The sequence below is a fragment of the Sorex araneus genome, chromosome X (genome assembly GCF_027595985.1).
Source record: "Sorex araneus isolate mSorAra2 chromosome X, mSorAra2.pri, whole genome shotgun sequence".
NCBI lineage: Eukaryota > Metazoa > Chordata > Mammalia > Eulipotyphla > Soricidae > Sorex > Sorex araneus.
Window position 1 is genome coordinate 198,732,672 of NC_073313.1, and position 288,358 is coordinate 199,021,029.

Consider the following 288,358-nt stretch of genomic DNA (forward strand, 5'->3'; position numbering starts at 1 on the left):
ATCATAAAACCTCAGGGACATAGCTGGAGGGTAAACATGTATTGCTCTCACACCATAGTTGGTTAGGGGAAGGCTCTGTGGCCCTTTTGATAAGCATCACTTAATTTGTTCATATCTGGGAGTTTGACTGTTTGACTGTCCAGGTAGGCTCCACCACACAGAAATTCTACTCCATGAATATCTCACCATTACTGAGGACAATTCACATAATCCAAAGGTGTCTTTATCACAGCAGTATTTAAGGAATGGATGCAGGTAATGGATCATCACTCTAATCTAGGCAAAGGGTGAGAACATAAAAAATGAATTTCAAAGAAGTTGCTTGTTTTGAAAAATATAAATTTGTTTGAATTATAGCACTTTCTCTTCTCCAAGATGAATAATTTGCAAGGCTTCCAAATGAATTTCTCCAGTTTGTGAAGTGCCAACAGTTCTACACAAATTACCAGAATGTTTCACAATTTATCTTGAAATACCTGTCAAAAAAGTTCTTTTGAGGGAGCACATGGTGGCATTTTTTCTTGCCATAAACAAAATACATCTACCCATATGAAAAGTCTGAGGTGTTAAGGATAAAACATTGCAGGAAAGTGGTAACATTTAAGATAAAAAGGAAGACCAAGTGAAGATCCAGAATAAGTGAGTTACTATTTTGGTGTTCCTTGAAATCTAGCTCCATTTTCTTCATTTGCAAAGTTTAGTCTTTGGAAAGAGCAAGTTAGAAATCAAATGTGGGTCTGACACATGACTGTTTTTGTGACCTTTGTGTAGTAGCCATCTCTGTGTTTTGTTTGATGTGTAGATCAAACAGCAAGATTCTGTGTAAACTCTAGAGATCCAAATAAATATGGGTTTTCCATACCTCCAGCAAGCCAGGAATTGAGCCCAAGACCTCACACAAACAAGTACTTGCTCTCTCTACCTCTGAGAAATGTACCTAGACCACTATGAGCTATTTATACATTAAGAAAAAGAAAAGAAAAAAAGAAACTGCAGGTGGGGAAAAGACTGTAGGAATTTTCATTATGACTTCTATTTGTAAGTTACATCCATTGTTTCCAAGTCATTAATCTTATCAACAATAAGATCGAGAAATTTGAGTTGTTGTTCTTGTATTCACAGGGAGTATGCAAAAAGTGGGCTTTGGACAAATAATTATATAAATTGTGACTCATTTTCAAGTCTAGACAACTTGAGGTCTCAGGAAAACAAAACAAAACAAAACAAAACAAAACTGGTCTTTTCGAGGAAAGGGACTGGATTAGGAAGCAAGTTGGGTCTTCTATTACTGTGTCTGGTGGCCAGACTTGGCTTTTAAATAGAGTAAGTCTCAAGAATTATGGGAACTATATGAGATAAATAATGCCCTCTGACTATGGCAATATTATGAAACACAACTTTAATGGTAAGGGAGATAACTCAAAGGGCTGTGGGAGGCCGGGGGTTCCTCTCTAGCACTGCAGGGTCTCCAGGACACTGAAGGGGGTGACATCAAAGCACCACAGAACTGTGCCCCCAAACCAAAAAAGATAAACAAGCAAAAAAGAAAGAGAATACAGCTTATAAAAATGAATTCTGTGTTGCAGGCACCTTTTCAATTCCTTTAGTCTTTACAACTGTCCCATTAAGTAGTCATATTGTTAACCCAGTTTTTCAGAGTTGAAAATGGAGCCCAGAGAATATGTTTTTGTATATGGTTTCTTATTCACAGGGCCACATTTTCTTTTAAGGCAACATGGGAAGAGATCTTTAACTTTATCAGATGATGCAGACTTCATAGCTGTGCTGCTTATTTTCTGCACCAATAAGTTCTCCCTACTTTCCTGTGCTTGACAAGACTTGCTATTTTTAATTGATGTATCACATTTTTTTGCTGATTTGATGTTGAACTCCCTTGTGTTTTTAACTTGTTTCCTTGATGATTAGTGAAGAGTACTTTTTCCATATGTTTTTTGGTCTTTGATTTTCTCTTCTAAGAAATCTCGTTTTTTTTTTTTTTTAATGTGAGAATACTTCTATTGGATCATCTTTGCATGTAGTACAGGAATGTTTACTTTTCTTTTTTTTTTTTAAATCGAATCACCACCTGATACACAGTTACAAAGTTCTTCATGAATTGGTTTCAGTCATACAATGTTCCAACATTGTCCCATCACCCGTGTACATTTCCCACCACCAATATCCAGAGGACAGTAGAATTTGAACACAAGTATATGAAAAATCTCATACTTCAGCTTCATTTTGTGATTCACTTTCAACTTGAGGTCTAGGCAACTTGAGGTCTCAGGAAAACAAAACTGTAGCTTTACTTTTCTCTTTAGTAACTAAAGAACATGTAAGGTTTTTCTTTTTTTCCCTCTCAACCACCATGGACCCCAGCCCATAGGGCATTGAGAATCACCTGGGTGCCTGGGCTACATTAAGAGCTGAGCTGCCAGAATGGCCTCAATGCTTGCGGACTGAGATTTGAACACGGTCCTAAAGTACTGCCCAGCCAAATGCTTTAAACTGCTGAACCATCTGCCAGACCCTATACATATAAATTTTGAATGTTGATATATTTAAGTTTTTCATGTAGTTTATGGCTGTGCCTTTGTATCTCATTTAAATATTTTTGAAATATGTTTAATATATGCATGTAAGTTTTTGTCTTTAGTCCAACTCAAATATATTTGTTTATGGTTTGAGAGAGGTCCAAACTTATCTTCTTCTGTGCCTAATCTTATATAAGCATAGTTTTTCAAAAGCACTTCTTTCCCTATTCCTTTATAATGACATAATTTCAATATCCATACATTGAGGGTCTCTCAAAGACTGGTTCAAGTAAACAGAAGTGACATATAACAGGCACTTGTTATGGGATGAGACATGCTAAACAAGGTCAGACCAAGCATTTGAGAGATGGGTTATCTGAACTTAAGTATATATACATAAAAATATCACTCACTGTCATCCCATTGCTCATCAATTTGCTCGAGCAGGCACCAGTAACGTCTCCATTGTGAGACTTGCTGTTACTATTTTTGGCCTATCAAATACGCCACAGGTAGCTTGCCAGGCTCTGCCGTGTGGGCAAGACACTTTCGGTAGTTTGCCATGCTCTCCAAGAGGGGTGGAGGAATTGAACCTGGGTCGACCACATGCAAGGCAAACGCTTTACCTGCTGTGCTATCGCTCCAGCCCACATACAAATGTATATTTAGAAATATATATATATATATATATATATAAAGGATTCTTGTCTGCTGGTGATAGCAATGCAGCACACACACACACACAAACACACAGTAATTAACAAACTACATAAAAACAAAAGGGCATCATAAGTATATCACTATGTTTTATTAAACATGAGGAGAAAATCAACATATTTTTCCAAGAGGCAGACATCCTACGAACTTTACAGACAAGCAATTTAACATCAGCTTGTTTGACAAAGCTTTTAGAACAAGTGAGCAATAAAATTCTTAAAGAAGGGATAGAACATCAATGGCTCTAAATTCTGAAAGTTATAAGCTAACAAATTAGGAATGTTTTGCTTAACAGTTTTAGCATTAAAGTAAATATATATTATAATTTAAAATATTAGCATCTGAACTATATAATGACTTTATTTTATCATTCACCTTAATTAAACCAGGATTTCTCAACCATCCAAGTAGTCTTTAAAGTTTTCCAATATGGACAGGAACTAATCCCTATTGTTTTCTACATGTACAGAATGTGAGATAATTGTCACAATATATCAGCATTGTCACAGGAAGATTTTTAAGGCTTCTGGTAAATGAAATAAATGTCTGTGTGATGTCAAAATTATATACAGGAAATATTTAAAATTCATCTTGTGCTGTTTAAGTTCTGAAGATTGAAAAAAACAAGCATCCCACTTAATATAATATCAAAATCTAGGAGCTTCCCATAAATTTGACAGTAATTTTGTAATTATGTAACGAGCATATAAGATGAAACTTGCACAGTACATGAATCATCATTGAAATTAACAGTTGAACTGAATATACTTGATATAATTTATGTTCAGCCAATTGAGGCATTTACATAATTTATAAGCATTTCCAAATAAACTATAACATAGAGGCAGCAAATGTCAGATCTACGTTTGCTTAGTGAGCTTTCATGTGTCACACAAATTATCCAGGAACCTTAATTTATCCTTCTAAATCACCACGATAAAAAAATGTGTCAATAAGTGAAATTAAGAAAAGGTGACAATTTTTCATTTAAAAAAAAAAAAGAGTGTCATTAACACCCTGTCTTAAAGTTCTAAAGCAGCAAATTCAGCTCTAAGGCAAAAACAGGTGAAATATCATAAATTATAAATTCTGGTAACTCTTTTGGGCATTAATAGCCATAGCACAAAATCTTATGCTTTTGTAGATAATATATTAGTGTACATCTAAATATACATCTGGCCAGTACTCTCCATTAGTCTGAAGTTGTCTTGCGAAGCGGTGGTGAAGAAGAGCAGTTACACACGGTGTCTAATGGTCATCCTGGGCATCAGAGGCTGTGGAATGGCTGAGTCCTGACCGTCCATTCACAGAGATTGTATTTGATGGAACAGCAACCTGAGAGAATGAAGTACACGTTGTGCCTGTCAATTTCTCATGAGACAGCTATCCAATTTTAACGCCAGCTTAGCATTTATTTTTATTCAATAAATTGCCAATAAAATTAATTCCTCGTTATTCAATAAATTTCAAATAACCAGGAATAAATATTAACTCTACCCTGAAATTAAAAATGAGATTCGTTATTTCCACAACAAACAAGTTAAATAAGCCATTAACAAATCATCGTCTTTACAAAATTACCAAATCAACCCAAAGGACAGCGGCACAAACAGACTGCAGGCCAAGCTGTTAAAGCGCATTTTTAGCGAGATTATTTCTGCCTCTCCACAAATGCCCCAGAAAATGGAGAAAAACAAAGCAAATTCCACAAAGCAATAACATTGCGATTGTTGTATTGAGCAAATGCTTTAAATTAAAGTTCTCCTTCTAAGTCCCCTTTTATTTTTAAGAAAAAAAAAACAGCATTGGTGTTTAAAATAATTTCATTTTGAAGGACTAATGTAGTGGCATTTTGGGATTTTATGCTAGAATAATCACAGAAAGTTATTTTCAGTAAATAAATCGATAAATCCCCAATTTCTGTGGCAAAAGTCTTGTCTTTGAAACTTAACTTTCATTTTGTAAGAAAATGAAAAACACTAAAGCAATATTTCTGACACAGCTTGAAATTTCCATATTATATAGAAGAATGTAAAGCAAAAAGAGTCAGAACAATAACTAATTTTAATAAAATAGTATTTTATCCTTAGGTTATGATTTCATAAGTTTAGACCAAAGCCAAACTCATTTTTTTCTTGTCTTTTTTTTTTTTCTTTTTGGGTCACACCTGGCGATGTACAAGGGTTACTCCTAGCTCTGCACTCAGGAATTACTCCTGGAGGTGCTCAGGGGACCATAAGGGATGCTTGGAATTGAACCAGGCCAGCCACGTGCAAGGCAAATGCCCTACCTGCTGTGCTATCTATCGCTCCACCTCCCAAAACTCATATTTTCCACAAGAAGAGAACTCTTATAAAAAATATTCTGTCTTGGGGGCTGGAGTGATAGCACAGCGGAAAGGGCATTTGCCTTGCACGCGGCTGACCCAGGTTCGATTCCCAGCATCCCATATGGTCCCCTGAGCACCAACAGGGGTGATTCCTAAGTGCTGAGCCAGGAGTAACCCCTGTGTATTGCCAGGTGTGACCCAAAAAGAAAAAAAAAAGTTCTGTCTAGTAACATGGTAAGTGACAGAATAGCAAAATAAAATTTTAATTAAGTTTGGAAGGCTGGAAAGAGAGTACAAAGTTAAGATACCTGCTTTGCATGTAGCTGATCCTGGTTTGATCCCTGGCAGCTTAAGTCCCCCCTACCTCCGCCCCCAACCACTCTCACCCAGTGCAGTTCTTGAGGCCCTGAAACACTGCTGGAGTAGTGTGGAAACCCACAGACCAAACACTGAGCCACCAGGCAGACTGACTGAGATCTGCTGGGTAGGTTTCTCCATTACCTGAGTGCGAGTAGGAGCCTCTTCCACCTCCCACCAAATTGCTTTTGTTGGGATTTGTTTTACTTAGGGTGGGTGGTAGGCCACACTTTTTGGTGCTCAGCATTAATTCCTGGCTTTGTGCTCAGGGATCACTCCTGGTGGACTTGGTGTCGGTGCTGTGATTTGAACCTGGATCAGTAGCATGCAAGGCAAGTGTCCTACCCACTGTACTATTTCTTCTTCAGTCTTTTTGTTTCATTTGGCTTTTAACAGGAGGGGACTGTTTATCTGCTAAATGAATAAAGTTTTTTTGGACCATACCCTGTAGTAGCTCCTAACAGTGCTCAGGGCACTGTACAGTGCAAGAGGTTGAACCTAGGACCCCGTAATGAAAAGCATGCACTCTAGCCTTGTTTGCTCTCTCTCCTGGCCCCCAAATCAATTTTCTTGACTGTCTTTTGAGTACAGGATAGAATATAGTATTTGATAGTATATACCCGAATTAAAATGTCTATAATGAAAAGTTTGCCACCAGGTAAAGGTAAACAAATCCCCCTCCCATAGTATTTATGTGTGATTTCTATTTAATATATAGTCGAAAAACAACAGACAACAACTTCTCATTGTATAATCTGTATCCCAAGGTCTCTATGTGAAGAAGCTATTTTTCTGATTTCACCCAAATTGCAATACTCCTAATACCGAGAGTATATCGCCCACACAACAAGCTACCCGTGGCATATTCGATATGTCAAAAACAGTAACAGCAAGTCTCACAATGGAGACATTATTGGTGCCCACTTGAGCAAATTGATGAGCAATGGGATGACAGTGATACAGTGATATTAAGCCTGTGTACATATTACAGAAGTGGCCTGAAAAATTATAGTTATCTGGTCTAAGCAGTTATTTTGGGGAAACTGTATTTGTATAATTTTGGGGAGCCCCAAAGTAGTTCTCAGGGATACCCAGGCAACCAGGCCTTTAGGTTGGATGCTAGGGCCTATAGTTTCAGCACTGCTTATTCCTTGTGGTTCCTGGGAACAGTCACGTGGCTGTCCTGGGGGTCATGAGAGCTAGATCCAGCAATGGTGCAGTGGGGTTGGGCTTGCCCAGAAATGTCATTTTGTCTGATTCTTAAATTTTGTTTACAATTTTTCTAAACATGCGAAGACATTAACAGAATATTTATTCTATAAATTTTTGTAGGTCAAAGAGCTTGTCTAATTTAATGCTGCTCTATACTTACTCGTGTGTATTTTAGTGCTTGGCACAATGTAGATAAATACTTTGTAACGGAATATGATAATTCTGGACAAATATTTATATGGTGAAAAATATTGCCTGAATATTTCAACAATAGGCCTAAGACAATAATAAATGTTTTTTAAAAAGTAACATTTAAGAATTTACTGATAAGCACATCTAAATGTTGACTTTTTATTCTTGAGATCTGAAGGATTTTCAGGAATACTCACATATTCTTTATTTCCATAAGGAGGGTGCCCGTAAAACTGTCATTTATTTTCACTTTAAATATATTCTAAAAAACTCAGCCAATCTGAAACCGTGGATTGTTCAAATCCACACAATGGAAACAAGAATAAAAAAGACCAATAAAAGAAAACAAGCCAGCAAGATCCTGGATAACATATCTAGCTTTCAATTCCTTCCAATTCTATCTTGCAGACAGAATTAAGTTTTAAATTCTGAGGAAATAAGTAAATAAGAACTAAATATTATTTGTCAATTTTCAGGCTTTATTTTTACAAACCTATATTCTACTGGAAATAATATAAAAAACCTTTAGAATCCAAGCATTACCAAAGCACAAAGCAGCCAAAGAATTTCTTGTGTCAACAAATGAATTGTGGCGAGAGAGATAGTGCAGTAGGTAAGGCAAGATCCCAGAGCACAGAGCCAGGAGAAAGCATTGAACAATCGCGGATGTGGCCAGAACAAAAACAACATCAATCAAAGATAATGAATTACTTAATTTGTCTTATTCTCTATAAACAATTTACTGATTCATATATAAATATCTTAACATCGAACATATTTTATAACATTCTAAGCTATACTGATTAAAACTTTTTTTTTTTTTTTTTGCTTTTTGGGTCACACCCGGCGATGCACAGGGGTTACTCCTGGCTTTGCACTCAGGAATTACTCCTGGTGGTGCTCAGGAGACCATATGGGATGCTGGGATTCGAACCTGGGTCGGCCGCATGCAAGGCAAATGCCCTACCCGCTATGCTATCGCTCCAGCCCCCATATACTGATTAAAACTTTATAAAGTAAAACAAAAAAAAATCTGACTATAAAGTGGTCAAGGAGTAAGGTAGAAAATAAACCTTAAGAAACACAAAAAACTATGGCATGTTCACAACTGCCTTTACACTAGAGCAATCAACTAGATAATTGTCTTAACGTGAACTGCCTATTATGGTGAAGGTTAACTGCTCAGATCTGAACCAGAGCCATAAGGCAGAGTGATACCTGGAATTAAACTGAACAGTTGAATGCCAAAATATAGGCAAACACAGAGTCAAGTTTCTGATGAACAATCTACACTTACTGTCAAAATTACTGGAGATTTGATTTAGCAATAGAACTGTTGTTCTCTAAAGGAAATGTGAGGATTCAAAATAAATCAGGATAATTGTTCCATACATGGAACTTAAGCAAAGATTGCAAGAAACCTGAGCCTTTGTGCTCACCTTTGTGTTCATCTGAAACGCTGTTTACAACTTGGAAATTTATAATGCATATACAGAAAAGGACCCTGAACTTTAATGAATAACCCAGAGAAAACAAACAGATACTAACTTATCACTGAGGTAGAAAATAGCAATACCTCCTTTGTTTTTGTCTTGAATTTAAAATGGTATTATTTCTTCATTGCATTTTTTTGCATTAATGTGGATTAGTATCGATTTCATTAAAATAGTATCTCTCTAGGGCTGGAGCAATAGCACAGCGGGTAGGGTGTTTGCCTTGCACGCGGCCGACCCGGGTTCGATTCCCAGCATCCCATATGGTCCCCTGAGCACCGCCAGGGGTAATTCCTGAGTGCAGAGCCAGGAGCAACCCCTGTGCATCACCGGGTGTGACCCAAAAAGCAAAAAACAAATAAATAAATAAATAAAATAGTATCTCTCTAATTATGATTTTTGGTCATTAACTTTTATAACTGACTTGCCTCCCAAGACCAACACCCCTTTGGTTCCCCTATAGAACTACCAACTAATACTTTCTATATGTAATTCCTTGATTTTAAAAGCAATTGCTAGGTCCAAGAGGATAGCTCAGAGTAGTATGCCTTGCATGTGGGAGGCCTGAGTTCAATCCCTGGCACTATGGTCCCACAGCACTGTTCCAAGCAACCCTGGAGTTCTGAGCTGGGAGTAGCCAGAAAAGCTAGATGTGACTAAAATACTCAACACAGGGCTACTTCTGCAGGCATGACTAATATAATTTAGTTTCACATACTGCCAAACTTTACATAAATATTTTAGTGATTTCTCTATAATTTATGGCTAGATGTAGTTCATTCTTTTAATATACTAATGTCTTAACTGTTATACTCTATTTTTGACCCCTAAGCCAAAATTTGGAATGACAGAAGTGCATGAATGAGATTTTTTTTGACTTTATAAAGTTTTAGTCAATACAGCTTAGTATGTTATAAAATATGTTCAATGAATGAGTGCATACAAGAGACCTGGGTTCAATCTCAGTTACTCCATGGTACCTCAAGCACTGCTGAGAGCAGCCCCTGAGCACCATCTGAGAGCCCCCCCAAAAAATAACAAAATTTGTGAAACTGGCTCTCTACAGAGCTATCTATTGCATCTACAATCTTAATAGATACTCTATAGAGGCTTCTACTGAAATAGCTAAAGTTTTATTCAATAGAACCTAAAAGTAAACAGCTATAAATAGGATACAATTATAGTATCATCATTTAATGCCTGCTTTCTGTGTTGATTCACATCCAGATCATTCTGGAAGTAATGAGAGTTTTATGTGTGAAAAGACTGCCAATTCAGAGCACATAACACGCCACGTAGACAGCTTCTTGCCTGTAGAATTTTGTTGGCCTAAAAGGCATTTCCAATTCAATATACTGCAATTAATTCACTGAAAGAGATTAATACACCTACTGACTTAGAGGAACTGCCATTTTATTCAGTGACTTGGTTCTCCTGTGAACCTGATATACCAGATAAACCACTGTTTCTTAGTCCCAGGCTGTGAATGCCCCAAAGGCAAAAGCTTCCTTTTACTCTTTTCTGTATGGCTAGAAGCTTGCACAGTGTTTCATACTTATGTGCTTAAGAGTTTTGAGGAAATCTCAAAACTTATTGAGAAAGGTTTAAATCAGAAGTGACTGATCTGAAGCTCATCCTTATACAATTAAAAACAGAAGTTCTTAAAAAGTGTAAATGTACAATTTATTAAATGGGCAAATTTCCCCACAAAATATGAATGCCATGGTTCAGAAAGGAGCAATTTTAATTTTTCAGAATCTTGTATTTTTGTCTGTCGTTCCAGAGGAACCCAGAGTCTCACCTGAGTCATGCCACTCAGTCACATCCCAGTTGCACTAAGAACCCATTAAAAGAAATTTTATGTGAAGCAATTTTGTTTAGGAAGTATGAGATGAAGAGGAGAGAGAAAAGAGGGAACACATCAAGTCAAAGAAAGAAATCACACACCCCAAGTTGGGATGCAGGTGAGTCTGAGTAGAATTTGTTGTTCAAGCACCTTTTTGCTTTTTTCCCCTTTTTGGTTGTCTAGGCCACACTGGTGCTCAGGGGCAATTCCTGGCTTTAAGTCCAGGAGTCACACCTTGTGGGGTTGAGGCACCATATATAGAGTGCCAAAGATTCAAATTAGAGGTGGTCACAAATAAGACAAGTGTCTTAACCCCCATACTCTCTCTCTGACCCCTGAAGTACCAATTTTGATACTGAAAGCTACAGTGTGTATGTGTGTGTTGTGTGTGTGTGTACGTGTTTTAAACTGCATTGCACCTAAATTTAATTCTAAAATTATTATATGGAATACTACTCTAAATTATTCCTTTACATTTCCTCCACTCCTACAAGCATAAATATTTTGCTTGGTCTCCAAGTTTTCGTGAATAGGAGCACCAAGCCCTAGGTAAGAAGCTGTCACTGCTGCACCCACAGAAGACCCAGCAGTGAGGAAACTCACTCACTGACACAGGCGTGTCCAATTAGGCAGCCATGTTCAGGCCTCCCCCACCTGAGTGCGTATTGTCCCTTCTCCTGTGCAGATTGCATTTCTGTTCAGTTCAGTGTTTTGCTCAATAATTCTTAGTCTTCCCTAAATAGCTTTTAAATTGATTACACAAGGAATTCACAGTATGAAAGGTTTGGGGGTCAATGGAATGATGAGCACTCCCCTTGTCTTGGTAGTTGAGGGACTTTCAACCAGGATGACCTAGGGGAGAACAGGAAGGTCAGCCGGGGCCCTGGGAAGTTGAACTGAGAATGCCCGGCCCAACACATCACTGTCTTCTTTTACTGGCTGAAGGAAGCAGAGGGAGGAAACCTGTGAGTGTGGGACCCGCAAGGCATTCAATGAGGATGGTTTTTGTCTTGAGAAGCTCTTAACGCCTCCAACACCAAAGCTCTCTGACCAAGTGTTGTTAAGACGTGGATTTTTGCATTAGGTCTCATCTAAAGTTTCCATTTCCCCCTATTTGTTTTTGTTTAAGTTATAAAACTCCCTGCACCCTCAAATCCCATGGATGGCAGTAATTGCCACTGCCGTAGGAGCTATGACTGAAAACAGTTCTTTGTCACTACTGCCCCTTTTCTAGAATAGGAAGGATTTTTCTTTTCCAAAGAATGTTTCTTGCTGTGCTAACATAAGCTTTTCTTGAAATAAGGTTCCAGGGCACTTGCTATATATAGTTATATATTAATGAGCAAAAGCCCGTGTTCTGCACCTGGCCCATATTGTGGAAACAGATCTGACATATTTCTAAGTTTGTGTAAGGATCTGGACTCTCTCAGCTTCAACTTCAAAAATGACCCCTGACATAAAAGAGTAAATTCTGGCATCTTACCTTTTCAGATTTAAATGCCAGAAAACAATTTCCGCTAAGTATTAGTTTGACAGTGTTGAAAATACACCCACTGTCACACATCTGATAAAGAAAACTTACCCTTTTCAATTTGGCAGCGGCCTCGCCAGAGCGGATTGCAGTCAGCAAACTCTGCCGGATCTGCTCTGGGTCAGAGCTGGAGCTCTGGAATGTAAAAGAACTCTGTCTCTTCAGGGGGAATGCTGAGCAGTCAGTTGAAGAGAATACTTGGAAATTCTGTTCATTATGTGCAGAGGCATTTTCCTAAAAAATTAAATATGAGTTATTTTTATGGATCCCGAATAATGAACGAATCATATTAAAAGGTAATTTTGATCAACAGTCCTTTAAAAATCACCGTTTGTCACAGTACTACTTCAGATATAACACTAGTTTGTCACCCTCTGAATTCCCTCTCCTAGAGCTCAGGCAGCAGATGCGAACATTGCTTTCCTTTTTCTTGAGCTCCGGAGAAGGATGAAAAGTGGTAATTCTCTTTGTTTCACAAATGCAATCACATACTGTTCTTAAATCAGACAATGCTTTTTTCTTTAAAGCTCGCTAGGAGAGCAAAACTAAATAATGAAAAATTCATCAGGCTAAAAGACAATGCATTTTTATAATTCTAACATATTAGGTTGTAAAACTATTTTTTGACAGCACAACTGAATAAATATGTATATGTAACAGCTTATTTTGTGTTTATTTTTTAAAATCACAAGAACTATTGATATTACTTTTTGTATTCTCCCCAGCAACAAAAAGTAAAATTTTTTAAAATACAAAATTTTTAATTATTTAAGTACTTTAAATTCTTGAATTTAATTCAATCCAATAATTCAAGAAGGAGTATTTAGTAGATGACTGGAGACACTGTTAAAATCCCACTCCTGAATTTTAAAATGTCTTTTCCAAACTGCCAAATAAATATCATTACAAAAGAATGAACTAAACAGAGCTTGGGCAACAATTCAAAAAGTATATTATCTAAACCAAGCATCTGTTGTTTAGGAATAGTATTCCATTCTAAGAAAAATCACAGGCTTCATTTTCAAGAATTAAGCCCTGTATCATACATCTCTTCCTAACATTATAACAAAGTAATAAACATAGATGTGAGATAAATAAAGAAATATTCTTCAAGATAAATATTGTTTTAAATTTATGAAAGAATTCTGTTACTTAGGGATATTTGAAAAAATAATATAAAATACGTAGGAACTGTCAGACAGTAATGAAAGAAATTTTTAAAAGCTAAATAAAAACTATACAGAGCATTTTTCAAAAACTGCTTGTAGCTAACTATGATCATACTCTGAATTTCAAGGTATTCTTTGAATATACTATTTGAACTAAGTAAATTATAACACTGAGTTCTTAAATCTTAGTCAATATACTTCCCTTCTGTAAATTATTAAGACTTAGATAGTGGTTAAATAATATTTTGGTCAACATACATATAATTATACATGTTTATAATGAATTAACACAAGTAAATTTAAAATTATATATTTAGATTTTGTTTACAGTTTAAATTTTATGTAAACTGTAAATTATTAGCTGCGGTGAAATGTTTATTATAGAAAAAAACAGATGAGAAATGCTTGATTTGTTAGTCTTTGATAAGGCTAGTGTGCCTATATAATAAAAGCGATTTGTTTTGATGTTATATAATACTGCAGGATTAAAGAAAGAAACAAGCCAGAATATCTATGACATTTAAGAATAAGCTCAGATAATCAAGACACAGGAAGACACAGAATTATAAACTGAAATTTATGAACAAAGAAACATGAAAATATTTTCTAACTGGAAGACGGTTTGGGAGCACTTTGGTGGTAGAGGTACCTGTATATTAAAAAAAAAATGTTACCACTTCTGTGACTATGTTACATGGAATATAATAATAATAAAAATAGTATTAGCTAAGGATCAGGAATGTGACTCAGTGGAAAAGCACATGCCTTGGTTGTGTGAGGAGGGAGGGAGAGAGGAAGGGAGGGAAAGGAGGAAGAGAGAAGGGGAGGGAGGAAGGAAGAAAATTAATGCCACAATTAGGTAATGATGATAGAGCAACACTTCACCGAATTATATTAATTATAATGGTGAGTTATAAGATTCTATGTATGATCACTCTTTCCTACATTATCTTTACATAAGTTTGATATGAAATCAGAGTTAAGATACAGAAACATGAGGACAAGCTTGTTAACCCCCATTCCAAACATGTTATGTAAGAATTCCTTGTTTTGGGGGAATGGAGCAATAGCAGAGTGGGTAGGGTGTTTGCCTTGCAGGAAGCTGACCTGGGTTTGATTCCCAGTATCCCTTATGGTCCCCAGAGCACTGCCAGGAGTAAACCCTGTGCATCTTGAGTGTGATCCATAAAGAAAGAAAGAATTCCTTGTTTTTGAAACAGTAACATTTACCTTAGCAGGGCTATCCACGGAGGGATTCACAGAAGATTTTCCTCCCTGTTCCTTAGTGGGAGATGAGGCTGAGGCTGAGTCACTGCAGGACCCTACAGGTGCTTTACTGAAAGACTGTGACCTTTTCACTACAGCCAGGGCAAAAGGAGAAGGAGTCGAGCTTGCGTAAGGTCTTGGGGCACCAAAAGTTTTCAAAGTCTTCAGATTTAATGATGAGAACTGACTTGAGAGAGGAGGCGTAGGTTTTGGAGCAACAGGGGGAGGAGAGGTTTCTTTAGGCTTCTGACTGCTGATACCATTATCAGTATATTTATTGGGGGACGAAGGTGGAGGAGAGTGAACTGGTTTACTTAAGGGGGGAAGTGTTTGCTCTGGAGAAGAAAGAAGATCCCTTTCCATTTCTTTTTGTGTTAGTTCCCTTGGCACAGGACTAAGGGCTGTGTGAACACTCTTGGAAGCTGCAGATGTCACATAGTGACCTGAAGCTCTTTTCTGCATCTGCAAAAAAAAAGAACTTGGTTTGGCCTGAGGGTTTGACATCTGTGGTTTAATTTTGGATTCCAAAATATTGTTTATCTCTTCCAATTTGGGTGCAAATGGAATGGTGCCAGTGTCTCTCATCATCTTCGGTGCAGGTTTCAGTGGATTCACTGTGGGGCTGAGGGGCGTGCGCTCTGTTGTGTGGATCCAAGGCTCTGTTCTCTGAGGAGGGATCTGTCTAGAATCTGAGTGGGGTTCCGTCGGACTATCAGAAATAACAGCATCTTCTGATTGGATTGTAGTTTCTTTGACACTCTGATGACTCTGCTTTTTTCCTAACGTATGCCTTTCCTGATCATCTTTATAAACTATGGTTTCCGAGTCCCAATCTTTTAACATTTCCAGGGATTTGGGTGGGACTATTTTATAAGTTGTCATCCCAATTTTGGGTATGTAATCCCTTGTGATTTCATTTGACGGTTTGGGTCTGGGATTCGAATCTTGTCTATAAAGTGGGTAATTCTTCATATTAGAGGCAGCTGAGTTTTTATCAATCCCGTCAACAGGAGGCAAAAGATCATCATTACCAGGTACGCAAATGGGATCTTTGATAGTGAGTTGATGTTCTGAATGTACATTCAGGGAATCCTGATTCCTTAATTTTCTGAAAGTATTTACAGAATCTTGTGAATTTAAAGATGAATGCTGAGTTGATTTGTGATTAGTCAAAGCTTGTACATTTTCTTCAACCTTGTAGTCAGCTAAATTAATATGGTCATTTCCATCAAAACTGTTAGAGGAAGGGAGGGTTGTCTGAATTGCTGCATCTTGCATTTTCGTGTTTTCTGCACTGGACTGATGCAGGTTTTGGTCTGGTATTGTTGAAGCAGCTAGGTCATTTTCCTTATAATTTTGAGCAGTGTCCGTTTTATGGGTTTTATTGTTTGAGAGTCTGTCAACTTTCATGTCCACAGTGTTATTTTTGGCAACTTCTCCTACAGTAATTTCTGTTCTCCTCACTCCATTTTTCATATCTTCTGTGTTTTTTGGAATGACAATTATTTTATTTTGATCTACTGAGAGAGAGGAAAAAAAAAAGAAGTACCTTAAAAAACCAGTAAAACTCAAGTTTTCAACATTGGTCTTTCTCAAACTGTAACAGGTTGGCTTGATTTCTACAAATAATTTTCAGCTAATTATACAAAAGCAAGTAGTAGTATACAAAGAAACCAGCATGGGCTTTGGTTTCTTAGAGACCTAAGTGTGGCATCTGGCTTTACTAATTGCAATCTGTGTAGCCACAGTGTGTTACTTAATCCCTGTGGGTCTCATTTGGGTAAATATAAAAAGGTGAAAATATTATATTTTATATATCACTTATATATCATGCTTATTATAGTAGGAGGATGTCAAAAGCAAGCACTCTGTGAAGATAACTATACTTTAAAAAAATCAGAATTTCATGTTTTAGTTATGTTTAAAGACAAACTGATATTACATTTTTTTCATTTTGATTATCTTTTCTTTAGTCTCTACTGTACTTATACTTTATATGTAACATTAAATACAATCCCAACAAATGCAATGCTTCAATTAACTCAGACAACAGAAATATTACTTTTAGGACTGAATTAGATCTTTAGATATAATTAAAATCTTAGACACTTTTAAAAGTGTCTCTTTTTCAGTTGTCCTTCCTTCCTAAAGACATTTAAGACTTTTTAATTATAATAAGAATGTTTCACCTATAAAATACATAATAAAACATAATCATAATAGCATAGGTAGTTTTGTCTCTTCTCATTTCAGGGACCGGTAGGGAAAACAACTTCCTTTTTTCTCTGCAATATTATTCCTCTTAATTTCAAAAATAAAAACCATTTGTCAATATTGAGGTTAACAAAGTAACGGCTACTAAGCATCAGCAAGACAGCAAAGAACTAGAAGGTGGTATCTAGAAGGAAATACGTATCTTTGGTATACCCTATGTGCATGGGACTAAGCAAAGCCAGTGTACACTTAAAGGTTTTTCTAGTCAAATGCCTAGAATAGTAATTTCTCTGAAATGATCACAAGTCCTCATCTACAAAATCCTTAGTGACTTCCCATTTTAGAAATGGTAGTTTTCATGGCAGTAGTGAAATGTGGGTTTCATAGTCAAACTGGGAAAGGGTATCAAAAATTCTATGAAGTTTTACCACAATTCACTCTTAGCTACAAGGTAAAGAATAAGTCCACTGTTCACAAATTACTCAAAATTGCTTTAAATAAAAGAAAACATAAATATGAAAATATTGCGAAGAAAATTTGTATACAATTAAAACACTTTTTATTTGTTTTTGTTTTTGTGGTGCTGGGATGGAACCTGGGGCCTTAAACATGCAAGGCCTTATCACTGAGTCACACCCTAAACATTTCTTTTTTTCTTTTTTTTTTGCCTTTTGGGTCACACCCGGCAATGCATAGAGGTTACTCCTGGCTCTGCACTCAGGAACTACCCCTGGCGGTGTTCAGGGGACCATATGGGGACCATATGGGATGCTGGGAATCGAACCCGGGTTGGCCGTGTGCAAGGCAAACACCCTACCTGCTGTGCTATCACTCCAGCCCCTGAAAATTTCTTTTTATACCATGATTCCAATTTAAACCCATCATTCAATTATTTCATCATGGCAATTATATTCTATATAGAAGGCAGGGTTCTTATACTGAATATATGCCTTTTTTTTTTTTTTTTTTTTTTTTTTACTTTTTGGGTCACACCCGGCGATGCACAGGGGTTACTCCTGGCTCATGCACTCATGAATTACTCCTGGTGGTGCTCGAGCGATCATATGGGATGCTGGGAATTGAACCCGGGTCAGCCACATGCAAGGCAAATGTCCTGCCTGCTGTGCTATCACTCCAGCCCCAAATATTTGTTTTAAAAATGAAATTTATCATTATTATCCTCAAATAAAGTATAATTGACTAATAACATAAGTATTACCTATGAGTGACTTCAGATATACAAATATATATTTTTGCGCAGGCACTATGATTCAACATACTGTTAATAGCAATATCTCATGTATCAATGTTGCCACAATACATGATTTACTAGTGTGAGTGATTTCTTTTCTGAATAGTAATTAGCTTTTCAATTTACAAAATTAAAGGCACATAAAACCATGGGAGAGGTGCATTTCTACTTCTGCTCTTATTCATTTGGTTCATAAGGGTTTTATTATATCAATATGAAAAGTACTACTTGCAAGGCTACTAACAGAAAACAATACAAAAAAGGGTCCCTGGCAGCAGAAAATGAGTACATATTTCCTTCTCTCTTATTTCTCATTTTCAATAAATATAGATTCATACTAATTCCACAATAAAAATATTATTCAGCTTTCCTAGTTCCAAAATTTACATTTTCAACGTAAAATTTGTTTTCAAATAGTATGTAACAAACCCTAATCTATAGGCTCTAGATCTCTATATTTCTATCTGTCACAACTATGGTGGATTATACTTTCTTTACCATAGAATAACTTTGAATCTCTTAAGAATTTTTATAATTATTCCTAATTATTGTCAGTTCTGGAACCTAAATTCAATACTGGATTTATGAGATAATCCATCTTTAAACATATATGAAAATTATGCTATCAACTGTCAATGAATGGTTAGACTATTTTCCAAGGATATAAGTAAAGGGAAAAGGTAAACTCTGAAGTGGTTTGTCCACAAATTTTGAATATTACCTATTCAAAACTGATACCAGCATTTACAGCCTGCCTGTCAAAATGGTCAATTTCATAAATATACATGATAGGCAAAAGAGAAAGAGGAAAACAATGACGCAATTTTACAGAATGAAAAAAGTATGTCCTATTTTTATTTATTTATTTTTTAGCTTTTTGGTTTGCACCTGGTAATGGTCAGGGGTCACTCCTGGCGGTGCTCAGGGGACCATACGGATGCCAGGGATTGAACCCAGGTTGGCTGCGTGCAAAGTAAAACATCCTACCCGCTGTACTATCACTCAGGTCCTATTTTTATTTTTAATTAGTTAACTAATCAATTATTCTTTTTTAGTGAAGCAAGATAGTTTTTATTAAGTAAAACGTACTTGGAACTGAGAAGAGAGGGAGGAAGAACATGTTCAAGAGAGAACATAGATTCTTCTCTAGAGTGGGAAAAGCAAAGAGACAGAGAGACAAGCAAGCGAGATGCGTGCTCATGGGTGAACATGTGCTTGAAGAAGAAGCCTATTACCTATTTTAAAAGCTGATTTAGTGGCATGTGGTTCATGGAAGGGCACCTGTCTCCAATATGTGTAACCCCAGGTTGAATTCCCATGGAAAAAAATCCTGATTCAAAATTGACAAAGGTTATTGCCAATCAGATGTAATTCAAAATAAATATTGCTACAGAAATGTGCTTTTCACTGTGAGTGCTAACTTGATGTCAAGTCTTCTCAAGAATTCTTTAACAATGATTTAACTAATTAAGAATTTATTGATATTGTCACTATTATTTTGGTCTTGGGGCCACACTCAACAGCATTCAGGGCTCGTAGGTTAGGAATTGTTCTTGCCAGTGCTGGGGTCCAAGCAGTGCCAAGGGGGATCATGCAGTGTCAAGGACTGAGGTCAGACCTCTTGCACCTCTCCTGTCCCTAACCAAGATTTTTTAAATAAGGGATAAGCATTTATTTATTTACTTATTTTCTTTACTTAGGAGATCAAACCAAGGTACTCACGTATGCAAGGCAATTAAGAAACAAAAGAAGCCCTACCACTGTTGAAACTCCCTGGTCCTTAGTTGTGTTTTTTTTTTTTCCAATGACATACTTTTATCAGTGTATATGCTACATAAACATAGAAGGAAAGAATGGAAAAATTACATAATTTTAATCCTTTTAGCACTGTATTTCAGCATAGTACTGACCATGCAGATAATAAAGGAGTGGTATAGGTATTCAAAATAATCAACACACATCATGAATATAAACTGTTTCTGTCATCCTACCTACATACCTACAACATTGGAGTAATCAATGTTTTATACAAAAAAATAAACATATCCCTATGTTTTCTAGGAATTTTTATCTAGATTTACATAATTAAAAGGTCTGTGAGAATCCATAAGCTATTTCTATGATATTCCTCAAAGTACCTATATATTCCTTGAAATTTTTTGTATAGTATCATTTTTCCCCCAAGCCTACAAGGAGTGATCCTTGTGTGCAGAGTCAGGAGTAAGACCTGAGCACTGTAGGATATGGCCCCAAAACAAAACAAACAAATAAGAGAGCTAAGAATTAAGAACGGTCATTGGCCATATAATACTAAGTATAATACTGTAGCTAGTATGCATATCACTCACCATTTTGATTAGGATCAAGTGACTTCAAGTTTCTTGTACTATCAGGTACATTTTCTTGAATGCTGGTATTATGTATCATCATAGTGCATGGTCCTCTGCAAAATATGATATTGTATGGTATATATTCATCCCATTTAAACACACACACACACACACACTCACACACACATACGCAAAGATAGTAGGCAATGATTTTCAAACACAGATGGATGAAATAATGTCTTTCTGCCAAATACTGGAAATGTAATAGCAAAGAAAAAAAATACAACTGAGTGAAGATGCTGCCATGAGCCATCAGTTTCCATATGATGGTTTATTATAAAGAAAGATGTAAGTAGTTGGTTAAATAGATACTATTCTAGTAACAGTGTCTTTTTGTTATAACTGGTTGTCTTTTATATAAGATGAAAACTGAAGGATTATTTCAGTCTTGTATGTGCTGTACCTGGCAAAGTTTACTGTATATCAATCAGGATATTTTTTGTTTTTTTGGTGATAGAGGAGTTTAATTTGGAAACAGTATCAAAAAAATATAGTAAAGCATTGAAAGCAAAGGGTTTATTTTGCTGTGCTTATTTAGCTTTATTTACATTATGCCAGTTCAAACATAATGTAAGTGGACTCTGGTAAAGCTTTCAATTCTGAGAATTAAGTGTACAGTGGTCGTCTCTGATGCATTGTACATTTGAGAGGGTTAAACTATTAGTGTGATAACATCATATCCTAAAATGTAGAATTGATTTATTTATAAATCAGTTAAAAATTGAAAATCAATGTCTCATTTAGGTCAAATAAATGGTGAGACACATACAGTACCAAAACATTAAATTTGGCCCATGCATACTAAAGTGTTTCTACATGTTACAGTCTTTTTCTGACACAGGAATATCAGAACTGTCAGTTTTGATTTTATTTCAAAACAAGGGCATACAAATAGGCATTTTGTAAATAAAAATCCATAATAATATAAAAGGGATAGAGTTTAAGCTAAATGGATGGCTGTATGTGTCTAAAATATCAGATTTATATTTCAGAAGACTAGTATTAATTAGACAAACTGTCACAAACACTTCTGGCATACACACTACTTACTGTCCATCTGTGTTTCTAGTTTCTTGCTTCTCTTTGCAGTTTTGTGAGGACTCTTTCATATCACTGCCAAGGACTGAGTTAGGAACAGTGTTCGATGTACTTATTATATCAGTAGATCCAACAGAAATATCCTGTGACTTCAGAGAAAAATTTTCAGCCTCATCTTTAGGTACTTCGTTCAATTCTTCCTTTTCATCTATCTCTTCAAGGCTAAAATCAGAGCTTATTCCAGCTACAAATGAAGAGATAATTGTAAATACAGGTTTCCTTCCTTTTTTTCATATAATCCTGGCAAGAAAGGAATTTTTTTAAATTGAATCACTGTGAGATACAGTTACAAGCTTCCATGTTCGAGTTTCAATCATGCAATGATCAAGCACCCATCCCTCCACCAGTGCACTTTCTCTACCACCAATGTCCCCAGTATATTACCCGCCCCCCCCAACCCTCTCCCTGCTTCCATGGAAGACAAGTTCCCTCATACTCTCTACTTTGGGGCATATGGTCTGCAATACAGATACCAAGAGGTTATTATATTTGGTCCTTTATCTACTTTCAGCACACAACTCCCATCCTGAACGATTCCTCCAACCATCATTGTCTTAGGATCCCTTCTCTATTCTAGCTGCCTTCCTTCTCCCCTAGCTCATGAGACTGGCTTTCAACTATGGGTCAATCTTCCTGGCCCTTGTATCTACACTCTTTGGTTGTCAGCCTCATGTGATATTATTCTATACTTCACAAATGAGTGCTGTCCTTCTATGTCTGTCCCTCTCTTTCTGACTCATTTCACTTAGCATGATACTCTCCATGTCTATCCATTTTTAAGCAAATTTCATGACTTCATCTCTCCTAACAGCTGCATAGTATTCCATTGTGTAGATGTACCAAAGTTTCTTTAACCAGTCATTTGTTTTAGGGCACTTAGGCTGTTTCCAGATTCTGGCTATTGTGAATATTGCTGCAATAAACATATAGGTGCAGATGTCATTTCTACTGTGCTTTTTTTAATCCTCGGGATATATTCCCAGAAGTGGTATTGTGGGGAATATGTATTATGTATTATGGAAGCGTAATTTCTAGTTTTTGAAGGGATGTCCATATAGTTTTCAGGAAAGGCTGGACCAGTCAGCATTCCCACCAACACTGAAAGAGAATCCCTTTTTCCCCACATCCATGCCAGCACTGGTGGTTTTTGTTCTTTTGTATGTGTGCCAGTCTCTGTGGTGTGAGATGTTATCTCTTGTTGTTTCAGTTTGCATCTCCCTGTTGATTAGCAATGTGGAGCATTTTTTCATGTGCCTTTTGGCCATTTGTATTCTTTTTTGAGGAAGTTTCTGTTTATTTCTTCTCCCCATTTTTTGATGGGGTTGAAAGATTTTTATTGTACAATTCTACTAGTGTCTTGTATATCCTGGATATTAATCTTTTATCAGATGGGTGTTAGGTAAATATTCTTTCCCATTCTGTGGACTCTCTCCGTATTTTGGTCCCTGTTTCTTTTGAAGTGCAGAAGCTTCTTAGTTTGATGTAGTCCCATTTGTTTATGTTTGTTTCCACTTTCTTGGTCAGTGGTATTTCATTCTTAAAGATGTTTTTAGCTTCAATGTCATGGAGGGTTCTGCCTGTATTTTCCTCCAAGTACCTTATGGATTCATGTATGCCATTGAGGTCTTTACTCCACTTTGATCTGACTTTTGTGCCTGGCGTTAGACAGAAATCAGAGTTCAATTTTTCGCAGGTGGTTATCCAGTTTCCCCAGCTTTCCCAGGACCACTTGTTGGAAGGCTTTTCTTATTCCACTTCACATTTCTTACTCCTTTGTCAAAGATTAAGTGATCATAAATTTGAGAATCTGTGACAGAATATTCAACTCTGTTCCACGTTCAACTCTATTTCAGAGTTGGGTCTGTTTCTATCCCAATACCATGCTGTTTAATTACTACTGCTTTGTAGTATAGTTTGAATTTGAGGAAGGTGATGCTAACCATCTTCTTTTTCCCAAAGATTGCTTTAGCGATTTGTGGGGGTTTACTGTTCCATATGAACTTCAGGAGTGTTTTGTTTATTTCTTTTAAAAATGTCATGGGTATCCTGATAGGGACCACATTAAAACTGTATAGTGCTTTGGGGAATATTACCATTTTGATAATACTGATCCTTTCTATCCCTGAGCAGGGATGTGTCTTCATTTCCTAGTGTCCTCTTTTATTTCTTGAAGTAGTGTTTTGTAATTTTCCTTGTATAGGTCCTTCACCTCTTTAAGATGATTCTGACGTACTTGATTTTCTAAGGTACTATTATGAATGGATTTTTTTTTTAATGTCTCTTTCTTCTCTTTCATTATTTGTATATAGGAAAGCCATGTGCTTTTGGGTGTTGATTTTGTAGCCTGCCACTTTACTATATAAACCTATTGTTTCTAGGAGTTTTTCCCAAACAGTCTTTAGAGTTTTCTAAGTATATATCATATTGTCTGCAAATAGTGATACCTTGACCTCTTCCTTACTTTCTTTTCTTTTTTTTTTTTTTTTGGCTTTTTGGGTCATACCTGGCGATGCACAGTGATTACTCCTGGCTCTGCACTCAGGAATCACCCCTGGCCGTGCTCAGGGGACCATATGGGATGCTGGGATTTGAACCCGGGTTGGCCGCGTGCAAGGCAAACGCCCTACCCGCTGTGCTATCTCTCCAGCCCCGACCTCTTCCTTTCATATCTTTATGCCCTTGATATCTTTTTCTTGCCTAACTGCTATGGCCAGTACTTCCAGTACTATATTGAATAGGAGTGGCGAGAGTGGGCATCCTTGTCTTGTGCCTTGTGAAAAAACATCTGCCGGGGTGTGACTGGGGGAGAACTCTCCCTGTTGGCCGCCCCTGGGTTCGAGGGGGATGGTCCTGGGCTGCTCGCCCAGCCAGAGTGGCCCGGGCCATGGGGCAGATGGAGGAGGAAATGAAGGCCAAGCGGTTGATTGATCAGTTGTCGTTTATTTCATTCTCTCTCTGCTCCTCTCCTGGCTCTCGATCTCTCCCTGGATCTCGCCCTTACAGTCTAGTTAAATCCCCCCAGCATGAGGGGGTTGGAGCGTACACATAGGTGTGGTCACAATCAATAGGGGTAAGGTTCTTTTCCCTCAGGGGATGCCTCTCCTAGCAGGAGGATCCACCCAAGGGTGGAGTCCCATGAGTGTGTTTCTCCTCTCCCCGTCCAGCAAACATATACACATTCACAGTATTAATCATTTTGTATGGACACCATAAGAGATGCAGTAAGCTTATAGAATTGCTCTCCTGGGGCCATCTTGATCTCAGACTTCAGTGCTCAGGCCAGATTAGTCTTTCCTATCCCTAGCAGGGTCCTAGTCTCATCGTTACTTTTGGATCATAACAGCATTTGTCCAGGATCAAGCTTTAACTTACAGTTAAGAATTAGGCACTTTGGCCTGGCCCATCTCGATGCCAGGGTAGCACATAACTCATTGCTTGCCCTGGGCCCGTCCTGTCCCTTGTTGGGACGCTGCCTTTGGGTTGCTAGGAACTAAAGGCAACTGAGGCTTAAGTGGAGAAAGTAGATGCCCGGGAATGAATAATGTTCGAAGCCAATTAAATCCCAAGCTACAAAAGCATAATATTGTCTTCTTGTATCTATACAAAAAGGACATTGCTTTAAAGTAAATTATTCAAAAGACATATGGAGAGGAGAAAGGCAATATTAATTTATAATACAAATTCAGTGTCCTAGAAAGGTCTGACCTTACAAATTAACAGAGTCAGATTAGGGGAAAAAGCTGATTAATTGTTTTGGGGAAGAGAGCATAGAGAAGTAGTTACTGCTAAACAAAGGGATGGGAGTGACTCGGGAGCACCTTGATGGGTGTGACAAGCTAAGCTCCTTGCGGCAAAGGGGGAAAAGACAAAGCAATGTCATCCTACAGTGCCTGATCTTAGAGGGAAGATTTTTAGTTTCTCCCCATTGAGAATGATGCTTGCCACAAAAATGGGCTTGTGGTATGTGGCTTTGAGTATATTTAGGAAAGTTCCTTCAATGCCCATTTTCCTGAGAGTTTTCATCATAAACAAGTGCTGGATCTTGTCAAATGCTTTCTCTGCAGCTATTGATATAAATATATGGCTTTTATTATTTCTTTTATTGATGTGATGGATTATGCTGATTGACTTGCAAATGTTAAACCATCCTTGAATCCCTGGGATGAGTCATACTTGGTCATGGCATATGGTCTTTTTGATGAGTCACTGGATTCTGTTTGCTAGGATTTTGCTGAGGATCTCTGTGTCTGTGTTCATCAGAGATATCGCCCGTAATTCTCTTTCTTTGTGGTATCTCTGCCTGTTTTTGGTATCAGGGTGATAACTGCTTCATAGAAACTGTTTCTGATTCCTCAATTTGCTGGAAAAGCTTAAAGAGGATTGGGAGTAAGTCCTCTTTAAAGATTTGGAAGAATTCACTAGTGGATCCATTTGGGCCAGGATGTCTGTGTTTGGGGAGACTTTTTATTACCGTTTCAATTTCTTTGACAGTGACAGATGTGTTCAGATATTTCAGGTCTTCTTGGTTCAGCATTGGGAGCCTAAAGGAATCCAGGAATTTATCCATTTCCTCAAGATTTTCTTGTTTCGTGGCATAAAGATTCTCAAAGTAATTTCTGAGGATCCTTTGAATTGCTGTAGTTTCTGTTGTGATGTCCCCCTTTTCATTTCTGATTCAGTTTATTAGGGTTTTCTCTCTCCCTTTCTTTGTGAGTCTTGCTAGTGGTTTATTGATCTTGCTTATTTTCTCAAGGAACCAGCTCGTGGTTTCACTGATCTTTTAGATTGATTTTTGGGTTTTCATCTCACTAATTTCTGCTCTGAGTTTTACTGTTTAATGAAGGAATTTTAAAAATAATAAGTAGCTAGTGGCTGGAGTGATAATATAGTGGATAGGGGGGCCGGAGCGACAGCACAGCGGGTAGGGCGTTTGCCTTGCATTTCAATCCCCGGCATCCCATATGGTCCCCCAAGCACTGCCAGGAGTAATTCCTGAGTGCAGAGCCAGGAGTAACCCCTGAGCATCGCTGGGTGTGACCCAAAAGGCAATATATATATATATATATATATATATATATATATATATATATATATAGTGGATAGGGTGTTTGCCTTGCATGTGGTTTGATTCCCAGCATCCCATATGGTCCCCGAGCACCACCAGGAGTAATTTCTGAGTGCATGAGCGAGGGGTAACCCCTGTGCACCGCCAGGTGTGGCCCAAAAAAGAAAAAAAAAATTACCTAGACTTTTAAATTTAGGCTCATACCTAATAGTGAAATGCTTTGCTAATGGTGGATAATTATGTTATCATAGAATCAGATTATCTCAGTATACTCACTTCTAAAAATAATATGCAACCAATCTGGATTTATTCATGGTATAAAAAAAGGTTAAGTTTGTAAACTTCATTAAAAAATATATCTTTTCAAGTGGAGCTATAGACTGATTGTTGAGTGCATGCTCAAATGTATGGTCCTTGCTCCCCCAAGGGAAAAAGAACAAATAAAAATAAACAATTATAGGGGCTGGAGTGATAGCACAGCAGGTAGGGCGTTTGCCTTGCACGCGGCCGACCCGGGTTCAAATCCCAGCATCCCATATGGTCCCCTGAGCACCACCAGGGGTGATTCCTGAGTGCATGAGCCAGGAGTGACCCCTGTGCATTGCTGGGTGTGACCCAAAAAGAAAAAAAAAACAATTATAAATCTTTCTATTTTAATGACTTTTACATTTATACAACAATTCTCAATGTAAATGAAAAGAATTTAAGATTTTGCTGTCAACATGTGCACACATTATAAAATCTGATTTGACCATTACTAACTACAATGGAAAATTATTTTAGCTCTTCTATTTATTCATCTATTTTTTGTTTCTGGACCATATTTATCAGGAGCTATTCATTGCTCAGTACTCAAGACTCACTCATATCTAGCTATGCCCACAGGACCTCAGAGCCAGGAATCAAACCTGTACCCCCAACATCCAAAGCCTGCATTCCAGCCCATTAAGCTATCTCTCTGACCTTAATTGAGCCATATTAAAACACACCAATGCTCGCATTTTACTCTACATACATACATACATACATACATAACACCAAGAATTTTAAAGACTCTTTAGAGAATTAGAACTTTTAATTCCAATGTACAATATGGGTTAAAGTTTACTGATTTAGATGCCTATAAGTACAAATAAAATTAGTATAATACAATAGAAATTAACTTTTATTACCACTTACCCTCTGATTTGGAGGTAATTTTCTTTGTGTTTTTTCATCTATATTATCAGAAAGTATAAAGATGCAATATAACCAGATATAGTTTTCACATTTCTTTCTTTTGTTCTTGATTTATTTAATAATAGACAGAAATATTTTCTACTGCATGTTATATTTTACTAACTATGCCTAAAGATCAAAAGTGTATGTATGATTTTATTGCTTGGTTAATGTTTCGCTGTACAAAATTTCTTTTCATTATATAGATATGGTTTTGATCATTTTATCTCTAGTACCATAACAAATGGCCAACAAGGTAAAGAAGGCAACATCCTAAGCAGTGAGTATCCACACCAGCTCTGAAAACTTTAAAGCAAAGAATGAGGTTCTGAGGCTCAGAGATGTAGTATAGGGGTTAGGCACTTCTCCTGCACATGGCTGTCTCAAATTCTCAACCTGGCATCATATATGGTCCCCCAAGCACAATCAGAGATGGATACTTAAGGAGTAAGCCCTAGAACTTCCCAGTGCGGCTCCCAAACCAAAACCAAAAACAAAACCAAAAAGCAAAAAAAAAAATAAATAAAATTAGGTTCTGGAACTTTGTTACTTTAAAAGTAATTCAACATTTCCATTTATACAATAGGAACTTAAGTACATTTAATATTGTCAAAATAGAGGGAGGAAAAAATAGCATTGAATTTATAGTGGCCAGAACATGAATTCAACAAGTTTATTAATATATTCGAAGAAAAAGTGCGGGAAAATAGTACAGAAGGGGAGAGGGGGTTATTGCATTGCATGCAGCTGACATGAATTCAACCCTCAGCACTGTATTATCTCTATAGCCTCTTTTTTGGGTAAATTTTAAAAAAAGGTTGCTCAAGATAAAGATATTAAACAATCTGAATTTAAGTGAATATCTAAATGGAGACGTTACTGGTGACTGCTGGATCAAATAACAACAGGACGACAGTGCTACAATGCTATCCAAATACACATGTACAAAAAAATACTGCTATTATGTCATGTGGAATATTCGATATGACTGCAATGCATAAATATTGTGTATATGCTAGCATGTTACTTTTATGTAGTAAATACATTTTGAAACTGCACCAAGAAAAATAAATGATTTCGATGCAAATATGCTTTATGTGACTTCTCAGTACAAATTAAACTCTTAAGGAAAGAGATTGAGCTTACATGTAGCAAATTACTGATCACTCTTTCTATTTCTCTAAGACCCATCATGAGTATTTCAGAGTCACAACTTCATTTTTCATTGAAAATAAAATTTGCCAAACTGTATTTTATGAACTAGCTGCAGAAATAATTTTGCATTTAGTATGTGACAATATACTAATTTTAAATAACTGAGTTAATTTGATAAGGACTCCAAGTCACTAAAAATATTAAGAAAATCAATTACAAAGTCCTAATATTATCAACTACAAAGTTTTGCCATCTGGCAACAAAATAATTCCGATAATTTAAAAAGAACCCTTTCCCACTCAACCAAAAGAAACACTATAGAACATAAGCTACAACTAGATAATAAGTCTTCAGTAAAGAAATATGTAATTATTTTATATTTATATAATTACATGTCCTGTAGTACTGTCCTCCTGTTGTTCATTGATTTGCTTGAGCGGGCACTAGTAGTAAAGTCTCCATTGTGAGACTTGTTGTTACTGTTTTGTCATATTGAATACGCCACGGGTAGCTTGCCAGGCTCTGCCGTGCAGGCAGGATACTCTTGGTAGCTTGCCAGGCTCTCCGAGAGGGACAGAGGAATCAAACCCGGGTCAGCCACATGCAAGGCAAAAGCCCTACCCGCTGTGCTATTGCTCCAGTCCATATAATTACATATGGAAAATAATTCTATTATGATAATGTTGCTAAAGATCATAAGTCAAAAAGGAAAGGAGCCAAAAACCTTTCCTACTTACTGATTACGTATTTCTGGGGTTTTCCTTTTAGGTTATTTTTGGGTTTTGATTTTTGGGTTTTTTTTTTTTTTTGAGCAACATCAAGTTTTATTCAGGGACAATACAGGGGATCAAACCCGGATCAGCTATGCGCAGTCAAGTGTCCTACCCACTGCACCACCTTTCTGGCCCATGGTTTTTATGTTTGTTAAATTTGCAGTATTCATCTGCATGACTAGGCATAAGATTAAACTCCAAGCCTACAATTTCAAATGCATACTATTTCAAATGTAATGTGGAAACTACTTCTTTATGATTGTCTTTCATACAAAGAGTTAATAAAGAATCAAATCTGTATACAATGACATCATAATCTGTATAAATTAAGGCACCAACTAGGAAAGGCCTGGCCACCTACATGTCAGAGATGCTACGGCTGCCTCGGGCGATCCAGAGCACTGAGAGGCTTCTTTGGGCACAGTACACAGTTCGTGACTGGGGAGCCCAGGGCCAAGGGAAGTGTCTGCCAAAGAAGTAAAAAATCTGTGGAAATGGCACTTAGACAACAAGGTTATAGCAGCAGAAAACAAGAAGCATTTTGAAGAATTCAGATGTTAGCTCACAATTTTCCATGCATTAAATACGAAGAAACAAAAGGGGGAGAGGAAAACAAAAAGCAGCAGCCATCAAGCAAAGTTTGAATTATCAGTCACAGCCTTTTCCCAGTGCTTCACTATCTTCTCATTTCACTTACTCTGATATTACTTAATAAATTTCCCTTGCAAACTTAAATGGCATCATGTGTTATTCTAGGTAGTTCAGAAAAATCAATACTGGTTGAATGAATTTTAATCAGAGAAAAAAAATCTTACTATGTTTCAAAAGCCCAAATTCCTAAATATCATTCAAGTACTAAACAACTTTTTGTATGCTTTTATATTTGGGTATATTTTAAAATAAGCATTTGAATGCTTCCAAGTTTTTCTTGTATTAATGAATACAATGATTAAATATAGTTAGGAGACAGCACAATAGTCAAGGATGTGTGTGTGTGTGTGTTCCTTTTACAGGAACCTCAGTTTGAATCCTGGCATTGCATGGCCCCCAAACATGGCCAGTGTTGCCCTAAAGGCCCTCAGAAGCGACTGGGAAGTGCCACATCATCAGTTGCCAGCACTGAAGTCATTTGGCTTAGTTGTTCAAATATTAGCAGGAGTGGGCCTCAGAACCCCTCGGCACTGCTTTGGAACTCCCCTCCCCCAAAAAAACTTAGGTAGAGTTCTATACAAAACAAGTTTTACATCTATCAAATTACTCCTATTGTAAAGTCTGACACAGTAATATTCTATTTTTGATTCAACATTATTAGTCTGTCATATTCATTTATATCTAACCTTAAATTATCTAAGAATAAAGGCATTTTATTACAGTTATTTTTATAAAAGCTACCTAAAACTTATTGAGAATACTTGGAAGCAGTGTCAGATGGATTATTTTATTTCCACTGAAATTTCATTTACTTGGATAAAATCCTAACTGAGATGGTATACAAAATTTTATAATAAAAATTTTAACAGTACGTTAGGGCTGTGAATGTTCAGCTCATACTGAAAATAGTTATACAAAAAATGGTGTGTCGCATATGTTTTCCCCTTAGTACACTAAGGTTTACTCTGGAGATCTGACACTGCTGATGGAAAAATTGTAAAAGGTAACCTGATATTGTAAAACGAAAAACAGGAGATCTCCTAGAAAAATACACAAGGTACTGAAATTTTGAGTTTTGCTAGTTTCACACTCTAAACACAGGAGGAAAAAATTTCCATTTCATAGTGAAAAAGGTTTACTCCCGAGATCTGATACAGCTCACGGGAAGATTATAAAAGGTAATCTAACATTACAAAAGGAAAAACAGCAGGTCTCCTAGAAAAATACCCAAGGTACCATAGCAGAACTGAAATTTTGAGTTCTGCTAGTTTCATACTCTAAACACAGGAGGAAACAAATTTCCATTTCATAGTGCAAAATTTGTGAAGTGCAGTTGAATCACCTCTATGTCTCTCATATAAAGCACATTACAGTAGATTCATTATTCAACTTACATAATCGTTTAATTGACTGCCATGGAATTATAATCGATAATTAAAAGATGTGAACTATAATAAAGCTGTCATACCTGGGCTTGACAGACCTTCAGTAGAGTTTGCTTCTGAAACACTGTCTGCAGAAAAAAAAACAGATCTTGTGTGGAAAGTACTGAAGATATACTGAAGGTCATGTTTACAAACATACAATTAATTCTTCAGTAGCTTAACTTAGTTATTTTTATTAAATACAGAAATTATCCATAATCATGTTTTGAAGGAATATTGTTATCCTGCTTAGATGCAACTAAGATCTACTTAGAGTCCCAATTTCTACAGTGATTTGATCTTGAAAAGGAACTTTGTAAATAGACTGACAAATTGTAACACTCTCATTCTAGAATAATGGAGCTGGGAAAATTTTCCATTTTGCTTTGTTTTGTCAACGTTTTGTTTTTAATACAGTTAAAAACCAATCAAGAACTAAGCAGAGTAACCCTAAGCCTAAATTTAAGTACTATTGGTTAAAATAAATGATTTATATCCAATATCACAGCGGGTAGGGCATTTGCCTTGCACGCAGCCAACCTGGGTTTGATTCCTCTGTCCCTCTCAGATAGCCCAGCAAGCTACCAAGAGTATCTCACCCACACGGCAGAGCCTGGCAAGCTACTCATGGCGTATTTGATATACCAAAAACAGTAACAAGTGTCACAATGGAGACGTAACTGGTGCCCGCTAGAGCAAATCAATGAGCAACGGGATGACAGTGATCACTTCTATCACATTTATTCATAAACCACAGTGCAAATGCAATGTTAATCGCAAAAGTAGCATACCCGTAGCCTGAAAGCTTTCATCACTTTGATGTAAGGGTATTTTGGAAGGTGGGGAAGGTGCTTTCCGTTTGGTCCTTTTCAAAGATGAATTCCCAAGAGAGGTGCTGCTGAGCTGCAGGGAACCAGTTCTTATTAGGCCGGCTCCATGGGGATTCTATGGAAAGCAAAACGTCCAAACAGTCTTTATTCAGAAATGAATAAAAAACTTGAAAACACGGATCTTCATGTCAAACATATCAGAAACATTTGTTCAAGAATTCATTCAAGAAACATTTGTTTAGTATGTACTATATGCTAGGAGCTCTGCAATGGAACGGATATAGAAATCAAAGCAAAACGTTCCTGTGCTTCAAGAAACTCAGGCTAGGAGACTGACAGGTAAACGACCAATAACAATATAGAAAACATGTAAGTAACATGATTAAACTAAAATTTAAAGTTAAATAACTTTAAAGTTAATAAAGTTAAATAACATGAAAAAACTAAATTTTAAAGTTAACTATAGGGAAAACATTGGAAGTAACTTGGAGATAAAAGAGGAAGACCGTGCATAGATTAAGGCAGCTGAATTGATTAACCCCTCTCTCTTCAGTACTTAATACAAATGACAAACATTTCAGGAATCTATATGTCTATTCCAGGCAAGATCATTTAGGTCTCCAAGTCCAGATAGAGCTTATGCACACACTCAAAGCATATGTGACGGTCATCTACCCCAGCACAGCCCTGCCTCAGCAGTCTGGTGGTGCCTCCTGGCCCCCTGCCATGTCCTCTCACTCTTTCCATTTATACGCTTGAATGGTGTATTCATTATTTTGGTCTCCAATTTCCAGTCCTTTACTTTGACTTCTCCAATCAGTGACCTTTACCTTAAGTAAATCAAAAGTTACTTTTTATAACCTTTTATTTAACTTTTAACATTAAGCCAAATTGATCACATTCTTTTCTCTTAAAAATTCTTTCTCTTAATTCTAGGATACTACCTTACGAACTATACAGAGATCCAAATCGCATTTTCTTTGTTGTTTGCTTTTCACCTCACTGAACATATTCTCTCTGATACCTATATTCATTCTCTCAGGAATCCCCTGTGTTCTTAATTTTGCAGAATATTTAACACTGATGAATTCCCAGCATATGTCTTTATCCTAGACCTCTACTGGATCTCCGTTTAATCTGTAGAGCCATTTCAAATGTAGCATAAAAAAAGCAAGATCTTTATCATTTCTTATTTTTCTTCCATCAGAGATAATCCTGTACTCACAGCCTTCCCTATTCCAGTAAAGAGGAAGTCATACTTGGGTCAGGGATGTAGTTCAGTGGAAAAGCACCTGCCATGCAGGTCATGAGTTCAGTCCCTGGCACCACCCCACAGGCTTGAGCATGATCCAAACACCACAATGAAGTATATAATCTCTGGTGCACTGCCACCAAGTGTGGTGTCCAAAGGACAATGAGAGTGCAACTCCTGGTCATTACAACACCAGCAAAGAAAAGAGAAGGGGGTATGGGAATAACAACAACAACATCAAAGCACTAAAAAAATTTAAAAAGAAGCAAGCCTTTTTTCAGTTTGATTAGGCCAGAAACTTTGAAATTTCTTCTCTCTCAACACTCTCCCCATTAAGTCTCTTCTTTTGGATCATGCTGCTTAACTGTGACCACATAGTTCAAATCACCACTAATGTTCCTCTCAGATCCTGCATTTCTTCCCTATAATCCTTTCTCAAAAAGATCCCGTTGGGCACTGGAACAGGGAGGCGCCCTCCCAGCCTGGAAGTCACACCCTCAACCCGTCCCTGGTGCCATCTTGCTGCAGCAGCCAGCAGTGAAGAATCTGGCCCGCGGGCACTGCAAGCCGGAGAATGCTCCCGACCCCAGACGGGCCAACAACACCAGGGTGCCAGATGGAGAAGGTGCAGAGTCACCTTCTCCAGATGGAGTACCAAGGCAATACTAAGCTTCTACTAAGACGGCTCTGGTATGTGGGACTGGGACGTTTTCTCCAAACTGTGCGGCCGCTTATGCGGCTGTGCAAACTTTCCTGATATATAAAAAGCCGCTCAGGAACGGCTCCACCACCCTGAGCGGCCACTATCCCAGAGGCACAGAAACCAACCTCGAAACGCAGTAATTGCTGGCAGATATATTCCTTAACTGTGAACTAAGCTACGGCCCTGTGCAGCCCTGGAGGGGACGAGTTTTGTTCCTCGGCCTTTTCCCCTTTTCGGCAACATGGCAACCGCCAACTTTCAAAACAAGTTGCACAGAGAGGTAGGAGCATGCAGTGATAGGACACATGGGGAATCTCGCGATGGGGGGGCCAGAACCGGCCCTGCTCCCTGCCCAAATGAGACCCCGAGAGGTCGCCCACGAACAGCTCCTCTACTCTTGAACAGTCATGATCCCAGAAGCACGGAAACCAATCTAGGAATGCAGTGGCTGCTGGCAGAAAACAACTCTGGACTTAATTATTAAAATACCAGAATTCCAAAACTGGGCGGCTGCTTTCACAACCGTGCAACATCATATGCTCTTTGTTATCAACAATAGAAAACATGTGTTCTAATGATGCCATTTCGACAGGTCTGATTGTTGGGGGGAAAACTCCAAATAATAATAGTGGGTTTTCTGTCGAAAATTGAATGTAATCAAAGTAAAGAGAGAATAAAGTGAAAAAAAAAAAAAGATCCTGTTAAAACCCAAGATAGGTGAGGGTTACTTCTTCCAAAACCATTATGGGGCCAGAGAGAGTACACGGGTTAAAGCATTTGCCTTGCACACAGCTGAGCCTTGTTCTATCCCCAGCACCTCATTTGGTCCCCCGAGCACTTTCAAGAGTGATCCCCAGAACTAAGACCTGAAAACTGAAATCTAAGACCTGAAAACTGAAGATTAAGACCCGAAAACTAAGAAACAAAAAATAAAACAAAATCCCTTATGGTTTCCCAACAGGGAAAGGAAAGCTCATGTCCCTACACTGACTTGTAAGGCTATGGAGGACCGTTTCTCCTGGTGTGGGATGGGCTTGCTCTACTAAAGCACACTGGCCTTTGTGCTACCCCCAAATGTACTAGAAGTGTGCCCAACTCAGGGAGCCCCACTCATTGTTTGCTGCACCTGGAAAACTCTTTGCATAACCTGACCTCTCACTCACTTATTTTGTTAAGATCCTTTCTTAGATGTCAGCTGTCAATGAGTTCTTCCTTGATCCATGGTACTTCCTATCATTCCCACTTTCAACTTAATGAACATCATTTACTAGCTCTCCAATAGTCTCTATAACTAAATTTGGTTTATTTACCTTGTTATTGTTTCTCCATTAGGGTTAATCCTGAGGGCAAGGATTTGTTAAATATAGATAACATATTACATGGAATAGTGTATATTTACTATACGTACTTATAAAATTTAATGAATAATTTAATATATAAAACATATTTAATATATAGTACATATATTTATATATAAATTTAACTGCTCTAGAGTAGTACCTTGATCATAGAAGTATTTCAATAAATTTATGCTGAGCAAGAGATGAGATGTATTGTGACTTCTATTAGTAAATAAGTCTTTGATAAACTAGGCCTAGGAGAGGATGGAAAGTTTGGTCCCTTGAATCTTAAGGGACAGTGTAAGTAGAAAAGGGAAACACATTTGTTTGTCAAATGTTTATGCCTAGCTCCACTCCAAGATTAATTTATCAAATTTTACTATTTTGAAACTTTGTACTATTTCTGATGAAGAAGGAAGGAGCTGCCCCCAAAAAGTGAAGTCTGATGTAGCTCTCATCACTGTCAACTGTATTAGGAATAAAGAGAAGGCAGGTCATCTCTCAGGGACAGAAACAGAGTGAGGCTTGCAGTGACAGGAACTTTTCTAAACATAACCTCTCCCTGACATGACTGCTTCCTCAAAGAATGGGACATTGACTCATAGAGATAGCTCCTCTATCCTCAATGCCCTACTTCTTTCTCCAGAATCTTCAGGCTGCACCCAAATGCATTAAAAAAAAAAAAGAGAAAAGGTGGGGCTAAAACACAACAACCCCAACCAGATACATTCAGTGCCTTTAAAGTCAATTCAACTATTAAATATAATGCTTTTCTCTCTTCTTCAATCCCGAGGTGGGCTGGGCAGGAGTATGTAGAGCCCTCAATTTCATGTTTATATATTTGAAATATTTACAACAACACTCTCCTGGACATAAAGTCTAATGAGAGACTGACAATATATAAAATACAGGTCATTTTGAGAAAATATTGTTTGTTTTTGTTTTTGGGGTTACACCCAGCAATGTTAAGGGGTTACTCCTGGCTCTATGCTCAGAAATTACTCTTGGTACTTAGAGGACCATATGGACCATACTCCTGGTACTTAGGGTACTAGGGATTGAAGCTAAATTGGTTACATGCAAAGCAAATACCAAACCCACTGAACTATAGCTCCAGACCCAGAATATAAATTTTATTTATTTTTGGGGGCCACACCTAGCATTGCTCAGGGCTTACTCCTGGTTCTGTGGTCAGGTATCATTCTTGGCTTCTTAGGGCACCGTATGTTGTGCTAGAGATTGAATCTGCATACAAGACAAGTGCCTTAACCTTTGCATTATTTCTCTAGATTATACATTTTAAATAAAAACCTCTTACTGATGACATAGGTCTTTGTATTTAGAGACTTCCACTATCCAACAAGGGTAACAGATATGGAGGTTGTTAAAGAGGAGGCAAAAAAAATTTTCCAAAAACAATGTGAAACTTCACTATATATTCCTGTTTTTTTTTTTTGTTTTTTTTTTTTGCTTTTTGGGTCACACCCTGCAATGCACAGGGGTCACTCCTGGCTCATGCACTCAGGGATTATTCCTGGCGGTGCTCAGGGGACCATATGGATGCTGGGAATCAAACCTGGGTCAGCCGTGTGCAAGGCAAACACCCTACCCGCTATGCTATCACTCCAGCACCCTATATATATTTTCAGGGTGGGGGGTGGGGTGGCACATCTGTCAGTTCTCAGGAGTTACTCCAGCTCAGTGCTCATGGCTTACTCCCAATAGTGCTCGGGTGATTTTGCAGTGCTGGTGATCACACCCAGTTCTCCTGCATGCAAGCATGCATATCAACCTGCTGAGTTACCTCTCTGACTTCACTTTTATTTTGGAGTTTTTGTTTGTTGTTTTTCTGTTTCTGAGATATATCCTTGAGTGCTTACACCTGGTCCTCCACTCAGGGATCACTCTTGGCAGACTTGGGGCACCATATGGAGCACTAGGGATTGAACCCGGATTGGCTGTGTGCAAGACAAGTGTCCTACCTGCTGTACCAACAATCCCTTTTAAAATTGTTGGGCCAGTGAGATAGTACACTTGGTACCTTGCATGCAGCCAACTCAGGGTGCAATCCTAGGCACTACATGTGGTCTTCTGAGCACTTCCAAGGGTGATCCATCAGTACAGAGTCAAAAGTAAGCCCTGAGCATAGCCAGTTGTGGTTCAAAAAACATTTAAAATATATAAATCATCAAAGCCAACAAAAGATGTCATTCAATTTCTTGATGAGTTTACCTCTGTGGAACACTACTGAAGCGCACTTGATTTCTCTCACGGGCCTAGCTTATCAGTAAGAACTCAGTAGGTAGCCAAAAGTAATTGCTAATTGCAGGAAGTCATAAAAGCATTTGATTTTGTTTTTTTGTTAGATGCCTTGTTTCTCATGTTCTAAGCAACTGCTTTCATGAAGCATATAGTTAAAGCCCGTTTTCCTCTTAAGTCATATTCTCACTTGCTGTTATATATTGGTCTTTTCTTTTGCCTGATAAAATCAGTCACAACATGAATTTCTCAGATTACTATATGTTTAAGTATGGTGTATTCATATGCTAAATCCAGTAACAAGATGGATCTCATCCCCTGACCCTGAAAGAGCCCCCAGTGCGACATCCTTGGGAGGGCCGAGTCGAGATAGACTTCTAAGATCTCCGGGAAAGGACAAAATGAGAAGTTACTGAGCCCGCTCGAGAAATCGATGATTAACGGGATTTCGTGATCGTGATCATGACTATATGTTTAAGAGTTAGAGGTCTTATCAAATGAGAATCTAGCACATGGAAATTCATAGACTTCTACCCCAAGTAGGAGGATGAACAATGCTAGAAAGAAGGCTTACTAGTTCTTTTCAACAAGGAGTCCGTAGACCAGTGATGGCTCACTAATGTAAAGGTTAAAAATTACTAGACCATCATAATGGTTGTAATTGTGGTCATCATTAACTGGTAAATTATTTAACAACAATGGTCATTAACAGACTGGTGTTCGGACAGGCACTAGTTCTTAGTAGAAAAGACTGAAATACACTATACTGAACTACCACACTTATTTCCATCATTAGATCCCAAATAATATGTTAAGAAAATAAATAAAGAAAGAAAAATGGCTAAGAAGGACCCTAATGTTTAAATATGAGCAGCAATCTTGAATCCTTATTCCAAAAATATTAAAATACTGTGGTGGGCACGCACAGAAGAACTCAGGCCTCTGCCTCTGTACTCAGTAGTCATCACTGATGGTGCTCAGGGAAACATATTCAGTACTAGGGATTAAATCAGGGTTGGCTCCAGGGGAGGCACTCGCCTGAACCACTATACTGTCTCTCTGGGCCACCCTCTTGTTTTATTGTGCAGTTTAGAAGCGTGCTAGTAAGAGCCTACTTTTGCCTAAGTTAGAGCTAGCTTTCCAGTATTTATGACTGTTAATTTGTCTAATTGAAGAGAGGCTTCCATAAAGTTTATAAGTTGGAAGGCATCCCAGTGCAGTGGTACAAACAAATAAACTCTGAAGAGAAAGCCAAGAGTTAGGCGGCATGGCTTTTATTACCTCTGCAAAATTCCATCTCCTTATCTATATAGAAAATGAGAAAATTAGGAGCCCTCCATTCTGAAGTCACTCCAGCGGTACACAATTTTCTTTACTTTATGCGACTTTATTTCTTCTCTCTCCTTTCCCATATTTCCTAAGTAAAATTAATTTACAAAGAAAATAAATAAAATGAGAAAAGTAACAGTACATACCTCAAAAGGAACTGGATGTTTATATGAAATGATATCTGCAAAAGGCTTAGCCCATTGTACCATGCATGCTCCATATATATCAGAGCACAAGCACTTATAATTTGTCTACTTTAAGTATGTAAAAATGCTCTATTAACATAATAAGCAAATGGACGATATAATACAGAGGTTAGTATACAATGTATAAATAAATGAAGGCATTTACTCTGAATCTGGACTGAGAGATCGCCTCTTATAATGACAGTAGAGATGAAGAGTCCTACTAGAGTCAATCTCACTTTTAATCAACACCAGGGTTGGTAGAACACACATCTAATATGTGTGAGGTCCAGCACCACTCCACCCTCAGCATCTGAGCACTGATCGTAGACCCTATTGAAATAATCAACAGGGATGGGAGAGAAGTATAGGAGTGAAGGCATTTGTCTTGCATGCAACCAACCTGGGCTCAATCCTGCCACCACATATGGTTTCTGGAGCACTGCCAGGAGTAATCTACAAGCACAGGGCCAACAGTAAGCATTAAGAACCTCTGGGTGTGCTTCCTTTTGTTCCGTGCGTGTTATTTAGAGCTAGTGCTGTCAGGTGTTTCATCTTGGCTTCATTCGTTCACTTTCTACAGACATGGAAGGCTTGGTGACGGGACAATAAGGTTTACCAGCAGCCTGGCCTTAACTTCGCAGCTGTTTGAGGCAGTTGCCTGGCTGAAGTTGGAACGGATAGTCAAGAGGAAGGTCAGCTTCTCAGTGAGGCTCACAAGCTTGAGTGGCCTGAACCAATGTTAATCAAAATTTTTATTTTTTAAATAAACATTTTTTATTTAAAAATAATTTTTAAAATTTTTTATCTATCTTCTATATTTATCTTCTATAAATAAAAATATAGATTTTATATATAAAAATCTATATTTTTATTTATAGAAGATTTAATATATAAGACTTTTATATTAAAGATTTATATCTGGGTGTGGTCGCCAAATAAAAAAATAAATTAGAAATGAAAATTTAAAAAACTAATTATTTAACATACACTTATTATAATCTGGTGATCGATACGTGTGCACTACAGTAACACAGTACATAAAATGTTGATTTTCAATGACGTGAACTGGGAACTTGATGCTATGATGTAAAGTTACTTCAATTAAAAAGAGTTGGCTAACTGGAAAAACAAAAATAATGAATTTAATGAGGAATGAAAATGACAAAATTCCTTAGAACTGTCCTTAGATTTTTATAACACCAGTTTTTTTTTTTAATTTTACTGAATCACTGTGCTATAGTTATAAGCTTTCATGTTTGGGTTACAATCACACAATGGTCAAACACCCATCCCTCCACCAGTGCACATTCCCCACCACCAATATCCTTGGTATACCCCTCCTTTCCCACCCTCCCCCTGCCTCCATGGCAGACATGGAGAGTATCACCAAAGTTTTCTTTTGGTCAATTTATAATTGAAATTTTTAAAACCAAGTTGAGATTGATTTTTTTCTAAGTCCAAATGGTTTGTTTTAAAAAAAAGTTTTCTGCCTAATAGGAGGAAAATGCTGGGTTAATGATTAGAAACATTTTATTGTTTTCTTTAGTTAAACTAATTCCATCCTCAATTAGTGAAAAGAGTACCTACAACAAGAATGCACATCACCAAGTTTTGCAGTGTATAAAGAGAAAAACACTGTCCTGCAAAACAGAATATCCTAATAAAGATGGAAGGTTAAATGAAATGATGATAGACAGTATAGGTCAGAATTTATACCCAGATCAGAATCCATCAACAAAAATTAATCAACACATTAGGCAAAGAAAACAGAACTGAATAATTTTCAATAGACATGACAATTGGTCCTATACTACTTATCAAATCACTAACTGAAGCATAAGCTGTGGATCAGTGCAATCAGTATACTCTGGATAAAACAGTTCAAAGAATACAAGCACAAAATAAGGAAAACTGGAGCTTCAATGGTGCCACTGGTTAGCATGCAGTACTTATACGGCAGTACAAGCAGAACAAAATAAAGAAGATATTCAAACTAATGGAACAAAAGTTTAATAGAACTGACAAATGTTTCTTCAATGTTTGGGGAAGCATTTCTGTTTACAATAAGATTTTCACATATAGCAGATGACATTCCCAACAGTGAATGAAGGTTCCCATCATGACCCCACCAACACTAGCTGATTCCAGACCTTTTGATATGTGACCTTCTTTTTTTTTTCTTTTTGGGTCACACACGGAGATGCACAGGGGTTACTCCTGACTCTGCACTCAGGAATTTCCCTTGGCGGTGCTCAGGGGACCATATGGGATGCTGGGAATTGAACCTAGGTTGGCCACGTGCAAGGCAAATGTCCTATCTGCTGTGCTATTGCTCCAGCCCCTGATATTCTCTTTAAATGAGATAATATCTCGGATGATCCGGAGCCGCGACACGAGAAACAGACCCTCCGCACCTAAAGACTGTGATCCTGAGGTCTCCTAACCCATTTTGGCACCAGAGCGGATTCTTGCAGCCATGCATTTTGACTGTGAACTGAGCTACAACCTTGTGCATCCCGGGGAGGGATTTTTCCTTCTCCACCCCATTTTTCTGAGCAAAAATGGCGGCAGCGACAGCACCCACGTGGTGAGAACCAGCCTCCAAGACCCCTCAACCCGGAGGTAGGACTCTCTTTAGTGATGTAGCTTGTAAGTGGTCCTGGGATGGGGGTTGTTCCCGGCGCGCTTTCTGCCCAGAGATGATCCGGAGCCGCGGCACGAGAAACAGACCCTCCGTGCCTAAAGATTGTGATCCTGAGGTCTCCTAACCCATTTTGGCACCAGAGCGGATTCTTACAGCCATCCATTTTGACTGTGAACTGAGCTAAAATATTAGAAACCCAAAACCGCGCGGCCGCAACTGTGCGGACTCAAAGTCTTCACTCTCAGCAATGAAGAGAAATTATTAGATGATGCCTATTCAGCAGGCCTGATTGTTGGGGAAAATTTCCAATCAATAATAGTGAGTTCTATATGGAAATATGGAATGTACTCAAAGTATATAGAGAATAAAGGGAATATCATTAGCTACTTAGATGGGGGTGGGGTGGGAGGGGGGTGTATTGGGGTTCTTGGTGGTGGAACATGTGCACTGGTGAAGGGATGGGGGTTTAATCAGTATTTGACTGTGACTTAAACCTGAAAGCTTTGTAATTTTTTTCTTTCTTTTTTTCATGGTGATTCAATAAAATATTTCTTTAAAAAAATAGAAAAAAATAAATGAGATAATATCTCAGTGCTGTTTTGATTTTCCTGTAAGGATGTAGCTCAATGGTAAAGTGCATAGACTGGAATAAATACATTAGTAGATCCAAGTTTATCTCTTAGTTAAGAAGTTAGGACTTCTATCACAATATATTTCTTTTCTAACCCATTTCTATGCAGACCAGAACAAAATATAAAAAGTGTTATACCACTGCTCTTTCTGAGACAATCTGAAATTTTTGTCAGACAATTGTCAGACAATCTGACAATTTTTATTCACCTGTCCTACGATGTTTTGAGATAGCATATAGCCAACTTTTACATGTGTTAATTTCTGATTTATAACAGTTCTTAATGACGAACAATAAGACCCAAACTTAATGGTGTATTTCAGATGCTAAAAAATATTAATAATTGGGGTGAGAATGATAGTATAGCAAATAAGGTGTTTACGTTGCACGTAACTGACATCGGTGCAATTCCTAACACCCCATACAGTATGGCCCCCAAACCAAATCAAATAAAACAAAATAAAATTAACAGGAAGTAGGAGGATGGTGGCAACTATATACTATCTTTTTGTTCCCTTTAACAACTATATCATGAGCTTAATGATTTACATTTAGCTCTCTGCAGTCATGGTGATCGGGAGAGAGGGTGTCTGGGGTAGGCTGGAGAATACCAAATATCTAGAGATTAACTGAGTTAATACATGCTGATTACTAGAAGGCATCTCCTATGAGGTCACAGGTGTCACAGTACTAGAAAAGTTGAGAATGTTTCATAGGATAAGAACTTGTAAAGGAAGATTACTAACACCGATCATTTTCAATGCTACTTTGTTAATTCAATGTGCAACTTCAAAGAGAAATAATTTTTGAATGCTAATGGATATGTAAGGGGCTGGAGCAATAGCATAGCGGGTAGGGTGTTTGCCTTGCATGCAGCCAACCCAGGTTCAATACCTCCACCCCTCTCGGACAGCCTGGCAAGCTATCGAGAGTATCCCGCACGGCAGAGCCTGGCAAGCTACCCGTGGCGTATTTGATATGCCAAATATGGTAACAGCAAGTCTCACAATGAAGATGTTACTGGTGCCCGCTCGAGCAATCAATGAGCTACGGGATAACAGTGGCACAGTGATACAGCATAGATAAGTATTATCTATTAGACAAGAAATCCGTATTAGTTCTACAAATTACCTGCTGTTCTAAGGTTTAACAACTTTTGGGAAGGGGATGGTGGTTGTTGAGTCATATTCAGTGCTACTCAAGAGTTATTCCTGATTGTGCTCAGGAGTGACCCCTGACCGTGCTTGGGAAAACATGCAGTGTGGAGGATGGAGATGGGACTACCTGAATGCATCAAAGGCAAACACCTTCTTTCTCATATTATTTTTTGGCTCCTTTCCGTGTGCTTATTACATTTGGGGGGTGCTTGGCTTTGGAATCCTACTGAGAGATGTTTGGGGCCACGTCCCAGCTCTGTGCTTCACTGTTGCTCCCAGAGGTGCAGGCATAGCATAAGGTGGGTGCAGGCATAGCATAAGGTGGATGCAGGCAAGGAAAATGTCTTACTCTCTATACATTATCTCTTTGCTCCCTATAACAACTTCATTATGAGCTTAATTATTTACATGTGGCTCAGAGGTAAAGCTGGGAAAACTTGAAAAAGGAAAGGCACAGAGGGTTTTTTGCGAGCATTAAGTAAATAATGTGCTTAGAACTTTCTCTGAAACATTAGGAAGTAGTATACAAACATTAGCTTCACTTTTGCTATTGTGTTTATGATCCTTTAAAGATCTGATGAAACTACAATGACGAAGTGTACCTTATATCTGGGAAAGACTTAAAAAAGAAAAGCAGATTAAATATTATATTGTGCTTGTATGCTTCTCTACTGAATGAAGCAAGTCATATTTTTGGAAGTACAGACAGCTGTATTCTGTATATCAAATTGAAAATGCCATGGCAACCACTGTTTCTAGGCAATTGTAGAATTCTGTGTGTGGTCCACTCTATATAAAAAATGCAAGTGGAGAGTTGAGTGACTAATCAAGGGTTATATGATAATATGGAGAAAACAACCTAAGAGATATTTAATAAAGATTAAAATACATGCTCTATTAAAATAATCTCAATGACTTCATAAAACAACTAAAATTCTGTAAGTGATATTAGGACCAACCATAGACTTGTACATTTCACAAACATGTAGCAATGTATCCTATCTGCTTGAAACCCACAATAAAAATTAAAGGATAAAACTGGGTAAAAGATGAGACGTTTGTAAAAAAACAATTAAATCAGTTGCTAAAAAATAGCATTCTAAGTATTAGATTTCACTTGCATAATACTAGATGGCAAAGTATTTCAATTTCTCAATATGTGATACTTGTCAGCAGCAGAATGCAAAATGAAACCAAATGAAATTCCCAATCAAGCTCATTTCTTAACCCTGTTTCCAGCCAAAAGCCAACATCCCACAGAAAGTAAAATACCATCCTGTTAGCCTGGGAAAAGCTGCTTGCTGTTGTATGCACATATAACTCCAAGTGGAAAAAGTCACATCAAATATGTAAAAATAAACTGGTGTATTATCATATATACAGTACAATGGTCTAGGGAACTCTATGGGCCAAGATTTTCCACTTGTCTCTAACTCTTATATGTCTTATTTAAAGGTAAAATAAGAGTAAGTACCTAATTTGTTAATAATACCAACATATCCTTTGGTCACTAATTTTATTAACTTTTATTAATTTTATTCGCCCTGATAAATGGTCTGTAGATACAGTACCAAAAACTGGATTTTTCTATTTAAATTCAGGACTTGGAAGTCATTTTCAACTCAGTTTAATGTTACTGTATTTCTGACTTTTGCTCTTCTGCCACCATGGGGGAAAATAAAAAAGAATTAGGGGTAGACATGGGTGTGGTGGAGGTCCACCTACATCCAGCGATGTTCAGGGGCTATTCCTGGCTCCTCTGTGCTCAGATGTGACCCCTGCTGGTACTCAGGGACTATATGTGGTACCTGAAGTTTCAACTAAGGATTTGGAAGACAGCAAGCTTCTTACCTCATGTACTACTTTCTAGTTCCAATGTGACAATCTGATTGTAGAGACATATAACATTATCACAAATAACTATATACTTCATGTAGTATCAGTGTAATATGATTCCTATAATAACATGAGCCCACTGTAACACGTGTTATTGTACAACTGGAATTTCAAATTATTAGGGAAATCATATTCACAGAGTGTCCAAAAGGCAACAAGGTAGACAGAGAGAAAGCTCAAAGGGCTAGGTCCGTGCTTTGCATTAGGGAGACCTGGCTTCAGTAGCTGGTATATTTTGGCTTTCCACAATCTCCAGTATCAAACAAGGATTAGCCCCTAAACACTACTGATATGACACAAAAGAAAACAAACAAAAAAGCACCAAGAAAAATTCTAGAAAACTTCTAATTCCAAAGCTTCGGTTCAAATGAGCCTATCTATAGAAGACAGTATATTCACTATCACATGGAAAATAACATAAAGCTTGAATGTGAATGACTACAAATAAATTCAGGGACATAAAAAGGACACCACAGCAATGACAGTGCACTATACTGTCTTTAAAACATATCCTTTGTTTAGATAAGAGTTTTAGATGCACAAATGTTCTCCCTAAAGAATTTACCTACTAATTACATAAAATAATTTACTAACTTGGATATTCATTAAGTCATCATTAGAACATGCACAATCGACTGCCAAAATCATCTAAGAAAATCAATAGCCTTTATGTGAATATTTTCAGTTTAAGCAACAAATTCACTTCCCAAACACCTTAACACCAAAACCTTCATCATTATTAGGAAATGACTTAGAAGAATGAAGCAAATTATTAAATACAAGTAACCAAAATTATAAAAGAGAAGTAGTTCACAAAAAGTCTTTCAGACTGCAGGTACAACAATTTACCAGTAAGCCTGTGTAAGCAAACACAGTCTCAATAATGACTTTAAAGCACACTAAAATTAATGCTCAAATTGAATAGAATGTTTCGTTATAAATCACTTTGTCCTATTTTATTGTTATTTATCTTGTTGACTGGAATTTTGTCACTTCACCCAGAGACTTAGCATTTTCTATTTCTAGAATAATGCAACTATTTTCAATATTTTCTTTATATTTTATGAGAGGAAGCCTTGGTGAAAAACATGAAAAAAAAAGCAGATCGCTGTAGTTTTACTAAACAGTGCACCCTTGTGGCTTATTTGTATCAAAAAACAATAAAGATGATAGGCTAAGTGCATAAAAATTCTTAGAACTAAAATTATTATGTTGCAATTTTTTGCCTTAGTTATTTTCCCAGATCCCCAATCATGAAAAAAATGGTGCCTTCAAAATTTAAAATTCAAAATTCACTTTTCAATGAGGTAGGAAGGGTTTTCGTTACTGCATATTTTAGGAGTACTTTTTCACATTTCTTCAAAAGTTGTCACACCATATCTGCCACCAAAGTGACACAATCTCTCCACTAGTCTATTGGACTCCATCCACCTTTTGTATCTCCTCTTATCTAGCCCCCTGGAAACCTCATATAAAATAAATGGTAATAATGGACTATGATTTAAATTCAAAATTAGCAAACAGCACAATAAGCCAAATCCACTCATAAATTTATAAACTTTGCTGAATTTTCTGAATACCTTTCTCTGGCTATAGACAGAATTCCAATTTACAGGTCGGGTTTTTTTTTTTTTTTTTGGGTGGGGGGTAACACCCGGCAATGCACAGGGCTTACTCCTGGTTCTGCACTCAGGAATCACCCCTGGCGGTGCTCAGGGGACCATATGGGATGCTGGGAATCGAACCCGGGTTGGCCGAGTGCAAGGCAAATGCCCTACCCGCTATGCTATTGCTCCAGCACCTACAGGTCAGTTTTATTTACAGTCACTATGTAGTATACACTAGTTATATAATGTTAGTCCTTAAGGTTTAAACAAAACTGTGAAAATTCTGCCTTATTTGTAAAATTTAAGAAAATAACATTGGTAAGACTACAAAACTGAGGTTACCATGCAGTAGGCAATGCGAAAGAAAAGTGAGACTAGCAGTGGCACAAAGACAGTGGTGGAGGGTGTTGAACCTATGGTGGTGGTGGGTTGGAGAAACTCTGTACAACAATACCACAAACACTGGGGCCAGAGTGAGAGTACAGTGGGTAAGATGATTACTATGCATGCACCCAAGCCAGCTTTCTTTCTGCAGTACCTCCAATGATCACTCGGGCCCCACCAGAAGTGATCCATGGACACAGAGCTAGGGGTAAACCCCAAACACTCCAGGTATGACTCAGAAGCAAAGAAAATGCCTCATAAATATTAACATTATTTATATATGTGTGTATATATATTATATTGCTAAGCAATACCTGGGCCAATTACTACAAAAGTAAGTATAAACACTATTTAAGTAACACAGATACTTCTGAAATTTACAGAAATACTTAGTCTTACCTAGGGTGACTGGCATTTTATTGAATATTCTGTAACATGTTTGGAAGCTATGGTTAAAGTTTACATATCAATTCTTTCAAACACTCTATGCTTTAAACTGCAATCCTAATACTTTTTTTTCAAAGAATTACCTGTTTATCCTATATCATACTATATTCATGAAATGGATTATTCTTACTTTGAAAGGAGGGTTCCATAATTTTCCATAATTACCACACCATATCTGATTGGAGGCAAGACGGCGCTGACACCGCCCAAGCCCCTCACACTCTCCTGAACCAGGTTCACCATCTTGCCTTAGACAACGCATGGCTCAGCACGCCAGGCATGGAGCTCTACATGTGATTCCTGCTGGAACTCTACGTGTGATTCCTGATGGATATTGCCGGCTGTTTTGCAAGATCCTGACAGAATGGTGTTGGCAGGGTACAGAGAAACTGTGGTGGCGGCCAGGGCCGAGTCACAGCGCCGTTGGACATAAAGCCGGGGCTGGAGTGTGCACACTGGTTCATCCACTATGGGGTGCTGTCACCCCATCACCAGGTGACCTGGGACTCGGTGCAGGTATTCAACCTGGCACAGACCTCCGTGATAGGGTCTTGCTCTGCCAGCTGCTCAACAACCTCCGGGCACACTCCATCAACCTCAAGGAGATCAACCTGAGGCTGCAGATGTCCCAGGTGCTGCCCAGAGATGCAGACAGGTGCGTGTTTGTCAGTGTGCAGATCGTTACAACATGTCAGTTGATCAAAAGCTCACATTCGGTAGACTGGGAACACCTATAAAGGCAATTAGAGGCCGCCCCCAAAGCCTCCATCCCTTTCGGAGAACTGAGAAACTGAGTATCCTGTCCACACAGCAGAGCCTAGCAAGCTACCCATGGCACACTCGATATGCCAAAAACAGTAACAACAATGGTCCTCATTCCCCTGATCCTGAAAAAGCCCCCAATACGCCATCGGGCCACACTAGCAAGCGACAGGGACGAACGGAGACGTTACTGGCACCCACCCGAGCAAATTGATGAACAACGGTATGACAGTGATACAGTGATATGGTGATGATAAAATGATGGTATTATGGCTGTAGAGAGAATTTAGCTGACTGTATGTGGGATGTCTGAGTCTGATCCCTGACACCACATGGTGCCTGTTGGCAACACTAGGAGTGACCCCTAAGCACTACATTGAAAGCAGCCTCCAAGAACCTCCTGAAAAGAAAAAAAAGAGAAAGAGAACGAAAGAAGGAAAAAGAAAAAATAAAAGAATTAAGTTTAAAGATCTAATGCAATCTAGTAGAGTTGATGATACTGTATGTATTGAAATATGTTGAAATGAAACCCGAATGTTCTCACCGCCTTCGTCCACTGAAAAGAATAGAGAAGAGGATGAAAAGAAGGGAGGAGGAGGAGAGGACTACAAGTAACTAAGTGGTGACAATTCTTTCACAGTGTATATCAATCAAATCACCATGATGCAAAGCTTAAATAGTTTACAAATTTTGTTTGTCCATTATACCATAATAATGTTGAAAACAAAACAAATAAATGCAGAACCTCACTCCCTAAAATTGTGATCAGGATGTAGATGTTGGATGGCCATTGTCACAACAGGAAAGTGACAATTACAAAACATAAGTGACAACTTTCTTTGATTTTTGGATGACACTGGGTGCCTGTCAGTGGTAACCTCTGGTTTGGTGGTTGGAGGTTGCCTCTAGCAGTGCTCAAGAGATCATATGGTCACTGTCACTGTCACTGTCATCCTGTTGCTCATTGATTTGCTCGAGTGGGCACCAATAACGTCTCCACTGTGAGACTTGTTGTTACTGTTTTTGGCATATAGAATATGCCATGGGGGCCTCTCATGCTGGGGGAAAGGCAGCTCAGATAGAGAAGGGAACACCAAGTAAAATGTGGTTGGAGAACCCACTCAGGAGAGGATATGCATGCTGAAAGTAGACTATAGATTGAACACGATGGCCACTCAATACCCCTATTGCAAACCACAACACCCCAAAAGAGAGAGAGAACAAAAGAGAATTCCCTGCCACAGAGGCGGGGTGGGGTGGAGGGGATGGGATTGGGGGGTGGGAGGGATACTGGGTTCATTGGTAGTGGAGAATGGGCACTGGTGGAAGGATGGGTTCTCGAACATTGTATGAGAGAAACACAAGCACGAAAATGTGTAAATCTGTAATTGTACACGCACGGTGAATCACTAATTAAAAAATTAATTAATTAATAAAAAAATATATGCCATGGGTAGCTTGCCAGGCTCTGCCGTGTGGGTGAGATACTCTTGGTAGCTTGCCAGGCTCTCTGATCTTTTGGTACTGGGGATTAAACTTGGGCCTCCAATAATCAAAGCATGCACTCCAGCCTGTTGAGCTATTTTTCTAGTCCATACTCTGAGGCAGTGAGTCAGTAAGTTAAATACTGTTTTCTCCTTCTCTACCCCATCTTTCTCTATGCATAACATTGGTTCAGAGATGATGAAATGACATGAAGGGTGACTAAATGTAGGATTGATCATGAGGGGATGGGGGAGAAAAAAAATCAAAGATAATCTTGAACTTTTAGTCTGGTACTTTTAAAAATTCTGATTTTAAATCAAACTGATGTCATGAAGTCATAAAAAATGATGAATTCAAACTGTAACTGAAAAATACTGGTTTTGCATAGTTCATATGTTCATTTACAAGAGTTGTCACAACAAATTATACTAATTAGGTGACCTAACACAATGAAAATTTACCCTACACAGTTCTGAATCCAGAAATCTGAGAAGGTAATGGGCCACAGCCTGTGAAGGCACCAGTAGAAGATCCTTCTTTGTCTCTTCTGATGTCAAATGGCTCCTGATATCCTATGGCCTGTTGCAATAGAACTCCAAGTCTGTGTTGTCACTGCATGGTCTTTTCCTGTCTCTCTGGCTATGTGTCTCCTCAGGATACCCATCACTGAATTGAGAATAGCCCCATTTCTAGATCCTCTCTAACTTATTATATCTGCAAGCATAACACTAGATGTAACCTCAGAGCAAAAAAACGGAACAACCACAAAAAAAGAAAACAAAATCATAATACCAGGTTAATAATTCAATAAAAAGTGGAAGTTTCAATATGGAGATTCCTTCAAAAACTAGAAATTGAGCTACCATATGACCCTGCAATACCACTTCTGGTAATATATCCCGAGGGTGCAAAAAAGCACAGTAGAAATGACATCTGCACCTATAAGTCCATTGCAGCAATGTTCATAATAGCCAGAATCTGGAAACAACCCGAGTGCCCGAGAACAGACGACTGGTTAAATATAGTTGTACATTGGTACATCTACACAATGGAATACTACGCAGCAGTTAGGAGAGATGAAGTTATGAAATTTGCTTATAAGTGGATGGACATGGAGAGTATCATGCTAAGTGAAATGAGCCAGAAAGAGAGGTACAAACATAGAAGGACTGCACTCACATGTGGAATATAAAATGACATAATATGAGACTGATATCCAAGGACGGTGGACATAAGGGCCAGAAGATTGCCTCATAGTAGAAAGCCTGTTTCATGAGCTCGGGGAGAAGGAAGCTGGAATAAAGAAGGGATCACTAAGACAATGATGATTGGAGGAATTGTTCAAGATGGGAGCTGTGTGGTGCTGAAAGTAGATAAAGGACCAAACATGATAACCTCTCTATCTGTATTGCAAACCATAATGCCCAAAGTAGAGAGAGAGTACGGGGAAATTGTCTGCCATGGAGGCAGGGAAAGGTTTGGAAAGCACGGGTATACTGGGGACACTGATGGTGGAGAATGTGCACTGGTGGAGGGATGGGTGTTTTGATCATTGTATGATTGAAACTCAAACATGAAAGTTTGTAACTGTACCTCATGGTGATTCAATAAAAAGTGGAAGTTTTATCTCACAGAATATAGTAAATTTAATTTAAGAACATGATTTCACATTGCTCTGCATTTAGAAAATGGGTAAAGGAAGTGATGAAAATAGAAGAGTGCTAAGCTCTAAGAAGAGGAAAAATATCAAGACAAGGAAGATCTATCGTGCCAAATATGGCCCCAAAGTTAGTAAAATAAATGCAGATACCTATATGTGCATACATGTGTACACATACAAATATATAGCACACCACGGCTTGATTATGAGAAATTTTGCAATAAAGAATTTTAAAGTGGCTCTCTAGGCTCTCAAGGGAAAAACAAATAACTTCAAGTCCTACTGAGCAATACATCAAAGAACTAAACAGATGTCCAGATCAAAGAAAAAAATAATTAGAAAATTGTATAAAGATGTCTAGTTTGCCAAAGGCAACATATGAGAAAAAAAATTACTTAACACGTGGATATCAACTCGTCATAGAGCGGAGAGTGAAAAATCAAAAGAAATAGCTATTGGTGGGGTCACTGGAAGCTTGGCCTACTGTATCAAGGCAGAGTACATTTGAAAGACAATACAGACTTCCTTAGGATCCACTCACAAAGGACATTTACCAGAAAATATTGGATAAGAGCAGCTGGAACAAAAGCTTGTAAGCAGTGACTAAGATTTAGTGCTACATAAAGAAAAATCAGACTCTGTTAGCTACTCAAGAGCATAAGAATTTATATTGTTATAAGATAATTAAGATTATAAAACAATCCTAAGGATGATACACTCTTTTATGATTTACTAAGAAGAAAAGTAAAAGGAATTTTGGCCAAAAATGAACTCTTAGGGGATCCTGACTTGGCTCCTGCTAGAATCACTCAGTTTCAAAGTCTGTCTCCTGTTTCTGCTCAGGCACACCATACTCTTCATATTCTTCCCACATCTTTGGACAAGGCTTCTCTAGCTAAGGCTCTCTGGTGCATATCTCAAGACAGAACCTGAGAATGTCCTCTCTTATGACAATTTTTCTGATATACAGCTGATACCCTTAAATGGTCAGCCAGTAATTCTATTGTTTGCAAATATAGCTATCTTCCTGACTTATAACATGCTATTCTATACCACAAACACCAGACAAAAGAAGCTCTTTGGCCTTATTGGAGGGTGGGTTTGTGAGAAAAAAGGGGTTGTCCGGGACTGAACCGAGATCTCATGCATAGAGGGTGTTTCACCACTGAGCCACAAGTCAGGCCACTAGAACAAACATTTTAGCATAGCTCGGAGGGCCCAGGAGCCACTCCCGGTGATTCTTGGCAAGTCAGGCCAGTAGTTCCATGCTGAGGATATGGGGATGCTAAGGCTCTGCAGTGTAGGGACCTCCAGAGTCACCGCAGCAGTGGGTGGGGGCCACCAAGGCCACCCCTGCTGATGCTCAGGAGGGCAAGTACCAGGGACTGAACCAGGGACAGCTTCCTGCATGGCCCTATACTATCTATTGGCCACCAAAACAAGAGTGTGTGTGTGTGGGGGGGTGCTAGGGGAGCAGGAGCTGGTACCACTGGCCATCAAAATGAGAGAGAGAGAAAAAGGAGAGAGAGAGAGAGGAGAGAGAGAGAGAAAGAGAGGGAGAGAGAGCGAGAGAGAGAGAGAGAGTAGGGGGATAGGGGGAGCAGAAGCTGGTATCACACCTGATTATACTCAGGAGCTACTACCGACTCTGGCTTGGGAGTGATTCCTAGTGTTTCTCAAGGAAGCTAACATGGTTCCAGGAATTCAAACCAGGGTTAGCCACATGAAGAGCAAGTAAGTCTTCTATTTACATCCTTTACTAGCTCCCAGAGCCTAAGAAAAAGATACTATTAACAGAAATAAGAAAATTTAATAGATGATTTTCTAAATAAGTACTAAGAGAGGCTGGAGGGATAGTACATCGGGGGGTAGGGTGTGTCTTGAATGTGGACAACCTGAGTTCAATCCCTGGCGCCCCATCTGGTCCCTTGAGCCTAACAGAAGTGATCTCTAAGTGCAGAAGAGCCAGGAGTAAACCCTGAGCACTGCTGGGTGTAGCCAGCAAACCAAACAACAACAACAAAACCACAAAAAGTACTAAGAAAGGTTTACTTAGAAAGTGCTTTGGGGGCCAGAAAGATTGTGCAGGTACGGCAATTGCCTTCCCCCTCTCCCATCCTAAAACATAAAAGGAATTCACCTGTTTCATCCTAAAAGTAAAAAAATGAAACAAAATCACACCTTATTTGTTTCATCCACACTCATGGATTTCATTACACCGGGATCTGGTCTCTCCTGGATATGGGCGAGATCCTGGGGCGCACTCTGAGACCCAGACATTGGAGGCAATGGAGCCCGTCTCTTCTTGGGTGCATCCGATGGCAGAGTGTTTGAGACATACGGTTTGGAAATGGTATTTGATCTTATAAACGTTGGTCGGTGCTTACTTATTAGAGGCGTTGCAGGGGCACTTGCAGTCTAATAAAGAATGGAAAGGTAAAATCTTTATGTAATTTGTAGATTAAAAAACACACCCAAAAAAATGAATGTGAAAACTCAACCTTAAAAGAAGCTATATGAGAAATACTTACTTGTTCTCGCTTTTTCTTACTGCGTTGAAAAAAGCTGAAGAAACCTTTATTTTCTTTCTCCTTCATAATGTCTAGATTTTGTGGTATTTGGCAGGACTCTAAAATAGAAGATAATACCTTAATTTTTATACATGAGGCTGTATGTTCATTTCAAATATTTCCTTCTATTATTTGCCATTGAAAATTACCTAATGATAAAAGCTATTAACTCTGGTCTACTGAGAAAAGCACTCTTCTAGGCACATTATATCTTATTTAATAGTCAAAATCAATGAGAAGACAAAATTAAATATCCTATTTAAGGCATAGAAAACTGAACCTTAAAGAAATTAATGTTGATACTCAGGGCGAACAATCAGGTAATAGCAGAGCTAGCTAGCCAGGACATAAATTTAATTTTTGATGACCCAGAGTCTATGTTCTCTACACAATTACCAAGATTTCAAAAGTATAAATAAATACTTTGAATGGAATGAGATACAAAATTACTACTACACAGTTTGTTACTTTTATATTCTAATTTTTCCCAGAACTTAACTATCACCGTCAAATATTTTGTTCTCTAATAAATGACTCATAATGAAACTTAGAATTTTGCTAAAATATCATACGCAATGTTTTGAAATCAAGGGCTTTAGAAGAGAAGACCAATTCTGACACCTCCACCACTGCTGCCAAGGGCATTTGACACTGTGCGGGGACTGCTGGCCTCTGATGACTGGGATGGGAGAATCACAACTGACACTGATGCCACCACGCATGAGGCAATATGTAAGACGAGTCCCAACTACAGAGAATTACCCAGACCCAAGGTCACTGGTGCCCACACTGAAATACCACATCTTAGACTGCAGGAAGTATGTCAATCCTTAAGGCTGCATGTGCATTATTTCATATTCTAAAAACTACATCCTAATTATAACTATAGTAAGGTCACAAATATGTTAATTAATATGTAAACATGTTAGATAAATTATAAAATTTAAAAATTAAAAAAATGAATAAAAAATTTTAAAAGAAAAAAAAAAAAACTACATCCTAGTGTCAATCAACAAGAAGGTCCAAACAATGACTAATCCAGTAGTGTGTTGCACCAGCCTCACATGGATTGCCTTGCTATACCATCCCTACGAAAAGGAATGGTGGCTACTTAAAAATGGTTTGTCAGTATCAAGAAATGTATAAGATAAGGCTTTACAATCTTTTCATGCTAGAGAGAAGGGTACCAAAGTTGGCTGGGCTGTTTAAAAGGGTATCAAAGTTGACCAGACTGGTTTTAAAGGAGCAAGAGATAAAGCTCCATGGGCTAAACTTAAGTTTTGCATGCAAGAGGCCCAGTTCAATCCCCTGCACCATATGGCACTTTGAGCACCACTGGGAGTGACACCCAAGCACCAAGGCAGAAAACAGACTTAAGTGGCACCAGGTGTGGTTGTAAAACTCAGAAAAAAGAAAAATGGAGATTAGGATCCTGGGTCCCGGAGTGTGGTGACTCAGAGGTGCAGTGTCTGCCTTTCATGTGTGAGGCCATGATTCAGTCCCCAGCACTGTGCCAAATACTGAGTGTGATCCAGCACTGCCAACCTTATGCCTAGAACCACAACAAGTGAACCCCAGCATATTGCAACCAATTGTGTAAGCACCACAACCTAGTGTATGCAATCCTCAAAGCATTGCAGCTGTCACACACCACAAGCAACTGTGCAAAACCCTGAAGCACTGTAATCAAAAGTGTGAGCACTGCAACCAATTATGACAACCAGGCATTGCAGCAACAAAGACAAAAACCACAAAAGGAAAAGAAGATAACATTAGATACATACACACATACGATGGCTCGGGACCTAACAAGATAGTCTACACTGGCAAAAGTAAAAGAAAAGCTAGACATCTTAAGAATAATGCAATAAAATAAAACATTTAATTACCTGCATTCATAATGATACGACACCCCTGGTAAAGAACTTATGATCATTTTCACATTTGTGCACTGCTAAGGAACCAGTCTATTGTTTTAAAAATTGATGAAGAACAAGAAATCACACTTTTCTTGTATTTTCTAACTTATGTAATGTCTACTTACATCACATAGGCAAACAGTTTTTCAGAAATAACTAACAACTGGAGGGATGTCTGCAATAGACCATTGTTGAACTCCAAATTAGCTGACATAGGAAACGGTTGTAGATGGTTAATATTAAAATGATGTAATACTCTGCTAACAGAAATACACTGTACTATCAATGAAGTACTCTTGATAAAACTATTTCACCCAAATCTGATTATTCCTTATATGTAATCACAATTTTATATTATGAAATAGTACTGAAGCACTGTAGCACTGTCGTCCCATCGATTTGTTCGTGTGGGCACCAGTAACATCTTCATTCTGAGACTTGTTGTTACTGTTTTTAGCATATCGAATACACCACAGGTAGCTTGCCAGGCTCTGCTGTGTGGTTGGGATACCCTCGGTAGCTTGCCGGGCTCTCCGAGAAGGATGAAGGAGTTGAATGTGGGTCGGCCGTGTGCAAGGCAAACGCTCTACCCACTATACTATTGCTCCAGTCCATTATGAAATACAATGTAGGAAATACAGAGGGCATGTAAACATTATGTGAAACCACAGGATTCTACTTAGTTATGAACAAAAGTACGAATGTAAAAAAAAATTAAAATATAAACTGCCTGGTTTTTACAACAAATATATTGTAAATAACATTATGGATCAAGGATTGTAAGTTTTAAAAACAGATCTACGCTGAAAATGCAGCTCAATGCTAAGTTTCTTGCCTTGAACGTGAGGCCTTGTGTTTGATCCCCATCACTGTCGCCACATACAAACCAATGTATCTAAGAATCATACGGTTTTTGAGATAAATCACAATATAAGATCATAAACTAAATGCCATGCTATCAATCAAAAATTGTGAATTATGGCAAAAGAAAAATAAGAGAATATTTTTCACTTAAATACACTTAAATATTAAACAGTTTATACTTAGGGATACAGAGAGTCTCTTGCCCGCACGCCTGGCTGTCTTCCCTGGGGCCCCTCGGAGGGGATGGGCTCCAGCTTCCCTCCCCACCCCGAGCAGAGTTCCTGGCAGCCGAAGACCACCAGAACCTAGCTACAGCCATGCTCGAAGCCCCTCTCCACACGTTCGGACAAGCCTCATGCATGAAGGTACTGGCAGAGGAACCCAGGTGTGTATAATTCCATCAATGGCCAACATCCAAAGACTTAAAAGCAAGCTCCCAGAAGTAGGCTATCTTGCAGCCTACTTCTCCCTCCGGGGGAAACTGGCAAGCTTCTGAGAGTTTCCTGCCCACATGGGACAGCCTTGCAAGATTCCCATGGTGTATTCATATGCTAAATCCAGTAACAAGCTGGATCCCATTCCCCTGACCCTGAAAGAGCCTGCAGTGTGACATCTTTGGGAGGGCCAAGTGGAGAGAGACTTCTAAGATCTCAGGGAAAGGAGGAGTGGAGAGGTTACTGAGCCAGCTTGAGAAATCGATGATTAATGGGATTTCGTGATCATCTTTTCGTGACTTAGGAATAATTGTATGCTTTTCACATAAAAGAACTGTTTAGAAATATAATACATTATGAAAAAGTAGGAGCCATTCAGGGGAAACAAAGATAGCTGACATTGCTAAGGATAAATTTGTAGTATATCTCAAAAAAATTAAAAAGAATAAAACTGTCACACAGTAAATCCTCATAAATAAGATGCTTCAAGTGTCAAGCAAGCCGTATGCTTCTGTACAATCATTTTAGTAATAATATTAACAACTAGTTATGGTGAACATATTTATGGTGCTTAATGGTTACTATTTTTTCGTGTTGTTAAATTCTTTTCTCAGAAAACTTCTGTGAACTAGGTATTACAAACCCTTTTAATAAGTTATGGGATCTCTGTAAATCAGAGTTAAATATCAACAAGGACTGAAACTTACTCAGAAAGCAACTCAAATACTTTGGTCTCCTGTTTTCAGAACAGAGGTCATAAATAACTCTAGGTAATATTCAATGTGTTTTGGTTCTGAAGAGACAGTACCATGGGTATGGTCCTTGCCTCGAATGTGGCCAATGACTGGTTCAACCCTGGATATCCCATACGGTCCCCGAAGCACCACCAGGACTGATTCCTGAGTGCAGAGCTAGGAGAAATAACCCCTGAGCATCCCTGGGTGTGTTCCCCCACAAGAAATTAAATATCTTTTAATGAGACACTTATAGTATTATATAAGGGGCATTTATAGCACTTGGATTTATCTTGCAAACTCTGACATAGTAAAAAGAGATTTTCCTATTCTAATTATTTTACGGTTATGTTCACAAAGCTTAATATTCCAAATAAATCACATGGTACTAAGTCTGAAAGGAATATTAGAAATCGATAGCTTTACTCTTTTGAAATAAAGCCAGCAAAAATCTAAAATTTGATTTGGGCTAAAGACAGAACTGCAAAATTAGGAGCAAGTGTCAATTACAACTGACAGGTATGTGCTGTCACTCTGTTTCCATGGATTGGTAGAGCAATGAAGTTAACATCAGACCACTAGTAAAAAAGAACAAAATTAATTACATATACATCAAAAATCTACATGGACATAAATTCTAGAGTAAATGGGGCAAAGCAAAGTCACTGGTGTTGAACTGGACAATGGGAGAGTGCCTGAGGCACTGCGGAGAGGAAAGGGGACTGAAGGCAAAAGGAACAGGTGCTCTATAGTTACTTGGTTCCTCTGCCATATGGGCACATTTTTCCAATAAAAAGGTTATTTCTAGAAATAACTCTGCAACTGGACACTATCACTGTTTTATTTTTCTGGGTAATGAAAGTAGCTAAGTTAAGTTACTCTTGAACCTGCAGGGCTCCAAGTAAACTTCAGGAAATGATCACGATCACGAAATACCATTAATCATTGATTTCTCGAGAGGGCTCAATAACCCTCCACGCCTCCTTTCCCTGAGATCTTAGAAGTCTCTCTCCACTTGGCCCTCCCAAGGATGTCGCACTGGAGGCTCTTTCAGGGTCAGGGGAATGGGATCCAGCTTGTTACTGGATTTAGCATATGAATACACCATGGGAAGCTTGCAAGGCTGTCCCATGTGGGCAGGAAACTCTCAGAAGCTTGCCAGTTTCCCCCAGAGGGAGAAGTACTTCTGGGAGCTTGCTTTTAAGTCTCTGGATGTTGGCCATTGATGGGATTACACACACCTGGGTTCCTCTGCCGGCACCTTCATGCATGAGGCTTGTCTGAAGGTGTGGAGAGGGGCCTCGAGCATGGCTGTAGCTAGGTTCCGGTGGTCTTCGCCACCGGGAGCTCTGCTCGGAGTGGGGAGGGAAGCTGGAGTCCATCCCCTCCGAGGGGCCCCGGGAAAGATAGCCAGGCGTGCGGGCAAGAGACTCTCTCCCAAGTAAACTTAGTTCAAAATAATCTAAGTGTGTGTGCTGGGTAAGGAGTACAGTGGGTAAGGCACATGTTCTGCATGCAGCCTGCATCACATATGGTCCCTAGAGCAGTATCAGGGGAGATCTCTGAGATCTCTGAGTAAGCCCCAAGCACAGCCATGTGTGACCCACAAAATAATAATGATGACAATAATAATAATAATAATAATAATAACAACAACAATAATGATAATAATAATATAATAAAATGAAACAGCTGGAGAAAGCCTATTCTGTAGAGCTTGAGGAGGTCTATCTTTCCTCACTTCTTCCAAACTCTTAATTATTACGGAAATAATCAGTGAGGACTAGACAGACAGAGCCAACTCCCTCATCAACTTATCCAATTAGTTTTGAATGTAAGTGTAGACTAAGAATTACATGTCTGTCTTCTATTTATTTTAGACATAAGAAACTGCTGGAGAGAGAGTTCAATAGGCTGACCACATAGTTTGTGTTCAGGAGGCCAAGGTTTGATCAGGTGTCGCAAAGTCTCCCAAGCACAGCAGACAATGACCTTCAAGTACAGATCAAGGAGTAGGCCCTGAGTATGTCTGGATGTAGCCCCATAAGAAAGAAATGGAGTGACTGTATCTCATGGTGGTTCAATTAAAAAAAAAAAGAAAGAAAGAAATGAATAAACTTCATAAGAAATTTCAGCTCCTTTGCTTAAGATATTCTTTGTGGTAACCACCAATAAAAATCATACTATTACGTATGTGGGCTTAATTATTCAAACTGAGAGCTACAATTATGCAAAAATTAAAATAAAAGCAGTAAAGAAAGATTCCAGTAATACAATCTGTATAGCTTGTTGGTTTGTTTTTTCTTTAGAGTTTATTATTATTGGACATTTTTAATAAAGTTGTTCGCTATGAAAACAATAAATTCCTATTCTAAAATTCTATAATAACAAAAGAAGATAAGACAGTCACCCTAAGCCCTATCACCCAAAGGTAACCACTATTAAAATTTTTTATGATATTAAATATCCTGTAGTTGTTTTCACATCCTGTATTAAATATATTGACATACTGTAAAGACTCAGTTTACCTAAAGCATTTTCTGTGTTATAAAAAAATTATTCATAAATAATTTTATGGATACTGTCTTTTTTATTTTTTTGTCTACTTTTAGGCCACACCTGGCAATGAATGCTAAAGGGTTACTCCTGGCTCTGCACTCAGGAATAACTCATGAAGGTGCTCTAGGGACTATATGTGATACCAGGGATTAAACCAGGGTCAGCTGCATGCAAGGCAAGCACCCTACCCAATATATTATTGCTGGGTCCATCATGGCTACAATATTTTCTATAATAAATATTGCTTAATTATTCTAAGTATTTTTCAAAAGAAATGAGCAGATCCTTACCTGGCACCAACAAACTATCATTTGTACCCAATAAATACCCTAGCAAATATAATTTTATTGCCTTGGTCAGAAATGTGTTATATATTATAAGAATATTTCTAATGTTAAAATGAAATATTAAGAAATCAAAAGGAAACCTTAGGTAATACTTTTAGGAAATAAAATTCAACACATTTTAATTTAAAATCTCTCACATATGTACTAATTAGTAATGTTAAGAAAAAGGGTAAACAAGCTTACTTTCAATTTACTCACTACAAATAGAGATTTCATGATACACTTTTTGTTTCTACTGATTCAGATGTCTTACCTTGTAAAGATGACTTATTGAAGGCAGTAACAGAAGTGGCTACAGAAGGAGTAAAAGAGGGTAAATTGACTGAAAAAGATGATGTATGTTCAAGTAAAAAAAAAACACTGAGTTTAAAGAAGCCTATGGAATATAAAACTACTATTTTAGGATTAAGGTTTATATTATGTATGCAAGAATGTATGTTGTCTTTTTGGTAAACACTTATTTCTCTAGTGAAATGAGTTATACTGAATAAATAAGCTTGCATTTCTCTATTAGACATCATCTATGACAATAGTACCTAACATCATCACATTTTAACTTTTAAACACCTAAGTTATTTCCATAGATTAATACTATAAGCTATGTTTGGTTTTTAAAAATTGGGGAAATTTAACTCATTTTATGTGGGTTGATTTGGGGGACTGAATTAGGAAAAATCGTCCCAAAAAATTCCAGACTTGAATGATAATTAAGACAGCAAAGTTCATGGGATGTAATTCACACCTGATTGGAACAATAACTTGACATGTGATTTTTTTATTTTCTGTTTAAAACTGCAAGTCAAAAATAAGTTAAGTTCTACAAAAATATTTATTATTACTTGGAAAAGTACATAATGGGGATAATGTTTAAGAAAAACAAGTTTTTATTTGAATTTCAATAACTGAAATCCACTTAAATTTTATTACATTTTGGTTTCATATACCATCCAGTGACATGTATTAACTTCCATCTGTAGAATCCATTAATTTATCATTACAAATTTTAGAATACCTATAAGCACAATACATACAGATAAATAAATGAACATCTTATCTATTTAAAAAGTAAAAAGTCTTACCTCTGTTGACATCCATTGCATATAATTCTCTTAGTCCCAGTTCATTAAGAGATTTTGTCAAATCAAGGGGATCCTGAGATTGATAATCCTTCAACAACAGTGTATGTAGTGGATCAAATTCACATTTGCTACATATAGTGGGTACAAGTTCTTGAAGTGATGCATGTGGGCTAACTCTCACTATTGCCTTCTGTGTTTTCTTAAAATTGATCACTACTCTCACAGTTTTCTGAAACAGATTAAAGTCATAGTTATACAATTACCTCCTAAATATATTTCTACAATAATTTCTATAACCATGAAATTACCCATATTTATTTATACAAAAAATAGCATATTTCCATCCTGGTAATTATTTTCATTAAAATTCTTTTCTAAATTCAAAGCAGATTTTTAGAAAAGTTTGTTCCTTAAAAAAGTTATTAAAGTTTTTTAATTATAAAACTCTTGTCAAGAGTTGCATCTCAAGTAGCTTTAAATGTAAAAAAGAAATACAAAAGCCTTATTTACTTCTTGGGGTTGTGGCCTACATCTAGCAGTGTACACCTAGCACTTATGGGATGTAATATTAACTCACATAGTTCCTGTGATCGAACCTGGGTCTGCTGCATGCAAGGCAAAATACCTTACACACTACCCACTGTACTATCACTTAGACCTCAAACATAAAAATCTTGTATATGGTGTAATGGGTGCTTTTTTTTTAACCTTTTAAAATATTTACATGAAAATAATCAAACATAAGAACAGAGAGCCGAACATACTTTATTCTACCCTTAAAATGAGGAATACTTATCTCTAATATTCAATTTTTAAAGTTGCCTCAATAAAAAAGTTTTTTGAGGCCAGGAAACAGGAGAGCTAGAATGCACTTTCCTTGCATGTGGCAAACCTGGGTTTGATCCCTAGCACCGAGTATGACCCCCAACCACTGCTAGGGGGATGCCGAGGAAGCCCTGGACACCAGTGGTTGTGATCCCAAAACAACATTCTTTTCTGACTGGAGAGTCTGGCATTCCCCGTAATCCCCTAAGTCAGTCAGGAATGATCCCTGAGCACTCCACAGTGTGACCCAAGCAACCCTCCCCCATGCAAAAAAAAAATAAATAAATAAAAAGAAGTAAAAAAAGCAAAATATTAAATATTATATATGTACTATTAACTCAGAAATAGTAAGATTTTTTAGTTGGTGTTTCTGGCATTATGGCTCAAATGAAAGAGTATGGAAGCTTTTAATCATCTTATCGTTTTACTGTAACTTATTAAATCCTAAAATTAGAAACATGATTATACAAGTGAAATATATAGCTCACGTATTTTGAGTTTTTAAACCTAAAGTAATCCCCAGTATTAATTAATCCAAGAATTCATAAAATCTAGGTCCTAAAATAAAGGCATAAGAAAAGGTCATGTTCACAGTCAGTTGTACTGGCAAAATTAATTTTTGTTAAATTAATCTATTCCCTCTCGGAGAGCCCAGCAAGCTACTGAGAGTATCCTGCCCACAGGACAGAGCCTGGCAAGCTACTCCTGGCGTATTCGATATGCCAAAAACAGTAACAAGTCTCACAATGAAGACATTACTGGTGCCCACTCGAGCAAATTGATGAACAATGGGACAACAGTGCTACAGTGCTAAATTCATCTATATACAGTAACTAAAAAAACTTAATACTTTAGCCACAAGACAACAAAATTAACAGTAAAATTCTTACCTCTGGAATAATAGGTGTAGGCTTTTTTTTATCCAAAATTTTTGGCTTTAAAATTACTTTCTCCACCTCCAACATTCCTATTGGTGTGTTTGGCTTAAATTTAATGGTGTTATTTTCAGCTGACAAAAGATCAATTGTGTAACTTGATGGATTTAAGTGATACTGTGCACAGAGGAATATCAATAAGTCCATCATAGGTTTACTGTAAAACAAAAGTAAAGTTCATTATAAAGATTCATAAAAAAATGGCAAAGCATTTTTTGAAGCCCAATTGTCTTAAATGGATTAAAAACAAAATTTATCGAATAGCATTTGTGATAGATATAGATAGCTTTAAAATCTAACTATACAATATTTTAGAATAGAAGTACTGAAATTAAGATGGTAAGCTAAAGTATTTAAGAGAGTATAATTCTAGAGTAGATTTAAAAGTTGTATTTCATTTGTCTGGTAGTCTACCTATAAATTTCAAGAGAAATATGAATGAGCTTTTTACTTAAAGTACTTCAACAAGTAAGTCATTTTTTTTTACAGAAGAATAGCTATTAAGGGGCTGGAGCAATAGCACAGTGGGTAGGGTGTTTGCCTTGCACGCGGCCGACCCGGGTTCGATTCTTAGCATCCCATATGGCCCCCTGAGCACCGCCAGGAGTGATTCCTGAATGCAGAGCCAGGAGTAACCCCTGTGCATAGCCAGGTGTGACCCAAAAAGAAAAAAAAAAAGAATAGCTATTAACTTTAGAAGATGTTCTTTCAGAATATTTAAGGAGTGCTGGCATCTTATATTGCCTCCCTGTTTGTCTTATTTTCTGGGCCACAAGGCAAGTACCATACCCACTATACTACCACTTTGGCCCCCATACTGGCAGTCTTTAGTCTATAAATTGAATTTTTCAATGTTATCAAAAGAATGAAATGTGAGAACAAACTCCATTCTTTAGAAAAAGCAGTGTGCATCTGCATGAGATAGGTAGAAATGCCATGAAGCAAAGTATAGATTTCTAATTTTTTGAAACAATACTTAGTATTTTCTAGACACAGAATACAGATACACAGGATTAATTCATCTGCACTCATAAGTCTCTACTAGATAACTCGGCAAGTATCAACAGATCTGCACAAGCTACAGACCAAAGTGGGTCTGCTTTAAAAATATTACACTCACATACACACAAACACATATATGCAGTTTTGTTAGAACAGAGCTATTTGATGATATAAAATCAAGGAAGGGGCTGGAGCGATAGCACAGCGGGTAGGGCATTTGCCTTGCATGCAGCCGACTCGGGTTCGATTCCTCCGCCCCTCTCGGAGAGCCCGGCAAGCTACTGAAAGTATCTAGCCTGCACAGCAGAGCCTGGCAAGCTACCCGTGGCGTATTTGATATGCCCAAAACAGCAACAAGTATCACAATGGAGAAGTTACTGGTGCCCGATCAAGCAAATCGATGAGCAACGGGAAACAGTGACAGTAACATCAAGGATGGTTTTTGTGTTAAAGCAGCAAATTTGAGTTGTGACTGAGGCTCTATGAATCAGAACTCTAATATGCTTCAGTCCTTGGCAGGGATTATATGCTAGATAACCAAAGTCAGCTCAGAAATGCATACTGTCTTTATTCTTTCAGTGGGGAAGAGAGTTGGGCCATACCTCTCTATCTGTGACCATGCCAAGAATTGTGTCTGGGGGGTGCTCCTGGCTGTTTTCAGTACACCCAGAGGTACAGGGGCTCCAAAGCCAGCATTCTGCTCGCAAACCATGCACTGAGTCTTTCTCTCTGGCCCACATAAAGTAACTCCAGGTGGTGATTAAATTTCACATACTGACAGTAGCATAGAACCTATTTCTCTAAGAAATTATGCACTCAATTTGTGATTTAGACAGGTCCCAGGTTTTTGCTTCTCTTTCCACAGATTCTACATATAGCATAGTTGTATTTTTATTTATACCATCAACGAAGCAATGTGATCTGATCTTTTCTTCAATTTTAGTCCATGAGAAAAGCAGACTAAGAAACATTTGTTTTATGACCTTTCCTCATGTCTGGTGATCTTAATCTACTAGCTCATATTTAATATGGAAACCCTAAAAAACTGTTGGAAAACTGTTTGGCAACAATGTGACCAGAATTTACAAAATGCATCAAGGAAAATGTTGGCCTAGAGCTCCATGACACTAACTTCAGAGGCATATTCAATAACGTTACTTTATTAACAAAGAAAATAAAAGCACAATTAAACTAATCAGAATAAATTACACCAAAGTAAATGTTTCTACACTTCGAAAGCAATGCAACTGAATTAAAAATAGATTCTGCGGGGCTGGAGTGATAGCACAGCGGGTAGGGCGTTTGTTTGCATTGCACGAGGCCGACCCGGATTCGAATCCTAGCATCCCATATGGTCCTCTGAGCACCGCCAGGGGTGGTTCCTGAGTGCACAGCCAGGAGTAATCCTTGTGCATCGCCGGGTGTGACCCAAAAAGCAAAAAAAAAAAAAAAAAAAAAGATTCTGGGCCAGGGTGTGGCTCACTGATAGCACATTTACTCTGCATGTGGAAGGACACAACTTCTATTCGCAGTAGGAAATGCCAATAAATTTTTTTTTAATTCGGTAATAGTACAAAATATCCAAATACTTCCTACTGAATAGCAAAAGTACTCACATACAATTAATCTGACAAAGGATTAATATTCAAGATATATAAAGCATTCTCAGAATTCAAAAACAAACACCGATCAACACACACTCAAAGTTTGATAATAAGCTATGTAAAGGTATGAAATTATATCTCTACAACATATGTTGTTCTATAAACGAATATTGTCTAAATTAAAAAGGAGCAAAAAGCACTCTAAAAAGAGTAGGGTCTGTAGTCACAGTGTATCTTGGTGACACTACAGCCACAAAAAAGAAAAAGACATTTTTATGTGATATACTTATGAAATTTACCACAGTGACCCATAAATAAATCACAACAGTCCTGGGTACTGGTGCAATGGTTAAACTAAGGAAGAAAAAAGAAATTATGAAAGGTAGTCTGAAAATAAGAATCAAAAAAATAACATTTAAAGCTGAACCAAAGGTGACTCCAAGAAGAGAAATCTCTACAATATCATAAAGGAGACTGAATCCCCATAAGAGGTGGAAGACAGTGCCGGAGAGTTGGCTCAGCAATAATTTTACCTTACTAACAAAGAAAACAAAAGCAAAATTAAACTAATCAGACTAGATTATGTCAAACTGAAAGTTTTTTTTAACTGCAAAACAATGGCAACTGAATTAAAATTAGATCCTGGGCCCGAAGAGGTCCAGGATCAATCCTTGCACAGGTGGGTTCCTGAGCACCATTGGTATGGCTCCAAAACAAAGAGCAGAACAGAAAGAAGCAGAAGATGAATTTAGACCAATGTTATCTACAAATTTAGGGGCAGAGTGACTTCAAGGTGTGACCTAGTTACCTAGTACCTATATGTGAACTCCTCACTAGCACAACATTTACCAAACTTCATTCCTAGGACTGAACCTAAGCTTAGGCACACAGTGAAGGCAATGGTGCTGAATGAAGCATTTACAAGAATCAATAATCAATTAAACAATTCAGCTAAAACAATCCTAGCAGGCAATATAAAATATATCTCTGTGCTGAACTGAAATAGGTAAAGGCCAAGAGGTTGAATCCTATGCTAAAACAAACAAAACTGCTTTTCCTTTTTAACTAACAAACGTGACTATCTAGTCTTATCTAAAAGTCATGCCTGTCATTCTTACAGAAAGGTGGGATCTAAGTGCTACATAAGACCTTTTCCCAAAATAGTTTCAATGACCTAAGCAGTTCAAATGCCTGAAGTATTTAATTAAAGCTTCAGCAATTGGCACTAAAAGCACAGAGGAGATGACCCTGCCCCAGAGGATTTTGAAGGTGGGAATTACCGTCTGGCTCTACCTCCAAGGAGTGATCATACTACAAAAGTAGGACATTAACTTTTAAGTAAAGCCCTGTACTGAATGGGGCTGCTGTCATGATTAGCCACAGAGTACACCTACAAAAAATGAAATCATCTCTTAAATATAGTTGTTTGAAATTATGTACCTGAATGCCAAAAGACTTCTACTAAATACCACAATTTTGGTTTGAGATAATTATTATGAACTGATGCACTTAATAGCAGTTGGCTTATAGGTTTAACCACAGGATCACTACAGAAACTTTGTTTGTTTTCCTGTTTGCTAAAGCAGAAGCACATGTTAGCCATCTACCTGAAACCCAATTCACATTATTAAAAGTTGAAAAGAAGGGTCAGAGATATCTCAATAGACTGAGTGCGTATTTTACATGCCAGTCCCCAGGTTCACCCCCTGGAACAATAGGGTCCCTTCAGCAGCTCCAGCAACTGAGCACAGACCTTGAAGTAGTGCCCTTCTCTCACCCCTAACCCTAGTTGGTGTGATCCCCAAACAAAGCAAAGCCCCCCAAAAGAAAATGATCACAGTTTATCCTCAATTCTTTATCCAAATATGAAATAATCTCTCCCTGTACTATACTACCACATCTGATTTTGTATTTGTTTCATTACTTAAGAGTGTGTTTTGGGGCAGGAGTGATAGTACAGCAGGGAGGGCGTTTGCCTTGCATGTGGCCAACCCAGGTTCAATCCTTGGCATCCCATATAGTCCTTGAGCCAGTAACTCTTGAGTGAAGACCCTGGAGGAACCCTTTAGCATTTCTGGGTGTGATCCAAAAAAGCAAAAATTAAAAAAAGAAAAAGAGTGTGTTTTGCAGGAACAGGGTTATAGCTCAGTAGTACACAGTTTACCTTGCAAGTATAAAGCCCTGGCTTAGCTCCCTGGAAATGCAAAAAAGAAAGCAAAAGTCTGCTTTGTCTCTGTTTTGCTTTGAGGCCATATCCAGCGGTGTTCAAGGCTTACTCCGGGCTCTGTGCTTTAAAGGATCACTCCTGGATCCCTGAATGGAGTGCTAGCAGTCAAAGCCGGGTCAGCTGTGCGCAAGGCAAACACCCTACCCACGGAACTATTTTTTCCAACCTCAAGTCTGCTTTGAACTCATAGGCTTTTTTTTTAAGTAAATTAACTTCCTGACAATTTTTTTTTAGTTTTTAAAACTCGCTTTGAAATGAAGAAAGCCTTGTGATACTTACCAATTTATTATAGAAAGAAATATCAATTTCTGTAACAATTTTATAACTACTAGATCACATAAGTCTACCACAGAAGCGACTCACACATAAATGAAAAAGTGAGAATAAGGAAACTATGTAATAAAGAGCTTCTGTAAAATGAAGGCTGATCTGGGTTTGATTCCTCCATCCCTCTCAGAGAGCCTGGCAAGTTACTGAGAGTATCCTGACCGCACGGCAGAGCCTGGCAAGCTACCCGTGGTGTATTCGGTATGCCAAAAACAGTAACAACAAGTCTCACAATGGAGACTTTACTGGTGTCCATTCGAGCAAATCAATGAACAATGGGACAACGGGCTACGGTAAAATGAAGGAGCAGTTAAGGTTAGAACAAGGACCTCGCATCTGGTACTTCATATTCATTTGGCTCCACCATCCTACAAGTTAGTGTTTAGGATGGGCCCAGTCTGCAGCCTGCTACTTGCAACAGTTCTACTTCATAGATGAATTACATCAGTAGCCACCTCCTAAATCTTCTGAGCTCTCTTTCATTTGTGACATAAACTGGGGATAATCTTGTCCTCATTTTTCTACCCACTGGGTAAGTCAAGACTTTCATTTTTATGCTTTAAAGATGAAAAATGCAGGTCATAATTCACCATGGAGCGTTTGGAATAGCAAGAAGTTCAACAACTGCCTTAATGAATTTCCAACCCCCAGAGGTGGTAAAACAGATTTCCTTATAAACAGAGTGGTCATGTCACTTATTCCGTTGGAACTCTGAGAATAAAGGGGTTCTGTTTCATAATCATTCTGGCAGAGTAAGTGAAAACAATGACTGCCAGGGAAAATAAAAATATATGGAAAGAACTGACCATGACTACATGGACTTCAAGTTCCTGACAAGGAATTCAACTACGAATTCTTATTATGATTCCCTAAATCTGCTTCTATATCTAACAGTATATGTTATTTTCAATGAATCTTCAAAGCTCAATGGAGTTGGATTGGTTCTAGCTGTCCCTTATGAATGGACATTGTCAAGACCATTAGACTTGGTGATGGGAATTCTTAGAAAAGATTTTGTTACTGATGTTTATTCATCTAACCTACAAAATTCAGTAATGAGATGGGAAATAAAACTTACTTGCTAAATATGACTGTGCATATGTGTGAAATGAAGTGCATGTAATGCATAAAAAAATACAGTTACAGGGCGGGGGGTTGCGGGGGTGAGCAGGATGGGAGGTGTACTGTGTTTGTTTTTTTTTTTTGTCTTCGGTGGTGGGATATGGGCACTGGTGAAGGGATGGTTGTTTCAGCATTTTATGACTAAGACTTAAGCCTGAAAGCATTGTAATTTTCCACGTGGTGATTCAATAAAATAAAATTTTAAAAAAATACAAGGAATCTCGAATTTGGGAATGCTTAGTTGAGTTATACTATAGGAAACATTCATCATCATCATCATCATCATCATCCTGATGATTGTTGATTTTCTTGAATGGTCTCAGTAACGTCTCCATTCGTCCTGGCCCTGAGATTTTAGAAGCCTCTCTTTACTTGTTCTTCCCAGCAGTGCCGCATTGGAGGCTCTTTCAGGGTCAGGGGAATGAGACCCATCACTGTTACTGGTTTTGGCATGTGAATATGTCACAGGGAGTTTGCCAGGCTCTCCCATGTGGGCAGGAAACTCTCAGTAGCTTGCCAGGTTCTCTGAGAGGGAAAACTAGGCTATAAGATATTCAAGCTTCCGGAAGCTTGGTTTCATAGTCTCTGAATGTTGGCCATTGATGGGATTACATGGCACTGGGGGCAGTTTCTGGGTGTGACCACCTTGCTACTGGAAAATGGGGGATCTGGGCCGAAGAGGCACAAACCTGAGCAGGCTCGGAGATATCAGCCCGGGGCCGCATACCTGGGTTCCTCTGCTGGTTCCTTCATGCGTGAGGCTCGTCTGAATGTGTGGAGAGGGGCCTTGAGCATGGCTGTGGCTGTGGCTATATAAAGTCCATGCCAAGCTTTCTTTTCTATAACATAATCTCCACATCTGCCACTGCCAGTCCCATTCCCATCAGGTCACCAAGTTTATCTTTTACTTTATATATTCATCCTACAGAGAACCTTTTCTCCACTAAGATGGTCATAGTTTTGGGGCCAGAGCGAGGACAGTGGGGAGGAGCTTGCCTTGAACATTAACAATTCCTATGGCCACCTGAGCCCCACCAGGAGTGATTTCTGAGCACAGATCTGTAGTATGCTCTGATTACTGCCTGGTGTGGCCCCAAAATAAACAACAACAACAAAAAGATGATCACAGTCCCCTTAAATGGAAAGAAGACAGAAGAAACCTACATTATATTTTTATGTACTTAGTGAGCACTAGTTCCTGTGTCTTAATTTACAATTTCTGCAATAGTATTTTATTTTGGAACCCAATCATTTTATTCAGTGTAACACCAGTCAGCTAAAACAGTGCTGCTCAAAAACAAAACCAAACCAAAACAAACAAGAACAGGTTTTCTCAACCTTTTCCCAACCATAGCCCCTTCCCACTGCTTCCTACCTGTGATCCTTCTCTCCCATCAGTTGGCCCCATAGTCTTGGACCCATTTACATGCAACCCACCCAGAAAGAAGCCAATGTGGCTCTCTGTTGGGAAGCACTATAGGACTATACTTTCCAGTGTCCTGTGCAGTCAGGACTGGGCATGAGTGAAATGGTATGTGCGAGACTATAGTAAAATCTCCTTGTGGTTGGGGAGATAGGTCCAAGGGTAGGAGATTACGTTTGCGAGTGGGAGTCCTGAGTTTGACCTCTAGGATGACATAATGCGCTAAACATCAAACTGTGTCTCCCCCGAATCAAAACACAGACATAGCACCAACAAGAAACTCTCCTTTACACTTACACTCTTTTCCCTTTCTGGCTGATAGGATGGACCAGTCACCTTTGAGGCCACAAGTGGGAAAAGACAGTCTCCACCACCTGGGTCCCCTCCTTAGACTCATGGAAGCTCCACACTCCTGTCAACCAGAGTAACTGCTTCAGACTGTAATGCATCTGAGGCACTATACAATATTCGATTTATTTGTATTAGAAGCTACCATTATCCTAACAGAAATTTTAGAAGTTAGAGCTGCTGAAATTTTCAATTTTGTTTTGGGGCCATACCTGGCGGTGCTCAGGACTCATTCCTGGCCGTGCTCAGGAATCATTCTTGGTGGGGCTCAGGGTTTGAACCCAGGTAAGCCGTGTGCAAGACAAGCATCCTGCCCATTCTGGCATCTAATGCCATCTCTGGCATTAGAGTTGCTGGAATTTAATCATATTGGCACCATGACTTCCAAAACATATTCTGTGGGGACCACACCCAGTGGTGCTCAGGGCATACTCCTATTACTTCTGATTTTGTGCCCAAGAGCTACTCCTGAAAATGATCAGGGACTATGCAAGATACGAGTGATCGAATCTGGGTCAGCTGTATCCAAGTCAAATTCCTTAGCTCCCATATTATCTCTTCAACGAAATATTTACATTTTAACTATCTTATCCTGGAAATATTACTTCAAAAAAGTGGCTGAACAAAGAAACATTTTATATGAAGAAAAATGACTAATTTCTACATAGAGGGTTCCCAATTTATTTCTTGGTTAAGTAACATGAATTCAGAAATCTAGTATGTCTCAATAGGAAACATTAATAAAAAAAATTATAAAAATTAAGGTTAAAATAATTATAATCAAGATTAAGTATTAAACTGGCAAACATTCTTATATCAAATACTGAAAATACACAATTTAAGAAAGCTTATTTTTAATCACCATCTTAAACTAAACTCCTGGTCTGTTTGTTGTCTTTGAATTTTTTTAAGGCTAATTATAAATAAGTACCCTCATAGAACTATGATTTAAAATAATACCTAGCAACTCAGACATACCCCAATCAAAACCAGAAATATTACTAATATATCTCCCCTTAACTAGGACCTTCAAATATATAAGATAAAATATCACTGACATAAAAGTTAGAAATCATTAACTAAAACCAAAAAAGGTTGGCTACAAGACAGTATTACAGTATGATGCCATATTATTAAACACACACATTCAAATCCCACAAGGTCAATATAAGTATGTATGCTTATGTGTATGAATATATACATTTGTGTGTGCATGAATAAAATGTCACTTATTTTATTGCTGGTCATTATAATCTGCTTAATAATTACATAGGCTTACCATTTTTTGGCTTATATGTATTTTCCACCTTTCTCCAATACAATATGAGGAATGATAGGAAAGAAAACAGAATAACCCTCCTAGATTCAATTCTTAGGTTACAGAATTTTTAAGCCTCACTAATTAAAATCAAAGCAGTACTGTTCTATTGTCATTCCTAGCAATAACTTAACATTTTATAATATAATTTTTAAGCTATCACAACATAAGTATCTAAAACATAATGCGTACCAAACAATATATTTTCAGTTTATTTCCAATCTATTTTATAGTACATTTACAGTACATTGTAATTATTTGACACTCTAAGTACATGAAAGTATAATGTTAACTTCTGACATTCTGAGATCCATATTGATGCAATACCATGTTGTTTGAAACAGAAATGACCCATGTTGACTGTCATTTTTCATAATGCACTTTATTCCCAACAGGTGGCGCTGCACTCCATGGAAAATACTTGAAATAATACTTGAACTAATAACAGATAAATAATTATCTGACCCACCCAATACAGTCATGTGCATAGACTGTCTTTGAATCATTTTACAGACATCACCCAGAGAGCTAAGATGATTTTACTGGGGTCGCACAATAACTTCTAGAGTTAATGATAGAGCCTGGGGATTTTCCATATATTTATGTATAAAAGAATTTCAAGGATTTACCTTCAAACTTCTAAATGTATATATTATATCACCCCTCTCACCACCCAAGTTTTGGTTTAAAAGTGCACAACTGAATAGATTCTTCACCCTCGTTGCTTCATGCTTCTCCCTTTTTTTGTTTTGTTGTCTTTGTTTTGGGGGCCACACTTAGCAGAGCTCAGGGCTTACTTCTAGTTCTGCATTCAGGGATCACTCCAGGAAGTGCTTGAGGGATCATATGGGATGCCAGGGATCGAACCTGGGTCAGCCAAGTGCAAGGCAAACACCCTACCCACTATACTATCGCTCAGTCCTCCATGCTCCTCCCTATTTCCTCCAAAAATCATCAGAGTTTTCATAAAGTCTAGAAGTTAGTTTTGTTGTTTTGAGGACTTGGGTGGTTTTTTTTTTTTTACTTCATGTTCTGTTTTGTTTGCGTTTTTACTCCTATTGACATTCTCCTATTTGCTCAAATTAAAACAAACTGCTATTACAACAACTGCATAAAGAGAAATCTCCTTAGTGATAAATGGTACTTATTTTATTCCTCCTTCATATAAGAAATTGTGCTGGTATGGTCACAGAATATTCTAAAGTGAAATACAAATAATTAATATTAAACTTATTTCTCCAGAATTTCTCAAAAGAACATCTATATATTCTGGGAAAAGAAAAAGAAGAAGAAAAAGGAATAAATATATATTTTGTGAAATGCTGAACAGACATCTGGCATTAACAGGTAAGAGAGGGAGAGATGCTCCCCAGATTTCCTAATTTTCTTTAGTGTATAGAATAGTTTATAAATTCATTTATATGAAAGCTAACTTTTCCCAAGTACTGGTAGGTACTCTCATAATGCTGATGTGAGATGCTGCATTTTCTAAACAGGGCGGCCCCTCGACAACTTGTCTCTGAAAAGCTTTAACGTCCCCTGCTGGCAAGGCACAGAATTGCTTCATCTGGTGAAAAGGTCATTTATTCTACTAGTGTATATGAATATACATATATGTATATACATATACACATACCTACAAATAAATAAATATAGACTTGTACTTCTACATGCATATCTATGCAGTTACTTCCCCTTAGCAACCCTGATGTTCCGAGACCCCCAGGGACTCTCTGAAAATGGATAATACTAAATCCTATATATACTATATATTTTTCCAATAATACTTAGGATAGTTTGATATATAATTTAGCGACACTGAAAGATTAACAAAATTAATAAAATAGAATAATTATATTAATATAATATAATAAAATTATGTAAATATTATTTCTTTCTCAAAAATTTATGTATTATTTCGGGACTAGTTGATTGAGGGTAACTGGGACTACCCAAATCTTGAATAAGAGGGAAATACTGAAAATACCTATCATGCTCATGTACACACACATACACAGTAGCATTCATGGGACTATTTATAAAAATATTCAAATTTTCCTTCCTTTGATCTGATCATCTGCAATGACAGGAGATACAGAAATACAAAAGAGTTTTAAGATATTAAAATATTAATATTATTATTATTATTAGGGCTGGAGCGATAGAACACCGGGTAGGGCGGTTGCCTTGCACGAGGCCGACCCAATTTCTCCACCCCTCTCAGAGTGCCTGGCAAGCTACTGAGAGTATCTCGCCTGCATGGCAGAGTCTGGAGAGCTACCCGTGGCGTAGTTGATATGCCAAAAACAATAATAAGTCTCACAGTGAAGACGTTACTGGTGCCCACTCAATCAAATCGATGAGCAACACGATGACAGTGACAGTGATTTTGCAGTACTGGGAATCAAACCCAGGGTTTCACACATGCCAAATACCATCAGCCCTCAAATGATTATTAATTCAACAGGTTAGCAAACTAATACAAGACAGCAAGGTTTTTGTTTCAACCTGAGCATAAAGTCTTTTACAAACTTCCAACCTTATTGTGTTCTCTAATCTGAATAAGCTCTTTGGTGAAAAACCAATGTACAAACAGAGCATTCTTCTGAAGATAATGCTGTGCGTTCACATTCTCACAAATGGAACATTCTGAGCATACCCCTGCCTGCATTGTGAAAGATGACAGAAGGAATTCTCTCAAAATCTTCCCCAAATATATGTCCAAAGACAAATGCTTTTCAAAAGTGAAAAGAACAATATGTTTGATAAATATTAACTTTGGTCTAACACTGTGATTACTATTTTTAAACTGCATATATAAATAATGCAAACAAAATCAATGTAAGGCAAAAATATTCAGATGAATTACAAAATATGTCCTCAAGAAGTTAGAGTAGAGACCCTTTACAGTAGCAATGAAGTAAGCTTTATCTAAAAGATCGGATCACTTAAAATTATTTAGAATTACTCTTTCTTAGTCTCCCACCAAATTCTGATAACATTCTGTTGAGAATTTTCTAACTCCTTCATAGCAAAAAGAGCATTTTATTTCATGTCATCTATGTCATAACAAGTCTTCACATCGAGTAACCACATTTTTCAGAAAGTGAATTTTTTCAATTCAAACATTTCTTTTTGTTCTTACTATCTGCAAACTTTATGGTGATATTTTATCATCATTTGATTTTTGCATTTCTGGGGGTGGCCACAGCTAGCAATGCTCAGGAGTTACTCCTGGCTCTGCACCCATGAATCACACTCCTGGAGGAGCTCAGGGGACCATAAGGGCTGTCAAGGGCTGAACAAGGGCCAACTACATGCAAGGCAAGTGCCCTACCCTCTGTGCTTTCTCTCTGGTCCTATGGTTATTTTTAAGTAAAGCACAAGCAGTAGTGGCAACATTCACAATACCCCTAATCACACTCTTAAGTTATCCTGAGTGGCACTCAAAATATCTAGAATCACTCTCAAGATACTTAGAAACACACTCCTAAGATATTCAGAATCACCTAACCATTTTTAATCATAAACACTTAGTATAAAAAACTTATCATAGGGTCTACAATTTGAGTTAGTCTATACAATAAAACTATTAGGAATAAAGTCCCTAAATCAAATCAGCAAAAACACTGACTTAAAAAAAAAATTGTACTCAGAAAAATTTTTAGCTCTAAACAAAAATATTTAAAGCCTAAAGAATTTAGGGCTTTCCAATTCTGGGCATTCTTACCTTTGTTTCTACCTGGAGAGGATCTTAAATTTAAATATCCTGGGGCCAGAGAGATGGTTTAGACATCCTGAGAGCATATTGTGGATACGGGAGCTCCAGGGTTGATCCCAGACAGCACAGGACCTTGTGAGAACTGCAGGAATAGCCCCTTAAATACTATTGGGTATGCCCTCATCCTAAATGCAATAAAGATTAAGAAAAACAAAAGATCCTAAAAAGCAACCAAGTTTGACCCAAATGCCACTTCCAAGAACACTGTTTAATTTGCTAGCTCTTACATTTAAGGCCCTTACATAAAACTCCCTTATATAAGGGCTTCTAAAACCAATGTTCACATTAATTTATTGAATGCCTTTGTTAATTAATTGATTAAATGCCTATTATAAGAAGCCAAACTTAGTACTACAAAAGAAATCAATGATTTCCTCAAGTATCGTATTGCTTAGTCAAGAAGGTTAAGATCAACACAAAAATGATAGCATGTGATAATATATAATAACCATCATTGGTATAAAGTCTTAGTAGCATTCAAAGAGGTACTGCTAAATCTAGGAATATGTTGGGTCTTTTCATAAAAAGAAAATTCAGAAAGAGATAAACAGCACAGGGGTTAAGCTGCTTGCCTTGCATTCGACCAACACAGCACCACTTATGCCCATCCCCCTATTCCCTCCCAGCCAAGCACCATTGGGGATCACTCGTGAGCGAGGAACCAGAAGCAGCCCCTGAACACCTCCAGGTGTGGGCTCAAAACCCCACTTCCCCGCTAATTGTCACCTGAGCTAAATAAATGAACTGAAGAAACTGTGGGAAGTTAGGACATGAGTTGCAAAAAGTTAAGTATCTGATGTACAACTAAGAGTCATGAGGCTGAAGCTTAAGATATACAGAGGCAGTAAAGGAAAAGCCTACTTAATTTCAGAGAAGAAAACAAGGTGTCCCAGTCTGAAGGCTTGGGAGTTTGGACTTCCTTCAACTGGTATTGAATTGCTTCTGCTGTCTTTTATCCAAGGCAGTGCCTAATAAAGAGGGTGTTTTAGCCCGATTAATCAGCGGGTACAGGATAAATGGGGAGCCCAGGTTAAAGAAAGTAGTTTGCAATAGGAAATGGAGGAGGATGATATGTGCCAGGCCCTGATAATATTTCATTTAATCCTAATAACAATTCAGTTATAAAACATTTTTATAGATCGGAAAACTGAGGAAATTCAACCACATTTGTCAACCCTGATTCTGTTTTTAAAGCTGATTGATGGAAAATTACTCAGGCTTATGTATCTGGAAGGTAAGCATATTAAAAGGTTAAAGAAAGTGAGAAAAATGTAGGTCCTTCTACCAACAAATGGTTCGTGTAGAAGTGAAATGTGAACACCAATCTGAACACAAATAGAGCACCCTGAAGAAGAGTCAAAAATTAGGCTCAGAAACGAGGATGAAGAACAAATAAAATTCAAAAAGAGAAAGTGGGCAAGCTAAATGTTAAAAAGGTTGTGTTCAAAGAGGGAACCTGAGAATTCAGCATGAGCTGAAGTGAGGCAATAACATCATCCTGGCAGAAACAGAAAATGGCTAGTGGTGATTCCTTCAGGAAAGGAGGAAGAAAGTTAGTTAAGGGGAGCATGTGGGGGCAAACTGTAAAATGGTGATGGGTGACAGGACAGATGATAAACAGACCGAAAAGCTGAAGTCATTGAGGTTAAAAAGTAATAATAATGCAAAGAACACAGAAGACTAAATATTAAATATTCTTTTTAATCAGACAGCAGAGAAGAGAGCAATATAAACAGATGGCTGGGAGGTTTAAGAAAAGAAAAGTGTGAGGAGATATACATGGGGCTTGTCAGCATCAGTGAAAATCTAGGAAAAATGACAGCATATTTTAGTTTTTTTTTCTTTTCTCTTTTGGTTTTTTGGGCCACACCAACAATGCTCAGGGGTTATTCCTGGCTCTACACTCAGGAATTACTCCTGATGATGATCGGGGGACTATATTAGATGCTGGGACCGAACCCAGGTTGGCTAGGAGCAAGGCCAACACCCTATGTGCTGTACTATTGCTCCAACCCCAATTTTATTTTTAAATATAGTTTTGAATTCAGGAAAAAAAAAAAGTAGGGGAATGAATCACCTTTATTATCCCCAGCTACGCCCATTAGGATTACCACTTTAAAAAACAGGTCAATGGTAGCAATTCAAGGACTGAGAATAAAGGTCACTAACTCTAATTTAAAAAATACCTTCTTCACTAAGAGGAGGTGCAATCCTGGTGATTATCTCTCTCTAAGGTAGAGGCCCCATAGGGACAGTTGCAGGTATCTCCACCTCCTAAATGGTGTAACATGCCTCCACAACTTTGAACTCATACAGGCAAAAGCACTCTACTTAAATTTAATGTAACTTTAACACATAATATTGTTGCTAATGATAAGCTTTCCTATTTTCATATGCTATTAATAATTAGTAAAGAAATGCATTATCCTGATCATTATTTATTTATTTATTCATTTTTTAAATGAATCACCATCAGGTACAGTTACAGACTTACAAACTGATTAACACTATCCTGATCATTTTTAAATTAATTTTGAATTTCAAGATAAAACTGCCTTATAAGAATATAATACCCAAAATGTTCTTTACTCATTCCTTTGTCCTAAACACACACCTGCTACACTAAGAATAATAAATCTTAAATTTCTAAAATTGGTCTCCTGACAACAAATAGGCAGAAAGTGAAATGAACTCAAACATACAATTCATGTAATTTTCCACTTCAAAATAAATGGAAAATTATACTTGGCTTTATCCTATTTTTCCAATTTCTATACAAGTATTAAAATGACCAGTTTCTTTAAAATTATACATTCATTTATTCATTATAAAGTTTAATTTTACATTTATATTTATTTATTTATTTATTTATTGCTTTTTAGGTCACACCTGGCTCTGCACAGGGGTTACTCCGGGCTCTGCACTCAGGAATGGCTCCTGGCGGTACTCAGGAGATCATATGGGATGCTGGGAATCGAACCCGGGTAGGGCAAGGCAAACGCCCTACCCGCTGTGCTATTGCTCCAGCCCCTACATTTATATTTAGAACGCATTCACATTTTTAGTAAATTGAGTCACTCAAAGAAGTAAAGTTTTGTGAACTTCAGAGATAGGTTTTTTTATGTTTTGATAAATAAGAGAATAGCATTTTAAGAGTAGTTAATAACGAGCACAATTAACTTTATAAACAAAGTTTATAAGATAAAGAATAATTTGGAGAGGAAAGGAAGAGATTTTCTTATTAGTCACAGTTCATTTTGAAAGTCTGACTTACAAAATGATTCTGATTATCATTCTTCTGGGAAAGCCTATATTTAAATGTATCTTATGGGCCAAGGAGATGGCCTGAAGGGCCGGAACACATGCTGTGCACGTGGCAACCCTGGAGTCAGCCCTTCCCGTTCCCCCGCTGCACTTCAGACTCCCAGAGTGGGCAGCTCTTCCCTTCCAATTTAGTAAATAAGGGACAATTGGAACCAAAGAGATAATACAGTGTGTAGGGCTCTGCACATGGCCAACGCAAGTACAGTCCCTGGCACCCCATATGGTTCCCAAATCCCTGACAGGAATGATCTCTGAGCACAGAGCCAGCAGTAAGCCTTGAGCACTGCTGAACCTGGCTCCCAAACTAGAACTAATGAACTAAATAAATGAATAACAAAATGAAAAATAGATCAAATTTTTCTGAGCGATCTGCTGGGATTGTGCAATCTGTAACATTCATATTGAAACACTATTAAAGGAACTGGAGAGAGAAATCAGAGGGCCAGAACACATGGCCTGCTAGTGGGGGGCTGGGCTTAATCCTCATTGTCACCTGAGCCAATGGGGTAGCCTGAAAGCACAGCCACATGTGGCCCACAACAACAGTAGCAAAAGAAACTGTTAGAAAACTTTTGGTACTTTAAAAAAATTTTTTAAGATAATTGAAGTCAGTCATCAATGTAGTATTTTGTCAAAGGGAAAAAAGGCATTAAAGATATATAGGACAGAGGGTTTCAGTGACAGAAGCAGACACAGAAGTCCTGGTATTTCCTCCACTCCATCATACCTGCCATGAACAGTAGCAGACTTGATAATATCCCCAGGCAGAACCACGGAGAGCTCAATGTCTTTATCTATCAAATTTTCTTTCTGTTCCATGATGAAAGCAGAGGACTCTACAGAATCATCAACTGCAGAGGCATCCGCGCATTTGCTATCAGCTGGAGGGAGAGGAGCCTTGGCTTTTGGTTTTCTCCTAAAATGAAAAGAAATACAGAAAGTAAAATATGTGTATTTTTAAAGCAACACTATATAATGATATGCTTTTTAAAATGTGAAGTGTATGCATGCGTGTGCACATTATATATATTTTACAATAAGAAAAGAAAATACCAAAAAGTTAACTGTTATTTTATTAGAGATGATGAAATATTCTTTTTAATCAGATAACTTATTTGATCTTAACAATGTCTACATTCCTTGGTAATATAAAAATAAAAACTTTAGTACTTGTCCCATTGAGTTTCAGTTAATATGTATGAGTAAAGCAAAGCCAAAGTAAAAAAAAAAATTGTTTTTGAGATACACCAAAAAATATCCATACTGTTGGGTCAGTTGTAGGGTACTTGACTGTCATTGGGAGGCTATGGCCTTAAATCCCTAGAATCTCCTCCTCCCTCCCTTAAAATAAAAGCCTCATTCACAGGTCAGCTAAAATCATACTATCCTTCAAAGGTCCTCTAACACAAGTGTTTCTCTATACAATACATGCAAAAGATTTCCATGGGTAACTCTCCCCCTATTACTCTCAGTAGCAGTTTCTATATCTGCCTATATTTAAAATTCGCTATAAGAAATGAGTCTATATTTCCTACTATGCTTACCAATAAGTAAATGGTATAAAATTATATTTCTTTTAAATAAGAATGTTACAAATAATTATTCTAATAAATGTATCTAATGCTAGTTAATTAGAACAATCCATACATGAACCATTAGAAAAGTACAGATTTCCTGAATCCATAAGGTTCACGGAAGAAAACATAGGCAAAACCCCATTAATTGAAGCTAAGTCATCTTCAAAGAAGAAACACCACTGACCAAGCAAGTGGAAGCAAAAATAAACAAACGGGACTGCACTAAACTAAGAAGCTTCTGCCTCTCAAAAGAAACAGTGACCATGATACAAAGACAGCCCACAAAAACCACCTGGTAAGGGGTTAATATTAAAGACATATAAGGCGGTGGTAGAACTTTGCAAGAAAAAATACCCAACACCAACAAAAAATGTTGAGAAGCAATGAACAGAAATTTCCTCAAAGAAGAAATACAAAGGGCCAAAAGGCACATAAAAATATTCTCTACATAGGTAATCATCAGGGAGATGCAAATCAAAACAACAATGAGGGATCTTCTCATACCACAGAAATTGGCACACATCATAAAAGAACAAGAACAACCAGTGCTGGTACGGATGTGGGGAGAAAAGGACTTTCATTTATTGTTGGTGGGAATGCCTACTGGTTAGCCTTTTCAGAAAAAGATATGGGCAGTCCTCAGAAAACTAGAGGCCGAGCTTCCATATGATGCCGCAATATCATTTCTGGGAATATACCCTAGGGGCCTCCAAAACACAGCAGAAATGCTATCTGCACTTCTATGTTCATTACAACACTATTCACAAAAGCCAAAGTCTAGAACAATTCAAGTGCCGAAGAACAGATGACTGGATAAACAAATAATGGTACATCTACACAATAAAATACTATGCAGTCACCAGGAAGAATGAAGTTGTGAAATTTGCTCATAAATTGATTGGCATGGAGAGTATCGTGCTGAGTGTAATGAGTTAGAAGGTTAGGGACAGTCAGAATGATTACACTCACTTGTGGGATATAAAAAGCACAGTATGAGACTATTACCCAAGGAAGATAGAAATGAGGGCCCTGAGGACTAGCCCATGGTTGGGAGCTTGTCACAAAGGAGAGGAGGGGGATAGGGCACTTAGGATAAAGAAGGGACCACTATGACAATGAGAGTTGAAAATGATCACTCTGGACTAGAATTGAGTGCTGAAAGTACTTAAAAAGATATACATGAATCTTACAATACCTATATTGCAGACCATAATGCCCAGAAGGAAAGAATGAGGAGAGGGAGAGGGAAAGGGAGAGACAGAGACACAGAGAGAGACAGAGAGAGAAGAAAAGTGCCTGCCATATGGCAGATGGGGGTGAGGGGTGGAAAGAGGGCAACAGGGGACATTGGTGGTGGGAAATGTACACTGGTGAATGGATGGGTGCTGGAACACTGTATGACTGAAACCCAATTATGGTCAACTTTGTAATTGTTTATCTTACAGCGATGTAATTTAATTTTTTTCTAAAAATAGAAGTTATAGATTTCCTAAAAAAATTTACAAGCCAATTCAATGATTTGATTGAATAATGAAACAAAGTAAGTAATGGCATATACATACCTGAAATACATATTTTAAGTTAGGAATAGTAGAGTTTTTCAAAAGTTACCTTTACAAAAGTTTAATTGCTTTTAGAAAAATAAATGTTATCCTTTTGTATTCAAAAAATATAATAAAATTTTATCTTGCCTTCTCCTGATGAACTAGATAAAGAGAAAAACCAAACAAGACTTTTTAAGGGGCCTTTAAAAAAGTATGTAACATTTAGCTGTTCAGTATTTTCAGAATTTAAGGTTTCACAAACGAAACACATTTTTATAGTTGGCACTGTGAAAAATAAATCTAGATTTCTTATACCATACATTGTTTTGAAAGTAATCAGCTCTTATTTTTTCAATATAAAATTTGAAAGATATATTGCACTTTTTGCTCTTTGGGGGTTTGGTTTTGGTTTGGGGGGTCTTACCCGGCTGTGCTCAGGGCTTATTACTGGCTCTGTGCTCAGAGATCAATCCTGGTGAGGCCCAAAGGACTACAGGGGATCCTAAGACTGGACCTCAGTTGGTCATTAGCAAGGCGAGTGTCCTGCCCAGTGAACTCTCTCCTGCCTCCAAAAATACATTATCCATTTTTCTAAAAGTTGTTCTTTAAATGTCTTTGTGGTGCTGGGGAATCAAACCTAGGATTCACACATGCATGTTGCTACTAAGCCACATCTCACAACCCTACACTGAACTTGAGTAAAGATTCACAATAGTGATAAAATTAATTTTTGAGTGTTAAAATACAGATACCAACTTTATGAAATCTAGATGAAGAAAAACTTTATATAAATTTTAAAATGTTAAGCTGCAGGATTTAACCACTCTTGCATTCAAAAAGTATTCATGTTGTTAACAACACAATCATGAATTAATTCAGTTCATTGTTAAGTGTGTAAAGATGATTAAGACCCAGGTTTTACTCATAATGATGTGTCCCCCAAAGGACTGAAAGGTATACACAAAACTCCAATAGTTTGACGATTTCTCTGATGAGCATGAAGGTGCTACTAGGGAAGCTCAAAGCAAAGTAAACACTTCTAAGAAATAAAAAAATGTTTTACAGAGGGAAAGGAATTGACTTTGGATAAAAGAGAGGCACTTGTAGAAAATGACAAGACATAATTGACATGTCAAGTAGAGGAAAGTATATGGAGTCATGAAAGAAGATAATCCTCTAAGAATCAAATAGTTGGCTAAAATTCCACAAGGAAGTCAAAGAAGAAAAGAAATCAGTCCATCAATTTAAAAAACTTTATAAAGTAGTTTCACATAACATTCTATATAAACAAAACCAAATATAAAACTGTATAATGAAAAAGAAGCATATTTTATATTAGTCATAAATTTAAATCATCGCTCAAAATACATATATAACTGTACTTACATATATAAAATCTATAGCTATAAAACACATGAAAGCACTATCTAATCAGCATAATTCTTTTCAGGGATTTATTAATTCAGATTTAAAACTAAATAAGTGCAGGACCTAGTTTAGATCTAGTATAGATATCTAACGAGAATAGTTTACTGTTTTAGCTTCAGATTACTCCTCCCAGATCCTTCAAATCAAATATTTCTTCCCCAACTGGGTCTCAATAAATCACAATTCCATCATTTGTAACAATAACAGCAACAGCAACAACAATACAACCTCTTTTACATACACACAATCCAATCCATTGACAAATTCTTTTTGAAAGACAGAAAATAAAAATATACGTCAAATCAACACACTTCCTCTTCTATCCTCACCTAAGGAGTTCTATGTTCTAAGTTCAGACCGCCCTTACCTCATTTTGGCCTCTCCAGTCATCCCCGTACCCAAACTCCATGTGCAATTTCTTCTTAAGTTTACTGCATGCCATAAATTTACTTATAATCCTATAATGCTTATGTTTTTTCTAGAACCACCTGGTATGTTTCTCAAAAACCCTATTAATTTTTTTTTATATTTTATTGTTAGCTTTTTGGTCACACCCAGCAGTGCTCAGCACTAATTCCTGACTCTGCACTCAGGAACCCTTGGCAGTGTTCCAGGGACCATATGGGGTGCCAGGGATCAATCCTATGTCACCTGTGTGCAATGCAAGCCGCACCACATACTGTATTATAGCTAGGACCTGAGAAACCCTACTACTACTTTCCTAGACTTTAAACAATGTACAAGTTAATATCTTTCTTTTGCTTTTTTTGCCTTACCAACCATTAACATGCTCATGTCTTCTCCTGTTTATATGTACTTAAACCCCACATTTCACTCTGGAACTGTTCTCATCTCAATTTGAAATTTGTTAATTCCTTCCTTTTACTTTCTGAGGCTTTTCTCTCTCTCTGTAGAGCCAGGAGTGTCCCTAACACTTTAAAACCAAAGCCAGAACCAAAACAAAACAGAAACAGCTGATCTATGTCCCCTAGAGACTTCTTATCTTTTCTTTTCTTTTTTTTTTTTTTTTTTTAATTTTGAGGCCACACTTGACAGTGCTCAGGGCTTACTCCTGGCTCTGCACTCAGGAATACCTGCTTGTGGAACTCTGGGGAAAATATGAGGTGCCTGGTTCAGCCACCTATAAGGCAAGTCCCCACCTGCTATACTAATGCTCTGGTCCCAAAAGTCTTGAAATAATTTAGACTCAAGCCAATTGCAAGTCTCAGGCTGACATACTTTTCACTAGTATAATGATGTAGCAAGCAAATTTTCACTAGTTGAAAATAAAAGTAAAAAAAGAAAAAAACAGTCAAAGGAATTAACCCATCAGAAAATGGATTTATTTCCAAGGTCAGGTACCACAAATTTTCTAATGCATAAAATCTCTGGAACAACAGCTGTCACATAAGCAGACACTTACATTTACGTAATGAATGTGTTCAAAAGCTATTCCTAAAAAAAATGAGGCATCTGGGGCTGGGTAGGGTGCGTGCCTTGCACATGGTAGACCAGGTTTGATCCCTGGAATTCTGTATGGCCCCGGAAGCACTGCCAGGAGTAATTCCTGAGTGCAAGGCCAGGAGTAAGCCCTAAGCATCTGTAGGTGTGGCCAAAAAAAAAAAAAAAGGCATCTAAGCAAAAGAGGAAACTGTAATAATTGTAATAATATTATCTGTGTTTAATCTTTAGAAATTAATTTTATGTTTCAAAAGATCAGACTTGAGAGGCCCAAAGAGACAATGCAGGGAATAAAGTACTTGACTTCCTGTGGCCAACCAACGTTCAATCCACGGTAAAGCATAGAATCCTCTGAGCACCACCGGGAGTGACTGCTGAGCACAGAGTCAAGAGAAAGTCCTGAGCATCATTAGGTATGGCCCAATGTCATTCCCCTCCACCCACAAAAATATTAGAAATAAAAAATACACATTGGTTTTATTAGTAAGAAGTAACTGGAGGACTGGACAGATGGTTACATGGCTGAAAACAAGCTCTGCATGTGGCGGGTCAAGGTTCGATTCCTAGCACCAACCAATAACCTACAAGCACTGAGCTGGGAGTCACTGAGCACAGCAGGTTTGGCCCAAAAAGTAAAACTCAGGAACAAAAGAAAAAGGTTCGAACCTCAAGGAGTTTTAAAGAGTCGCCCTGGAGAGGCCAGAAGAAAAGACCAGTAGTGGAGGTGGGGAGGACAAACAGCAGACACAAGCTGTAGAATTGGCTTCCAAATAAAGTGGCCTACAAGAACGCATGTCTGCACCTCCTGCTGTACTGGGAGACACATACATACACTTTCATTCCCTGTGGTCATCATTCCAGGCACCTTCCCATAGCCAAGAACTGCACCATCGTGATGCCCTCCTTATATACACATACACATGTATACTTCAGTCTCCAACTTGATTTGTTCTCCTACCTCTTTTTCAGGGGATAGAGCAATAGCACAGTGGTAGGGTGATTGTCTTGCATGCAGCCGATCCACATTGGATTCCTCTGCCCCTCTTGGAGAGCACGGCAAGCTACTGAGAGTATCTCACCCGTACAGCAGAGCCTGTCAAGCTACCCGTGGTGTATTCGATATGCTAAAAACAGTAACAACAAGTCTCACAATGGAGAGGTTACTGGTGCTTACTTGAACAAGTCGATGTGCAATGGGTTGACAGTGACAATGACCACTTTTGCAGAAAAAAATATCACTTAGCAAGTGAAGAAACCAGCGCACACCACAACACCGTAGAATCCTCCGGGCCCCATTCCAAGCCGCTATCTCAGGAATGCCCCAGATAGAGCAGGTGCAGTCTCCCCGCCTCTCCAGATGGAATCCCGGTGACCATGAGCTTCTACAAGTATGGCTCCGGTATGTGGGTACAGGACTATTCCTCCGAAGCGTGCAGCCACTTACAGGGCCACACAACCTTTCTGATATGCAAAGTGAGCAATGGAAAATAAATAACCTAGCGTTTGCCCCTGTCCAAAACTAGAGAGTGGTGACACGCCAGGCCTCACGGGATGGGGGGTGGAACCAGCCCCTCTGTCCGCCCTGACAAGGCCCCGAGTTGCCACCCACGAACGGCTCCTGGCTCCTGAACCACCATGATCCTAGAGGCACACAGACCAATCTTGGAACCCAGTGGCTTTTGGCAGAAATGCATCTGGACTGAGCATTAAACTACGGTACTATGCCACCCCAGGTGGGGAAAGGTGTTTGTCCCTTATGCCTTTTCTCCCCGGCAGCATGATGGCTGCCACCTTTTCAGTACCTATTGGACAGCCAGGTATGAGACTGCAGTGACATGACACAGAGGCCTAATGGGAAGGGAGTTGGAACCCGCCCATCTCCCCGCCCTGATGAGGCCCTGATTTGCCACCCATGAATGGCTCCTGGCTCCTGAACAGCCATGATCCCAGAGGCACACAGACCAATCTTGGAAACTGGAGGCTTTTGACAGAAATCCCTCCAGACTTATTACTAAAATATCAAAAATCCAGAATCATATGCTTTTCATAATCAGCAATAGAAAACAAGTTATCTTTTTGACAGGTCTGATTGTTGGGGGAAATTCCAAATAATAACTGTGGGTCTTTTGTTGAAATATTGAATGTGATCAAAGTGGAGAGAGAGTAAAGTGGAAATCATCTGCCACATAGGCGGGGGGGGGGGGGTGGAAGGTGGGACAGGGGGGTATACTGGGGTTCTTGGTGGTGGAAATTGTGCACTGGTGAAGGGATGGGTGTTTTGATCATTGTATGACTGAGACTTAAACTGGAAAGCTTTGTAACTGTTCTCACAGTGATTCAAAAAATAAAAATAAAAAAAATAATATCATTAGCAGTTCCCTGGGAATTTTCCTACTTTATGCAAACAGAAATTGCCTCCTAATTGCACTGGAGGTTACTCCAAACTTACCTGGGATCTTTCCAGCAAACCCCCCCCACCCACCCCGGGAGAGGTAGGGTAAGTGAATCACCCACTTTGTGAACAGTGATCCACATCCTTTCAGGTCCAAACTGAGTAAGAAATCCTTGTCTTCCCTGCACACTGCAACAAACTCCTGTGACTCACAGCTTTAATGTTCTGTACACATGTGCGGCTGTCTGATTTCCCAAGGTGCTTTGAATGATGATGAAAACTCATCTCTAATTACTAAATATAGGCCTACTTATAAGTAGGAGAGGGAGGGCAGGAGGAGAACAAAGTACTAATTGAAATACTATTCACACAGAATATCTTAGTGTTCCCTAATAGTCTCCAAATTATAAAGCATTTGTCACCTTTGGTCCTGAAAATTTTTAAAGCATATGTAAATTAGATTAAGATCCTTCCAAAATGAACAGATAGGGAAGTTCATTAGGGAATAGGAAAATACAATGAATAAATTATTACAGAATACAAAGCTAAAAAGGTATAAAAACAAAAAGAAAGAAAGGGAAAGGATAACCTTGAAAATTCAGAGTAGACAGTGAAGTGAAACTAGGCTCTGTGGAGGTAACAATGCAGGTGTCTGAGAAAACTTCAGAGACATGTTAGCCACTTCTTGAATGAAAAGTAGATATGCTAGAGGAGCTTATAGATCATTTATATATTACTTCTTAGTCATGATCTATTTTCAGTACATTTAGTATTGTGTTCAACTAGTAGAAATATGCTAACTACATTAGACAAGTTAAAAAAAAAAAGTCAGCTAGACGCCTGGATTTGGCTTGAATCTTACACAGTTTCAAGACTTTGGGGGCTGGAGTGACAGTACAGAGTGTAGGGTGCTTGTCTTATAAGTGGTCAACCCAAGTTTAACCCCAGCACCCCATACTGTCTCCCAAATCCCACCAAGAGTTATCTTTCCCAAGTGCAGAGCCAGGAGTAAGCTCTGATCACTGCTGAGTATAGTAGCATCATTTTTTTTTTTCCTTTTTTTTCTTTTTTATTTTTAAATTTTATTGAATCACCATGAGATAGTTACAAGCTTTCATGCTTGGGTTACAATCACACAATGATCAAACACCCATCCCTCCACCAGTGCACATACCCCACCACCAATATCCCTGGTATAACCCCCCCTTTCCCACCCTCCCCCTGCCTCCATGGCAGGCAATATTCCCCATACTCTCTCTCTACTTTTGGGCTTTATGGATTGCAGCACAGACACTGAGAGGTCATCATGTTTGGTCCATTATCTACTTCCGGCACACATCTCTCATCCAGACTGATTCCTCCAGCCATCATTTTCTTAGTGATCCCTTCTCTGTTCCATCTGCTTTCTCTTCTCCGCTCATGAAGCAGTCTTCCAACTATGGGGCAATCCTCCTGGCCCTTGTATTTACTGTCCTTGGGTGGATGATGCAATTTTCATTAGTCTTTCTTTGAGTAACTATAAGGTGCAAGGGTCCTCGCAGTGTCCGTGTTATGCATACAGCACAGTTAACACTGATTAGTAAATTAATTCATAATTCTTGCAAGTTATCAATTAATAGCTGTGACAATGGGTAGCTGATTTTTAGAATAACTGCTAAACTTTTATCTCACAAGTCAATGAGATTTCAGAATTTTGTTATTCCACATATGGCCTCTTCTCTCCTGACTAGTCCTGTGAAATATATGATTCATGGAAATGTTCATAAAAGTTTCCACCTTGGAGGATCCCCTGAGGACTGCCAAACACAAAAATAAAATATGTCAGAATTACCTTCCTTTTGAGCCGCCACCATGTCGACTCACACAGCAGCTCTGCTCCACCGATTCCTGACTAAGTCTCCCAGGAGACACACACCAAGCAGCTAAACTTTATGGAAACATTGGTCCCGCGCAGCTTGAAAATTCCAGGCACCCATGGGAGGTGGGAGGGCCAAGTACTCACCCAGCTGAAGCTGTGGCAGCAGCACCTTTATCCCACCACCATAGCCAGGCCAAGGACTCCACCCCACCGCTTCACGAATACTCTCTGCAGAAACACCAATGTGCAAATAACTTCAGGTACCGGGAGCCCAGGCTGAGAACTCTGTGTTATTGCTGCTGTTTTTCAGAACAAGGGTGAGTAGCTTCCCCCCCAAACCTCCACACTTGCAAAAGCTCTAGCTAGCCACACTCACTTCCCAGACTGTCACCATGTTCAGTCATTGGCCCAGACCATAGATCCTGGACGCTGCAGCCAAAGCAACAAAGAGCTTAGTACATTCTTTTTTTTTTTTTTTTTGCTTTTTTGGGTCACACCCAGTGATGCACAGGGGTTACTCCTGGCTTATTCACTCAGGAATTACTCCTGGCGGTCCTCGGGGGACCATATGGGATGCTGGGAATTGAACCCGGGTCGACTGCGTGCAAGGCAAACGCCCTACCTGCCGTGCTATAGCTCCAGCCCCATTTAATACATTCTTAGACACGGCATCTAACAACCCCAAGATCACATATAAAATCTTCACATAAATTTATTTTCTATACCTATACATTTTAGTATTGCAGCTTTGTTGTTTAATCCATTTTAATTCTAGAATTGTAGCAACAGTTGTAGCTTTTTTTCTACACTAAAATAAATTAAAAATATGAAGAGTAAATAAAATTAAGATAGTCTTCAAGTGATAAAAAAGAATTATCTTTCTTTTAAACCTAGTAGTCATTTGTATATAATACACATTTTAATTGTATGCTCATCCACCAATGAACACTTGAGTTGCTTCTACTCTGGGGCTATTGTGGAAAATTCTGCTATGAACATGTCCACAAATACCTCTAAGACTCTGAATTTTATCTCGGGGACTAAACACACAGAAGTAAAAGTGCTGGATCATAAGATATTTCTACTTTTAATTTTTTTAGAAACTTCCACACTGTTTTCCATAGTGACTCAACTGTTTTACATATTCATCAACAATGCACAATTCCAATTTCTTCACATTCTCTCTCCAATTGTTATTTTCTAATTTTTTAATATGTTTTCATAGTGGGTGTGAAGCGGTCCCTTGTATTTTTAACATTTTTAGTAATGTTAAAGATATTTTTATGTATTTATGGATCACTTATATATTTTTCTTTGGAGAAAAGCCTATTCAGCTGTTTTTATCGAGTTCTTTCTTTTGGTTGTTGAATTGCCGTCATGGTCTTTATTTTTTTTTTTATTTTTTTTATTTTTTTTATTTTTTTTTTAATTTATTCATTTTTAATTAGAGAATCACCGTGAGGGTACAGTTACAGATTTATACACTTCTGTGCTCACACTTCCCTCATACAAAGTTTGGGAACCCATCCCTTCACCAGTGCCCATTCTCCACCACCCGTAAACCCAGTGTCCCTCCCACCCTCCCCAATCCCATCTCCCCCCCACCCCACCCTGCCACTGTGGCAAGGCATTCCCTTCTGCTTTCTCTCTCTAATTAGCTGTTGTGGTTTGCAACAAAGGTGTTGAGTGGCCGCTGTGCTCAGTCTCTAGCCCTCATTCAGCCCGCAACTCCCTTCCCCCACATGGCATTCGACTGCAATGTAGTTGGTGATCGCTTCTCTGAGTTGACCTTTCCCCGGAACGTGAGGCCAGCCTCGAAGCCATGGAGTCAACCTCCTGGTACTTATTTCTACAGTTCTTGGGTGTTAGTCTCCCACTCTGTTATTCTATATACCATAGATGAGTGCAATCTTTCTATGTCTGTCTCTCTCTTTCTGACTCATTTCACTCAGCATGAAACTTTTCATGCCCATCCACTTAACTACAAAATTCTTGACCTCCTTTTTTCTAACAGCTGCATAGTATTCCATTGTATAGATGTACCAAAGTTTCCTCAACCAGTCATCCATTCTGGGGCATTCGGGTTTTTTCCAGATTCTGGCTATTGTAAACAGTGTAGTAGCATCATTTTTTAAAAAATAAATTAATTAAAGAGTTTAAAGGTTTTATGGACATCACTCAGATATTTTTGTTTGTTTTATATTTATGGTTTTCATAATACACTTTGTAGTGCTAGGGACACTCCTGGCTTGGTGCTGTGAGGCCACTCCCAGCCATGCTCAGGGGACCATATGGTGCCAGTGATTGAAACAGGCAGACAGGCAGACAGGGAAGGGCCCCTATAGCAATGAGTTCTTGGAAAATAATAAAAACCAATTAGCCCTAAGGCTGCTAAAAAACCCTCCTTGGGAATTCAGGGAACTAAGGGCTGATAAGACCTTTATTTGACACTAATCACCCTAGCATCAGACTTTTACCACATATGGCAGCTTGGGAGAAACCCTATAAAAACCAACTTGAGCAAAGGTAGCACACCATGTACTACTGCCTGTGCCCAGTTGTTGCCACTGCACATGTGATGCCTGAGTATGTGCGTGACCTGCTTCTCCCCTGCAGATGTGTCATTTCATCTCTTCATATTTCAATGCTGGGTGTGTATTGGGGGCTCTCTCCACTCTGGAGAAGTCTGTGTTCTCCTCTTCCTCTTCCTCTTCCTTTTCCTCTCCTCTCTCTCTCTCCCCCTTCCCTCTCTCTCTCCCCCTCTCCCTCTTTCTCTCTCTCTACCTCTCCCTCTTTTTCTTCCCCCCTCTCCCTCTTTCTCTCTCCCCCCTTTCTCCCACCTTCCTCTCTCCCTCTCCATCTTCCATCGACTCCATTCTTCCATCTTTGTTTCTCTAAACTTCCAAATAAAACCTATTACACTTCACTGCTTATTTCCTCCTGAAAATGTTTTTCTGAGAGACAATGATAATGGACTCAAAAGGCCTAGGTGAGGTCTAGGACTGACTTTCCTTTTCTACAAGGCTCACCGAAGACTTTTTTTTCTCCATTATGGTGACGCTCACAGGTTACTCCTGTTTCTGCGCTAAGAAATTATTCCTGCGGTGCTTGGAGGACCATATGAGATGTCAGAGACCGAACCTGGGTTGTGTGGGTGGAAGGCAAATGCCCCACTCACTCAGTAATTGCTCCAGCCCCTCCGTGAAGACTCTTGCCATTCTCTAGACTGCAGGGTGGATAGAGAGAATACTACATAGATAGAGAGAAGCCTCTCTCCTCCCCACCTCATGTAAGTTACCCAGGGACCCTCCAACGGCTACAGGATCAAACCCAGGGCTCCTGCAGGCAACATATAACAATCTAGCCCACTGAGAGATCTCTCTGGGCTCTATTAATAACTTAAAAATTGTGACTGAAATCTTTCCACCTCTTTTATATTTGTTTTACGGGACACTCCTATCCATACCTAGGGGCTCCCCCCAGCTCTGCACTCTGAGGTGATTTGCAATGATGCCTGGGTTACTTATCCTACCCAGGGCTCCTGCATGCAAAGCATACACTCCAGCCCTTTTGGCTGTTCCCCTACCCCTTTAAGTAGGAATGCTTGAGCTAGGATTCCTACCCCAGGGATTTTCACATAAGCTCTTCTTCACTGGTGGCCTAGTTTATTTAGTATCTTCCTCCTCCTTGGAGATTGCTTTTTTAACAATAAACAATGGCAAATTTCACACCAAGGTGGGTCTAAGATGAGGTTATACTGAAAAGATACCTAGAGCATAAAAATGCATGTGAAATGAAAAATTCATTACCTCTTAAAAATAACAAGCCACAGTACATTATGATCTAAGCAATTTACTAAAAATTTAAAATGACAATATAGTATATAATACTGAGGTTAAGAAACTTTCCTTACAAAGATAAAATTCCAGTTTGATTCCTGGTGCCACATGGAATCAAAAGTATTGTTGAGAGTGTCCCCCAAACCTGAGCTGGGAGTAACCCAGAGCATCTCTAGGTATAGCCCAAACCCTTACATACTGCCACCCCCACCCCATGTCAATATTATATTCAGTTCCATAAGGAAATTTACAGTACAATTTCATACTTCACAATAATGTATTTTTCCTATCAAGATCACCTGTTACCTAAATGTGTTCAAATCCAATATACAACCATCAATCATCTCTCTGGAGCCCTGAGTCAGTTTATGTCTTCCCTTGACTACTTTGCAGCACAATACAATCTACAGCTTTTGCCAATCCCTTTGCCCAGTTTCTAAAGATGGAATATTCCAAGTCTCCTTCTCTGCCTTCACCTCTTTTTACAATCCCCACCCCCAAGCAACTTCCTCAAAAGTATTAAGTCTTTAAATGCCATCCAGAGCATGATGACTCACAAATTCCCATCTCTAATCCTGAGTTCACGGAGCTCTGATCTAAATGCCCAGTGATTTCTTGGTCACTTCCATTTGGACATTCCATAAGAATATCACTCTTCTCTGTGACTGGAGATCCTGCACAGGAAGGGAGATGCGTGCTGAAAGTAGACTAGAGACTGAACAGGATGACCACTCAATACCCCTATTTCAGGCCACAACACCCAAAAGGAAAGAGAACTATCAAATTGGAAAGCCTCGCCACAGAGGCTGGATGGGGCGGGGGGGTGGGACTGGGGGGTGGGAGGGATACTGGGTTCATTGGTGGTGGAGAATGGACATTGGTGGAGGGATGGGCTCTTAAACATTGCATGAGGGAAAAACAAGAACAAAAATGTGAATCTGTAACTGTACCCTCACTGTGACTCACTAATTAAAAAATAAATAAATTTAAAAAAAATATATCACTCTTCTCTCCACTATCCCAGCACCTCATTCTTACCCAAATGTCTCCCACACCATCACCTCTGCAACGGCCACCCACCAAAAAAACCATCCCCAATTAACTGAAGCAAAAATCTTAATACTGCTGTGATTCTTCTTCATCCCTATATCCTATTCTAGTTCATCAGCAAGTTTGATGGGCTATTAATTCTAAAACATCCTGAACACTGGGGTGTAGCTCAATGGCAATGCATATACTTCACATGTATGAGGCCATGGGTTTGATCCCTATGAAACTGTACATATCTTACTGTACATATCTTAAAGAACCTGTACATATCTTACTGGCTTCTCACTAGTACTTTGTATTAAGCTGCTATCTATAGCTTTATCTGCTCCAGCAGCCTCCAGAATATTTTCTCTGCATTCTCATTTTGTCCGTGAGCATCTGGGTGTATTAGTCAGAGTGATTTTAGCCATGTAAATCAGGGACTGGGGATATGGCTTAGTGGCTGAAAAGCTGTATGGCATGTGTGAAGCCCTACGTTTGATTCCAACACTGCATCGTCCCTGAGCAAAGCTGGGAATGACCCCCAAGCACCAAGCCAGCAACTTCTCTCACTCCCCAGCATCGCTGTCATGTGGTCCCCCAAACCAAAAGAGCTAAGTTCACATTCCAATTCTGATGCTTCAATGGCTCCCGGTACACTGAAAATGGATGCCAAATTCCTTCTTTGGGTTTATAAGATCCTGGACGAGCTAGCTGTCTGGTGCTCAACGCATGACTTAAGAGCATAGCAGCATGTGGATTCTTTGGATAGCAGTAGATTTTCAGGCCCAATTGCAGAGCTATATAATCAGAAACACTGGGACAGATGGCTGAAATCCACTTTTGATAACTCTCCAAGTGATTCTGATGCCACATCAAGTCTGAAAACCTGAGGAATAAGAGCTTCCCACTCCTTAGTATCTTCATTTAACAACCTGTGTACTTCACATGGCTGTTCTTCCCTATCCTCAAACAGACCTGGTTCCTTTACTGTAGAGGACATGCTTAGCCTTTTAAATGTTAAATGTTAAGTTAAATGTTTTTAACTTCAGAACTTGTAGTTGCCTGCTCCTTAACTTCAAGTATTTCCTCCTCTGAAAGATATTTTCTGTCTTCAGATATACCAACCAACACACCTAACTCAGTCTGCTCCTCAAGTGACCCTGTTTTGGTCTTTATCACATTTATTACTCTTAATACTTTGCATTTTTATGATTTCATCTCAATTTCTAGAGTGAAAATTCCGTGAGAGTTGGGACTGTATTCTCTGCTTACACTTAGAACTTTAACTAGCATAAGACAGGATGCTCTATAACTATTATTGTCAATTAATTTATTTTGGATTTTGGGCCATGCCTGGCTCTACTCAGGCTTACTCCTGACTCTAGACCCAGGAATCACTACTGGTGGGTTATCAGGGATAGAACCCAGGCTGCTGTGTGCAAATGCCCACCTGCCGTACTACCACTTTGGTCCTCAGTTATTGCTATTTTAATTAATAATGTAAGTAAGGGAGGATTGCAAAAGTTTCATGAGATCATAGCGGAAGTAAGAGTTTGAAAGTCAAATAATTTCATAATATAAACCATCTTGTGACTGACCTGTCAGAGGTAGAACTTGGAAGAGATGTACAGAAGTAAAACTACTGAATGCTCTGGAAGGATCTAAATCATAAATCATCTAAATCAGGAGATGAGGCATAGTGAAGATTGAGGTTAGGGATTAAGCTGCAAAAGACTGAATTCTAGAAAGGAAAGTAACCACCTTCTTCAAACTTTCCCAGAGGGTCAGTAATTTGGCCCAATGCCTCATAACCAATCTATACATCAGAACTCAGACAATCTACTTATGGCTTCCATGGATTAACACAAGGCCTGATTAATATGAGGAAAAAACCATCTAAATTTGTATTAAATTTCCACTTTAGAACTGGGGCTCATCTTTCTAGTTACTTTCGCCTAATGTATCAAAATAGAGAATCAGAGGACATTCTCCACATCAAATAAGCACTTCTTAAATGCTAATGCTTCCATGTCCCAAATATAATGTCCATAAAGGATATAGGGTGAAAATACCTTTATCCCATTTTATCATGGACGACCACTAGCCTTTAAGTGTCAAGTATGTGCTGTAACTCTCCTGGATTTTACATATATTTACTATCCTCAGCACTGTCTGAGAGCTACATTTTCAAGTTCCAGATTGGGGAAGAGATGTACCAAGAGAATAAGGAAACTAAACCACAATTGCTGGGATGGAAATTGTTTTGCTTTGGGGGCCACAGCTGGTAGTATTGGGAAGTTGCTATTGGCAATGCTCAGAACTTGCAGTGCCAAGAATTGAACCTAGGAAATGCATGTAAAGCATGTATTCAAACTTGTTGAGATACCTCCTCTCCCCTAGGATAGAGAAAAAAAATGGAAAACAAAAGATGGTAGAGAAAGGCAGTGGCGGAGTAGGGGGAGGAAGCATTTATAGAATTTATAGAGCAATTTTTTTTGTCTTTTTAAATCTCAAGAGACCATCATGCCCAAAGCACAGAAAACACAGTACCAGACCCTTCCTCTAAATTTAGGAAATATCCTCTAAATAATCCATAATATTTAAAAAAGGGTAGATTCCAGACGTGCAAACATTCCCTTAATACCAACACCATGAAGAATAAGCCCCTACATCCCTTGTAGAACCGTAGGAGGGATTAATTAAAAACCAACGACCATGGGGTATATCAAAGCTCATTTACAAAATACAGGTATTAAAATGGATGGTTCCTGGTCCTTTCCACCTCTCATATAGAGACTTGTGCATGATTTGTTTAGGGAACTGGAAATGGGGGCCTCAAAGAAGGTACTTGTGGACAGGATACAGGGGCTGAGGTAATATGCAAATCACATTTGGGTATAGAGTGACGGAGAAAAGGGAGGAGCACCCAGGAACTATTTCCTTTGTGACAGCAATGCAGGTCCTGGCCAGGAAAGGGTCTCCTCTGAGGATTATAGGAAATGGCACTGTTTCCAAGTGCATTTCCCTTTGTTGCATTAGGAAAAAGTGATGAACAGACTGAAAAACACAAAAGGAAAATCTGAATTTTTTTTTAATTTCAGACTCCCATATTGTATTAAAAAAAAATTCATCACCTAAAATGCTAACCCTCCTTTCACATGGCATTTGTTAGATACTATGTTTCCATCATCTTACATTTCTTTCCTTCTTATCAAGGCACACACCTACACAGCTCACCATGATACACACAGACTTTTATTATCTTAAAGCTACTCCCTTGCTACTTCTTTTTTTTTTTTTTTTTTTTTTTTGCTTTTTTTGGGTCATACCCGGCAATGCACAGGGGTTACTCCTGGCTCTGCACTCAGGAATTACCCCTGGCGGTGCTCAGGGGACCATATGGGATGCTGGGATTTGAACCCGGGTCGGCTGCGTGCAAGGCAAACGCCCTACCCGCTGTGCTATCTCTCCAGCCCCTCCCTTGCTACTTCTAATCATTCAGACTCTACAATGACCCCCAGTGACCTGCTATTTTGAAGTGCATTATTTCACTCCTTTCAGAACTTGGTCACCCAAGTGACTGAATTTTGTTTTGCTTTGTTTTTAGCTTTTTGGGTCACACCCGGCGATCACAAAGATTACTCCTGACTTTGCACTCAGGAATCACTCCTGGCGGTGCTAGGGGACCATATAGGATGCTGGGAATCGAACCTGGGTGGGCTGCGTGCAAGGCAAACGCCCTACCCGCTGTGCTATTGCTCTAGCCCCGTGACTGAATTCTTGAACCATAACTAAGATGACTAAGAAACATCTTAGCTTATTTAATTTTTTTATATAATTTTAAATGAACATTTGATCTAATTACAAAAAACAATTTAACTACAATTGGAACAACTTGGGCAAGCGGATCTAGTTTCGCTATAATTTTTTATGGCCTCTAAATACAGATCAGTTGTTTCTAATGAGAATATACAGAGCAATTGAGATGTTCTAGAAGTATACCGACAGTATTTCATACTTAGTGAAACAGTATTAAGTGTTCAGTAGTAACTTATATATAGTGATTACACATTAATGATTTTTATAAAGTGGGCTAACAACTACATCACTCTTGGTAGCAGACTCTACAATGACCCCCAGTGATCTGCCTCCTTGTGTAACCCCTCCCCCTTATTGTGCTCTGAAGTTAACGACTCACGTCCAGTGAGCTGAAAACTGCAAAGGATGTCATGTCTGAGACTAGGTTACCAAAAGACTGTGAAGTCTGTTTGGGGCACTTTCTCGCTTGCTCTATGGGAGGTCAGATGCTATGTCCTGACTGCCTATCTCTGGCCAGTGGCCAAGGAGGATGTGAGACCTGCCAACAGCCTTAGGTGTAAGACTGGAAGCATATCCCTTTCTAGTCCAGACTTGAGCCCCAGCTTACACCCCTGACTTGAACTAACCCTCCTACCTCAGTTAGCCAGAAAATTCAGTTCTTTATAGTCGTATACCTCAGGTTAGGATTTAAGTAATTTCATTTATTGTTATGCTTTAAAAAAAATAAAAAGCAGCTTTCAAAAGGCAGTCAATGTACCGGTGCTGGCTGTCTGCAGGCATAAAAACATTGAAAAACTACTGCTTTAAAGCAATGTTCTTCAAGGTTTTTTTTTTTTTAAATCGTCCTTCAACTGGCAGTTTTAACCAAAGTGGCAGACCAGTGCCACTGGTTTTCAACCTTTCTGTGCCCCAGGGCCAGCACCAGCTGTCAGACTGTGGTTGAAGGCCAGTGCTCCAACTCACCCACTCTTCATGCAATCATTAACATGTAGAGGACATCTGGCAAATATCTTCCTCTCTTCGGATGCTTCAACTTGAAAGTCCCTTCTTGATTTACACATAGAAATTCTTCTACTTCATAAAATACTTTAGTATCTTGTCTATATTTATTGTAAGACACATATATAAATTATTTTGATCAATAATAGCTATGTCGATCCACACACCTACAACATCAAAATTTTGCAAATCCAAAGACAAAAGACAGGTCTTCCTTCTAGACTGAATGCAAAGCAAACAGGAAAAAGAATTAGCTAAGTAACTAGCAGAATGCAGAAACAAAGTGTTCAATCTTGTAGTTTAGAGTGTAATTTTTAGTGTATATCATCTTATTTTCCAGATAAGGTTTTTGAAATGGAAATGGACAAATACATATATAGTATTTTACATTAATACCTATTTCAGAACATGATAAAATATTTCTTCAGATGAAATCTGCCACTTCGCTTTGGAATTTCCAGCATCTCAGAGTATTTCATCCCATGAACAGGGAGTTTCTTTCCCCTACACCAGCTGGGAAGTTGGACAAACTGAGGGCAAATCTCTGACCACAGACTCTGAAATATTGAAGGATCTTTTGAGGAGGGTATTGGGTATTCTGGTGTTGATGATGTGCAATACTGAGTCCACCAAAATCATAACTACTGTAACCTTATTAATTAAACTACAAAAATAGATTGAAAGGGTTAAATTTCTAGAAGGCGCTCCCAAAGAGACCCAGACAATGAATTTCAGGAAACCATTAAAACTAAGATATGATATAAAAAGAAGACATGTTACCCTACCTGCCCTAAGCTCAACCAACCAGCACAAACTTAAGATCACCCTGAGACTCCAACTGAAATCCTAAACCTGAAGACTGGCCTCCTCGGGTAAATGCTGCTCAGATAATTTGGTAGGAAATAAGATTCTGAATGAAGGCCACCAGTTCAAGGTTTTTTACCCTACCCAAGGGAAGGAGTCTTATCTGTACACAGAGCAGCTAAGGCATCGCGGAAAAGGTACACCTAATCAGCTTCCCAGGGCAACTCCCTGGGTACTCCGTTCTGAAACTGTTTGACCATATCCAGCTCTCTTGCTTAATTCCACTTCCTTTACTTTATGACAGGCTTTCTCCCTCACTCTCACTGTGTCTTCTCTCATGCTCCTCAGTCTTGCTCTCCTAATTTTGACACTAACTGTGCACAGGGCTTACTCTAGGCTCTGCCAAATTGTCCGTAAGTTTATTTATTTTTTTCCAATATTATATCCTTCTCCAAAACATCCTCTTTACTAACTTAGCAAACACATAAAGTGAATTACAGGGAGAAATAGAATCTCTTCCTAACACTAGGTCTTCAAAGATAAATTAGTGGGATAGATAAAACCTCTGTTACAATTTAGTTATTATGTACCCAGCAAGATATAACCTACTCCATATTAAAACTCAGGCAGCAAATGAGTCATGTAATGACAAAATGTTTTTAATTTAATTTAGGTATTAACTCAGAAGCTTGTATTTCTCAGATCAAAATACTTTAATTGCTTCTAAATACAGAAACCTCTTAATTTTAAACAAATTGAAAGTATTATTATCGTTACACTATCATGTGTACATTTAAAAAGTTACTAAGTTCTAAGTATTTATCAGGCATATCTTACAAACAATTCTGACTCATGATTAATTATAATTTCACAGTTAATATATACTTTTATTTATCTTATACAAACATATACACATGCATGTCTATTTATGCTTTGATGAGTATCGAGTTAATACCTATTTTCACTTGATAGTAACAAGAAGTCTTTCCCAATACTGCTTGTGAAGTAATTTTACATGAATAAATTTGCATTTCCCTATTTCAACCAAATATCTGTCCCAATAGGAAAAATAATTTTCCAAAAGTTAATCCTGGTGATTGAAAGGACAAACCAATGTTATCCTACATCCCAGGTGATAAAAATTTTAATATTCATTTTGGTAGCCAGCTAATAATGCTCTCTCCCTCTAGTTATTACCAAGCAATTTCTGGGGAAATTTCTCTAAAGTAAGCCTAATGTCTAGCTTTCAGTTTGCTTAAGTATATTGGAAATTAGTTAAAAAGTGAATAATACATCACCTCATATTTTATTAAAGTTATTTATTCCTGGGCTAAAATTAACTCATTCAAGCACGCGCACACATGTGCGCGCGCACACACGCACACATTCACATAAACACAAAGTCCTTCCGATTAAACACCTAATTTAGTGTTCAGGTGTGTGTTGTGTGTGTGTGTTGATATTTATATAGGGTTTGTGGGGGTTTTTTTGGTGGAAATTGTCAGGATGGGAGTGGCAGAGAAGAAAATCAAACTATCTAACTAGCTAATAATAATCAAACTACCTAACACGATAATCTTCCAGTTGAGAACATTAAGACATTTAAGCAAGGACCAAGAAAAGAGCATAGTAACAGAGCACTTGCCCTGCATGTGTGAGGTCCCAGGTTAAATACCTGGCAGTAGGGTTAGGGGGGTGGAAGGGAGGTGTTACAGAAAGACAAGAAAAACATGGGAGAAAAGAAGGGAATAAAAATTGCAATCAAAAAGGAAAAACCTACATATGATTCAGAGAACATACTGATAGAATTCAAGATTAGGGAATGAATCATCTCTAGGTTTATTCTAAGCTCTACACTTACTAGATATTAGATCATTTAACCTCTCTGAAATAGTTTCTTCAGCTGCAAAACTGGATTATATCCTGTTTCACAGACATGCTGACAGAGTTAAAAGGATAGGGTATGTTATTGTCAAGTTCACTGATCCTCAAACTTGGCTATACAATGAACTTGTCTACAAAGTTTCAAAAAGTATTGAAAGCTATATCCCATACACAAAATTCTAATTTAATTAGATTGTGGGAATTTAACTTTCATGAGCATGCCAAAATTTTATTTATGTTTTGCAATAAGCTTTCTTTTTTCAATCTTATTTGTTCATTATTGATTCACAATAAAAAAATCAGACATAAAACTTTACACTTCTATATATGTATAAGACTTACAACATGGACCACAAATTTCCAGTGACATCCATCCCACCACCAAAAAGACACTTTGACCTATTCCTTCTACCATTTCTACACTTCCTGTCCTGTAACCACCATCAGTTTCATGAGAATCGAGACAATTTGTTGGATCTTTCTACTTCATTTTTTATAGTTATTACATTCAATACAAATAAAATTGTCTATGACTGTGTTTCTCTTCCTTAAATACTTTAGTTAATATAATGACTTTAAGCTCTATTCATTTGCTCCTGAAAGTATAATTTCATCAATTTTAAAGGCAGAGCAGTATTCCACTATATACATATAAACTTCACACTTCTTTATACCTATATCTATTTATGAGCATCTAGGTTTATTTTTGGCAATTGTGAATTATGCTACAATGAACATACTGTTACAAATATCTTTTCAAATTAGGGTTTTCATATATTTCAAATATATGTCTACTAGCCGTATTGCAGGATCATATTGTATTGTCGTGTGTGTGTGTGTGTGTTTCCAAGTAATGTTCAGGTTCAATGCTAAGGCCTGAGGGTATGGAGTAACTCAGGCCCTTCTATGCTGAAGATAATCAGGACCACCCCAGTGGTGCTTAGGAATCTTCAGGGCTAGTATAAATGAGCATATCAAAAGACGAAATAAAACATTAATCAAAGTAAGTGAGCAAAGTTGAAAAACATACTTGAAACAGTGGGTCACAAGAAAGTGTGGTTTACTGGGTACTCACTGGAGAGGGGAATAGACAGAGCAGATAAAAGAAACACCATATGAGGTCCTCAGATATCAGTAACAAACATAAAATGAGTCAGACACTTTCAAAGATATCCTAAGTGAATGCTAAACATTAGTGTAAGTAAGTGACCCTAACTATACCACAGAAACATTTTTTTTTTAAACTGAGTTTGCTAAGGAGAACAGATGGGTAGAGAAGGAATCAAGGTCTTTGATAGAGGAATACTGACACTAATGATAGGTTAGGAGTTGGCAAACTGAATTTCCAAAACTTGTTATCAATAGCTTTGTAAATTATGCTGCCTAAAATAATCTGAATTAACTGAATATTTATCCAACTATAATCACTGCACAAGTTGAATATATTGTATAGGGAAGCCTCCAACAAATAACATACTTTATTAGTATTTTAATACCTTAGATATTACCAAGTAATATCTCTCAAAAACAAACTAAAACCGAAACTTCAAACTCCTGGTGAAGTGCTCATCACTTTCAGTCTATTCAGTATGTGTATTGCCTTCTGCTTACTAAATAACAAATGTCAATAGCAAGCAGGTTTGGTGGTACCCTCTAGAACTTCTTTTCACTTTGTATTTTCTGTTTTCTACCAATATGGATGGGAAAGTAAGAGCATTTCATGAAAATTAGTCTAAAAGTAAGACTTAAAAATGATCAAACAAAACATGGGAGCCAAAAAGTATACAAAACCTCCTGAGTCCTTTTTTATTTTGCCACATAAGATTAAGCCTGAAAGGACTAATTACAGAGATATAGTTATTCAACTGAGGTTAAAATTCAAAGAATCTGTCGTTGATTAAATTCAATGTGTAGTGGGCTGAGAAAATAAATTAATTGTCTGGATCTTTCTCTTCTTATTTTTCTGTCTTAGGGTCACACCCAGAGGTACTCAGGGCTTACTCCCCTGGCTCTGCACTCAAGATATCTCCTGGCTGGGACTGGGGAACCATATATGATGTCAAGGATTGAACCCAGGTTGGCTGCAGGCAAGGTAAGTTCCTTACATACTGTCTCTCTCTCTGATCCTGCGGCCGGAGCATTGTGTTACAGGAGCTCTGGTCAATCCCTAGCACAGGATCCCCGAAGTACCACCAGAAGCAACTCTGGGGCACTGAGTGGGAAGCAGTCCCTGAGCACTGCTGGGTGTGGGCCTCCAGACAACAACAAAACTATAAATTTAAGATCTAAATTATCCATAGACAGCTTCATGGTATATTCTGTGAAACAATGAGATTAAAAACATAAAGAAAGAAGTGTCCACCCTTAAAAAGAATTCTACAAGTTCCTTGTTACAACTAGGGCTGGAATGATAGCACAGCGTTTGGGCATTCACCTTTCACGCGGCTGACCCGTGTTCGATTCCTCTGCCTCTCTCGGAGAGCCCGGCAAGCTACTGAGAGTATGGAGCCCGCACGGCAGAGCCTGGCAAGCTACCTGTGTGTATTGGATATGTCAAAAACAGTAACAACAAGTCTCTCAATGAGAGACGTTACTGGTGCCCGCTCGAACAAATCGATGAGTAATGGGATGACAGTGATTGCATGTTATAACTAAGATGCCCTTTATGGGTGAATCAATTAAGTATGACAGATCAAACAAAAGAATACCCTATCATTCTTACAAATAAGAAATACTGAGTCAATAAAACAATCAGAAGCTAGGACAGGGAGGATTTTATAACAGTGAAAATATCCAGTATCGGCACGCCCTCCACTCATACGAGCTCTGGAGCAGCCGCACACTTAAGGGCTCCTCTGCTCATTAAAGACTATGATCCTGGAGATCTACTAACTACTTTTGGCACCCAGTGGCTTCTCATAGAAATGCATCTAGACTGTGAACTGAGCCACAACCCCATGCCTCCCTGGGAGGGGTAAGGTTTTCCTCTCTCAACCTTTTGTTTTGGCTTGGGTGGCGGCAGCAGCAGCAGCACCTACGTGGCAAACGCCATCTTCTAGAACCCATTACCCAGAGGTATGCAGTGAGGTGGCACACAGGAGATCTTGGGATGGGGGTGTTACCGGAATGCTCTCCACCCAGACAAGATCTGGAGCAGCGGCATATGAAACTGTGAACTGAGCTAAAATATCAGAAATCCAAAATCTTCATATATTCTTCATTCTCAGCAATGGAAAATAAATTATCAAATGATGCCTTTTCAGCAGGTTTGATTGTTGGGGGATGATTCTAAATAATAATAGTTTTCTGTTGAAATATTGAATGTATTCAAAGTATAGAGAGAATAAAGTGAAGATCATTAGCTACATAGGTGGGGGGTGGGAGGGGAGGTATACTGGGGTTCTTGGTGGTGGAACATGTGCACTGGTGAAGGGATGGGGGTCTGATCATTGAGTGACTGAGACTTGAACTTGAAAGCTTTGTAACTTTTTTCATGGTGATTCAATATAAAAAAATAAAAATTAAAAAAAAAGAAAATATCCAGTATGATAAAATAATGACGGATATATGTCATTATACAATCTCCCTAATCCACTGCATGCACAACACAAAAGCAAATCCCTATGCAAATTTGAACTTTGGAGATTATGATGTATCAATGTAGGTCCTTGTGTCAGTGTCCTTTTATTATAGCAAATGTAACATTCAGTGGTGATGGGAGTGTTACTAATGGGAGAGGTGATGGTTGTGTGGGGGAGAGTGTACAGAGAGAAACCTCAGTAGCTTCTCAATTTTGCTATTAACATACAACTGTGCTGAAAAATAAAATCTTAAATTCCCAGCTAAAAATGTTCTCTAACTTTCAAAATCACACTAGATAAGAAAATTTAAAACTTAAAAGATTGGTCACATACAGGCATATTTATATTACGGTGGAAATGCATGTATGACCCAAGCAAGCACCGTTGATAGATTAACCAATCATAACTGAAAGTAAAAGTATTTTCGAAGTAACATCCTCAATAATCCACTCTCCAATATATATTTTGGTAAAAATTAAACAGCAGTTAGTCATTAGTCTGTTAATGCTTTAAATCTATATTCAGGAATGCTGTGTGTCACAGACATATTCAAGCATGAGATTCATTGTATACTGATTAAGAAAAGTTCTCAGAATCAATTTTTCCAATCAAATTTTCCTAGTTAAAGGTTTTTCTAATTACTGGGTTTTTTTTTAAGAAAAAAATAAAAACTTAGAAAGAGTTCCTCAGGAATCAGAGCGATAGATAGTACAGTGGGTAGAGCACTTGCCTTGCAAGTGGCTGACTTGGATTTGATCCCTGGCACTTCTTATGGACCCCAAGCACTGCCAGGAACACAAAGCCAGGAATTAGCCCTAAGCACCAGCAGGTAGCCGAAAAACCAAAAGAAAAAAATAGCTCCTTAGAATTTAGAAATATTATAATCTGAAACAAGATCTTATAAAATATTAACAGGATCTAAGTGTAAAACATAAACACAAAAATATTTTGAGCAAAACAGAGAGCTATTTGGGACACAAATAAAAATTTCTTATATATCACACCAATATTACAATCCAAAAAGGTTTTTTTTTTCAAGAATATTAGCTGGGCTTCATAAAAATTCTAAATAGTTTTTGCTCCATGAAAGGACCTGAGTGCATTTAGAGACAAAACTAAAAAAAAATTACTTAAAAGTTACATTACCCAAAAGAAAGTGAGTCTTCTAAATTAAACAAGCAAGAAAACAATCCAATTATAAATAGGAAAAAGGAGGCCTGAGGATGGGACTAAGTGCTAAAACATTGGACTCACATGTGTGAGGCTCTGGGTTCAATCTGGGTGTCTCCCACAAATAAGGGGGGTTGAGGGGAAGTGTCAAACATTTAAACACTTCATCAAAGAAAAGGCACAAGAAAATATGTTCGAATCTTTACTCATTAGGGATATGAAAATAAAGTAATAATATGTGACTACATACTTATATCAAAACTGCTGATATCAAATACAGATAAGAATGTAAGAAAACTGGATCCCTTATAAAACTTGTGGAAAGCAAAATGGTACAAGTCACTTTGGCAGCTATCTATAAGAGAGTATCTTATAAAGCAAAAACATGCATAGAATTGACACATATACTCAGAAAAATAAAAATGTATGTCACACAAAACCTGCAAAGTTTATAAGAAATATCTTCATAATAATACCAAACTAGAACGATGCAAATATGCTCCAATAGTGAAATAGACTAATGAAACCATACAATGGAATACCGTTGCTAATAAAGTCTTAATACAACACAACATCTTTTATTTATTGTATGTTTTTCACATATGGGTCACACTCAGAAGTGCTATGGGTGGTGAATGGAGTGACTCCAAGCAGATGTTAACTCAAAGCAGTGCTGGAGGCTACGAGTGCTGGGGTGACATGATGCAGTTCTGTGGGTAAAATTCAGGGCCTTATATATATGAGGTATGTGCTTTACCACTTGAGCCATTTCCCAGACCCCCATTCAATATTTTTGATGAGCTTAAGGCAATTGTATTAAGAGAAAAATGTCTAAGAGGGTTACATAACTTATGGTTTCATGTAAGTGTTCCAAGATATAAAATAAAGGCAAGAAAAAGAAATCATAGAAATCAGATCACTGGCAGCCAGAGGAGGGTACAAAGATAACATGTGTGGGTATAAAAATAACATGAGGGGAATATGGTGCCACCAGCAGGTTAACCTGTACCTGCGGGGTGAGTGCAACAGCAGCCTGATGGTGCCTTCAGGTCTCCTGATACACCAAAATTGCGGCTGTGCCTATGGCCAGACCCCAACAACTTGGGACCAAGTTTACCAAGAAATTGAACAGCCGAAAAATAGGTGTGTGGGAGCCACACCCATAAACCACCTCCAGCTCAGCTATATAAGCTCATTTATTAGCATTATTCAGAGACCCATAGATAAATCTCAAAAGAGATCAAAAGCCATGGTTAATTTCAGGCCAGTACATGGCTAAACAGACTGGGGATAATAGGACGAGGGTGGATTGGCCTGGTGGCCCACCCAAACAGAGCCTCCAGCAGCCACTTGCTCCCAGAATCCAAAATCGCTGCTATACCCCTGGTCTGACTCCACCATCTCAGGACAGACCTCACCAAGATATATAATCTGATGAAAATTCTGGTGAGCAGGTTTTGTGACAGAAATCTCCAGGGTTTCTCAGAGTTGGGGTGGGCTACCTACCCCCACATCCCAATACACATGGAAGCACTGGCAGTCACCCCCATGAACCAACTCCAGCGCCTCCCTATAAGCTCTACTGCCGGCCTTCCTTCAGAGACCCATAAACAAATCTTGAAAGAGATCAAAAGCCACAGTTAAGCTTGAACCTGTGCATGGCTGAACAGACTGGGGTAAATTTGAGGGAGGCAGGATGGCCTTTGCCTGCCCAAGCAGAGCCCCCAGAAGCCACCTGTTTCCACAATCTAAAATTGCAGCCATACCCCAACCCTGACTCCACTGTCTCAGGATGGACCTCACCAAGATATAATCTGCTGAAAATTTTGTAATGTGGATCTTAGCACACCAACAGCCCTGGCCTAGAGACACAGCAGCAAGTCCCAGAAGACACCATAGTGCCAGAGATCTCTCAGAGCAACATATCAGGCCAATTTCACCAGGGAACCCCAAATGGAGCAGGAGCAGTCTCCTCCGCCTACTCCAGATGGAATCTGGGTGACCAAGAGCTTCCACAAACAAGGCCAGGTGTGCGGGTTCCAGGACTAAATCTCCATGCCACATGGCTACAGCAGACCCAGACTGTCCCTTCCTGGGTCCCCACCTACCCAGTTGACTGGCTGTCATGCCCACAATTTGCCTCCAGGTGTAGACTCCGGATTGAATCCCCAAATGGATTAGTGCCATACAAATGTCTCTGGAACCCAACCATTTACAATCTGGAAATTTACATTTAAAATCGTGGCTGTGTGAGCTCTCATGATACTCAAAATGAGCAATGGAATATCTAGTGTCTGCCCCTGGCAGGTAGGCTTGAATGGTGGTGGGAAATTTTAAGCAAAACATAATGCCCAACATTAGAGAGAGAGTATTGGGGAAATTGTCTGCCATAGAAGCAGGGTGAGGACTGGGATGTCGGGAGTGGGGTATATAGGGGAGGATACTGGGGACATTGGTGGTGGAAAATGTGCACTGGAGGGATGGGTGTTCCATAATTATATGACTGGATCTCAAACATGAAAGCTTTGTAACACTATCTCACAATGATACAATTAAAAAATTAAAAGTAATACAGAGTTCATGTCCAATTCAATCAGCTTAATCAATGGCTGAACAAGTAGCAATACTCCTACATTGTTAAAAAAAGAAAAGATAACACGAGGAGATTCTTTTGTAGTGATGTAACTGTTCTATAGTCTGACAATGGTGGAATCACACAAATGAATTCACATCACACAAATGAATCCACATAGTAAACTTTCACTGGATTATGAACAAAAATTTAATAATAATAATGGAATGCATATAAAACCTATGATATAAGGCCTATACATGAGTTCATATTGTACCAGTGTTACTTTCCTAACCTTAACAATGTACTTTGGTTGGATAAGCTATTATTACTGGGGAGGAGCACGGATAAACTCTACTACTTTTGCAGCTCAAAAGATCCTTTTAACACAAAGTTGGCGAGTAATGCCATCTCCTCCACCAGGAATAAAACACAATCCAATACAGTCTCCTAAGCAAAGCAAGAGGGTCAGAGTCCAGATAAATCTCTGCTCACGCCTCATATAGCAATAATAGTGATCAAATCCATATGGTCAAATAATGGTCAAATACTACAAAGCTTACAAATCTATCTAGCAATTAGTTCAAATTAATAAATTCTTATTAATGAATGGACACTGAGTCCAGATACTTTAACACTTCCATTTGGTGTTACATCTGAGGGATCTAAAAATAATTCTTGGCATAAAGAAGATACCGCGTAAAGTATTGCTCAATGAATAAATTATTTTTTTCAGATATAGAAAGACTCAGATGAATATGCAACACACATATACACAGATACAGAGTCAGAAGGTCAAGTACATACCCAATTTTCTTGTTTGTATTTTTTGGAGCCACATCCAGCAGTACTCAGAGCTTACCCCTGACTCTGGGTTCAGGGATCACTCCTAGCAGAGCTCAGGGGACCATATGTGCGGTCAGGGATTAAACCAAGGTCAGCCACAGCATGCAAGGCAAGCACACTACCTCCAGTCCCATTGTTCAACCAATATATATTTTAATTCCTGTTTTCTTTCTCCACTCCTTTTTCCTATTTTGTACCAGGGATCACACCCAATGTGTAACACCAATAAGGCATGTGTCCTACCACTGAGCTACATCCCTGTCCACCCACTTCCCACCACCCAAATTCTCTTTTCTGGACTGAAACGAGGCACTAGATATATCTAGTGTGAAATGAGTTTCCTTTTGTCAATTTTCCTAATTCTTAGAAAACAAGAACTTGCACATGCAAAAGGAATACTATCCCCTACAAAAAGCTGATTCTCTTTCAGCAATGTACAAAAATAGCCATTCCATCTTCAGCAATCCTAACATCTGTATCCCATTAAAATGGTGTATCATCCTCTTCCCATCTATCATAGTCAATTTACCCTTTACTAAAACTTTCTCACACTCTTAAGTCTGACTACTCTCCCAAAGAAAGGATTTTATTTATTCTTCACCAACCATCAACAAATAAGAATGCATTTTATAATCTTATTTCTGATAAAAAGTCAAATCAGAAATTTATAAAATTGACTTCAAGTAATGCAGTAATTAAGCAACATTAAATGTTGGGAAATAACTAGAAACCTGTAGGAAGAGAAATATGAGTCCTCTTATACAGTACCACAGAAGTACTTGCACTGACTTTGGAGAGAAAAATATAACTCCCATTCTTAAAAATAAATGTCTTTTTCAGTATCAATATTACAAACCACAATGCCCAAAAGGAGGGAGAGAGGGAGGAGGAGGGGAGAGAAAGGGAAATTGAGAGAGAGAAAAAGAGAGGGAGAGAGAGAGAGAGAGAGAGAGAGAGAGAGAGAGAGAGAGAGAGAGCAACTGCCATAGAGGAAGGCAGGGAGTGGGAGATAGAGGATGGGGAAGATGATGGGAAGGAACCTGGGGACACTGGTGCTGGGAAATGTACACTGGTGGAAGGATGATTATTGGAATACTGTATGACTGAAATCCAATCATGAACAGCTTTATAAGGTTCTATCTCACAGTGATTCAATAAAAGAGTTAAAAAATAAGTTGCTACTATATAATTTTACTAAAATACACATAAGAATTCCTAAATGTCTCTTTGGTCTCCATTGTGTTTAGTGTTTTGTTCAACCAACTGAACAATGAGCACTGGTGAAGCATCATAATAATACCAATAAAACTATTAAACTATATGGACCAGGGAGATAATTCTAAAAAGTTGAAACACATGCTTTGCATGCTGAGCATTGGGTCCAATCCTTGGCATTTCAAGTCCTCTGAGTACTTCCAGGAGCAATTCCTAAAATACTGAGAGATCTACCAGAAGCAGCCCCTGAGTACTGTCACTTGTGGCCTCAAACCATAAATAAGTAAATGAAGCCATTTATTTTGGGGGGTGGGGAAGAGAGCAAATTTCAAGATTCTACAAAAATGGAATAAAATAATATTCTGACTGCATAATAAGTGCATATTAAGTAAGTCCATTTCTCGTCTTAGTCTTTATCTGGTACTGTGATTTGCTTTCTAAGAAAAACATGCTTACTGGGAATAAACAAGACACAACATAGGTACATTCTCCCATGTAAGTGATGCTATTAAATGTTTCTACTCATAATTTTGATGTCTAATCTCAAAACCTATATGGAGAAATTAATTCACTTAGTTTTAATCCTTGGTGCATTTTTAGCAACAATTAACTAGAGGTTAATCGCTACTTTATTAATCTTTATGAAAAAATAGTCACATTTTATGCTCTTTTGAATTATGTGAGCTTTAAATGTGACATTTTGTTGTACATGAAATTTGAAAATGTAGATTTCCTGCATGTGCATTTTAACAAATTGGAGTAATGCAAATGAGATTTCTATCAGTTTAGAAACAAAGCCCTTGTTTAAAAAGCATAACCATTATTATTTTAGTGAGTAATTATCTTCCAGGTTTTTGCTCTATTTTACAATAGCATATTTACTGTTTTTGCTTTTTACTTTGTTTTGCTTTTGGTTTGGAAGCCACACCTAAGTGGTGCTTAGGGCTTACACTGAGCTCTTTGCTCAGGGATCACTCTTAGGAGCATTTAGGAAATCATACGTAGTTCAGGAACTGAACCCAAGTCAGCTGAATACAAATTAAGTGTCTCAACCCCTGTAATATTTCTCCAGCCCCAGCAAATTAGTTTTTAATTGAACACTAAGACTTTTTTCCTAAGTACAAAAATGGTATGCTTCTCTATCCTCTAAGATTTTTATAACTGTATAACTTTTAAGATTTTTTTTCTTTTCCATTAATTATATTTATGTTTGAGTGGTGCCTGGAATCAAACCCAGGGCTTCTCATATGCAAAGGAAAAGCTCTGCCCCTAAGCTATAGCCCTATCCCCACACATTTATTTGTATTTATTTACTTATTTTTGGTGCCAGGAATCACACTGCAGAATCTCAAACGTGCAAGGCAAGTGCTCTACCATTGAGCTAAATGCCAAATCAGAAAATTTCTTTAAATACCAAAAAGCTGCCTTGAAGAATAAATGAGAGATTTTGATCAAATATTATGAATTATTTCCAGTTATGAGACAAATACATTTTGGCTATATAATATACAACAAGGAAGCTACATCAACAATACTGTGCAATGTACTTGAAAACTACTGAATAGATATTTAACTTATCACCTGAAGCAGTAACTGTGACATAATACTGGTGTTAATAAACACTGGCAGTATTAATACTGTAATATGTAGGTCTATCAAACAAGATATGTCTTAGATGTATCTAATCAATATTCAATATCAACATATTCAATATTTTTCAATAAGTCTGGGAAAAATATTTCTCATAAGAAAATCTTAGCTCTCATTTGCTTCATCTTAAACAATTTGGTGTTTCAATTAAAGGGTTTATTTAGATTATACAGAGATATCCCACACAAAAGCTTTAACATGAAAAAAAAGGCACATGTTCATATTTCACATAAGATGACATAATGCCAGGTATCTACTTAAGAAGTGAAATTAGTGTAGTCTTTAAAAGGAGTAACATTTAAAAACAATGCATATCTCAGTACAAGCATGTTTACAAAAGAAATACAGTACAAGTTTTAAAAACTTATGTTTGTTGTGGTTTGTTACTTAAATAAGCAAATTCCTATGTAAACAAGTACTTGTCAAATCAAAATTTCTACCAGCAACCTTCTTACTCAAGATTCATGCTGGCAAAGTTAATGCTATGCTCACAGAACAGTTCTAACTATAATGGGTTAAGCACTGTTTGTGTTTGTGTTTATTTTTACAGTGCCCGAGACGAGACTCAGAGCTTCACATATACAAAGCAAATACTCTACTGCTAAGCTATCTCCTGACCCTGTTTTTTGTTGCTGAGTTTCAAAATAATTTAAAGTTGACTAATCACCTCTCTTTTCTTACTATCTATGCTTGCATTAACACAGTCACGGTCCAGGCCAGGTAAAATAGGGGTGAAAGCCCTTGAGGGGCTGAACTGCTGTCATCTAAATTTCCTTCCTGAGTAATAACACCTTTGAATCTCAGTTTACTAATTAATATTGAATGAAAATATATTCAAAACATTCTTTATAGAATTCTGTGATTTAAAAAAGAGAGTGATTAGTACTTTGTAAACCTGGAAATCTTATGTAAGTATAATTATCACACTGCTTATTGAAATGCTTATGACAATTTGAAAGAACTTTACCACATCTCCAAACATAAAACGTATCACATAAGAACATAATGAGCAACAGCAATTTATACAATCGAAATATACTGAATTACTATAATCAACTTTTTCCTCAGCAAACATGAATACATCATAGCCCATCATTCAATGTGTCAAGGAAAATAAATTATGCAATTTACTCCCCAAAACATCAATTCACAAAACTAGAAATTCCTCACAGAACTTTTTCTATAAAAATCTGAAGTGAGAAAACTAGACTCAAGCATATTTAAATGTTTAAGTAACACAGTACAAAAGAAAATATTACATTATTTTAAAAGATAAATTATTAGAAAATGTGAAATTACTTTGAAAGTTTCAGAAATCACAAATACTCACAATTCTTTCAGAAAGTCTCTATGAACAGTACTACTCCTTCACCTCTTCTCTCTTAGAAATCGGGAGACTTACTCCCCTGGTCTGTTGTTAACTCTACTGTTTATCATACATGTAAGTACCAGGCACTCCTTACCTCCAGCAAATACGTAAAAGATGGAATTCCCCAGTCTTACAAAACCATTCTTGGAATAACCATGAGATGCTTTCACAGATGCTTTTACCAAAGAGAATGATTTTTACACAATAGTTTTATAAGTACCTCCTTACCAAGCAATTCAAAAACTGAAGAATCCAGTGCCGTTTCCCTTTTTATTGTTACAAATGCTTGAAAATTCTCAATGAATATTAATATGCAAATATATAAACATATACATATACTACTATATATACATTTATAATTTTAACATAGAATGTCACGAGACAATCATATTAACCAATAGTTATCTGTGTTAAGAAACACATGTGTAAAGAACCTAATTTGAGGAATTCTGGAGACATTTGAAAATAAGATTCAGAGAAAAATACTGACTTTAAGTTTTGAACAGAGGAAAAGGAGAAACAGGTAAATTCTCTGCAGATATAAGATAGATTTTTCCCTATTAATTTAAGGCAAATACCATTTTCAAACAACAGAAATCCCCACACAGTCCCATACAAGATGACACTTGAGACTTATAATTTCATTCCTATTAGCCTAAAAGAACACGAGCAGTAATCTGTCATTGTCACTGTCACTGTCATCCAGTTGCTTATCAATTTGCTCAAGCGGATACCAGTAACATCTCCATTATGAGACTTGATGTTACTGTTTTTGGCATATGGAATACACCATGGGTAGCTTGCCGGGCTCTCCAGGAGGGGCAGAGGAATCAAACTTGGGTAGGCTGAGTGCAAGGCAAATGCCCTACCTGCAGGTGGTAATATGAGGATAAAATCAAGTGGTCTGAAACACTTGATTTTATAGTTGGTCCTATTTTATAGCTTGATTTTAAAATTTAAAGCACCTAAGTACCAGAGGATCTCATTCATCTGTGGTACATGAGGAATAGAGAATACCAATGATATAAACTGAGTTAAGGAGGGGAGTAAGCAGACTGCAGGTGACACAGGGTAATGCCTGGTAGGTTGGGCACTTTGGTGGTGGAAGGAAACTGTACGCTAAAATCATAGTTGTAACACATTTCCTAAACAATTACAAGTTTCTTTTAAGAAAGTAAAAACAAGCCTACATCCTCCAATAGGGGATGAACAAGATCAATGAACACAATGCTGCTCCTTAAGGAAAGGCAAAGACTACACAAGTGAAGCGAAGCCAAAAGTCTCATTCTGTAAAAAAAAACAACCAGACTGGTCTCTTGCCTCTCACATCCCTTTCCTTAGCCATGCTCTGGCACCAACGGCTCTCCAATAAGTCTCTTTTCCACTATCTTCCAGTCTTAGAGATTTTGTCTTTGCCCCTCCTGAGGCCTGGAATTCTTCCTCTCTTGACTTATCGCTAATACTAAAATCTCAGTTTAAAATTACTATCTTACAGAGATTTTTCAGGGATTGCATCTATAGTAGCACACTGGTCTATCTTATCTCCCTCTAAACATTCTCTCTAACCCAAGTTTCACCAGGTGTGGTCCCTAAGTGTAGAACCAGAAGTAAGCCTGGAGAACCACTGGGTGTGGTCCAAAAAATAAAAATATTTTTTGTTTAAAGTATTTATCATTGCTATCTTCTATTGTTGACCCAACTTCTTCCTAAACACCCACTCCCTTAACACACACACACACACACACACACACACACACACACACACACACACACACACACACACACACACACCCTTCACAATCTTAACTTCTGAGAAGATATCCGGCAGGACAGGAATGTCTCAACAGAAAGGAAAGCCCCTAACTATCTACAAGGGCATTTGGCTCCTGCAACAGATACAACACAATACTGGGTTTTCTCACCAATCTCTGCCTTAGTCTAGGAAGAAAAAAAGATATGAGGTGATCAAGTTTCTCCACTTAAAGTGAAAAATTAAAGGGAGAGTAACATGTACAAGGAGTAAAAGGAATTAAGCCCTCCATCTATGGGAACATTGTTATGTCTCGTTGGGGACCCAAGGAAAGGTGGAGAACAAACTTGCCCCACACTGTTTTTGAATTTCAAAAGGTAAAAATATGATACGGTTACTTTGATGCTCTTTGTAGTTTGATACATAATTATAGTATCACTCCCATGGTTTACAGTTTTAGTAAGTAAAACTATTGTGAAATGAAAGGTAGGCTAGCAAAAGAGAACAATCTAAGTGAGTTGATTTCTATGTTAGCCATTAAGTGCTGTTTGATAAGGTGTTTACTGTATCAAGATCCTCATGTGTAAAATGGGAAAATCATTATATCTACCCTATGTTTTAATCTGAAATTTTAATGATATAAAGTGTAGCATAACATTGGGTTTGTCCTTTTAGCCTTGCTGCAGGGAACTTAGTTTACCTTAAAGCAATGTCCTTTCTGTATGGACACAGGAAGACAGTTAATATTATGCTTTGTAACTTGGGAGTTGATTGACTCCAATAATATTTGCTCTTGGGTATCTGTTTTCTCAACTCAGTTGCCCTTCGTTCCTAGCATCCCAAAAGCAGGGTCCTGACAAGGGACGGAATAAACCCAGGGCAATCTGTGAGCTACCCGGGCATCAAAATGGGTCAGGCCAAAGCACCACAATACTCAACTATAAGAGCATGGTCATAGACAAATGTTGTCATGATCCAAAAGTAACAACGAGACCAGGATCCTGCTGGGGTTAGGAAGACTAACCTGGTCTGAGGATGTGGTCTGGAATATATAGTGAGATGTCCTCAGAAAGAACCAAACTTCAAGTTTGATATATCTCTTACTATGCTCATACAGAATATTGGTAGAAATACTAGAAGTAGATTTACTACAACTAATTAGGTGGATTATTAGCTGAGGAAAGAAGAAAGCGACACACCCTGGATGGGATCCCACACTTAAGCGGATCTCCTAGTAATCTGGAGTAATCTCCTTAGATGAGATTTTATCCTTAGTTAATCTCCTGGAGGAGTGATCTTACCCCTCTTTGTTGATTTGTGAATGTTCAACCCACCTTTGTGTCACCACCCTATGTGATTGCTATATAAACTAAGACTGTAAGAGAAGCAAGGGAGAAGACACAGAAGCAGGGAGAAGACACAGAAGAGAGCACAGAGCGAAAGAGAATCAACACAATGTAGGCAGGTAGATAGGGAAAGGCCCTTGGCAATGAAACAAATTAACAAAGTCTGGGAAATAGAATCCTGAGACTGACCCACCTTGTGGATACAGAAAACAGACCTGATAAGACCTTCAGCAGACCCTGAGGAGGTTGGACCCCCTCCCCACGAAGTTCCTCGAAATTCCCTGGACCTCTTCCTTAATCTGATTAAAATGTGATCCAGCCTGAAGAAGACCCAACCTCCCTGCTAACCTCCTTAGCAATGGACTTTTACCTGGGAAGAAGCCCCCACGTGGGGGCAGGTTGGAGAAACCCTATAAAGGCCACCTTGAACAAAGGAAGAGCATATGCTGCCTGAGCCCATGTGCTGCTTGTGTCCACGTGGCTGAGCACATGTGGTGCTTGAGCACATGTGTCACCCGCATCTCCCCCTTGAGATGTGTACTTTCATGCTTTCATGTCCAGTGCTAGGATGTGTGTAGAGCTTCCTCCACCCTTGGAGAAGCCCGCGTTCTCTCTTGAGCACATTACTCCTACTGTTTTTTTCCTTTCCACTTATCCCTTCCTCCTTCCCTCAGAAACCTCTAAATAAAATCTGTTACTTCACTTGTCTACTCCTGAAATTCTTTTCCGAGAGCCAAGACAAGAACCCCGTAACTCTGGGTCCCGGGTGGTAGAGGTGGCTGGGGAGAAAGTGACCGTCTTTCTCCTCCCTGCTTCACGGAAGTCACCCGTGGGGCCCACCGACATCAATCAGAGCCAGGAGCAGGGGAAAGAAAGAGAACAAAGTGAGTGAGAAGTGAGAGTGAGTGTGGCTCCAGAGACTGAAGCAGAAGGGCTCCGGAGAAAGAGATAGAAAGAAGAGAGATCGGAAGAGACCAGAGGAGAGAATACAGAGACAGAATTAGAGATAGACAGAAGAGAGCACAGCAGCAGAGTACAAAGGAGGAGCCATCCCGATCCAATCCATACACAGCGGTTGAGAGCACGGAACGTAAGCGGCGAGAGAGAGAGAGTGCCACAACGAGAGCCCTCGAACAACACACACATCATATCACCCCTTCTGCATGCATGCACATTTGTATTTTTTACAAGGAAGTTCTCAAAATAGTGCCTACAGCACAGAAATAACCTTCCTGTGAGTTCTAATACTCGACCCCTTCCCCAAAAGAACATGCGTAGACCTTTATTGTAACAACTTTTGAGAGTAAAATTAATTCTATTGAATACCCAAAAGGGTTGGAGCGTAACACAGCAGGTAGGGCATTTGCCTCGAATGCGGCCAACACGGGCTCGATTACTCTGCCCCTCTAGGAGTACCCGGCAAGCTACCCCGAGTATCTCGCTTGCACGGCAGAGCCTGGCAAGCTACCCGTGGTGTATTTGATATGCCAAAAAACAGTAACAACAAGTCTTACAATGAAGACGTTACTGGTGCCCGCTCGAGCAAATCGATGAGCAACAGGATGACAGTGATACAATGAAATACCCAAAAAGAAATAAAAATTAAAATTTTAATTCAGTCAATTTAAAGACACAGAAGCACAGTCCTTTAGAAAAAAAAACCCATTTTGGTGGGGGTGAGATACAGTAACTGTGTACAACATAACAAAATTAATACTATTTAGCCATATTATCTAAAGTATAATTTAAGAATTATTAAAAATAATTCAAGTCAGATAAAGGACAACACATTCTTTTCATTTCTTTATCTGTGGTTTGCTATTTATTACTTTGCCATTTTTCTACTGGGAATTTTCACATTTTCTTATTGGAACTCTGTAAGTTTGCATGATGTTTCTTTTGTAAGCTGTAAATATTTGTCATTAATGTGATTACTGAAGTGCTCCAGGGCCTCCAAAAAGAATGGTTCTTACCTCTCTAGCCATCAACATCCAAGCCTGTTTGGAGCTGCAGTGTTCTCTATGTAGATCCTCATTAATTGATTAATGAGAATTAATCAATTTTTTAATTACCTGCACCCCAAGTTGGGGTGTGTGGTTTCTATTTTTCTATTTTATGGAGTTAGATCTCCCTCTTCTCTCTCTCTCTCTGTTATCTCCCTCTGTTTCCCCTTTCCCTCCCTCTCTTTCTCTCCTCTCTCTCCTTTCATACTTTATAAATAAAACCATTTTACCTTATACACACAAGAGGATACAACCACAAAAGTATTATTTTTCTCTTTCTTTAGGTTTCTCAATGAGTTAATGGAAAGTTTTGGGATTTCTCAACAGGGCTTTTTCCAGAGCAATTCTTTAGGTGACATGGCAATTAAAGAGTAACTGAAGAGTTAAATATTGTTTCCCTTGATTGGTACGACATTGGGTTCTTTCTCCGCTCTCCAAAGACATATCTATTATTATCACCACAAAGTATGGACAAAAGCTGCAGTTTCTATTTATTTAGCAGAAACTCCAATTTTGTAGATTTTCAGACTTGCACCTTATTGATTGGTTGTGATCTGTGCGTATGTTTTATGTGCCAGGAATCAAACCCAGGCACTCACAAATGTGAAGCATGTGCTTGCCTATTGAGCTGCATCCTGGGCCATGTGCCTTATTTAGAAATCAGGCAGTGTTTGCCATGGGTGGTTCTGCCAGTGACTCTGCCAGGTTCGGTGGAAATCCAAAGTCAGGGTAAGCAACACAACCACAATGGAAATGTTGTGTTTTCATGAAGACATGCTGTCAACTTGTGAGGTCTCTGGGCAAGGGCTAAATATAACTCTTAGTCAATAATTTGCTCTTCCACTTAGTCAAATTTAAAAACAGACACCCTTTAAGAATACCTTGCCTGTGATGTGCATATTTTCCCTTGGGCGTTTCCTTAATCTTGGGGGAATTTTAAGTACATACACACCCCCCTCCAGAATTTCACCAACAGTGAGTAATGTGTTTCCCTCAGTAATACTCTGAATTTCATAATGCTGCATCTTAATCATGTAATTTTCACCACTTGAAAATCAAATGCTATAAAAGTATACAAAATTATGCTCAAACTTTATATAGAATTGTAAACTGATGGTAAGTCAAAATAAAATTAAAAAAAAGAACCTTGAAAAAAAAGTGAAGACACCGAATAAGATCTAGTACTGATAAAGTAGATCACAATGAATATCACAGAGAAAATGTTTGTCTTTGAACTGATTTCAGTGATTTGAGTTTTATTTTAAAATACTTTATATTTTTATGTGCTTCCTACCCATATAATAAAAAAATTTTAAAGCACAATAATGATCCCTGTCCAAGTAAAATATATGTGAATATTTATGGAGAGGTTAGAATCATCTTGTAGAAGACATCATTGAAAATAAAATTGCTAGGAAGGTGCAGAAGTGGTGAGCTAAACGTTTACCTTTTAAACTTTATTTATTGCCTAGGTTTGGAGCCACACCAGTGATGCTCAAGGGCTATTCATACCTCTATGCTCAGGGACCGAGCCTGGACCTCCTGCATGCAAAGCTTGTGTTCAGCAGGTCGAGCTCTTCTCAGCCTAAGCAGGACCCCAACCCGCTGTTCTTACAGCAGTCACACCCAAGGCCTCACTTACACAAAGCAAGTGCTCTACCACTGAGCAACAAGGCCAGTCCTTCTTTGACTTTTTAAATAAAATAGTGTTCTGGGGTCATCAGGCCTGGTCCTAAGCAGTAGCAAATGTTCACTAGGTACTTTCTGTACCTAGTGATCTTTGTAAAATGCTTCTCAGGCACTCATTCTTCAGAACCACCCACAAGCAGGCTCTCTATGTGGTTACAAACTATTTGAGAAAAAGAATCATTTGGAAAGTGGATTAAGGAGGCAGTATTTGAACTCAGGCAATCTGGCTCCAGAATCTGTACCCTTATCCCCTAAAAAGTCTAATTTAATTCCAAGTGGGCTCCAAACTAAATCTTTCATCCTGGTTTCATTTCAAATGTCTATAGCAGTATCTATAGCTCTCTACCCAAAACATTAAAAAAAAAAAAAGAAAAGTATATGCCTATAGAAACAAATAAAATAGACCTATTTTCAACAGGTGACTCCGTCCAAGGCTGTTTTCACTCGGAGTGCCCCAGATGGGGGCGGGTGAGAACCCTTCCCACCCCAAAGGACACAGCCCCGGCAGCCAACGTTTACTAGCCAACCACCGCCACACTCCAGGCCACTTTCCAGACACATTATAAGACACTTCCTACCCATTTTCCATAATTACCACACCATATTTGATAGAGTTTAGACAGTAGGCAACAAATCATAGAGTAATATATATGTGTGTGCATATATATGTGTATATACATATATATGTGTATATATACACATATATATACACACACAACACACACACAAACACACTCACACACACACACACCTCTCAGAGAACCCGGCAAGCTACCAAGAGTATTCCACTCACACAGGCAGAGCCTGGCAAGCTACCCATGGCATATTTGATATGCCAAAAACAGTAACAATAGGTCTCACTCCCCTGACCCTGTAAGAGCCTCCAATCATTGGGAAAGACAAGTAAGGAGAGATGCTGCTAAAATCTCAAGTCTGGGAGGAATGGAGACGTTACTGGTGCCCTTTCAAGTAAATCGACGAACAAGGAGATGTCAGTGATGACAGTAATTTTCAACAGGTAACAAGTTATCCAAATCTCATTGTTTTTTTTTTTTCCGAAAATGTAGAACTGTTTTCCTTAATAATTGTACTTTTAAAGTTATTGGCACAGGCACAAAAGTCAGAAAAAGTGGATTTAAGACCTCAATATCAGACATGAATCTATAAGGTTCATAGAAGAAAATGTAGGCAGAAATCTCCATGACATTGAAGCTAAAAGCATCTTTAAGGATGAAACAGCACTGACCATGCAAGTGGAAACAAACATAAACAAATGGGACTACATTAAATTAAGAAGCTTCTGCACTTCAAAAGAAACAGTGACCAAAATACAGAATGAGCCCACAGACTTGGAAAGAATATTTACCCAATACCCTTCTGACAAGGAATTAATATCAAAGATAATATAAGACACTAGTAGAATTGTATAAGAAAAAAACCTCCAACCACATTTAAAAATGGGGGGAAGAAATGAACAGAAGTTTCCTCAAAAAAGAAATACAAATGGCCAAAAGGCATATGAAAAAATGCTCCACATCACTAGTCATCAAGGAGATGCAAATCAAAAAAACAATGAGATGTCATCCCACATCACAGAGACTGACAAACATTCAAAAGAACAAAAGCAACCAGTGCTGGTGTGGATGTAGGGAAAAAGGGACGCTCCTTCACTGCTGATGGGAATGCCAATTGGTCCAGCCTTTCTGGATAACAATATGGACAATCCTTCAAAAACTAGAAATTGAGCTTCCATATGACCCCACAATACCACTTCTGGAAATATATCCCGAGGATGCAAAAGAGCACAGTAGAAATGACATCTGTACCTATATATTCATTGCAGCACTGTTCACAATAGCCAAAATCTGGAAACAACCCAAGTGCCCTAAAACAGATGACTGGTTAAAGAAACTTTGGTACATCAGCACAACAGAATACTATGCATCTGCTAGGAGAGACGATCAGTGGATAGACATAGAGTATCATGCTAAGTGAAATGAGTCAGAAAGAGAGGGAAAGACATAGAGGGACTGCACTCATTTGTGGAGTACAGAATAACATCACATGAGGCTGACACCCAAGGACAGTAGATACAAGGGCCAGGGGGATTGCCCCATAGTTTGAAGACTGCTTCATGAGCGAAGGGGAGAAGGCAGATGGAATAGAGAAGGGATCACTAAGAAAATGATGGCTGGAGGAACTAGTTGGGATGGGAGATGCATGCCGAAAGTAGATAATGGACCAAAAATGATGACCTCTCAGTGTCTGTTGCAAGCCATAATGCCCAAAAGTAGAGAGAGAGTATGGGGAATATTGTCTGCCATGGAGGCAGGGGAAGGGTGGGAAAGGGGGGGTATACCTGGGATATTGGTGGTGGGGAATGTGCACTGGTGGAGGGATGGGTGTTTGATCATTGTGAGATTGTAACCAAAACATGAAAGCTTGTAGCTATCTCATGGTGATTCAATAAAATAAAATAAAACAAAATAAAATAAAAGTTATTGGCACACAAAAACTTTAAAACAGTACAAGGTTATACATTATTTTCATCACAAGCTTTTTCTTTACTCTCAAAGAAAACCATAGGAATAACATCCTTTTTCTTTATAATTTACAACTTCTTCATTTTAGAATAAATTCCACATTTTATTTCTACTTTTATTTTGATTTACTGACAATTTTATATTTCACAATTTCAGGTTTCCATGGATTAAAATATAATTCCATGTGTGAGTTATTTGACAGAATAATTATAGGCGTTAATTCTTAATATTATAAAAGTTTAAGAAAATACCTGACCTTATCGCCTTCTTAGCGCAGTAGGCAGTGGTCAGTCTCATAATCTGAAGAAAATACCTGACCTTTATTACTAGTGATTTTTAATTTCACATTATAGGGGGTTTTAGAGATAGTACAGTGGTTATGGTGCTTGTATTGCATATGACCAACCTGGGTTCAATCCCTAACATCCCATAAACCCCACCAGTAATAATTCCTGAGTACAGACCCAGAAGTAATCCTTGAGCATCACTGGGTGTGTCCCCCTGTCCCCCCCAAAAAAATACACAATAATTTTCCACTTTATGTACTCTTAATAAAATTACAGCTTCAATATCAAAGACAAATTTCTAGGATAAATCTCTTTCTCAAGAAAATAGAATTGGTTAATAATATTTTAAACACAAGATCAAATTTATGTAACAAAATAAATAAAAAATATTACTGTGCTAACATACAACCTGTGTGATAAATTTTTAAAATCTATACATTTCATTATTTAAAAAGCTGCACTATCAAACCTTCAAATAAATATAGATGATTAAGAGTCCCCAGTAACTGAAGAGGAAGTGTGGGCTAACCACTATGGGTTTACTTTCAGGATGATAAAACTGTTCTAGAACTGATTGGTGGTGACAGTACATTTATTAAATGAATCTTCTGTGAATATATAATTGTAAAACCTCAGCTTGTGCTGGAAAGAGAGCACAATAGGCTGAGAACATGCTCTCACACCAGAGGCTGGATTTGACCTCTAGTTCGGCAGTGTTCCACAAGCATCGACTGAAGTGACTCCAAACACAGAGCTATGATTAGTCTCTGGGCACTGCTGGGTATGGACCAAAAAGAATGCTTTTTAATGCAACTTGTAGGCCAGGGAAATAGTTCATGCGGTAGAGCACACACCTCGCATGTACAGGAACCCGAGTTCCACCTCCAACACCAGCAGTTGTGGCTCCCGGCAATAGCAGATATAGTTCCTATTTAAACGGAAAAAACTGGCCTGGAGCAATAGTACAATGGCTAGGGTGCTGCCTTACATGGGGCCGACCTGGGTCCAAGCAGGAGAAGTAGCAGGTCCAGGCAGATTCCTGTAACCTTCTCAGGTGTCGGTTCTCTCCTCAATTCATGGTGATCTGTTTCATTTCACAATATTCCCAGAATTCACACTCTAATAATAATTAGTGTATTGGAATTAAACAAAGTACAGTGGTTAGGATTTCGGCGCCAAGACTGATTGATTTGATCTGGGTTTGATCCCCAGAACTCTATATCTGCTCGGCACCACTAGATGCGGCTCTGAAGGTCCCTGGACACTGCCAGAGTAGCCCTGGTGATCTCCAGCACTACATCCTCCAGCCCAACCACTGAACTACAGCCCAACAGGCCGGTACACTCTGAGCAGCCCTTTGCTCCTTGAGCCCCACCTAGGAACAGTCCCACTCTCAAAGATGGAAAAAAATTATAGACTGAATAAAATGTTTTTTACATTTTTTATATTTATACTCTAAAAAAGACTTAAGATCCTCAAAAATGGAAGTGCTATGCACGCAGGAATAGCACACAGCAACTGCTCAAAATACACATGCTCCATAGATAACCCTAGATTGCTTTGTTCTAATTGTTTCCTTTTCAAATTTCTCAGTGAACCTTTAGTTCTCTCTTAAAAGAACAATTCATAAATATTCTTTAGTTTCCCAAGTTTTCATATATTATTTAGCATATAGACAGTGTTTATTTCACTAGGGTTAGGATTAGGGTTAAGGTGGAAAATGTTGAAATATTTAGAAATGCAGAAATATTTCTGCATTATTGTTTATTGATGCTTCCAGTAATTTCTTCATGATACATACAAGTCATTATCTAATGCACCAGTTCTCCATTAAAGGTCAGTGCTAACGTTAGTATTTCTAATATATCCTTAGTCGCCCCCAACTTCTCCCTCACTGGTACAATCTAGACTCTTGTCTTCTGCTCTGTAAGCATTTAGCAAAAGTCATTCATAATCTGAGTGTATAAAGTCTATATCATACTATGCATATATCTCCTTCTTATGCTATGAATTCCTTGACAGAAGGGCATTTTTTCTTTTTGGTTTCATTGGGAATAGGCAACTGACAAGTGATCTTAAAATTATAAACAGGGGGCTGGAGCAATAGCACAGCGAGTAGGGCGTTTGCCTTGCACTCGGCCGACCCGGGTTCGATCCCCAGCATCCCATATGGTCCCCTGAGCACAGGCAGGGGTGATTCCTGAGTGCAGAGCCAGGAGTAACCCCTGTGCATTGCCAGGTGTGACCCAAAAAGCAAAAAAAAAAAAAAAATTATAAACAGAAGTAGTAAATGGATATTTTTAAAAGTGTATTTAAACATTTATGCCAATAGTTAAAGAAAACTACATGAAGATAAATAGATATTTAGATTTGGGCTTTTATTGCTTACATGGTGACTTTATTTATTTTGGCTTATTTGAAACAAAACAAATAAATACAATAAGCAAAGATTTCCTGATGAACCAGAGACAAAGCTGCAATTTCCAGCAGAGATTAATCTGGGAATACTGGAAGCTCATTTTCATGAGAACCAGGTGCTTCAAAAATGAAAGACAACATAACTACTGGAAGTTGCTACGGTAGAAAAAACATATGTCATACACATACTGCAGACATCATTTAATTGTGCATTCTATTTGCTGGGTGGGTGGTTTTAATGGTGTTTGGGACCAAGTAAGGAGAAAAAATCATGAGGTTTATTCTTCAGGATGATTGCAGGAAGCTGATACAGGGGCTGATTTCTCCATTGTAAGTGACACATTATATGACTGAAAAAAATTAGCGGAAATCCCCAGCCCCTCCCACAAAGCGTGAATTTTTATACCACACACATATAAAACAGGCAGCTGAAGATAAAAGGGGACTTAAATGAAGCAATGATATTGTAGTAAGTCTAATTTTTTTCAGATGTATATGATGTCAAAGTTATTTTATAGCTTTTCTAAACATAAAAGCAATTCCAGGGACTGTAAATACTGTCACAGAATTAAGGCCCAAGAGGTTAAATTAGAGGGGGGTCCATGTGGCCAACTCCAGTTTGATGTTTAGTAGCATATACATGGTCCCCAAGCATTGCTAGTCCTAGCCCTGGAGGGCCCAGAGCAAAGCCAGGGTGGTCTGGATAATCCCTGGAACCACAGAGTCCAAGCATCCCCATAACCTCAGGCCCTCACATTAAAATGCTGGCCTTGTTGGTTATTCAATTAATTAATTGAAAGTAAATCTAGTTAACCAGGTTGATCCCACTGCACAGAAAATTTAAAAATATACCAACATATGCATCAGAACTCTGAACCTGGGTGATGGGGAGATAGTTCAATAAACTTAGTACATGCTTCATATTCAGGACGCATGGATTTGATCGTCAGCACTATGTGGTCCACAGAGTACACAGCTAGGTGTAGCCATAAGCACTGAGCACCACCAGGTATGGCCCAAACACTAAAAACTAAAAAACAAAAATCTCTGAAGCTGGGGAGCACTCCCTTCACTATTTGGGGGGTTCTTTCACCAGCTATTTTCAACAATGTATTTGACATGTGCAAGAAAAGTACCTTGCTAAGAAATAAAAATACTTAATAAAATATGCAGTTAGTCACAGACATAAAATAACATGATATTAGCACACTAAGCAGAAGCATGAAGAAAATATCTGGTAAGGGTTGACATAATCTTACAGGATGTGGATACCAGATATTCAGATGGAATAAGAAACCTTTCTGGAAAACAGGATGTATGAGTAGACAGAGGTCAACACAACTGGGACTTAGGGAATATCAAGCAGCCCTGTGTATGGGGTGATCTAGGAATGACTCAAACGAAAGTATTTTTAACACTTAAAAAAATGCCTCAAATTATATCACAAGGTGCTTGAGTGAATGGAGGGTCATTATTTTTCAACTCTAATGCCTTGAGTGGCTTATGTGTCATATCCCTGGGTTCTTTCTTCCAAGTCTAACCAACTCTCTTGCTGGCATTCTCCTAGAACTGCTATCTAACTCTCAAGAAGCTTGATACACCATTTTTAATATGTTCGACTACAAATATTCTACTCCCCTGCCTTACTCATGCTATCTTACATTAGTTTAACTCCATCATAAAATTTTCAGTTGGACTTTGTTTATTCCCCTTTCACTCTGCAGATCAAGGGAAGTAGAGAGTCAGCATCTTCCTGAATCCCTTTCATATCTCTCCACAAATAGGTTAACAATCACTTCACTTTCTTCAAAGGTCTTACTTACTACCTAGGTTTACTTTTCTATCATATTAATCACTTAACTCCAAGACTTCTTCTACAGTGAAGAGTTTGACATACTTCCCTTCCTTTTGCTTTCACTATTAGTGCCAGTACTGATAGTCCACTCAAAATAGGCATTCAACATGGATTATCAATACTTAGCTCTCTGGTTGCTTTACACCTCTATTCTGTTCATCATCATAGGTCTATGTGATTGCCTTAAGCATTGTCTTATTAGAATTAACAAGTTACAATACCCATCTTGTTTGGGAGGGGGCACACCTACTACTGACTGGAGTTATGCCTGTCTTAGTATCACTCCTGGTGGTGCTTCAAGAACCATGTATGGTGCTGGAAATTGAATCCAGGCCTCTTGAATGCAAAACAAATATATCAGCTTGTTGAGCTATCTATCTGGTCCCTACTACAACTTCTGATTATAACCTCTCACACTTTTTACACCCACATAATCCAGGCTCTATGACTTGATTGGACCCTCATTTATTTGCCCCAATTATTGACCATTCACTACTCAGTGAACTGCCTAATCTACACTTTTACTTATACTCACCATTACTTTGTGTCACTGATCTTCCAATGTACATGGTTCATAAAATCCCAACTAGGAATTACCACAGCAAGTAATTTTCCTAAACCCATAAGGTACTTCTGAAAGCAGTAAACCCTAAGAAATTGTTCTACTCTTGACCACAGACAACCTGTCTTATCTTCTAATTTAGAACTCGAAATTTCTTTAACCAAATCTGAAATAAACTATTTAAACTTGAAAGTGTGAGAATCCCTTCTTTATACAAAATAAAGATAATTGCCACCATAAATGATACTCGTAGCTTTCCAAGCCTCCTCTTCATACTGTTTATTCCTTTTAGTTGACCTGATTACCACAAAGAATTGATTTCCATTAAAGTAATCACATAAGTGGGGCTTTAACTGTCCTCAAACTAGTAGCAAAATCCCATCATCTTATAAGTGGGGTTGATCATAATTAAGCCCAAGTCCATTTCATGGGCACATTGTCCAGTCAATAGGAATTTCAATGAAGACTGGCATAAAGCTTAACCAGAGTAATGCCCAAGAGTTTGACAATAAGGGAAAGAGTGATTTTCTTCTTCAAGAAAAATGAAGTGCAGATATGATGATGCATCCATTGTGTTAATATGCACCTGATATTACAAATCCAGCTATATATTTTTTTAATCTAGAAAGAGTGATAATAGTAGCTTTCATGAATGTCTTAAAAATCAAGAGATATATGCAAAGAATCTGCATGTTATCCAAACTCCCCCACCAAGAGAACCCATAAGCCAGACAACTGCACGTATTCTTATTTAATGGGATTAGTTTTATGGCACTCTGAGCAAAAGTTTTTCTGTGAAAAAGAGAAGGATTAAAACTGTACAGCCTATTAAGAGAAGTTAAAACGACTAACCCTAGATTTTAGATAGAACACAGAAATAAATGCGTAAGAAGACAAGTAACTAGGAAAATGTAAAGTGTTCAAGGAATGTTAAGAGAAGAACTGGGTTCCTAGGATAGGAAGGAGAGTAAGAATTTCTACAGTGGGTAGAATTTCTGGGTTTATCATTTTAGGTATGCTGATTCCAGCTGGCAACAAGGGAGATGATTTTCTAGACTACAATAGTTTTCTTCTTTTTTAATTTTTAAAAAAGGAAGAGAGGATACCAGATGAGTCAAGTATCCCATTTTAGTAGAGACCAGAACTATAGGTTAGAAGGGACTGGGAAAAAAAAAAATACTGATAGAAAATGGGCAGTTCTGAAGGACATCAGGAATGTCTGACCAGATGATATCAATTTACAAGCTAGTGAAAAGTCTTTATTGTTTATATTCTCTATTATAAGAATATAAAATAAGATGAATCAAAATAAATATTATGTAAGTGTTCTAAGTAATGTATATATGAATGAATGAAGAAATTCTAAGTAATGAATGAATGTCTTCCAAATGAAATGTGATATTCTTGAAGAACAAGAATTACACAGGATCACAGAGGGAGGTGTTACATTGTTAGAGTTGAAAGTTCAGAAGGTACACCTGGATACTTAGATAATCCATTAATTTCCAGAACCTATGTTTTTAGTATTGTATTATTTTCATTCAGATTTCAGACTAGGTGAGAATATAAGATTAATACAATTACCACAGATATCTACTTGAAAACCTGCAATCATCAAGTCTATTTCTCATATCAAAAATCTAGATTGCAGTTGCATATAATACATCTGCAATTACCGATTTTATAGGACATTTTAAAAAATAAGTAATAATTGAGAGCAACTGTGCAATTCTCAATCAAGATTAATAGTTCTTTTCTTGCCCTTAAGTTGATGTTTTGGTGCATATTGGGCTGATGATGTAACTGCGAATACATCCAAAATAACCAGCTGTTTGTTTTATTTGGTTTGTTTTTTTTCCTTTTTTTTTTGGTTTTGTTTCTGAGTTTACTAGCTGACTCTTCTCCTAATATGCAAATGCATGAGAGAGAGAAAGAGAAAAGCAGATCAAACTATAAATATCTGATACAAATACTCTGTAATTAAACATGAATAAAGAGACAGGCTCCTTATTCTACAGTTCGCGTAACTAATAAACTGATTCCTTACATTCCTTACATTTGCTTACTCAATATGGAAGTTTTGAAAGAGAATAAAAAATTAAAATAACAGACCAGACAAGGAAGCCAAGAAAGAGAAAATAATCAACACTGGTCACTGGGGGTAAAGTATTTGGGAGGATATCCACTTCTAACAAGAAACCAACTTAACTTCTGACAGTTTTAGACACTGACCTAAAAACAATGCCAACAGACACAAAGCTAATTTCCTTCCTTTCCTACTTCTGCATACTTAAGTATTGCCTTATAATGTGCTCTCCAAAGGACAATTCCTATCAGAAGTCTACAGGAAAATATATATATATATATAAATTAGAAGGTAGGGAATTTGCCTTGCACACGGCCAACCCGGGTTCAATTCCTCCACCCCTCTCGGAGCCCTGCAAGCTACTGAGAGTATCCCGAGAGCCTGGCAAGCTACCCGTGTCATATTCAATATGCCAAAAAAACAGTAACACAGTAACAAGTCTCACAATGGAGACTTGTGGAGACTTATTGGTGCCCTATCGAGCAAACTGATGAACAATGGGGAGGACAGTGCTACTTTGCAGTATAAGCATACATTTACATTTGTTTATAGTATACACATATATTTGATTATCTGCTCCTTATCTTTGAAAAAAGAATGCACTCAAAGAGATAACATAAGTATAACACTACCTTAAAGTTTTATCTACTATTATCCTGGTGTTTGGGATTGAGAGCTGCAGCTTAAGTACAGCACTCACTTTAATATTTAACTTATCAAATTTGAAAAGAAGGGCTGGAGAAACAGTACAGGAGTTATAGCACCTGCCTCATCTCCGTTCTATGCACCGCACCATATCTGTAAGCATCACTAGGAATGATCCCTGAGCACAAAGCCTGGAGTAATCCCCTTACTGTGGGCAAATGCATGCCCCATTAATCAAGTATTTATTTTTAAAAAAAGTCTTTACAGACATGAGGGAAAATTCTTATCACCTACCTATCTACTCAAAATACTGGCAAGGAAAAACTGAAAAATCTTGCATTAAACATGCCGATTAAAAGGCCAAAGTGACATTTCATTCAACATTAGGGGTGATGGAGGTCAGGAAATGTAGCCAAGGAGAACAAACAAGACTCATCAATTGCTTAAAAAAAAAAAAAAGCAAAAAATATTTTAGATGAAGTGAAATCAATCTCCAAATCAATTTCCTCCCTGCTCGCCTTCCTGCATAAAGACAAAACCCTACACTTATTTTCCAGACTTTCTAGTAACTAGAAATTTGCTGAAATAGCTATGCAGGCATGAAATTAAGGCTGAACAATTGAAAAAAAACATATAACAAAAATCCCTGACCTAATACGAGTATTTAGAAAGACCTAGTGATGTACTCCACCTTAGGATTCATTCCTTTCTTGTCCATGTAGAACCTGGAATTTCTCCTTGGAATGTACATTCCAAGGGGGGCACACCCTGTAGTTCCCACCCATAAACATTCTTACCACAAAATTCTATTAAATTTCCCATAATGGATCATGCTACTTAGTCTATGGGGGGAGGGTATAACAGCACCAATCTTACTACGTATTTATTTCCAAAAAACAGCTCTGAAATGACAAGTCTATAAATTCCCCATGAAGGGCAGAATCTCTTACACATAATATTATAGGTCAGGGCTCCTAGCCTTCCCCACCCTTACTGTAGGTTACATTGCCAATCCCTGAAGCACTAAATTTATTCCTTCTGGGGTGTTCTCCACTACTATTTAAATTTTAGAAATAAATGGAACATATCTTCATCTGGAAGAAAGTGCTTTTACTTGGTAGTGGTTTATCAATTAGTTTAAATGGATCTCCTTTTGTAGGATGGGGATTCCCCTGAAGAGCAAGGGAGGCCTGCAAATCACACCCAGTGATGCACAGTTCAGCAGTATTAGCTCAGGAGTTCAACATGAGTGCCTCGTGATGCAATGCTGCTATAGCTCAAGCTATGCCGAATCCACCAAGGCCATGTGCAGGTGCTGAGTGTGAGGAGGGCACTCAGTGCTAAAGAAGATGGAAGTCAGGGCATTGTGGATATAGACATGTAAACTAGCATTTTCACCTATCTACCAACCTGACTTTTTTTCATAAAAATGAAAAAGAGGAATTTTAGTGTTGCATTTCAGATCTCTAGCATGACCATCAACATTGTATTTTCATTAACAATCTGAAATATTTTCTCATGTAAATTTGACATACATTTTATTTTCTCCTAGAAAATACTAGAGAAACAGAAACAATCATGGCAACATCATAACCTGATTAATCAATGTCCTTGCATCAGATTCTTATTCCTAACATCACTAGAGCTTAGAACCAGGTATGTTGAAAGGTTTCTGTTTCTCTAACTTTCAGGTTAAGTTTTATGTGGATATTTCCTTATTACTGGTTCTACATGTGAAAAGGAAATGAATGCAATGAATAAACATAAAATACATAATATAGAAAACCCTAGCATATCACAGAATAAGAAAGACATTTTTAAAAATAATCATTAAACAATTCAAAACCAAGCATAAGCAATTATTTAAAAACAAAGGTTAGTCCCATTTTGCTTATATAGAAAACTAGTAAATCAACATAAATTCCTCTGAAAACTGTTATAAAGTATGAAAAACCACTAGAATATTTACTATAATTTTCAATTAGAAATTAAATTTTAATGTGTATTAACATTATGAAAAAATTCAAAAATAAATTTATGTTATGCAAATAGGTTTTTTAAACCACCAAATAGGTGGTTTAAAAACATTTATATAATTTATCTGTTGGTTTAATTAGAATTATGATTTTCCCAGTATTAAGAACAAGGTCATACAAAGAATAAATTTGGACTTTTGTTTGTTTTGTCAGCTTGTGTTTCTTTTATGGAGGACTACACCCTGCAGTCATCAGGGATTACACCCAAGGGTATTTATTTTGACCATGCATGCTGGGGATTGAAGTCAGACCTCCTGTATGCAAATCTTGTGTTTAACCTGTTGAGCTGCCTCTCCAGCACAGAAAAATGTATTTGAACAGCAGAATTAACTTGACGATGCAAAAAGAGTTGTCCGGACTTTTAACCTTCCAACTCCTTTGAAAGGAAAGATGAAAACCTTAAAATTGAAAAAGTGGAAGCCACGATTTCTTACTGGTATCACAGTGAGAGCAGTACCTTAACATTATTCTAAGGCTGAATTGTATATACCATAAATTATTTCCTATATTTGTGCCAAGATAAATCTGCATTTACTCGAATGCTAGGCTGAAGGGCAAAAAGAACACCCTTGAGCTGAACAGCTATATGATATCTGGAGAGGTCTTGGTAAGGAAATCTGGGCGAAGATCAATATTGACCAGGACAACTCTCCTTGCCCCACAGCCTATGGATAAGGAGAGTTAGATTATCCCCCATTTATCCTTCTTCCTAAAGCCTAACCCTTACTTTATTTAGGTTTGTTGATAGGATAAAGTGTGCCTCAGGACATGGGGGGGGGGGGTATTGCTCATTCTAGTGCCCACTGGTCTGAAGCCTACTCTTTCTTCCAAGTTCTTCCCCCATAAAAAGCCTCTTCCTGTGATGGCACAGACACAATGGTTATCCTAAGGGATATAAATCCACCATCTTCCAGACTGTTATCTGGCTGCCTTGTCCCTGACATGTCACTATGTCTCTGGTACTACTGGAACAAATCAAGTCCAGACTGGAATCTACTGTGGCAAGTTGACAAAGGATAAAGAAATTTCAGATAACCACAGGACTCTCTGCCCTGGGGACTCCTCTCTTTTCAGGTCACTCCTGCCTGACTCTCACACCACTCCTGACAGATCAGAGCAGCAGCTGGGGGCAACTTGATCAACCCTGTGTATGTGAATTACTTCTGTGTCTTTAAATGTGAAACGTTGCCTTTGGGGAAAATGACCAATATTTCTCTTCACCTTCTGAATCCCATTTTCTTGTAAATATGTAACAATTCTTTGAGCTTTTCCTGGGAATGGGAATAGTAGTGGATTTCTACCCAAATCAGTGAATCAGTCTGCCAAGAAAGTGGAGATATATATTAAAATTACTTCATGTCAGTTTTATCATAGGGTCTTTAAGTAAACATAATTTTGGCTTTAAGATGGTTTTAATAAGTTTTGCACTCTTTGCGACTTGCTTAAATAGTAACTGCGTATTGTTTTATGTTAATCTATGTTTTAACATGTTGAAGCAGGTGCTGCAATTTGTGTTAATTAAACCACATTCAAGTGTGAGTCATCTATGGTATGCATCAATCGTGTTAATCCTTTTAAAACTGAGAGAAGAAAACTTCCCCAAAGTGAAAAATGTAAGACAAAAGTCTCCATTAGCTAAAGGGAATGTAAATAATGGGAGGTCTTAGAACAACCCAATGCCTTGCCTCACAGAATAATTACTTTCTACCTTTATGGAAAGCAAATATATATAAATCAAATCCATTGGTTGGTTAAAACTTAATGGAGAAGCAGTGTCATATAAAAAGAAATATTCAGCCTTTTTAATATATACGAGGAATAATGTGAGTATTCTAAAATTATTAGGAAATTCTGAAGACTTACAATATATTCCGTTTCTTACTTAATATTTTAGATTATATGTCACCAGTTAAGCAATCTTCCTTGCCAATTGGAAACTGTATAATAAGATCTTTAATTGTAAGCATTCTAAGCCCTTTAATTAAACTTGCATAATTTTCTAACACCTTGTTCTGAAAAGTCTGTAGAGAGAATCTTTGACAGAAGCCCTAGAATACAAATTTGTTGTGACTAAAGATACACTGCAGTACTTATGAAAAAAAAAAGACACTTTAATATTGCAGAAAAATAAATAAGACATTCTAAATAATAAATGAAAAAAATTAATTTCAGGAGATTATGATTTTCTATGACACTGAGTGGAGAGTTGAGATTGAATATAGTTTTAACCTCATAAACCTGTCAAATTGCCTTCCTAAGTAGAAATAAAACATTCGTTTTTCCCTCTAGACACCTTTACCATTTAAAAAAATATTTCAAGGTAACACATTATTTGCATAAATACAGAAAGAGATTCTCTTTGTAGTAGATAATTTGGAAACTGGTTATATTACCAATCCTCTGAAATGCCTAGGCAATGCTTACATTAGAAATTAAGATTAATCTCAACAATGAAGAAAAGAATTCAATGTGTTGCCTTGGCAAAGAAGTAGTACTTTAGATACTTTATAATCTCAAAGAAAAATAACCCCAATACAAAAGTGTTGCAGGTGGATCTTTATGGTAAATAATGTTTTCCTATAAAACCATGGGCATTTGTAATCTGAACTTTACTTAAACTCTTAACTTCCGCCCCCCCCTCCAAATTTGGCCTTATTCCTTTACACGCATCTATGGCTCTCACCACAGGCCTACCAGGTATGATATGGAGCAAGGTGCTATGCTACTCTGGCTATGACATGAGACAGTCTGCAAGCTAAAATAGAGTTGGTAGAAGGGTAATACCTCATTAGACAAGGTGTCCTCACTCCTCCAAACCTGGAAGGACTCTCTGGGATTAACTGAACTAAAACAAACTGGACTGTGACCTGTAGTTTGGAAAATATAACAAGACACTTTGAAGGGAAAGCAACGTTTTTCTAATTTGTTTGTAACGTGCTAATATGGACTTCCAAATTCTGTGTAAAAAGTTACCAAACCTTGGAGACTGACATTTGTGAAAGGAAACTTACATGACAGCAACATTCCGGGAGGACACCTATTTCAGTTCACTTAGTTCAGTCTAAAAATGCAGGTTAGGGGCTGGAGCAATAGCACAGCGGGTAGGGCGTTTGCCTTGCACTTGGCCAACCCGGGTTCGATTCCCAGCATCCCATATGGTCCCCTAAACACCGCCAGGAGTAATTCCTGAGTGCATGAGCCAGGAGTAACCCCTGTGCATCGCCGGATGTGACCCCCCACCCCCCCAAAATAAAGCAAAAAAAAAATGCAGGTTAGAAGAATTTGCATAATTAATTAGGATAACTTTATTTATGTTTATACAAAATAACTCACCATGTTTATGTGAATCAAAGTTATTCAGAGACCTATAATAATTCAGTAGATCAGCAGTGAAAGTAGAATGAAAAATATGTTTCAGTGTCATGAATTTTTTGTAGAGAATCAGTATTTTCTCTGGTACCTGATACATTTTTTTTCCCCTTCTTCTTCCAAGTGTTTGCTTGTAAACTGGTATGAATCCTGGATTTTTCTGATAGCTGGATAATACTTTTTTTTTGGTTATTGGGCCATACCCAGCAGTGCTCAAAAATTACTCCTGGCTCTATGATCAGGGATCATTCCTGGTGGGGCACAGGGGATCCTATCTGGTGACAAGGATCCAATTTGGGCCAGCTAGATGCAAGGCAAATGCTCTACCTGATATACAATTGTTCTGGACCCTGGATAAGACTTTCTGAATTAGAATATTCAGAATTTTCTAGTTCACTTGCATTGATTAATAACTTGATCTAAACAGAACTATGCAATTTGGAGATCAATAACTTCATATTGACTGCAAAGCTATAAATACAGTGCTGTTTTTCTGAATGCCCGAGGACATCAAAGACAGTGCAAACCAAGAAGACCTGTCAGGTGAAGAGACAAACTGACTGAGAGGTAGAGCTGCAGTTTATGGAGCTCCTACCTACATTTCTATTTTAATTTTCATTTCATTTTTTCTTGTGTATCAAGTATATAGACACAGCCTCTTACATGGACTTATCTATCCTCAGGACTGAGAGACTGGTTCTATGAAATAATTGGGTATAAACGTCTAAGTTATAGAATTTCTAAAGAATTTCCAAACGTGTAGTTGTAAAAGAAGCAACTGATCATCCAAAATACGTCTGAGGTAAAAGATTATGTTTATGGGAGGGTCCCTGAATACAGAATATAGTTTACCTTTGTAAGTACGTATTTTCCACCAGGGCAGTTTGTTCTCCATTCTTCTCTAACATCCCCATCCGGCAGTAAATGGTCAGATCTAAATTGGTACCTCATTTCTTTTGAGCAACAGAATGTGGGTACTAAATTAACCCACATAAAAAGGAAATACAAAAACCAGTCTCCTTTTATAAAAAAAAAAAATCCCAGGAAAATGGCTATTAAAGGATTACTTCAGCAGGAAGCAACCAGTTTTGATTCAATGCCACAACTTCCACAGATTAAGAAGGAAGAAAGGACAGTGGGGATTGAAACTAGATCAAAGATTAATATTAGACAAGGACAAATGTCCTTGCCAAAAAAAAAAAAAAAAACAACAACAACACTAAAGATAAGGACCATTTAGCCCCAGTTTACCTTTACTCCAGAAGCCTAACCCTTACTATGTTTAGGTTTGTAGATAAGATGGAGTGTGACTCAGGAAACCTGCCATAGTAGATTTTACTATTCTTTCTGGCACCCACTGGCCTGCAGCCCACCCTTTCTTCCCTGCTCTTTCCTATAAACACCCCTTCCTGTGACTGAGCAAAGATATTGGTTGCTTTGAGGACTTGAGTCTGCCATCTTCCAACCTGCCAGTTGGTTGCCAAGAAAGCTTTTTCTCGGTCCATCACTGTGTTTCTCATTTTTACTAGGTCCTGGGGCTGGAGTGATAGCACAGCGGTTGGGCGTTCGCCTTTCACGCGGCCGACAGGAGTTCGATTCCTCCGCCCCTCTCGGAGAGCCCGGCAAGCTACCGAGAGTATCGAGCCCGCACGGCAGAGCCTGGCAATCTACCCATGCGTATTGGATATGCCAAAAACAGTAACAATAATAATCTCAATGAGAGACGTTACTGGTGCCCCCTCGAACAAATTGATGAGCAATGGGATGACAGTGACAGTGACTGGGTCCTGAGTGATTGTGGGACCAGACCTTAAGAGTTAAAGTGAAAAAAATCAAATGTATACAAATAAAAATCCACATCAGGTTATTTGAATGAAGGGATGGAGCAAAGCAATAGAGAAAACAAAAAGTAAATAAGATAAAATATAAATCAATTCTGAAGAATTACACAACACATTATTCAGAATTCTAACAATAGCCCAGCAAATTTTATACCCTTTGATAAATTCTACTGCTCAGTCTGGTGCACACTTTTGAGCAAGGCAAAAGTGTGAAGGAAAAAAGGCAGTATTAACTGGGACTCCAGGCACGCAGCACAAGTACGTGAGCTTACCTAGGAATCAACGAGACAATTTTATGCCCCTGCACAAAGGCAAATTATCTCTCCCACCTGCTTCCCTGGCTGTTCCAGTGCTTTCTTATGAGGTCAACACAATTTATATTTAAGAGCAAAAGACATTGTTTAAATCGCAAATCCTTTCTACACCCTCTCAGTGCTAGTATTTAAGACCTAGTGTTGTTCAGAAAAGCACAGAATAAGAATTTCAACACATATAAATCAATGCCAATAGCAAAAGCCAATACAAACAAAAGTGAATTGTGAGAAATACTTATCACAGTCACCAGTCTTCACTAAGCCCATTTCCTTCTAGGACTCTTCTCATCCTCATCCTCAGGGAAAACTTTCCCCCACCACATATCAAATAATCAAATGTTTATTTGGAAAAGAAAACTACCCTAGATGTTTCTTTTTAGTTATTCTTTTATAACATTTTAAGATAAATTAATTTAAAAAATTTCAAAGCAACACAGTATTTTGAAACGAGAAGCTTAAAGAATTATAAAGTTCTTCAACAAAAAAAGAAATACTACGTATATAAATGTGTGTATAAACAGAGATGGGCAGACAGAAAAACAGACAGAAAGGCAGAAATAGTGTCATTATAGTGGGAAATTATCTTTTACTTTGTCAATTTTACTTTTAATAAGTATGTTATTTTTTCAAGTCTTAAGAAAATTAGTTTAATGAAATTGATTTTTTCCCATATAATGGTTCATTATATCACAGTAAACTTACCATTGCTAATATCAATCAAACCTTCTTGCCACTAGAAGAGACAGACTGACTAATAATCACATTGCTGTTAAATTCATTCTTTTCAGGATTATATGCTACATCATCACAGCCTGAAATGGACTTTAAATGGCAATACTGCATATGTTTAAAAACATAGAGAACATGCACCTAAATAGTGTCTTAACCTTAACATGTACACTTATTGAAAAAAAACCTTAAGGGACTGGAGCGATAGCACATCGGGTAGGGCCTTTGCCTTGCACTTGGCCAACCCGGGTTCGATTCCCAGCATCCCATATGGTCCCCTGAGCACCACCAGGAGTAAGTCCTGAGTTCATGAGCCAGGAGTAACCCCTGTGCATCGCCAGGTGTGACCCCCCCCAAAAAAAAAAACCCTAAAAAATCTTAAAGGTATATATATGAGGTTTTTAATAAAGCTAAGAAATTATGATCTAAAATTATTGCTAAACAATGGAAATAGAGATGTGGCCAATTTAATAAAAGGCATTAGCACAGTGGTGCATATGCCACATGAGTGTTAATCTACTCCATCTAGACAATGTGCTTCCTGACATAACAGTCAATGACATCACCGACAATATGCTCAAGACAAAAAAATTGCAACTTGAATCCATGGTGCTGATATTGATTTTTTCCACGTACAGGGATTTAAGAACAAGCTAACATTGCCACAGGAAGCAGCAGAAAAATCAAGAAAGTACAATATTTTATTGAAGAGTACCAGGCTTGGTTTCTCTAAAATTCAGTATCTGTGAAGGGAAGAGTGTTGTAACACTGAATGACTGAACAATTTGCAAATGTGTATCTTATGGGGATTCAATAAAATAAAAAATTTTTGAAAATTGATTTTTAATTTAAAAAATTAAAAATAAAATTATATTTAGTATTATCATTTAAAGACATTTATAGACATACCCAGATACAGACCAAATCCCGACAGATACTAATTAAAAGTATATATACTTATGTACACTGAGCTGATGTGGCTATGGGCTGGGTTTATTATAAATGAAAATATGATAACACAGAAAGAGCATTAACATGCGGGGGGAGGGGGAAGCAGTTGGTAAACCAACCGGATTGAACACCACTGCATTTGTGTAGAAAAAAAAAGTATTTGAAAATAAACACATAAAACTTCTAATGTATAAATAGGGATAAACTCTAGATAGGAGAAGTCATATTATCTTATTTTTGTTTACCTAAAATTTTCTACAATGTATATTATAGTAAGGTAATATTAATAAAAACTAGGTATAATTAGTAAGAACCTAAAAAGTGGTTGAGTTTCTGTCCAGACCCCAATTTCATGTAAAAGTCAATGATATGTGATGACAAATGAAGTTGCTGGCCTTCAGAAAAGGGAGAAGATTTAGATTATAAAGCTGAGAGAAAAAAAAATTGCTTAAATCATTGCTCATCAGGTATTGCTCACAACGATTCTAAAAGTCAATGCAATTCATAAAACTAGAAGGAAAATGAGGCAATGCTTATAGGAAGTATTCTTGATGTCATTAGTTACAGAACAAAATGTCAATATAACTGAAAGTCCTTTCAAGGACAAGTAATACCAAGATAGACAATGGTGTTTCCTTGCTGGCTGGCTGAAATTTACCAGTTAAGGTGAGAGCAGGAAGAGAAAAGGTCAGAGAGACAAATATGGACCTGAGGCTCTCACCCTTAAATTATAACCCCAAACAGCTTATGCCACCAAGATGACATCAATAACTTGAGACCAGCTGCTGCAAACTGAAAAGAGCTCCCAGCAGATTTAAAGGATGTAAGGACCAAAGTTCACCAAGTCTCTAATGTACCACTGGGATAATTTAAGTTCTAATAAGTTTTATAAATCATTCCTTCTGAATATAGGAAGCTGCTTCGTATGTGTGCAAGGCAAAGTGAGTCAAGTTCTATGCACTCACAGACTCTTGCCTTTTTCATAATGAAAGGTGCATGAGTTACCTCTTGTTGCCTCTTCATTATCAACACTGTGATAAACAAAACAATTCTTTGGGGGAGGGAGGTTGAACAACACTCAGGGATCACTCCTGGTGGGGCTCAGGGGTCCATATGCAGTGCTGGGGATCCATCCAATTGCTTGCAAGTTCAGCACCAGATCTACTGTACTATAGCTCCAACCCCCCAAACAATTCCTTTAACCGTTTCTCCTCTAAAATAGGCTTGATGGGATTGGAAAGACCGCTCAATGGGGTGGAAAGCCTCTTTGCATGAAGAGGTGCATACTCACTTCCCAATACTGCAGTCCCCTGAGAGACCCTGAGCAATGAGCCAGGTGTAGCACCACCAGGTGTAGCTCCAAAGTCAAATAAATAAATAAGCAATATCCTAACTAGCATTTGCAGAGAACACAGTTGAACCAAATTTCTGAAATGGACTGGAGCTTAGGGATGTGGAAAAGACCACTGAGAGATCACCATTCCTGTGTGGTCTTGCAACCTCCTCTAGAAATGACTTTGTGGAGATCCTTTCGACACCGAAGCCAGAGCTTCCACACTGGGCTGGGATGGAAGGCTCTGAAGTCTCCTGTGTGCAGATGTCTAGACTTTCTCAGCAGAAAAACTTGCAGCTACCTGCTGCACAGATCAAACTCTGAGCAGCACTGCTTGTACAACTCACCTAACCCTTCATCAACCCCCCTCTCCCCTTTCCCCATCATCTCATACCTTGGAAGAGATTCCTGACCCCTCCTGTGCTACTCATATTGTATGTTCTCATTTGCTCTTCCCATGTGCTGCAGAGGACTGCAATCTACTGCAGTCTTGACACTCCAGGAAGGCTGCGCTCTGACTGAACCAGACTTCAGCTGACTTCTTGTTCCCTAGAAGGCTGAAACACCGCCACCAAGGACATCTTTACCCCTTGCCAGTTTTTCCTTCCTTGCTGACACTCCCCTGGAAATCAGAAACCATATAAAGTCCTTTGATGTATTAGTTGCTCTTTTATTATAGTTAATAATTCTTTAAATTTCCCATTTTATTTTTATTTATTTTTATTGAATCACCGTGAGAACAGTTACAAAGATTTCAGGATTAAGTCTCAGTCATACAACTATGCATTTTCTATCAACTTAATGAACCCGTAGAGCTAGAGATGTCAAATAAACCTCAGTCAGCTTTATCAGTCACATGAAGAAACATCTATTCATGTTATAACCTGTGACAGATTTTTCTTTTTTCGTTTTTTTTCTCTTCAGTTCTCTTTCCTTTTTTTCATTCTCCTTAATTTCTTTTTCCGTTTTGCTTTTGTACAACTGATGGTGCTTAGGGATTATTCCTAAAGGTTTGTTTCTAATGAAAATCAAGGAATACATGCAGTGCCAGGGCTATGCAAAGCATGTATTTATTTAGCTATCTCCCCAGTCACGGATTTCTCTTTATAATGCCACTTCTTTTTATTGATCTGCCGTCAAACATTCACCTTCAAGTCTGAAATACTGGGATAAATCTGTTATGATTTCTATTTATCAGTCATTATACTTTTATATTAGAAACAAATGTTTTTGTGATATGATATATGGTCATGTGCTGAAAAAAAAAAGTCTACACTCATGGCCAAATCTTACTCAACCCATTACTACCCTGTCCCTCAGCTTTAAGTTATACAAATCTGGGCATGTTGCAAAATTATTCCAATAAGCAAATCATTTCTTTTGCTCTTTATCAGGGTTGAAAGTGATCTTTCAGAAAGGTCTGAGCTTTTACTGGAGTGGCCATCCTGGTATCCGACAACATAGATTTCAGGATGAAAAAGATCAAAAGGAACAGCAAAGGTCATTTTCTGTTTATCAAGGGATATGTACAACAGGAAGAAATCACACTCTTAAACGTATATGCTCCTAACGAACGACCGGCTAAATATTTAAAACAACTCCTAACAGACTTCAAAGAGGACATCACTAACAGCACAATTGTAGTCGGAGACTTCAATACAGCCTTATCGCCTCTAGATAGATCCACAAGAACAAAACTCAACAAGGAAACACTGACTCTGAAAGAAGAAATTGAAGAGAGAGGCCTAATAGACCTATACAGGGCCTTACACCCCAAAAAGAAAGAATACACATTCTTTTCCAGTGCACATAGAACGTTTTCTAAAATAGACCATGTACTGGGCCCCAGAACATACCTCAATAGAATCGGAAAAACAGAAATTGTATCAACCATCTTTTCAGACCACGATGCACTGAAGATAGAAGCTAACCACTCACAAACACGGAAAATCAAATCAAACACCTGGAAATTAAACAATTCAATGTTGAACAATGAGTGGGTCACGAAGGAAATCAAGGAAGAAATCAAAAGATACTTAGAAACAAATGAGAATGAAGACACGAGCTACCAAAACCTATGGGACGCAGCTAAAGTCGTGTTAAGGGGAAAATTTATAGCTCTCCAAGCATTCCTCAGGAAGGAAGAAAGGACCCACATAGATAGCTTGACTTCACGACTCAAGACCTTAGAAAAGGACCAGAAAAAGGACTCCAAACCAGACCGAAGGAAAGAAATAATAAAAATTAGAGCAGAAATTAATGACATCGAAACCAAAAAAACAATCCGAAAGATCAATGAAACAAAGAGTTGGTTCTTTGAGAAAATAAATAAGATTGATAAACCGCTAGCAAGACTCACAAAGAAAGAGAGAAAACTCTAATAAATCGAATCAGAAATGAAAAGGGGGACATCATAACAGAAACCAGTGAGATTCAAAAGATCATTAGAGACTACTTTGAAGGTCTTTACGCCACAAAAAAGGAGAACCTAAAAGAAATGGATGGATTCCTTGATTCCTACAATCTCCCAACACTGAAGAAAGAAGACCTGGAATACCTGAATAGACCCATCAATGTTAAGGAAATTGAAACTGTAATCAAAAACCTCCCCAAAAACAAAAGCCCAGGCCCAGATGGTTTCACTGGCGAATTCTTCCAAACATTTAAAGAAGACCTATTGCCTGTTTTCCTCAAACTTTTCCAGGAAATTGAAAAAACAGGAACTCTCCCAAACAGTTTCTATGAAGCACATATCTCCCTAATACCAAAAGCAAACAAAGACACCACTAAGAAAGAAAATTACAGACCAATTTCCCTGATGAACACCGATGCGAAGATCCTCAACAAAATACTAGCAAATAGGATCCAACAACTCATCAAAAAGATCATACATCACGACCAAGTGGGATTCATCCCAGGGATGCAAGGATGGTTTAACATTCGGAAATCAATCAACATAATCCAGCATATCAACAAAAGTAAAGACAAAAACCATATGATCATATCAATAGATGCAGAGAAAGCATTTGACAAGATCCAACAACCTTTCATGATGAAAACCCTCGCCAAAATGGGGTTTGGAGGAACTTTCCTCAAGACAGTCGAAGCCATCTATCACAAGCCTACGGCAAGCATTATCCTCAACAGGGAAAAACTAAGGGCCTTTCCTCTGAGATCAGGCACAAGGATGCCCACTCTCACCACTCCTCTTCAATATAGTACTGGAAGTACTTGCGATAGCTATTAGACAAGAAAAAGAGATTAAAAGGCATCCAGATAGGAAGGGAAGAAATCAAACTCTCACTATTTGCAGACGACATGATACTATATCTAGAGAAGCCTAAAACCTCTACTAAGAAACTCTTAGAAACAATAGACTTATACAGTAAAGTTGCAGGCTACAAAATCAATACCCAAAAATCCATGGCCTTCATATATGCAAACAATGAGGCAGAGGAAAGGGACATGAAAAAAGCAATCCCATTCACAATCGTGCCCCAGAAAATCAAGTACCTCGGAATCAGCTTAACCAAGGAAGTAAAAGACCTTTACAAAGAAAACTACAAAACGCAACTCCATGAAATCAAAGAGGACATGAGGAAATGGAAACATATACCCTGCTCGTGGATAGGGAGAACCAATGTTGTCAAAATGGCAATACTCCCTAAAGCATTATACAGATTCAATGCGATCCCTATAAGTATACCCATGACATTCTTCAAAGAAATGGATCAAGCAATCCTAAAATTCATATGGAATAACAAACGTCCAAGGATAGCTAAAACAATTCTTGGGAAAAAGATGATGGGAGGCATCACCCTCCCCAACCTCAAACTTTATTACAAAGCAGTAACAATTAAAACAGCATGGTACTGGAACAAAGGCAGAGCCGTAGACCAATGGAACAGGGTGGAATATCCCTACACACAACCCCAAATGTATGATCATCTAATCTTTGATAAGGGAGCAAGAGATGTGAAGTGGAGCAAGGAAAGCCTCTTTAACAAATGGTGCTGGCACAACTGGACAACCACATGCAAAAAAATGGGTTTGGACCTCGACCTGACACCATGCACAAAAGTCAGATCAAAATGGATTAAAGACCTCAACATTAGACCACAAACCATAAGGTACATTGAAGACAAGGTCGGCAAAACCCTCCACGATATTGAAGATAAAGGTATCTTCAAAGGTGACACGGAACTAAGCAATCTAGTAAAAACAGAGATCAACAAATGGGACTACATTAAACTAAAAAGCTTCTGCACCGCAAGAGATACAGTGACCAGAATACAAAGACTATCCACAGAATGGGAAAGGATATTTACACAATACCCATCAGATAAGGGTTTGATATCAATGGTATATAAAGCACTGGTTGAACTCTACAAGAAGAAAACATCCAACCCCATCAAAAAATGGGGCGAAGAAATGAACAGAAACTTTACCAAGGAAGAAATACGAATGGCCAAAAGGCACATGAAAAAGTGCTCTGCATCACTAATCATCAGAGAGATGCAGATCAAAACAACCATGAGATACCACCTCACACCACAGAGACTAGCACACATCCAAAAGAACAAAAGCAACCGCTGTTGGAGAGGATGTGGGGAGAAAGGGACCCTTCTTCACTGCTGTTGGGAATGCCGACTGGTTCAGCCCTTCTGGAAAACAATTTGGACAATTCTCAAAAAATTAGATATTGAATTCCCATTTGACCCAGCAATACCACTGCTGGGAATATATCCCAGAGAGGCAAAAAAGTACAATCGAAACAACATCTACACATGTATGTTCATCGCAGCACTGTTTACAATAGCCAGAATCTGGAAAAAACCCGAATGCCCCAGAACGGATGACTGGTTGAGCAAACTTTGGTACATCTATACAATGGAATACTATGCAGCTGTTAGAAAAAAGGAAGTCAAGAATTTTGTAGTTAAGTGGATGGGCATGAAAAGTTTCATGCTGAGTGAAATGAGTCAGAAAGAGAGAGACAGACATAGAAAGATTGCACTCATCTATGGTATATAGAATATCAGAGTGGGAGACTAATACCCAAGAACTGTAGAAATAAGTACCAGGAGGTTGACCCCATGGCTTCGAGGCTGGCCTCATGTTCCGGGGAAAGGGCAACTCAGAGAAGCGATCACCAACTACATTGTAGTCGAAGGCCATGTGGGGGAAGGGAGTTGCGGGCTGAATGAGGGCTAGAGACTGAGCACAGTGGCCACTCAACACCTTTATTGCAAACCACAACAGCTAATTAGAGAGAGAGAACAGAAGGGAATGCCCTGCCACAGTGGCAGGGTGGGGTGGGGGGGAGATGGGATTGGGGAGGGTGGGAGGGACGCTGGGCTTACGGGTGGTGGAGAAGGGGCACTGGTGAAGGGATGGGTTCCCGAACTTTGCATGAGGGAAGTATAAGCACAAAAGTGTATAAATCTGTAACTGTACCCTCACGGTGATTCTCTAATTAAAAAAATAAAAAAATAAATAAATAAATAAATAAATAAATAAATAAATAAATAAAAAGAAAGGTCTGAGCTTTTAAACCTCTTAACTTTTGCTCAGCTCTGACACAATAAAATATTATTTCCTAATAGCTTTGGGTTCCTTTGCATGTGTCCTTATTGAATTCATTGAATATGTCTACAAATTGAGTATGAAAACCAAGAGAGGTATCTAAGCGATGAAACTCGGTTTTTAGGCAACATATGGATGAATGTGCCAGAGCTTGGATTCATCCAGATCATTCTGATCCCAAAGCCTACGTTCTTTCATTTCATCATGCCCATAACACATTTCCTGCCCTCGGACTCATGCTTCATCAAAATAAGACCAAAATGAAATATTTTGCCATCTACTCTTTTCAAGATTTTCTGATTACAGACAGAAAGATATCACAATGTTAAGCCACTGCCTTCATACAGCTGACCCCAGTATGCAAGCACTGCCCAGAACAACCCTGACCACTGCCAAGCATTGCTCAACTAACCCCTCCAAATATTCCTGGTTATATTTTATAATTCCTGATTATAGTTTAAAATTTACATATGGACATATGTAATTTTTATTCCTGGAAAAAGATAAAGTACTCAAGCACTTCTCCTACCCTTTAAAAAAATTGAATACATTCTTCACAGACTACAGAATTAACTTTTGTTTGTGCTATTTCCCATGTAAGTATGTGCTCTAGCAGATACAAATCATACTAAATAGGGGCTGGAGTGACAGCACAGCAGGTAGGGCGTTTGCCTTGCACGCAGCCGACCCAGGTTTGATTCCCAGCATCCCATATGGTCCCCTGAGCACTGCCAGGGGTAATTCCTGAGTGCAGAGCCAGGAGTGACCCCTGTGCATTGCCGGGTGTGACCCAAAAAGCAAAAAAGAAAAAAAAACTAAATATTTTTAGTTTCAGGGTAACCTAACAAATACAAAAGTAGTAATACATTTTAAAGAAAACAAAAGTAGTAACACATTTTAACTTAAAAACAAAGTTGGTATTTTCACTGTAGAGTATTTGGCCTAATAAATCAGCAGTAGAGGAAGTTTGAAGCTCTACAGGAGCGCACAGAGGTGGTTCAATGAGCTGAGCATTGTCCACTGACTGAGCATACCTCCCAGCTCTGGGTATGACTCCTACAAAAAAAGAATAAGCCACATTAAAAAAAAAAATTGACAGTGGGCTTGATTGATGAATTTATCATAATGGGAATTATCATATATTTACTCTATAAAATACAGTTAAGAGAATAAAAGGGCAAAACACACTGTGGGAAAAAATTATTTTCGAATCAGAGAAGAAACTTACATGCAGAGTATGTAAGTAACTTGTATATTCAACAATAAAACCCAAATAGCCCAATTTAAAAATCAGTAACAAAATCTAGACAGTTAAAGAGAATCTACACATAGCAAACAAAGCAAACACAAAGAACTCTTTCTTATCTAGCACTATTGGGGAAATGTAGATTTTAAACAGGTTAGAGCACATCACTCACATATTACAATTGCTGATATAAATGTAGATAATACAAATAATCTGAGAGGGTGTGGGGTAAATAAAGCTCTCAATTTTTTTGGTTGAATGAGAAATGGCTCAGAGACTTTGAACAAGTTAGGATATTTCTTCTAGTAGAATTACAGTTAGTAGATGACTCAGCATTCAGTTTACTAAATAGAATATCAATGAGAGTTTACAAAATTTACAAGAGAGCTAGCTGTACACAACAATTTGAAACAACCCAAATGGCATTTTATGAGTAAAGGAATAAACCAACAATAGCATATCCATAATAGCACAGCGGGTAGGGCATTTGCCTTACATGTGGCTGGTCCGGGTTCGATTCCTCCATCCCTCTTGGATAGCCTGGCAAGCTATGGAGAGTATTCCACCCACATAGCAGAGCCTGGCAAGTTAACTGTGGCGTATTCGATATGGCAAAAACAGTAACAACAAGTCTCACAATGAAGACGTTACTGGTGCCCACTCGAGCAAATCGATGAACAACGGGATGACAGTGCTACATTAATAAGGAGATACAACCAATACAAATAAAAACTGGATGAACTTCAAAGTCATTATTCTCAGAGTAAAGAAAGTGATCTAAAAATGTTATGACTATATTTTTTTATGAAATAGGGGCAAAGAGTGGCTTAATGGTCTCCAGGTACTAGCGATGGGGATAAGTGCAAGAGAGGTGTTTCTACCAAAAATAGGAATGGTAATTTTCCCGGATGGGTGGGATAGTTCTGTGTCCTGATTTTGGTGAAGTTTTTATGAGTCTATACAGGGGTTAAATTTTTCCGAATTATACATTCACCCAATAGTCATTTTACTAAATTTAATCAAAATTTCTAATAGAATGTCCTTTTTGATATGCAGGCTGTCATAAAGTCTATTTATTACTGCCTCCAATTTAAAGTAAAAATATCTGACAAGAAGATAATGCGATAATTATTCTCATTATTTGTGATTACTTCTTTTTTTTTCTATAGATTTGGGTCAGACCTGGTGGTGACCAGGCCTCAATCTCTTGGCTCTGTGCTCAAGGATCACTCCTGGTGGGCTCAGAGGAACGTACAGAATGCCAGGGATTAAACATGGGTTGATCACGTGTAAGAAAGGCACCCTACCAGCTCTACCCCTATTTTCATTATTTTGGTACAACTGTAGAATGATGGGCTCCAGAGGCGAACAGAAGACTGAGTTGTAGTACAAACATTTAAAGACACAGTTTAGTCTTTTTAATGTATGTTTCATTTCTTGCACATTCAAAAGTAATTATAGTAATAAAGTCCTTGTAGTCACCCTTGAGGTAAATGTGAACACTTATTTTCACTTAGACCCTAAGATACAATTGATCAATGATATGAAAACTTATGACAAAAATAGATGTAAAGTTTTACCAACATTTACATTTGTTAGCCATAATCAAGTGTCAATTATCTAGAAATCAGATATTCAAAAATGAATGTAATTTTAAAAGAAAATATATATATGGAGGATCAAAAGCAATATTGTAAAAAATACATGAAACCACACTATTACAAAGCTCACAGCATTTGGAATCACCCCTGTCACACAAGAAGCACTCATCATAATTTCATAAGGATCATCTAAGTGCACTAAATACAAGTACCCAACAAAAAGCCTGTTGATCACATTTTCACCTTTGTACTAAAGGTTAAGCTTAACAATTCATGCATCAAACATTCATATTCACTACTCAGAAACAAACTTCGGGACAGAGGATGATCTAAATGTGGAAAAACTGACTTTACTTGTCCCAGTGTGACAGGAAAAAGCAAGCAATAACGGTGACTGTAGTCAAGAAAAGGTTGTGTGACCAGCTTTCATTTCATCTGTGTTGAATGACTTTGTAAGTAAAATTTAGTAGGTAACATGATAGAAGGCACAGTATAAAAACATTCAGAATGTAGGGAACAGAAAATTTATGACCAATTAATGAAGAATTTTAGTACTAGTTAACTATTACCTTAATACTAAGTATTAAATTCAACTAGTATTACTTTAATACAAAAGCAACACTAAGAGTATTTAGTTTAAACTAGTATTAAAATAAAACTAGTTTACATTAATACTTTAACACTAATGTAGAATTCTAGTTTGCTTTAATACTAAGAGAGTTTAATATTACTTTTAAATACCTGTAGTTTAATACTGAGTTTAGTATTACTTTTGAATACCTATATTTTGATAGATATTGTATAGCCCACATAATTCTCCAAGAAAAAAAAGTTTTACTATCAATATGTTGGGAATAACATATCAAATCAAATTCTAATTTAAATAAGGGAGAAAAGAAGAATATGAGGGAAAGGAGAGGAAACAGAGAAGTGAGTAGTTAAGGTAAGATAAAATTTTTCCAAATTATTGTTTTCCAAATCAAATAATAAACCAGAGATATAATGTTAAACACTTCTTTATTATGAACAGAAATCCTCACTTCAATCAAGAATTAATTTACAGGGGCTGAAGTGATAGCACAGCGGGTAGAGCCTTTTCCTTGCACGCAGTCAACCCCGGTTCGATTCCCAGCATCCCATATGGTCCCCTGAGCACTGCCAGGAGTAATTCCTGAGTGCAGAGCCAGGAGTAACCCTTGTATATCACTGGGTGTGACCAAAAAAACTTTAAAAAAAAAGAATTAAGTTACAATAATGTTTAAATACCACTTTTGAAAAACATATTTCCTTAAATATAAGAAAATTATTTTCCACTCTTTAAAGCCTGAGTCTTAGATTGTAAAGTCAGAAAAAGAACTAAAACTTTCTGAAGATGTTAAAAGACAAGTTCTACCTTAATAATTTTATATTGAGGAATTAATTTATTTTACATTACCTTGCATTTCAACTAATATGTTATTAGTAATATGTAATGTTATTTTAGAAGTTAGAACTGGTAAGATAGTACAGTAGGTAGGGCACTTGCCAGGCACAAGGCAGAGCCAGGTTCAATGCTCAGAACCCCTTTGGTTCCCTGAGTCCATCAGGAGTGATCCCCAAGCACGAGGCCAAGAGTAAGCCCTGAGCACAGAAAGATAAAGTTCCAAAACAAACAAGCAAACAAACAAATAAATGTATGTTATAAAAACATTCATAATACAAAAACATTCACAACTATTTTCATCATAGTATTTACAACAGTCAACATTTGGACATAACCCAAATGCTAAATAGATAAGTGAATAAAGAAACTGTGAAATATATATCAACAGTATATAGCTCTGAGAAAAGATATCTTGCAGTTTTCTATCATTTGCTAGAGTTTAATATTTGCATGTTTGAATATTTCAAATATCTCCTATGAATTGTGGAAAACAGACTTATCATTTAACAATTGAAAGAAATCCCATACAAAAATGATAACTACTATTTTCTTTAGACTATGGTGGTTGTGTTTCCATCACATTATTTGTGATTCAATTTGATTTCATTAAGGACACATATTCCTATCCATTATGACACATGTATGCTCCAATATGCAAAAAAGCAATGACTTCAATCACAAGCGAGGTTAGCCAGTGGCCCCAGCACAAAGACTGTCTGACCACACACTAATGTTTTTGTGCCTGTCCACATTTGGTAAAGCTTTTCTTTTTCTCCAAATTACATATTAACAGACGTTCTAATTCTTTCTCAGAACATGAACTATTTCTTCCTCCTTTCTCTCCTACATATTACACCTATGTGGAGGACAGATGATGATGGGTTTACAAAGCTCAAGAACAGTGACATTCCCATATTTATTTTTTAAATTAACAGATGGTCTATAATTTTAGACCATCTGTCAACTTCAACTTTACATAAATACTGATGTAAAAGTACAACATGGAATTCTCATGCATCTTGTAATTAGTGTAACATTTCTTTCCATTGATGCACCTACCATTATTGATAAAACACTCTTAAATTCCATCATTTAGGGACAGGGATATAGTGCAGAAATAGAGAACTTGCATTGCTTGGGTCTTGGTTTCAACTCTAGGTACCACCAAAATCAAAACTAAACCAAACCAAACCAACAAAAAGTGGAAAATAAAATCTATAATTCGCAATAAGGTTCACTCTGTCTTGCTCAGTGGCTTAAAAATGTAATATACCCAGTTAATATTTCAAAAGGAAGAGTTTTACTGCCTCAAATCCCATGGCCCACCTATTCCTTCCTTCTTCCTTCTCTTGACCTTCTAAAGAACTGTTTTGTTGTTGGGTTTTTTTTTTTTTTTTTTTTTTTACTGTCTCCATAGTTTTTCTTTTTCTAGAACATTATATGGTAGGAATCTTACAGTCTGTAGACTGGTTCCCTTCACAGGAACTCCCTTCATTTATATCAATGTCTGTTCACTGCATGATGATTCATTTTTACCTCTGGATAATATTTCATTATACCATGAAACCATAGTTTACCTATTTGTCCATTAAGGGGCAGCTTGATTACTTTTAAGTTTTGGTCAATAAAGCTGATCTAATCGTATGCAGATTTTGTATCAATAGAAAACTTCAGCACATATGGGTATTTACCAAAGAGTATAATGAATGTTAACTGAATTAATTAACTGTTAATTCAGTTTCTCTGAATCTGTTTAATTCTGTGACAACCGGACCAACTGTCTTCTAAAATGGATTTTTTCCCCCCACCATTAAGGAACCAAAGTCTGCTCTACACTAGTGCTTCTTTTCTTTTCTTTTCTTTTCTTTTCTTTTCTTTTCTTTTTTTTTTTGGGGGGGGGGTTACACCTGGCGATGCACAGGGGTTACTCTGGCTCTGCACTCAGGAATTACCCCTGGTGGTGCTCAGGGGACCATATGGGATGCTGGGAATCAAACCCGGGTCAGCCATGTGCAAGGCAAACGCTGCGCTATTGCTCCAGCCCCTACACTAGTGTTTCTTAAAGTGCAAAGTTAGGAGATTCACTCCCCAGGGAGGTTGCTGGGAAGGAAGGGAGAAGGGATGGAAATACCCCGGGGCTGTTACTAACTGCAGATGCCACTGGAAGATTCTTTCTGTTCGTTCACTTAAAGGTAGATTTCCAGGGCAGTACTAAGTAATTTTTCTCTGAAATGGAATTAGGAGGTCAAAAATGTTTGGGATCTCTGCTTTATACCCTTGCTAGTATTTGGGGCAGTGTTTTAAATTATAGCCATGTTAATGCCTATTTGTATATTATTACCTTCATGCAAACAGCTAAAATCTTTCATTGGTTTTATATTTTTTCTCTGGATTCTCTTAGATGTAAGTAGCTTATTTACCAAAGTGATCAAAGGGGAAGGAGTAGAAAAAAAAAATGAATAGCCTTAAATGTTAAATATCCTTTTTGCCATTTCTTATCTAACTGCATTATGCAAAACTTTCAGGGAAAAAAATTATATTTTGTCTATATCCACTTCATCTGTATCTTATACCTATTACCACAACTGATGTTACTCTTATAATCTAAAAATTCTCAGGGGGGCAGGGAAGTAATGCAGTGTCTATGAGGCCCTTATGTCTAAGCTTTTTTGTCTATGAGGCCCTTGGCTCAATTCCTGGCACATTCAAACATGTGTGTGCACACATACACAGAAGCATGCACAGGTGCATACACATACAGAGAGAGAGAGAGAGAGAGAGAGAGAGAGAGAGGCAAAACAAAACAAAAATAGAAAATTTTAAAAATGTAACATTCCTCTTGGAATCTATTACTTTTTTTAATTTTATTTTCTCTTGCTCCAACCTTTATAAATTCTTCATTAAATCCTTCATTCTTCCATATATGTACACACATATCATTTAATTCCCATTTAAATTTGCTTTGTTTTAGCATCATGCTTAATTTCTTAGCACATTTTCTCCATTTTCCACTTCATCAACAAAAATGCAGTGCCAGAAAGATAGTCCAGAGGGGCTTGAGTACAGTCCCCAACACCACACGGCTCCCCCACCATTCTGGGAAAGACACTGAGCAAGGCCTGGGAGTAGCCCATCAGGACTGCCCGGTGTGATGCCCTCCCCCAGATAATAAAAACACTATAGTACGTTTCATCATACAGAATTGATTTACAATATTCTATTTGCTTCTGAGAATAGCTATGAAGTTACCATTGCTTTGTTTTGGGGAAACACAGTTTAAGCCGAATCCAGTGGTCTTCAGAGGCTATTTCTGGCTCTGTCCAGGACCCAGTAGTGGTAAAGAGATCAAACCGGGGACTGAAGGATTCAAAGCAAGCATCTTAACCTCTGTACCATCTCTCTGTCCCAACCATTTACTTTATTTTGATTTTTCCTTTATACATTAAGAATTGAGTAGAATTTAAATATTATTTCTATGTCACTATTTGAAGGTTAATGTAAATATCTCTGGTTCAAAGAACATCTCTGTAAAATTAACACTGTAAAATTTACATATTCCTAAGTTTTCTTCTAGCCCAGTTTATAATTAACTTTACATTCTTAAATATGCCCAGCACACTTTACCTTCATTTGATCCCTCTATATTCTCCCTTAATGCGGCATATGTTATTTTCACTTGCGGATTATATATTACTGTAAGGGCTTACACATTACTGGAGTTCCTATAGTTTTGCTGTGTTTTTATCTCTTCCTTTCTCCCTTCATTACTTGCTGTTATTGTGTCATACTTGTAGTGCATTTCCTTTCTCCTAAATCACTGTTATTAGCATCTGACTTTGAACTTTCGATCAAATATCCATATCTAACTATGATAAAATGTTAAAATAAAATATGACTGACTTGAATAAGGACGTTTGAGAAAAATGTTTGAGCTGTGTGACATTTTGCAGCTACTCTAATTCTGTATTATTTACTTATTTCCTTGTTGGAAATAAGGTCAATTTTCCAAGGAACAACATAATACTCTAGTATTTAAAGATTAGGAAAATACTTATAAAGTGATTTAGTATACTTATAAAGATTTTAAAGCACCAAAGTACTTTAAATTTTTTTAAATTTAAAAAATTTAAATTTACTATTAAAAAAAATTTTTTTTTTGCTATTATGCTCCAGAGTCAGGAACAGAAGCCAGAGATTTATACATGAAAGGCATATGTCCTAACACTTGACCTATAGTACAATATTTTGTAAAATCTATTTTTTGTGCTAAGTATATAGTACACATATTCACATATTTCATTATAAGTTTTTTCTTGATGTATGTTTAAATATACTTTATTCAATTTCAATGGCTGCTTTTACAGAAATTACAAAAAGGCTGGGCCATTGCTCAGTGATAGAACACTGGCCTTGCATGATCCCCAGCACCCCTCCCTGTCAAGCACTGTAGCACTGTCGCTGCAGCACTGCAATCCCATTGTTCATTGATTTGCTCGAGCGGGCACCAGTAACATCTCCAATGTGAGACTTGTTGTTACTGTTTTTGGCATATCGAATACGCCACAGGCAGCTTGTCAGGCTCTGCCGTGCAGGTGGGATACTCTAGGTAGCTTGCCGGGCTCTCCATGATAGACAAAGGAATCCAACCCGGGTCGGCCACGTGCAAGGCAAACTCCCTACCCGCTGTGCTATCGCTCCAGTCCAGAATAAAGAAAAAAAATTAAGAGAAAGAATATGTACTGTTCTCTGTATCACATCATTTACCTACATGAAGCTAGTTCAATAAGAAATAATCACTTTATTTCTGTAACCCATGTGCTACTAGTCTCTACATACATAAGAAAACAGCCCTGAACTAATCTCCTTCCTCGCAACTTCTTTTAAGAGTCCAAGTGGTGCTTGGCCTGGTGGTGCTGACATACAGCTCACACCCAATGGTGCTGAGAGAGCATGGCATTTGAAGCCAGACACCAACTTCCTCTGTGGTCTAACATTCTAAAAGACTAGTTGTCTAAGAGAAACGCAGACAAAGTAACTCACTTATACTGAACTGTTCTTTTGAAATTAATGATTAAGGGGGCAGTGGAGACAAGAGGTGAACACAAGCATTAGTTCAACTCCAGGTCAGACTGCTGGTACTGCATACCCCTAGCACCACACTGTCAGACCAAGCACTAATTTGCAGGCCCACACTGCCAGACAGATATTACTAAAAGTAGCCCTAAACTTCAAGTATTGATGGAAGGCTGCCCAAGTGAACAAGGAAATGACTAACGGCCTAGTCTCAAAACATTAAGAACTACAAAATTAAAAATAAGAAAATAACTTGTATCATTTAATGAATTTCAGATTGCTGTTGCTAAAGGACGTAAATATATTGCTGTGGTCATCTGATATAGCACAAATTTATTTATTTTTGAAACACCCATATTCAGCATCTTTTTAGTACAATAAGTTGCTCTATCATAATAATTTTCAAATATAAATAATATGTATTCATATAGAATTTAATAAAATATATAATTTATATAAGATACATAATTTTCAACTCAGTCCCTGACATAACAAGTGTATTCACATGACATTAAAATCATAGACCTAAAAAAAATAAATAAATAAAATAAAATAAAATCATAGACCTTTGGGCCAGAACAATACTACAGTGGGTAGGGCACGTGACTTGCACGTCGTCAATTTGGGTTTGAGTCCCAGCACCATATATGTTCCTCCAAGCCCACCAGGAGTGATACTTGAGTGAAGAGCATGGAATAAGCCCTGAGCACAGCTGTGTGTGCCCAAAACCAAAAATAAACTAAAATCACAGAACTTGATGGGCCAGGGAGATAGTTCCAGGGATCAGCATATATGTTCTCTAGGATGGAAACCCAGGTTAGATCCTGGCACCAATAGCACATGGTTCATTGAGCAGCTTCCAAGCTGAGTCAGAAATAGTCCCTGAGCACCAAAAGCAAAAAACAGGTATGTCCAAAAAAAAAAAAAGCAAAACCAAATAAATTAAATCACATAATTTTAACTTTACACTAAAGAACCACACATTGAAGAGTGCTGGAAACTGGAGGGGGGAAAAAGCACCCACTCCCCATATTTACCAGTTTGCAAATCCTGTTCTTTGCCAACTAGACCTGCTTCAACTTGGAGTTCAGGTGCCCGGGGCACTCAATCTTGAAGCCCAAGTTGTCCTGCAATCCTATTTGAACTCCACACAGAGCTACCACCCAGCAGTTGAGGCTATACACTCCTGGTCTTTAAATGGCTGTGCCCAAACTTGGCATAAGATCCCCCAGAAACTTGTAATCTTAAATCCATGGTGCTCTTGAATCCTGTGTGAACTTAGTGCACAAATGCCCCCAGTTCTCAGGAGTTCAAACTCCTAGTTGCTGTTTAGAACTGGTCAAATCTGGGGCACAGGTGTCCCTGAGTACCTGCAATCTTGAACCTTTGGCTAGAGTCCAGGCCCTCTAAAATCTGATACCATAAGCACTGCCAAACACTCAACAACTTGAACCACAGTATGCTGCCTAAGTCTGCTCTAACCTTGCATTATAGTTGCCACAAGGTGCTGGTAAACACAAATCCCTCACTTGTGTCACTTGTATCACTTGTCATCCCATTGCTCATCGATTTGCTCAAGCGGGCGCCAGTAACAAAAGCCTAATGGGTGCTACAAGTATGGTCTTTAACTGATAGGTTATAGAGAGAGAATGAGACATCACAATAGTAACAGAAGATTCTAACACCCCATTTTCGTCAAGGATTGTGTCACCTAGGCAGAAAATCAAAGGAAACTAACAGCTATAAATGAGTAAATAGAGAAGTTGAGTTTAATAGACATTTTCAGACCTTTTCAACCTCACACAACCCTAATACAGTTTATAGTCTGTTGTACAGGGAACAACTTTAAGGCCAAAAGCAAGTGTCAGAGAGCTTATGAAAAATTAAAATTTTATCATGCATGTTTCCTGATAACAACTGAGTAATACTAGAAATCAACCACAAAAATAAAGTTACAAAAACTTCAAATATATAGTCTAAACATTATATTTAGGGGCACAGAGGAGGCAGTCTGGGTCACATCTGGTGCTGCTTAGGGATCTCTCCTGGTGGGCAAGGGAGACCATAGGGGGTGTCGGAGATAGAACTGAGGTCAGCTGTGTTCAGGATAAGCACCTTATCTTTTCCAGAGTTTAAACAATACATTACTGAATAACTATTAGGTCATAAAGGAAATCAAAGAAGAAATTTTTAAAAATTAAAGAATGTTCCAGAAATAAGCACCTGGAGTATATTAATATATTTTGGGGAAAAGTAATAGTAAGTGGGGGTTATATATGAGGAAATAGGAAAATGCCCAAATAAACTATTTAATAACCTGACAAAGCAAGGAGCTAGAAAAAAAGTAGAAACTAAAGCCAAAAGGAGAAAATAAGGAAAATTATAACGGAAATAAATGAAAAAGAAATCAGAAAGACAACACAAGATCAATGAGGGGCTGGAGACAAAGAAAGCTCTAAGGCTGAGCCCAAGCTTTGTGCATGGGAGGGCTAGGGTTCACATGAGTACAGATCTTTGAGTACCCACCATATACTGTCAAGAGCAGTGCCCTCACAGCCCCCTCAAAAGAGAAAAAACTATAATAAAACCAAGACTTGGCTTGAGATAAAGAAGATTAACAAACCCGTGCAAGCATTTTGAAGAAAAAAAGGGGAAAAACCCTAATAAATATGAGAAAAATACTGCAAAAGCAAACAGATCACACTCATAAAAAAAGAAAACAGACCAGTATCACTGATAACCAGAAATTCAAATATTCTCAATAAAATATTAGCAAAGCAAATTCAACAACAACAAAAAATTCAGCATTAAATTACAATTTATTTTAATCAAGTAAATTTATTCTAGGAACACAGCATGTTCAACATACACAAATCACTTAATACATATACAAACCATATTAACAAAAGCAAAAATATAAAGCAAATGATTATAACTACTGTTATACACAAAAAACATCTGACAAGATTCAACATCTTTTATAAAAACTCTCAACAAAATGGGGATAGAAGGAACATGCTTCTTCATAGTAAAGTTAACTCAAATGGATGAAAAGCATATTAGACTGAAAACCATAAAAGACGTAGAGTAAATCATAGGCATGGCTTTGTTTTCAGTGATAAATCTAATGAACTGGTTCCTCTGGCAAATAAAATAGAAGCAAGGGTCAAAGATATAGTACAAGAGATAAGGCAATTCCCTTGCATACACCCAACCTTAGTTTGATTCTTGTCACCACATATGGTTTCCTGAGCATTATGGGCTGAGCAGAAACAGCCCATGAGCACAACTAAGTGTCCCCAAAACATACACACACACAAAAGAGAAGAAAAATGTTTAAAAGAAGATTACATCAAACTGAAATGCATCTGCATATTTAAAAACAAAAAACAACTACCACTAAAACAAAAATAAAGCCTATTGATTGGGAGAAAAATATTCATGTACCATTCACCTAACAAAAGGCTGTAGCACTGTAGCACTGTCGTCCCATTGTTCATCGATTTGCTCAAGTGGGAACCAGTAACGTCACCATTGTGAGACTTGTTACTGTTTCTGGCATATTGAATATGCCATGGGTAGCTTGTCAGGCTCTGCCATGCGGGTGGGATATTCTCGGTAGCTTGCCAGGCTCTCCAAGAGGGACAGAGGAATCGAACCCAGATCAGTCACGTGCAAGGGAAACTCCCTACCTGCTGTGCTATCCGTCCAGCCCAACAAAAGGCTAACAGTCAAAAAATATAAAGAATCCACAACACCCAGTAACAATTAATCAAACAACCGCATCCAAAAAGGGGGGAAAAGGCTAAATAAACACTTCTCATAGGTAACATACAGATAATCATCAGGTACATGAAAAACCCTTATCAGTTATCAGAGAAATGCAAATCAAAATGACAATGGGCTACCACTTAACACTCATGAAAATGACCTACATCAAAAAAAATCAGAATCCAGAAGGGTTGGTGAGGTCTAAAGAATTCAGAGCCCTTATTCAATGCTGGTGAGAATGTAAATTAGTCCAGACTCTATATAAAATTCCATGGAGATTTCTCAAAAAGTTAAAAATAGAACTACCATATGAGCAATACTTTCATGCCTACGTATCTATCTCAAGAAAACACTGATCTGAAGTATACATGCACATTAATGTTCACAGTAGCACTAGTGACAATGGTGAAGATCTTGGAAAAAAAGCCCAATGACAAGTGAATGGATAAAGAAGTTGGGCATATATACACAGTGAATGCTTATGTGTCTGAGAAGAAGAAAACTTGCTGTCTACTATAAAATGTGGATAACTAGAGAAGAGCAACGCCAAATAAAATAAGTTCAAAAGACAAAGACAAATACCAGGTAATCTAATGTATTTGTGGCATATAGAGCATAAAGTAAGGAAATAGACAATATACAATGAAAGCAGACAGATTCTGACAAAGGAATTGAGTTTAGCAAGGGGTGGGTTCATGTGCTGAAAGGGTTTAAAGGACTATGGTAAAGGAATATTAATAGCACGTTGGTGAAAGTACAGTACGGTAACACTACACACTGGAGATATAAATATTTAAATGTTGTAATCAAATTTTAGCTCAATAAAGGATAAATTTTAGAAAAACTGATTTGCAAACAACTTTTTAATATATTTTTAAAAAGTGAAATATTTCTGCCATTTGCATTTTATAACAAACAGATTGATGTACATGGAAATGTTAAACACAATATTAGTATCTTCCTAACAGCTGCTTCTTCAAATCAATTTTAGCAGAGCTAAATAGAATAACACACCACAGAAAATACACATTTCACATGATATCTTTACTGAACAACAAAAATTTTATGATCATGCATTTCTTTTAACCACCGAATAAACAATTACAAACCTTTTAAACAACTCCTTTGAGGTAACTGAAAGTTTTAAAGTTATAAAGTCAGGCCCAGAAAGATAGTACAGAAGTGAAGTCACTTTCCTTGCATATGGTTGACCCCAGTTCAATCCTTGACCACCAAAAAATTCCCACAGAGTATCCATTCTGGGTGTACCTCCAAACCAAATAAATAGTTAAAAATAAAAGAAATATATCAAAATGAAGGAAAAAACAATTAAAAAGTTATAATGTCAGACTGGACACCCAAGAGACTTAACAGAAAAAAAAATTCCATTAGCGAATCATACTTAGCTAGTTTAAATCAAGAGAAGCAGAATGATTCTCATTATGTAACTGAAACCCCTTCTCCAAATGGAACACTGAGAGTGTTGATGATTTTTCTTCGCCTGATTGCAGAGTTGGTAGCCCTTTCAAGCATCAACAAGAAGTAACAAGTGATGAGCTAATTATTAAATTAAAGTATTTCCATCCCTCTTAAAATAAGAAATGAATAACAAAGTAGCAAACTGAACACAGGAATTCCAATGTCAAGTTTAATGTTTATTCTCCAACATCACAATTAATGTTACTGAGCTGAAGCTCCTCAGGTTGTTTTTTAAGAAAACTGCTAACAGCCAAACTGAAATATTCATTAATATGAATTTTATAAACATGAAAGCTTGGAGACATTTTAGAGAAAAGTATAAAAAAAAGAGCAATCTAAATTCTTATTACCATATGCTTTTTTCATACAAGTATAAAATGTTTTCAATTCCATTTCATGGGTAAAAGAACAGGACCTTAGAGGTTAAAAAACTTGCCCAAGGTCATCCCCCCAAAAATAGTACATCTTTTATTAAACAAAAGTCTGCGATTAACCCACACTAGGCAGGGGGAAATTGCTATTTTAAAAATGATTTGAAATGCTAATCTCTAAAGCAACTCTCATGGAACATACTAAAATCATATATACTTTGAGTGAGTGGACCAAAGTAGAAAGATGGCAATTATGATCTCAAAAAAGTTATGCCAGATCTTATTGTGATTTTTTATCTTGTTTTCTTTTTATTCTTCATTTGATATGAGAACAAGGATACTTATACCTATGACAAAGTTGTCATAAAATACACTAAATATATTTAGCATCCAATAAAGTCAAATAATGGTGATCAACTTCTGTATTATTAATTTTACTGTGACATATAAAATTAAGGCATAAAAGTTCTATCAGGTCACCAACTGAGAGTCTCTGAGCAAGTTATTCTAAAGCAATGTCTTATTTCCGGTTCCAATAGAAAACCTGTAATATGGCAAAAAGTCAACAAATATTCAACAAGTAAATTACATAATAATTTTACCTTCATGTTTATTGCAGTGTAAAAATACTAATGGGATATAAATAGTAAAATATCACTTTTTGCTGATTTTTATTTTTCTCCACTATGTTGCCTTCATTCAAAAATTCTCTAAGAACACATGATCTTTTCTTTTCTTTTCTTCTTTTCTTTTTTTTTTTATTGAATCACTGTGAGATATAGCTACAAGCTTTCATGTTTGAGTTACAATCATACAATGATCAAACACTCATCCCTCCACCAGTGCACATTCCTCACCACCAATCTCCCCAGTATATGTGCCCTTTCCCACCCTCCCCCTGCCTCCATGGCAGACAATTTCCCCCATACTCTCTCTCTCCTTTTAGACATTATGGTATGCAATACAAATACTGAGAGGTTATCATGCTTCGTCCTTTACCTACTTTCAGCACACATCTCCCTTCCCAACCAATCCCTCCAACCATCATTGACTTAGTGATTCCTTCTCTATTCCAGCTGCCTTCTCCCCCAGCTCATGAGGTAGGCTTCCAACTATGGAGCAATATTACTGGCCCTTGTATCTACTGTCCTGGGGTGTCCGTCTCATGTTATGTTATTTTATATTCCACAAATGAGTGTAGTCCTATGTCTAAAAACTTTGACTCATTTCACTTAGCATACTCTCCAAAACACATGATCTTTCACAGAATTTCCTGTTTAAAGAATACGTAAAACCACCAAGGTGTTCCACACTTCATGTAAAGAAAAGGTATATTGATATATAGAAATAAATAAAGTAATAAAGTAATTCACAGCTATTTCTATTTGAAAGCAAAACACCTTCAACTTAAGAGAAAGCTGTCCTCTGGAATCTTCTAACCCTCTTGACAGGCTCTCCAAATTATTGGTTCTCCACTAGTACAACAAAGAAGCACTGTAGCACTGTTCTGTTCTCCTGTTGTTCATCGACTTGCTTGAGCGGGCACCAGTAACTTCTCCATTGTGAGACTTGTTGTTACTGTTTTGGGCATATCGAATACGCCACAGGGAGCTTACCAGGCTCTGCTGTGAGGGCGGGATACTCTTGGTAGCTTGCCGGGCTCTCCGAGAGGGACGGAGGAATTGAACCCAGGTAGGCTGCGTGTAAGGCAAATGCCCTACCCACTGTGCTAATCGCTCCAGCCCACAACAAAGAAAAGTCAAATCAAATTAATTCTTTGTGTTCATGCATGGACTGACACATATTTCTTATATCCATGCTATGAAAGTATTTACACTGTAACTTTTCTTATTTAAATTTTAATTTGATATGTTAATTTACCTTTTGACAAATTAAGCATTACTTTGGAGGATGCACACTAGAATCACTTTTTCTACAATGACCCAATCCTGAAGTTGATTTTACCTCTGTAGCAGGAACTCAGGATCAGAAACACAAACTTTCCAAATGCTAAGGTAAATAAAGTAGCAGGCACAGTGATAAAGTTTGTTGGCTTTGAAATCAGACAGATCTAACAGGAAAACCTGGTTTTATTCCATATTTAATCTCCATTCAAAAAATGATCCGCAAAGCTTTCTTCTATATGAAAAGGGATAAAACAAGAATCATGTCAGGCTGTTAGAATGAGGAGATAAATGTGTGTATGTGAAAGTGCTGTCACAGTCCTTGATATAATAATAAAATGTTTATGGTACATTTTAAGCAAATGATTACAATTGCCCTAATTAAAGAACATATATCATGGAAGTATTCCTTCCTAAACAAATCTTTTTACTCAGCCTCAAATATTTACCCAGATTCTACATTAGACATGTACAGGGGGGTTGGGGAAGAGAAGTATAGAATAGGGACCTACCTGAAAAATACAAAGTCCTCCACTACATTGCCCCTCTCTACAAAAAAGTAAAACTTCTCAGGTCACTAAAATATGGGCAAAGTGATTACCAAATTTCATTAAAGACAAATAGTGTGAGCAAGTATTTTATAGACAAAAATGATTAAATATTTTTCTTGAGAAGCTTACAACTTAGTGAGAATGAAAATAAAACAAAAAAGTAACATTAGCAGGTCATACATGCTCTGACAGAGTGAGAGAGAGGCAAAGTACCAGGGAAGTAATATCTGGCACAAGGATCTATAACAGGTTCAAGAAGGTGGAATTTGGAACTGGGCCTTGAAAAGCTTGTGGATTCCTCTGGGCAGTGACTTGGGCCAGTAGAATTCCACACCGAAGAAACACTGCACAAATGCAGTGAGGTTGGAACTCCCAGTATTTCTGGAGGTGTTACAGTCTGTCTCTCAAGTCTGAAAAAGAATGTGGGTGGAAAGACAAGGCAAGAGATGAGGCCAGAAAGGAAAGTTAAGACCAGTCATCCATGCACTCTCAATGCCTACTACAGCTCAGCTGTTATTTTAAAGCAACAAACACTTATTTTACAAAAAAGCAAGAGTTGTATGTGAATTTACTGACAGCTTAGATATATATATATATATATATATATATATATATATCTGTAGCAAATTAAATCCTAGAATTAAGTAGAAAAAGAAGTGAAGCAATCATTATTTGTGAATTATATATAAGCTACAGAGAAAATCCTAAAAACTTCATTAATAAGTTATTAGATGGACAGAGGAGATAGTACAGTAGGTAAGGGGCCTGTCCTGTAAGCAGATGACACTAGCATCGCATATGGTCCCCTCTGTACCCAGGGGTGATCTCTGAGTGCATAGTCAAAGTAAATTTTTTAATTTTGGGCCACTGCCAGACGTCGCCCAAAATTAAGAAATTTTAAAAAAAATTAAAGTTTAAAAGTTATTAGAAAAAAAAAAGAGAACAAGGGTTGGAACAGCAGTACAGCAGGTAGGGTTCTTGCCTTGTACACAGATAACCCAAGTTCAATACGCAGCATCTCATGCGGTCCCTCCATGCACCAAGAGTAATTTCTGAGTGCAGACCCAGGAGTAACACTTTTGTAGGTTGGGGGTGGCCCAAAAATCAAAGCAAAAGCAAAGAAAAATATGAATACAGCCAAGAGCCTGATTATAAAATCAATATACACCACCTGCTGCATTCTTATATGCAAATAATGGATGAGTAAAAGATATTTAAAACACAATCCTATTTATGACTGCATCCAAAAATATAAAATTTTAGAAAGAACTTAAGAAAAAAAATAAACGGCTGGTAATACTACGACATACCGATAAAAGGAAAAAAGAAGAGCAGAGTAAACATAAAAAGACTAAAAACATTCGTGGATGGGACAAAAGCGACAGTACAGCAGGTTGGGCACTTGCTTGCCTTATATGCAGTCAACCCAGGTTGGATCCCCAGCGTCACATATGGTCCTTCAAGCCCTGTCAAGGGGGATCCCTGAGCACCAATGGATTTAGATAAATATATAAATAAATAAATAAATAAATAAAATTCATGTACAAGAATGGGGAGAATTAATACAATTATAATATTCTTTCTATAAACAGCAATGTCTGTCTAGATTTAATGCATTGCCAATAAAAATTTCAATGCCAGTTTTTAAGCATATAAGAACAAAACTACTAACGTTTCTGTGAAATCATAAAAGGTCTTACAGAGCTATAGCAAGCCTGAGGAAGAAAAAGAAAAATTAAGGCCTCTTGTTACCTGACTTAAAGCTATAATACAAAGAGTAATCATATGTGTATTGGTACTACATGGTGCTGTAATAAAAGCAATAGACAAGTACATGGATCTTGGAATAAAACTAAACCTCCAGCAATAAATCCAAAATATTAAAAATTATAAGATCAAACAATGAAGAATGCCTTTAGCCAAGTGTTGAAAATAACTGAACAGTCATAAGCACAGGAATAAAGTTAGACTACTCTCCAATACCATATACAAAAGTAGATTCAAAACAGATTAAAGAGTGCTGGAACAACTGGACAACCACATGCAAAAAACTGGGCTTAGACCTTGACCTGACACCATGCACAAAAGTCAGATCAAAATGGATTAAAGACCTCAACATTCGACCACAAACCATAAGGTACATTGAAGACAAGGTCGGCAAAACCCTCCACGATATTGAAGATAAAGGTATCTTCAAAGCTGACACAGAACTAAGCAATCTAGTAAAAACAGAGATCAACAAATGGGACTACATTAAACTAAAAAGCTTCTGCACCGCAAAAGATACAGTGACCAGAATCCAAAGACTATCCACAGAATGGGAAAGGATATTTACACAATACCCATCAGATAAGGGGTTGATATCAATGGTATATAAAGCACTGGTTGAACTCTACAAGAAGAAAACATCCAACCCCATCAAAAAATGGGGCAAAGAAATGAACAGAAACTTTACCAAGGAAGAAATACGAATGGCCAAAAGGCACATGAAAAAGTGCTCTACATCACTAATCATCAGAGAGATGCAGATCAAAACAACCACGAGATACCACCTCACACCACAGAGACTAGCACACATCCAAAAGAACAAAAGCAACCGCTGTTGGAGAGGATGTGGGGAGAAAGGGACCCTTCTACACTGCTGTTGGGAATGCCGACTGGTTCAGCCCTTCTGGAAAACAATATGGACGACTCTCAAAAAATTAGAGGTTGAGCTCCCATTTGACCCAGCAATACCACTGCTGGGAATATATCCCAGAGAGGCAAAAAAGTATAATCGAAACAACATCTGCACATGTATGTTCATTGCAGCACTATTTACAATAGCCAGAATCTGGAAAAAACCCGAATGCCCTAGAACGGATGACTGGTTGAGGAAACTTTGGTACATCTATACAATGGAATACTATGCAGCTGTCAGAAAAAAGGAGGTCATGAATTTTGTATTCAAGTGGATGGGCATGAAAAGTTTCATGCTGAGTGAAATGAGTCAGAAAGAGAGAGACAGACATAGAAAGATTGCACTCATCTAGGGTATATAGCATAACAGAGTGGGAGACTAACACCCAAGAATTGTAGAAATAAGTACTAGGAGGTTGACTCCATGGCTTGGAGGCTGGCCTCACATTCCGGGGAAAGGGCAACTCAGAGAAGGGATCACCAACTAGAATGTAGTCGAAGGCCATGTGGGGGAAGGGAGTTGCGGGCTGAATGAGGGCTAGAGACTGAGCACAGTGGCCACTCAACACCTTTATTGCAAACCACAACAGCTAATTAGAGAGAGAGAACAGAAGGGAATGCCCTGCCACAGTGGCAGGGCGGGATGGGGGGAGATGGGATCGGGGAGGGTGGGAGGGATGCTGGGTTTACTGGTGGTGGAGAATGGGCACTGGTGAAGGGATGGGTTCCCGAACTTTGTATGAGGGAAGCATAAGCACAAAAGTGTATAAATCTGTAAATGTGCCCTCACGGTGATTCACTAATTAAAAATACATAAATTAATTAAAAAAAAACAGATTAAAGAATTAAATATAAAACCAAAATCCTGAGACACAGAAGACAGCGTAAGTGAAGCATTGCATGACATTAACTTTAGATTTACTTTAGGGCACTGGTCCACAGCAGCATAGGAAGTGAATGAAAGGAAAAATAAACAAGTAAACAGCAAGGACAGAAAATTGAAGATCTTAACATTAAGTGAAAACATAAAATTAATGCAAAGATCAAAATGATGAGTGGAAGAAGATACCTCCATATCACATATCTGGTAAGATTTTATTATCCAAGTTATACAATGACCTATTACAATGTAAAAACAATCCATTCAAAAAATGTGCAAAGGATCTGAATAAGCATTTATTCAAAGAGGACACACATACAAATGGCAAATACATATGCAAACATGTTCATCATTGCTGATCAGAGAACTAGAAACTTTAAAAACCACTACATCATAAGTTCAAGAAAGGAACTTTCATATAAATTGACACAATTATTTTGAAAAATACTAAGGTGCTTCCTTAAACTAAAATTGGCTATAATCTCACTTTTGAATAGTTATACAAAGAAAACCAAAACATTGAAACTTACAGATATCTAATGTTCACAGCAAAAATTATCGGAGAAGCTGGGGATGGGAGGAGCAATATAAAGTAAAGAAGGATTTCAAGCCTATTATTTAAACAATTAAAAATAAAACAGTTTAGAGATTAAAAAGTGCATCAATGGAAGTTAAGGGCAAGAAGTAAGTAATTAATAAAATATCATAGGCCTAAACTATAACATCAAGAAACAGAAATTTTAAATGGCACTTTATTGGAAGAACCACACAATTTTGCAATTCCTGTTCTTTAAATTTTACAAATACATGACTTCCATTCATAGTAAAAGTCAGTAAGCAGGCTTAGTGAAGCTAGAGCAAAAGGAATGACCAATATGAGTGCATAAATGTCAAGATATCTCAAAATGTTGCTAAGAATAGATTTAATGCTGGTTTTACAGTATTTCAATCCTATATTAAAAGGTATAGCTGGTGGATAAAACACAAGTTAGTTTCAAATGTTACTTGAATGGTATGTGTAGAAATGGGCATTGTAGGGCATGTGGTCACAATTTCTAGTGGGACTGTCTCATAGCAGGCTTGCTGTTATTTATTACTGAAACAGAAAATAAGATCCAGGCTCCAAGGAAAAGTTAGTTATCCAGGAAGAGAGGGCCTGACTATAGCAGGGAAGACAAGAGTATGTGGGTATGAGAGCATATTTAAGGAGATTTGATAGCAAGAAAAATTCTAAGCCATAACCAATGGTAGAAATAGCTTTTCTCGATTAACTAAGTAAATTTAATTTTTTTAATTAAAAGTTCTGAATAGGACCAAAACTAAAATTCTCATGTGAACATGACTTTGTAATTCTTCATCTGATATGAGTATACAATGGCATAAATTTTGGGGGGTTGGGGGGGAGAGAAGAGAGATGAGAGATATGAAGACCTAACAATACTGAGATAAAATGCCATTTACTTAAAAAGAGAAAGAAAAAAATAAAATTAACAAAACAAAGTTTTCCAGACTACGACAAGTCTAAGAGAAACTGGACAACTGGCAGAGCTTACCTCCCACGACTCACATGTACACAACACACACATCACTGCATGGTCTCCGATATGCAGTGAACTCCTGTTTGTTTATGCCTCCTCTTCTAGCTTGGTATCCCACTCATCCTTCAAGTCACCCGTACTCTAAGACCCTTGGTGCCTTAAAGCAGAACTAATCACTTAATGAGCTGGAGCATTTTCTACATACTTCCTCTAGAGTAGGAACAACTGGTCCTTCAAGATCAGCTCAAGTCCCAGCTTTTAGGCAGTCTAGAGACTCTCCTGGTTATCTACATCGTCTTCCTTCCCAGCTTCCCCATTAGCAGCATTGTATCACTTGGCTATTTCTAACACTAAATTACAAATCACTCAAGAGCCACAGCTAAAACTTACTCATAAGTCAGGGGTCAGAGACTACTCCGGGCTTTGCATTCAGGGTGTCACACCTGGCAGTGCTCCACAGTCCTTATGTGGTATTAGAAATCAAACCAAGGGGCAGCCCGAGCAAGGCCAACACTGCACTTCTTGTACTGTCTCTCTGGCCCATAGCATTTTATGCCCACTACTTAGCCTACTGATGTGACATAACTCAGAAATATAAAAAGTAATTTCTGCAGTTTCCCAGTAACTGATAAGATTTTATTTACTTTTACAAATTGAACTTTACCATTTGATGAAGATACTGACTTTATTTCACTTGCATACTCTAGTCCTCCTTCTCTCAGTTTCTCTCCTCTTTCCTTTCTTTCCCCCCCTCCTTCTCTTTTCTTTCCCCTTGGCAGTGCTATAAATCAAACCCTGGCCGCAGTATGTGCAAGCATGCACTCCACCACTGAGCCACATCCCTGCCCCCTTCCTTCAATGTTTGTAAAACTAGAGAACTATGAGAGAATTATTTCACTCAATATGACTGTGGAATTGTAAGAACTTTATACATACCATTGATATGGAATTTGGGCATTTCAATAATAGTGGACCACATGAGCCTGGCCACTTTAAAAAAAAAAAGTTAACCATGAACAAGACTGCTTAGCCTCAACATTCCAAACCAGAAGTTCTTAGGCTGTTTTCACATCACCTATTACTTAGAACCCAATGGCTTAGAACAATCACTTAGAACAAAATCAGCAATATTTATGACTTTTCAGACTGTTCCCCTGCATGCCATCACTCCTGTCATACTATGAACCACCTCTGACCAAGTTAATGAAAACTAAGCTGATAAGAATATCAGGTTCCCATGGAGCTGGAGTGATAGCACAGCGGGTAGGGCATTTGCCTTGCACATGGCTGACCCGGGTTCGATATCCAGCCCAGCATCCCATATGGTCCCCTGAACACCACCAGGGGTAATTCCTGAGTACAGAGCCAGGAGTGACCCCTGTGCATCATCGGGTGTGACCCAAAAAGAAAAAAAAAATTTTGGGGGGGGAAACTGGGAAATTTTGGGGGGGGGGGTTCCTTTCAAAAGGTTCCCAACATCTGAGCTTATGATAGAGATATTTCTCAAAATTCTAAGCAACTTTAAGAATAGGGATTTTTACACCCAAATATGCAAATAATGTACCCCAAACTATACTGGAGTAAATGGCTGAAGTAAGATTTTTATGTGACTCCGAAACCTGAAGCTCTAGTCATTATACTAGACAGCCTCAAACTTCCCAGCCATCAGAATCAACTGGAATGCTTATTGTAAGACTCCACCTTCAGACTTATAATTAAGTAGATCTGAAATGGGTCTGGGAATCTGCAGTCCATCATGTTCTCTCTTGATAGTGAGACTCAACAAGGACCAAATTTGAGAACCACAGTGCTAGAAAGATAAAATAATTTACCTAATTGAAGACATCTGGATAATTTTGTAGCCATCAAGATAATCTGCTCTGAACAGTGAATTCCTGGGAAAGAAGGCATGACTTTCCCATGGTAAAATCCAGTGTTTTGTGACAATAGACAGAATAATGCTAGGGACATATCCTGAAATATAAATCTTCAATACAGTAGCAATACCAACTCCATTTAAAATTTGATATGGAAATTGAATGCAATAAATCGATCCTCATTTCTAATTCTAATTTAGAAAATAAACTATCTGAGAGCAGCCAAGAGAAGTTTTTTTTTTTTTTTTGAAAACACAAGTGCTGGAGACACAGTACAGGGGGCTGAGGTACTTGCCTTGCATGTGGCCCACCCAGGTTCAATCCCCAGCACACAGAGTCCCTGAAGCCCTGTGGGAGCAATTCCCAAGCATGTAGTCAGGAGTAGCTCCAAACTCCACCACCTTGACCCCCACCCCCATGCACACAGACAAAAAAAATTTAAATCTCACAGAATAATAAAACTGGGGGGGGTTAAATAATTAGTTGAATGGTAAAAAATATTTTTAGCACAATAAGACAATGTTTTAAATATATTATACATGTATTTCTAAGAAAACAGGAGAAAACACATAATTATCTCTGAAGTAATATCAAATAATGTACATGCTTCTATAAACGTAGCCACATGATAAATGATACAACTGGTTATATATTTAGAAAATAAGCCCAAAAATGTTTTATACATTAATAACTTTTATGAAACCAATTGAAATGAATATAAGATATAAAGGGTAAAGGGTTTTAAGGGTTTCTCAATTCTCACAAAGTGCTAGGGCACTCCACTCTGACGGCATAATTTCTCATTATGCTACAGTACTCCATCCTGGCACTGCCCAGGGCCTTCTTCAGAGCATGAATTTCATATAATTTTGTTTTGTTCTCTCTCTGAGTTGCCCCTCAATAAAACTATTTTACTACACACACACAGGTCTTAGAAATACACATTTTAAATAATAAGAATAATTTTGCTGTACCAGAAAATAATTTCTTTTAAAACCAAACTAAAAACTGAAAAGATGCGCTGAAGGTTCAGTGATGTCAGAAAACGTGCCAAAGTTGGGGCCAGAGCAATAGTACAACTAGTAGGGTCCTTGCTTTACATGTGGCCAACTCAGGTTCAATCCCCTACACTCCATATTGTCCCCCAAGTCCAGCCAGGAGTGATCCCTTAGCACAGAGCTAGAAGTAAGACCTGAACACCTCCAGGTATGGCCCAAAATTAATTAATTAATTAAAGTAAAATTTAAAAAGAGGAAGAAGAAAATGTGCCAAAGTATCAAATACAAAGTGAATATTGAGTAGAGAAGGAAACAATTACCCAGAAACTTGATATGTTTCTACTGTTTGTAATCTTCAGACCAGATTTCATTGACGCTCATTCAAAGTGCATTCTTGACTTAAATGGATGGAAAATTTTAAAGGTTTTTGCTTAGTTACTGCAGAGTGGAGGTGGGGGATGAGGGAGGGCAGGAAAAAGAACAGTGGGTTTTTTACCCTGATTATTTTTTAACTTCATAAACTAAAATCTATATGAAGACTGGCTAGTACAAACTGAAAAATGTCATTTTTATAAAATACGTAAGTACAGTGCTGTAATACATAAGTACAATAAAATACATTAGTATATAAGACATATAAATACAACATTCAATGTGTTGAGAATACAGTGATGCTAGATGAATATTTATAATTGTCTAATTCTCTGGGATTAAAAAAGTTAGTCATGTGTAACAGGTATTCGTAACACTCAAATAACAGTGAATTTTAATAAGAATGCTCTGAAATATTAGAAAACACACAATTCAAAATGAGAATTTATTCTCATGGGCTACTTCTCCTCTATGATCTTAACCTTCTTGCACCATGATCTTACAGTTCTAATCAATTTTTTTAATAGTCTTCTACAGCCAGGTAACATACTTAGAAAGCCTTAATGAGAAGTGTTGCTGTTTGCTTTATGATCAGAATAATCATCTGTCTTTCTTCAGAAATGGCACTGACAATTTTTAATTAGGTGAGTATCTATGTGGAAATGAACTTAGCATTACAATAAGATAGTATCAACAAGCTAGATGAGAAAGAACACCTTCACGCATATGTCTGTGCTGTCAAGAGAACCAACCTCATTGAGAATTAGTTTAGAAAAAAACGCATAATATTCAAAATTAATTAATTTAAGACATGTATTATAAACCAGCAATTTGTGACTGGTTCTTGTCTTACATGTAATTTTTAATACAAAGACACTACTATAGTTTACAGATATGGAAAGAATGTTGACCACATAGTGAAAAGTCCTCAGCTTATTTATGCTTTTACAACTGTATCCTAAAAAAAAAAAAAGAGAGATGGAAGCTTAACTGTGGATAGAGAAAGTACAAAATAGGACTCTAATCTTATACATGAGATGACTGGTTTTATAATTTTACAGATAAGGTCTTTCCCTTAGGAAATACTGCCAGCAGCAATTTCAGTGAAAGAACACTTTTGGCTAGTTGGTCATTTTATTTTCTAGAGGAAAAGGGAATAAAGGTTTACAATATGCACATTGTGTGCTCACTATCTCTGCATCTTACTAGGTAAAGCCTTTTCCAGTGACTGGAGAGACAGAAAACCTGCTTAGATGAAACTATAAACTACAGAATTACAAAACAGTATATATTAATATTTGGGCAACAATAACCTTTACCCAAATATCTACTAAATTACCAAAGAGAAAATTAGTGGGCAGCTTTATGTATTTTCATACGGTAACAAAATATTTTAATAATTTAGCTACACTTAATAGTAAAACTGAAATCCTTGTAAACTGTATCACTGTGTCAATATTTCAGAATTTTAAATAAAATTATCTCTAACTTCAGACAGGAGTCCATGAGATCAGTATCTTCATTTTCTCCTTTGCAGTTGATCTAAGGAGATCTAAGTAGATCAGACAGAAAGAAGTTAAAGTCCCCTGACTTTGTTGAATCACTAACCCAGAATTCAATACTAGTTCTCCCCTAAAAAGTTTCCATCCCTCAGAAAATCCCCAGTGCTCCGTGATTTTTATTTCATTTAGATAATTCATGAATTGCTTTCCCTTTTTATGCAGGGGGCGGGATGGTGTAGGGGTGCACCCAGAATTGTTCAGGGCCAAGCTCTGTGCTCAGAGATCCCTCCTGGCAGAAATTGGCATGCAAGGCAAGTGCCTTATCTGCTGTCTATCTCTCTAGCCCAAATAAGTCATAATTTTAAGGCAACAAAGAGGCCTGCTGGAGTCTAGTCACATGAATAATAACCTTCACAGGTGCCTCCTGTCAAACTAGTAGCTCTTACCCAGTGCCTGCAGAGCTGAGCCCTTAGGAGCCCCAGGCCTAGAAGTAAGCTAGAATTACCAACTTTCTGGAACCACGAGTCTCTAGGGTGTCTGGATACTCCCTTTGGGAATTTTCTTTCTGGCATCTCATTGACCCCTGCATGTACTGCTGCAGTGAAGCAGATATCTCTGATATTACCATTAATAATCCCAAAATGAGAAAGACAATTATGATGCTTTGTTCTGGCCAAGAAAGGTCATCTATCACAGTGTTTTCCCAACCTCCATCTCTAACAATTTCCAGGAGTCAAATGGAAAAAAAAAAAAAAGCTAAGCCCAAGAAGTTAGATAGGGATAGGGAGAAGGCAGAAGCGCACAAGTTCTACATTAACATACACATTTTTCAAAAATTCAGACATCTGATGAACCAATCAAATATGATGTTGATCAAAGTAAAAAATAAATTTAAAGAAGTAGCGAGGACAGGAGTATTTAAAACTGCGCAGTAATTGGCATTTCAGAGATTAGGACTTTTCTTATTTTAAAACAGAGAGCGTATTGTTTACACTGCTTTGGAGGCTGTTCAAAGATGTGTATTTTTAATAAGACTGAATCATGTTTTCACTCCAGTCAAGTGATTTTATTCCATGAATATAATTTCCACAAACAGCAATATTTTCAATACAATTAGCTGCCAGTACCGAGCCTAGTATTTGCCTCAGAAGTTAACTTTCAATCAGTATTTGTGGCTTGAAAAGGAAAAATAAAATCAATGAACTGTTGATTCCTTCAGGAAGACTTCTTGTTCTGGTTACAATGTGTTATTTATTAAATAGCTTCAAACCCAACCTTCCCCAACTAATCCAAGTTTAAAATTCTCCTTTTCAAAATCCGTATCTATCCATAGGTCCAGCTTTTTCCCTTAGCAAAAGACAATGAAATCTCCCAGTGCTCCTGCCCTTCCATCACAATGAAACAACCAGAACTGTCCAGGTTTTCAGACTTTCCCAGGGCTGTTTGATACCAAGGCAGATCACACAAGCTTCATTTGAAGGCTGCTTTCAAATCACATAAGCAGTAGGAGTAGGTAGGTGTAAGCCTATTTCTCTATATGTGTATTTAGACTGACTGACTCTGACTCTCTCTCTCTCTCTCTCTCTCTCTCTCTCTCTCTCTCTCTCTCTCACACACACACACACACACACACACACACACACACACACACACACACACACACACAAACTCCAGTTTATTCTAATAGCTGACTGCTTCTGTTTACCCCAAAGAATGTCCTTTCTTGGCATGTTTCTCTCTGGTGGCAAATCACAGAGCCATCCCACACAGATTTCTCTGAAACGTTTAAAGGCTTTCACAGTTTCTAGCTGTTTAACAAACCCTGGGGCTGGTTTACTCACTGCTGCAGACTTCACAGTCCTTTAGTGCCAGAACCACATTCATATAAATTTAAAACATAAACCATTTTTACAGCTAATGATTTTGCTGAAAACAGCACATATGTACAACAACAAATAACAGATCAAAAATGAAAGCAAACAAATTTACGGACATAAATATGTTTTTTACACAACTATTCCTTCCTCACTGATAACTACAATGAACTTTCAAATTGTCAATGAATTCTACAGCATTTGTGGTAACTGGTAATAATACCACTACTTCTTGATTTAATATATGCATGAAAAAAATCTAGTTTAACACTAAGTAAGGCTTCAAATTCTCATTTCTTTTTCCATCTAGTGATGTTCTTGTGATGAAATTATAATCAAAGTTTTGTAATCACTATCAGTCAAAAAAATTTAAAAAATGCAGCTAAACTAATTCTTGTCTTACCTAGGAGGAATGAGAAGTATTAAAATGTAAGGGGGGAAAAAAAAAGAAAGGCAAATCCCAGCATAGTGAAATGAGGAAACAATCGGAATTATAATCACTTTAGTAGCATATTCCTAATCTCAGAGGGACATTTTTTTTCCTCCAAAGGGAAATGTGATTTTCATTAAGATTAGTATCATTTTGTATTCAATGTTCCAAGAACAACTTCCCTGAATCTGGCAAGAGAATTTTCACAGCATATTATGAGAAATCCAATGTCATCTTTCACTTCCTGGGAGAGAAAAATGAGGACAGGGTGTGTCCCCTCACTGCCTGGCTTCCAATTAGTATAATAACAAGCCTGTGTTACAATACGCTGCTTTGCAGAAAGGTAGAAAACATTTAAAAATTGAACAAACAAAAGAAAAATGCCTACTGAGTACTGGTGTTACTTCCACATTTTCACTGTATGCTGCTGTTATCTTCTTTCATCATGGGAGAAACTGAGGTCCAGTGAGGGAAGAAAGTGCCTGTGCCAGTGAATGGCAGAACAGAGATTCTTCTCCAAGTCCATTCTGCAACAGCTGCCTGCTAAGCGCTACTCTGACTTCTGGCTCAATCAGTTTTTATTTAAAACCCAAACCAATTGCGGTAAATTCCAGATACTCAAGTATACTGGGTCACAGCATCAAACAACGGACGGAAAGGTGCAAAGACAAAGTATTAGGCGCCCCTCGGAAAAAGCTTTATGGACTGCTGTCTCACCTGCCTATACATAACTGAACTTTTCTTAAATTTTGTTTTGTTCTGTCATACCCAATGGTGTTTGGGACTACTTCCAACACATCAATGCTGGGCTCGGGGGTTTTTCAAGAGGCACACAGGGGACTATGTAGTACTGGGGGTCAAACTCAGGATTTCCATATGCAAACCCAGTACAGTTCTCTCTCCAGATTAACTTGGGTTTATCTGTTCATTTCCTAAACCAACAATTTATTTAATAAAAGAAACAGAAATAGCATACTCTGAGAAGGAAAAAACAGCACCCTAAAGATTTAGCCTAAATATTCTCTTTTATGACCAGTGGTTAATAACCTAACATTTTGTGTGTGGGAATGGAGCCATGACCAGTGGCACTGAGGCTACTCCTGGCATAGTGCTCAGGGTTATCGGGTACCAGAGATGAAACGTGGTGGTCCCACAAGAAGATCACGTGCTTCAGCCCAGAATTTCATGTTACTTTGGGACAATGTAAACTGCCAACCTGCTGCAAAAACCATTCTTAGCAGAAAAAATGAGCAAACTAATTTTCTGTTGTAATGCTTGCAGTCTTGTGCCTATTTTAAAGTACAGTACTTTAAAACACTAAGTGCCTATATGACAATTTAATTTATATTTCATTCATGGTGCCTCTAAATTACCTACTTCTTATTTTAGAAAATGGAATAAAATATCCTTCATTATTTGATCTTATAATTTATTCATCATTTTTTTTGCATCAAAAGACTAATATCTTCAATCCTAGCAAAACCAAATCAAAATAATATGGCTTTCAACAAATTAGAAATAAGATTAATAACAACCATTAGCTGAAAATTTGTATACTAGTCTATCATAAGATTAATGACTTCTTCCTAAACCTTATAATATTCTCTAATAATCAAATGCTATGCTTCTATGTTCATATAGGAAAACTTAAGAATGTACGAAATAGTCTGCATATTATTTTAAATTCTGCCCTGAAAAGACTGGTTTTCTTTTTCTCTCTTTGTGACAAAAGTGACACTGCTTAGGATTCGCACTAATAAAAAACATTTTTAAACTAAAATCACAATGAGTAATGCTAAAAGAGAGGCTCAACTTAAGGATGGGAATTTATAATAGTGGGCAGAAAGATTTACAACAGCCCTCTTAATTGTGCAGCATATGATGGCAGTTCAGCAACAATTCATAGGTTAATAGCTGCAAAAATAAATATTAAGAACTTAGTTCCACACTTCACATAACTGTGGTTCTACCACTCAATTGAACAAGTAATTCACTTACCTCTGTACTCTGTACTAATCTCTTGATTTTGCACAAATTCAAATAATATCTATTCAATAACTGATCACTACACTCTTAGGTATGTTGTGGAAAGAAAACTTCAACAGTATTCACAAAAGAAGTACCATAAAATATAGCCTGTTTTATTCAAGGTTTCACATTCTAATTAACTTAATCAGAACAGGAAGTAGTATTAGTATAGTAGATTATGAACTGCACAACGGATGTTTAAATGACGATTTAAAAATAGCAAATGAGGAGAAGGAAAGAAATAAATCTAAGTATCAAATAATAAGAGACAAGTTATTACAAGTTATGATTTAACCTTACAAATACATAATATGAAATGAAAGAAAAATAGAAACATCATGTAATGAAATACAATAAATATGAAGTTATAGTATTGATTTTTTTAGAAAGGTACAAAGTAGTACTAGTATAACTGTATATAAAATGGAAGTAAGAGTTGGTATATACCCCCCTAATTGCTTCTGTGTATATGGTGTTTTATGACCATTACACTATCTAGTATGACCTGTAATAGTGATAAGAGCTCTCCTACACTAGATATGTGGCTATTGTGACTAAAAATTTTAATATTAAAATTTATGTAATTCAATCCCAAATACGACCATGTAATATTTTTCAGCTAAGTCACTTCATTTATAGACCCAGTCATGCCATCATATCATGTAAAGTGCATCATTTAAATCTGAATCTTGTTTTTTAAATTTATTTTATTGAATCACCATGTGGAAAATTACAGTGCTTTCAGGCTTAAGTCTTAGTCATACAATGCTGAAACAACCATCCCTTCACCAGTGCCCATATCCCACCACCGAAAAAAAAAAAACACAGTACGCCTCCCATCCCGCCCACCCCCACACCCCCCCTTATAACTGATAAATTTCAATTTACTTTCTATTTACTTTGGTTGCATTCAATATTTCAACACAATCCACACCATTATTGTTAGGAGCACTCCACTAGAGTCAGACCTGTTGTGAAGGGAAATGAGGTCGCGCAGCTGCGGTAGCGGCCGCGCGGTTTTGGATTTCTGTACTTTAACAACTAAGTCCAGGGAGATTTCTTCTGGATATTGGATCACTGCAAGCTTGTAAATCCCATCTGTGGTCGTCATAATATGGCGGTCCCCACGCCCATCATCCCCGGGAAGGGACAGGCGAGAGAGAGAAAAACCTTTCCCCTCCTGGGTGGGCATGGGGTCAAGGCTTGGTTCTCAGGCTGGAGACATTCTGCAAGTAGCTGCCCATGTTGAATTTGGTTTAGCTGGGTCTGGATTCACGCTCATGCAGCTGCAGAGGGGCCGCACATGTGTGTGGCCCCCAGGGTCACATTTCAGTGGAGCAAAATCTGAATCTTTTAATGTAGACTTTAGAAAATTTGAAATTGCAATTGTGAATTCCATTATATAGTCCTTAGACTATAGGAAGAATATTCCACCATTGATAGAACTTATAGTGATGAACTGTCTCCAGGAAAAAAACCTAGATGACAGAAAGCTAGATGTTTGGGAGGATATTTCTCACTGTTTGGTCATTTCTCTATTTTTAACTTTATGCGGGGCCGGAGCGATAGCACAGCGGATAGGACGTTTGCCTTGCACACAGCCGACCTAGGTTCGATCCCCGGCATCCCATATGGTCCCCCAAGCACTGCCAGGAGCAATTCCTGAGTGCAGAGCCAGGAGTAACCCCTGAGCATCGCTGGGTGTGACCCAAAAAGCAAAAAAAAAAAAAAAAAACCTTTATGCTATTCGGGGAAGAGGGAGATAGGGAGATTAAGGTGAAGGGTGGAAACACTGGAATAATGTGGAAGGAAATGAACACTCTGGGGAAGTGTGTAAAGGATTGTGTTAAGTATGGAATCCGATTGTTAACATTATTGTAACTCATGGTGCCTAAAATAAAATTTAAAAATATATAAAGTATATGCCATTCAAATATAAAACCTATTAGAAAAATAATAAAACTAAGTGGGTAAATGTGAACAGGGATCAACTGTATAATAATAATGGATGAGAATACAATTTTATTTGCTATCATGATATCAGTAAATACAGATGTTGAATTATAATTTTGTGTACCTGAAACCTATAAAACATCTTAAACTGATATTAAATAAAAAGTTTCAAGTGACTATATTATCTGACCTATAAGCACCATTAAGATTTACTGTCATTCACTAGTAGAATTGTACAAGAATAAAACCTCCAACCCCATCAAAAAATGGGGAGAAGAAATGAACAGAAGTTTCCTCAAAAAAGAAATACAAATGGCCAAAAGGCACATGAAAAACTGCTCCACATGGCTAGTCACTAGAGAGATGCAAATCAAAACAACAATGAGATATCACACCACAGAGACTGGCACATATTGAAAAGAACAAAAGCAACCAGTGTTGGTGTGGATGTAGGGGAAAAGGGACATTCTTTCACTGTTGGTGGGAATGCCAATTGGTCCAGCCTTTCTGGAAAACAATATGGACAGTCCTTCAAAAACTAGAAATTGAGCTTCCATATGATCCCGCAATACCACTTCTGGGAATATATCCCGAGGATGCAAAAAAGCACAGTAGAAATGACATCTGTACTTACATGTTCACTGCAGCACTGTTCACAAGAGCCAAAATCTGGGAACAACCCAAGTGACCGAGAACAGATGATTGGTTAAAGAAACTTTCGTACATCTACACAATGGAATATTATACAGCTGTTAGGGAAAGATGAAGTCATGATATTTGCTTATAAATGGATAGACATGGAGAGTATCATGCTAAGTGAAATGAGTCAGAAAGAGAGGGACAGACAAAGAAGGTATGCACTCATTTGTGAAGTACAAAACAACATGGGGCTAACACCCAAGGACAGTAGATATAAGCGTCAGGAGGATTGCTACATAGCTGGAACCCTGCCTCATGAACAGAGGGAAGAAGGCAGCGGCAATAGAAAAGGGATCACTAAGAAAATGATGGCTGGAGGAATCGGTCGGCATGGGAGATGTGTCTACATCTACTGTCTACAGTCCATGTCTACACTGCCTAAAGTAGACAATGGACCAAGCATGATAATCTCTCAGTATCTGTATTGCAAATCATAATGCCCGAAAGCAGAGAGAAGAGTATGGGGAATATTGTCTGCCATGGAGGCAGGGGGAGGGTGAGAAAGGGGGGGTGGTATACTGGGGATATTGGTGGTGGGGAATGTGCACTGGTGAAGAGATGGGTGTTTGTTTGATCATTGTGTGATTGTAATCAAACATGAAAGCTTGTAACTATCTCATGGTGATTCAATAATTAAAAAAAAAATTACTCTCATTGACAACATTATCAATTTAATTTTGGAAGTAATCTTTGCTCCCAAAAGCATACAAGATTTTTGACATAAAATGCTTTCTAATAACTTAAGTCCATGAAAGAATTTCACAAACAAAACCAGAACTACAAACTGAACATGCCCATCTGGTGCCAGCAGACCTAACACTTAGCCAACCACCTTTCCTTTCACCATCAGAGGCTAGTCTGTTTTTCATTTTTCTACTCATTGAGTATATTCTGCCTATTTACTTGTTCCTTTCTTCATCTACTTTCTTATTTAATTTTAATTAAAATAGAACCTTAATTATCTCTACATTTCTATTTTGCACAGCATGCATCTACTTGACTAGCCAAAAGAAGGACAAAAGCCAGGAAAATTCTCCCCTTCATAACTGATGAAATTTAATTTTTTCCATGAAGCAGTGGTATAAAAACATAAGCAGATCACAAAGGGCTCAAAGAATGGGAGCCAATGAGTATTATGCTCATAACTGAGATTCAGTTAATGCGTTTTAATAATAATAAAAGTCTAATTGTAGTATAAAGTATTGCCATTTCTCCAAAAATTTTATATTTATTCAAAATATAAACATCAAAAAATTGTCTGATTTGCCATATCTAATTTTAGACTTTTAAATACACTTATCAATGAAAACCTTCTCATTGGCAGTATTGAATATTAGTTGCTTGGTTCTTTAGAGTTAAAGTAAAGAAAACAAAAAACGCTTTTGTTCACCATTCTTAAGCATTCCCTATATTTTTCACTCACTCTCCCTCTCTCTCTTCCTCTTCCACAAGAATGTTTGACATAGGGCTCTACTAACTGGTCAGTATCTCTCAAGTAAAATTCCCAGGGCCATCAAATTCAAACTATCCAGCAAACTACGTCTTCTGAGTGAGAAAGGTTCCCATTAGCAGGCAGTCAATCATGAAAATTCAGTGTTCCTCATAGTATATAGAATTTGACTAAGTTTGACTCAGAGCTTAGCTTTCTAGATCACTGGTTTTCAACTACTGGCTCATAAACTGGTTCTGTGCAGCTGTTTTAGAAAAACTGAAAGCCATGGTCTTCCACAGAGGTTATAACTGACAGACTGTATGTAGGACAGGTTCTTGTATGAAAAAAAAAAAAGTATAAAATCAACATTCTGAATAGCCTGTCACTATTTAAACAGCTAAATAATATTTAAATAGCTAAGTATGTAGCTATTTAAAATATAGATTCTCTTATACTTAAAATATTTCATAGCTAAATATAAAGTTTTTTTAGGCTTGCGCTTTAAGTCCATTTCTCACTTGAACAAGCATCTCACTTATTTCTGTCTAAGTCTCTTTGCTTGCTAATTTCCACTCTGGACATGCCTGTTTTCTCTCTTGCATATGTACTTGTCTCTCCGAATCACATAAATAATTCTCAATAAAAACTATCTTACTTTAAAAAAAAATGTTTTTAAATGTTCCTTAAGAGAAAACCTTTTGAAACATCCTATGAAGAAAAATAGATAGTGAAAGATGTCAATAATGGGATTAAGTATCTGTCTATCATTATATTAATCCCGTCTCCTAGACTGTGTAAGCCTTCAACATGACATATCACTCCTTGGTTCCCCAAAGCTATTCTTTCAGGATCAGAGGACATACCTTTTTTCCCCCCCATAGTATCCCTATGGTCTCCTATAATTTTGTTTCTGGCACAGGATATAAATAAATTGAATGCAACAAGTCTAGGGTATTCAAATATTCATTAATGTCAACTCCATTTTTGGTATTATCTAAGCAAGTCTAAAAGATGAATGGGGTTACAGAAATATATTTTTTAAATATTTATTCAAACCTTCAGATAATTTCCATAATGTTCCATGAAGTCAAACTTGCATGGTCTGCTTATAACTGTGACAAGTGCAAAAATCCCCAAAAGCTATGATCCAAGCATATAATATATATAAATGGAATCCTGCATTTTATTAGAAAACTATAGAACATACCTATGTAAATCCAAGGATTACTTATAATACAGAACTAAATTAGTTAAAATTTGCTTCTCAGCTTCACAAAAATATCAGGAAAACTTCAGGGCTGCATATGTTTAGCATCCTCTAAGAATTAATGCGCTATGTTTTCTACAAACATACAGGGCCACAAACAGTTGATTGTGTCCTGTTTGTGGACACAATCTTAGACATTGCTCTCTTCAGATTTCAAAATTGGCATATGGTAAATTATAGCAAATTACAGACTGAAATGGGCTCTAAATACAAAATGTGTCCCTCTTCAAAATATGAGAGGGAAATCAGTGTATGTTTCTTTAGGAGTACTAGTATTAAATGGTTTTTACTCAAGTCATCATGCCTAACTTTCTTGCAAAAAGAAGAGGGAAGAGTTCATAGATTATAGCTGATCACTATAAAATGGTCGCCTTTTAGATAAAGAGAAAGCTGAAGATAAAAGGCTGTAACATAGGGGTCACAATATAAAATTTAAAAATCTTCTGATTCACTTTCAGCTCTATTCTTCTAAGCCAAAAACAACTCTTGCTTTACGTTAAATAATTTACTGCTCTCTGAGAATCGAGAACAATCCTCTTCTGTTGGAACATTTTTTTTTTAAATCACTTCTACAATTTCACAGGGAACTTCACTACTAAATAGAGAGCTGTTCCTTTCTCTGATACTCCCACTTTGTGTATAACTTGCATCACCTTGAGCACAAACAACAAAATAAATTCAACTCTTAATTATTCACACAACTCTGTGTTGTGTGTGTGTGCGCGTGTGCACACGCACGTGCATGCGCACATGTGTGTCTAGTGATTGAACCAGGCCCTCCCACGAGACAGGAATTTTACTATATTTTACTACCAACCTACTATCTCAGCCTTCTCAATAACTATAATGCATTTATCTAAAAACTATAGCACAGGTCTAGAGAGATGGTTCAAAAGGCTAGAGAAAGCACTTGGTTTGCACATAATCTTGACTTGGTCCATGTTCCAGCACCTTAGGTTTTCCAAAAAAAACGGTCAGGAGCAATCCCAAAGTTCTATACTGGAAACAGCCCCTGAGCAACCGCCAAACATGGTGTGAAACCCTAAAGAAATCAATAAAAACTAGAAGACCTGGGAGTGGGAGTGGGACAGTCATTTTCAGGATTAGGAACTCAATTTCCTGTTTTCCAACTCATCTGAACTGATAACCATTATAACAGCTGTTAAAACTCTGGCTCCTGTCAGCAGTATTCCCTTTGGGCTCATCTAACACTTCCTCACTTCCATTTCTACAAAACAGCATGTGTGCTTGTGCATGTAATAGCATGTATACAGGTAAAAGAGACAAACATCTCCAAGAACTGATTAACAAATATCCCACTTGGGTTTAAGCATCTTCATAGGACTTCACAAATACTCCTTTTTAAGTACAGAAGCTATAACATTAAACTATAATGTGACATGTTAGCTCTTATATATACTATTTGTTTGGGGGCCACACTCAGCAGTGCTCAGAGCTTATTCCCGGATCTGAGATCAAAGATCACTCCTGAAGGTACTAAGGGGGTCATATGTGGTGCCAGGGATTGAACTCCAGGCAGCAGCATGCAAGGCAAGTGCCCTAAAACTGTTCTAATGCTCCAGCCTGAGAGTTCTAATTTTTTAAAAAACAAAATGCTTACCTAATACTTGGTATTAATCCCACAAATTAATTGCATGAGAAACAGTGCTCTTTTTCTAATTATAGGCATATCTGAAAAACATCCTGATATTTGTCATATTCAACCCAAATTTTATAAAAGAAAATCAGTTACTATTTTTTAAGTACAATCATATTTTAAAGCAAAATTCCTATAACTCAGGTTTTTACTGATTTTAAATTTTATTTTATTTTTATATGAGCAACGGGATGACAGTGACAGTGACAGTGACATAGTTGATCACAATAATATAATTGTTGTGATCAGGAATTCTAAAATTTTTAATTTACATTCAATATTCCAACCTTGTGCAATTCCAACCAATCCCACCATCCAACCAATTCCAACCAATCCCACCATCATTATACCTTCCCACCAACATTATTTCAAATTTTCCCACCCACTACCCTAGCCTGCCCCAATAGCAGGCCCTAAAAAATTTATTTTTTTTAAAAATAACAAAAACCAGAGACCTCAAATAATGGCAATCTCACTGCAAATATTGTCCCAATTGACTTCCCATAAAGCAAAAAGCTCAGAAAAACTTTGGTTATATTACCCATATCTTTTTGTTTGTTTGTTTTTTAAAACAAGAGTTTTTATTAAAGGAAACTTACCTACAAAGATGGGAAAGGGAGACAGAGAAAAGGGAATAAAGAACAGGAGCTAGAAAGTTCGAGCCCACAAAGGAAAGAGAGACAAGATAAAGCACAGAGAGAGAGAGAGAGAGAGAGAGAGAGAGAGAGAGAGAGAGAGAGAGAGAGAGAGATGAACTCATGCTTAAGGGAAAACATGGGCTTGAAGAACAAGCCTTTAATGGCTTTCAGGAGTTTTATACAATTCCTCCAAATGATTTTTTACTAGAGTTCTCTACATACATAGAAATTAGTCTGGGTGTCCTCAAGGGGGAGGCTTAGCTCTGTTTATGGTCTTTTCATAATCTCATCCTTTGCACCTTTGATGGTCTTTCCATAATCTCATAAATTCTTCTATAGATTCTCCTCTGCTAAGGAATCCACCTATCTTTGGGTGGTGTTTCAGTTTCTCAACTCCAAAAGCTCAGGATTTGCATGGCAAAGAGAAGTGGTCTTTGGGCCTTTGGGCTACCTCAGGGCTAGGAAATCTCTTAAATTTTACTACCTCCCAAAAGTGTATTACAGTTCCCCCCCTTTTAAAAATAGTAATTTATATTAGCTCAAAAGCTCTACTTTCAACTGGATGCTTCAATAAAGAGAAATGGATATTAAATAGACAAGATTTAAATGAAAAATTCAGAAGTAATTTTTTTACACTGCTCACCTAGCACTCCCAGTCTCTCTTCCACAAATCTAAAAGTTAACAGGGACACATTCTTTCACAGGCAGTTAAGAAACCAGCTCAAGTCTGTTGAGTACTGTTCCCCCCTCTCGTCAAATTCCTGAAGGCTGCTCTCTGAGCTATGTCCCAAGCTAGAGAACAGGAAAGGGTATAGATACAATCTGAGTATTACCTAACGCAGGACACCACAATCACTGGGAACTCAAATAACTTCATTTACTGCCTGTAAGACTTTGCAATTCTGACCTTTGTCCAACTATTTAAAATTTATTAAAAGTTACAAACCCCGTTTTAAGCTTTCCGAGTTAAACTTCAACTTTTTCTCCAGTCTTTACATTCTTTGCTGTCTTAAGGCTCAGACCATCATCCCAACTAAAACACTTTCCTTGTCAAATTATTTATTCTACAATTCAACACCACAATTATTTAGCTCAAGTTAATAGTTTGAACTAAATTAAAATTTATAACAGTACTGTGAAGTTAAACTATATTATAAAAATCTAATTTATGGTAGTATTTTTCTAAAGATTAGTCTTTGAAAGTCCTTTCCAAAGGGCAGATTCATTTCTCAGTTATGAAATCTCTATGCAAAACCAAAAACATTTAGCCCTTTATAAATAGTCATGAGAAACTTTCTCTTCTCCCATACTTTTAGTTTGTTTTTACTATAGCAGATGGGAAAATTTTTACCGAAGCAAAGTTATTAAAAAAAAAAGTCTTAAAACTATCATACTAATACTAAAATAGTAAAAGCTCAAGCATGTGAAATATCTACCAGCAACAAAACCAAAAAATTTCTTGTAAGTTATGAAATCTGTTTGACTTAACTCATAAAATGCTATATGGTTTTAAAACCAAAAGATCAGAGCAAGTACAAGAGTGAAGGTCAAGCAACTGACCCTGGTTTAATCCTCAATACTGCATATGGTCCTGAGCAGCAAGATGGCAGTAGTCCCCAAACTTAAAAAAAAAAAAAAAAAAATTGACATTTTTTTTAAATGAAGAATCCTCCTTCACCTTTGGTCCAGCTTTTTCTAGGCACACTTATTTATAACATCTAAACCATGCAGCAGTCATGTTTCCTTAAAGTTTCTCAATCAGAGTTCACAATTTTTCTTAGACTAGATTCCAACATCTTAGAAACTGTTTAAATTAATATCTTGCCTAATTTCTTAGAATCTCTAATCACTAATTTTATTAAGAATCACTAATCATGATTCTACAAAAATCTACCGTAAAATAAATCTTAATTTATGCAAATAGTACATGGATCATTTGTTCCAATTTGTATTGAAGTTTAATACTCAGAAGCCACTTCCAGTAAATAAATTATTAATTAAATAATCACTATTTCATTAACAAATCCATTCATTAATTAAGCTAGTATGTCAATAAACCTTTTTTGTATTTGGAAAAATAACAAATATATTTCAGCCTTGCAGCCATATTCTCTGGTATACAACTATTATATGAAGGCAGCCACAGACAATATGAAAATGAGCAGATATGACTGTATATATTACCACAAGACAAGTAGTAGATAAAGATTAATATCCAGAATATACAAAAAAAACCCTACTAATATTCAATAGCCAAAAAAAATCAAGCAATCTGATTGGAAATAACCAAGGAATTTGACTATTACCTTAAAATACATGGAAATATGGGCTGGAATGACAGTACAGTGAACAGAGCACTTATCTTGTACACAGCCGACCCCAGTTCAATTCCCAGCATCCCATATGGTCCTGAGTCCTCTCAGGAATGATCCTTGAAAGCCAGTAGTAAGTCCTGAACACCACTGAGCATGACCCAAGAACAAAGCAAAAGAATGTGTACATAGACAATACCACAGGACACAATGTTCAGTATTATAATTAGGAAAAGAAATACCAAAACTGTAACAGCATACCTTATACTCATTAAGATGTCTCCTATCAAAACAACATAAAATATAAAGGTTAGTGAGGATATGGAGAAATTAGAACCCTGTGTCTTGTTGGAAATGTAAAGTGGTGTATGGCTACTAAAAAAAACGATATTGCATGGGGCAGAGAGATAGCTCCATGGATTAGAGTGCATGTTTTGCATGGAGGAGGCCTTGGTATGATATCTGGCATCATATGATCCATGATCCTAATCACTGCCAAGATCAAGCACTGAGCTGGGAGCAGCCCCTGAAAACCACTATTTATGGCCCTCTAGCATCTCCCCCCATGAGAAAAAAAAACAAAAAAGCTACACAGTCCTCAAAAAATTTAAAATAGTTATTACATGACCCAGCAATTCCAACATATGGCTACATACACGAAAGAATTAAAATCAGAATCTCACAGGACTGGAATAGCAGGAAGGGCGAAATTTACATGTGATGCATACAGGTGCCCCAAACTCAATCCTAGCACTGAGCTTGGATTGAAAACTCCGAGAGTGATGCCCCTCCCCTCACCCCTACTTAGCATGGAAAGGGGAAGAGTGAAAATACAAAGTAAAATAACTATATACCCATGTCAGTGGCAGCATTATTTGTAATAAGTAAAACACAGAAGCAACACAAGTATTCATTGATAGATGAATGAATAAGCAGAATATGGTACACAATGGAATGTTACTCAGTATGCAAAAGAAAGGAGACTGTGATACAAAAGGAAATGAGTCAGTTACAAAATGACAAAGCCTATTTTATTTCACATTTATATGAGGTACCTCAAGTAATAAAAAGCATAGAGACAGAAAGCAGAATGGGGGCTGACAAGGGCTAGGGGAAGAGAAGAGTGGTAATCACTATTCAATGGATAATTTTAGTTTTGTAAGATGAAAGATTTGGAGAGAGATGATGGTTGCAAAGTAATATGAATGTACATTATATCACTGAACCTAAAAATGGCTAAGATGGTGAACAGTATAGTATATATTATCACAAATTTAAAAACTGGAGGAAAAAAACTGCTAATGGGGCCATTTCATCCTTCTATACACAGTTTGCTGATTAGACCACTGTTCCTTAAGTTCTAGCATCAAAGTACAATTTCTACAGTAACATAATGTTTCTTGTTTTGTTTGTTTTAATAGTAATTTTAGTAAAACTCTTAAAATCAGGAGCTAGTTTCTCAATGCCTATAAAACCATGTAAAATAAAGGTTCACAAGGTTTAACTAATTAAGTAAATAAAATCAGCTACCCTAATAACATGAACCAGGGCATTTATTATTGCATAAATACACCTGGCATTTCAATAATAAATAAGGTCAGAATGTTATTCAATTATCCTTTAACACACTCAGAAGAAATTAGACTCTGAACAAAAAGCCTAGCATTATCTTCTTGATTGTTACTCAAAAAAAAAATCACTTTTGATAATATTCTATAAACAAATTTAATAGCTGCCTAATAACAAAGACTGTAATAAGCATATAAGTATGCTATTATAAGCATAGACTGTCATATGACAAAGTCTGTTAGTTTACTATGAGCTAAATTAAGTCATCACAAATACATAAAAACATGACCTATAAAACTTTGAAGACAAAAACAGATATTTGCACTTGTTAAATGATAGATGATGGGCTTTTCACAGGAGTTTAAAAAATGCATATAAGGATTTTTTTTTAAGTTAAGACAATGCATCCAGAACCACACTTTAGACAAAAATACACTTCAGTCATTCAGAATATTCCCCTATAGCAAACACCCTGGGTGAGAGACAACAGGTGTAGTGATGATGAGCACAGGTTTGTGATCACACCTTGTTTCTCTTATGCTTTCATTCCTAGAGTTGTGTAAGCCTAAGTATGTTAAACTTTGAATCCCAGTTTCTGCTTACAAAATGAAGTTAATGCACTTTCTCAGAAGAGGTAGCAATTGTTTTTAAAAATAGCTCAAAGGGCTGAAGTGATTGCTTGACATGCAAGAGGCCTGGGTCTAATCCCCGTCCTGCATAGTGTCCTCAGCACCCCTGGGAACACATGGCTGGGAGCAGCCATCTCTGAGCAACAGCAGGTATGGTCAAAATTATTTTTAAATTCAATAAATATTACAAAAAATGAAACAATGCAATAAATCATCCAAATAGAATCTTTACAAAGGCAAAATAAAAGTTGGTATCTTGAGCCAGGCTTTTAAAAATGATTAATAGCAGGCTCCAGTCCATTTGTGGCTTCATTTCCATCTCAGCTGTTGATACCTACTTAATAATGGTTCTCAGCTCTGGCTGCATATTAGTATCACCTTCACAGCATTTTAAAACTCTCCGTGCCCACATCCTCGCCTAGGCCAAGAAGCTAATGACCACATGGGTGTTAGTTTTAAAGATCCCCAGATTATACACTGAAACCACAAGGCATTCAGCTTGTACATCTATGTTAGCAAACAAGAACTCAGTTTATACAATCAGTGAAATATCAGAATAGATAATGTATCCTCAAAAAAGCTTAAAAAGGCAGTTTGTAAATACTTTCATTACACATATACCAACACACATAGACAGACAGACAGACACACACACACACACACACACACACACACACCCCTTAAATTAATACCATTCTCTAAAGCTGGCTTTTCCCCTTGTCCATTCCCAAACTTGTTTCAGAACCACGACACTAAATTCTCTCCACTACAGTTATAATATTTAAATTTCAAAGCAGTAATAGATATAGGCAAGAAAAAACATATCTACTAGTAGCTCAAAAGATGGTAATGTTATAAATCACATTACTTCTTTCAAGTGATTCATGTCACTTTAACAAGCACTAAGACAGAAACTTGAGTAACTTCACTAACCGGATATATACAACAAAGAAGGACATAACTCTGGGTTACTAACTTCGCCTCTCAAACAGAATTCCAATTTTCCAATAAATTCCATCAATAAAACACAAACCGCTAGACCAACTTTTTAGTAGTGTCACTTTCCTCAATAAAATACAAATCACCGGACATGTCCAGTTTGTAGGAACAAAAATATATGAAAATGATCACAATCTCCACCTAGGTCATTTTCGGCAAATGAGTATTTGTTATGTATGCAATATAGATTGTACTTGTTACATGTGAACATAAAGGCATTTGATAAATAAGTGCAACATTCAGTTTCAACGGAAAACCAAATCGGGTGTGTCAATGCATTTAACACACTGATACTGGCACTGCAATTTGTGTTAATTAAATCACATTCAAGTGTGAGCCACAAGTGCTAATTCCAGCCTGAGTATGTTAAGGTCTGGCCTCAGTAAGTTAAGGCCTTCACAAGGTGTTAACTCAGACAAAAGCCCCTGAGACATAGAACAATATACACAAAATGGATACTTATGTGTGGCCTTAAAAGATCTAGAGATTCAGGAATGTGCCTAAAGTCTCAGATGAAAGACCACCAATCAGACCCCTGGAGGATCGGACTTCACCAAAGCCTGACACAAAGTGCACAAGGCATCCTCTGTACATTATGGCCTCCACTGAAATGTAAGAAAATATAATCTATCCCACATCATGAGGAATGTTGTGAGTTAAACATGTGAAAGTTCTGAAAAAAATGCAATCTATTTCTTACAGTCATATACCAAAAGGGATCTTTATCCCAAAGGATAGAGCAGAGAAGATATCAACCAAATGTGTCCATAATATGCCTAAAATATAGCACGACACTGAGTTCATAACCACAAATGAGTATTTCATTAAGCTGTAGTACATTGTATTATACTGTGACTAGGAAACTAATAAAAGCAATTAATGCAATGACCTAAGCAACTGAAATCTTGGGTTTTCCTTCTGGTTTTGCCACTAATGAGCTCTGGGAAAGCAAAGTCACTCTCAATCTCTGCACTCAGGATTCTCATTTGTGAAATATGTGTGTGCACTGTTTCTTCAAAAGAAACTGTTTCAAACATGTAAGCCTTGGAAAATTAGCAAGAACTTTTACAAAGGGAATAAACAGGGAATAGGACTAATCTAGGTTTATAGATTACTCATGGTTTATTTTTTGTAGCACCAGAGTTGAAACCAAGATCTTTATACATGCAAGACAAGAATACTAGTGCTCTAGTGATGATTGATTGATTTTTTTTCAGGGTTCAGTTTTGTTTTGATTTTGGTTTTGAGACACATCTAGAGGTGTCCAGGGGTGATTCCTGTATCTACGCTCAGGAATGACTCTAGTAGTGCTAGAAGTTCAATCCAGGGTCACTGGGACACCAGACAAATACCTTTACCTCTGTGATCTCTCTCTCTGGCCCACAGCTGATTGAATTTTATAGAAAGGAATTTATTTCCCAAACTAACAATTTAACATATTAAGTCCTTCCCCTGACAACTTCCAATACATCAAGGACAATTTTCCTTGCCAATTAAAACTTTTTTAAAGTTCTGTATTCTTTGAGAAAAAGAAAAAAAGCAATAGAGATCAATCAAAAGGCACTTGGCTATGCCCAAGGCAGAAGATACACCAGCGAAAGAAGACAGATTAGAACTGTTTTGTATTTTTCAGTTACTGTAACTTCCCTGAATTGAATTGACAGGTCAAGTGATCAAATGTGAGAAGGGCTACTATTTAGTTAATACTTCTCTCCTTAAACTTGGAAAAGGGATGGGGTAAAATTCCTTCAAAATATTTTCTATGTGAGAAATTATTTAAAGTGTTTTCTTTTTATTTTCCTCATAAAAGAACTGATCGGCTGAACCTTAAACTTCTCAAAAGTGACATCTAATGTATCTTACTACTGTCATACATATGACATAAAGCTCTTTCTATTCCTTCAGCACAAGAATTCATCTCACCTGACTTTTACTCAACAGTGATTTCTAAACACCGCTAAGTAATTGGCTTCTTACCTAAAGCATCTTCCTTTAATCTGGTGGATGGGTCTCCCAAGTGGTGCTCAGGGGGACTAGGGCCACTCTCAGGGATACTCAACAGGTGTCAATGGGGCCAGCAGTGCCCCGAGGGTGGGGAAGGGGCGGAGCTTGAGGGCCACCCTGACACCTGACATTGATGAGGACTATGAATGCTGCAAATACAACTCAGAGTCTCCAGCCCTGTAAACTGTCTCCCCAGCCCCCAACCCATTTTCAATCCACAATTTAACTCTACCTTATGATACCTAATACATCTCAGTATTCCAGAAAATCATTAAGATTCTCCAATGTGAAAATTTTGCTTTTACGATTCACATTTTTAACCAAGTATTTCTTTACATACATCCAAATGTGAGACAATGTTGAATAAAAGATAATATCTAAGTCGTGAAAAAAAACTGGGAAAAAAATTGGAAAAAAAGTTCGCATTCTTAGGTATCAGAATGGCAGTCGAGAGTACTAGGGCTGTTTGCAGACAAAAGAAGATAACTAATTGGAACAAAATGAAGGAATAATTCACACACTTAAGTTTCCTCTACTTAAGCATTATCCTAAATATCTTTCAGATTAGTCATGTTGCTTTGAGACTTTTCCATGTTTCTTACCCCTGCCAATATTCGCATGGTCTCTGACGAACAAACATGCTGTAACTTGCTTCTAAGGAAACGCTTGTCGTGTTCCAGGGAAAAAATGACTTCTGCATGCTTAAATCCGGAAAACCAGACGAGTCTCATTCATTAGTTATAAAGTTGCTTTTTCCTGAACTTTTCTATTTCTTACATGTGCCTACACTCTCGGGGGAGGTGTCTGCATTCAAAGTCAAGGATCAGAAAAGAAACTGAGTGTGAACATCTAGGAAACACACACCAATATACACACACACGGTACTTGAAAGAGGTCCCAAACTCGGAGAGCAAGACTCGCACCTATCTGAAGTCTTCACTGTTTACTAAGATGAAGGTTATTTTCAGGTTCTCCTCATCTCCTGCAGAACTACCTGTTCTCATTACTGTTTACCCAAACGCTTAGCAAGGTGGTTATTAGCATATCTGGCAGAAAGGCATGCTTCATTTAACATTAACTCACCTTGTGACAGCCCCTTTCCCCCCCAGTCGCGGCTCAGACACGTGAGGCCACGATGAAAAGTATCCTTGTTTGCAGTCTGACTTCGCGCCTGCCTTTGGCACCGACAATTGGCCACCGGCGCACACACACCCCCCGACCGGAGGCGCTGGCCCCGCGCGGTCCCGGAACTGTCATGCGGGCTGACAGCTGGCACACCCTCCCGCACAAAGCCCCTTCCTGAGAGTCACCTTGACTCTGCCCATCCGCCGGGGCCTCAGCACTCGGCCAAGGAAACTTTTCTCTTTCTTTCCCAGGAGCTCGCTTACAGGTAGCGCCCTCCGTTCCCGCAAGAGCCCCAACAAGGGCGCCTTTGTTACCATCCCCACCCGGGACCTCTCCCCCAGCTGCTGTCATTCAGCTGCCCTTCAGCCACCCGGCTAGCCCCCAGCGAAGCCGCGCTCCCAAACCCGCGGCGCCCCCGGCCCCGAAGGCCTCGGAGGAGTCGGAAGAAGGGGCGAGGGGGTGAGGGGAGGGGAAGCGCAGCAGCCTCCGGAGCCGCGTGCGCGCGCGGCCAGCGAGTCGGGCCAGGTGGCCTGGGGGTGTGTAGGGGGGGCGGGAGGTCTGGCGGCTCTCGGCGTCCCGGGGGCGCGGCGCGGGCGCTTACCCGGCTGGCGCGGCGAGCGGGGCTTCCGGCACGCGCGAGGCTCGGCGCTCCATCGCCCTGCGGGGCGCTGCGCGGGCTCCAGCTCGCAGGCGGCGCGTCGCTGCTGCAAGTGGGGAGAGAGGCGGGTCAGGGCGGGACGCGCGCCTTTCCCAGGCCACAGCCCGACTGGCCGCGGGTCCAGAGCCCGCCCGCGGCCACCCCCCGGCCCCCGGGACCCGCCCGCCTTCCGCCGCGTCTCCACCTGCGGGCCCCGCGCCGCCCGCCCCCGGGAGCTGCCGCCGCGGCCGCCGCAGGTTCTCGCGGCCGCGGCGGCGGCGGCGGCGGCGGCGAGAGGCGGCGCCCAGCCCCCGCCCCGTGGGGAGTTACTGGGTCGCCATTTGGCGCCTCTCGGGGAGCGAGAGAGGGAACCGGCCCGGCCGGGAGGAGGCGGCGCGGGGCCGGGCGCGCGGGCACCAGCGCCAGCGCCGGCCGCGCAGCCACGGGCTGCGCTCGCCGAGTTGACACCAACCGAGTGTCCCGGGGAAAGTTTTCGCGCGGCCACGTCGGGAGGGCTCATTCGTCTTGGCCCATCCCCGGGCTCCTACTTTCTTTTCCCAGGCAGAGGGGGGCTCGCCGCCGGTGCTCCCCCGCGGCTTCCTGTCCCACGCCGCCCTCCCCCGGCTCGCCCGCGCTCCGCGCGGCTCTCAAGCCACGACATGAAAGGAGGGGAAAGCGCCGCGTCTCCGAGACTCAGCCCAGCCCGGGGCCGGGCCGGGCCCAGCCGCGCCTCCCCCAGCCCCGCGGGCGGGGTGCGGGCCGCTGCGGGGCCTCCCCGCCCCCCCCACCGCAAAGCCGGCTCACTCACCCTGCCCCATCGCCCCGGCCGGAGCCCCGGAGCTCGCTGCCGCCGCAGCCGCTCTGCAACCCACAAGTGGTTGCAAAGCTCGGCGGCATCGGAGCGAGGCAGCGAGCCGGAGAGAGAAACGGGGCGGGGGTGGGCGAGGAGGGGCTGGAATTTCCTTCCCCGAGGGCTTTCCGTCTTTGGGGTCCGACTGGGGAGGTAGAAGGGGAAAGAAGGTCCCCAGCGGAGCGCTCCATCCCATTCCCACCGCTAGGGCACCGCAGCCCGCAGGTCCCCGCCCGACAGGTGTGAAGCTTGGGGGCGGGGGTGGGGGGTACCTGCCCGACGGGCCCGGGAGGGGAGGCCCCGGGCCGCCGCGGAAGTGCAGAGAAACTCTGAGAGCAGAGTTTCTCAGCCTGCCCTGCCAGCACTCTGACCTTCGACGTCCAGACTGTGGAGTTGTGTTTTTTTTTTTTTCTTTTAAACCCGATCTAAAGTAGCTCTTCTGTTCCAAGCGCACCTGTGACACTGTGATCTTTCTAATCGGTGGCAGGTTTAAGCCTGCCCCGTCTCATAGAGGCGTGCTTCTTTTCTTTCTTTTAAAACCCTATAACCACTATTAAAGGAGGACTGAACAATAATTACGTCTCGTGACAGTCTATAAACTCAGATTCAAATGATTGATGTTGTTCATCATTTGGAAGATTTGCAAGAAGAAAGCATAACATCTGCCTGCTTATAAGTTTTAGTTCCCACGTGCGTGCTTCTTAGATGATTCTGTACACGACACAAGTAGGTAGATGAGGCTATCATATATATATATACATATATATACACGTGTGTGTGTGTATATATATATATGTTATCTGGTGTGCCAATTGTTTTAAATGCAAGAATGGTCCAAAAGCTTCCTTTCAGAAAAAATATCACGTGCAACATGAGACCATTTTATTAAGCCATTGTCGAGAAGTGAAATGGGAAAAAGGCATTCGAAAGTAGGGCTCTGCCGTGGCGTTCACATCATGATAGGATAGCATCTAGCAGGTGGTAAAAATGAAATTGGTAGGTACTGGGACCAAAGCGGTAGTACAGCGGGTAGGATGTTTGCCTTGGAAGCGGCTGACCCAGGTCGGATCTCAGCATCCCATTATGATCTCCAAGCACAGCCAGGAGTGATTCCTAAGTGCAGAGCCAGGAGTAACCCTTAAGCATCACAGGGTGTGAGCCAAAACCAAAGCAAAATTAAATTGATATTTAGAATCTTTGCAAGACTAATGCAACTTTAGTTGTTTATGCATTGTGGCAATCAAAAAGATTGCAGATATTATGCTGAAAGATATTAATTGCTTTGTAATATGACTTGTCTATTATGGGCTGTCACTAATTTTTATTTTTTCCTGTGCATATATTCATTTTTGTATATCTCTTCATATAAAAAGAAAAACAGCGTATTTTTTTTAAAAAAAATGAAATTTCATTGAGGTAAGATTCATCTATAACATATCAGTTTCTGTGTGCCCTGCAGTTAACCCCCTGATTTTTCGCCACATCCAGTGATGCTCAAGGATTATTCATGACTCTGTGGTCCTGGCAAACTCACGTCATGGTATGGGATGCTCTGAATGGAAACTCTGCCAACCATGTGCAACCTACCCACTGTACTATCCCTCCGACCCCTAGCCAGCTTTTTAAAACTGGCATACTTATCTTTGTAGAGTATTGAGGACTGCTCACACAAATATTAACAAAGTATTTATGTTAGGTTTGAGCCACACCTGGCTGTGTTCAGGGTTTACTCCTGGCTCTGTGCTCAGGGAGTACTTCATACCGTGTTCAGGGACCATATGCGGTGCCAGCAGTCAAACCCTAGTTAGCTACATGCAAGACAGGGTCCTTACTGTACTATCTCTCAGCCATATTTATTTAGTTATGAGTGACCATATGCAGAGCCATGGATGGAACCCAAGTTGGTTTTGTACAAAGTACCTTGACCACTATACTTTCTTCCTGTCTCATTTAACAAAGTAATTATCAACAAGCATGTTATGACAAAAACTCTTCAAGTGCATAATAATATATCAAACAAAACATAAAAGTGTGTCCAGTGTTTGTTATTTATTTGCCTTTACAAATTCTATTTTTTCCAGGGGAAAGGTCAAACACAGTCCCCCATTATCACAAATTGCGCAGTAGAGTTTCCTACGTTTGGGAAAATTGCAGGGGTCATCACACCCAGAGTGTAGTGGATAAATTTCAACCTAGGAAAACCACCTTCCACTTTGGGTTTGAGTTATCTAAAATACTGTTCCTGGATCTGGGTGCTGGGAAGGCTTACTGCTCCCGAGTGTTGTATTCAATGGACTTTCATTTGCCTCTTGCCCAAAGAGCCACCTCTGATAACCCTGTGTGACCATTTCCTGACCACTGACTGCTGCCCAATCTGAGGTTTCTAATTCTTCTGTTATTTTTACTCACTTTTGCTTCTTTCTTTTATAATCTTTCTCAGAGACACTTGAAGTTGTGTGTGGGAAGGAGAATAAGTCCGGCAGGACGCCCAGGCCTTCTTACGGTCTCTACATGGAACTGTGGTTTTTTCAAGTCCATGAAGTTTGTAATGGGAGATTATTTGGCCTCCCAATCTCGCTGGGAAACCTCCTAGAGACAGTTTCTCAGTGGCTTCCCTGCTTCAAGATGAGATATGATGTCCCCAGAGCAGGAATGAGAATAAATACCTGATAGGTGTGTCCCTGAGATGTAGAATATGCAGCAATGGCTGGAATTTATTGAATTCAGCTGCAGGCCATAAAACTGCTTCCCTGTAGCGTGGCATTGGTTTCTCAGCAAAGGTGCGTACTGTCATCCACTTTGTAGTTGTCTTGGTTTCTGTTATTATCCTCTGAGACAGAGACTGTGAGGAGCTTGGCATATTGGCCCATTTTTCTTTTGCTGTGATATGAGCAATAAACAAATATGACAGAGTTTCTTATTTCTTTTATATTTTTTTCTTTTTTTTAGGTTTTGGGCCACACGCAGTGGAGTTCAGGGTTTACTCCTATCTCTGAGCTTAAGCATCATTTTTGGAAGAGCTTAAGGGACCATTTGGGATGCTGGTGATTGAACCCGGATATTTCATGTGTCCTACCCACTGTACTATCATTCTGGCCCCAATTCCTAATTTCTTTCATAACCAAATATGTCATGTTTGCTTGACACATGGTAGTTACCAGTGGACATGCCAGATCTGTTTTTACCATTTTCCCAATTCCTCTCAGATAGGCTACGGAGAAATTTTAAAAGTACAAATGTGGGACAAACCAAAATGGCTTCATTATTGGATTTTTGTTGTTGATTCTTTGGTTTTGGGACCAGGAAAGTTTGAGTGTTGCTCCAGATTCAGTGCTCAATAGTTTCTTCTGGCAGGTGTTCAAGAGACCACTGGTGCTGGGGGTGAAAATCAGCTCTCTGGCTCTCTCACGTGCAAAGTGTATGCTACAACATACGGGCTATCTTCCTGGCCTCTCAGATTAAAAGTGGTCTATTTTATAGCAATATTGATTTATAATACGGAAACAATATTGGAAAAGTTAGTTTTTAACATTGAATCTAATAATAAATGAATTTAACATTAATAAGTATTTATAAATTGTTTCTAAATTAATAATATTATAAATTTTAAAAATATCTCTAGATTTAAGCCTTCAAAAGTTCTCAGGTTAAATAATTTTTTGAGTTACATTTCTAGATGATTGCTTTTTAGAGTTGCTTGCTCAAACAATAATGCAAACAGTGAGAAACAGTGATACTGTAAAGTCTCTTACTTTCAATGACAAGATCTAGAGCACATTTTAATTAGTTTCAACTCTAATTTGTGACATGCTAGTAATATTGACTCCACTGGGTTAAGATGAAACATTAAATATTTCTGAAGGAATTTTCAATGCTCACTAATATTTTCTCCCTTCTGTGATTTTCGGTGTAGGGAAGGATTCAGCTCCTACATCACTAAAATTAGGCAGGCTAACCTACCCTATTTTGGTAAGCAAAAGTGAGCAAGGTTGAAAGGCTTTATTTCCTGGTAGAAACACTTAAGTGTCAGTGCTTGATCTGGCTTCTGCATTCATGGAGTAGATATTCAGTGTATATTAAATGGTGAGAGCATAGGAGAGAAAGATCCTGGGATACTAAACTATTAACTTGAGCATAATTGTCCTTGAGAGTCCCAGTATACAAGTAAATCTGCATAAGCGAAACATAAATTTGTATTGGATTTACATTTTGCTTATGCAGATTTTATTGTATTGAAATATTGGTGTGCGTCATTGCCCGCCACAACAGCCTACATTGGAAATAATCATGTAAATCAACTTTCATAATCACTACTAAGCTAAAGTTTATGTTTCCATCTGACATTACGTTATTCACCACCACCCTACCCCACCCCTATCCTGCTGGTTACATAGCTCATTCGCAAAACAGTCATACCATTTGCTAGATATCTTTTTTATTTGGGGAAGGAGTTTGGGTCACACCAGCACACCAGAAGCACTCCGGAGTGCTGGGATTCAAACCAGGTTGACTGCATGCAAGGCAAGCACTTTAATCCTTGTACTATCTTTCTAGCCCCCCAATATATTTTTTAAATGGCAGAAGTAATTGTTTTCCCTATCCTTCATTCCTGTTGTGCTGGAATTACTGTAAAATCTCCCACACTTCTAAAATTTTGCTAATGCTCAGGAAATGTTTTCTTCTGGAAGACCCTCCTAACCACATACTAGAAATTGGCCCTTTCCTTTTTCCAGTCTCCTGCAGACTTGGGTGACAGACCGATGAGGCTTTGTTTCAGTCATTACAAAATTAAGGACTGGAGGGGGGTGTGACTTAGTCAAAAGCTATTGCCTGTTTTGTTTTGTTTTATTTTTTGTCTTCTGTGGCCCAGCTAATATCTGTGGAATAAATAAAGGAATATAAAGAATCCTTAAGGATATAAGGTCCTTCTGGAAAATTCTAAGTTAGAGAACGCTAGAAATACAGAATTTCTTTTCAAATCAAAGGTGTTGGTATACCTTTTAAAATAGAACTGAATTAAAAAAAAAAAGCTAAGCTAAAGGATGTTTCTCCTGGCTATTGTGATAGTAGAGTGGCAAAAGCATTTGCTTTGCACATGACTGACCCAGGTTCAATCCCTAGCAACACATATGGTCCCCTGAGCCCACTAAGAGTGCAAAGGCAAGAATAAGCCCTGAGCGCAACCAGATGTGACCCCCAAAACAAACAAAATATTTGTTCTACTAGAGAGAGAAGAGATCATTTCAAAATCAGCAGGCAAAAATGTTATTGTTATACATTAGTAAAAAACTATTACAATAACTTTCATTTTGCTATCTTTAAAGTGAATTCTTTCAGATTTCTGCTGAAAAGTGTTAAAAGGGAAAAAGTCTGCATACTTAGTAAATATATATAACATTATGTAAAATAAGCTGAGTCGTGCTTGGTTGAAGTAGACAATGCAAAAATGTTAGAAAATAGAATTGAGAAATCTATGAAATACCTAAATATTTTGTCCAAAACAGTAGCACTGTAGCACTGTCGTCCCGTTGTTCATGGATTTGCTCTAGACGACACCAGTAACGTCTCCATTGTGAGACTTGTTATTACTGTTTTTGGCATATCGAATATGGCATGGGGAGCTTGCCAGTCTCTGCCATGCTCGGGATACTCTCATTAGCTTGCCGGGCTCTCTGAGAGGGACAGAGGAATCGAACCCGGGGTCGGCCGCATGCAAGGCAAATGCTGTATCCACTGTACTATTGCTCCAGTCCAGTACAGCAATAAAAATATGTATTATATGTGAGAGTGTGGTTTGCCAGCAAGGAATCCAGGCCTCACATAGGCAAGGCATGTGCTCTGCCTTAGTTACATCCCCAGTTCTCCTACTTTTTTATAATAAAAATAATTTTTTTGAATTTTTGAGTCACATCAACAGATTTGGTCTACTCCTGACTCAGGGATCAATCCAGGGGGTGCTCAGGGGACCCTGGAGTACAGGGGATCAAATCAGGTCAACCACAATTCAAGCTAATAATAATACTACTTGTAAAATAAGTGTGTAAATTATATTCTTCATAGCCATATGATTGAAATAATAATTGCATATCATTTATCATGTGATGAGTCATTTATAACTAAATAATATAAAGATTAAATTTATAGAAATGTACCTTATTGCCAATATCTTTTTCTGGATTCTTTAATTCAGTATTTGACAAAAATTATCTTACTCATTTTAAGACACTAAAAATCTTTTGTATTATTCATATGTCATAACTGGTAAAAGTACTGTCATGTTTTATGACTCAAATTCCATTCAAGTTGGATATTTACTCTCTTCCCCTCACCCACCAAAAGATACAAGAAAAAATGAATTCAAATTATATCTACCTGATATGATACAAGTGTCTTTTGTTAATCCTTTTAATATTAATTATTAAATTATAATGCAAAAAAGTTCTACATTTCCCCTTCCAAAATTCTATAAGAATGTGGGTAAAATTACTGCTTGTCAGATTCCATAAATCTTAAAATATGCAACTTTCAGCTGAGGTGGCTGCTACCCCTGGCATTCCAATCATAAAACCTAACAAATCTCAGCAATTTCACTCTTCCAGGGCTTCCTGTCTCCTGCTCACACATTTGTCTTGGAAGGATGGGAATGTGTGTGATTTACTAACGACCACAGCACAGAGCTTTGGAACAGACAGAGTTGGGTTCACAAATCCCTGTCCTGGTCACAGATTGTGTGAGTTTCAATAGAATTACTGATCCTAGCAAAAAAGTAAGCAACTACTAATAATAGTAAATGAAGATAGGGTAAGAGTGATAGAGGCCTTATCTTTAAAATTGTTTGTTACAAGTGGAAGCTGACGTATGGTTTGGTTTATGGCTGAGAGAGTATAAAGGAAGTCAGCCATCTTCAAGCTGAGAGTTCTGGCTTCTGTGATAATCTGTCATATCACTAAACTGTAGAATCCTTAATGTCTTTATCTCCATACTGAGTCTATAAATATTCTGTGAGCTCAGTTCTTTTTTGCCCCATCTAAGCTTAATGACTAAGACCATTTGTGCTAAAACTAAAATAAAAAGTTATTTATTTAGGGGCTGGGGCAGTAGCACAGTGGGTAGGGTGTTTGCCTTGCACATGGCCAACCTGGGTTCGATTCCCAGCATCCCATATGGTCCCCTGAGCACTGCCAGGAGTAATTCCTGAGTGCAGAGCCAGGAGTAACCCCTGTGCATTGCTGGGTTTGACCCAAAAAGAAAAAAAAAGTTATTTATTTAGTTTTTTATTTCATGTTTTAGTAAAATTATAATAATAACTTTTTTGCTTCTAGGACAATGCTACTAGAAAAGTCAAATTATTTCAGAAAATTATGGTTATTATATAACCAACATGCTAAATATCTTTTGTAATCTACAAATTCTAACTATTCTTTGAAGATACTGGTTACCTAAACTTATCTGTCCCAAATGACTCACTTTAGTTTGGAAAAACTTTGAGATTGTAGATGTTTCCAGTTTCATCCAAGGAACTCAAGGGTAAATGAGAGCAGCAGAAATTCAAGAACGATCAGAAATCCAGATAAGTCCTAGAGAGAACAACACTTGACTAGGACACAGGTATGTGAAATTTTGTTTTTAACAATCTGTTCTACTGAGGATCATAACTAGTTGAGACACTGTGAAATCTATACAGAATAGTTAAGTTGAATTAGATCCTTCTATATTTCTATTCAGATCTATCCTATGAAGAATTTGCAGATGAATTAATCATGTTGCATATATCCTTCTAGTTATAGAGAAATAAATATTGGGAATATCAAACTCATCCAGACAAGTGAAAACATTATAAAATGTATATTTGAATACTAAGAGTATGGTGGGAAGAGTACATTATCATTATCCATCTAGTTTTTACAGTGTCTAACACACAGTGGTAACAAGTCTCACAATGGAGATGTTACTGGTGCCCACTCAAGCAAATCAATGAGCAAAGGGATGACAGTGATACAGTGACAGTGAACACACAGTAGGTATGTTTCTTTGTTTAACTTTTGGCCATTAATTGTTGACAATTAGATGTTTTGCCCGAGTAACAGTGATAAAGTTGGAAATATTTGGTAGAAAATCAGAAAATGAAACAATTATATTTGATGGTCAACTTTTAGTCTCTTTTTGTTTTCCAGAGTGTTTCTAATAAAAAATAGGAAAATTATACCTAATTCCTTCAAAGTCTTGTGTGGTTTTATGTATACAGAAAACAGAATACACTCATAGGTAGCTTTAGTCATGGAACATGACATCTGTAATTTAAAAGGCATAAGACAGACAATTTAGATCAGGTTGACCAATATATTTCCTTCTGGACTTGCAGTGTTTGTCAGACATCACATGAGACATAGGTACTTAGAAGATAAGACAGGATTACTTGAGTAAGGTCATTTCCCAATATGGTATGTTTTTATATGATTACATATTTGCAGGAACAACTGTGTAAATGTCAAGGATAGTAATATATTTCCTAGAACTATGTGTTTTCTGTTATAAAATGAATGACTTTGTTTATCAAGAAATAAACATTTTCATACCTGGGTCAGGGAGTGTACTAAATAAATATGTAGCTGTTCATAGAAATGGAATTAAAATGCTCTTTTTGAGGTTTTAAAAGGAAATGATATACAAAGATATCCATTTGAGTCTCTGAATTCCCTACATACAATTAAAATACATAGAGACCTTTTACTTAAAACACCTTTTACATTTGTGTGCTCTGTGCTTCAGCTGATCTGGAGTACAGAAGTCCAACAGAACACAATGAACCACCTTGTTTTTGAGCATTAGCATTAGTTTACAGGGCAGCATGTTTAGAAAAGAAAACAATAACCATATTTCATTATCATAGTTTTATAAATGGAAGAAATCTAGTTATTATAACTGGAGCGATAGCACAGCAGTTGGGCGTTTGCCTTTCACATGGCCGACCCAAGTTGGATTCCTAGGCCCCTCTCGGTGAGCCCGGCAAGCTACCCGTGCGTATTGGATATGCCAAAAACAGTAACAATAAGTCTCTCAATGAGAGACATTACTGGTACCCGCTCGAACAAACCAACGACAGTGACAGTGACAGTGATTATAAATGGAAAACTCTGGGGGCTGGAGAGATAGCACAGCAGGTAGGGCATTTGCCTTGCACACGGCTGACCAGGTTTCGATTCCCAGCATCCCATATGGTCCCCTGAGCACCGCCAGGGGTGATTCCTGAGTGCAGAGCCAGGAGTAACACCTCTGTGCATTGCCGGGTGTGACCCAAAAAGCAAAAAAAAAAAAAAGAAAAGAAAAAGAAATGGAAAGCTCTGAATCCATTGACCATTACCAATCACTCTGGTTCCTCAAAATTTGAAAATTCTCAGATTTAAAAATTATTTTTTTCTTTTTAAAGTTTTGCAAAAGCATAAATAATTCTGTTGGTCATCACTGAACTAAAAGAAACTATTCCTCAGAAAAGTTTTCTGAAGATTTCTACTCTATAATTGAAATCTTTATTTTTATTAATTATTAACTAATTTTATTAATTTTAACATTTCATTAATTTTTAATTTTTTAACTAAGATACCATGATTTACAAGCTTATTCTTAGTTGAGTTTTAGCTATACAATGTTCCAGCACCAGTCCCACTACCAGTGTCAACTTCCCTCCACTAGTTCCCTCAGGTTCCCATCCTCTACCCCCAGCCAGCCTGTTTGATAGGCACCTTTTGAAGTCGCTTTGTTGTTGTTTGGATCTTCTAATTTCATTGTTATTGACTCTGTGACTGGATATACAGCTGTACCAGTCATCTATACCCAATGTTCCTGAGGCCCTTGACCTGTTACACTCTATATGCCTCTTCTTACATCCTCCCTTGATTTCTTTTCTTCTCTGTCCTTTTCCTCTCTATGCTCAGGGATCAAGGGTTATCGAGGCATCCTTCCTTGGCTACATTGTATTCCATTGTTCAGTTATTCCATATTTAACAGATACATGAGTTTTGTTTTTTTTAATTTCTAATTAGTGAATTAACATGAGAGTACAGTTACAGATTTATACATTTTTGTGCTCCTGTTTCCCCCATACAAAGTTCGATAACCCATCCCTTCACCAGTGCCCATTCTCCACCACCAGTAAACCCAGCGTCCCTCCCACCCTCCCCAGTCCCGTCTCCCCCCACCCCAAACTGCCACTATGGCAGGGTATTCCCTTTCGTTCTCTCTCTCTGATTAGGTGCTGTGGTTTGCAATAAAGGTGTTGAGCGGCCATTGCGTTCAGTCTCTAGTCTATATTCGGTACGCGTTACCCCTCCCCCACATGACCTCCGACCACATTTTACTTGGTGTTCCCTTCTCTGAGTTGCCCAGAATGAGAGATCAGCCTCCAAGCCATGGAGTCAACCTCCTAGTACTTATTTCTACTATTCTTGGGTGTTAGACTCCTAGTCTATTATTCTATATTCCACAGATGAGTGCAATCTTTCTATGTCTGTCTCTCTCTTTCTGACTCATTTCACTTAGCATGATACTTTCCATGCTGATCTACTTATATGCAAACTTCATGACCTCATTTTTTCTAACAGCTGCATAGTATTCCATTGTATAGATGTACCAAAGTTTCTTCAACCAGTCATCTGTTCTAGGGCACTCGGGTGTTTTCCAGATTCTGGCTATTGTAAACAGTGCTGCAATGAACATATAAGTGCAGATGTCATTTCGACTCTATTTTTTGTTCCTCTGGGATATATTCCCAGCAGTGGTATTGCTGGGTCAAATGGGAGCTCAACCTCTAGTTTTTTGAGAATCGTCCATATTGTTTTCCAAAAGGGCTGAACTAGTCGGCATTCCCACCAGCAGTGTAGAAGGGTCCCTTTCTCCCCACATTCTCTCCAACAGCGGTTGCTTTTGTTCTTTTGGATGTGTGCTAGTCTCTGTGGTGTGAGGTGGTATCTCATGGTTGTTTTGATCTGCATCTCTCTGATGATTAGTGATGCAGAGCACTTTTTCATGTGCCTTTTGGCCATTCGTATCTCTTCCTTGGAAAAGATTCTGTTCATTTCTTCACCCCATTTTTTGATGGGGTTGGATGTTTTCTTCTTGTAGAGTTCAACCAGTGCTTTATATACCATTGATATCAACCCCTTATCTGATGGGTATTGTGTAAATATCCTTTCCCATTCTGTAGATAGTCTTTGTATTTTGGTCACTGTCAGATAGATGAGATTGTCCTCTATGTATCCTTCTTCCTCAGGCTTACTTCACAATATGATATCTTCCAGTTTCATCCAAGTCACAGCAAATCACATGATTTCATTGTTCCTTGCATCTGTAAAGTATAACATTTTGTATGTATACCACAAATATTTGCTGTGCTCCAAATACCTGGAGCACAGCAGGTAGGGTGTTTGCCTTGCACACAGCCGATCCAGTTAAATTTCTCCGTCCCTCTCAGAGAGCCCGGCAAGCTACTGAGAGTATACCCCCCCACACAGCAGAGCCTGGCAAGCTACCCATGGCGTACTTGATATGCCAGAAACAGTAACAAGTCTCACAATGGAGACGTTACTAGTGCCAACTTCAGCAACTCAATGAACAACAGGGAGACAGTGACAGTGACAGTGATTATTTTTTATTAGAAAGAAATTGTATTTCTCAAATGATTTAACTGTTTAACCAAAGATAGCAGGAACTGTAAAAATAGGTGCTAATAAAATCACAAGTTAATTCTTCCAAATTGTTTGGAACAAGAGAACCATGTATTGTTCCTAATAATACCATAGATAGGTATTATTCTAGTTCCATTACAGTATTTGAGTACATAATCAGTTATGACAACAAAAAACTGTAAATAACCTAGAAATCAATGTAAAAAATGATATAAGATCTTTGAGAAAATGAGAAAATAGAGGGCATAAAAGACTATCCAGAAATACATTGAATATTTAAGGATAGGAATAATTGAATTTAAATATGATTTCATCTACGTTTATCTTTATGTTTAAGACAATTTCAATAAACCTATGTAGTTTTTACAAACTGTGAGAGCCACCATGAAATTAATAGAGTAAGGACCAATGAATGCTATGTTTTTGTTTTTGTTTTTGTTTATTTGTTTTTGCTTTGGGGCCTCACACAGTGATACTAAGGTTTACTTCTGGCTCTGCACTCACAAATCAGTCCCAGCAGTGCTCAGGGGGCCATGTGGGATGTCAGACTGAACCTGGGCTGTGTGCATGCAGAGCAAGCACCTTACCCATTGTACTTCAGAGTACATAGTAGGTTTTAAAATGTTAAGGGTATTAAGAGACAAAGAAAAGTTGTATGCAGTGGGAAATGGAATAGAATTTGCCCTCGAAAGCATGAAAATATAGCATAAACTCTGTAGTTTACTAAGTAAGGATTCCCTTAACCAGTATGTAATGTCCATTCCCATTTCTAGTTACTTTCTTTAGATTGAATACTAGTTGGTCTGGTACAGTAATAGCTGTTTCTGATTTGCTTATTTCTCTACTGTTAGCTTGTATGATGATTGTCTTCCACCCTTTCACTCTGAACCTGGTTTATCTTGCAAATTCAAATGTGTTTACTGTAAAGAGCAGAAAGTTGGATTTTGTTTCCTGATCCATTCACTCTGTGTCATTTGGTAGGAGCACTTAGTTCATTGACATTTAGGGAATTTATTGATGACGGGATTTTTCTTAAGTTTTCTATAAGGATTTTGGTTATTTTGCAATTGCCATCTTTTTTTTAAAAAAAAAAATGAGGCCATTCAGTATTCTTTCCAGTGTAGGTTTAGGTGTAGCATATGTCTTCAGTTCTTGTTTGTCTGAGAATTTTGTTTTGTTTTGTTTTGGGTCCCACCCATCAGTGCTTTGTGCTTAGGAATTAATCCTGGCAGGTCTTGGGGTACCATATGGGCTATCGGGAATCAAACATCAGTCTGCTGAGTGCAAGGCAGGCTCTGGACTATCACTCTGGCAGCAGTATGAGAATGTTTTTATTCCTCACTCAAATTTTACTTGACAGTCTTATAGGGAAAAGGACTCTTCATTTAAGCATTCATTCAGTACTTTGAATGTATCATTGCATTCCCTTCTTGTCTATAGGCTTCCATTTGAGAGATCAGTTTTGAAATTTGTTGATTATCTTGTATTTGGGATTCTTACATTTCTTTTGCAACTTTAGTCTCTCACTCCTTTCTCTGTCTCTCTGTCTCTGTTTCTGTCTCCCTGTCTCTGTCTGTCTCTGTCTCTGTCTCTGTCTCCCTCTCTTTCTCTCTCTGGTTCTTGCCATTTTGGACACATTATAATGTGTTCTGATTCTGTTAAGTATATTTTGTGTGCGTCTATTTGGGCGTCCTGAATCTATGCAGAGGGCTCCCTTTTCATACTGGAAAAGTTATCTATTACCTCTTCTGCCAGTCATTCTTCCCCTTTCTCTTTTTTTCACTCCTTTACCCCGATGATTTTGAGGTTATGCCACCTGCTTATTGCCAACTAAATATCCTATATTTTCTTAATTTTCATTGTAAAACAGAAGAATTCTATAATCTTTTTTTGGTAGTGCTTTGTCTTCAAGTTCACTGATTCAGTTTTCAGCATCCTCTGTTCTGCTGATGAGTCATCTTTTAGTTTTATTATTATCTCAGCTTAGTATTTTTATTATCTCTTATTTTATATACTTTTTGTTACCACTAAGTTACTTTATAATTTTGTTGTGTCATGAACAACTCCATCACTATATCACTGAAGTATATTATTGATTATGTTTTGATAGCCTCAGTTATGAAGATGTAGGTAGAGATATCACTCAGGGAGCTCTTTTGAAATTGAGGAGGAAGCCAGAGAAATAGTGTAGGAGATAAGATGCTTGCTGTTTGATCTCTGGAACTGCATATAGTCTCCTGAGCTAGTACCACCTGAGTACAGAGCCAGGAGTGAGCCCTGATAACTGCCCAGTATGACCCCAAACCAAAAAAAAAAAAAAAAAAAAAAAAGAAAAAGGAATCCTGAGCTGGTCGATGCAGTGAGGACACCATATCTCCAAGATCATAGCCTTCATTCAAGCTCCCAGATGAAGGGGCAAAGCCAATTTTATGTATAAATTCATAATGTTTAATGAATCATTGGTTATTAGTTACATTACTAAGAGATTTCTTAAAAAATATAGACTAAAAGAATTCTACAGGTAAGGCCATAACTAGGGAATTTAATAATCCTGTGAGATTGTTATGCTCTGAACTTCATCAAAATGTCATACCTGGATAAGGAGAATATCACTTTGTGTACATTTCAAAATATTGATTCCTAATTTTCCTATCATCTTCAATTCATTCCCTTCAGCATACACAGAATAGGAGAATACCTGAGGTAAGGTATAGTCAAAAAAATATCTTGTCTCTACTTAGATATACATAGTTGAATATCCCAAATGACTGTGAGATTCCTGACTTATAAATCACGAATCATGATCACAAAATCCCATTGATCGTTGATTTCTTGAGCAGGCTCAGTGACCTCTCCATTCATCCTATCCCTGAGATTTTAGAAGCCTCTCTCCACTCGGCCTTCCCAACGATGCCAATGCCGCATTGGAGGCTCTTTCAGGGTCAGGGGAGTGAGATCTAGCTTGTTACTGGCTTTAGCATATGAATACACCATGGGAAGCTTGCGAGGCTGTCCCATGTGGGCAGGAAACTCTCAGTAGCTTATAAATATACAAGCTTATAAATATAATAAGACTTATAAATATAATGTCTTAAAGCAGCAGACTAGTGTTTAGCACAGAACTCAATATCCATAACATCCATTTTTTTGTTTGTTGAATTGAGAAATTAAAAAAATAGAAATAGAGGGCACTGGGAGAAAGTACAGTGAATGCACCTCACCTGGGTTCAAGCTCTGAAGCACACAGTCCCGTGACCATCTTCAGGGGCAGAGCTAGAGGCCTCTGGGTGCTTTAGTAGTCCAAAGATGGCAGAGCTTGGGCAATACCATGCCCTTGAACCTTTGTATTGAATTGCACACAGGCCCATTGGCCCAGAATTGCTGGTGGCAACTCCTGGCCTCCTAAGCACTGTTTGGGAGGCATCCCCCACCCACCCAGCAATACCAAAGAATTAAAGGATAGAACAAGTTTCCTGCCTTCTAGCAGCTTGCTCCCTTGGTGGGTTTAATGAATATTCAGTATTGAAGCCACAGAAACAGGATGTAAATACTTCCCTGAGTGCAGTAGATGGCTCAGAAGGAAAGTGCTCCCTTATTTCTGCTGTGGAAAACAATTATGGAAAGTTTGGCAAGGACCGACGCCTCTATAAATATCAATTTTTAAAGCTAAAATGCAAATTTAAAAGTATTTTGACAGTGGAAACAATTCAGCCAAATGATCTAAAAAATATTTTTTTTCAGTTGTTGAAGGGTGGAGGCTACTTCTGGTGGTGCCTTTTAATGCTGAGGACTGAATCCAAGAACTTGCACATAGAAGTATGCACTCTTCCACTTGACTTACATCCTTTAAATGAACCCAGTCTAATGGGTCATTTGTTTTTAGAAAACTGAAGATACGAAATGTCATCAAAACTCAGGAAGAACTTTTCATTCAAATATGATTTATATGTAACATATAGAGCTCAAATTAGGGTTTATAAAGGTTAATTTTTAAATAGTGTAACTGAGTGAATATTTAGAGACAGCCCTGTGAGTTATTCTAACTCAAGAGAGGGCAAAAGGAATTTACTATCTATCCAAAGGGATATTTGAGAATGTGAAATGACACTGTCCTTTTAACCTGTATACTCTAAAGTTTTGAAGTGGCTAAAACAGTAAAAGAAAATATGTTATTTTTAGTCAAATTTTCATTGCTATATATTTTGGGTTGAATTGAAAAGAAAAGTACACCTTGGTATTAAGATAGAAATTGATGCTCCCTGTGGTGTAGAATCTCATGCTCATTATTTAGCTCAGTCCCTTCCAGCTTTAGCAATCACTATTTCACTTTTCATCTCTGCGCTGCCACAGACTAAACTGAAAGATGACCCCACAAAGACACAAGTTCACGTTTGTTTCGCCAAAGAATAATAAAAGCTGACCTACAAATATTTTCTTTATTGAAATTGAAATGAACTTGAGGTTTAGACAGGCGTTCCCATGTATATATGGATTTCAAACTTAAATTATACATTTAGGATTCCTGGGGGAGGAGGAGTTTTTAGAGGGTAGAAAGAGCAGGTCTACATTCTCAGAGGTTTTACTCTTAGCTGTCACTATCTGATCTTATTTGAAATTCTGTGAAAATGTTGGAAAGTTTCATTTAAAACATTTAGATTGGAGTTTAATTTTACATGTATTGATTCCTTTAAAGAACCCAGTCTTGTTCTTGGGCAGTTTGGTCCTAGCAGATTGTGGATTCTCTCAGAAAACTCTGGAAAGAAACTATGATGTGGCACTTGTGAAAGAACTGCATGAACAGAAAGCTCTGATGCAACCATAAATAATACTAGTATGAAATGAATTATAATAATGCCAGTCAACACAGGGAGGACAAGACTGAAAAAATTATGTAAATTGGCTTCTTTGCTATCATTTAAAAAGCAGTCCTTTGGATTTCTTCACACTCAACATGATTTTACAAAAGAAAATAACAGCTGTCATATGCTTAATACATTAGATTCCAGGTACTGTGTTAAGCAATTTGTGAATATTATTTAATAGTTAAAATTTTATATATACATACATATGTACACATATATGCACATATATGTGTATGTATATATGTGTATATATATTTGTGTATATATATATATATCTGAGTGAAGGGTCTGGGGTTGTAGCTCAGTGGTAGAGTGTCTTCCTTGCATGTGTGAGGCCCTGAGTTTCATCCCTGACACCATGAAACAAAATTAAATACATAATATGATTAATATTATGATCTTCATTGCATTGATCAAAAACCTTATCAATGCTTACACCAAAACCATATCAGAATATTGTACAGGGGACCTGGAAGACAATGCTATTGCAAGAAGCATTTGCCTTGCATCAAAGCATGAGGTTTTGAGTTCGATCCCTGGTGCTTCCTACATGTATTATCTCAGCTATTTGACTCTTAATACCACAACAGAATGTATGATCTTCACTCACTGCAGTCAGGTGTGTACAAGCACTGTGACTAGAACTATGCAATAATAGCAGCCAGGAATGTGGACTCTTGCAAGCAGATGAGAACCACCGTGACTCTAGCAAGGACTGCAGTCACAATGTGTGTGAGCACTACCCATGAATGTGACCCCTGACCAGAGCACTGCAACCTGATGTGCCACCCCTGGTGAGCACCACAACCATGTGTGAAACCCTAGTCAGCTCAAAGACAGAAAAAAAGGGGTGGAGAGGAGAGGAGTGATATGTAGTAATAGACTGGGGCTATTTAGATGTGCTTCAGATTTCCTATATAAATGTAATATTTACTCAGAACATTTAGTGTCCAAGAAAAGGCCATAACCCCTACAGGCACAGGCCATATCCTCCATTCATCTTTTCCATTTCTGTCCCATACTCATCCAAATATGTTTTAATCAAATATCCTTGATTGCCTTTATATATAATATTTAATTAAAGGAATCTCTGGTGAGACAAAATGAAAACAAATGGTATTTATTATTGTATAGCTTCTTGTTAAATATAATTGAGCTTTTCTGTGATTTTGATCTTAGTGCCTCCAGATTAGCTCTACAGTATTTTTTAAAAATTTAACATACTCCACCTTTTTACTGTTGTAGGAGTTTAAAGATTTTCCAAAGGAAAGTTCAGAGGAGTACCTATCTGCATCTATGTATTATCAATGTTATTAGTCTTCTTGGAGATAGGCCTAGTCATTTTCAAGAACGTTGTAGGATAGGGATTTGTTGCATCCTTTTGCTAAGATTTTGCTCAAATTCTAATCCCATCAGTAGACTCAAGCTATTACAGGAAATTGTGTTATTTTGCTTTGTAGCTATACTTGTTTCTTTATTGGTACTTTGGCCACACCTGGCAATTTATTTGTTTGTCTATTGGTTTAGGCAGTGCTGTGGTACTCCTGGCTCTTTGTTCAGAGTTGCTCCCGGTACTGCTCGGAGAATCATGCAATGCCAGGTAAGTTGTATAAAAGGCAAATGCCTCTCACCCTGTACTATTTCTCTAATCGCTTATAACTGTATTTAAAGATATTTTTCTAAATTAACAACAAAAAATGAGATATCTTCTTTTTCTTTTACTGTTATTTTTCTTCTTTGGTTTTGGAGTCACAACCAGCAGTTCCCAAGGCTTAATCATAGCACTGGCAGGGATAAATCTGGGGTCAAGCACATGCCATCAAGCACCTGTGCTATCCCCTGGGTTATCTCTTCAGCTCAACAATAATTTTTATTTTTTTTATTAAGAAACTGTATGGGGGGCCGGAGCGATAGCACAGCGGGTAGGGCGTTTGCCTTGCACACGGCCGACCCGGGTTCGATCCCCGGCATCCCATATGGTCCCCCAAGCATCGCCAGGAGTAATTCCTGAGTGCAAAGCCAGGAGTAATCCCTGAGCATCGCTGGGTGTGACCCAAAAAGCAAAAAAAAAAAAAAGAAACTGTATGGTAGGAACCATTCTCATTTCAAAAAATAACATCTTTTCAATAAACAATTCCTAGATGACTATAATTTTATAACCATTATATATATGCATATATACACACATATTTAGAAGAGAATTTTCATCATTTGAGGGAGATTATAAATTTTCTTCTTGTTGTTCTGTGGCACATGAATTGTTATCTACTTCCAAGAGTGGAATATGCAACTGTTGCTTTATATTTACCCTGAAGTACTTAAATAAGTTAAACAATCTGGTTCCAACTCATCACAAGATGAAATGTAAAATCAAGTTAGTGATGAATTCATATGCTTAGTCTGACTCTAAGGCTTAATACTCTGTTCTTAACCATTTAATCTTTTCCCTCAACCAGCATGTTTGTGCTATAAGCAAGGTACACATGAAAATGAGTCACAATCATACCACTACTGATTTGTAACTGCCAATATATGATTACTGGCATTTAATTTAATTATGAATAATTGTGATTCAGAATGTGAAAGCCACAAGGGAAACCACCCAAGTCTGTTATAGATCATGTGTAACCAAGGCAACCAGTCTTTTGTTTGTTTACTGTCCATGAAAATACTTATTTCATGAATGTCTCTATTAGAGCCAAATGCTAAACTTGGTGTAACTTTAGTTTGGTTTGGGATTACAATATCTTTCATAATAAATGTCTGTTGATTAATTATTAATTGAATTGTTGTCAGAATAAGATTGGAGATTTGATTCAGGTACCTAGCTTAAATCATTTATTTACATACAGAATATAGCATATTAGCATACCTACAACTTTTATATCCTTTAGTTCCATTTTAAAAGTTCTGTTAACACTGTCATAATCATATCAACCAAACTAAAGGGTTAAATTTAAAAAGATTAAAATGGTATTGCCAAGGGGTGGGGAGTACTGGGAGATAATCTTGAGATATTTTTGTGGAGGGATGCTAGCACCAGTGATTGTGGAATTGGAACATGGTGTGCCTGAAACTATATTATTAACAAATATAGTAAACCACAGTGCCTAAATAAAATAAAAATTAAAAAGAAAAAATTGAGGCCTGTAGAGATAGGACAGTGGGTACTGCACTTGCCTTGCATGTGGCTGACCTGGATTCAATCTCCGGCATCCCATATGGTCCCTTGAAAACTGCCAGGAGTGATTCCTGGACGCAGAGCCAGAAGTATCCTCTGAGTATCACTGGGTGTAGCCCAACAACCCCCCCCCCCAAATAAAGGAAAGAAAAGAAAAGAAAAATTTTAATTGTAAGTTAACAAGCTCATTTTTGGGTGGGGTGTCTGCCTGCTTTTGGTATCACGGTGATATTTGCATCATAGAAACTGTTTGGGAGTGTATCTGTCTTTCTATTTCCTGAAAAAGCTTATAAAGGCTTGGGAGTAGGTTTTCCTTAAAGGTTTGGAAGAATTCACTGGTGAATTTGTGGGGGCCAGGGCTTTTGTGTTTGGGGAGACTTGATTACCATTTCAATTTCCTAGATAAAGATAGATCTGTTCAGTATTCCAGATCTTTTTGTTTCAGCCTTTGGAGATAGTAAGGATCTAGGAAATTATCCATTTCTTCAAAGTTCTCTTGTTTTGTGGCTTAAAGTTTCTCAAAGTAATCTTTGATGATCCTTTGAATTTCTAGGGTGTCTGTTGTGACGTCCACCCTTTCTTTCTGATTTGCTGTATTACAATTTAAGATTCTCTCTCTGGAGAACAGAAGGGAATGCCCTGCCACAGTGGCAGGGTGGGGTCGGGGGAGATGGGATTGGGGAGGGTGGGAGGGATGCTGTGTTTACTGGTGGTGGAAAATGGGCACGGGTGAAGGGACGGGTTCCCGAACTTTGTATGAGGGAAGCATAAGCACAAAAGTGTATAAATCTGTAACTGTACCCTCACGGTGATTCACTAATTAAAAATAAATAAATTTTTAAAAAAAGATTCTCTCTCTGTATTAGGATTCTCTCTCTTTCTTTGTAAATCTTGCTAGTGGTATACTGTTTATTTTCTCAAAGAACTAGCTCTTGGTTCCATTGATCTTTTGGGTCTTTTTTTTTGAGGGGGGGCAATTCCAGCTCATTTATTTCTCCTCTAAGTTTTACTATTTCTTTACTCCTGCCTATTTTGGATTCCTTTTGTTGGTCATTTTCCAAGATCTTAAGCTGTGAAGTTAGGTTATTTATACGCGCTCTTTCTTCTTTCCTGATGAATGCTTGCAGAGCTATAAACTATCCTCTTAATGCTGCTTTTGCTGTGTCTCACAAGTTCTTGTAGCTCACATCTTCATTCTCATTTGTTTCCAGGAACCTTCTGATTTCCTCTTTGATTTCCTCTCTAAGCCACTGGTTGTTCAATAGCAATCTGTTTAATTTCCAGGTATTTAATTTTAGTCTCTATTTCTGTGTGTGTTTAACTTCTATTTCCAGTGCATCATGCTTTGAAAATACCATTGATATAATTTCTATCCTCTTCATTTTATGGAGGTATATTTGTGACCTGGAATATAGTCTATCACATGGTGAATGTCCCATATGCACTGGAGATGAGCTTTAGTCTAATCCATCTATTAAGGGACAATAAAGCAATGTTGAAGTCTCTGACTACTATTGCATTGCTCTCAATGTGCTCAAGTCTATTAGCAGCTGTTTTAAGTATTTTGCTGGTCCCTCATTTGGTACATATATATGTTTAGGAGGGTGATTTTTTTCTGATGTACAGATCCCTTGATCATTAACAAATGACCTTCACTGTGTCTTTTAACCTTCTTCAACTTTAAGTCTATGCTGTCTATACTAAGAAGGTCACCTCCACTTTTTTGAGGGGGGGTGTTTGACTGAAGAATTGTTTTCCAGCCTTTGACTTTGAATCTGTGTTTGCTCTGGTTGTTCAGATGTGTTTCTTGCAGGCAGCAGAGTATTGGGTTCAATTTGTGGGGCTTGTCTTGTCTAAAAACAGCCCATTTAGTTCCCGTAGCAATTGTTGTGAACTCATGAAGTTTCTGAGTTCATTTGTGAAGTTGTGTATTGTTCCTTCAAATCTGAATGAGAGTCTGACTGGGTAAAGTACTCTGGTGAGATGTTCATTTCATTGAGTTTTTCACTATATCTTCGGGCCTGAAGGGTTTCATCTGATAAGTCTGCTATAAATCTTAAGGATACTCCTTTGTAAGTAATTTCTTTCTTTGATCTTGCAGCTTTCAGTATTCTATCTCTATCTATGGTTTTCATCATTCTGATTAGGATGTATCTTGAAGTAATTTTATTTGTATTTCTTTTAGCTGGTACCCTGCTAGCCTTCTGCATCTGGGCATACACACTCTTCAGCTCTGGGAACTTCTTAGCAATGATATCTTTGACAGTTGCTTCTTTGTCAGAGCTTTTTTCGGGCCCCTCTGGAACCCAAATGATTCTTATGTTACTTGTCTTGACTTCATCCCAATGTTCTCTTGCCATCTGTTGGGTTTATTTTGAGGCTCTTTTCCATCCTCTGCTATTTTCTGGAGGTTCTCTGTGCCTCATCTTGGAGGTCATGGGATTCTGTCCTCAGCAGTTGTTACTCTGCTGCTGAGGCCTTCCAGTGAGTTTTTCATTTCACCTACCAGGTTTTTCGTATCTGTTATTTCTGCTTGCATTTTCATTTGTATTTCCCTCATTTCTTCTCTCATATCCTCTATTGGTATTTTATTGGCAGTGAATTCCATTGTTTCTTTTACCTCCTTCTGCATCCTTAAAAGTTCCATTCAAAATTCCTTATCAGAGAAGTAATATAGCTCATTATTACTGGTTAGGTCACCCCTCTCCATACTTTTCTCTCCATCTCCTTCCATCAGCTCCTTTAAAGTGTCTTTCAGCTATAGAACACCTGGAATTTAATCTCTGTTAGGCTTTAAAGAAGTTGATATAGCTCTATGAAATTTACAGAATTTTTCAATGCAAAAAACAGTATTTATTAATATAACATAAAGGTATTTGGCATTTAAAATTTTTCTTCAAATATATATGTTTATATATATATTAATCTCTTTTTCTTCATGGCTTATATCATATGTTAGGTCTAAATGATCTATGGTTCTCCAGTATGGCAGATACATTAAAATGCTGGCAAAAGCTTAAAATCTTATTTAAGAAGAGAATATTTTTTCCTTTTAAATATTGATGCAATTTGCAACAGGTGAGTCTTTGTGATTGTGCTGTGAGCTGCCAAGAATTTCAGAATTACAGAAACATAAATTGCACTAAGTTTTCCTATCTCCTTGGTTTCCATTGCTGTTGTGGTAAGAGACAATAGGAACAGAAAAGCAGATTTCTGTGTAAAGTCCAAATACGTTGAACTACTAAGTCATTGTTTTTTGATGTTTGATGATTTTTGATGGTGGTCTTTTTGTTTTTCTCTCTGTCTCTCTGTCTTTCTCTCTGTTTGTCTCTCTCTGTGCATGTGTTTGTTTGTGTGTGCATGTGTGTGTGTGTGTGTGTGTGTGTGTGTGTGTGTGTGACACCTGGAATTGGAATTGGTTGGGAGCTACTTCAGGTTCAGTTTGGGGTTACTCCTGGTTGAGTTCAGGAACCCCAGTGAAACTCTAGCACACAAAGCATGTGTTGTAGTCCTTCAAGCTATCTCTCTGGCCCCATCTTGTTTCTTAAGCATCAGAATGACTATCTACTCTGTACAGTTCATGGAACTTGTGGGATTTATGGAAAATGCATAGCAATTATTGTGCAGTAAATGGTTTAAGAGACTATGCTCACCTGAACACATAGATTATATCTTGACTCACCCTCTGTAACTAAAATGAATTGAAGGAAAAAATTGCATCTCATTAAATCTCTGACAGTCCTTCTTAGCGTACCAGTAAGGAAACCCTATGCCATCTTCTATTAGTAAGAGTAGAATGCACAAACTTAAGCAACCCAAGATGACAGGGAGGAGTCATTTTTCATTGCTTTGGTGAATGGTATTTGTAGAGCTTGTTTCTCCTACTCGGTCTTCTTCTTATACGAATATTCAGTATGAGCCAAGAAACAGATTCTTGGGGTCTTTCTATTGACAGCAAGTTTCACACACAATTTGTCTCCAAAGCTTATGTTTCTTTTCACATATATTTGGCGGGGGAGGGGGAGGGAGTTGGGATGTTCCACACTCATAGATTTCAGGGCATACTTCTGACTCTGAACTCAAAAATTGTTCTGGTGGTGCTCAGGAGATGACATGGGCTGCCAGGGTCATAGGTCAGCCATGTGCAAAGCAAATACCCTATCCACTGTACTAGCTCCACAGCCCAACTTTTTGTATATTCTGAGTGACTCCAATGCTCCTGTCATCTGAAAAAAATGTTACATTCCCATCCCCTTTCTCATTTTAGAGGCCAGTGACCTCAGCTTACTCCCAAGTTTCAATCCAATAAACCAGAATTTGTGCCCTCTGCTTTATTTAACAGCCCCACTAAATTCCCTGTGGGCATAATCATCCAAAATAAAATAATAGTGTTTTGTTCACAGTACATATGGGGAATCATGAGGACTCTAGAATTTTTTCTTGCAATTAGATAAAATAAAATAAATATGTTCTTTGAACTCTTGTCAGAGATAAAGAACACATTTATTAAAAAATGATCTTGCCTTTTTTTTAAACTCTTGCAGGGCTTACTGTTAAAGAATTTTTTTTACTGTATATTTTCCATATTTTTATTTATTTTTTAAAATTTATTTTATTGAATCACCATGTGGAAAGTTACAAAGTTTTCAGGCTTATGTCTCAGTTATACAATGCTCAAACACCCATCCCTTCACCAGTGCCCATATTCCACCACCAATAAAAAAAAAACCCAGTATACATCCCACCCCTCAACCCCCCAAGCCCCCTCACTGCGTAACTGATAAATTTCACTTCCTTTTCTCTTTACCTTGATTACATTCCATATTTCAACACAAAACTCACTATCATTGTTGGAGTTTCAACACAGATTCACTATTTTTGTTGGAATTTATCCCCCAAGAATATTCCCTATTGACAAGGAAATATTTGATAACTAGTTTTCTACTGATGAGAATGAAGAGATAAAAAATCGCGCGATTTACAATTTCTGTATTTTAGTAATTAAGTCCAGGGAGATTTAAGTTGGAAATTGAATCATTTCCCTTCCTGGAGCAGCATGGAGCAAAAACTTAGTTCACAGTCTGGATACATGGTTGCAGGCACTCTCTGGAACCCCAAGTCATATAGCTGGCTCTGGCTCCTGCTCGTTCCGCAGCCACATGGCTGTGCAAAGGCATGGCCACCCGGGTTGAATCTCGGCCGGAGCCCAAGCTCCGGCCCCAGCCCGAGACTGCCCAGGCATCCCGCTGTTTCAAGTTCCAAGCACTTTTTTTTTCCCCTCGCCACAAAGTTCATACCTGCTCAAAGGACCCATAAAATGTCGGACACCACGCCTCCTTGTCTGGGAGGGAAGAGAGACCAAGGAAGAAGGATATTTCCTCCGTTAGCCGGCGTGGGGCAAAAGCTTAGTTCACAGTCTGGATACATGGTTGCAAGCACTCACTGGAACCCCAAGTCATATAGCTGGCTCTGGCTCCTGCTCGTTCCGCAGCCACGTGGCTGTGAAGGAATTTTTTTTTTTTTAAATAAATGAGAGCATCTATGCTAACTCTAATTTTCTTTTATGGGATCAATATTACTACATAATCCATATTGGTGAGTTTCTTATACATTTTTAAGCATATTCACCTATTCACAGCATCATCTATAATACGTGTTTAATAATTCCCAAACTAGCATCAGTAGTTAAAAATTTTGTCCTTATAACCATTAAAATTATTAAAAATACTGGGTTTTAAAATATAAAGTACCAAAAGTTGAAATATGTGTTAAGTACTATCTCCTATATCTCCCATTATCGATAAATATATTTTTAAAAACATAGGCCTCTCGCATATGAAGATATATTTGGATACTCTCCATGCCTATCCATTTATAAGCAAATTTCAGAAAGAGAGGGACAGACATAGGAGGACTGCACTTATTTGTGGAGTACAGAATAACACCACATAAAACTGATACCTAAGACAGTAGATACAAGGGCCAGAGGGATTGCCCCATATATGGAAGCCTGCTTCATGAGCGAAGGGGAGAAGGCAGATGGAATAGAGAAGGAATCACTAAGAAAATGATGGCTGGAAGAATCAATAGGAGATGTGTGCTGAAAGTAGATAATGGACCAAACATGATGACCTCTCAGTGTCTGTGGTGCAAGCCATAATGCCCAAAAGTAGAGAGAGAGAGTATGAAGAATATTGTCTGCCATGGAGACAGGGGAGGGTGGGAAAGAGGGGTATACTGGGGATATTGGTGGCGGGGAATGTGCACTGGTGCAGGGATGGGTGTTTGATCATTGTGTGATTGTAACCCAAACATGAAAGCTTGTAACTATCCCACAGTGATTCGATAAATTTTTTTTTAAAAAAGATATATTTTGAAATATGTCCTTATTTTATCTTCTGATCTTTATTTCTAATTATTGCTGTTACATTACTCTACTCTCAGTTATATTCTAAGATTTTAGTCATAAAACAAATTAACATTTGCTTTATATCATAATACCTGAAAATGGAGTAAATAAACACTTAAAGATAATCATTAGCAATCACTTATTATAGCACAAAACATGACTCACCAAAATTAATTTTTAAATTACTACTAACTTTAGTAAAATATGACTCTATACCTTGAGTAAAGAAGCTCCTTTACAATCATTACAGCAGTCTGGAAAGGGAATTTGCAAATTGATTTCCAATGAGACAGAAGATCAACAAATAGTTTAGATAACATTTTTATTAAATGGATTCCAGATTACCTCCTCTCTAACACATTTAATGACATTGCCTAGGAAATTATCATCTTTGCATTGTTCCCATAGTAGCATAATGAAGTTCTAAGAGTAATCTATTTTCTGCCTCTGTCTCTCTTTAGCATGCACTTCTCTGGCTCACATGAAAGCTCGTCAAATGCAGCAGTTCAAATTGCTTTTTTTGTTTGTTTTGGGCTTTGTGCCACACCCAGGGGTGCTCAGAGCTTACTCCTGCCTCTGTGATCAGGGATCACTCCTGGCAGGGCTTGGGGGACCATATGAGGCCCAGGCTCAGTTTCTTACAAAGCAAGTGGCCTACTCATTGAATGATCTCTCCAGATCTCTCTGGTTGTTTTTTTATGTGGTTCTGTCTGCAGAACCACCAACATGGTCTGCTAAGACCCTGTGAATTTGTATCTTGTATCCTGGTCCAAAGTGAGCAACCTTTGTCCTCTATAATACAATTAACCTTAGCAGAAAAAAGCAATAGCAATAACATGGATCAAAGAAAACCGAGATTGATTGCTCCTCTCTAATTTTCTTGGGTTATTCATTTCAGTATTCAGCTCAAACTGATGGAGGATATCTTTTCTGAGGTGGTGAGATTTGGAGTCACACCCAGATATGTTCAGGTCTTACTCCAGTTTCTCTGCTCAGGGATCACTCCTGGCAGTCCTCAAGGAATCATTTGTGGTGTCAAGATTGAACCTAGGTTGGCCATGTGCAAGATATGCCATCTTATCCACACTATACTATCTCTCCAGCCCCCACACAGAGGTATTCCTACTAGGAACAGATTTCCCTCGTGGTGGACTTGAAAACATGGCAGATATTCTATTGCATCTGTAAAAATTAAGAAAATGTATTTGTATTGCTAGTCACAGATTTTTAATAAGCACATGTTAAATGAATACATAAATGTGCATTTCTATTATATATAATTGATAATTTGATAATATATTTCTTGCTTTCTTTTTGTTTGCTTTTGGTTTCTTAGGCCATCCCCAGTGGTGCTCAGGGCTTACTCCTGGAGCGGGGGTAGTGAGATTAGGATGACCATATATGGTGCCAGGGGTCAAACCTGTGATGGCTGCATGCAAAGCAAGCTGCATGCAAAGCAGCACTGCTGTACTACTCTCTCACCCCAAATCTCTTAATGTTTTAAGAGGAAAATAATTCTACTAGAAAATAAAAAATATTTCACCTACCCCACAAATGTTTCCTCCCTGATTTTAAAAAGGAAGTATGCTTTCAAATACTAGAAACATTTAAACATCTATCACAGAAAAACTATATCGGTCACAATGCACTATTTTATCTGCATGCTTAACTTAGTCATTTACAGATCCTGAACATTTATATTTTGCATTTTGAACATATGCCTCATGTACCCAGATCATAGGAATTCTCTCACTGAGTAGAGAAATACAATACTCAACCATTATGGCAAGTTCCGCAAGCTAATTTTCTTTATGGCTCCATTGAAGTGTCTTCCAGCAAAGAGGAAGTAGAAAACTAAGTTGTTCCAGTGGTTGAGGATAAGTGATGGCAACAGAGGAAGATCAGATGCTTCCTCTTCAAAGAATAAAATTCCAGAAAAGGGTGTGGATAGAAATTCTTAGAAAAATATAAGATAACCTGAGAATGCTAAAGAAGACTATAGCCTGAACTTTGAGAAGTCTTGGTTCAATGACATACTAATGGAGTGAAATGGTATGGTTATGAAGAGACAAGAGAACAATTGGTAAGCCATATGAGTTTGATATAGCTTAGTACAGTAGGCTAGTTAGCTAGCTGTCCTGAAGTCTTCCACCGGTAGAAATTCCTGAAAGCACTGAGAGTCAGGTGGTGAATACAGGTGAACCTGGGGTCAGGATAAGGAACACTACTGTCTGAGGATGCTTCAAATGCAACAACAACAAAAAAAACCTAGTGCATGATAGTGACAAAAAACAACAACACAGAACTCAGCCCACCCCAATGACATCTTAATGACAGAATAAATGTGGATGTAAATCATATGGAGCAACAAGATGAATTCAAAAACCTTCTACCAAGTTGTTCAGTAGAAGCTCATGTAAAGAATGATTTGGCCTAAAAGTAGATAAAGGTGATAAAAGACAAACATGATAACCTCTCAGTATCTGCATTGCAAACCATAATGCCCAAAAGTAGAGACAGAGTATGGGGAATATTGTCTGCCATGGAGGCAGGGGGAGGGTGGGAAAGGGGGGTATACTGGGGATATTGGTGGTGGGCAATGTGCACTGGTGGAAGGATGGGTGTTTGATCACTGTGTGATTGTAACTCAGACATGAAAGCTTGTAATTATATCTCATGGTGAATCAATATTTTTTTTTTAAAAAAGAATGATTTGGCCTTTCATCCATTAAGCACTGAAAGAGATCAAACAGAATGTGCTTATTCCAGTTGGGGCAGAGTAAGGGAGAGTCAACTATTGTTTTACCTGGAGACAGGAGAAAAAGTAAGAAACTAAGAACTCAGTTCTCTGATATTGCACAGCTGCTTCTATCCTTTTCCTTTTTCAGCTAACCTCTCTACCTGGTTTGTCTATTGTAAAAGCTAAGAAGTTTGACTGGAAATGGGAGGGTAACTTTCTTTGAAGTCTTTGGGTGTTGAAGTTTTGATTTTTTTTGTTGTTTCAGTTAAGAAATACGCTAGTAACTGCTTGCTTCTTACCAAAAAGCCAAACCACAAAACCAGACTACCATATTTAACAAGTGCATGAATCATTCTTTTATTTCTGTATTCCAAGAACCTTCTAACGCTTATACTGTTCTTTTATGTTGCTTCCTCCTGCCATCTCTTGACTATGGCAAATGAGATGTATTATATTTAGATCTCATTAACTAAGCAAAAATTCAATAGGAGCGGATAAAAATTATATAAAAAGTTATATAAAATTCATTATATAAAAATATAAACTACTATGATATACTTACTTCGCATTCATAATTTGATATATCAAATTTGGAATATTCCCTCCCTCCCTTCCTCCTTCCCTCCCTTCTTCTCTCCTCCCTCCTTCCTTCCTCCCTCCCTCCCTCCCTCCCTCCCTCCCTCCCTCCCTCCCTTCCTTCCTTCCTTCCTTCCTTCCTTCCTTCCTTCCTTCCTTCCTTCCTTCCTTCCTTCCTTCCTTCCTTCCTTCCTTCCTTCCCTCCTTCCTTCCTTTCTTCCTTCCCTTTTCACTTTGTCCCTTTCTTCCTTCCTTTTAATGGTTTATGAAGTTGTTGACACTAGAGTTTAGACAAAACGTTCCAACTCCAATTTCATCACCAGTGTCTGCATCTCTCCACCAACATTAAGGGAACGCCAGTTTCCTCCTCACCCCAGTCTATCTCCTTTACACACATAATTTAGTTTAATTATTGTAGTTTTGGTCCCATGCTTAAAATAGTATTCATTCTGGTGTACAGAAATCTTGCATCTACACCCTAGACAAGTTCAAGACTCCTGACACTTGCATCCAGACCAGCATCCAGGTTTCCCCACTCCATTTCTCTCCTTCCATGACACTTTAGTTTCTGTATCTAAAGTTCCGAACTCCGTTGATGATTGAGAATTGGAGATGCTGGCTTGTTTGCCAAGGTGTTGAAAATCAGATGGGGCAGACACGTGATGTGATTTGGAGATGACCACTGGATTAGAGGTGTTACCGACTGGATTCCATGGGACGTCAAAAGAACACCTGGTCGCCCACTTATGAGATGGTCAGACTTCTTTGTCAAGACCCTGAATGAATGGTTTGATGCTCTTTGTGTTTCTGGAGTGAGCAGATGCCATTGGGCTACACTAGCACACAACAGGGATGAATGGAGATGTTACTGGCGCCCACTCCAGCAAATAGGTAAGCAACAGGATGACAAGTGATACAAGTGATCTAAAGCGAATGGTTTGTTCATTTTTTTTATACCTTTCATTACCTGTCATGTTATTCTATATACCAGGGATTAGAGAAATTATTTAGTGTTTGTCCTTCTGAGTTACTGTGCTTAACACGAGGTTTTTCTAGTTCCATCTGAATTGCAGCAAATTGCATGATGCATCACCTATATGACTTCATAGTATTCCACTGTGTGTGTGTATCATGCATTCAGTATCTACTCAACACCTGGGTTTTGTCCATATCCTGGCTATTGTACTGAGCACTGCAATGAGCATAGGTGTGCATGTATCTTGTCGAATGGAAGTTCTGGTGTCCTGGGACAGATACCAAGAAATGAAGTCACAAGGACATATGGGAGCTCTATTCTTGCATTTTTAAGAAAACTACATACTATTTCTTTAGAGCTGAACTAGGCAACATTCCCACCATCAGTACATCAGAACTGCTTTTTATATCTCAACTAACACAGAATTCTTTCTTTCTTTGTTTGTTTGGAGACACACACAGCAATGCTCAGGGGCTACGTATGGCTCGACACTCAAGGGTTACTTCTGGCACAGATCAGGAGAATATATGAGATGCCAGGAACTAAACCCAGGTTAGCTGTATGTAAGGAAAATGTTCTATCGCTGTATTATTGCTTCAACCCCAACACAGGACTTTTATACATTTCATATGTGTGTGTGTTTGTGTGTGTGTGTGATTCTCACTCGTGTCAGATATCTCATTGACACCTTAATTTGGATTTCCTGATAATTAAGTGACAAAGAATACTTCTTAATATGCCTACTGGCCATCCATTTTATTCAAAGAAGTATCCATTCATTTTCTCTTCCCAATTTTATGGGACTTCTAGATCTATTGTTATTGGTCTTTGTATGCTTCAAATGCCCTTTATCTGAAGTGTTCTTTACACATATTTTCTTGCATTCAGCGGAGTGTTTTTTAATTTTACCTTATGTTCCTTTTGACATGCAGAAAAGTGTAAATTTAATTTAGTCTATTTGTTCACTTTTATTTCTGTTGTATTTTCCAGTGGAAAAAATTTGCGGTTCAAATCCTGGAGCATTCTGCCTATGTTTTTCTGGGTATATTTCTTGTAATTTGTTCTAATCTCAAATTCTTTGGTCCACTTGGAGTTGAATTTGGTATGAAGTGTGAAAAACAAATTTAGCTTCATTTTTTGCTATGTAGCTATGTGTATTCTCAACACCATTTATTGAAGAGGCTCTTTTACACTGATAATTGGTTTGGGGTCACACCACGTTGTGTTCAGGGCTTACTGCTGCCTCTTTGCTCAGAGATCACTCCTTGTGGTGCTCATGGAACCATATGCAGTGTTAGTGCTTAATCTCTCAAGCACAAGAATATGTATTTTCAAATGAAAGATATGTCTTCTGGTATAGACCATAAAGTAGGCTAATAAATCTTAGCACATTTTACAGATTTGTAATTATAGAGACTATTTTTTAACCACAGTGGAAACAAACGAATATTGGACTGGAGAGATAGCACAGAGGGTAGGGCGTTTGCCTTGCATGCAGCTGACCCATGTTCAATTCCTCTGCCCCTTTCGGACAGCCCAGCTACCGAGAGTATCCCGCCCGCACGACAGAGCCTGGCAAGCTAGCTGTGGCGTATTTGAAAATGCCAAAAACAGTAACAACAAGTCTCACACTGGAGATGTTACTGGTGCCCACTCGAGCAAATCAATGAGCAACAGGATGACAGTGATACAGTGATATTAAATGAACCATAACTAATATTTTGGTGTAAATTTTCTTCAGTGTCTGTGTATCTTGGAAATATTGCTATGAGTTATTAAATGTGTGATTTCCGTGAAATTTAATGAATTACTGATAGCTAAAATAACATAAAATATGCAAAATACATATTTTAAAATCTTTATCAAAATAAAAGTTCGTCAAACATTCCATTTATTGTTGTTGTTTGGTGCAAAATCTGTGTTGCTACTTCTATTACATACATTCTATTATATTAATTATAACACCATTGAAATACAGTGGAAGTAAGGTGGGCCGCCCAGGGTGGCTTATGTGAGGCAGGGTGGAGAGAGATGTTCACTTTCTCCAGTTCTGCCTCTGCCACCTTGGGGCAAGTTGGGAAGGCTAGGACTGATAAAGTCTACTATGAGCCCCTGCGACGAGTCCCTGCACCCAGCCCCGCAGGCGACAGTCAAGCCACATCTGATGTCTGCTTGGTCTCCCTGTCAGGAGAGTTATCCCCACCATCTGATTTCTTGGGGAAATGTGGACTCAGGCTGGAGTGAGGAATGGCTCTATGCAGGAAAGGACAGTAAGTGCCAAGTCTTATCCAGAGTTTTCAGGATTCTTCCTGTCATTTCTTACAGAAAAGAGTTTCAGGAGTAGACAAGCAGTGAAGTAAAAATAGACTTTATTTGGAGACTTTTAGGAAGGGGAAACAGTGAAAGAAAGTGTGTGTGTGTGTGTGTGTGTGTGTGTGTGTGTGTGTGTGTGAGAGAGAGAGAGAGAGGGGGGTGGGTAACAAGCTTAAGAGACAACACAGGCTTCTCGGCTCTCCACCGAGATGTGACCCAAGTGGCCGCACATGTGCGGCCTCTGTTGCTGGATGACCATGATCTGGAGGCCAGCTAAACTACTTTTGATACCAGCAGCTTCTTACAGAAATGTCTCTAGACTGTGAACTAAACCATGGCCCCATGCCACTCTAAGAGGGGAAAGACTTTTCTCTCTCGGCTTTTTCTTTTTCGGTGAGGGGGGATGAAGGTGTGGTGACCATCATCTTATAAGAACCAATAAAGAGAGGTACAAGCTTGCAATGATGCAATTTCTGGCATAAATTTCCCTGGACTTAGTTACTAAAATACAGAAATCCAAAACCACTATCGCGGCCGCGCAACCTCATATCTCTTCATTATCAGCAATGGAAAACAAATTATCAAATATTTCCTTTTCAGTGGGTCTGATTTTGGGGGAAAAACTCCAAACAATAATAGTGAGTTTTTGTGGAAATATTGAATGTAATCAAATAAAGAGAAATTAAAGTGAAAATTATCAGCTACACAGGTGGCGGGTGGGGTGGGGAGAGGAGAGGTATACGGCGGTTCTTCTTGGTGGAATATGTGCACTGGTGAAGGGATGGGTGTTCAATTATTGTATAACTGAGACTTAAGCCTGAATGCTTTGTAGCTTTCCAAATGGTGATTCCATTAAAAAAAAAATTAAAAATTAAAAGAGAGACAACACAGGCTTCTCCAAAGGCAGAGAGCCCCCCAGTTCACATCTCAAGAGCAGAGATGCAGGCACCACATGTGCTCAGGTGCCACACGTGCTCCGCCACATGGGCACAAGCAGCATATGGGCTAGGCAGCATATGCGCTCCCTTCCTTTCTTCAAGATGACTTTTATAGGGTTTCTCCAATTTACCCCTGTGTGGTGCTTCTACCTAGGTAAAAGCCTGTTGCTAGGCTAGTTGCCAAGGGAGTAGAATTGGAAGTGGTCAATGTCCTCTTTGAAATTCCCTTCCTGACCTTTGTTCTTGCTGAAGCTTCTCTTGGGGGGAGGAACAGCCTTCTCTTGGTCTGTTGCCAGCACCTGGTGAAAGTCTTATCAGGCCTGAGCTCACAAGGTGGTCTCTTTGCAGCTTTGGGTCTGGCGGCTTTATTATTTCCCACGAGTTTCATTGCCATGAGGCCCTTCCCTGTCTAACTGCCTACATCAGAAGTATTTTGCAGACAGTGTAGGTTTTCATTTGTGTAGACATGGAATTGAATTGAGTGGACAGGGAGATGGATTTTTCTGAGTGTAATAGCTAGTAAACACTGAAAATTTATGTAACTATACGGAGGCTTTTCAAGGGTTTTAGTGTATCTGGAGTATTTCATATTATGCTTCTAAAATTTGATCGGAAATGTAATAAAATTAGAAATTTAATTTAATAATTGCGGAGATTAGGGCAAGTTTCATTGGTTAAAAAAAGAAGGACTTTCATCTGAGCTTCTTATATTGGTACAAATGTAATCATCCAGCAGCCGCTGGGTAGTTTTCCTTTCCCATCAAGGTGGCAGAGGATGTTGGTAAGGCCAACTCCATACTGGGGCTCTGTGTTGGGGGTTCCCCACAAACTGACTTACCCTCTCAGAGCTCGGTGTTGGCAAGATACATCCATTGATTCTGCCAAACGGCAGTGAAAGGAAAAGCTACCAGTGGAAGATGTTTGCATTTCTGTGCCTTTGATGTTTTAATCTCTGGTGATCCCGACTTTACTGCGGTACTTTTTACACAGTTCGGGAGGGACGTTTGAACCTTTCCGCCAGACTTAGGAAAGCTGCTTCTCCTCCCCACAGAGGCCTGGTTTCCTCAAGCCTCACATCTGTTCTCCCAGCCTTGCCCCTTTCAGGACTCTTTGTTCTGTGAATTTGCATTCAGTAATTAAGCCAGCAGCAAATCTATGACTGGCTTGGAAATTATTTGGGAATGGAGAATGGCAGGAAAAAACATAAAGAATCACTGAAGGAAACAGTGGGACTTGGAGATATCTGAAACAATGACCATTAACCAGGGTCAGATAAGGCAACAATCCTTGAAAGAGAGCATCCCAGAATAGGAATTCGGGACAAGGCTTCTGAATTCCAGATCTCTGCGGGTCCCTTGCCCCATTTTTTTTTTAGCTAGTTTACAGCAAGAAATGCTTCTAAAATATTACTTCTGAGCTCATCTTTTCAAGATTGGAAGTTAGAAGATCCTGAAAGTCAGCATGGTATTCAAGGGTTGAGACTTTGAAGATAGAAGAACTGAAAAGTGAAGACCTAATCGAAATCTAATAACATTTTCTCTCGGAGGCAAAGAGAAAAGAAATGAAAGGGAAGTATCTGTGTGATGACTACCCATGGTTAAGATGTCTTCTGCTATCTTGGTTTAAACTGAAGAGGGGTTGTTTGAATTTAAGGCAAAGTGATGCTCTGTCTTTGGCCAATAACATAGGTAAGAAAGATGCTATCATCAATACCCCTAACTAATCTGTAATTAAAGCTTGAATTCTTCAAATTCTCGCCAAAATAAAGGGGGGATTTGAATATATGCATAGAACTTTTTATGTAACTTCATTAGCTAAATTGTAGCACTGTCTTCCCTTGTTCATTGATTTGCTTGAGCGGGCACCAGTAACGTCTCCATTGTGAGACTTGTTATTGTTTTTGGCATATCGAGTATGCCACGGGTAGTTTGCCAGGCTCTGCCATGAGGATACTCTTGGTAGCTTGCAGGGCTCTCTGAGAGGGAAGGTAGAATCAAACCTGGATTGGCTGTGTGCAAGGCAAATGCTCTACCCGCTGTGTTATCGCTCAAGTCCTTAGCTAAATTGTAATTGGAATATTTCTTTTCAATAATTAATATGTTGTGCTCCTCCTATAAACCAGGTCAAATGGTCCTCCTCCATAGAGCTGGTCTTAAATATATATAGAGAATAATGGGAATATCACTAGCTACTTATATGGGGGGTGGGGTGGGAGGGGTTGTATTGGGGTTCTTGGTGGTGGAACGGGTGCACTGGTGAAGGGATGGTGGTTTAATCAGTATTTGACTGTGACTTAAACCTTAAAGCTTTGTATTTTTTTTCTTGTTTTCATGGTGGTTCAATAAAATATTTCTTTAAGGAAAAAAAAAAACCTATGCTTGAGGCTGAAGGTATGACTCAAAGGCTTAAGTGCATGCTTTGGGTGCAGGGATGCTGAGTTCAAGTATCTGGCATTGCATGCGTGGCCTCTGGGAGCACAGAGCTGAGAGTTGCCTCTAAAAACTTCTAGGCATGACACCCAAAAGACCCTTCAAACAAATAAAATTATTTTGAATTCACGTAACTCCTAAAAATTAGAGTTTTCAGAGAATTGTAAAAAACAAACAAACAAACAAACAAGCTACTGCCCCCAAACTGCATTTGTTTTCCTGTTTGTATCTTCTGTCAATATTAACACTTAGGAAATTTTTATGCAGATGCACTCAAAATACCTACCATCCTGATTTCTATGTAGTAAATACTGACAACACTTGGGAATGAATGACAAATATATATAGTAACAACGATTACTTATATTTACTGACTTAGTCATGGGAGGGGGAAAATCACTCAAGAAAGAGGTGTGTATTTCCTTCATTTCTTTTAAATTTTTTAAAACTGAATCACAATGAAATACACAGTTACAAAGTTGTTTGTGATTGGTTTTCAGTCACAGTATGTTCCAGCACCTGTCCTTTCACAAGTGTACATTTGCCACCACTGATGTTCCTAGTTTCCCTCCTGCACCCCTCCCGGCCCCTGTGGCAGACACTTTTTAATCTCTCTCACTCTTTCTCTTTCTCCTTTTGGGCATTATTGATTGTAATACAGACATTAAAATGTTATTGTGTATATCCTTTTACCTACTTTCAACATTCACTTCTTGTCCAGAGTGATCATATCTAGCTATTGTCATACTGGTCCTGGTCCCTTCCCTAGCCTAACTGTACTTTGTCCCCCATATATTGTGGCAAGTTTATTATCATTGACTAGTCCTCCTGGCCCTGGCCCTGTGAATTTCTTATAGTTCATGCTTTTTTGTTTTGTTTTTTGGGCCACACACAGTGGTGCTTAACATGTACTCCTTGCTGGGTGGTCAGTGTCACTCCAGTGAGTCTAAAGGGGTCATATGGGGCGTGAGGGAATAAAATCCACATAGGCCACAGGCAAGGCTAGTGCCCTACCTTATGTACTATCTCTCTGGCCCCTATAGTTTTTGTCAACCCTAAGAAGCATTTGAGTTTTCTGGCTGCAGTATTCCATGAGGTACTGTTTTCACCCCCAGATTCCTAGAAATCAGTGGCCAGAGAGAGAGAGAGAGAGAGAGAGAGAGAGAGAGAGAGAGAGAGAGAGAGAGAGAGAGAGAGAGAGAGAGAGAGAGAGAGAGAGAGAGAGAAAGAGAGAGAGAGAGAGAGAGAGAGAGAGAGAGAGAGAGAGAGTACAGGGATTAAGGCGCTTGTCTTACATGCTACTGTCTTGAGTTCAATCCCTGGCGTTAAGTATGGTGGGTACCATCAGAAGTGATTCCTGAGTATACCCAGGAGTAAGCCCTAAGCATAGCAAACAAACAAGCAAGCAAATAAAGATTTTTTTGTTATGTTATTTGAAAAGCACTGTAAACTTGATCTATTGCGTGCTGCAGTGAAGGGTTCAACACACTACAAGCTATGACAAATTTTTACTTAAAAAGAAATTTTGAGTGCCAGAGTCATAGTACAGCAGGCAGAACACTTGACTTCCATGAGTTTACATGGGTTCAATCTGAAGCATTGCATTTCATTCCCAGAATCCTGTCAGGAGTAATCCCTGAGCACCACCAGGTGTGACCCACTAACCAAATCAAACAAAAGAGAAAATAAATTTTGGGGGGCGGGGTGGGGATGTGACCTCCCAAATGGTAAGCAGGAGATCTGGGGCCACTCCCAGTGATTCTCAATCAACTGGGCCAGTGGTTCAATGTTAGCCTGAGGATGCAAGGCTCTGCTAGCACTGCATTACTGGGCATTACCTAGGCCACCCCTACAGTGCTTGGAGCCTCCAAGGATGCTTGGGGAGTCATGTACTATGAAGGAAGAAACCATGTCTGCATGCACATAAGATAATGTACCTAATCCCTGTGCTATGTTTCCAGCCCTGACTTTTACTTGAATGGGGGTTGGCCACACACAGTGGTGCTCAGCTGTTCTCCCATCTCTGTGCTCTGGTGGTTGTTCCTGGTGATGTCTGGGGGACCATGTGGAACTAGGGATCCAAGCTGGGTTGGCTATAAGACAGGAAGCTTAACTCCTGTACTATTTCCCCAGCTCTAATTTTTACATTATTGTAAACCAACAAAAGAAAAATTAATATTGTATAATTTGAGAAAATGCTATTAAATTAACATTTTAATATCCATGAGTGTTTTGGTAACACTCAGACTCATTTATTTGAATATTGTCTATGGCTAATTCATTTTCTCTTTCAGTAATTACATCGTGTAAACTTGATAAGCATCTCACAAGCGATTATTTCAAATACAGATTACTGAGGAAAGTTAATGAACAAGTCTAATGCCACATATTCTTTTAAGAGACTCTGAATTGTACCTTGCATAAATTACTTTTTCTCATGATTACTATCTTCACAATGAATTCTGGATAGCATTCATAAAAACATAGGGTATAAAACCACAAATGATTTTGGTTTATTTTATTAGCACTGCTTAAGCAGTATTTATAGCTGACTGCTTTAATGAGAGTAATTAACAGTGTCAACTTTTAGAATGATAATGTTGCCTTTTTCCATAGCAATGCGTACCTATGGACTCTCAGTATATATATATGAGCATTTAAAACATGTAGTCCTTAAACTTAATACAACAGTATTTGCTTTACTCCTATGTAGGGCATCTTGTACTTTGCGAATCCTATAAAGGGATAATTCAAAAGGGAATTGAAAATAAAAGATACAGACAAGAAGAGAATGCAGGATGACAAAATAGAAGTTTGTGGGGACAACATCTCTTCCTTTTAACAAAGGAGTTATTCTAGAAAATAAATTGTTATTACATAGATGTCCTGGAAAAGAAAATAATGTTTTTTGTGTGTGTGATGGCAACAACAGGAACTCAAAATGGAAAAGAGTATGGCTAAACCTTTAGCAACATTTTTCTCTTTAATTATCCATGTATCAGTGGAAGAAGCAAGGTTGTATCAGGAAATCTGTGGCTAAGGAAAAAGATGTTTTCTAACCCAGCCACTGTGTTAGATTTAGGTATAATATGAAATGTAAAAATTCTCATGCTAACATTTTAATGACTTCAAATGCTTCAAAAATGTGAAGAGGTAATTTATTTGTAATATTCAGAACATTTCTCTATATAGATATTAACTGGTCATTTAATAGTTTACACTCTTGGAAATGGAAAACTTAGGATGTTAACAAAACAAATTTTACTATGGGCTCATTGATGTAACCTGTAGAATTTTTATTTTTATTTTATTTTTTATTTTTGTTCACACCTAGCTGTGCTCAAGGGTTATTTCTGGCTCTGCACATAGGAATTACTACTGGTGGTGATAGAGATATGGGTCTACCCTACGCAAGGCAAGCACCCTACCCATTGTACTATCTCTCCAACCCTACTGAGCATAGTATGATTAAAATATATCACATAACTTCTAAGTAAAAAACGCAAAAAAATATGCATAATATTTAATAATAATCTATTAATTATTTCATTTTAGTCTACTCATCCCAGTTAAGAGTTTCAGTTACCTGGAGCCTGGAGCCTATTCAGTAGATTCCGGTACACAGGTGGAACCAAACCCGGCACCGAGTTTCCTTCCATCACAGCCATCCTCATATGCAAACACTTGAGTGGACCAAGGCAGGCAAACCAATGATCCTAATGTCCTCATCTGTAGGATGTGAAAAGACACCACAGTACCTAGACAACATGGTTACACACACTAAGGGCAAATAGAAATTTCATAGAGATAGTAACCAACAGGAAATGTTTTATTTTTATGTTTTTCTTGCCTTACCATTAACAGGTGAAAGAACTGAATACTGATCATTGGACACTATAAAAAAGAAGGAAGAAATCAAAGGCGGCAAATAAGTGGAAAGGTAACCCAAACTTGTAAATAACAACTAATATTATTACAATTTACATACTATCCAAAGCTTTCTATAAAATCTCTATGATCCTTTTCAAGATTCCAATTTCCAAAGAAAGAGAAAATAAATATGGAATTTTATTTGGAAACCACAAAAGAATACTTAGAGAGGAAATCATACTACATGATCTCATTTATATGTATAAAGTAAAAAAATACCAAACTCTGGATATTAACTAAAATTACATGACCATTTTATAATATATACAAACATGAACAATAATGTTATAATCTAAAACCATATCACTTATATATCAACTCAAACAAAACCAAATTCCGAGAGTAGAATGGTGATTTCTAGAGACTGAAAGATGAAGGAAATGGGAGGTGTTGATCAAAGGGAATGAATTTCCAGTTATAAGATGAATATGTGATGGGAATCTTATACAATAACATGATGACTATAGTTAATGTTATATTCAATGACAAAAATAAAAAAAAAAACTAAACTTCAACCCTGTGTGAGGTAATGGATATCCAAACTAAACTTATTGAGGTAATTATTTTGTGATATATATATATATGTATCAATTTATGCCATACATCTTAAGTTTACCCACCCTGTTTTAATATATTTTGTTTTCTGGTTTTATCATCACACATAGCAGTGTTCAGGAATTACTCCCTGTTATGTGCTAAGAATCACTCCCGGTGGTGCTCAGTGGATCATTTGTGGTGCCAGGGATTGAACCAGAGTTGTCATGTACAAGGCAGACGCACTAAACACTGTATTATCTCTCTGGTCCCCAAATACAATTATATACTGAAAAAGAAAATTTTACTAATAAAAATATTTTGTATTCATGCTTTACAGGAAGACTTTGAAATCCTCACATTGTCCACACTATGCTCTTTTACTTAGATGAAATATGTATCAAATCCATGTGAAATAGTTATGTGACTCCGTGATAGAAGGTTTACTCTCTTGTGTTTTGCTTTTTTATGATAAATCAATCATAACTTTCAGTCATATCATCAAATTGTATTTTCAAAATTTTTGTTTATGTTGAAAATTCTGCCTTCAAATTAAAACTTAGACCTTTGTGGTCACCAGAATCTTATTCCCATGCTACCACATGCCCAAAATTTTCCTTCTTGACTCCAGGACTGCAAATATAAGTTTTCACTTATATTTGTTACATCACGGAATCAATGGAATTTTCAGAGGTACTTAAATTTACTAATATGTTGACCTGAAACAGGAGAATATCTAGTTGGGCCTAATATAACCATAGGATTTCTTCAAAAGCACATCATTTTCTCCGACTTGTAGAGAAGGGAAAATCAGGAATAAATAAATCAAAAAGGATTTGATTTACTACAGCTACTTTGTAAAAGGAGGAAGCTATGTAACAAATACAGAAAGTCTTCAGAGAGTGGGCCCTAGTGATAACTCTAAAGCAGCCTATGGAAAGTGTTCTCGTGCTGTAAGTAACCTAAAGTTGCTGAAGGTGTGATTCTTTAGCAGAGTGTCCAGGTAAGCACACATTCCAAGCAACACCTTTATTTCAGCATTGTAGGATCCTTGACATTGACTTAAGTGTGCCCACCAGAACTTTCTCGTGTTGTTATTATGCTTCCAGGGAAGAGGCCTGTAGAAAGAGTGAGCTTTTTTTGTTTTGTTTTGTGGTGCTAGGGATCAAATCAGAGCTCCATACATGCAAGCATGTGCTGTACTGCGTAGCACATGCCAGGCCTCCAACAGGACTTTTGAAATACAGAACTGTGAGAAAATAAATAAAATATTATTTCTTTAAATGCCAAATTATTATGCAGCACTAGAAAATGAGTATATAATGTCATATACTCTTAACTTTTGATATTTAAAAATACTGATGTAAATGGTATGGAATAAAACTCTTCAAGTGTCACTGCTTAGATATCTGTGAAGCATACTAAAAGTTGCACTGGAAAAGTCAGCATTTTCAGTCTGCTTTTTAGTTCTGAGAAGGGCATCTACACAAAAAAAGAGCAGACCAAACATCTAAAATTTAAGTAGGTGATTATAAATGTTACTAATTTTGGTGTTCATATTTTCTGTTTGAGTATATGAGAGAATACTTCTTTCTTGGTCTCTGTCCCTCTGTTAATTTAGTAGACAATGTTTCTGCACATTGAAATGAACATTTTTTTAATCCGAAAATTATTTTCTTCAGGGCTCCAAAATTTAGGAACATGTTCCTGGGTCTTTTATCTTTTTTTTTTTTTTTTATGGCACTGTAGTTAATTGTACTTGTTCGATAGGAATCGTCCTTTTACAAGGACATATACGGAAATTGATTGTGCAACCAAGACTATACCTGGAAGTGCTATATATAAAAGTAAATCTTATTTCATCAGTTCTGACAAGTCCACCATGAAAGAATGAAGATTGTACTTCACAGCTGAAACTAACGCTCATAAAACAGTACAAGAAAATTGGTCTGATGTGTGTTCTAGAGCTTATAGGCTATAAATAATGTCACTATTTGGCAGGCTAGAAATCTCATTGCACTTTGCAAACCTTGAGAAAGAAGATTTTACTCAAATTTATAGATCTTATAGGTAGTATTTGTTGAAGTGAATTTCTTAGGCTTGGTTTCTTAGGATAAAATACCCAATAGAACAATTGGAAAACATTATCTGGAACAATAGAGCTATTGAATATTCAGCTGCATTTCCTTATGATCTTTTCAGTTAATCTGACCAGAGTAGGAATTCGCTTTATGACTATGTATATTGACTATAGCAAAGAGTCTTATATTTTTTGTTTATAAGCAAAGAGTTTTAATTTACCTCATGCAATAGCTACACATCAAGATAAAATTGACTAGCCTTCTTTCATTTTCAAGAATAACCTTTGTAGAATATTTAAGTGTTTGTATATTTATGAAATCAAACTTGGACAATACTTTAGACCACCTTAAAAGAACAAGTTTTTGAGATCTGGACTGGTCTTTGGTGTTCTATCCTAGGACCAAGTATAGCATCTTGTTTCCCTCATTAATAACATAAATAAATCTTTAACAAATGTTTATTTTATACTTATATATAGGTAATTATTTAAAATATTTTAGAAATCATACCACACAAGAATATAGTTAAGTTTAGGCTTCACAACTATCTTTTTATAATTTGTGTTTAATAATTTTTATCCTGGGAAGTTTTTACTCCAGTGTAAACATTGTCAAGCTTGTTATACATTAATTTTTAAGATCTTAAAGAAATGATTTTCATTTCAGACATCTCTGTAATGTCAAACAAAAGAAAAATATATTTCCGTAGATACACTACTAAAAATAGCTGTTACCTTGTAATTATTTATCAAAATTATTTTTTGGTAAGTGATCATGTTTCTACTGGTCTTAAAATTTGCAATAACATTTTGCAATCAATACATTCATTGTGCTGACTGATAATTGAATCTACTTTGAGTGATATTTCTATTGAGGAAACCTAAAAATGTATGCTTTTATGCATGATGAGCTGCTATTTGTAAACAACTATAATTGATAATAGCTGGTACCAGAAAAGAGAAGAGAATATAAATGATTGAGTAAATTATGTGGTTGGTGAAACAGTGTATAAGTAATGATATTAACAGTGAACATAGATTGTTTTTTATGGTACAGTGAGCTAGTTTTTGTTAAATTGCATATAAAAATAGCATTTATAAATATCTCTAATTTTATCATTTCTTATAGAATAACTCTTTGAAATGTATATATATGATGATATTTAAAACTAGTTATACTATGTTAAAAGACTTGAGTACCTAGATCAAATTATATTTTGTCAATTTTTATTACAATTGTTCCTGCATATTTTACTTTGGAGAGAGATTTTATAAAATGTATATAATAGTTGGTCTTGGTTAGTCAATAAATATTTATGACTATCAATTTTCCCCAGTGAGTCTTAGACACTAGTATATAATTTAAGTAATTACTATGGAATTAGCTTAATTGCTAGGCCAGGAAGTTCTTTCTAATCATTTACTGACAAACAAAAACAATAACAGGATATAACTTCCTCTTTTTAGTTCAAGAATAGCAATTAGATCCAGCAAATGACAGTTTAAATATCTTCATTACATGATCAATGCAAAACTTCAGATCCTGTTACAGATGACTTTGAACCTGTTTTTCACAGATAGTTAAAGAACTACCATTAAGTAAAAGCAGTGTACTTAGCACTGTTTGAGAGAAAAACATTTTATTTATATTTATTACACCATGATTCTTTTTACCCAAGATCACATGATCATTGTTATTTAGTGCATGTTCCATTTGAAATACTTAAGGGTGTCAGTATCAGCTTTGTTTATTAGTTGACTATATCATGAATACCATGCTTTTGGAGGAAAATATGCCATCTATTGCCTTGAAACCATAAAACAAGAAAGGAGAAATATGATAAAAAGTGTATTTTTTAACAAATAATTTGGAATTAATATGTTTTTAAGTATAATATACCTTTGCCTTTCATGCGGCCAACCCGTGTTCGACTCCTCCACCCCTCTCGGAGAGCCCGGCAAGCTACAGAGAGTATCTTGCCCACATGGCAGAGCCTGGCAAGCTACCCGTGGCATATTGGATATGCCAAAAACAGTAACAATAAGTCTCTCAATGAGAGACATTACTGGTGCCCTCTCGAACAAATTGATGAGCAACGGGATGACAGTGACAGTGACAGTTTTTTTCTAGAACTGATAAATTTCCTGAATCTTCAAATCAGTCAATGAGTAGAGTTAGCAATGGATTTAAATTTCTTTCTAGTTAACACATCTTGCTATTTAGTAAATTTAAAGTAAACTCTGTTTTTTCATCCTAATATTTTGGGGGAGAAGAAGCTTTGTGTGTTCAGGGCTTACTTCTGGCTTACAGCTTAAAGATCATTCCTGGCAGTACCTGAGGGACCACATGGGCTGGAAGGGAGCAATAGCACATTGGGTAGGGCGTTTGCTTTGCACGTGGCTAACCCGGGTTCGATTCCTCTGTCCTTCTCGGAGAGCCCGACAAGCTACCGAGTGTATCCCACCCACATGGCAGAGCCTGGCAAGCTATGCTTGGCGTATTTGATATACCAAAAACAGTAACAGTTTCACAATGGAAACATTAGGAGTGCCTGCTTGAGCAAATCAATGAACAAGTGCATGACAGTGCTACAATGCACTATCTCTTTGCGACCTAATTTTAATTTTATAGTAGTTTAGGTGATTTAGGTATTATAGAGTGTGAACATTTATGGTTTTGATGTATACAGTTAACACACCCCACCACCAAAATACCCAAAACCCTCCATCAATATTCCTAAGTCACTTCTTGTCAGCATTTTCTTTCCTTCCATCCTCTCTCCTTACTGCTTGCTAATATGAGTTTGTAGTCATAGGCCAACGGTTTATCATCAGCAATATTGTCTATTCCGTTTTTTTGTTTCTTTACACATGACAGATGAATGAGATCATTCACTATTTGTCCTCATCCCTTTGACTTATTTTGCTTAACTTGATATACTCTGGTTCCATCAAAGTTTCAGCAAATTCAAGATTTCAACTAAATGGAGAGACAAGTCAAATATATCAAAAGAGCTTCAAGAGTACAAGGAGTAATTAATCAAAGGATTTTTAAAAATGGGTCAGAGATAACACAAAGAACTGAAGGTCTTTGCTTTTGGAGCCCTGGATTCAATGCTTTGCACAACATGGTCTCATGAGCACATATTAGCGGAATCCCAAATGCCACTTAGTTTGGCTAAAAATTAAAATTAAATATTAAAATAAAGAGATTTTTTAATTCCAGCAATACTAGAAATAAGGAGCACATTGAATAAAATTCAGTTTAATATGGAAAGCACAACAGGTTGACTCAATTTGGCTTTAAAAATATGGAAATAGAAGGTAACTGAATTCCAATAAATTAATGGAAAAGGAGAAACATAACAGATAAATTTAAATAAATCCTAGGAGAAATATCCCATTCCATTAGAAGTGTATATATTGGAGTTATAAGAGTTGCAGAATGTGAAGAGAAAGAGAAGCAAGCAGAGATCATATTCAAATAAAAAAGAAATAAAGCTGAGACCATCACAAACCTGTGGAAAGAACTCATCATAGATATTGTCAAAGTTGAGAGAACACCCAGACATTTCTATCTAAAGTGATCCACACTAAGATATCACTTTATTAAGTTGTCTAAAACCAGTGTTAAAAAAAAATCAAAGACTGCCAGAATAAAACAAAAAAGTAACATAAAAATGCACCATTATCAGGCTTTCCTCAGACTTGTCAGCAGAAACACTAAAGCCTAGAAGAAAAGTAGTTCATATTTCATAAGGGAAAAAACTATGAACCTGTAATATTTTAGCAATATTTTCATTAAAATATGGTGGATAAGTAATACTATTTTTTGACAAACAAAATTAAAAGAATTTATCATCAACATACCTACTTTATAAGAAGCTTTAAAGGACTCCTTTACAAAAAAAAAAAAAGATTACAAAAATCTCAAGCAAAGGGATAAATAGCAATATAGTAACAAAAACCAAAATAGTAGTAATATATAACAATCATGTCAAGATAAAATGCGGTGTAAAAGGACAGAACCAATATATTAAAGTGATGATTAGCTGATCTGAGCACAATAAAGACTTTTTAGATGTTGAAAGTATGATAAAATCTCCATGGTAACAAAACAAAAATCTGGAGCTATGACACTTGGTAGAAAAAAAACCCCACAAAGAAAGAGAATCACTAGGGCAAACTATTAATCGGAAAGACACCTGAAGAAAATGAAAGAAAAACAACAGAAATAGAACTGTAGCACTGTCGTCCAGTTGTTCATCGATTTGCTCAAGCGGGCACCAGTAACGTCTCCATTGTGAGGCTTCTTGTTACTGTTTTTGGTATATTGAATACACCACGAGTAGTTTGCCAGACTCTGCCGTGCAGGTGGGATACTCTCGGAGAGCTTTCCAGGGTCTCTTAGAAGGACGGAGGAATTGAACCCGGGTCTGCCACTTGCAAGGCAAATGCCCTACCCGCTGTGCTATCGCTCCAGTCACAAGTTACAAGTATTATATAGGTAAAGAAATTGAGTTATAATAATTTGAAGCAGAAATAAAAATATACCAAAAAATAAAAGACAGAATAACATGGAACTCCATAAACCAAAAATCACCCTCATTGTGAATGGTGTGATTCATCAATCAAAAGACACATAATGACTTGATGAATATAAAACCAATTCATCTATGCATACAACAGTTTCACATTAGATATAAAGACAAACTTTAGAGTGGAAGGCAAGAGCAAGGTGTTTTCAGGCCTATAATACAGAGAAAAGGACAGGAAATGCTAACATATCTTATAAAACAGGCTCTCTACTAAAAAAGGCAATTAGAAAAAATAATATGTGTGATCAAGAATCAATCCAGAAAAAAGATACTCTGATTATTAAAATAAATGCATCCAACACAGGTGCCCCCTATTATACAAAATGGTTGCGAATAGGGATATATTGACAGCAAGCAACATACTAGTTATAGGATAACATAACACATCATTTATAGCTATGGATAGATCATCAGTGAGGAGCAGAATCTCCTACCCCATGCCAGGCTGTCTTCACCAGGTCACTCCGGAGGGGGGTGGGTTGAGTTTCCCTCCCAACCACAAGCAGAACCCCAGAAGCCGGAAACCTTGAGTACCCAGCTATAGTCATGCTCAAAGCCACTCTCCACATGCTCAGATGAGCCTCACCCATGAGGAAACTGGTAGAGAAACACAGTTATGTGGGCTAGTGGCTGAGATCTTCAAGCCTGCTCGGATCAGGACTGGGCCTCCTCCACTCAGCTCCCCAGTTTTTCAGTAGCTTGCAAGTCACACCCACAAACTGCCCCCGTTGCCATGTAATCTCATCAATGGCCAAGATCCAGAGACTATAAAATAAAGCTCCTGGAAGAGAGCAATGGAGTATTTCCTGAAGCGTGCGGCTGTATTTGCGGCCCTGCAACCCCTTATATTCTAGCCCAGTTATATACCTGAAGTAGCACACATTGGTTTTAACATACTTGCTTATATTCTCTTATATATGGGCTTAAATGGTTCCAGAATGAAATACAACAGCCTTCACACACTTCCCTCTTATTGTTATGGGAAGATTCTCGCTGGTGGGGTGTGTGTTTGAATATTATCTGTAATGAACTATTGTGAACTACTTTATGAAAATAAAATATAAAACTCACAAAAAAAGAAGTGAGAAAATAATGCCATCAACAGAAGTTATTTAAGTAATCAATACACACAATCAAAATCTTTTATATGCCCCCCAATTAAATATACATTCTTCTTAAGTGTACATGGACCAATCTCAAGGATAGATTTTATTTATTTATTTATTTATTTTCATGATTTTTTTCTTTTTGGGTCACACCTGGCTATGCACAGGGGTCACTCCTGGCTTTGCACTCAGGAATTACTCCTGGTGGTGCTTGGGGGACCATATGGGATGCTGGGAATAGAACTAGGCAAACACCCTACCTGCTGTACTATCCCTCCAGCCCCTATATTTATTTTTTTAATGGAATCAGTAAGATACACAGTTACAATCTGTGTATGAAATCTACACTGTCCATGAGTAGATTTCAGTCAATGACAGAGTTTATGTTGGGTTATATGAGAAAACTTAATAAATAAGCAATGACTGAAATAATATCAAGCATCTTTTCCAATGATATGGTATCAGACTAGAAATAAATAAGAAAAGGAAAAATGAGAAAAAATTGTAAAGACTAGACAATGTAGTGATAATTCTTTGGTCAACAAGAAAATTAAAGGAGAAATAAAAATATTACCTGTATAATAATCAAAACTAAGATAAGTTATCAGACACTGAAATACAGCAAAAGAAGTATTAGAGAAACATGAATAGACATTCTTCAAAGAGATATACAGAAAGCACACAGACACAGAAAAAAAATATGTTCAACCTCATTTGTTATTAGGGAATATTAAAATCAAAACCATAATGAAATATCATCTTCTATCTGTGAGAATTGGAAAGAGACAAACTATTAGAGACAAAAGTTTTAGTGAGAATGGGGACAAGAAGGAAATCTAGTTTACTGTTGTGAGAATGTCAACTGCTATGGAAGTGGTATTAATTTCTTAAAAAATGTAAAAATAGGGGCTGGAGAGATAGCACAGCGGGTAGGGCGTTTGCCTTGCACGCAGCCGACCCGGGTTCAAATCCCAGCATCCCATATGGTCCCCTGAGCACGGCCAGGGGTAATTCCTGAGTGCAGAGCCAGGAGTAACGCCTGTGCATCGCTGGGTGTGACCCAAAAAGCAAAAAAAAAAAAAAAAAAAAAGTAAAAATAAAAATTCCACATAATCAAGCAATACCACTCCTGGCATTAACACAAAGGGTATTAAAAAAACACTAATTCAAAGGGATAGTTTGGGGGCTGGAGTGATAGCACATCGGGTAGGGCGTTTGCCTTGCACGTGGCCGAACCGGGTTCGAATCCCAGCATCCCATATGGTCCCCTGAGCACCGCCAGGAGTAATTCCTGAGTTCATGAGCCAGGAATAACCCCTGTGCTTTGCCGGGTGTGACCAAAAAGCAAAAAAAAAAAACAAAAAAAAACGGATAGTTTGTACCCTTGTGTTTGTTTATAGCAGTCCATTCACAGTAGTCAAAGCATGCAGCCAAACTATGAGTAAATGGCTAGATAAGGAAGATGACATAAGTATACTCAATAGAATTCTACTGTCACTGAAAATTGGTGACATTTTGCATTTTGGGACGAATGAATGGAACTTGAGGTGATTATTCTATGTAAAATAAACAAGGAAGCAGAGATAATTATTACGTTATTTTTATATCACTTGTATCACTTGTCATCCCATTGATCCTCAATTTGCTTGAGCAGGCGCCGGTAATGTCTCCATTTGTCCCAGTCACATGCTAGTGTAGTCCAATGATATCTGCTCACTCCAGGAAAAGGAAGAGCCTCAAATCATTCATTCAGGGTTTTGACGAAGAAGTCTGACCATCTCGTTGGTGGACGGCCATGTGGTCTTTTGACATCCTGTGGATTCCAGTCGATAACAGCTCTAGTCCAGCGGTTGTCTCTGAATCGTATTACGTGTCTAGCCCATCTGATTTTCGACACCTTGGCAAATAAGATAGCGTCCCTGATTCTTGACCATCGACAGAGGTCGGAACTCCGGATTCCTTCTCTCACTTGAGTGAAATGTGATACTCCTAGCATAGCTCTTTCAATTCCTCTTTGGGATAACCAAATAGCGTTTTCATCCTGTTTCCGTAGGGCCCAGGTTTCTGAGGCGTATGTTAGTGCAGGAAGAATGGTGGAGTCGAAAAGCTGTGCCAGGAGCCAGAGTTTCTTTGTCTTCTTGACCACTTATTCAACACTTTTGAAAATGTTCCACGCTGCTCTCTTCCTCCTGCGAAATTCTGGTGCCAAGTCCTTCCTCATGTTGAGTTCTCGATCCAGGTATAATTAGCTGCTTCATTCGGAGATGTTCATTCCATTGAAAGCAAATGGAATGTCAGGGACTAGTTCATTTTTCATGAACATTGTCTTCGTGAGATTCAGCTGTAATCCAATCTTTCCACACTCACAGTCAAAGTCAGCCAGCATTTGTGCCGCTTGGCTAATATTTGTTGTTATGAGAATGATGTCATCAGCGAAGTGGAAGTGGTGTAGTTGCCAACCATCTATCTTCCCTCCCATTCTTTCCCATTCCAGTCGTCGCATGATGTTCTCAAGGGCAGTACTGAAGAGTTTCGGTGAAATGGTATCACCCTGCCTCACCCCTCTCTTTACATCAATGATCACTTCCCTGTAGAATGATGAGTTCCTGGTGGTGATTCCACAATACAGCTTGAGGAGGATTTTGATATACTGAGTTTGAACGCCCTGTTTGGCCAGGGCTTTGATGATCGCTTCAGCCTCAGAATCGAAGGCCTTCTTTAAGTCGATGAACGTTAGACAGAGAGGCATCTTGAACTCTCACGAAACTTCAATGAGTTTGGTCACTGTGTGGATATGGTCTATTGTGCTGAATCCCCTTCGGAACCTTGCTTGCTTGAATGGTTATCCTTTGTCTAGTGTTCTGTGTATTCTATTCAGGATGACTCGAGTGAACAACTCGTATACGACAGATAATAGGAAGATTGGGCAATAGTTGCCGATATCCTGGATTTCTCCCTTTTTATACAACAGAACAGTCCTGCTGGTTTTCCACTGGGATGGAACCTTGCATTCAGACAGGTAGCGTGTTAAGAGCCAAGCCAGTGTATTGATGAGAACTGGTGGCAGATTCTTCAGGTGTTCGGGTCTGACCTTGTCTGGACCTTGTGCTGTACGCTTCTTTATCGACAAAATGGTGTGTCAGATTTTGGAAGGGAGGACATTGAGAATGACATATCCATCCTGCGGAATTTGGTATATGTGCAGGTGAACATGGCTGTCGAAGAGATCCGAGTACAGGTCATGAATAATCCTCTCCATTGACTTTTTGGAAGATGTGATAGATCCATTAGGACCTCAGAGGGCAGTCATCTTGCTTGGTGTCAGGATCCTGGCCAATCAACCCTGACAAACTGGGGTAAGATCCCCCAGCCACCGGACTTACTCCCTATAGGAGAGGGAGTGGGAGAGGGAGAAGCCTCTGCCCTGCCCCACTGCGCACCGCGGTCACCCACACCGCCAACACCGAGAAAGAACCACGCAGAGAGGGGAGAGTTGGAGGTCAACACAACTCTCATTTTATTGAGCTCACATACTAATATTTAAAGAAGAAATTTTAGGGAGGAGTGGGTGGGATGGACACCTGGTTATCGTATCTGAAGAAAACATTTTGCTAGGCCCTTTACAGATGTTAATTGATGATCTATGTTCCCTCCCTTCCAGGCTGGGTATGCTTAGCTCAGACAAGTGGTGACTTTCAAGTTTCATCCCACTATCTCCTCGACCAGGGAGCCCTTCTGGGTGGAATGCTGGCACAGGGCCTTGGGGCCCTGTTTGAAGAGAGCCTGTTTCTGTCTCTAAGGGCAGGGGATTTGGCCAGGGTCTCAGGCTAGCTGCTAAGACCCCAACAGCTTGGTCTTACAGTTGGCGAAGGACAGCCGAGCATTGCGAATACTTTTCCAGGCTTCTTCCACATCAGCCAACACTGCTGCTCTTCTCTCTTTGAGGTCTTCCCTTATAGCTTCTCTGCACAGCTTTGCAAGCTCGGATATTAGGATGTGGTTGCCTGAGGCCCTTGCCAAATCACGTTGGCAAATGAACTCGAGAGTTTCTGAAGACAGGCGTCTGTGTGTGGCTTTCCCACTCTTGGCATTTTTCACTAAATCATTGAGGTGTTGAATCAGTTGATCATATTCCTCGCTGATGTTGTCAACAACGGCATCTTCTCACGTTGCCGCAATAGTGCCAAAGAGCTCCTAGTTGGTAGTCATTTTGGGAGTTCTCTTCTTAAACTTAAATTCTGCAATCCTTTCTCCCCGCTCTGTGAAGTAGAAATTTGCACAAAGGAGATGGTGGTCCGATCCCGATTGGAATTTTGGGACAACAGTGACATCAGTCAGGCAAAACCTTCTATTGAATATGATGTGGTCAACTTCATTGTGGAACTCTCCACCAGGAGACTCCCATGTCCAACGTTTAGATTTGGCCTTCTGGAACTGTGAGTTACCATGGATGGTCTTTTTTTAAAAAGGTTTTTTAAAAAAATTTTATTGAATCACCATGAGATAGTTATAAGCTTTCATGTTTGGGTTACAATCTCACAATGATCAAACACCCATCCTTCCACCAGTGCACATTCCCCACCACCAATATCCTGGGTAAACCCCCCCCTTTTCCCACCCTCCCCCTGCCTCTATGGCAGACAATATTCCCCATACTCTCTCTCTACTTTTGAGCATTATAACTTGCAACACAAACACTGAGAGGTCATCATGTTTGGTCCATTATCTACTTTCGGCATGCATCTCCCATTCCATCTGGTTCCTCCAGCCATCATTTTCTTAGTGATCCCTTCTATATTCCACCTGCCTTCTCCCCTCCGCTCATGAAGCAGTCTTCCAGCTATGGGGCAATCCCCGGCCCATGTATCTGCTGTCCTTGGGTGTCAGCTTCATGTGATGTTATTTTATACTCCACAAACGAGTGCAGTCCCTCTATGCCTGTCCCTCTCTTTCTGACTCATTTCACTTAGCATGATACTCTCCATGTCTATCCATTTATAAGCAAATTTCATTAATTCATCTCTCCTAACAGCTGCATAGTATTCCATTGTGTAGATGTACCAAAATTTCTTTAACCAGTCATCTGTTTTAGGGCACTCGGGTTGTTTCCATATTTTGGCTATTGTGAACAGTGCTACCATGAATATATAAGTACAGATGTCATTTATACTGTGTTTTTTTTAATCTTCCGGATATATTCCCAGAAGTGGTATTGTGGGGTCATATGGAAGCTCAATTTCTAGTTTTTGAAGGACTGTCCATATTGTTTTCCAGAAAGGCTGGACCAATTGGCATTCCCACCAACAGTGAAGGAGTGTCCCTTTTTCCTCACATCCACACCAGCACTAGTTGTTTTTTTTTCTTTTGAATGTGTGCCAGTCTCTGTGGTGTGAGATGGTATCTCATTGTTGTTTTGATTTGCATCTCCCTGATGACTAGTGATGTGGAGCATTTTTTCATGTGCCTTTTGGCCATTTGTATTTCTTTTATGAGGAAACTTCTGTTCATTTCTTCTCCCCATTTGTTGATGGGGTTGGAGGTTTTTTCTTATTCAATTCTACTAGTGTCTTATATATCCTGGATATTAATCCCTTATCAGATGGGTATTGGATAAATATTCTTTCCCATTCTGTGGATTATTTCTGCATTTTGGTCACTGTTTTTTTTTGAAGTGAAGAAGCTTCTTAGTTTGATGTAGTCCCATTTGTTTATGTTTGCTTCCACTTGCATGGTCAGTGCTGTTTCGTCCTTAAAGATGCTTTTAGCTTCAATGTCACGGAGAGTTCTTCCTGCATTTTCTTTTATGAACCTTATAGATTCATGTCTGATATGGAGGTCTTTAATCCTCTTTGATTTGACTTTTGTGCCTGGCATTAGACAGAGGTCAGAATTCGTTTTTATCCAGTTTTCCCAGCACCACTTGAAGAGGCTTTCCTTGTTCCACTTTGCATTTCTTGCTCCTTTGTCAAAGATTAAGTGGCCATGTATTTGGGGGTCTGTGACAGGATATTGAACTCTGTTCCATTGGTCTGCAGGTCTGTTTTTATCCTAATACCATACTGTTTTAATTACTATTGCTTTGCAGTAGAGTTTGAAGTTGGGGAAGGTGACGCCACCCATCTCCTTTTTTTCCAGGGGTTGCTTTAGCTATTCGTGTGGGTTTATTGTTGCAAATAAATTTTAGGAGTGTTTTGTCTATTTCTTTGGAAAATGTCATGGGTATCCTGATAGGGACTGCATTAAATTTGTATAGTGCTTTGGGCAGTATTGTCATTTTAATAATGTTAATTCTCCCTATCCATGAGCAGGGGATGTGTCTCCATTTCCTAGTGTCCTTCTTTATTTCTTGAAGTAGTGTTTTGTAATTTTCCTTGTATAGTTCCTTCACCTCTTTGCTTAAGCTGATTCCAAGGTACTTGATTTTCCGAGGTACTATTGTGAATGGGATTGTTATTTTTAATGTCTTTTTCTTCTCTTTCATTATTTGGATATAAGAAAGCCATGGACCTTTGGGTGTTGATTTTGTAGCCTGCCACTTTACTATATCGACTTCTTGTTTCTAGGAGCTTTTCTGTAGAGTCTTTAGGGTTTTCTAAGTATAGTATCATATCATCTGCAAATAGTGATAACTTGATCTCTTCCTTTCCTATCTGTATGCCCTTGATATCTTTTTCTTGTCTAACTGCTATACCATGGATGGTGAACTCAGACAGTCTCTGACCCTGTTCGTTCCATTCTAGTACATGGGACCCAATGTGGAGTTCTTCAAAGGACCTTCTCAGTCCTAACTTGGCATTAAAATCACCAACAATGATCTTGTAGAAGGTGTGGTCGTCTTTATAGAACTTCTCCATTTCCATGTAGATCTTCTCAATTTCTTCTTCATCGTAGTCGTATGTTGGTGAAGTCGTATAATGATGAAGATAGAAACTGCTGGCAGTGAACCACATCTATTCAAGCAGAATTGTCCTATTCGGGTTATTAGGCACTCGAATGAATCAATGCTCATGGCCAAGTTAGTGTTAACAAGGACACTGACACCACCGACACCTCTGTTATTGCATGTTTTGAGGAACAGTTCTCCAGTGTCAAAAATGGCATGATGTGATTGATGCCTTCTCGTTTTCAATCAGACAAATGATGTCGTACTTGATCTTCTGCGCTTGCATCATCAGGTCCTCAATGGATGCTTCTGAGGCCAGCATATGTGCATTGAAAGTACAGACAGTCATTTTAGTCTTTCTTCCTTTTGGCAGTCTAGTTTTTCCCTGAGATTTTATCAGCCTCTCCTTGATCATCATTCTTAATGCTGCTGTATTGGGGGCTCTTTTGGTGTCAGGCAAATGAGGCCCATTGTTGTTACCATTATAACAACAACACTACCTCCACTACCCAGCCACCACCACTCTCCAGGATGCTTTCCGGATCACGCGGCCGAACCTTACACACAAGTGAAGCCCACAGAACCAGGTAAAGCAGAACTTTGCGACCTTGTACTCCAGGCTCAATGGAATGGGGAAACTCCTACAATCTCCGGCACCCCGCCCCAGGGATCAAACCCAGAGGACCCACCCTACCGGAGCCAGATGAATACCTCACCGGCAGACCTCCACTACTTCCACTACCTAGCCACCACCATGCTCCAGGACGCTTTCCGGACACAGCATAGAACACTTAATACACATTTTCCATAATTTTTGCACCATATTTGATGGGCTTCAAATATGGTCTGAACCATGGGAACACCAGTCAGGGTGATTGGAGGCCACCCTAAAGGCTTCCATCCCTCTTAGAGAGAGCCCGACAAGCTACCGAGAGTACCCCGCTTGCACAGCAGAGCCTGGCAAGCTACCCGTGGCATATTCAATATGCCAACAACAGTAAGAACAACAATTTTTATATGTGGGTAGGAATTACTAAAGCAAACAAACTAAAGATAAACTTAAAATTTTTGGTAACACCCTACAGTGTTCAGGACTTACTCCAGGCTCTGCATTCAGGGATCCTTCCTTGTGATGCTCCAGAATTGAACAGCAAGGCAAATTCCCTTCCCACTGTCCTATCTCTTCGGTCTCCACAAAACTGTTTAAAACTATGATAGTTACCCAAACAGAGGCAAGCGGAAGGAAGGAGAGGAGTAGGAGGATTGGTTTGGTGGTGGGATGACATTGGAACATTAATGGTGGAGTAGTAACAATCGCTCTCCTAGATATTACTAATACTTTAAAGTAATTAAAAGTCAATGAAAAAATTTTAAACATACTATCGAGACTAAAGTTACCTGTCTCTTTTTCTGTCTGTTTTTTGTTTTTTGGGTCACACCTGGCAATGCACAGGGGTTACTGCTGGCTCTGTACTCAAGAATTACTCCTGGAGGTGCTTAAGGGACCATATGGGATGCTGGGATTCGAACCCGGGTTGGCCGCATGCAAGGCAAATGCCCTATCCACTGTGCTATCGCTCCAGCCCACCTGTCTCTTTCTTAAGAAGGTGTCTGGATGAGGAGAACATTTAAAATTGTCATTGGAGGGGTGTAGTGTCTCACGATGTTCTTTATGATGCAATGGATCTTGGATTTGTAGCAACTGATATTTATTTCCTATTTTTATCAATAGAATTTCTGACTGAGAAATTGTTTCTAGTGGGTAATTGTTTTTCCTTTCACTCTCCTTTCTCAATTACAAATGCCCCATTTGTTCTGTATGTCTCTTTCTGGCTCCCTGATCTGAGTATATAGCTTGAAGCTCTTTGCTAAAAATATGTGCTCTGATTTCCTCATTGCAACCACCTGTTTAACCACTTCCCTCCACTGCTTCTACAGTGTTACCTCCTCCCTGATATCTGTGTGAAGCTGTCTTATGCTAACCTACTCCCAGAGAACTAAGGTAGAAGGACCAATGCTCTTCTTTCTCTTCTTTCAACCTCATAGTCCATTGCTATTATTTTAATCCTGAGCAAGTGTGGACTAATAAGTTATACATCCTGAGGGCAGTTTTATCTGTTTCTCTATTCTTTTCTATTACCATTTCTCCTAAAAGAGAAAAATATTCTCCTTTGTACCTGAAACTTTTTGATGCCAGATTATAGGTTTCTCTTCCCTAAGGTTAACTATAAAACTCTTTCATCAAATTAGCTAAATATTACTCTTTAAAAACATTTTTTATTTATTTGGGGGACTGTGGGCTATGGCTTGGCTCAGGGACTATTTCTGGCTCTGTGCTAAGGAGAGACCCTGGTATTTCTTGGGGACCATCTGCAGCATTGGGATTTGAACTGGGTTGATTGCAAGCAAGGTAATTGCCTTAATCCTTTACTAGCTCTCTGGCTCTCAATATTGCTCTTAATACATAAGTAACAGTTAAACAAATGTGGGAAATGTTTTGTTTATTTTTTTATATCCATGTCTATTGGCTATCTGAAAAGATGTAGTTTATCAAAAGCAGAAAATTTTGTAATCAAAATAATCAAAACTCTGTTCAATGCTATTCATTTTGTTAAAATTAAGAGGTTAGGATTAGATAAAATAAAGCTAAATAAAATAAGATATTTCCAGGAAAATAATGCAGCCTGGAAGTTGTGACAACCCCTTCTTCGGACACAGTATTTTGGTTCTGTCATAATATATTCCTTTGTATTGATAACAATCCCCAGACTCTTCACTGGACTGAAAACTCTGTATAGCTTGTAGAGTGAAGAAAACATTACCATGGCCAAGTAGTCTCTTCATCATTGCCATACCAAAATGCTCTTTGATATTTCTCTGCTGTGTTCTGTGTTTTATAGTATATAATTGTATATCTCTCAACTTGTATATTTCTCAACTGTACATATTCACCTCCCATCTCAAAACTCTGCTTAATGTAGTTTCCTAGAAAACACCTAAATGTACATAGGCCAATGTCAACCAAACTCAATTGCAGAAAACCAGTCATAATTTCTATTTAAAAAATGGTCTCTAAAGCTTGTGCTGATTATATATGCTTCTCATTTACAAGAAGTCTCTTTGACAGTAAGTCCTCCTTTTTCATACAGTTTTTTCTAGGGCTTGGGAGGGAGTCATGGATGTCACAGTAATTACATACTTATTCAGCAAAAATTTAATGACCATGAACTACATGCTTAGAAATTTCAGGATTTATATGCTAGTGGAAGAGGTAAGGGTAGACAGTGAGATGAGGAAGGTAATAAAAATGGTTAAGTAGAACAGCAAAGCCCAGAAGAGGTATTGAAAGTGTTGGGCAAAGTTATACTTTTTTTTCCATCGTGGGGAAATTACTCACTAAAAACATGGCTTTAGAGAAAAATCTAAAGGATTTGAAGGTATTAATCACCCCTCATCTGAGGAAGATCATTTCAGTCAGAGAAAAATAGGAAATTCTGGGGCTGGAGCAATAGCACAGTGGGTAGGGCATTTGCCTCGCACTCAGCCAACCTGGGTTTGGTTCCCAGCATCCCATATGGTCCCCTGAGCACTGCCATAGGTAATTCCTGAATGCATGAGCCAGGAGTAACCTCTGTGTACCGCTGGGTGTGACCCAAAAAGAAAAAAAAAAGAGAGAAAAATAGAAAATTCAGATGTTTAAGAGTATATGACCCAGAACAAGATGTGGAAAAATTGGTTCCACATGTAGGACCTGGACTTTGGTTTTTACCCTGGGTAGGTCAGTAAGCCAGTGGAAGATCTTAAGTGAGGATTGATTGGTCACTTTTAGGGGGTTGGCTTTTGGGACTGTAATCACCAGCGTTTGAAGCTCTTTGTTTGGGGGTTGCTCTCATTAGTGTTCAGGAATCCATGCAGTGTGTAGGAATTGAACTAGTATTTTCTGCATAATTGGTCACGTTTTAACAATCTGTATGAGTGTAAAGGGGAAGTACAATCACTGGAGATTATTGTGGCAATACAAGTGAAAGATGATGGTGATTTAGAGTCAATCCACAATGAGGAAGTGAGTAAATACTGGATATATCCTCAGGTTAGAAACATCAAGACTTAGTAACAAACGACATCTAGAAAGTAAGAGCAAGAAACAAATCAAGATGGTGCTGAAATCTGATGCTCCAAACTTGGAAAATGGAATTTTACTGTCACTGTCACTATCATCCCCTTGTGCATCGATTTGCTCCAGAGGGCACCAGTAATGTCTCCATTGGGGCGTTTGCCTTGCACACAGCTGACCTGGGTTCGGTTCCTCTGCTGCTCTTGGAGAGGCCTGCAAGCTACCAAGAGTATCTCACCCGCTCGGCAAAGCCTTGAATTTTAGTAATGTGAAAAAATACATAAAAACCTCTGGGCTGAGGGATATATTATGAAGTTAATTTTGTTTGTGATAAGTTTGAAATGTCTGTTAGATATTCAAGTGGAGATGTTCAATCAACAATAGGTCACTATTCAGAGACCAATGGAGAGATCTCTTTGCGAACATATATCTTTCATGTCATTATTTTGTTTGAGCTTTAATTCACTACCTAAGCAGAATGAAAGTGTGCCTTATTTGACAGAAAAAGACACAAGAACAGAGTAAATTGAAAGATGTTCATGAAATGCTTGAAAACCAAATGAAAAAATTCTTGTTAATAATACTTTTGTCTTTTGTTTGATTTAGGAATCTTTCCTGCTGGTGTTCAAGGATTTCTCCTGCCTCCGTGCTAAGGGTCACTCCTGGTGGTGCTGGGAGACCATGCAGTGGTGGGAATGGGAACCTAGGTCTCCAAACTGAAATCATACACTCTGGCCCTTTGAGCTACTTCTCTAGTCCCATATATTTTAATGAACATTTGAAATCTTTCCCCATTTATACATGCTGGGGTGGGGGAATAGGGAAGAAATATATTCAGTAGTTCTTAATATTTGGTAGTATTCAAATTAGTTTTTAGTTTCAATTCATTATCTTTTTTATTTGCTTCTTCACCTCCTTCAAGTCATGGCTCAACTATTTCCCTGTTAACAAGGGGTATATTTGCCAAATTCCCTGTGTATTTATATTATCTGCCTACTCACTCTGGAGCTCCTTCAACTGCCTTATTTCTGTTTCTATCTGTATCATTGATCACTTTCTCAAATATTGTATAACTTCCTTAGGCTTGTTTGTTGTTGCCCCAAATGCTTTTGGACAGTTTTCAGCATGGGTTGGCCTCATCTGTGATTCCAGGTTGGGCAATAGGCCAAGCTATTCCTGTAGACTTTGACTTGATTCATGTAGCAGCAACATGGCAGTGTGCAGTCTCAGACCCACCTCGTAAATTCCTGTTTCAGATCTTCTTTGAATTGTCAGCAGCCTTTGGAAACCTTGTCAGAACAAAATTAGTGTAATTTAAAAGCAGTCCTATTAACACTGGAGGGCTATCCTTGGCCATTAAGAGATGGAATTTTCTTTTCCTTAATCAGGTATTTCTAGATGAATTCCACTTGGATGAATTACTAAATGCTTATAGCATTTATTAATGCATTCTCACACCATATTATTTCTCACCACTTCCCATCACCACCACCTTCCCGGCTGCCAGCTCCTGTCCTCAAAGAGCATTCTCTTAAATTAACCACTCAAATGTAGTTAAGACTTGGCCACAGTCTATACTTTATGAAGAATTCTAATAAAGCATACCACTTCACATTCCCAGAGGTAAATATTTATTTCATTCGATGTTGGTCTCTATAATGTCTGTCATTGAAATTATAATAATAGAAAACATGTATTTTCTCCTTGTTACTAGTTTTATATGTCCTAAGTATATTAACTTACCCATTAACAACTCTGAGTTAGGTATTATTACATCCAATTTAGGTATGAAGAAAAGCTGAATAGAAAAGTTAGTGAACATTCCAGATATATATAGATAGCAAATAATATGCAAACCAAACACTAGCATTCTCTTTCTTTTACATCCTCTGATATCTATGCTCTATTGTCACACATGCTTGAGCTAGCTTTCTAATTTAAAATTTCTGAAGACTCAGGAAATACCGAGTCTTCAGAAAATTTTATGGCATTAGATAAACTCAACAAATATGGTTTGAAGTGAATTGGATGTAATTTAGTTTTTCAATTACTAAATCAGCTAAGGATTGGGGATTTCAATGCTAAAGTGTGACTATAAAATATTATATTAGTTCATAAGTTATTAAATCAGCCAAGATAGTTCAAGTATGTATGACAATAGAAAATAGGTATTAAAGGACAGAAAGGAAGCAGAATGCTAGTGTTTGATTTGCGTATTTTTTGTCACCTATGTAAATCTGGAATGTTCACTAACTTTTCTATTCAGCTTTTCTTCATATCTAAGTTGGGTGTAATAATATCTAACTCAGAGTTTTTGAAGAGTAAGTTCATATATATAGGGCATATAAAACAAGTAACAAGAGAAAATACATGTGTTCTATTATTATCATAATTTCAATGACATATTATAGAGACCACAATGGATAAAATAAATGAACATTGCTATACTTTAAGGAGACCTAGACAGGGTTTCCCCTTTATATTTCAATTGTTTTTAGTTATAGTTTATATTTACTTAAATATTTAAATTATGTATGTGCACATATGTAAAGTTCCACAATGCGTTACATTGCCACAGTCCAGGTGAAGTTCCAATGTACTCAAATATGCAATTATTTTTATGCAAAATTTAAATGTGTATTATGAAATATTAAAATTTATGATACGCAAGATTATTCTGGTCTCCTATGCAAGATATAGATAGTATCAGTTTATTCTCATCCTATCAGGCTTATGGGCAAAAGGAAGTCTCAAATCCTGAGATTTCATTATTCAAAAAATGGGGGTCACCTGTTTGAAATGTTTGAAAGAGAATTGATGCTATTAAGTTCTGAAAGGGACTTAGTACAACCAGCATGTTGTTGAACATCGATCGTATTAAGTAAAGTCAATGCTAATTGGAAAAGCATTGACTGGAATCCTAGTCATACTTTGAGTTTTGTGCTGTGATTTTCTTCAAAATTCAAATGAAAGTTTTAGTTTTACAAATATCTCGTTAGTACTTGAAAGTGAAACTCACTTTTATGACAATAAATATTACAGAGATGGGTTTTAGAGAATGAAACCTTTTCATTAGTCATAACAGCACTGTTACACAGTTATTTCAGCTGCAATTCACTTGTAACTTAATTTAGTAGGTCATAAAAGAGAATTACTGAGAGAAACCTAATCTGAGTTCTTTGGATTCTTTTAATTTGCACATTATGTGCTGAGCAAATGAATTTATTAAGCAAACTGCTTGTAAGGCATGATACCTTGATTTAGAAAGCAACCTGTGATTTACAAAGTTTAAACTTATTACACACTGTGAATGTGATTTCTTTAAAGTAATAAAGATAAGGGAATGAATGGAACACTGGATTTTATGTTAAAAAATTAATCTCTAACTGGATGACCTTGATTCAACCCTTACATTTTCTAGTCCATATACCATGTGGCTATGGGAATGCAGAAAAAGATTACATTAGATACCTTCTATTTTCTTTAATTGGTATTCATTAAAAAAAAATTCTGCAAGGCAGGTCCTGTAATATTCAAGATGTTACTTTGTAATGAAGTGATAGGAGATACAAAGACCAGCAAAGTACTTCCATGAATATAAAGAAAGAAAAAAGTGGTTAGTTCAGTTGAAGTTGCAGACAGCTGCCAAGTTGAGTATGTGCCACCATTTTTTCTATTATAAGTTGATTTATGAATATCATTATATATCCAGTTTAGTACTTTTACTGCTTCTAGGTTAAGTACCATAAGCTCCTGGGATCTGCAACATCACATGTAATAAAATTCAAGAAGATGAGAAAAACATGAACTGCAATCATTCAGTCTTATAGGAATTTATGACCACTTTGACTCCTGAAACTAGTCCTAATCACATATTACAAGTGAGATAATTTAGCATAATACAATTTTCTACTTTTTTACAGTATTCCTAATTAAATACTTGCAGCAGAGCAGGTACCAAATTAAATACTATAGTAAATTCCTGTGACACTATTTCATTTAGGGAAAAATGGTTGTCGCTAAAGTAAACCAAGATATTGTAAGAAAACACATATGATATTTTAAAAAGGATTTCTGAGACTTAAACTAACATTTTACTGGAACATTTCACTTGCAGTAATACTGAGTAATTACTGGAAAGAATCAAATCTGTGTAAGTATTCACTAGAATAATTTTTGGAATAATTCTTCAGAAATATGATTCTAGGATATGGTTGTCTCTGCAACCTTAAGTATATATCTAGATAATTTGGAGCTAACTACAATGTTGATATCTAAATGATCAAAATTCTTGAATGGAGATGAAAGCACTCTCTTAATTCTGAACTGCATGGAATTATACTTTTTCAAAGATGTTTCCTGCCTAGTTTTAAATGTCTGGTGCTAAAAATGATAAGCAAACAAATCTGTCAACAGATCATTTATAGCCTTTACTCACTTCTTCTCAAAGTGCCAAGAGTACCCTGATTCCAGGAGCAATTTCTCAGTCTGCATTATCATGGATTCCAGTGTGACCATTAACTACTGAAATTGAGTCCAGGGCTTGTCACAGAATCTGAATGTTGCAAGTGATGTTAAAGATGTGAATTAATCCATTCCTCTAGCTCTAGGAAGGAAAACTGCCTAAATATATCTAGATGAATATATCTTGATATATAGATTATATATCCATTATAATAACATACTATGGATATATAATAAAATTATATAGTAAAATTATTTTGTATTATATATCATAATATTATATGTGGATATATATAATAAATTTAAGGAATAATTTTACATGCTAATCTGAGCAGAAAAAAACTGAAGGGTGTGAGTTCCCGAGGAATATGTTTGCATACTTTTGGACAATTTGTATGCTAATGCAATTGAAGTACAAGTAAAGTGTACCTGGGAGTTACCTCCCCACATTGCCTGATTAGAAGTACTAGGATAAGGCACCTAGCTGATTTATTAATTTGCTTGAGAAAATTCCTTGTATGGATTAAACAACCCCACAAAATACAATTACCTTATCCATCATATTTACATAAATGAACATTTTAATTTATTTTGTGACTCCAGGTCCTGAACCCAAGGCCTTGCACGTGCAAGATAAGAGCTTACCACTGAACCACATTCCTGGACTGGATATAAATTTAAGTCTCATTGTTTCCCCATCACTCCCCTTTCCATTCTGTCTTTTCATCGTTATTTGCAGTCCTTGCTTATCCTGGCCTGCACTCTATTTTCATCCTTCAGTAATGATACCACTAAACTTGAACTTGAGCTCACTGCCTTGCCACCATCTCTTCCCTTACCATCTATCCTTCTTGGAGAGCCCGGCAAGCTACCGAGAGTATCCTGCCCACATGACAGAGCCTGGCATATTCGATCTGCCAAAAACAGTAACAAGTCTCACGATGGAGATGTTACTGGTGTCTGCTTGAGCAAATCCACCATGAACAATAGGAAGTTGAGCTCACTGCCTTGACACCATTTCTTCTCTTACCATCTATAGAAGGGCAAATTCTCAAATTAACATTTCAAAATTACACCTGAATCAGTTTATTTTTGGTTTTGCCACTACCATCTTACTCAGGCGCTGGAGCGATAGGAGAGCGGTTGGGCAGTCGCCTTTCATGCTGCCAACCCAAGTTCAATTCCTCCGCCCCTGCCCATCTCGGAGAGCCCGCGTGGCAGAACCTGACAAGCTACCCGTGCGTATTGGATATGCCAAAAACAGTAACAATAAGTCTCTCAATGAGAGACATTACTGGTGCCCGCTTGAACAAATCGATGAGCAACGGGATGAGAGTGACAGTGATCTTACTCAGGACTTTCATTATATTTTGCTTGAATACAAATTAGTTCCCATACTCTTCTTGTTTTGGTTTCTCTCCTGCTCACAAGTGTATCATATCCATTGTTGTCAGAGCAGTTGTAAAACTAATTTGAGTCAATGTAAAACTCAGATTGATGACCTCTCAGTGTCTGTGTTGCAAGCCATAATGCCCAAAAGTAGAGAGAGAGTATGGGGAATATTGTCTGCCATGGAGGGAGGGGGATGATGGGAAGGGGGGGGCATACCGGAGATATTCGTGGTGGGGAATGTGCACTGGTGGAGGGATGGGTGTTTGATCATTGTGTGATTATAACCCAAATATGAAAGCTTGTAACTATCTCATGGTGATTCAATAAAATAAAAAAAATAATTAAAAAATCAAAAATGAGAGGGGGTTCTATACTATCTGATATAATGTCCATCCTTTCCCATATATAAAAATTATTTAAAATTGGGGTCATATGTAAAGTATAGGGGTTAAGGCTTTTACCTTGCATATAGTCTACTCTGATCTAATCCCTGGCACTGCATATGGTCCCCTGAGAACTGCCAGGAGTGACCCCAGACACAGAACCAGGCATAAGCTCTGAACACTGCTGGGTGTGGCCTCACAGTACAAAATGTAAAATTTATTATGGTCTATAAAACAAAATTATTTTTTAAATACTAATTTATAAAATAACAGTTGCCTATTATCTTCATTTTATTACTTCCTTTTGAAATCTAGATTTGAAGTAAGCATAAATGTAATCACAACTACACTGGTTGAGCTACTGTTAAGTCTGCCAGAAACCAGTTCCTTCCACTATTTCTGAGGCTTTCTTGATCTATTGCTTCAGCGGCACTTAGAAACAAGACCATTCAATTGGTTCTTCTCATCTCCTCTTTTTCCCTCTGAACTCCTGCTTCTGAAACTGCTGAGGTTGCCACTCAGCCCATTTCAGAATTGGGGAGGGAAACCACTACCAGTTTATTCCATATTGCAGCACAGATTGTTTTCTAATTAGTCACCATACAACTGAGATCAGGCTGTAAATTTAAAGAAAACAGCAGAAGAGTAGGGAATGACACAATGGAAGGAAAACACAAAGAATGTCTTCAACTATTATAAGCCCAGTAGTGACTGGCTTCCAGCTTTTTCTTTCTTGACCTTAAAATGACCAGGGCAATTTACCACACCAGAATTTTCATGACTTTTTAAGACTGTGTCCCAATAGATTTCCAACTCTACTGAAAACCCAGATTTCCACCCATCCCCCTTAATTTCATTAAACAGGCCTTTTTCCCTAGACTCATTTCTTTATCGTCTGTGTTTGACAGTGAAAATGCTAATTTCTTTGAACGGACACCCACATCTTATCAATTTTAAATCCATGACCCCAGTTGGTCTATCAAAAAATATTCAAATTTGACTTGATTTGATTTGAGTTATTCTGATCATATATAGAAATTTTGTTATACAAATCCAAATCCAATTATAATCTGTGTATATTGGGTAGACTACATTTTGAATATTTTATATCATATGTAGTGCCTAGTAACTGATTCATTTCCTTTACACTCTAACCTTATTATTGTCACTTTTATCACTTTAAGTAGCACTGAAATATTTTTACTGATTTTCACAAGAAAGCAATTGAAATTGTAATTTATTGATTTTATTTTATTGGGGGAATTTGGGATCATGTCATATGGCACTTGGGGGTTGCTGAAGACTCAATGCTTGAGTGTCATTCCAGGCTGGGAATCAAAGCCCCCGCCACAAGCAAAGTATATTCTCCAGCCCTTTGATCTATCTTTGTAGACCAACAATTAAAAATATTAAATGTGAAGATGAAGTCTCAGTTTAAAGCTGTTTAAGGAGTTAGGAAGTGCATGTAGAAAATAATTTAAGATACTCTGCACAGAGTGGGTCTCAGAACTGAGGTTGGAACTAGAGAAGCTTGTAGGGACTAGGTTTATACTCAGTAGGGAAAGAAAGAATTAAAAAAGAAAGTAGAAAGGAAGAGAATGAGCATAAGAGAGAAAGAAGAGGAGAACAAGTAGTTAAGACGACTACTTTTAGAGCAGGTTCGGCCATACTAAGCTGTACTCAGGACTTACTCTTGGCTCTGTGTTCACGTAACACTATTGGTAGTGCTTGTTGGATCAAATGCATATACAGTGTGGGGATTGTACTGAGGTTGGTCAAGTGTGAGGCAAGTGTCTTAACACTTGTACTATCTCTCAGGCTCTATAATTTGGACAAGATTTAGTTAAAATCATCTAAATAATATCCTAGAACTCTTACATGTTATCTATGAGAGAGACCCTATGCTCGTGTACAGAAATAGAACATTTAAGAGTTAAATCATTGCAGATGAGTTATTTAGGAATTAAAGTGGAAAGTATTTAACATTTCAGTATTTTTTGTCAGGCACAAGAACAATAAAATTAAGCCAGGTTCTTTTAAACGTGGCCAGGGACTATAGATTTTTCTAAACATTTTACTAGTCAATGTGTTAATAGTAATGGTGTCATTACTCATTACTAGTCAATTGACTAATTATCAGTTAGTATCCTTATAATGCTTTTTGATATTGTCAACTTCAAACAAATACCTTCTTTTAATGTTCTAAACTTAAAACTATCGTAGAAGAAAGATAGGTAATTATGCTAAATCCTGAAAAAGGGGGGAAAAGCCACTTAACCTGTATTCTACAGGACTAAGTCTGATGCAACAAGAAGTTGCAGAACTATTTGGCCTTGGAATTCAGTCATTAAGCCTTATCTGCCAGCTCTGTCAACAGAGGAGTGAATTTGCTTCACTCTTCTCTGCCACTAGCACAGAAACAGCTTGTCTGTAGCCTTTCTAAACCTTAAGGTAGTTTTGTCCTTTGAGAACAAGATCCTCATTTAATATTCAATCTCTTCCTGGAATCTTGCAATAATAGAATACTCACTGACCTACAAAAAAGGAAGAGAAATTGAGAAACACACTTTAGTAAGTTTTTACATGCATTCAAAATGATTTGTCCTTCATCTACATGATAAATATGATAGCCCCTTTACATTCTTTCAAATCCTAGAATAGTTTGGGTTTGGGTTTTTTTTTTTTTTGAGATAAGGAATTTCCAATTGGGATATTCTTGACTATTTTCTTTCTGGAGGATGGATACCTCACTATATTTCAAAGGAAAACAGAAACCCCCAATCTTTCACCTAGAGGAAACTAATACAGGGAACTTATCCTTGATGAGAGGTAGAACAGTGACTGCTGGAAGCAGACTGGGGTGCTGCCTACTGAGAGCTGGAGTTATGAGGAGACTTGATCATAGACAAGGATTTCTTAAGACACAGGAAAGAGAGGAAGAAATACCTTCAACCTCTCCATAAGGAGAACTCTATTAAGATAACAAAATCTTACTTGTGCTATTCAAAGTGTCCTGTATTTGGACTCTGAGGGCAGGAATCAATCATGCAGTAAACTGAATTTTTTCAATAGAGACATTCATAGTCTTGCAAGCCGAGAGTGAGGAAGCAGAACCAGGCCTCATCAGAGATCTCAGGCTATTTACCTGTGGGGCAAGGTTCAATTTTGTGTCCTTATTTTTGAATTTAATGGAATAATTTTAAAACACAAATTTTACAAATTCTGAAAGACTTTGATTTTATCCTCCCTCCAGTTGTCACTCTGTAACACATAACACAGAAACTTTATCAAAATAGCAGGGCATATGCCTTCTATGTGTAAAACTCTCTTCTAAAAGTTTGGTATATAGTAATGCTTTTAATCCTCACAAACCTTCCCAGAAGTACTGCTTAATTATTTATGGAAGAAGAATGTTTCAGAGAGGTTAGTTTACAGTAGGCATATGGTGACATAGAGTTGATTCATTTGTACTCTGGGTTACTGTAAGTTGCCTTTGAGGGGCCTTCTGAAAGGTAAACAAGTCTTCATATTCCAGGGCTCCCAAGCAAGCTACCATCTTCCCTTACCTAATATATCTATGATGGACTCAAGGTTTATTTCTTATTCAAATTCTTCTAATCTTTTATAGAGAATCTTCAGAGCAGCCAAGAATACCTTAAAAAAATAAATAAATATAATTTAAAAAAAGAGCTCCTCTTCTCAAAGTCCTGCAATGTTTTTGCACTATCTTAGAAAACTCTTACATTCATTAAAAGTACTATATCGGGCATTTTATTTTACATCTTAATTTCTATTTTCGGTTTTTGGGTCACAACCAGCAGTGTTCAGGGGTTACTCCCAGCTTTGTGCTTTGGGATCACATCCAGATGAGCTCAGGAGAATTTATATATATATATATATATATATATATATATATATATTGTCAACTTCAAACAAATACCTTCTTTTAATATTCTAAACTTAAAACTATTGTAGAAGAAAGATAGGTAATTATGCTAAATCCTGAAAAAGGGGGGAAAAGCCAGGGATTGAGCCCTGGTCCTCTGTGTACAAGGCAAGTTCCCGAATGCCCAGCCTCTGCATCTTGCATTTCAGATAGACAAACATACCCTAGTATATGTTTATCAGTATATCTTTCCTGATTTCCTGGTATGACTGGGCAGTGTGTAATGTGCCTATCTCTTTATCTCAGAATTTGTCAGTGTAAAAATCTGGGAATAAAAAAATACCTCCTGAAATTATGCTCACCTTCTGTGTGTATGTTAGACTTAACTAACCCCTCAAGACCCCCTGAGGGCTTGAAGGTTGGCTGGGGCGCCTGGCAAAGTGACAGCCATTTTGTAATGTCTGTCAATGGTGCTATTTATTTTGGCCTTTCCTCTGTAAATTTGGTGGGCAGCCAGGGCAACAAAGGGCACTCCTCAGTCTAGGGTTGGAAGAGGCAGCTGGGGTGAATCTCTAAGTAGTCCAGAGGACTGTAGGGCAAAGGAAACAGGCCAAGGACACATATGAGCTGAATTTCACAACTTGCTTATATTTGAATAGTAAAAATGAAAAGAATTCTACCACGAGCCTTAACAGGCAGGGACAAACGCTTGGATCCTGGAGGTGCCCTGCACTTCATCCTGGTTGCAGTGAATCATTCTAGGATTTCAATCTAAGCTCTGCTCTTACCTAGCAAAAATATCTCAGGTGTTTCATACGTAGAATTCATAAACTAAGGAGCGTGTAAACAAAATCATCACTTGTCTTTCTTCTTTTTGTGGACCAAACCTGGCAGCACTCGCGGATTGCTTTTGGATTAGTGCTCGGCAACTGGTTCTAGTGGTTCTCGGGAGACCATGAGGTGCTGTGCATGTAAAGCATGCTCTGCAGTTCATTGAACTACCTCTGCACCTTCAATGTTGCCTTTGGCCCATCTGGTTTCGTTTATATTTCTGAGAACTAAGAAAGATAGAATCTGTGCAGTAATATAGCATCTAAGGCACTTACTTGTCCTGGCACATACCCGACCAGGTTTAATTCCCAGGCATTTGATATAGTGCCTCAGCACCTATGGAACTGATACCTGCGTGCAGAGCCAGAAGTAAGCCTTGAGCACTGCTGGGTGTGGCCCCAAAATAACAAAGAAACAATCACTATTTGGAATGTAAATGTAAGGAATATTTACAAACTAATAAAAGTTGTGATAAAACAATCCTGTAGGGTTGGGGGTGGGGAGAGGTTTGGAGTGGGGTGGGGGATAGTATTACTCTCATAGCCTAGTGATAGCTCATCAAAGATTTTAGAATAACTCAAAAAATCATTTTGATTTAATTGTCTTATGAATTTGGTGAAGCTAAGGTGTGTTTGATGACAAATGACAGCTAGAATAATGTTCAACCTTTTATATTTTAATTTAAATGATTTGTCATAGTTCTTCCCAATACTTCACTATTTATAAGATAAAATTTATGGATTCTGTAAAATAACTTTAAAATCTTTTTCATTGCTTCAGTTTATGCAGCCAGAATAATTACAGAAGGCATTTTAATCTGTCTTCTTTACAATCCAAAGGTCATTTACACTGACTTTTCTTGCTTTGAATTCATGCAAGTCACCATTAGTTACAAGTTCTATTAAAATTTTTAATCTTCCTTTAAACACCTCATTAATGTCAGTATTCACTAATATCATTATTGAACTATTTATTTTTATTCAATGTAGATCAACTAATTATACTACTTGGTGGAGAAAAATTAATTTCTTTTATAATAACTGGCAAGACATCACAATCTGTAGCACTGTAGCACTTGCCCCATTGCTTGATTTGCTTGAGTGGGCACCAGTAACGTTTCCATTGTGAGACTTGTTACTGTTTTTTTGGCATATCCAATACACCTTGGGTAGCATTGCGGGCTCTGCTGTCTGGGCTGAATACTCTTGGTAGCTTGCCGGGCTCTCCGAGAGGAATGGAGGAATCAAATCAGGGTCGGCCATGTGCAAGACAAATGCCTTACCTGCTATGCTATCGCTCCAATCCATCACAATCTAGTACCTCATAAATAATTCTTCCCTGAAAAAAAATTTGTCTCTCTTTTTTCCATAAAGCTGATGATAGAGTTCAAATGCTATACATGATTTGAAACACTTTCTTCACACACAATCTCAAGCTTGTAATCTTATGTCTTCAAGCAGTGACACAGTTCAGTCTGCATACAGATAGGGACATCACACACAAATTGTTATTTGATTTTTCATATCCCAGAATCCACGTCACTTGCCTCATGTTAAATCACCATTTTTGCCTTTTATTTTTTGGGAGGGGGCTATTGTTTGCTCTACAAAAACTTTTCTGAAGTTCTACTTCTGTTATTAAAAACTGTGCTCTGTGTGTGTGTGTGTGTGTGTGTGTGTGTCTGTCTGTCTGTCTGTCTGTCTGTCTGTTTGTGTGTGTGTGTAGATTCAGGGATCAAATTCCAGGCTTCTCAATCTCTACCACTGAGCTACTTCTCCAGCCACAACACTAGGTTCATTCTTGGTATGGTTTTGCTTTTAAAATTTAGAAAAATGGAAGAAAAAAATGCTGACATTCATTACTGAATAAACAGTCAGTGGGAACTAATGTTTGGTGGTATTTTGCTATTGTAAATGTCTCAGTGCTTTTTGAGTATTAATACAGCAACGCCAAATATTTAATTTATTTGAAAAGAATTTAAGGGAATAATAATTGTGGAAACTCTCCTACAAGTGATTAAAATTTATATAGCAACACTTAAAAAAATCAAATGTTGATATAAGAATGCAACTCTTTTCTCATAAGAAGTGTTCTTTCTTAGTTCCTTAAATTTCTACATTCCTTTCAATGACTGAAGATGAGTTTGCATTTGAAGTATGAGAAGTCTGAAAATGAAAGCAAATGCATTCATGTAGAACACCTTCTAGACTTTCTCAGAACTGTACTATTCAAAGTAGTAACAACTTAAAACTATTGCCAGATAATGAAAATAAACATAAGCCTCAGGTAAAAATTATTAATATATTGCTGTTTGCAATTAGGGTAGATAAGTATTTAATTATTGTATCTTTGCTTAATGTCCAATCTGCTTAATTTCTAATTTTTAATTTCTCTGTGTACCAAAAACCCACTTCAAATTCTGATTTCCATTGTGAAACATTTTGTTCCGGTGGTTACAAAGTTACATAAAAGTTATGAATTGTGCTACAATTTGAATGTTTTTAAATTTTTAATATTGACTGTAAACATTGATATTTTTAGGGCAAGAACACTGAATCTTCCAGAATCTGATTTTGTGGTGAGATTTCGTATACTTACATATACATATATACATGTATGTACATAAAAAACACATATATGTGTATAATGTATATACACACAAGCATATATACACACACTTCTGATATATTTAGGAATCGTTTTAGGAGAAGCTCCTTAGGAAGTGAAAAAAGCAGGACTAAAAGGGAGAAAAAGAAACATTTCAGGTGAGCTGTCAGCCTCAGCCTGAGTATCACATGATACTCAGAAACTTGCATCTCTAGTGTGTCTAATTTGGAGGCAAAAGATAGGCTGTCTTAGTGCTACACAAATCAACACTGACTATGAATTTTCCCAGGAATGTCACGCCTCTCTAGCACTTCCATGCCCCTCAGTATAAAGGCAAAAGAAGTTTAAACTCAAGATGCACCCAAAATGAGAATCCAATGAGATCTGCATGATCTTCAAGGATGTTTGCTGCACACAGATATCACAAATCTGCCATAAATCTGAGATATGCATGATCTTCAAGGATGTTTGCTGCATCTGGCTGTCAGAAATCTACCATAAATATGCACCGTTGATGAGAAATGGGGATTTCTGGGCCCAGGGGTTCAAACATTAGGCAGAGTCTACAAATCCAAATATGCATCAAGTACTTGAGCATTTTCAGAGAAACTGAGAATGGAATTTGACGGCGAATCATGGTAGAGAACATTAGTAGTAGTATGTGAGCTGGAACAGAAAGAAAATTTCAGGTTATTTAAATTTTGAAGAAGATAAAGGAGACAGAAAAAATTCAAATAATTTTGAAGAGTACTGGATATTTTACGGGAAGATGCTTAGCTTAGTTGAAATGTGTCATTGCCCAGAATCCAGAGTAGTTGAATTAAAAAAATCTCAGTTCACATCTGGAGCAACAAGTTTCCATAGAAGTGAAGTGCTCTTTGCTTGAGGCCCAGTCTGAAAAGGAGTCTAACTCTCTAGAGGCCTAGAAAATCTATAGAACTACAACTCAGAAAAGGTCTGGGGGATCATCTGTAAATTAGAGAGTGAGGACAATGACTGTGGGGTAAGGCCAAAGGAGGGGCCAGCTGCCTCCAAGGGGAATAAAAGTGAAACCTTCCAAGAACAAGAGTGTTTATGGCTTTAAACTTGTGCCAAGTTTATTGAGAAATGTGAGACTCTGCACTTGCAAATTACCTCAGCACTATATCATTTGTGTTCTGAAATTTTCTCACACACTATGAGGAATTCAGAGCCTTTTCAATAATGAGTATGTAACATTAAGATTGGATATTGGTAGAAAAGGGAGAAAAAAAAAGCTGTGTTTTTTTTTCTGGGGTGTGTGTGTGTGTCTGTGTCTGTGTGTGTGTGTGTGTGTGTGTGTGTGTACCTGTGTATCTATGTCCTTTAGGTGAGTCACCTGCATTGTGCTTACTCAGAAACTTGGCCATAGTAAATCTTTGAGGGAATCCACTCATGAGCACCATCTATTCACACCTTAAGTGTGAATGGTCTACTTGGTCACGACATGGACTTTCATCACATTTACGTTCTAGAAAACCCAAATCTATAGTGCATTATAATTATGGATTTTTACTGCTAGAGGGTAAACCTGCTTTGTCTATATTTAAGCAAAATTCAATTTTCTAAATAAAGAATTATTAGAATGTGAAGTAAAATATTTTATGATTTCTATTTGCTTCTATTTCATTTGTACGTCTAAGAAAATTAATATCATTCAAGTTCTAAAAACTGTCTCCATGTTCTTAAGTATTCTTTTTTGTTTGTTTTGTTTTAATTTTGGGTCTACACTAGTGGCTACAGTGCTTAGGGCTTACTCCTGTCTCTGTACTCAGGAATCACTCCTGGTGGACTCTGGGACCATATAGGGTACCGGGGATGAACCTGGGTTGGCTTTGTGCAAGGCACAACCCTAACCACTCTTTTTTTTTTCTTCTGCTTTTTGGGTCACACCTAGCAATGCACAGGAGTTACTCCTTGCTTTGCACTCAGCAATTACTCCTGGCAGTGCTCAGGGGATCATATGGGATGCCAGGAATCAAACCTGGGTCGGCCTTGTGCAAGGCAAATGCCCTACCTGCTGTGCTATCGCTCCAGCCCCCTAACCACACTATTTCTTAACCCCCAATAGTATTTTTGAATTGGACAGAAAAGATGATGTAGGATAACACTTCTTTCACAATAACCAGAAGTTTATTAGCTCACACTTTTTTTTTTCCTTTCTGGGCCACTCCTAGTGTCCTTATGGCTTACTCGTGCTCCCCACCTAGAGGTCACTCCTGGATGGGCATAAAGGACCATATGTGACTCTGGGATTGAACCTAAATTGGATGCATGCAAGGCAAGCATCTTACTGTACTGCATTTCCAGTTCTCCAGTTTTAAATCTCACATTTTTAATGCTTTTTTAAAAAAGTTTCAAAAAAAATAGAAAGGTGATTAGAGTAAGCAACGTAAAATAAATTTGTTATATGTAGACTAGGGCAGAGTGGTGGAGGGAATCTGGGAACGCTGGTGGAAGGAAGGGCACACTGGTGTTAGGATTGGTGTTGAAACATTATACGCACAACTTTGTAAATCATGGTGTCTTAATAAATAAAAGATTTTAAAGCAAGCACAAGAAACCAAAAAGGGTCAGCCTCTATTTTCTTTCTTGTAGGTTAGCAAAATTTCTCTGAGTTTAGATTTCCTCTCTCTTTTTTCATGATGGAAAATCCTATGTCATTGGATATGATCACAGTATCACTGTCACTTGTCGTCCCATTGCTCATCAATTTGCTCTAGCGGGTACCAATAACATTTCCATTGTGGGACTTGTTACTGTTTTTGGCATATCAGATATGCCATGCTTACAACATCCACAAAATTATATAAAATTGTGGATATTGGAGATATAGCACTGGAGTTAGGACATTTGCCTTGCATGTGACCAATCCTAGTTTGATCTCAAGCATTGCACATAGTTCCCTGAGCAATGCCAGAAGCTCAGCTGGCACAAAATATTTTGGCTGTGGCCTCCAAAATAATAAATAAGTAGATGAATTATTTTGTATTGGGGGGGGGGTTGGATTACATCTCACAGTACCCAGGTTCTACTCCTGGCTCTATGCTTAGGAAAACTTCATTTTTGACATTCTGTTTTTTTTTTTTCTTAGAATAAGTTTGTCTAGTGATTAGTTAGCTGTCACAATATTTTGTCAGTATATTAAATAGTATACATAGATATTTCAATATGTAGGACTATATAGATAGAATGTTAAAGGTTGTCAAAAAATATGAATAAACCTGTGCATATACTTTGAAGTTTTAAATTAGTATTGCTTACCATAATTTCAATTTTGCTGTCACCCCAAGACAGGAGCTTTAAAGTGGTTTACATTCTGGGGTAGAGTGAAGATGGTCAGATAGGGAGACCTTGTGTTTATTTCTTCCAGCAATTAGAGCAAATCTACACAAAAATCCATCCATAACTATACAGAAATTACTCCAAAATTTACACAAACAAAGCTCTACAAAAAGGGTTTAAAGGTCAGCTCCCAGGATTGAAGAAAGAAATAGGTTCACCAAAAAAAGAAATGGGTTAGCTAGCTATAATCACCAAGAGGTCTCTAAAAAGTGAGATTTTACCTAGGAGTAGGGAGGGTTACACCCTAGCCCCAAGTCCCTGATTTTATATTTGTAGCATGGGATCAGTGACCCATGATCCTGTAAATGAACTGTCATCTTTTGTGGCGGATGTACATTCTCAAGTTCTTCTAGCAAAAATTTATTGTAAAATGGAAAGATCTAGTGATGCAATCTCTTCATTACAATAGGTAAATGCATTTGTGAGTGTATTTGTATCCTGGTAATGGGCACAGAAGGGACTATATACTATGAAAGAGGAATGTGATCTCTTCTGTCCCAGAAAATTTCAAGAGAGGCCATTTTACATACATTTTACATTAGCTATTTTACTTCTTAGCTATTTTACTTATATAGCTGTTTTATATTTTTTAATGTTTTATTCTAAATAGCTGAGTTTTAGATTTCTGAATTTATAGTTTGTCTACTACCCAGATCCCCCATTTTCCAGTAGCTTGGCAGCCATACCCAAAAACTGCCCCAGCACCGTGTAATCCCATCAACGGTCAAGATCCAGAGACAATAAAACAAAGTTCCTGGAAGAGAACTATGCAGAGTCTCTTGCCCCTGCGCCTGGCTGTCTTCACCAGGGCCCCTCGGAGCGGGGCAGGTTGAGTTTCCCTTCCCACCCCGAGCAGAACCCCGGCAGCAGAAGACCTCCAGAACCCAGCCACATCCTTGCTCAAGGCCCCTCTCCACACATTTGGACGAGCCTCACGCATGAAGGGACTGGCAGAGGAACCCAGGTATGCAGGATCCGGGGCTGAGATCTCTAAGCCTGCTCAAATAAGGACTGGGCCTCCTCCATCCAGATCCCCCATTTTCCAGTAGGTTGGCAGCCACACCCACAAACTCCCCCAGAGCTGTGTAATCCCATCAACAGCAAACATCCAGAGACTATAAAACAAAGCTTCAGGAAGTGCAAATGCAGCCCCTCAACCTCTTGTAGCCCAGTTCTCCCTCTCAGAGAACCTGGCAAGGTAACCAGAATTTAAGGAAAAAAAAGGCTGAGAAGCAATTAGGACAGAAATGGGGTTAGATTCCCTGGAAGCTCAAATATTCTAGCTGATAGGAGCATGAATAGACACTATTTAGCATCTCACTAACATAACAATAGATCCTGAGGACCAGTTCCTGAGGACAGCTCCACCTACCCCTAGCAAATAGCTGAGAGTTGGGAGAAAATGGTCAAATCAGTGTGCTGTGGCAGAGAAAAAGTCTGGGCTCCTGTCAGCCCACCTCAGAGTGCTAGCCAGTAAGCCTTACCACTAATGGCAGAATGAAACTGTGGACAGCTCACCGCACAGAGAGTAGCAAGCAGGGCTTTCTGCTGATGTGGTTTCCCATTGACCTGTTACCAGCTAGTCTCTACTCTCTCAGACTCACAGTGTGAGCTCTATCACCCGTGATTAGTGGGGCACAGCTTACTGAAAGACCTGTTCTAACACAAACTCTGCAGTGGCTATCCAGATCCGCACTGCCAAAATGCTTTGATTAGAACCAGACACTCATGACAACAAATTTCTTGGTTGCTGCCAAAACCTTGCTTGAAGAATATAGGCAGTGCCAGTCACTCTTGACCATAAATTCTCAGACACATTTTAGGTATTCTCAAGCTCAGTAGCACAATCAGGGCAAAGAAATGCAGTTGTGGGGGCTGGAGTGATAGCACAGCGGGTAGGGCATTTGCCTTGCACACGGCCAACCCGAGTTCTAATCCCAGCATCCCATATGGTCCCCTGAGCACCGCCAGGTGTAATTCCTGAGTGCAGAGCCAGGAGTAACTCCTGTGCATTGCCGGGTGTTACCCAAAAAGAAAAAAAAAAAAAAAGAAATGCAGTTGTGATTTTTTTTTCCCAGTGACTTTCAGACCTTCACAAATTTGGCAGTATAGCAGCAGCGAGGCACTAAAGACTCTACTTTCTGGTCTCTTCCGAATTCACTCAAGCAGTGCCAGGCACTGGCAACTGAATTTTCTGGTTATTGTCAAACTTCTTTAAACTTGGTGCCATCCACAAGGACAGGAACTAGAAACTATGAATCTTTTTGTTAACCTCAAATCCACTCAACCTTGTTGCAGAAGAATCCTATAGCTGTAATATGCACTGACGGTTTCCCAGGCCTGCCCAAATACAACCCCACATGAGTCTCTCCACACAGTCCTTTATGAGAATACAGAGAAATGCATCTGCACAAATTGATCAAGAAAACTGCCTCAGAAGAATACTTAATACAACAGAGCTATGCAAATTATCTGAGGAGATGTTCAAGCGATAGTTGTAATAATAGTCAATGCAACAAGTACACTAATGGAAAAACTTACACAATAACAAAAATAAAAGATGTGTGTGTATACACATACATATATGTGTTATGCATGAGAAAATTCCAGAGACATAACACAGAGCTAAAGAAAATAGTGTGCATCACATCCAAAAGAACAAAAGCAACCGCTGTTGGAGAGGATGTGGGGAGAAAGGGACCCTTCTACACTGCTGGTGGGAATGCCGGCTAGTTCAGCCCTTTTGGAAAACAGTATGGACGATTCTCAGAAAACTAGAGGTTGAGCTCCCATTCTGGAATATATCCCAGAGAGGCAAAAAAGTACAATCGAAACAACATCTGCACATGTATGTTCATCGCAGCACTGTTTACAATAGCCAGAATCTGGAAAAAACCCGAATGCCCCAAAACGGATGACTGGTTGAGGAAACTTTGGTACATCTATACAATGGAATACTATGCAGCTGTTAGAAAAAAGGAAGTCAAGGATTTTGTAGTTAAGTGGATGGGCATGAAAAGTTTCATGCTGAGTGAAATGAGTCAGAAAGAGAGAGACAGACATAGAAAGACTGCACTCATCTATGGTATATAGAATATCAGAGTGGGAGACTAACACCCAAGAACTGTAGAAATAAGTACCAGGAGGTTGACCCCATGGCTTCGCGGCTGGCCTCACGTTCCGGGGAAAGGGCAACTCAGAGAAGCGATCACCAACTACATTGTAGTTGAAGGCCATGTGGGGGAAGGGAGTTGCGGGCTGAATGAGGGCTAGAGACTGAGCACAGCGGCCACTCAACACCTTTATCGCAAACCACAAGAGCTAATTAGAGAGAGAGAACAGAAGGGAATGCCCTGCCACAGTGGCAGGGTGGGGTGGGGGGGAGATGGGATTGGGGAGGGTGGGAGGGACGCCGGGTTTACGGGTGGTGGAGAATGGGCACTGGTGAAGGGATGGGTTCCCGAACTTTGTATGAGGGAAGTATAAGCACAAAAGTGTATAAATCTGTAACTGTACCCTCATGGTGATTCTCTAATTAAAAATAAATAAATTATAAAAAAAAAAGAAAATAGTGTGCAGTAATTTAACTAAAAAATTATAATGGGTCAAGAACAAAATGGGAGATATTAAAAATAGAATTAATGAACATGAAGATAATGTAGAGAAAATCTTCTAAAAAAGAGGAACCAGAAAAAAATATTAAAAAATGATGTAACATAAGAGCCATATGGGACAATATCTAGAGAAATTTACACATGTTTTTCATATAAGAGACTCAGGTTTAGTCCCCTGCACTTCATGGTTCTCTGAGCACTGTATTCAGTAGAGTAGCACCTGAATACTGTTTATTGTTGCCCAAAATACAAACAACCATAAATTGCTTCATCAGGGGTACATAAAGAGATGAGAGAGAGAAAAAAGGATGGGTTTTCATCGGATGAAACAATGATTGCCAAATCACTTTCCCAAGCTGAGAAAGAAGTTAAACATCCTGTTCTAAGAAGCTCAAAAAAGTTCCAAGAAAAACAAACTCAAATAGAGGCACACCAAGACTTAAAATGGTAAAAATCAAAGATAGAGAGACTTCTGAAAGCAGAAAAAGAAAAACAAAAAAAAAACACAACAACAACAAAATCACATATAAGTTACCTTCATCATGACCTCAGCAGATTTCTTAGTAGTAAGTATACAAAGTTCTAAATGGAAAAGACTGCCCATCAAGTATAATCTAACCACTAGATTTTTTTTAAATTTATTTATTTTTAATTAGTGAATCACCGTGAGGGTACAGTTACAGATGTATACACTTTTGTGCTTATGCTTCCTTCATACAAAGTTCTGGAACCCATCCCTTCACCCGTGCCCATTCTCCACCACCAGTAAACCCAGCATCCCTCCCACCCTCCCCAATCCCATCTCCCCCCACCCCACCCTGCCACTGTGGCAGGGCATTCCCTTCTGTTCTCTCTCTCTAATTAGCTGTTGTGTTTTGCAATAAAGGTGTTGAGTGGCCACTGTGCTCAGTCTCTAACCCTCATTCAGCCCGCAATTCCCTACCCCCACATGGCCTTCGACTGCATTAAAGTTGGTGATCCCTTCTCTGAGTTGCCCTTTCCCCAGAATGTGAGGCCAGCCTCCAAGCCATGGAGTCAACCTCCTGATACTTATTTCTACAATTCTTGAGTGTTAGTCTCCCACTCTGTTATTCTATATACCATAGATGTGTGCAATCTTTCTATGTCTGTCTCTCTCTTTCTGACTCATTTCACTCAGCATGAAACTTTTCATGCTGATCCACTTAAATACAAAATTCATGACCTCCTTTTTTCTAACAGCTGCATAGTATTCCATTGTATAGATGTACCAAAGTTTCCTCAACCAGTCATCCGTTCTAGGGCATTCGTAACCACTAGATTATTACTCAAATTTGAATGAGGAATAGTTTTTCTGAATTCATCTTCACTAAATATACTGCACAAGAAATATTTAGGGGATCTTTATAAAATTAAAGAAAATGTCATGTGGAAATAGCATAACATCTCAAAAACTTAGAATATGAAAGTTAAAGTATGAAATTTTAGAATTTACTCAATCTCTGCATGCATTCAATTTAAAATAGGCTGGAAACTTAAGACTTTATATGGAAACCTTGATAAACTCAAAACAAAAGTATTTAGAAGAAATATTTCACTTGTTTAGTTTTGGGGCTACACCCAGTAGTGTTCAGGGTTACTCCCAAATCTGCTCTCAGGGATCACTTCTGACAGAGCTTGATGGAGCATATGGGGTGTCTGGAATTGAACCCAGATTGGGGTTGGCTGCATGCAGGTATTATTACTCCAACTTTACTTCTACTACTTAGAATGTATTTTAAATAGAAACAAATAGAACCTGCTCACTGCATAAAACATAAAACATATATATGAACATACAAGAGACAAGAATAAGAACATTTAAAACCAACTGAATTACAGCAACATCACTCAGAATCCACATAAAAAATATAAATAAATTCCTTCAGATAAAAACATTCACTAAATGTCAATGGCCTGAACTCTCACCAATCAAAAGGTTCATAGTGAGTCAGGAAACAAAAGTGAACTTTCTGTCTGTAGGAGACACATTTGATTGCCAAAGACAAAATAGGCTCAAAATAAAAGCTTGGGGCCAGAGAGAGTTCAAAGGGCTGTGTACAAGAATGCCTGAAGTAGACCCAGGTCTGGTAGAAACTGGAGCACTATCCCATTCATAAACAAACATAGCAAAATACTCTGTAATATTGTAATATTGACCTTCATGATGTATTCAGGATTCTGCTACATTGTCAAGGGAAACAAAATAAAAAATAAACAAATGGAATTGTATCAAACTAAAAGATTTCAGCATAGCAAAACTACACAGCTCACCACTGACTAGGAGAGAATATTTTCGTACTAGCCATCTGGCAAAAAGCTAGTATTCAAAATACACAAAGATGGGGCTGGAGTGATATCACAGCAGGTAGGGCATTTACCTTTTTCGTGGCAGACCCGGGTTCGATTCCTATCATGCCATATGGTCCCCTGAGCACCACCAGGAGTAATTCCTGAGTGCACATCGAGGAGTGACCCCTGTGCATCACCAGGTGTGACCCAAAAAGAAAAAAAAAATACACAAGGAACTATTGAGCAAGAAGAAAACCAGCTAATAATAATAATAATGATGATGATGACGACGACGATGATGATGATGATGATGATGATAAGGAGAAGAGTTGAACAAATGCTTCTCCAAAATGGTGTATAAATGGCCAACATGCATATGAAAAATGCTTATTGTCACTTAATGTCAGAAAACTATACATCAAAAGTACAACTCAATATGACCTTACACCTGTGGGAATTGACATCATAAAAAATGAGATAAATAAGTAGTCTTGGCCTTGCTGTGACTGTGGAGACATAGGAATTGTTGGTTGGAATGTAAATTGGTGAAGTCTCTATGGCAAACAGTATGAGGAAATCGCAAAATATTAGAAATGCATTCACTTTATAATCCATCGATTCCACTAGCATGTATCATTTTTATTTATAATATGCACTTTATAATTTTATAATAAAATATTAAAAATACATGAGTTGATTTCAACTAATTAAAAATTAAATTACTTTTGTAATGTATTATTTATACTTGTACTGAAGAACAACTTCAAGAAACTTACAAACTATTAAATCAAAACATATTTGGGGGACTAGAGCGATAGCACAGCAGGTAGGGTGTCTGCCTTGCACTCGGTTGACTTGGGTTCTATTCCCAGCATCTTATATAGTCCCCTGAGCACTGCCAGGGGTAATTCCTGAGTGAAGAGCCAGGATAATCCCTGCGCATCGCCGGGTGTTACCCCCCCCCAAAAAAACATATTTGGCTATAAAAATGAAATACTTATTAGGTAAAATGATCACTAGTAAAACTGAAAATTAAATATCAAATTTAATTTGTGGACTGGAGCGATAGCACAGTGGATAGGGCATTTGCCTTGCACGCAGCCGACCTGGGTTTGATTCCTCAATCCCTCTTGGAGATCCTGGCAAGCTACTGAGAGCATCCCGCCTGCCTGGCAGAGTCTGGCAAGCTACCGGTGGCGTATTCAGTATGCCAAAAACAATGACAAGAAGTCTCACAATGGAGATGTTACTGGTGCCCCCTCGAGCAAATCGATGAACAATGGGATGACAGTGCTACAATTTTACTGCAAGCATTCATATAGAGAGATATGATATCATTTATCCATCAAGAAACAAAGCAAAACCCTACTGACCTATAATAAGAATATATATAATATAGTATATGTTAATTTGAACAACAACTATATTAAAAACTCACATAAAATCATTGTATATAATAATTCGTATATAAGGGAAGTGAGGACCAAAAAATGTTAAGTCAACTGCTTATGCAAATAGTGACAAAGTTGAGATTAAGTCTTCTGTGGTCTCAGTTACTCTAATGGTGGAGAAAACTCAGATAACTTCACCTGCATAAAATTTTTGTGTGGCTAGAGAGCTAGTCCAGGAAGCAAGTTGTTTGTCTTGCATGGCCCTTATTATAGCTTGATACCCTGCAATGCATATGGTCTTTTGAGCCTGTTGTAGCCCTCAAATTCAAACCCCACCCATGCTCCCACACACAAAATATTTATGTGGCTCATGGTTTTAATCAAGAGTTCTTGAGATTAAATAGAAATATTCTCCTTTTTGGGAATACTAGATACTCACTAAAACTTCAATAAATTGTATAATTCAATTATTGTTCAATTCTAATATAGCATACTCTTCAATTAACTTTTAATGTTAACAAAGAATTTACATGTTTATATTGTTAAAGTATTGTCCATTAAAGTATTATGCAATAACATGCTCATATTATTAAAGTTTTAAGTGTTAAAGTCTTCAAGCTGTCCTTACGTCAAATTGGAAACCACAGCTCAGGATAATGAACATTTTTGTCTAACCAAGCACTTCCTCAATATAAAAGCCACATTTTATAAAGCATTTTTTTTTAAATTCTTTTATTAATTCACCATGTGGAAAGTTACAAAGCTTTCAGGTTAAAGTCTCAGTTATACAATGCTCAAACACCCATCCCTTCACCAGTGCACATATTCCATGACCAAGAATCACGATATACCTCCCCCCTTCCCCCCACCTCCCCAGCCCCCCACCCCGCATGTGTAACAGGTAAATTCCACTTTACTTTCACTTTACTTTGATTACACTCAATATTTAAACAAAAAAATTCACTATTATTGATTTGGAGTTTCTCCCCCCTAAAGTCGATCTGCTGAAAAGAAAGCATTTGGTAATTTGTTTTCCATTGCTGAGAATGAAGAGATATGAGGTCAGGAGGCCGCACTAGCAGCAGCATAGTTTTGGATTTCTGTATTTTAGTATTTTAGTAACTAAGTCCAGAGAAATGTCTGCCAGGAATCGCAACATTGTAAGCTTGTACCTCTCAGCTAATTTATATTCCACATATGAGTGCAATCTTTCTATGTCTGTCTCTTTCTTTCTGACTCATTTCACTCAGCATGATACTTCCCATGTTGATCCACTTATATGCAAATTTCATGACTTCATGTTTTCTGACAGCTACGTAGTATCGTAGTATTCCATTGTGTAAATATACCAGAGTTTCTTTAGCCAATCATCTGTTTTGGGGCACTCTGGTTTTTTTTTTTTTTTTTTTTTTTTTTTTTGCTTTTTTGGGTCACACCTGGCGATGCACAGGGGTTACTCCTGGCTCTGCACTCAGGAATTACCCGTGGCCATGCTCAGGGGACCATATGGGATGCTGGGATTTGAACCCGGGTTGGCCGCGTGCAAGGCAAACGCCCTACCCACTGTGCTATCTCTCCAGCCCTGGTTTTTTTTTTTTAATTAATAGTTTATTTTTAATTAGTGAGTCAATGTGAGGGTACAGTTACAGATTTATACATTTTTGTGCTCATGTTTCTCCCTTACAAAGTTTGATAACCCATCCCTTCAGCAGTGCCCATTCTCCACCACCAGTAAACCCAACATCCCTCCCCCCCTCCCCAGTCCCGTCTCCCCCCACCCCACACTGCCACTATAGCAGGGTATTCCCTTTTGTTCTCTCTCTCTGATTAGGTGTTGTGGTTTGCAATAAAGGTGTTGAGTGGCCATTGTGTTGTCTCTAGTCTATATTCGGCCCGCATCATCTTTCCCCCACATGACCAACAACCACATTTTACTTGGTGTTCCCTTCTCTGAGTTGCCCAGAATGAGAGAACAGCCTCCAAGCCATGGTGACAACCTCCTGGTACTTATTTCTACTATTCTTGGGTGTTAGTCTTATAGTCTATTATTCTATATTCCACAGATGAGTGCAATCTTTCTATGTCTGTCTCTCTCTTTCTGACTCATTTCACTTAGCATGATACTTTCCATGTTGATCCACTTATATGCAAACGTCATGACCTCATTTTTTCTAACAGCTGCATAGTATTCCATTGTATAGATGTACCAGAGTTTCTGCAACCAGTCATCTGTTCTAGGGCACTCAGGTTTTTTCCAGATTCTGGCTATTGTAAACAGTGCTGCGATGAACATATAAGTGCAGATGTCATTTCGACTATATTTTTTGGCTTTTCTGGGATATATTCCCAGCAGTGGTATTGCTGGGTCAAATGGGAGCTCAACCTCTAGTTTTTTGAGAATCGTCCATATTGTTTTCCAAAAGGGCTGAACTAGCCGACATTCCCACCAGCAGTGTAGAAGGGTCCCTTTCTCCCCACATCCTCTCCAACAGCGGTTGTTTTTGTTCTTTTGGATGTGTGCTAGCCTCTGTGGTGTGAGGTGGTATCTCATGGTTGTTTTGATCTGCATCTCTCTGATGATTAGTGATGTAGAGCACTTTTTCATGTGTCTTTTGGCCATTCGTATCTCTTCCTTGGTAAAGATTCTGTTCATTTCTTCGCCCCATTTTTTGATGGGGTTGGATGTTTTCTTCTTGTAGAGTTTAACCAATGCTTTATATACCCTTGATATCAACCCCTTATCTGATGGGTATTGTGTAAATATCCTTTCCCATTCTGTAGATAGTCTTTGTATTCTGGTTGCTGTATCTTTTGCGGGGGCACTCTGGTTTTTTCCATATTGTGGCTATTGTAAACAGAGCGGCAATGAACATGGAAATGCAGATGTCATCTCTACTATACCTTTTTGCCTCTCTGGGATATTTTCCCAGGAGTGGTATTGCTGGGTCAAATGGGAGCTCAATTTCTAATTTTTTTTTAAATTTTTATTATATCACCATGTGGAAAATTACAAAGTTTTCAGGTTTATGTCTCAGTTATACAATATTCAAACACCATCCCTTCATCAGTGCCCATATTCCACCACCAAAATACCCAGTATACCCCTCGCCACAGCCCCCCCCCAACTGTATACCTGATGAATTTCACTTCATTTTCTCTCTACCTTGATTACATTCCATATTGCAAAACAAAACTCACTATTGTTGTTGGAGTTTCTCCCCAAGGAAGACAGCCCTACTAAGGAAGCATTTGATAATTGGTTTGTCATTAAAAGATTGTATGTTTTCAGTTTTCAGAAAAGGTCTCGCGGCCGCTCGGCTCGGATGGGTTCCAGTCCCGCAACCCGGAGCCGTGTTAGTTGCTGCTCAGTGTTCCCAGGGCTCCATCCGGAGAAGGTGTGCCAGCTGTACCTCCTCCGTCTGGATCCCTGGTGTTGTTGGCCCGGATTCGGGTCCGGAGCATTTCTCCGGCCGCGTTGCTCACCAGACTGCCTGGACTCTTCTCTGTTGAAGCTCAATTTCTAATTTTTTGAGAATCGTCCATATTGTTTTCCAAAAGGGCTGAACCAGTCGGCATTCCCACCAGCAGTGAAGGAGAGTCCCTTTCTCCCCACATCCACGCCAACACCGGTTGCTTTTGTTTTGGGGGATGTGGGCCAGTCTCTGTGGTGTGAGATGATATCTCTTTGTTGTTTTGATCTGCATCTCCCTGATGATTAGTGATGTTGAACATTTTCTCATGTGCCTCTCAGCTATTCGGTTTTCTTCTTTGGAAAAGTTTCTGTTCATTTCATCACCCCATTTTTTGATTGGGTTGGCAGTTTTCTTCTTGTGGAGTTCAACCAGTGCATTGTATATCCTTGTTATCAACCCTTTATCGGACGGGTACTGCATAAATATCCTTTCCCATTCTGTAGATTGTCTTTGTATTTTGGTCACTGTTTCTTTTGAGTTGCAGAAGCTTCTTAGTTTGAGATAGTCCCATTTATTTATCTTTGTTTTCACTTGCTTGGCCAGTGGTGTGTCAGCTTTGAAGATACCTTTGGCTTCAATGTCGTGGAGGGTTTTGCCGACCTTATCTTCAATGCACCTTAGGGATTCTGGTCTGATGTTGAGGTCTTTAATCCATTTTGATCTGATTTTTGTACATGGTGATAGATGGAGGTCTAAGCCCATTTTTTTGCATGTAGCCGTCCAGTTTTGCCAGCACAATTTGTTAAACATGCTTTCCTTGCTCCACTTCACATTTCTTGCTCCCTTATCAAAGATTAGATGATCATATATTTGGGGGTGTATTTATAAAGCATTTTTGATGCCTCTCATACATTTATCTATCACTTTGCTCTTTTTGTGGATTCAGAAATAAATATAGAATTGAGGTCTTAAACATTTACTTTAGTAGAGCTTTTTTCCACCTACCACTTCCCATTTGTTTAATGATATTTGTGACTATAAATTAAAAGCATTCATATACTAAAATTTTTCTGACTCACTAGGAAATTTTCTTTTTTTTTTGCTTTTTTTTGGATCACTCCCAGCTATACTCAGGGGTCACTCCTGGCTCTGCACTCAGGAATTACCCCTGGCCATGCTCAGGGGACCGTATGGGATGCTGGGAATCGAACCCAGGTCAGCCGTGTGCAAGGCAAACGCCCTACCCGCTGTGCTACCACTCCAGCCCCACACTAGGAAATTTTCTACATACAAATTAGAAAGCAACCAGATGTCTTGAAAGTTTTATAAGCAGCACTGTTTTACAATAGCTATTTTTCAAAATGCTGCATGTATATAGTGTATATATGTGTATAGTGACAGCATTCTACTGCCATTCTTAGCTGTGACAAAGGAGTTAACTGATATGAAAAGTACATGGAGTTTTTTTTGAGTTATATGGGACAGCTAAGCTTTGTTCTTCAACCAAATGTAGAACTCTTCATTAGTAGCAAAGCCAAGAGCCACTGTACCAATAGAAGTTCAAAACCTGTACTAAACAATTTTCAACCCTCTGTTATTTTTGTGTGTGTGTGTGTATGCTTAGGATGCTGAAATTTTTGGAGTTTAATAAAATTATTTTTTCAAACTGTTCTATAAAAAAATTTTTTTAAATGCCACTGTGATCTAAAGAAAAGATATTACCAGGTTAAATAACCCTGTGATTTAGAACACTTTCCTTCCAAGCCTGTGGTTGCAGGTTTAACTCCTGACTGGCAGTACATGCACCAAACACAAACCTGGCAGTTCTCCTGTCTGGAAAGTTGTGTGAGCACCAGGTCCAAGAATGTGTATGAGCACCACAACTAAAAAGTGTGATACCTGGTGAACATGTGTGTAAGCACAACTAATAGAGCACGGTCCTCATAGAGCATGATTGATGAGTGTGCAAGCATCCAAACCTAATATGTAACCCCTAGTGAGTAACAGAGTTCACATGTGATACTGGGTAAGGGATGGGATATAAAACGTAAATTATGGCTGGAGTGATAGTACAGCTTGCATGTGGCTGACCTGGATTCAATCTCTGGCATCCTACATGGCCCCCCAAGCCTTCCTGGAATGATTCCTGAGCATAGTCAGGAGTTACCCCCGATCACCATGGGTGTGGCCCCCAAACAAAATAATGAGAAAATATTTAAAAGTGAAATGACTATTATATCAATTTTAAAGTGTTAGAAAAATAACATTTTTTCATTCCATGAATTTATACCCCCACCCCCACCATGAGGATAGGCAAATGGGCATAAATGTTATAGTTATCAATCAATAATTTAAAGTCTTTGTTTTTTCATATACTCTCATTAGTAATAGAAGACTTAAT

General features: G+C 38.1%; 1 protein-coding gene across 6 annotated transcripts; it reads right to left on the reverse strand.

Moving 5' to 3' along the window:
* Positions 1-3,323: 3,323 nt before the first annotated feature.
* Positions 3,324-198,936, reverse strand: COBLL1 (cordon-bleu WH2 repeat protein like 1). 6 transcript variants are annotated; one of them, XM_055122935.1, is made up of 16 exons: positions 198,912-198,936; positions 198,068-198,170; positions 81,930-82,118; positions 64,682-64,883; positions 62,967-63,195; positions 62,141-62,179; positions 54,992-55,089; positions 54,642-54,878; positions 32,678-32,831; positions 31,931-31,975; positions 30,173-30,277; positions 21,553-21,784; positions 20,461-20,555; positions 14,611-16,163; positions 12,263-12,445; positions 3,324-4,586 (listed from the first exon to the last, which is right to left on the reverse strand). In XM_055122935.1, the coding sequence occupies exons 1-16, from the start codon at positions 198,919-198,921 to the stop codon at positions 4,500-4,502; spliced, it is 3,561 nt and encodes a 1,186-aa protein (XP_054978910.1). In that variant the 5' UTR covers positions 198,922-198,936; the 3' UTR covers positions 3,324-4,499. The 6 variants fall into 6 exon arrangements, with proteins under 6 accessions (XP_054978910.1, XP_054978909.1, XP_054978911.1 ...); XM_055122934.1 differs by having other exon boundaries at positions 14,611-16,166; XM_055122936.1 differs by lacking the exon at positions 198,912-198,936 and adding an exon at positions 198,576-198,789 and having other exon boundaries at positions 14,611-16,166.
* Between the last annotated feature and the right edge of the window lie 89,422 nt (positions 198,937-288,358).

Coding starts and splice junctions, on each gene's coding strand:
- COBLL1 (XM_055122934.1), bottom strand. Junction 31,976..32,677: donor TGAAAGCTTTCAGGCTACGG/GTATGCTACTTT, acceptor TTTTTTCTGCAG/ACAGTGTTTCAGAAGCAAAC. Junction 30,278..31,930: donor TGAAGGTCTGTCAAGCCCAG/GTATGACAGCTT, acceptor CTTCTTTGGCAG/ACACTTCCCTTGGCCCTGGG.